This window comes from Notolabrus celidotus, chromosome 19 (genome assembly GCF_009762535.1).
Source record: "Notolabrus celidotus isolate fNotCel1 chromosome 19, fNotCel1.pri, whole genome shotgun sequence".
NCBI lineage: Eukaryota > Metazoa > Chordata > Actinopteri > Labriformes > Labridae > Notolabrus > Notolabrus celidotus.
In genome coordinates, this window is record NC_048290.1 from 8,054,442 (window position 1) to 8,274,515 (window position 220,074).

General features: G+C 40.9%; 1 protein-coding gene and 1 long non-coding RNA gene across 2 annotated transcripts; one reads left to right on the plus strand and one right to left on the minus strand.

The window, feature by feature from the left end:
* Nucleotides 1–5,131: 5,131 nt before the first annotated feature.
* On the minus strand, nt 5,132–214,438 carry LOC117831670. The gene is made up of 7 exons (XR_004635043.1): nt 214,130–214,438; nt 161,098–161,232; nt 91,535–91,638; nt 24,073–24,179; nt 17,606–17,674; nt 11,125–11,328; nt 5,132–5,447 (listed from the first exon to the last, which is right to left on the minus strand). It is a non-coding gene; the product is annotated as an uncharacterized LOC117831670 (long non-coding RNA).
* LOC117831669 (netrin-G2) lies at nt 105,086–194,422 on the plus strand. Its single transcript, XM_034710468.1, is given in 8 exon segments — nt 105,086–105,114; nt 105,116–105,404; nt 122,605–123,248; nt 157,239–157,411; nt 160,777–160,806; nt 185,172–185,339; nt 190,698–190,832; nt 192,890–194,422. Coding segments are annotated over 8 exon segments (1,692 nt in total). The 3' UTR covers nt 193,114–194,422.
* Nucleotides 214,439–220,074: the final 5,636 nt, after the last annotated feature.

The window sequence follows — 220,074 nt, forward strand, 5'->3', positions numbered from 1 at the left end:
CTGTGAGATTAATTTTTCTCTTCCCATCTTTGGGCTGTCAACTCAGGGTATGGAGTCATTTTTTAAAGGCTGCTGTTCCAGAGGAAGGGAGACTGATTGAGTTGTGGCCTTTTTCTGAGTGGGTAAAGAACAGGATTAATGCCTAACTCTCAAACCAACACGTAGGAAACTTAAAAAAAAAAAGGTGAGAAAATGTCTCATGTGTGAGCATCAAATAATGAAAGTTTATGAACATGTGTGCTGTGTACCATGTTATGAATTATCATTTATGATGTGTAATCTGTTCATATAGGAATGCTGGCAGGCCTACATTAAGTGAAATGTTTTTGGAAAGACTAATTATACCAACGCCGTTTTAGTATGACTATATGCCATATAGCACAAACATTACTCAACCACTTTCCTGTGCAATTTATTGTCCACCAAACCTCTTCGTAGAAAAGAAGTTGCCCTATCACAGCTTTTTAATCGCAACGTGACGGCAGGCCTGTCAAGCTGGATTTTTTTATCAAAGTGGTGTTCAGGGGAGTTTAATGAGCAGCAAAACTTCCAATTTGGCACCAAAACTAAAAAACAGAAGAGCAAAAGTTAGAAAATTGTGTTTGTTATGAATGGTGTAAGCTATAATCATTTGTCTGACTAGCTAGCTTACTCTAGAATGCTTACATTATTACCAAGGCCCAGGAGCAATAAACCAATTACTTAATCTGTAGGATTACAAGTAAGGTTATAAAAGAACTGTCTTTACTCCCTTTTTTTAACACTTAGTGCATCTTTGTCCTGCTCACCAAACTAACCCTAGTTACGCTTCCAAGAATCATGTTAGTAACATATGTAGCTCTAGCAAAAGTTCAGACAGGGAGACTATAAAAGCAATCACAGCAGTTGTTAAATTCTCCTCTCCCCGTCGTTCAATAGCTCACCCTTCCAGCTGCATGCTCCTGAGCTGTCATTGGTTAATCAGCGGTGGCGGTCATCCAATAGCTCAGTGGCACGCCCTTATCCTCAGCCTATCAACTTTCTGCTGTCTTTTTAAATGTGTCTCTCTCTACAGCTAGTTCCTTCTTGCATTGATGGTGCGCACCCCTCCGCCTCCCCATCTTCACCTGGTCTCTGCAAGTCTTCAATTCCTAGGATTCATCAACCGCCACCATCAGTGTCTGGACTATAGGGGGATTTCTTCAGCTGCCAAATTCACACATCCTACGCTCACAAAATTATCCCCATAGAGTCCTTATGCCAAATATTTCTGCCAAGTTTCATTATTCATTAAGTTGTAATAAATAACCTTTAATCTTCAAACTGTGTCTCTCCTGATTAAAATATCCTTATAATTAAGCATAATTAAGCTAGGCAGAATTTTCAACTGGCTACATGGTAACATTAGCTTTAACAGTTAGCTAGCTAAAGCAAACAAAATCTACGAGTGAAAGTTATTATTTTGGCCTTGTCAGGTGTTGTTGACAAATCTGTCCTTTTCTACCTCCAGCTGAAATGAAGGGGTTACTGTTTTGAAACCACTGATGGTTGAATTTCCACAAAGGGGGAGCTCTACAGGTTAAACATTAATAGGTTAGCTAGGAGGCATAGGGCTCCAAAGAAAGTGAATTGCAGTCATAAAGATACTGCATTTGAGCCACAGGGGAATGACTATACAGTAATTTAAATGTGATTTGTATTTAGAAACATGCTGTCCCATTCCCTGCATTAAAGCAGAATTACATTTTTGGTTGAAATGTGTAACCTATTAGTATTTGTGAAAGTGTTTCTCCAACAGTGGACATGTAAGAGTGTCACATCACCTCTCAGAAATCCAGACATCACCATTGTCCCAATGTCAGTTAATACGTTTCCAGAGGAGGGAAGCAGAACAGCGGCTAATTCAAAAACCCAACACCGCATTGGCTGCCCCGCTGCCTGTAGGAAATTAAATCTGCATTCACCTAGGGGTTCCTGAGAACCAATGTTCTCAACAAAGGGAGTGAATCAGAGGTTGGGCCTGCACTTTCTCATGAACTCCTCCCTACAGACTCTCACAGCTCCCCTTCTACCCTTCCTGTGGCCACTCAGAGCTGAATAGCTGATTAAGCACACATTGATTAGCACAGACTCATTAGCACCCTGTTTGCGTTGACCCCCCTCCTCCCCTCCAAAACCCACCTTTTCCAAGTAGCACACACACACTCAGGCAGACACACACACACTCTGCCTCTTTCACTGAGCCCCCTCGCTGCCCTGACTCAAACGGATTAACAAGCACAATATTTCTGCCAGGGACAGGAAATCACTGAACACTTGTCAGGAAGCCTGCGATCGATGGATTTCACATCATTGACCCCCTCTCACCGCCTGCGCCCCCTAGCCCACCCCTGCCCCCCTGTCCCCGACCTTTCAACACCACCTACAGCAACTCATTCTCCATTGTAAGCCTGCTTCAGCGTCTTAGCCCTGATTTTATATCTGCATACTTATTCATATCATAGCAGGCATTTATCAAACTCCATGAACAAACACCTGCTCAAATTCATGTTCACACGAACATGTATGCCAAAAAATGATCTCACTCCTTCACCGAAGTTTAACTCAAGTTGTTAACACTTTTTTCTCCCACCTGTCTTCTCATCAAATGATTCCCTGCTGTGTTGCTAGCTCAAGCTAAAGCACCTATGGGCATCTCCAAGGTTTACTTAATACATCACAAGCGATAAAAATGCAGAGTTAATAGGCTGTGTGTCTGTATTTTTTAAGCGTGTGTGTTCGACACACCAGTTTGTGAGCATTTGCATATTTTTCGTTGACACAAATGCAAAGTATTAAAAAAAGAAAAGAACTGTTGGTGAAAAGCGACTTATTCCCAAAAGGCTCACATATTCAGCTCAGTAGATGATGTAAGATGAAAATATCTCAGCTGGAACCGAATCAATATACACTAAAATATGTGTGTTCGGGTAGCTGTCCAATTATGACACAGTTTTGTTAAAATAAAGGACAGAGAAAATAAACGTGTTGCTGATTTCTCCATCTGCCATCTGTTGCTGGAAGATTCACACAGAGAGAGAAAAAGAAAGGGAGGGCTGCTTTGACTGTTGAGACTCATGCAATTTGTACCCGCTTTTTTGGTTGTGCAAATTTCAATTGGTCTGTGAGAGAACAACAACATTTTCTTTTGGTTTGAGTTGCATTTAGCACAAGTCCAGGATCATTTTGCAGAAGAAAGAGGACATGAGAGACTTGTTCCAGACAGTAAATGCTTCAAAAGACATAAGAGAGCAACAACAAAAAAAGCAACATGATTCAAATGTTTTAGTTATAAAACCGAGCGCATTCTTTCTTATCGCCTGAAGAGGCTTTATGCCTCATGGAGGTTTCTTTTCTGGCTGCTGTGAGCTTTCTGGAGTGTGACAAATAACCCAGCAGGCCTGGAGCCCACAGCTCAGTAAGCATTCCAACAATGCCATATTACTACATTAATATTTAAGGTCTAATGTTTCCCTAACTGGCATTCAGACAGCTGGCTAAGGGCTTTGCTCTAAAAGCATGTCAAGGCTGGCGCTCAGCAGAATGTCATATATGTTGGTGGTGTGTTAAATGCTTTGTAAAATAAGCAAGAAATATGCAACCAATGGTAATGTTTAATGGCTTTTAAAGTATTTCCTGTCTAAATGCCTTGGCTAAAATGACTGAAGATAGACTAAAGCCTGATTTCTACTTCTGGGTTGAATCGACGGCATAGCCTACCCCGGGGGTCCGTGTAGCTCCCGTACCTACACAGAGGCCTACGCACGTAGCTGACGTTCACCTCCTCCAAAATGTAACTTGTACATTGTACAGTGTATTTCATCTCCTCCTCTCTATTCTTCCCTGTAATCATGTCTTTATGATTTTTTTATTTTACCTTTATTTTACCAGGAATACTCCCATTGAGATACAGAGTCTCTTTAACAAGGGAGTCCTGGCCAAGACAGCAGCATAACAAGTTTCACAAATAGAACAGGACAAAACATATAGTGACAAGTATTACGTCGATTTATAAATGAGCAGTGTTAGGCTCTAAAACATGTGCACAAGCTGATCAGATCATCCTTTATCTTAGTTTTAAAATCCTCCAATCGAATTAAACAATCCAGTTTCAGGCGACCCTGAAGTTCAGACCAAGAAGAGGGAGCAAAGACATTAAAAGCACTTTCACCAAACAACAACATGTATCAGCTGTAGATTAACATAACGCGTTCTGAATCGCCGTGGAAAATTAAACAGAGATCGTAGCGAGGCCGGAAGGAGGCGACCAGACTATCAGAGAGACCGCACTGCCCTCAAGCGTTTCGGCAAAGAATTGCTGCACGACATGGACACATTGACGTACAAGTATGTGAGGCTCATGTCCGTGTCAGCCCCTGCTGCGTAGGGGCGACGCAGAAGTATAAATCAGCCTTAAGTCCCCACAGTAGTAGGTTACTCTGAACTTGCTAAAAACTGCTCATTCATTTTTTTAATTTTACAACTTATCAAAAAAGAAGCTGTTTTGTAAGACCATGTAACTGTTGATAAAAAATACAGTGTCCTTCATCTTAAGTCATGTTTCAAAGCTTTGCTCAATTCAAGGTTGGTAACTGCAACAGCCTTGCAAGGTCTAGGTTGACTTACAGCTACATTTAATTTGTTCCCAGACTTTATGTCTAAAACTTTTTCTTATGTCACGCTGTCCAATCATGAAAAGAAGAGCCCTAAACCCTTAACATTTTAATAAAAATGTTCAATTATGATGCAAAGTGTAGAGAAAACAGATAAAATATTTGTTTTATGAAAAATATAAGCTAATTTTAAATATGATGTCATCAACATGTTTCAAAAAAGCTGTGTAATGCTGAAAAAACCCACCTGGAGGAATATCTCCAAACTAATCAGGTAAAAGACAAAACTGGATGGCTGTAATCTCCCTCAGGCCGCATTAAAAACAGATATGACTCTGTAGTGTAACTCACTGCATGGACTCAAAATCAACTCCAAACGTCATTGTTTGGGTCGGTTGCTGAGTCCACAAATGCAGATGTAATGTCAGAGACTTCTGTGAAAATGAACACCTACCATCAGTATGCTAAGGACTAACTGTAAGAACAGAAACCAGAAACCATTTAAATGAACCACTATGGTTTATACTGTGACCCATTCCACATCTGTTAACATTAGAGAGACAGGTTCTATACTGCAGCCAGTCAGTGGGAGATCCTTTATATTTTTTGGCTTCACTTTTGAGGAACTGCCATATCATCCATCTTTTTGTACAGTCTGCTAGTCCCCTCACATGGACATACGTTGAAGACATAAAAACCATGTGGACTCCAAAGTTCCCATGTTGTCTGCATGCCGATGACATGAGGTGATTGTGTGTTCTTATTGAACCTGTTATAGTGTGACAGCCTGTTTATGGGTGTCTCCCATGGTGCAATCTGGAATAGGAAGAACCAGAGGAAGACAATTAACAAATGACTCACCACTGACAATATCACTGTATCACAGAACGCAGATACGACGTTAAAGAGCCTGATGGTGTTACATCTGATGATGCATGCGCTCCAGGTTGCCGAAGGAAAAAACATCTTGTACCCAGCCTCCATCTGACCTTGACTCACTGCCTGCCTTTTGACTCTGATGTCACCTTCCTCATCAAGTCATTAGTGCTGCATGTGTGTTAGCACTTTTATAAGCAGACTGATTAAGAAAACATTTATGATTTGAGAAAACATCTCCTGAGACATGCATCAGTCACAGAAACACATCATTCTCTGGCATACATTACAGACCTTGTGACAGCATGCTTTCCTGCTGTTTACAACCTTGCCAATTTTTTTTTTTTTCCCCTTTCCCTTCTGGCTTCTTTTCTCCGGTCTGGATGTACCTGTTCTCTCCTGTGTTTTAACCCCCTACAGGTGACAACACAGCAATTAATTCCCTGGTGCCTGGATTACTTCATAGCTAAGGTGGCGGACAAGCATGCGTGGGAGTGATTTGATATTTTACACAGCAAGAGATACAGTCAGTTTTGACACGAAAGAGGAGCGGAAGCTTGTGGGATCTCAAACCTGGAGGCTAAATTCGTGAGACGGGGAGGATGAACATTTGGGGGAAGAGCTGCTGGTGCACTGAAACTGAACCCAAAGCTGCAGATTAGCAGGGGGGCAGACGCTGACGTATGCGTGTGTGTGTATGTATGCAAACGCACGTGTATGTTCGCCTGTGTATATTTTTGTGTGCACAGGAATGTTTGCCATAGCTGCGATAGAAGGAACAGATGGGCGGGGGAAGTGGACTCCTGTGCCTGAGGACTACTGTGGCGCTTAGGATCAGAGTGCCGCCTACGTTCCACCCTGGGCCCCAGTTACCCACTACAGCACATGGAGCCTGTCCAGCACCAGCCCATCATGGACCAGCCCCCCGCGCCATCTGTCTCCTAGGAGAGACAACCCCCCCTTCCCTCCTGCGTCCTCTTTCCTCCTCCTTCTCAGCGCTGTGTCCTCGCCAGTCCCGCTCCTCCGCGTCGCCACCCCCGTCGCCGAAACCAAGAAAAACAGGCCGCCGAGCAGTTACACGAGTGTTACGTGTTGCTTTTTGGAGCTCTGAGAAGACAGAAGGAATTTGGAGAGATGACTCAAAGAGGAGATGGAGAGCCAAGCTGTATTTAAACTTATACATCAAGAAGACAGAGCGGTGATTTATTTATGACAAACCTGCTTTGGTACAGTTTTCTTTGGATAAATCGGTCTTCAAGCATCTTTGAGAGAGTAGCAGTTGGCACAAACATAATACAAACATAATCTGAAACAAACCAGTCTTCATGCTCAATTACAACACGTTCTTACAAATCAAAAAGGATGTTTCAGGAAAAGTTTTTGTCTAACAAATCTCTGTGACATTACATCATTTCACCTCAGCACCATCTCTAAAATTAAGCTAAACCTGATGACTGAAGTCACTGTCAGGAGTGTTAGCTGATCAAATTAATTCTAAGTATTACTTTTATGCCACATATGCATCGAAATTTGAACAGCTTAGTATGGATAATGTACAGAGAGGGAAGAATGTATTGAGTGCACTGCTGAAGACAAACTTTTGCTGGCTTTAAAGTTTAAAGACTCTCAGAAAAATAGTTCATGCAAAGGTGTCATCCTCTCAAAAATTGGCCACTCGGGTTGAGGTTGAGTTTGAGTTTGCTGGTCAAATCACACATGCCATTCACAGAAGCAGTAGGGCTCAAATCCATTTTGCTGTTCGTCATTCCCCACTCCCTCATCCAAGTTTCCTACTCTAAATGGACTTTGTAAATGGTAAATGGACTTGTACTTATATAGCGCTTTTCTAGTCTTTCTGACCAACTCAAAGCGCTTTTACACACTACTTGTCGCATTCACCCATTCATGCCCATTCATACCCATTCACTTTCTGGTAGTAGAGGCTGCTATTTAGAGTTAGCTAATCTCATTCATACACATTCACACACCGCTGAATAACAGCAGGAGCAGTTTGGGGTTCAGTGTCTTGCTCAAGGACACTTCGGCATGTGACCGCAGGAGCTTTCTGATCGATAGACAAACGACTCTACCCACTGAGCCACAGCCGCACCACTGTCCTATCCTCTCAATAAAAGCAGGAAAAAGCCCCCAAAATGATCTTGCAACCGATTGAAGTTGAAAACATTTGTTTCATTTTTAAAAATCAGTATTTTTCCAATGCTATTCAAAGGCTTTGGGGCTACGAGCTGAGCTGCTGCAAGCTCCTGCCTCCGAGTTGCCCAAAATCCCTCATCTGGTTAAATGGTGTACAGTAGCTATAACAGTGGTGACACACCTTGAAACACTATGAAGGTAGCTGGTTTCATTTCTTCCATGTCTGGCCAGCAGTCAGTAATCCCAAAGTCTATGATAAATATGCATCTTCTAGGTCAGTTGTTCTCAAAGTGGGGTCCTGGGACCCCTGGGGGTCCGCAAACCATAGCGTGGGGGTCCATGAAATAATTTCAATACATTTCTAATAAATTATAAAATTGCGCTGTGTCATTACAAAACAGCATATACACCATTGATATGATACCATTTGGTGGCTCAAAAGGATATGTGAGTCATGCTACTGTTAATTTTCTGAAAGCGTTTAAGATCAATTACTTGAAAAGTATAAATGCTGTCATAATGAGTCCACAAGGAATGAAATGACCCTCTGTTTTAAAAGTATACAAGTGGTATTTACTTGGGGGTTAGGGTTAGGATTAGGGTTAGGATTAGGGTTAGGATTAGGATTAGGATTAGGGTTAGGGTTAGGATTAGGATTAGGGTTAGGGTTAGGGTTAGGGTTAGGATTAGGATTAGGATTAGGATTAGGATTAGGGTTAGGGTTAGGATTAGGGTTAGGGTTAGGATTAGGATTAGGGTTAGGGTTAGGGTTAGGGTTAGGATTAGGATTAGGATTAGGATTAGGATTAGGGTTAGGGTTAGGATTAGGGTTAGGGTTAGGGTTAGGGTTAGGGTTAGGGTTAGGATTAGGATTAGGGTTAGGATTAGGATTAGGATTAGGGTTAGGGTTAGGGTTAGGATTAGGGTTAGGATTAGGGTTAGGGTTAGGGTTAGGGTTAGGATTAGGGTTAGGTTTAGGGTTAGGGTTAGGATTAGGGTTAGGGTTAGGGTTAGGATTAGGGTTAGGATTAGGGTTAGGGTTAGGGTTAGGGTTAGGATTAGGGTTAGGGTTAGGGTTAGGGTTAGGATTAGGGTTAGGGTTAGAGTTAGGGTTAGGGTTAGGGTTAGGATTAGGATTAGGGTTAGAGTTAGGGTTAGGGTTAGGGTTAGGATTAGGGTTAGGATTAGGGTTAGGGTTAGGGTTAGGATTAGAGTTAGAGTTAGGATTAGGGTTAGAGTTAGGATTAGGGTTAGGGTTAGAACCAGAACTAAACTGAAGCAAACAGAACCAGAACCAAACTCGAGCAAACAGAACCGAATCAGAACCGAACCAGAACCGAACCAGAACCGAACCAGAACCGAACCAGAACCGAACCTGAAGCAAACAGAACCAGAACCAAACTCGAGCAAACAGAACCGAATCAGAACCGAACCAGAACCGAACCAGAACCGAACCAGAACCGAACCAGAACCGAACCAGAATCGAACCGGGGCCGAACTCAAGCAAACAGAACCAAAACAGAACCAAAACAGAACCAGAACCGAAACAGAACCAAACTCAAGCAAACAGAACCAGAACCAAACTTGAGCAAACAGAACCGGAACCAACTCAAGAAAACAGAACCAGAACCAAACTCAAGCAAACAGAACCGAACCAGAACCGAACCAGAACCGAACCAGAACCGAACCGGAACCGAACCGGAATCGAACCAGAACCGAACTAGAAACCAAACCACAACTGAACCGGAACCGAACTTAAGCAAACAGAACCAAAACAGAACCAGAACCGAAACAGAACCAAACTCAAGCAAACAGAATCAGAACCAGAACCAAACTCATGCAAACAGAACCAGAACCAAGTCTAGCAAACAGAACCAGAACCAACTCAAGCAAACAGAACCAGAACCAAACTCAAGCAAACAGAACCAGAACCAAACTCAAGCAAACAGAACCAGAACCAAACTCAAGCAAACAGAACCAGAACCAAACTCAAGCAAACAGAACCAGAACCAAACTGGAGCAAACATGATTAATGTCCTCAGTGCAGGTTAGCATTGAGAATAAACAGATGCCTCAGCTTTGATAGGGCTGATCCGATTTCTCCTCTCAGTGAGTATTTGCCCGGTCTTTGAGAAGACTCTCTTAGAAGGAACAGATGAAGCCACAATACACAACCTCCCCTCCATTACCTGTATCCTATATCCTCACATGTGATGTGCCGCATGGCCGCCATGCTGACCAATCAAAACAAAGTTCTGCTGTGAGCAGAGCTGGGGCTGAGCACTGTGAAGGCTAAGCTGGGAAAGGAAAAAACTGGGAGCTGGCTCTCTCTCGATGCAAAGCGGCTCCTTTGATTCACTATAAATATTCTTTTGATCATGACACATCACTAATGTGCTTAATCTGTGTTACAATTATGACGGGGTTCTTGGACAATTTTCTCACCTGTAAGGGGTCCCTGGCTCCTAAAAGTTTGAGAACCCCTGGTCTAAGTAAAACAAGAGTTATGTGTATGCTAATACAACAGGAATAAAATGTGCAATTTTCATATAACACTGATAAAGCTGACCTAACCAACAGAATTTCACTTGTGAAAATAAGCGAGGGACAATGTATAGGGGCGGGTGGTTATGCACATAAGACTCTTGACAGGGTGAGCAGGACCCTGACACACAGCAAAGGGCTCTTTATGTCATTGTTTCTATTATTACTAACACTCTAGGTTTAACTAACTTTGCAGTTATTAGCAACTTAGAGCTGCACTCACCAGCTCTTCAGCTGTTGCCTGGATTGCAGGACAGGATAGATGGGGCTCTGTAACTCCTAGGGCTGCTCTCACGGCTGTCATTATTTCCTGACTCAAGACCAGAATGAGATGGGAATATGCCACAGTGTCAATAGGCAGACGTGAAATGTGCTGTTGAGAGTTATTTATCGTTGTTATGGTTTCAACTAATGAGAGTATTAGTTGAGTATTTAGCACAGCTGGGTCACAGAACAAATAAGAAAAAAATCTGCATTCTATGTTATCCATCTTTTGTGTCCGTATCAAAAAGAACTCACAAACATCGTGGCCTTATTGGCTCTAACTTGGGCAGTAGAAAAAAAGCAAAAACAATATGCATGTTTGGCTTCACTATTTGGTTGTTTGTACTGTATTAAAGAATGGAAAACTGCTCTTGTTGTGCTTTTCTTTCTCCTGCTCATTCATTTTGTGCTTACAAGAATACCACCAGATAAGGGTCACTCAAGATAAATGTGTGAGCTGAGACGCACAAGCTAAACTAAGACCAAATACTCTTTGTTCAGCTGTGTTTATCTACTCCGATGAAACCTTTGGCCTGTCTTGATCACCTGTGAGCTCCATCAGAAGCTCCCAGCCCTCTAACCGAGGGGGAGTGTCTGATGTCTCGTAATGCCTGGCCTCTCTGGTGTCTGCGGAGATAATGAGACAATACTGTACCGAAGCTCTGACACCATGCTGGGCGGGAAGGTTGGTCGGGGTGCAGTAAGGACCGATAATGAGGGACAAACTCTCGCAGGCATGGGGGTAGTGGCGGTGGGCGGATGGTGTTTGGAGGCAAACGCAGCAGGTGGTTCAACATGAGCCGGGAGGGAGGTGGAAGAAGAGGAAAGGGGGGTTGGAACAAAGACTGGCAACAAAATGCTGTGGACAAGTGAAAGAAAAAACAGAGCGTACAACAGATTAATGAAGACACAGAACAGCTGGACATCGGGTACACTGTGCACATTTATTTGTTGCTGTGTTTCAAACTTATACCAAAGGAACGACAAAAGAAAAGAAAGCTCCAAATACTCGCTAACAACTCTATAGATTCAACCCCTAATTTATTTGAAAGGAGGAATCCCACCTCATTAAATGGAAGGAAAAACATTGACAAACACTCTTCAGGCTCTCCTCCTATAATGACAAGACTATTATGATGGTAAGGGGGTGTTAATTTAGCCCAAGACAAACAAAGCTTCTCTCTAACTACCCCCTCTGTGTTATATTAATATAGCTGTGAACACTCTCCCTTAGGAGTCACCGACGGAGCGCTGCGCTTCCCCCCCTGCCTGCACTGAATCTCCCACACACCACATTCATTTGTGCCTCTGCTACTTCCTCCACTGGGCTAATTTCTTGGGCCTGTTTTCCTCCTTTTTAATTCAGTCCCTGTTTCCCAGATATTCATTAGTTTCTTCCCTTTTTTTCTTCTTTATTTCGAGTTTCAAGCAATTCCTAAAAGAAATTGGAGTCATTTTTTGATGATCTATTCCAACTGAAAAGCTGTTGTGGAGTTGTGGCACCTTTCTAAAAAATAGCAGTTACAGCATTGTGCTGTTGTTAATAAATATGCTAATACATACACAGATCAGTAGCACAACATGATCACTGATTGGTGAAGTGATAATACTGGTTATCACTTTTCAATGACACCTGTCAGCAAGTGGGATATGTTCAAGGCTGGACATTTACACCTGCCAAACCGTCAAACACGAGTGGATTTCAGCAGTGGTGTGTAACACAGCCACTCCCACTAACCACTTCATATTCTACATATCATTTTTAATTGTAGTCTACCAAAAGGAATCTCAAATAATAAACTGACTGCAATGTGACAATACAACTATGGAACTTGTGCACTAACAACACGGTTGTTTGCTCAATGGTCCATTCATGAACTGTGTAAAAGTGTAACAAAATCCAAAGAGCAGACAACATACAATTTCTTCAGCATTCAGACAGGATCATGACCGTTTAAAGCAACTGGTGTTTCAGTTTAAATAGTGACCCTGTAATCTGGAGACTTTCAGCCAACTGTGTCAGTGGTTGTCGTGTTTATAACAAATGGTGAAACACAGAAAGAGTCCTTGTGAAAGTATCTTAGTTTATCTTGTTATTATAATGTCAAAATAAAACAGATATTTATTTCATGCAAAACTAAAAGCATTTGTAAGAGACAGCAGTTATTAACAAGGTCACCATTTACACCGTAACACCGACAGCATCTGTGGCTGCTAGCTATTAAATGTGTTGACTGTATCCAACCTCAGTTGAACTGCAAATAAATAATATGAACTGCCAACATCTCATCCCAGTTTGAGTGTACTTTATGAAAGAAAGTTTGTTTAAACCCTGTTATGACTAAATTAGGATGGTAAGACTGTTAAGACTCAATATGTAGAGGGTACCTGTATTAGAGTCTTTACTGCTGTTAATACATACTGTATTTAAACAGTGTTTTTCTTGCTTGATTGTTTATGTTCAGTTTTTATCTTTTCATTTAATCTTCTACAACCCTGCACCACTTTTATTATGCATTAAGAAGCTACTCTTTCCATGTCTTTGTCTTAATAAGTGCATGTTTACATTAACATGGAGCTTTACACACAAACTTATCACAGCTAAATATTGGATACTGAACTGTAGTGTTGTAGATTTTATGTAGCCTGGATTTGGGTGTCATTTATTTTGAAAGGGTTGTAAATCTATTAACAAGTCAATTTTAGCTCACCATAGTCTGCTTTTTAAATTCAAAATGTAATTTTACAACAATAAAATTGTGGCTAGTAAAAACACTGAGTGGTTAGTAACCTTGGAAAAGGAACAGCCACAGGGGTCGGTGCAAGTGGCAACTTCCAGGGTTGGGAAATTAAGCTGATGTGATGAAAGTGCTAAAAACTGTAGTTCCTCTTGGGGTGTCCACTTGGGGCTATCTGCAAAAGCACTGGAAGCTACATTAACACCCATTCAAAAAAGCCAATCTCTACAGCAAATATAAACATGTTTACAACCTGGTTCAAAAACAAGCCGAGACCAACTTTGTTTACTTTATAATATTTTCCTATATCAGAGTGTGATTGATGTGTTCATATGCCTCCAAACGACCAAGGAGAGAAATGTCTCCTGCTTCACAACAACTTCTCAAACCGATGTACGTGTGAAAGCAGCCTGGGTCTCTGCTTGACATGCACAGTGACATGAATAGGTGAACCAAAAAGATTGCTCAAAATTTGTGATGGAAAAATTGCTAGTGTGCAAGTTGTTGGGAACTGGTTGAATTTAAGATATTGTTTAGATTTCAACACTTGTGTGAGCAACTGGTCCAGGAAGGTGAGATCAATTCCCCCTCTTCCCTCTTCTGATCCACTTAAATACAGACAGATTTTCGCATTCTTCATATTTTCTGTTTCAGAATACTCTGTAGGAGCTGTATTTGTACCACAACAACAGCACAAACAGGCTTGCAGGCCAGCAGAGTTACATTAATTCCTTGGCCCTCGGGAGAGTCGTGTATCGATCGGGCCTCGGTGTGGTTTGTCACAGGTGATCACAGTGATTGGGACACTGCTCAAGCGTGTTATCCAGCTCTGCCCTGGAGGAGAGCACCACACGGACTTAAACAGCGCAAACTGACTGGCACTAATGGAGAGCACCTCTCTTATTATATGAGTCACTTGTCTGCACTGTCAAGTCGAGCAAGGAAATGACTGACACGCAGAGAAATGGCATATCAACTGAATGGATTTGGGCTTGTGGACAGTGAGTAGTTCAGACAGCTGGGGACAGATAACAGGTGGAAACTGCGGCTTTCACTGCCCGACCTTTGCTTGATGTCAAAGTGAAAGTCTGTACACAAAGCCCTTTGTCCACCTCATAATGGAGGTTGTACATTCACCTTCCTTTGCCTACTTTAGATATTCTTAGCCTCTCGTCTTAAGACCTGCAAGCATGAATCCTGCTGGACTTACACTCCTGACACTTCCTGTTTCTCAACATTACTTTTTCTCAAACACAGTCACAAAATAAACCCATTACATGTCCATTCCTGCCTCTCCTAACCCTTGTTATTCCTCTTTCACATGTCAAGCCTCAAGACAAGCGTTTCCGTTCCTTAATAAGACCAGGCTTCTGCATATTTCCACTTCATATCCTACTCTGCACAGCACAATTTCCATTCATTTCCTACCTTGCTTTTCTCAATTTCACTTCTCATAAAAAAAAAAAAAAAAAATGAAGCATAGTACACAAACAACATAAAACACTCATCTACAAATAAACCAGGGAGTTATGGCCACAACACAGCAGTGCCTGACAGGTCCATGCCTTGAGAAGTCTTCCTGTCGTGTTCACTGATGCTTTGATATTCATGATTTTTGAATAAGCTGTCAGGCTTTATTTATGAAGCAAACCTTTAAAGGTACAGTGTGTGATGTTAAGCAGTATTTAGCAGAACATACTTTGTAGTAATGGAATATGATATTCATAAATATGTTGAAATGAGTGTATAATAACCTGAGTATAAGAAACAAAGAATGAGCCTTTTACATCTACATAGGAGCAGATCCCCTTCAATAGAGGCTGTAATCTTGCACCGTCATGTTTCTACAGAAGCACAGAATGGACAAACTAGTGAGTTGCTGTGTGAAATGCACTGTTTAGAAGTAAAGAAGAAGAATAGAGTGGTTGTAGAGCGAAAATAGATTTTGTATTGATGGAGGTTTTCAGTGAAAACTTGACGAATGGAGGATCATACTTATCATGCATCACAGAAGCTTTTTGTCCTTAAAGGCCACCGTCACTTCTAGAACCTGCCGTCAGGAGGGGCGAGCAGGGGTGCATTATCATTTAATATCCCCATTTTTACACACTGTACATTTTAAATTCAGTCAGACAACTCACGTTTAAATTGTTTATTGTAGCAGCAATACATATTCAAGTTTGGCGCCCAGGCTCCGGCCTCATCACTCCCTGCAGATAAGTTTACATGCAGACATTGAGGAGTGATGAGCAAAACATACTGAACACCCCCCCGGAGCCTGCAGGTGGATGCCGGGGTGGCGGTGGGGATGAAAGAAAATTCAGCAATAGGCATGCAGCAGAGAGGTTGACAGGCAGAGGGAGAGATGAGAGATCTTCCCAGTTTGAATAGACCGCCAATTTGAGAGGCAGAGGGCAGGATTGGATGATGGTTATGAGAGTGGGACATGTGACGTGTATAGCATTGCAGCTCGAGTTGTCTGCCTGAACTAGCCCGCAGGCGTCGCTCCATTTGTGGCGCCTTGGACTCAGCCCATAGTTAAATGTTAAATCCGGGCTGCTTCCTTTCATGTTTCTGTTCAGCTGGATTTTTATAAATAACTGAAATTATTATTTTTATAATGAGTTTACAAATCTACAGCTTATTTTGAAAATTGCTTAATAATTAAGTCTTTTTTAAGGTCCTGTGAAGATATTTTAGCTGGTTGAGACAGATGCCACTCACCACTGTGGTGTATGGATGATAAAGATGGAGAGACACAGAAAACAAAGTTGCTCAAAAGTATGAGAAGTTAACCAAAAACTAAAATGGAGTTATGATGGTTTTTTTTGGTTTTGTTTGTTCTTTCATTTTAATCTGACAGTTAAATTTGAAAAGAAATTCAGTGTGTTTGCTTCATCATTTATTAAACTGTTGTGTTTATAAAAACAACATTTGGTCCACAAAAAGTCATCTTCTAAAAATTGAGGTAATCCTATATTCAGGCCAAAACGGCAATAGATAATATTACACTAAAAGAAGGCTGAAAATATTTGTCATAGTCAAATGTAAAGGATAAATGTTGAAACTAGCAGACTCTGTCACTCCAACTACAGATGCTTGATATAAATGTGACCAAATCTGACAGCTCGGTTGTATAAAAGATGTGTAAACAATAAAAAAACAAAGAGTGTTATATCAGAGTGAGTTAAAACAAACTGATATGGACACGTGGACTTAGACAGGTGGTGTCGATGACTCAAGGCAGGTCAGTCGGGCCTGCACCCGGCTTAAAAGGTTTAAAGCCACAGGTCTTAAATAAATTTAAAATATCAATATGATCCTTCACCTTCTGCCAATTTGCTTAAGGTTTCTATGAGAACATGATGAGAGCAAGAACGAGAGAGTCTTCAGCTGGTATACCAGAGGTGTTAAATATATTTACATGCATTACTTTAAGAAGCGGGGAAAAAAAGACTCTCCTCAGGATTATCACCCAAAAATAACTCAAGCTGCTCATCAGATGCTCGAAGAGGATGAGACTGCAGATTCTTTGCCCAGCGGTCACAATTAACGCTGAACCTTCAATATTGCCAGGCGGCCTCCGGAGATCTATTAGAATTACCATAAGCAAATTGGTCAACAACTAGACATATCCCACACCAGGGGTTAGCGTAGTGTGACCCTGCTCCGTCTCCCTGCTGACTGACACTGTTCCTGCTCGACCTTTGGCACAGTCAGCTGATCGAACACGCCACCTCGGAGCTGTGGTAAGCATTGTATTGGAGCGGGGCAAAAAAATCCCAGCCGTCTGCATTCCATCAAACATTCATATCCTGACCTGGCACCAGAGCGGAAACTCTTAAAAACCCTTGAAACTGTACTGGAGGGTACACATTAATGTAAGGAGGGGGGAAAGCGTAACAGCTTTAAAATATTAACCTCTTTATAACAGTTTGATGGCTTAATCGCCAATCAATACCATTGTGCAGCGGCAGTGGCTGGGTGGGAACAGGATGGTGGTGATGAAAAATGCATGAGGCTGGAGCTGAGGCGGGGGGCCAGAAAATTAAACCCTGCCCGCCACATTTGCTGAGTTGCAGCGGTGGAGCCGGGATAAGTTCGAGTAGGGAGGTTTGTGTGTGGGTGTATGTGAGAGTGTGTCTCTGTGTGTGTGTGCGTGTGCATGTAGGGGTGTGGTTTCCCTGTGGTGTGTTTTGCACCTGAGTGAAACAAATAAAAACACTCTGGCGACCAGAAACGTGACAAACAAACCCAAACACGCACAAGTGTTCTGCAGCACGTTATTGTTTTTTCCCCCTGCAAAGTTTAAGGAGAGCCATTCTCCACTTAACTCCTGTTTCTGTTCAGTCATCCATCCCATATAAACAGAACAATCCTCACAAGGAAAACACTCACGTATCACAGGGGAAAGACCACCGGGATGATAAAATCAGGACTGGAGATGCTGCTGTGAGTCTTCTGCTCCTGCACATGAGATGAAACTTGGTCAGGGCTCCTGCTGGCAACCAAATGCTAGCAATGACCCTAAAATCCAGTCTATTTTTAGCGTACCCTTAATTCCTGTCATGTTAGGACCAGAAGGCCTCAGCTTCCCCTGGGTTATGAAAGATTAAAGACCCCTTCTGTACAAATTAAACTGACAAAATCATATTTACACCCAAAAACAGCTTGTACCCTGTGTGATGTCTTGTTCTTAACCTCATGCATCAGTTAAAACAAGAAGTCAGATTTGTCCGTCAAAACAAGCAAGCGAACATAACACCCAATTTAATAACACCCACATCTTTTATGGTATGGTTCATAGTTGCGTTACGAGAGGTACCTGTAATGAAGCTCGTTATCTTTTATTAAAACAAAATGAACTCCTTTCTAAAGGTGACTCTGGTGAGTACCTGACCCACAACACACAGCCTGTAAGCCTGAGGACAGCGGCCAGAGCAGAGTATCACAAAACTCGTCAGTTCAGCCTCGTGACCCTTGAGATATTTGAGCATCTTAAAAACAGCAATCCTTTAAAATATCTAACAATTTGAAATACAGGTGAATCAAAAAAAATAAAGTTTTTAAAAATAAATACAACATTTTTGCAGGTAGGCCTATTTAAGAAAGTGAAAATTTAATATATTCTAGACTCATTTCACCTAAACTAAAATAATTAAAGCATTTCTCTGTTCTAATACAGGTAATTTGGGCCTCCAGCTTTAAAAGTCTCAAAATATTTAATTATTCCATTTCAAGTTACTAAACCAATTCCAAGTTATTACAAAAAAACCTTCTCATATTCGATTTTTTTTTTGATGAACCTGTAGGATTTTTGGTGCATACTGACAAGCAAGAAGAAAACAAAGTTGTGTGCTCATTGGTCCATTCGTGAAGCCTGTTACCACAGGCTTTCACACTAGTGACCCCACAACGCTGTAGAACTTGGTGAAGATGTGAACTGGAGGAGCTGTAAACCCGCAGAGCAGATACATTTCAGATCTTAAAGAAAATCTATAAGGCGTACGTGAGAGACGCATTTGGCTAAAAGTCGGCAGCTGACAGGGTCACCATTTACAACGAAACACTGGTAGCGTATGTGGCTGTAAGCTAGAAGACGTGTTGAATACATCGAGGCTCATTCAATCAGGTTTTAACTAAATAATGTGAACCCTGATCCCAGTTTTGATGTGTGTATGCAAAGAAAGAGTTTGTTTAAGCCTTGTTATGACTAAATTAGGATGGCAAGACATTGCTGTCTCAATATGTAGAGGGTACCTGTATTAAAGTGTTTACTGCTGTTAATAAATATTTAAACTGTGTGTTTCTTGCTTGGTTGTTTCTGTTCAGTTTTTATCTTTATTATTAATCCTCTACACCCCTGCACCACTTTTATTATATACACTAAGAAGCTACTCTTTCAATGTCTTTGTCTTAATAACTACATGTTGTCAAAAGATAACCACAGCTAAATATTGGGTAATGACCTTTGGTGTTGTAGATTGTATGTAGTCTTGATTTATGTACAGGGTTGTAAATTTACTTTGAGTACATTTTAGCTCACCAGTAAACTTTAATCATATGAAATGTAATTTCAAAAAAACACAAATTGTGGTTAGGGATTGCCGAGTGGCTAGTAACCTTGGACGAAAGACTAGCCACAGTGGTTGGTGAGCAAAATAGTTCATTTCAAGCCCTGCATCCTTAGCTATGTGAACTAGCAGGAGGATCTTGGCTACAAGTGCATATACTAACTGCTTATTATGTAAGCTGAAGAGCAAAACAGTTTCTAGCTCACCTTAAGAGATCTGTTTTCAAATATTAGAGCTTCTGCCTCCTCCTTTGCTCCTCACTTGAGTGATTCAAGCATACAGTTTGAGATGCTTGTTGTGATACGTGTTGTTGCTGTGTCTCAACAGAAAGCAACCTATTTTTTTGTTTTTAATTAATTAATTCTATGTTAATATACCACTTTAACCGCCTTGTTAACCGGCTGACTGCAGTGCAGAGGTGAGTCCTGCGAGGCCGAGCTGCTACAGCCGCATGCTTCTCTCCTCTCTGTCGGGCGCCGTGCCCCGTCACCAGGCTGTGATCTCACCTGTCAGAGCGAATTTAGCGGCAGGTGAGCTCAGCCGGTGGCTACCTGCAGACTACAGCCTTGTTTCACGCTCTAGTTGGCCGCCTCCTGCTGAACATGATGCTGAAGAAAAATGGACAATGACCCCCACCAACCCCCAGCCCAACCTCTCCAATTCCAAGTCAGTGCGGGAGAAAGCTTCAGCAAGATGAGGGTCAGAGGGAAGGAAGAGGGAGACGAGAGGGCATGTAGCACTTTAGTTAGGGTTTCCTGGAAGCGTTTTTATAAACTGGCAGAACAGTGGGTGGCATGCTGTACTCTGACAGTGATGTAATCGTCCCTGCTGGTAAAGTGTGTGACATAGAGCATGCAAAATCTCTCAGAATTAATTCCCCATCAACACTTTGAGAAGAGGAGACTATTCAAGGAGTTCAGATGAGCTGCAGAAGCTCCTGTAGCCTTGAACGGTCTGTCAGCCAAGCTTTTTGCTTGAAGTAATCTGGGCCTCACTCTCAACACAAAAAAATAGCTTTGTCATTGATCAGAGTGCATCCTGGCGAACAGGCATAACCAAAATAGCGTCGCCATTGATCATGAACGGCAGACTAATCAATCTTTATTAGTTCTGAGCTCAGGAACACTGGCGTTTTACTGACAAAGCTTCCAGAAAGTCTGCTCTCACATTTATACTGTAAAGACACACAGAAGGCCTGAGTAACCTCTTCTCACACACGCTTTGAGCCTGCATTGAGAGCACAGTCAAACAAGCAGACAGAAGTGTGCAGGGAAGTGTTTCAGTCAGCAGGAACCGGCTGTGTTGAACAGCGGCACCTGGCTTAAAGGATAACACTTTCCCTGATCCCTCGTATCTACAAGGCCATGCCAGCTGAATACACCATCTCACAACCACAGAGGGGGTTACCTACGGCAACAGCAACCGGCATCATTTCTCTGAAAAGTGGATGTCACAAAAAAACATCAATACTCTCCATGATATAGGCTGCCCTCGCAGAGAGACCAGGGACCCATCTGCATCTGATTACTAGCTGTAAATCTGACTGACCCTCTTTTTTACAGCCTGCACGTATAGCTGAGCATGTTTATCGATCTTTATGGACACTGTGAGGTCTTGTACACACACACACACACACACACCTATAAAACATACCAGCACTGAAGAAGATTGTAAAATGTTGGGCTGAACTAAAAAAGTTGAAGCTATCAATCAGAAAAATGTTTGACACCAACTTAAAGAAGAAGCAAAATTAGTTTGAGCTCTTTTTTTATTACACTGGGCAAAAATGAATCTTCTTAAGCAGGCTCTAAATTAAGAAAAAAAAAAAAATATTACTGAATTATAAAATGGCACAATGTTCTTATCCCCTTAGAATTGCAGCACAACGTAGAGTTTGAAACCCTTGTCTACTAGGCTAAAGCTGTGTATTCAAGCCACTGGAAGCGCATATCCAAAATAACTTACATTCTTGGTATTATGGGTTTCAATCCAAATTTGAAATAATGTCATCTAACTATCTGTTAATTCTCCTGCTTTGGCCCTTGAATGGACATGGTTACGTGGGGATATTTACTGTAAAATCAAACTTCCAAATCACATGCTGAGTCATTACGTAGCTATTTCACCTTGCGTTATTGTCTACAGGCCGAGTATTGACCCAAAGAAAGCAGCAGCTGTGCAGGGGTGGACTGCAGTTTCTTTTGTTCCATGCTGGCTGTTAATGTGTTTTTGAGTGTTTATCAGCAAAGTGAATTTAGCTCAATCATAACTGGACATTAACTTACAGCAGCGGCGGCGACAAGGTGTACATGGTAAACACCTACACCTGCCTGCAACAACCCCAATGAATTTTTAGAACATTGACATCTTATTTAATTGAATTTCCGTCTCACCACTATACTCTGTCTCTCTCTCTTTATGTCCTGTATCCCTCTTTCCAACCCCAACTCAGTCAAGGCAGATGTGAGTCTGGTTCTGCTCGAGGTTTCTGCCTGTTAAAGGAAGTTTGTCCTTGCCGCTGTAACTTGCTAAATACTGCAAAGTGCTCTGCTCATGTTGGACTAAGATGAGATCGGACTGAGTCCTGTCTATAAGATGGGACTGGATCTTATCCTGTCTTGATGTTGGGTCTTTGTCAATAATTGAACATAGAATACGGTAGATCTGCTCTGTTTGTAAAGCATCTTGAGATAACATTTGTGATTTTTTTAATATGAAAGACAGCGAAGACATATTGTTTTGCTTTTGATTGAAAGGTGTTAAAAACAGTACACCTTGGTCCAAACAAATAAAATAACTAAACGTTTAAGTTGGAAATCAAACAGGGCAGCAGTAATTATCCATTGGGACTTGGCTTGGGAACCGGAGGGTCGCCGGTTTCCAGTCCCAGCATGGACGAAAATTGACAAATGGACTGGTAGTTGGAGAGGAGCTGGTTCACTTGCCTGGGCACTGCTGAGGTGCCCTTGAGCAAGGCACCAAACCTCCAACTGCTCAGGGTGCATTGGTTGTTGGCAGCATCCTCACTCTGACATCTCTCCCTAAGTGCATGTCCACTGCATGTTTCTGCATAAAATTGTATGTATATACCAAACTGTGTGTGTAATGTGACCAAAAAATAGAATTTCCCCCATGGGAATTAATAAAGTATAAAGTAAACATGTAAGTACTCTTCAGCTATTGAGGTGATTAGAACAGCATATTGAGTGAGTGACAGTCTTTTTCTCAGTTCACTTTTGTGCAAATTAGTTTCTTTTAGCACTCTGAAGATCTCAGCTCACTTCTCTGTTTTCACCTCAAACCCAAGGCTATAGGAGGAGAGGATAATTATTGAGCCTGATATATTTGTCAAGTGATTGCTGCAAGATGGAAAGCACAGAGGGATCCCAAATATCATGTTTGCCTCATTATACATACAGGGAAACAATCATCTAAAAAAGCTCCAAAACAGAAAACAAAGCAGTCTGGGAGAATGTATGACACCCTGAGGGCGAGGAAAAGAGCCGGGAAGTGACACAGAGGCGGAGAGAGACATAAAGTGGGAGGAGGAGGGAGCCACATTTAGCATGATTCTTATCTAATGTATGGGAAATTTTAACGGCAGAAATAAGAGTGAGAGGTAGAGAAGGAGGGAAGGAGGGAGCGTGGTGAGGGAGAGTTTAGGGGGTAAACAGAAACGTCTTTGATCGTGGCAGACAGATGTTGAAGAGAAGTTGTCTCGTCTGTGTGAAGGCCCACCTGAGCTGGCAGGTAGCCGTGCCCAGATGGCTCTTTGTTCCAAACCCGGCGTTAATGAGGAGATAGAGTGAAGAAAAAAAGGAAGGGAGGGACTATAGCAGGGGCAACATGGAAGGAAAGGGGTGTGTGTGTGTATTTTTCAGCTGGCACAGATACAGGAGTGTTAGTAATGATTATCTCATTTACAAGCCTCTTGTGTCCCGACTGGACAGCAGGAAGCTTACACCTGTGACTTGGAGATGATCTCATTGATAGCCTATAACTCGGATGTACAGCAGAGCTCTGCAGTTTTGCATATTCATTACAGATTCCCATGCATCGATAGATCAATGGTGATGCATGCTTCCATATGCATACAAACCATGGCGGTGTACAATACATCAATCACCCCGCAGAATAATCAAATACAGGAGTCGTCCCCTGGGTCAGTGGATCCCGAGGATGTGGGGTAAGACGATGACACTGCAGGTGTTAGCTGCGTGCATCCACTTTGATGTTCATCCATGTGTTTTTCTCTCTCTCTCTCTCTCTGTGTGTATGTGTGTGTGTGTGTGTGTGTGTGTGTGTGTGTGTGTGTGTGTGTGTGTGTGTGTCAGTAGGGCCAGTTCAAGAGGATGTGAGGGAAGTTTGAAATTGCATGTGCAGGGTTGATTTATTCTATTTTTTTAGGCTATTTAAAAGATTGTTGCATTCATGTAGATATTCCATTTTTCAATAAGGGATGATGTATAGCGAGCAGGTGGTAATGCGAATCAGACTCCTGACAAGGGGAGTCAAGACCACCCACTCACTATACACTATCCTGGTGTTACCTGGCAGCCAACTTAAAACATTAACAAGAGGACCACAACTAAGAAATAGTCCATCTAAATCCCGTTACGCTTTTATAGCATCAGATTCTTATCAGCCTCTTTGCGGGATGAATCAAAAATAAAGTGAACATTTCATTTGATGGTCAAGCTTAAATATTAGTCTGCTTGTTTGATATAGTTCACATTAAAGTGAACATTTCCATTGAAGGTAATTTTATGCAATTTTGTTGACATATCTCACCAGCTCTTCTGCCTTTGTCTGGATTGCAGGACAGGATCTTGATCCACTTTACCCTATCAGAGATGATTCGGGCTCAGAGGCTCCTGAAGCTGCCCTTAAAGCTGAACCTGAAAAAAAGGAATGAATAGTTGAATTATAAAATTGAACAAGAAAGCCAGATCTTACTGACTGAATTGTAATAGTGTAAATGAAATATTACCTATTATATAAGGGACAATGCTTAGTGAACAGGTGGTTATACAACTTAGAACCTTGACAGGGTGAGCAGGACCCTAGGATGTGAGGCAATAGGGTCTTGTGTCATTGTTGCTATTATCTGTTCCGCTTATGGCTCAAGTTACTTTGTAGCCATCAGTGACTCAGAGATTCTCTCACCAGCTCTGCTACCCTTGACTGATTGCAGGACAGGATCTCACTCCACTTTTCCCTATCAGAGATGCTTGGGGCCCAGTAGTTCCTCAGGCTGCTCTCAGATCCATGTCCATTAACTGTCTCTATTTCCTGACCTTTAGAGACCAGCTATGTATGGAAACTAACTATCCTCTATCCCTCTTTCCTTCTCCTCTATCCCTCTTTCCAGACCCAGATGGCTGTCTGACATGAGTCTGGTTCTGCTCGAGGTTTCTGCCTGTTAAAGGAAATTTTTCCTTGCCGCTGTAAGTAGCTAAATATTGTGAGGTGCAATGCTCATGGTGGATTAAGGTGGGGTAAGACTGAGTCTTATCCTGTCTTGGTGTTGGGTCTCTGTTCATAATTTGACATAGAGCGGTCTATACCTCCTATGTTTGTAAAAGCATATTAAGATAAAGTTTGTTGTGATTGATTGATTGATTGATTGATTGATTGATTGATTGATTGATTGATTGATTGATTGATTGATTGATTGATTGATTGATTGATTGATGTTAACCAATTAAGAATGCTAATGGGAACGTTTTGCCACGGTGTCAACAGGCAGTGGCAAAAAGTGCTGGACTTCTTTCTGCAAATTGATTTAACATGATGAGTGATCATGTTGTCCTGGTGTCATTTTTGCTATACAGAATTAACTACCCTCATTATGGGTTTAATCACTTAGAATCAAGTATTTAACCCAGCCAGGTAATGATGACATTTTATGAACACTTTTTTTGCGATTTGTTGCCCTGTTTCAGAGTTCAACTGACTATCATACCAAAATGCTTGGTCCCTCACTATCAACCCCTGCTGCACAGACTTTGCATAAAATGTTTTTTTTTTAGGGCTTTCAAGAACCCTTACACACATGTCCCACGTTTCTCTTAAGCATCAGCAGGTAGTGCAACTCTTTTCCAGCCAGTCATGACATCCCTGATCCAAGCCTTGAAACATAAATGAATGTCTAATGCTGCATCTGCTTGTGTCTCAGACTAACAGAACAAAAATAGAGAAAAACACATTCACACCTTCCAACCTCACTCCTTGAAATGTCTGAGACTTTGTGTTTTAAATAATTTCCCTTTTAATTGTAGTTCAGTGCAAACAGATGGAGCCGCCCACATTAGAGCCCTTTTATCAAGTGCTGCATGTTCCCCTGATAAAGGCACAAGCAGGGAAACCACAGAGCGCAGGCTGCAGTTTGACATAGCTGGTGTAAGAAAACCTGAGGACAGATGCAACAGAAGCTGCTCAGGGATGGCCTCATTATTTAGGGAGTATCTGCAGGATTGTGTGCATATGTCCTCAAACAATGTGTAAAATATTAAGGCAAAACAAACAAATGTAAAAGGAAAAACCAACAGGAAAATGAAGCTCAAACTGAATGGAAACCTCTGAACGAGCCCTAAAAGATCTGAGTAGAAAACATGTATGAGCTGTTTTTTCAATTTAATCTTGATAATCTTGATCACATGTCAGCTTCTCCTTTAAATTGGGAGGCTTATTTATTGAGATGCAAGTCTAGTCTGGGCAGGCTTCATTCAACAAGTTAGACTTCACATGTAGGCATCCTGCTGTGATATCAGAAGGTATCCTGCTGCTCATGCACCTCTGGGAGTTGTCTGCACTCGCTTCAGGCATGTTAGTGGGAGTGTATCTTTGCTTTTTGGGTCTCATATTCCACATTTTAGTTTCCTATTGATATGAAACATGATGGATACATTACCAAGGATTGAACTCACAGCAGTGCTACTGTGTTTCCTTTAGGTTAAATGTTGGCCGTATGTGGGGTGCCGATTTAGTTCACTTGGCAGAGTGGGTGCCCCATGTCAAGAGGCTACACTCAGGTCCCAGGTTTAAATCTTAGTCCTGATGCCATATGGTGCATGACTCTCCATTTCCTGTCTCTCAGCACCGGTCCTCACCAAAGTGGCTAATGGCACATTTACGTTATTCATACTGTATTTGTTAAAGGCCATAAGAAGTAAAAGTAACCAGTGAGTTCTGAATGCGAAACCAGTTCTGAGGTTCCTTGAACCTGCATTCTAACCAGTGGCCAGCAGGGGGCAACACCACTGGTTGCAAAAAGAATTCGTTTTGTATAGAATTCTATGAGAAAATGAACCGACTTCCTCAGTTGATTTAGTATCAAACTTTGTCCAAATTAGTTTATGCTCGTAATCACTTGTTTAAAGGAGTCTTCAAAACAATGTGGTATTCCTGTAACTCAACATTTGCCAGCTACAAACTTCTGATACCTGTTCAGTCCCTACTGGATCCACTAAACCAAGAGGTGGACTGCTAAAATGCCAAACTCATGGATACAGAATAGTAGTTCATTACACAATGGATGGTGTCATGGTGCTTCCTCCATTTATTATACAGTCTTTTAGCTTAACCAAAGAGTAAAAGGGAAAAAAAAGATCCAAACTGTTTTGCCCCATCGGCCAATTTGGTAAGAACTTTAAAAGATTGATAAATCACCTGAGACCTCCAAACTGTTCATCTACTTTTTGAAAACTTTCTTCAGGTATACCAATATGCAAAGCTGCAGCTGTGAACCCTCCAGATAGAAGTGCTGTTTCTGACTACCCCAGAGAGCTCCCTCCTCCCCTCTTCACCTGCAGTCTGTGGTGGGTATCAGTGTATTTTTCCCTGCTGCTAGCTAACAGCTCTTCATGGTCAGAAGAACCCCCTGAGATCACTGAATATTTCAAAAGTTAAACAGACCCCACATACACACACATTTACTGCATTTCATTAAAATGCGAAGACCATTCAGTCTTATCTAAGCTTGATCTTAGATAAGTTCATTGATATTTATGATTGAAGAGAATCAAACAGTCGCTTTCACCATGTTCACACAGCAGTGATTTTCCACTTCAGTCATCCTCAGGATGGGATGCAAACATAGGGTAATGCTGTTATGCTGCTCCCTATTGTAGGTTGTAAGTTGAATAAATGTGTCTCACAATTGTAATTTCACAAGTTCTGGATAAATGGGCAACTAAAAAGAAACTCTATGTTGATAATCAGGAGGGAAATCTGGCTATACTTCAAAGTAAAACAACATCTGACAACCAATCAGCAAACTTCAGACCGCAGTGCTGTGCAGCACTTTGGTAAACTGTGTTGTTTTCTAAAATGTGCTATATAAATAAAGTAAATTGGATTGGATTGGAACAGGGAGTCCAAGTTAATAGAAAGTTGACCAAAATAGGATTAGCTAGCAAGTACATTTACTAGTTATTTGCTCCAAGCCAACCTTACATTTAGTTGGAATTTTCCCCATTATACTTTGTAATATTTCAAATAAACTTTAATTTGCTCTCAGACACATTAGCTAACATTACATCAGCTACAATTAAATAATCAGATGATTGTTTTAAGCTAACACTGTTACCTTAGCTAAGAATTTACGCTTCTGTTGTTCAAGAGATGAAAAATTACTAAATGGTAACATCGGCTGTCAGCCATATCTTAGCTAATGGCGTTATAATAAAGTGAGTAACTGGATGTTAATGTTAGCTGTTGTCTAACCCTAGCAAATAGGCTATTTGGTATGATGTTTTTATACTGAAATAAAGGTTACTGTTACTTTTAAGCATATTAGCTAACAACTCATTGGCTTTAATAGCATTAGCCTTTCCTGTTGTGTCACGTAAAACTGCCCAATGGTTATATGAGCTTGTAGCTCATTCTTGGCTAATTATAAGATTATCACATTAATGGCTGAAAGCTCACGTTAGCTGGTGTCTGGCCTAGCTAATAGGCTAACTGATGTGTTGCTTTGGTTTGTCTTCAAACAAGACCCATTGACTTCTCAGCTACTGAACAATCTGAAAGCGGTTAATTAATAAACATTTTCAGAAACCTTAATGACTAACAACCTGGAACATAGCAATATATCAGGTTTTGAGCTTCCCATCCAAAGAAAGATATCAGAGGAAAATGGCCTCTCTGTAAATATTGGGACTTGAACCCTAGTGCTTCAGTCAAGCTGGCTTTATTGGTGCTTATGATGTTTTTTGGTGCATTAAGTTGTTGATCATAAATGTGAGTACAGATTGGTTAGACAGAATCAGAGAGAAAGACTTCTGATCAATAACTCCTAAATGGTCATCTTTATAGCTGGACGCTTGCTCTAGCACCCTGATGCTCTGTGCTCTGCTCTCTTGCACTCAGGGTGTGGTGCTAGTCAGCCTGCCTCTCTGAAGGACATCCGAAGAGTTTCAAAGGCGATAACAAATCAAACTGTTCCCTGAATCTAATATCAAACAGGCCTGGTGTCAGCATTTATTAGAGAAATCAGATTCTCCCCCTTTCTCCCTCCCTCATCTCCCCCCTTTACTCTCCCACTTGCAGTATTCCAACACACAGCGGCCCCTTTGAAGTCGGAAGAATGCAGGATCGCAAATTACCCAGGAGACGCAGCTGATAGTCTTTGAAGCCCTCCTTTGATAGTGTTGTTTTTTGTGCTCCCCCTGCTTCACTCTCCCTCTATCTCTCACTTGCTTTTCCCTTCTTTCCACACACAATGTAGCTTGCAAACATGATGGTGAGATCACACACAAATGCTATAACACTTAGATTCTCACAGAGCAACAACAATGATTTGCTGAAAGTGGACAGGGGGAGAAAAGAGGATTCCTGATCCCCTAAACTTCCTTGCATGGATTTATTTTTTTTCATTTCACAATAAAAGACCTCGCCCCACAGGAGGGAAGCTTCTAGTTTTGATCCACCTGCCAGCATGTGTATGCTGTTACTCAAACTCTGAGCCTGTGGCATAGTTAGCTCCCTCTTTCCCCAAAGAAGGACAGATGGAGAGTCCATGAGCATGATGTAATTCTCCCCAAGCCACAGTCTATTCACAACTTCCCAGCGCAGATAGAAGTTGTCATGAAGCATTTCTGTTTACTCTGGTCTCTTCTTACTATGTCTTAAGGGAATCACTGTGGAGGCACTCAAAAGTTATCTCTCTTCATCAAACAGCCTGACAGCTAATGCAAGGACGTATCTACTTAGAAAACCTGACAACAAACTCCTTGCTGTTAAATAGCTTATGTTTGGTTTAGAGCTGACAGAAAGGAACAGGGATTTTTATTTTACATTCTCTGTTTGAGCTAAAAAGCAAAAGGGAACAACTTGTTCAACTTATAACCAGTGAAATCAACTGTCAACAGGCTGGTACAACATCCAAAAACAAGTGGTATGAGGTTCCATTTGTGCTGGAAATGCATAAGCTATTCATCAGTGGTGTCTCCCTTCCTGTTTTTACACATTATCTATCATGTATTTGATTTTGTGACCAGATAGCACATTGTTTGGCCTTCAAAAGCTGCACTCACTGCACAAAAGTCCAGACAACTTGGATGCAAACAGCTGCAATGTTCACCCAACTTTACCCTGCTTGCCCCCTTGTAAGATTCCTGTGTGAAGTTGGTAAAGGCGATGTGAGAACGCAACAGGAAATATTTGGGAAAACTTACTAGACCTTGCAGTGGGTTGCACTGTTGCCTCACAACTAGAAGGTACCTGGTTTGACTCCCCGGCCGGGCAGGTGCCTTTTGAGAATTTGCATGTTCTCCCCTTGCAGGCGTGGGTTCTCTCCGGGTACTCCCACCTGGCTTCCTCCCATAATCCAAAAACATGCTCACCCGGTTGATTGATCACTCTAAATTGCCCGTAGGTGTGACTGTGTGCATGAATGGTTGTCTGTCTCTCTGTGTTTGCCCTGTGAAGGGTTGGCGACCTGTCTAGGGTGTACCCTGCCTTCCGCCCAAAGCCAGCTGGGATTGGCTCCAGCCCCCCCGTGACCCCTAACGGGATAAGCGGTCAAGATAACACCTACAGTGGTGCTTGGGTCATGAAAATGCAGCTAAATTACAAGTTGAAGTCGTGTGAAGCAGTTGATAGCCTAGCTTCTATGCAGGTTAACTCAGAGTTTCTCTACCACATACAACAACACTACAAACATTGAAAACCATCCCTTTATACAGCACTAAATCCACTTCAAGATCCTGCTCATCATTTACAAAGCCCTCAATAACCTTGCCCCCTCATACCTGACCACTCTCCTCAGATCATCAGATGCCAATCTCCTGTCCCCCTATCACCAAGTCCAAGCACCGCACCTTGGGAGACAGAGCTTTTTCCATCGCTGCCCCGGCTCTGTGGAACTCTTTCCCTCCACACACCCGCAACTCTGACTCACTTCAATCATTCAAAAACCACCTCAAGGCCTACCTGTTCAAAAAACCATACAACACATGACCTCTACCCCCGCCCCACCTCTGTCCTTGTTTTGTTTTATTCACCTGTTTTACTTTTACTTTATTTAATTTTATGTAAAGCGACTTTGAGTATCAAGAAAAGAGCTATATAAATCCTATGATTTATTATTATTAATTACTATTTATCAAACAAGCCTGTTTTGCATTTTTACACCTGTTAAGCATAAAAAAAAACGCGTAATAGCTCATTGCAATTAAATGGATAGTTATTAATGCTTGATTCAATGTGTAAATACACAGATTTGACAAACATATAGATGGACTTTTTTGTCAGCGAGTCAATGTATGAGCTGATGACCCAAATGTCTAATTGTGCTGTTCATCAAAACAAAATGAAATAAGGTGAATTATATATTTTTCATGTGCATAAAGATTAAAGTATCCCAGCAGATGCATTATGTTCCGATCAGAAAACCAGCGACAAACCAAACATGCATCAACAGCTGTTTCCTCCACAAATGAAGGCATCAACAAAAAACATCAATGAAATCTTGCATTTATAGTACAGATGAAGCCGCCCACGCATTCCTGGTTTCATGTGAAAAACATGCCATTACTTCTTCTTATGTTATCGGCAGACTCCCTCCCATGAGGAACAGCAGGATTAAACCAGCTGTCTATCAGAGGCATGTTGTAATCCAGTCAATACTTCCAAGGACACACCGACCATCTATGTCCTAATCTCTGGCTTTTTTCTGCGGGCGCTCTGTGGACTAGCCTGTCATGACTCACTAACACACAACATTGACTCATTATGTAAATGAGCTCTGGACTGAGGACACTTTTAAAGTTGACAGGATGTTTTTTTTTTCTTTTCTGAAATGTCAAATTTCTTTGAAGTTTTCTTCCTTTTCATGTGACGAGATCTAAAAGTTTGGTAATAGTTCTGAGCACATATAAAACTGATACGGCACTCCTCCTGTTCTTTACTTTTAATCACCAGGGAATTCATCGTGCATCATCTTCCCAACCAAAGTACAGATCGTTTCCTACAGATGATGCAACCATTCTGAATTCTGGTGTAATGACAGTCCATTGTAGCTGGGTTTTTAAAACCTCTTTCATAAATCTTAAATGGCCTCGGCTTCATTAAAGGCGTTGCTCAAGAGCTCCTTAGTGTGCTTTTACGTCTGACAGGTTTGACAGAGTTTGCTTTACTGGCGAATGATGTTCAAGAATAACACGACACACACTTGAAGGGCAAGATGTCATACAGTGATGATGATGGCAATGCAAAAACACGCAAGTGCACCCACATAAAGTGACTGGCATTGAAGGCACACAAGCGCAGGCCCTCCCTGATGTAGAGCGAGGGCTGCATCGCTCTGGTGGTTTGGGAGCCTCACGTCCACTTAGATAATTAACAGTGATCAAGGGTCGTCCCACCTGTCACAGTTGCCTCATGTTACCGCCTGTTCAAAAGGACTCAAACTCACTGGCCTGAGCTGAAAGGAAAGCTACACACAGGCTCATATTCACATCCAATAAGCCGCACTGTAAATGCGAGTATAGGTTTTTGAGGTGGGGGCTGGAATCTGACTTATCTAATATGAACAAGGGAAGATCAAGCGCCTTCCACCCACACCTACCAAGGGCTTTGAAAAGGGACCCGAATTATAAAACATGCCCCAACCGTGCCATTTTAGGTTTATAGAAAACTCTTTTTGAGTTATTTTCTGTCTGTCCATTCTGGCTTTGTTTGATTTGATAAAAATTGTACAAAATCACCAATAAACATGAAAACACACACAACACATTACAAACATTCATGCACAAAGACCTCACCAGCTACCATAGTGAATGTGAAACCTTTCAACCTCGCAGTGGCTTTTAGCACTTCTCCACTTATTCTCCAGGGAGAAAAAAAAGGAGACAGAAAGTGAGGAAAGACAGGAAGATGTTCAAGAGGGCAAACAGTGGTTCAAAACCTTACGTGTCATACCTTTTAGATGAACTCAAATAATTGTCCATCAGCACAATCTATACATCAAAAGCGATCCTCTTAACAGGTGTAGAAATGTAGAAATAGAAAATAATGTCAGTAAATCTGAACAAATAAATAAAGAGGATCATGTGAATGATTTTAGAGAGGAAGGCTTGGCGACAATTTGGAATGGCTGAATAATACAGACATTCTTATCATTTATGTAAGGGGGGATGTATAGTGAGGAGCTTGTTGTAGCAGAATGGAAGCTTGCCTGGCTGCACATTATCACATTACATTATTTCACGGCTTCTCAAACCAACAATTTGCACCATTCATTGATTTGAGAATGGTTTTATTGATTACACTGCAAACAGTACGTCACACTCACAGATTAAGTTGCATCAATAGTAATGATTAACTCTGCCTTAAAATAAACAAACCCAGATGTACATTTCCACAGAAGTAAAACAAAGTGAACAGGCCAGCATGACACTGTCAGTCTGTGACATTATCTTTTATACTAATCAGTCCTTAAACAGCGCTGTATCCCGAACTGTGTTAACTTCATGCGCCATCTTTAATTTGTGGATTTCTCTGTCATAGCTCTCAGTTTTTTGTGTCTTTGACGCAAGCAGCAGCCTCCAGTGTTGGAAAATTAAGCCAATATGGAGGTGCAAAAGTCTGTGTCACCCTCCATTGGGAGTAATTATAACCTCCAGCTCTCCTACCTCCTGACTGTTTTGTAATAAGATGACTTAAGTTGCAGATATTCTGTGTGGACTGGTTGTCTGGTCCCTAGCTGCATTTGTCATGGTTGAACACTTTGAAACTACTGAGCCACTGGGACAAGCTGTCCCTCAAAAGTTTGAATACATTTTCTATTTTCTTTTTATTATGGACCCTATAGAAGTGAGGTACTTTGTATGGAAAGGTTGAAATTTGGGATGCTGTTGCAAAGTAACGGATTTCTTTCTCGCTAAAAATGAAGTTCCAATACTGACTGGTCAGCGAGGCAAGAAAACCCTCAGAAAACAGCCAAAGTTTAACACAATTTATTTAACACAGCTAAACAAGGAGCGACAGAGTCTGAGAGTAAACAATGTCAAATTGGTTTGCCAGGTATGGCTAACACTAGCAGAGCTATCACTGCCAGTTCTCGGTCCTAACAGCTTACAAACATCTTCATCTACATTTTCTAGATCAAAATACTGCTGAACTACACCGCTCCATAAGAAGCTACTGTATGTGCTATCTGTACTTGTTTACATCAGGGTAGTACTGCAGTATAGTGTCACGGCAGTGGCCATAAGCCAGAGCGACAGCACTTTGGGTGGCTGCACTACAGCTTAGACTGGCCTATATAGTATACATATAAATAATCAAATTTATTCTGATGCCAACAAGCGTACAACGTTTAGAATTTAGTTGATTAAACGTGTACATCCCTTGTTGAACTAGCACATGAATGTTGATTCAAGGTTCAAGGTTCATTTTATTGTCATTCAGTCACATTTAAAAACATGAAGGAACCAAACACATTACTCAGGTCCAGCAGCACACAGAATAGATAACAAGCTAAAAGTAGATTCTACAAATAAAAAATAAATACATTCAGTGGTGTAAGGGGAATTTATTCTGCATACAAAATGATTATTTAATCTAAGCCACATATGAGTCTACTTGCATGTTGTGTACCTCCTGATCTCCATACTGCCTCTGTTGTTATGTCCCATAATTGTGAATTCTCTCACAGAGATTGCCAATTTTTCACTAGTTCACTGCAACTTTATGATGCTGAATTATTTAATCAAGTAGACAAAGGAGGGAAATAAATCAGATCCTTTATTTTCATCAAATTTGTAATTTTTCAAGCCAGGGGAAAAGAGAATTATTTTTCATCATTGAGAGTTTGATGCCTCACTTTATCTTGGTCGCAAAATATCTTTGGATTAAGAGCCCTTTGAGACATTACTTTGAACTTTTAGTCATTTGGATTTTTCCCAGTTTTCTGACATTTAATAAACCAAACAAGTGATTCATCTGTGGTATCAATTAGCAGCAGATTCATGGGTTAGTTACAGCAATACAACTTTTATCATCACTGAATACTCAACGGAGAGGTTTGATCTTAAGAGATGTATAAAGGTCAAGTAAAGCATTTAATGAAAAAATATGTAGATTGGTTAACAGCAATTACATCAAGGCTCACAAAGCTGACACTAAACATATAAATTCATCCTCTGATCCAAGCTGTGAGTCTGTTCTGCAGGAAACAAAAAGTTCCCCCCTGGCTGGACTGGAAAAGCTCTCCCCCTCCACAGGGTGAGTCACAACAATACAACACACACTGGTGTGTGTTTCTGAAGGCCTCAGCAGTACAGTAATGCATATTGTAAGCTCACTGAAAACACTGGGGTGCAGAGTCCTTTTATCTTCACATTATCGGTGTCAGACTGCTAATGAGAGCCGCTGTAACACCATCAGATGCATCCTATTGAGCCAAGCGTGCATGCAACCTGTTCTCTGCTACTGTGGGACTCGTGAACGTGTGTGTGTGTGTGTGTGTGTGTGTGTGTGTGTGTGTGTGTGTGTGTGTGTGTGTGTGTGTGTTTGGGTGTGAATGTGTTATTGGGGTTGAAGAAGAAGGACGGAGGGGTTAAACTGATGGAGAAACACTGCATCTGGGAGAACGGATGAGGGAAGTGAGGCGAAGAAACAAGAGGCTGAATTAATTTCTTTAGGCCTTTCTTTAGTATTTCATCACCCTTCAAGTGTTGTAGTCCAGAGAGGGGAGGGAGGAGGGAGGGAGGGAGGGAGGGAGGGAGCCAGAGAGGGGAGGGAGGGAGGGAGGGAGGGAGGGAGGGAGACCCCTCTGTTGGGACCAAAGAATCTAATCTCAAGATTGTGGGGGTGGAATTAATATACATTAGAAATGGGGGAATAGAAGAGAAAAACAAAGAAAGTTAATTGTCCGATGACCTTGTTTGTCTTTATTTCACTTTCACTCGCGTTGATAAAAGTTCTGGGGGGATTTTTCTTTTTACTTCTTAACTAAAGCCAAACTCTGTTCCTTAAGTCAGTGTAAATAAAATGGTATTCTACACTTCAAATAATAAAAGACTTGGTATCATAAAGAACATGAATACCTGGTGGTGGTGCAGGCATGGATAGGTTGCACAAACATTACACTTTAGCTGAAGGGTAATTTGATTTGATTGCTTAATTAATTCAAATTTGTGTTCCCGGACAATCTCAAAAAATCAAAATCTAGATTTTCTTAGATTAACTTCTTCTGCCACTCCAATTGGACTCCTGCAGTTCACACACTCCCCCCTCATTTAATTGCTACAGGGACACAAACAAAAACAACATGGCGGCCAGCGTCAATGAAAAGTTTGATCCCAAAAAAGGCAAAGTCTCGTCAGTCGTTTGGAACTGATCCAGACGGCCAACAAACAACAGTTTGATGCAATCTTAGTTCAAAGGCTGTAGCAGCTGAAGGCAGCCGCATGACCAATGTATGTCAACATCTTATACAGAGGGGGTATGTATCTCATAATGAGTTACACAAGACCGCTACAGCCCGCAAACATCCTCTAAATAGCAGTTAACATCATTATCACGCATGTCATAACAAGCAATCTGTGTTTTACTTGATAAATTCAACAGGAAAATAATTAACTGGACACCAATGTGGTCCTAAAGCCACAGCTTTAACTTAATTGCACTAACACATACAGCTAGATTACAGCATCAACAACCACTTTATGGCAGCCGGCGATCACTCTCCAGTGACACATGGTTCAAAAGGTGAACAACATACAACAAACAAAGATATGGTGCCTACAGTTGAAAAGCCTGAATTTATCCACATGCTTCAAACGATCGACCCTTGGTACGTGCTACCCAGCCGCAGGTATTTTGCTGAAGTTGCTCTGCCTAATCGGTACAAATGTACATGCGAAAAGATCACTAGAGAGCTGAAGGCTCAATTAAAAAAGACATATGGTCCAGTCGAACAATGCAGCCTTACATGAGTTTAACATGCATTTTACCAAGCTTGTTTGGAGGACGTGTCTGTGCCACCAAACAGCTTACTGCCCTGATGACTACAGAGGTAAGCTAATCACCCAGGGGTTAAAGATCTTGTTTTAAGTCATTTGTTTGTTTGTTTGTTTGTTTATTTAACATATAGGCAGAAATAATGCATTGAACATCTACACCATTTGCTTCATCATTTTATTCAACTTTCATTTTATTTTGAAATGTTGCTCTGTATCTAAAAGTAGATGTTGATAATTCATCGTGGCTTACTCAAGAACTTTATTTTGAAGGTTTAAAAAGTTGTTATTTATAGATTTATTTTTGCTGCCTTGACCTTGGAGCCCAGACTGATACTTCAGTGTTCCTGACATCATCATATTTTGAATCTTTGAGCCCCAGCATAAGATGCCGTGTTTGACAAGTCGAATGAGAACATGTGGGTTTTACTGTTTCACTGAGTATGAATACTAAACACATTTTAAAACCAGGGTTTCTTGTATTACTGTGTAAGTTCCCCCAGCAGCAATACAAACAAGCCTTTCTTTGGTGTATATTTCTGAACTTTCAAATGATTATTCAGTCAGCAGATGATTTACAAAACACATAACTAAGCTGTTAGCAGGGCAGTGAGACATTATGCAAAACTTTTGTTGTTGTTGCTCAAAGTATGCAAAGCACAGCTAATGCTTATCATCTTTAGAAATTATGACAAACCAGATACAGATATAAAGCTGAGGGTTGTGTTTAGACAGCAAAAGAGGGGGTAACATTACAAATGAGAGTTCAGTATTACAAAAAAACAAACAGGCATCAGTTTGAATCTCAAATCCTATCCATATTAGATGAGGCTACATTTTCAAACACATCCAAGAACAAATAAGTTATTAAAGAAGGATTCTTTTTATGGCCACAAACCTGATTATCCTACGCTACAAAGTTTGGCAGATTAAAGGAATGTATTCTGCATCTCTCAAGGCGGATTAACAGTCATTTTTGCAAAGGCTTTCATGTTTTTGTCATTCTTGGATAAAAAAAAGCATAATGTAGGAAAACAAAATGCAAGGTGTGAGAGGCCCAGCTTTTCTCTGCAAGTGCAAAGACTGCAACTGGTCAGAACGGTGAGCTGGTATGTTAGTGGTCAATGCAAATGCTGCAGAAGGAAAGATATAAGGTTGTAGTGCAAATAACCCCTCATCACAAAGTTCATAAAGATAATCTGCAAAGATGAGGGTGGATATTGCTTCACCACTTCAGTGTGACCAAACCTTTCTACCAGTTTACAAAAAAATGCCAACTAATTTCTGTCTAGAAGCTGGTAAAGAGGTGGAGTTGAAGCCATGTATGAAATATGGTTGAAGTCTCAGAGACTTCACTCTTTTGTTTCTGAAAAAGGTTTTGAAGCCAAACGTTGGCAGTCGCTAAACTGAAAATGCTGACTCAACCTAACTTTTGGGGAACCTAAAACAGACAAAGAGGTGAGGCCAAGGCGGGTCTTGAGCTTCCTGGCAAACAGCTATATTGTGTTGCCTGTCAGCAGGGATGTATCCAAAGGGGTGGCATGAGCCCCCCTTTGATTATGATTGACCTAAAATAAGGAATTTGCCTGGTCAGAAGTGGGACTCATGGTAAAGTGAACAGCTTGGACTGAATGCTTTTTTTTTTTTTGACTTTAAAGAACATTTGCAGAGAAAGGGGCATAATGCATAATGGGTCATTTTAAATTTATGCAAACAACACTGGTGCATAGTGACATTATTTGCTCTGCAGCCCAGTTTGTGGAGCATTTAACTCTTTGCATGTGCTATGTAAATTAGATGATGTCTTCTTTAGTCATTAAGGGGGCATAAAGCTGTACAATACTTTTGTGAATCAGGCCCTCGGTTTGTTACTTTTAAGTGAGAGGGAGGTGCCAGCTTGTGGTTTTCTATATTTGATATCTTTCAGTTTTTTAAAATGTACTTTTCATTTACATTTGATTTTTAATTGTATTATGTTCATTAAGTTTGCCATGTAAAACAATGGCCCACATGTATTATTTCCAATATTATTCTGTGAGAAAACAAAACAATTAAAATAAATGTCTCAAACTCTGTAAATTCAGGAAGGGCACATTTTAAATTCCTCTTCAAATTCAAAGCCACACTCAGGGGATTTGCTGAGCTAAGAGTGTGAGTGATATTTGGTTAAAAAGGTAAAAACTTGCAGACCTCCAAACACCCATGACAAAGATTTGCATTAGCAATGGAGGGGTGGTTGTTAATACCTAATAGACAATCCAATTAGCATTTCATCTGCATCAGACTGCATGAATATGAAAAATCAGACCTCTTTTTTGCTTAGATTTTTCTTTGAAAAGTTACAAACTAAGGAGCAAAACAACACAGGGCTTAAGTTTTTCAGGAACTGCATGTTTGCATAGTTTTATTTCAAACATGGAAAAGGGTTCTCAATGATGCTGCACACGGACATTTGTTTGATGTCCCTTCATGGGTCGTTAAAGTTTTGAACTCAAGTTTTAGAAGAATACCCCGAACAAACCAAGCCACCCTTCAAATATAAGGTTCAGATTTATCTCTACCAGTTCACTTATTTAAGTGTAACACTGTCATGGTTCATGAAAACAAGAAGAAGAAAAACTTTTGTCCGCATCATTAGCAGTCAGACACTTGGTAAAATATGTGATAGAGGGCGTGCACATCATCTGGATAACTTGGCTTTACTTTGTGGGCTAACAAAGTGAGACAAAGTGTGTGACATCAATTTAAAGAGATAAGTCACTTAGTATTGGTGACTGGCTGCTCATGCAGCAGCAGTGGGGTATGCATGATAAAACACAAAAAATCCTCTGCCAAAGAAAAAATATTGCTCCAAGTTAAGATATGACACCGCCCATTAAAAGTGTGTGCGGCTCACTTTGACAAGTTGAAGCCGGATATCTATATACAGTGCAACAGCCGCTCTCACAAGACTGCTGGTCTGTGCATCCTGCTCACAGCCGAGCGAGGGGAATTGCAAACCAAAGAAGATATCAAACCCGCTGAAGAAGATGCAGAAACAGTCATTCATATTTCATAAGCAGAGCCCTGTGCACCCCCCTTTACCCCCTTATCCCCTCCCCAACCTTTAACGTTTGCTTATTAAATCTGCAGCTGTCAATGTGTACCTCAAAGTCTCAGTGCGCACACACACATACAAGTATTCTCTAAATCCTGAGTGTGCAGTATCACACACACACACTCACACACAAGCAGTCCTTCTATTTCTATTCCCTCCCTGAGACAGGCACCCTGACTTTAAACTCATTACTCGAGACAAGGTTTTTAATGGAGGCAAGAGCCCGGCACAGTGAGGTGCAGGAAAGAATGAGGTAGGGAGAGAGGGAGAGAGAGAGAGAGAGAGAGAGAGGAGGGGGGTATAGGGATTGTGACCAGAGTAAACTTTATTTTTTAATCTACACCACACCCTCACCTCACTTGACCATAGACCTGATCCTTGTGAGGAAGCCACTGCATGCCGTTGTAAGGCGAGGACACACATAAACCTGTTTGGTTTTTACACCTGACATTGTCAAAGGAAGGCTTTTTTTTTTTTTTAAAGCAGAGGCTTTGCTCTATTTAAAGCCTCTGCAAAGTACACACTTTAAAATGTAATAAAAGCGACTTGCAGCCTGATGAAACACAGCCCAAATAGTTTATAGAGGTCCCGCCCCTAATGAAGCCATCTTAAGTTAGGATTTTGGGGTGGCACCAGGAGTGGCTGATCAAATTTCTTTCTTTCTTTCACAATTATTTTGATTGATTTTGTAATTACACTGCATGTAAGCATTGACAGTGTAAAAAGGGAGATATAAAGAGTGTGTGCACCAAAGGCAGTTCTTCAATACAACACAATACAACAATTTTACTGGCCTTTTCATGACCATGACCCCAAGCCCTTCCCACCCAAACCTCACATTACTTACATATTACCACCTGCTGTGGGCGGACAGGATACAGGAGAGCAAGACTGAACTAACTGGGGAAGAAGGCCTGCTCAGTCCTGGACCCTGTGGAGGTGGTGGCTGACAGGAGAATTATGGCCAAGCTGTCGTCTCTGATAAACATTTCTTTTCTATATATATTCTTGTTGAAATTCTTGTACTGTAGACCTTTTTGTTTGCTGCTGTAACTCCATGAATTTCCCTGTTGTAGGACAAATAAAGGAGTATCTTATCTTATCTTATAAGGCAAAACAAAACAAAAAAAATCAAAACAGACAGACCAAAATAGGTAAAATACATTTTAAAAAAAAGAAAAAAAAAAGTTAAATAAACATTATTGCGGCCTATCAAATTTCAAGCTGGCCCATTCCACTCTTTGCCAAACTTTTGGCCACGCCCCTGTCTGTGAGTGACGCCTATCACATTATAATTGACATCTTGCACAACACAGGCAGGTGTGATAAATGTTAGCAAATGCTTAAATAAAATAGAGCTAAACTCCTCCCACTGACAGTATTCTCCAATTGTTGGCCAAAGAACATTGAAGAACCTGCGCTACACTTTTGCAGCAGAAAACCATGGCTCGCAATAACACAAGCTACCTCAAGCACTTAGCCAAATGGTGATTTTTCTTTTCATTAATTGTCAGAATTTTTTGTATGTTTCTTTTTTTTTTCATTTGTAGAAAAAATGCATTTGAAAGTCAGCAGAGACAAAGTGCTCTTTTGGATTAAAACCATTTTTTTAAACATGTAGACGGTGTAGATTTGAATTTTAAAGCACTAAATGGGTTATTAGCTATAAACGGGATCAGTTATTTCATTATGTCTAACTGAGCAACACTGGTGTGCTGGTTTTACTCAGCATGGGCCTCTCATGGAAGCACAGTCCACGATGCAGTGGCCCCAGGTTTGACTGTGACCCTCAGCCCTTGCTGCACGTCATCCTCATGTCAATTCTTGCCTCATCTTTGGCACCACCTTCCCCACATCAGGACCCACAATAACACTGGGAGATGGTGTTTTATTGGTACATCCATCAGACCACACAACAGGCAACAGATAAAGCATGATGAAAACTGTGTTAAAGACATAAATACAGAGAAGGCCAGTGAAGAAATCGCCTGCTAGGGACAGAGGTCAAGTAAACATGACGTGTGAACTAAACTCTGAAAGCTATTACTGCACATTAACTCAGAAAGATTCAGAGCATCAAAACATCCCCATCTACCTGGTATTCACATTGAAGCAAAGTTAAAGCAAAGTAAAGATGTTACATCTCTTCTTTACCCTGGTCTTTTCTTTATGTTTTTACACAACTACTCGTTTTTCTTCTTGAGTAAAGTGTGTCTACTTTCGCCACGCCTGCAGACCAGCCGGTGCTCGTGTAACGCAGCAGACATTTGCCACCAGGGAGTCATTGAGCAGCACCGACGCCTAGGGTGTCATAACGACAATATTGCACCAGCAGAGTGCTAAATGACAGTGAGCTCACAGACACAGAGGAAAGAAGTGGCGGAGATGAGCTGATCAATAAGGAATCAATACCGCCCTGCCAGGTAATCACAAACCGCGGTGATTAACAGCGTCCAATCAATCGCCATTAACCCCTGCATGTAGCAGTTAAGCAGACAATCAGCGTCAATGTCCGTGATAAACGCCAGAAATGATTGGAGGCTCTTTAACATCCTTCTGTCTCTGTTAATGTCAGCAGGAAGAGCGAGCTGGGATGTGTGATTCACTGTGTTTAACCCTGCTAGCATGTCTGGCCTGAGTCATAGCACATCATGAGTGTCAACACGAAACTTTACTGCACTGAGGAAAACTCTCTACAGAGAATCCGATCATTGTGTTCAATAACCTACTTCAACTGTGTGAAATAAGAAATATGTTTCTATGACTCACCTATGATTACAACTGCATCCACTGTTCACACCTAAGTTATCATCATTACTTGCATTAATTGCTAATATTTATCTTATGTTCAAGGATATTATTGACATTTCCATCATGAAAATATTATCTGTTGTTATTTTTGTTTCTATCTGTCTTCTGTGTCTTTGTCTCTATCCATCTGTCTTTCAGTCTCTTGCTCTATCCTACTTTCTCCACCCTTCTGGTGTCTGCAGATGTCTGCACACAATCTGGTTCTGCTTAAGGTTTCTGCCTGTTCAGAAAAATTCTTGCTGCTTGCTCGTGCATGGACTGATGTTTAGTCTTTATAAATAAAATAACAAAGAATACAGTTTAGATATCCTTTACATATACAGTTTCATGAGATCACTTCCATCCCACCTTTGGGATTTGCCCAAAGCTCTTTGGTTACAGCTCCTCCATTTTTAATGCATCATCATACAGTAGATATGTAAGACACCAATGGTTCGTAATCCTCTCACAGCCCTAGCCCGTAGCACCACTGCCGGGATGTCCATTTTAATATACAGTGTATAGTCTGGAGCTGAGTTTAGCCTTAAGCCTCCTGGAAAACAGCTACAACGTACCCACCTGCTGCAACCATAAATGTATGCAGAACTCTAAGCCCTTATATGATGGAAATTGATGAGGTATAAAAAAGTCACAAAAGAAATAGGACGTAGAAATTCAAAGTGTTTTTGCACCAGGCTGTAAACATTTTTAAGTGAGAATCTTAACATGGGTGTCAATGGGAGAACTTGGGCTTTTGGAGAAGGCCTCAAGTGGACACATAAGGAACTACAGTTTTTGGGACTCCAGGATTGGCTTCATTTTTCAACACCTGAGGTTGCCACTTGGGTAAAGTGTTAATTTTAAAATTTTTCATAGAAAATATCAGCTTCAAACTACCAAAATTATCACACTCTTGAGTCATCTTTTTCTCAAACTCCTTTTTTTTCTTTAATAGACCAGTTGCTTTTGCTTTGGGTGTTTTTTCTGCAAATTTTAAAAAGTAATTTGTTTGTTGTCAGTTTCTATTTGGGGATTTTTAGTTACAAATCAGTTCGTCTGTCTTTAGAAGGGGTTATTAATCATGGATTTTTGCACAAAAGAAATAAACAAAGAGGTAAAAAAAAAGAATCAAGACAGACCTTCAATAAGTCTGTGTTAAGCTTGTTTTCTGGGCACATCTGATGAGATCTGATTTTATTTGTTGGATTAAAAATGAAGCTAGAGACATGATCGGACAGACAGACGCTTATAAAAAAGAAAAAGTGAATTTGCGGTGACATACTTTCCACAGTTTCTTCCTTCACACCCTCACACTCCCATATAGGAAGGCGAGCACACGCCCACACATGGACACACACGCTGGCTGATCATTCTCACACTTGTGGGTGTGATGCAGCTACATGCAACACACTAACCTCCATGCTTTCAAGCTGTTGAAGATGCACAAATCAGTTCCTCTCCCTTTTTTTCCAGCACATATCAGAAACATTAGAAAATATCCAAAAACATTTCCTCCAATCACACTCACCATCAGCTCTGGCCCGTCTCTGTGCTGAACACCAGAATTCGCTCTGACAGCTGTTGTTAACAGGCCAAAGTGATGGATGAGTGTGTTCAGGCGCAAGCAATTTGTTAAAAGCTGACTTTTATTGCAACTAATGAGGAATGAAAACACTTAATAGAGGGAGTTTCTGAATGTGTTTCTTCATTTGCACCAGAAGAGGGAGCTGCTAGTGGGGAAGCAGCTTCCAAACTCTTAGAAAAATAGGTCAGAGGAGAGTTTCTCTCCCTCACACCTGGCTATACACTCACTTTCTAACCACACAATAACACCATTTCTTCGCCTTTTCTCCTTTACACTCTGCTCTCCCTCCTCCTCCCCATTCTCTCTCTCTCACTCACTCTCAATTTCCTCCTCTTCCTCCACCTCCTCTTGTCTCTCCCTCTCTTTATTGCACGTCTCAGCACAACGCCCGAACTTCAGCCATCATCGTACAACTCTGACAAATATTCCACACCACCAAGCACTCTTTGCACTCACTGCTTACTTTGCTGCTGCCGCCGCGCTAACCTTGAGCTTTTGAAGGATGCATACTGCAGGACGGACGGATGCGTGTGTAGTCTTCCTCTCTCTCTGCATGTGTTCCATCAAATGAAGATCAATATCAACGCAAGGTCACTTTAAGATTCAATTAATAAGAAAGTGAATGTCCCGTGGGCCGTCGCCACCCCCTGGGGGACCAAAACTCAACATGACCCAATCCCAGGGTGCAGGAGTGAGACAGGAGCTGAGATATGGGTACATTCAGATCTGTTTTGTTGAGCATAAAGCACGATGGGAGATGGGTTTGTCTCAAATTAAAGTCTCAGTGCATTTTTTATGAACGGTCATGGAACAAGCCAGCAAAGCATATTGTGTCTTGCGCCACCATCTGTGTGTATTTTTCCTTGTGTGTTTTTGTGTGTGTCTCTTCAGGGTTAGATAACTGTGTCCAATCTCTCTGATCAGGATCATAAGAGGTAAGTTGTGAAGTTTTTGCATGTGTCAAAGGACCACACTTGTGCCACTTTTTGCATCCACACAAGGCCGGCGTTAAAATATGTATGTGAAGCCACTGCTCAAGTCTTAATATTTAAACCCCGCCCGGAGGTGAGGCCCGCTCTAACACAGCCTGGCAGACCATGTGTACAAAACACAGGCTGCCTCTCGTACAGAGTCCCTAAAAATGAACACACACACACACATGCAGCGATGAGAAAAAAAATAAACACAAGCTGGTTCAGACAGAGCCATAGATAAATCCATACAACGTGCGCCCCATATGTGGGGAATGCTTTTCTTAGCTGCGTTCATGCCGCAGGGGCTGCTGGGAGCTCTGCAGGGAGGTGACTGGAGCTTGTTTGCAGTGTGGATGTGGAGTGGAGTGAGGGAAGAGAATGTGACCCGCAGAGACCCAGGTGATCCGAGCGTTAATTACCGTCTGCTAATTACGAAGAGAGACGCATCATTAAGCAGAGCGAACCACCGGAGGGCTGGAGGACTCCCTGTCTCTCCTCCACTCCTCTCTCCCTTCGCCTCTTTTCTTCCTGACCCTGATCTTCTGTCCCAATTAGCACTGCCCTCCTGCCTCCCCCTCTTCCCCCCCGTGTGTGTTTCCATCAACACTGCTGCAGCCGCTGTCTAAACACACGCAGCATCGCGGGGACGCACCACCGGCCAGCCATTAGAGGAGACAGCGCTAAAGAGGCCGCGCAGACACCTCTGTCTTCTTGCACAATGACTAATGTGGCGTCACAAGCTGTCATCCATGCCTCGCTGAGTCTTCCTCACCCTTCTCCCTCCCTCATTGTCTTCAATTCTCTCTCTCTGTAATATGATCTGTCTGTTTTTCCTCCCTCGCTCGACTGTTATAGTCCTTTTTTATTTTAGTTACACAGCACTTGAGTGATAGCAGAGTGTGTGTGCCCGTGCTTCAAACAACTCGGAGTGCAGGCGCTTTGAAGGAAACTATTTGAGGATGAGATGCAGTCAATGACAGGTTCTGCTGTTATGTAATTTTCCTCCCAGCCTCCCCCTTCTAGGTCCCTCTCCTGTCCTCTGCCTCCTCCTCGGGGTACCTGCTCCCTCCCGGACCCCCTGGAGGTTTCAGGTAGGACAGGATCAGCTGCCCCTGAGGGTCAGATCTGATCCTTCTGCCAGCCAGACCATCTGGAACCTCGTGAACCACGAGGTCTAGGCCGCAGCTCCACCACCAGGACGGCGGCGACGAGGAAAACGCAGGTGGAGAGCAAAAAGATGCAGATGACAAAGAGGGAAATGGTGTGGAGGGGAGAGGGATAATGAAGACGAGGCAGGGAGGAAAGTGAGAGAGAAAGATGGTAACAAATGAGAAATGATGGAGATGAAGGGAAATGAGGGAGGGACAACTCTCTGTAGCAAGGCTGAGATCGCTTTGTTGTGACATGAAGGAGATGGTCCTTTACTAAGCAGTGAAAATCGCAAATTATTTAGTGTGAATGTTAGTGTAAATCTATGTAGCTCACCATTAAAGTATCCATTATTTAACACTAATCTTCCCAGCTCCAAGATCTATCAAGTGGCCCAGCTGTATCGTACACAACCTGAGGTGTTCGATTGTAGATATCAAACATTCAACGATAATCATTTTCTACACAGAAACACGGAAATCTGGCCTACAAAGATTTCCCTCTAGGGCTGAAGGCAAATTGATCTGACCACCTTGATAACCGATATCTGAGAGTCACTTTTCTGAGCATTAGTCATTGTTTAACCTCTCTACAGATTCGACATGAAAATGTTGAATCTGTAATCGGGGTCTGGATTTTTTTTGCATGAGAGGGGATTATTTTCTGTTTGTAGTACGTTTGAACCGTGTCCTGCCTGCTTTTGCCCTCCACAAAGACTGTTTTAGCTGCATACACCAAAGCCTGCTTGATTATTTTCTGTTTGTAGTATGTTTGTGATCTGATTAGTAATCACCAATCATGTATCAGCAAGCTTTTGTGTATGCAGCGAAAACAGCCTATGTGGGGAGTGAAAGCAGGCAGGACACATTTTGTTTTAAAGTTCGTCCATTAATCCCAGAAACAAACATTTTAAACTTGCCGTCTCTTTTCTTTAAAACAGACCTGACGAAGTTTGTATTATTACACTTTACAAATTTGAATCATGATATTGTAAAAAAGATGACATCGACCTGTCCTTCCACCCACCGTTATGGGGACTGTAAGATCTATCTACGATAAGGTGGACGAGCTAACCCAGCACCAGAGGGAATACTGGCAGAGTAGCATCATGCTAACAGAGCTAACACCGGACACGAACGCCACATTGGAAGGATTACACCTGCTGTGGGCGGACAGGATACAGGAGAGCGGCACTGGACGGGCTGGTGAAGAAGGCCAGCTCAGTCCTCGACCCTGTGGAGGTGGTGGCTGACTTAGGGAGAATTAGGGCCAATCTGTCGTCTCTGATGAACATTTTTTTTCTATATATATTCTTGTTGAAATTCTTATACTGTACACCTTTTTGTTTGCTGCTGTAACTCCATGAATTTCCCCATTGTGGGACGAATAAAGGAGTATCTTATCTTATCTTATCTTATCTTATTTCAGGGATGCACTGATCCTACTTTTTAGGTCCCGATACCTGGGCTTTGGTATCTGCCGATACCGATAGTAGCTGATCCGATCCCAGTATTGATTTAACAATCTATATTCCTTAATGTGAGGATAGAATAATGTAATATCAGTTGGTTATGAAGATTAACTCACCAAACTGCTGGTACATATTTATAATCTCTTGAATAATGATATTGTCAGTTTAAAAATGTTTATTTTATTTTGGTTAATAAAGTCAGAAAAGCCTGAAGTTGCCAAAGACCTGCCGCCGCTGATTACATAGTGTATTGTAAACACAGAAAAGCATAGAACTGAGATGAATAGATCTGCCATATGAATGGGGACTATATATCCGCCCCTTATCACCAATATCCGATCTAGCTTTTTGAGTCCGATCTAGCCGATAACCGATACCAGGATCGGATCCTTTATTCCTATTTCAGTCCTCCTACAACCTCCTGAGATTGGTCACTATACTATACTATACAATATTTAGCATGCATCACATGGGGCTTCTTGTCCTTGAATGCCACTGTCGCTCCTGGAATTTTGGAACTCCTGGCTAGATATTGCTTAATGTTCCCATTTCCACTCAGCGTACCTTTCAAATGTAATGAGACATCTTACTAGAAATCCGATAAACTCAGGAAGTTTTGAGGTGTTTTTGCAATTTTTCTTTTATGTTCAATAAACACCACTTGTGGTTTGTCAACAAATATCCATAATAAGTTTCCCTCTCATTGAGAGTGAGCAGACTTCTGTTAAATGTTCAGCTTTAGATAGAGTGACACTCTTGTTAGTTGTAAAGTTGAAAGAAAGGCTTTGAAGGCTTTCAAAGTTGATTTTCTTGCGTGCACACACAACAAGTTTCAGTGTTGCACTGAGTAAACTGTGCACACAGGAAGTTGAAGGTAAGATATTTATTTTATTGATTCATGTGCATGAAACTTTCAATGACAAGCAACTTTCAGCAGAGGACAAAACAAACTCAGAGTTGTTTGTCCATCAGAGAAGGAGTGACGGGGCAGGAGCGGCTGACCTGTTTGCCTTTTACTGCACGTGATTTTATTTTCAATGCATAAGCATCATATTACCATGCCATTTAAACAAAAATAGATATGATCGTATCACTTTACAGGCAGTGTTATGGAGATGTGTCCTTATATGAGACCCTTACTCCCGACATGTATATGACTGTGTTGACAGATGCTATGCTAATGCTTGTTCTGTGATTTGCATGCTGATGCATAAATTAGACCACAGATCATGTTGATCAGGCAGAATCTAGGCTACACATGAGCAGGCTAAGGAGTTCACACTGTTCACACTGCAGAGGCAGTGCAGGTCAGTCAAGGATGGCTCGATAGTGGGCTTAATATTGCAACAGAGAACATGAATAAAACAAACCTGATACGGACAGTACCACTCCCTCCATCCATTACTTACAGCAGGAGGCGATCAGAGGAGTCCTCTGGCCTGGGATAGCAGACACCCGGCCTGCTGAGGCTCTCATTAGTCCCCAGAAGTTAGGATGCATGCCGTGTAAACACAAAGACTTAATGTAGATCTAACTTAAACAGAGCTGTCAATCAGTGGCAGTCCTTGACCCTGGTTGGCTGATGAGGGTTCTCTGGAGGCTGAGCCGTCCGGGGCTGGTCAGACACTTGGCTGTCAGAGTTGTGCACATCAACAACGCAGCACCATTACAACAAAAGAAGAACAGCTGGAACATCAGGCGGATGACAGTGACAGATTAATGTGTGAGGAGAACATTTTTAAGTAGCCACAATTACGTCCAGATCAACTGTCAAAACAGTCAGAGAGCCAAAAGAAAGGCGAGGAGGTTCATGCCGAGCTTGATCACTGATTTTTTTATTTGATTTTTTTTTGCAGATATCATATACTGTGTGTGTTTGTGTGTGTGTGTGTGTGTGTGTGTGGGCAGACGGGTGGGAGCACACACACACACAGGCCTGATGATATTTAAATGTTGACAGCATGCCTAGCACTCATGTCCTCCGTCACTCTGTCTTCATTTCATCTCCCTCCTCCGAACACGCTGCAAGAAATCAGTGTGCATCAAGCCTACTCATGCCAAATGACACGACTGAGCACCGGCATCTGAATTCGTCTAATTCCTGGAAAAGTCATTTATATAATTTGCATTCATCAGTAGTCTATAATCATATTTTATAAAGATGTATAGAAGTGGGTAAATAAATGATCTGTAATTTTCCATAACGGAGCTGCTTTTTAGTGACTTTAAACCAAACAGGCTAACCAAAATGCTTTTATTAAACCATTGTGTCACACTTTATTAGCCTGCTTGTCCTCGCCTCCTCTCAATATGCAACTCCCCCTGTCGCCCATGCCCTTGTTGGTGTGTGTATGTGTGTGTCCGACTGAGGTGTCAGCATTTTATCAGGAATCGTTGGGCTGATGGCCTGTCACCCCATCTTAAGGACGCAGCCAGGGGAGAGGAGGCGAGGCTCACCTTTGCCACGACTGACATTTTAATTTGTCACCGTTGGCCGTCCTGTTTCCGTCAATAGTACATCAATGCATCAGAACAAACGCCACCAGACGCAGGGGGATCTGTGCGTTCGATAGTATTGATACGCACTTCTGATTAAGGCTTCAGCTGCTGCGGCTGCAGAAGAGGCCGGCCCGGGCCTGTGGGGTGTGTCAGGAGAGAAGAGGAGAATGGAGAGACTGCGATGATGACAGATCAAATCAGAGGAGACAACAGAAAGGTCAAATCTTCACATATGTGAGCCTCTATTAAAGCAGAGGCAAGAAAGAGTGTGACAACAGTTTTAAAAGTCATCTATCAAGTCAGCGCAACATCAGTTTATGAACAAGAATCCTGCATGTATTTCAAGTTCTAGTTTTTTACTCTGAAGACTGAGATGTTGAGTTCACAGAACTATTTCTGCTGTCACAAGAAAACAAAGCACAAACACACAAACGCTTGCCTCCGCCATAAGAGCATGTTTCGATCACTCGGCTCCTCCCTCAAGAATTCAATCTCAAGTATCTATTTTAGATAATGTGAGTGTTCTTCAACAAGATGAAGTGTCCGCAGCTGCACCTGCATCTGTGTGAGGCAGCCAAATGCTAACATAAGCGCTATTGCACACACAATGAGGAAGTTAACATGATGAAGGCACGATTTTTACTGTGGTCGACACTCTAATGGGAAAACTTACCGGATGATCACAGTGGAAAGTTTAAGTGTAGAAAAAGAGGAAAGTCTATTGAAGAGGAAGACAGAATCAGAAAGGTCTCTTATTGTTTCATAACACTACTCGATACGAATTAGGGATGGCCATTACAAGCCAAGACACTATTTGATAATCACTGGCATCTATTCAGCTATTATTCGGAATTATACGGTATTATAACCAGGCATTGATGAAAAATGTTACTTTTAAAATGAGATATTTGTTTTAACTCTTCAATTTTAAGTAAGCGAACGATTCGAAAAAATCATGTGCCATCCCTGTAAAGTTAGGGATGGGACATATCTACAAAGTTCATGGAAAATGAGCTATTACATCCCAACACTGCCAAACATGAACCAGTGTTAATTGTGGCAGCTATTTTAGATTTCATCTTAGTCATTAGATGAAAAAGTGTCTCAGTTTAAGTGACATTTCAGTCTTATTTGACCTCTATAGTTTTAGTGGATACAAAGACCTCACATTTTAGTCATTACTTTTAGTCAAAAGGTCTTTAAACTTGTTAATTTAGCTGATCAGGAGATTGTTTCAAGGCTATACGAAGTGTTTACATCTGATACACCATGGTTTGCTATTAGGTGGTCAAAATACATGTGGACAATCGTATTTGGCCACACCTCCTTGTTTCCAGTAAAGGGCGATCTTAACGCTTCAGGATACCAAGACATTTTGCACAATGCTCTGCTTTCAATTTTGTGGCAGCAGTTTGGGGAAAGTCCTTTTCTATTCCAACATGATTGTGCCCCAGTGTCCAAAACAAGGACTATAAAGACATGGATTGATGAGTTCAGTGTGAAAGAACTTGACTGGCACGCACAGAGCCCTGACCACAACTTCATCAAGCATCTATGGGAGGAAATGGAATCGGAGATTGTGATCCAGGCATTCTTGTCCAACATCAGTGCCTGACTTCATAAACGCTGACTTCAATGGGTACAAGAACAGAAACACTCCAACATCTTATGGAAGGCCATCCACGAAGAGGGGAAGTTGTCCAAAGCGGGGAACCAACTCCATATTAGACATATAAGTATATGTGTAAGTATATATACATATATATATACCTTACAAATATATGTCTTTGACTACAATGTCATTACAGTTCTTGGTGTAATGGTCAGGCAACCAAATACTTTTGTCCTTATAGTGTATTTTACTGTTCTGTTCCAATGCCAGGCACAAATGGCTTTGTCCATTGCAACAGGTGTACTAAGTGATGACACACATGGTGGGTGCCATTACTGCAATTGAACAGGGGGTTCAAATTGAGTGAATCACTGAGACTGCCTTGGCTGAAAAAGGTTAAATAAATTATCCACCAAATATGTAAATTCATTTTGTACACATTTAATTAACAGGGAAAAAAATCAAGTGAGTGGCTGAACAATTAATCGAAAATATTATGAAAATCGAAACAGAGCTGAGAGCAAAATCTGAATCCCAAATGATGCAAAATTTCATTAAGTAAAGACAGCATTGCAGAGAGTCATAGTGCAAGAGATGCTCTCCGTGAGGTGGCCTACAAACCTTGTTTTTATACTGACAGAATAAAAAATATTGTTTGGCTCAGGCTCAAAAGCGACATCATCATAATTCTAACAGAGTATTCTGTAAAAAATGAGAGTGCTGATGCAAAAGTGACCATTCCCACTCACTGTGAATCACATTATCAGTGTATTGTCCGTCTAAATGATTACATTATGATTGCTCTGTATCATGCATCACAATGGATTAACTGACGGAGAGGATAAGAGGTTGTTGCAGCCCTGAGATGATCTGAAATGTATTTTCTGTGTGACATAGAAGATTCTGAAAAAGTATTCAGCCACTTTCCAACTTTTGTAGCATGCAACCTATCTACACACACATACACATGCATTAATACACCTCTCCCCTGGATGGGACTGTCATTAAACCTAATAGTGGCGTCCGTCAGTGCGGCCGAGACACCTCTCCCAGATGTCAATACAGGTTTGGCACACCTTGGCCCACGGTGCCCTCTGAGACCCCACCACTGTCCTGCACATGTCAGCAGAAACAGAAGCCACTGTGTCAGGCTGCTCCTCCCTCCATCTCTCCCTCCCTTCTAAAGCCCTCCATCCATCCCTCGCTCCGTCTGGTCCCAGGGGCAGCAGGTCAATCCTAATTGTATGCTAATCAGGGCATCGCGCACGTCTCTCTAACTGCTGACAATCGATGGGTGACATCAAGGTATTGTAGCCAATGCAAAAGAGAGCCTCCGGAGTAAACAAGGAGGACAGGATGTGGATGCAGAAGAAGTGCCCGTCAGTCTGGCTCAGTGGCCTTGGTTCTATGTGCTGCATTCACATCCTCCTTACAGGTAGAGCTTTTGTTTGACAGACATTTTCATTCAGATATTTTGTTTAACTTAATTCAATATTTTGTTACAGTTAGAACAGGTCAAATGTTAATATCCACTACTACAACATAAAAACCAGACAGCCTCTAAAAAGACTTTCAATCATTGTCAAGACAACGTTTCAACAGGGAGTGAATGATGCTGCAGACTAGAGGTCTATATGGAGTAGGTCACTGATTTTTGGAGCTGAGGAGGTGCTTGAAGTTTAACAAAAAATGAACTTTTTTAATAAAGTGAAAAATATTCATCAATGCCAGCTCTTTCTATAATTTAAGTCCACATTTTCGAGTGTATAATGCAGGCACGACTGATTCTTTGAATTACAGTTTGAGCAAAGGATATGCCAATAAAAGTAGATTCTTATCACAGCAGCAGCAACACAAAACTCATGCTAGCTAGCAGCGGCCTGCCAGCTGTAGCTAACGTTAGCACAAGGTCTTGATAACTTACAACATGTATTCAGCTGCTTCAGACACTCCTCTTTTTTACTGTCCTCCTCATCTTCTTCGTTTTCCTCCATCTATTGAAATCATAGACTGTATAAATAATGGACGTAGTATCTGTGATGTCACCCATCTGTTCCTGAGCGCTGTTTTGAAGCCAATTGACGGCGGTAGCCATATTGGAAATGCAGAACTCAACCAGGCATAGTGTGACGTAAAGAGGCGGAGTTTGAGCCTCCTAGCCAACAGCTATGTGTTCCCGTCCCGGAGTCAAGTCAGTCATGTCCTTATTTGGGCAAAAACGCCTATTCTTAATATCTTCTGAACCGTAGCGTTAGAAAAAAATTCACCCCCGTACAGTGTGTGCCGATAGAGAAATTAGCTACGTAGAGCCAAGCCGTTTTTTGAACCAGGCTGTAAACATGTTTATTAATGCTGTAAAGATCGTCTTTCTTGAATTGATGGGTATGGGGTTTCCGGTGTTTCTGCAGCCAGCCTCAAGCAGATTCTCGATGAATTGCAGTTTATAGCACTTCAGCATGGGCTTCATAGTTTGAGACCGGAGGTTGCTGCTTGGTTGAAACACAGTGTCTCAGTCACAGCTGCTACTGACGAGCCAGACTCCAGCGCCAAAAACTACTACTATCTGTCTCATCACTATCATATCTCTCTCTCTTCATCTCCTCTATCTCTCTTTCCAACCCCAACTCAGTCAAGGCAGATGGCTGTCCAACATGAGTCTGGTTCTGCTCGAGGTTTCTGCCTGTTAAAGGAAGTTTGGCCTTCCCGCTGTAACTAGCTAAATGCTGCAAAGTGCTCTGCTCATGGTGGATTAAGATGAGATAAGGCTAAGTCCTGTCTGTAAGATGGGACTGGATCTTATCCTGTCTTGATGTTGGGTCTTTGTTAGTTATCTAACAGATTACGATCTAGATCTGCTCTGTTTGTAAAGCGTCTGGAGATAAAGTTTGTTTTGATTTTGTGCTATACAAATAATGTTGCCACCAAGATCATTCACTCACCCATTGTTTCTTATTACAACAAAAGTAACACTGTCCATAGTCAGTTGATAGCAGTAAATTGTTATATCAAACAGAAAAACTTGGAAACTGTTTATCCTGTCCCATTTATTTCTCCAAACCTCCTCTACCTTCTTATTTTGATCTTATTTTACTCTTTACTATTTTATCTTTGTTTAATCTCTATCTTTTTAGGGAGCCTTTTTAACATCTTGCAAGGGACTACGGATGTAAACTAGCCTTTTGGCTAATTCTGGCATATTCACAGAAGTGTTAATTAATATGCATGGTTCTTTTAAATAATACATATATAAATAAGTGAATAAGTGAATAAGTAAATAAGTAAATAAGTAAATAAATAGATAAATAAATAAATAAATGAATAAATGATACTAACTGCACAACAAGGAGCGAAGGTCATCATGGCTATCAGTCAATAAATTAAAAGTGTAGTGCAAGTTAAATTATGACATTACAGTAAAAAATGTAGTATATAGTAAAAGTTTATGCTCCAATGATATTTCAAACAGAATAAGAGGGTCCCCTTTTCAGGTTAACGTTAATCAAATCTTCTAGCCACTCACTACTGTCGCCCCTGTCTCAATTCCAGAGTACTGTACTGTACTGTCTCTCTATCCACCACTGTTATCACTGTCCCCCTCTCTCTGAACAGACACATCATAACGACTCCTCCATGGCTCCGATAAATCTGTTCCGACTTCCAGCAAAACCAAAACTGGCAGTTCTAAATGAATGAAACATGGGATAAGCAGAGATGACACAGAGTCTGATGAGTAAATCCCTCAATATGGGATGTGGGTTTTGTAATAAGCCACTCTGTATGGGCGTATGTGTTTGTGTGTGCATGTAAGTGTCCGTGCATGTGCTATTGCTGACGTGAGAACGTCAAAGTGTGGATACTTTTTTTTTTACATTGGGTGGTGACGAAAGCATTCACAAGTTCACCAGCTGCGCTACGACTTCTGTTTGTGCTATTTTTATGCATTTGAGCATAAATCCAACAAGTTGCAAGAAGCTAACGAGTTCAAACCTAGACTCCTGTAAATATGTAATAAATATGCACGAGTCTACACATAGAAGAGCCAACAACTTTGTTTTGTAACCTTTCAAAATAATGAAACTGGCAAAGAAGTGCTAGCTCTTGGCTAAGTTAAAAAACTGTATGATTAAGCTAGCTAGCCAGATATGCAAACGTTTTGAGTTTCCAGAGCAGATAAACACATAGTTTAATTAATCCCTGAACTACTGTTTTTTTTTGCCTTTGGCAAATTTCCCTGAAAGCTCCCACAACTTGAATAATGACTTTAAAGTTTGTCTGGATCTTTTCTGACCAAAATGTTTGGTTAAACCATTCTGAGAACGATTCCAGAGAGATTTCATTCAAAATCTAAATGCATGTTATTCTAGCCACGTTAAACTTTGTGGTTATGACCTTACTCTTAGCTTATCAACAGAAAAGTCAAGACCTTTAACAGGGACAGATACAGGTGGTCAAGGGTGGCCATACCCCCCTTTGAAATCTGAGTCTGTGAGTGACTTTCTTTGTATTCCAATGTAGTATTTTGATGTTACTGCTCTGCTGTGTTAATTTTAAAGGTATTTAAAAGCTTTTAGATACAGTATATTTGAATGACATAATTCAAAGTAGATTCCATAAGTCAAGAAAGAGAGGGAAAATAAATGCTTTTCGTGGTTGTGTCTGTGAATATATATTTCATGCCACCCCTGCAAACGTCAGTGCCTAAATTTGTCCACCCCAGCCTGAAAAATCTGTCTCCGCCCCTGACCTCCAAAATAAGGACAGAGAACCTGAAAGTCCCTGAAACCTTTTGTGCACGACTCTTCTCTCAAAAACACTTTCTGTCCTTTTATTTACCTTCCGTTCTCTTCTCATGCCTTCACACGTCAGAATTTCTTACTTTGTTACCCCACCATCTTTTCTATTCCTCACACATCTCTGATCCCACACAATTATCTCCCAAATCCCTTCCCAACTCCTCCTTCCATCTCTCCCTCTCTCGCGTCAGTTATCCACCCTCATCTACCCCGACAGGTCCCATGGTTCTCTCCCTCCTCCACCTCCCTTGCCGCACCTCTCTCCCCTCATCCCGTCCCAGAGGCTGCCCGATAACGGGGTCAGTGTAATCCCGCCATACGTAATCTCCTGCTTAATCCTTTCAATCTCTCACGATTAAACACAAAAAGATGTCTGAACAAGAGCTGGAAAAATTATGGCTCATTGCATAACAGTGTGTGGGTCTGCTCTGGGCAGAGAGGGAGGAGTGGCGAGTAGAAACATAATAAAGCTGAACGGAACAATACAATACTAGCCTCTCTAACTACATGTTGAAACCTCAGCAGTGCCTATATGGAGACTATGTCATTTCAGTATGTTTGGGTTAATAGTAGGACAGCTGAGGTAATATGAATGAGTGGGAGGCAGCATGTCTGTATTCAAGCAGAGGAGGATAGTGTACCGTGAGGTTAACAGTGCAGAGATCTTCACCGTCACTCACAGCTCTTTCATCTCCCTGTTCCCCTTTAACCTCCTTCTCTGCTGAAGTAGGCAGAGAAAAAGTAAGTTCTCCATGACATTTTTTCTTAAAAAAATCTGTCTTTATCTTCTGTTTGTAAAAAGAGCAACCCTTCGTGTAGGGCTGCCCCCTAAAAGCCTGCAATTTGAATCACCAGTTGAGAAGAACCAGAGATGTACACTTTGAAAACAGTGTTCTAAAATATTGTTGGTGTCAAATATTCTTGGTTGAAGACAGAAAATGGAATAAAAAGAGTTGAGACCTTTACATTAAAACCAGAACTTACAAAGATGGAGCAGTTTCACTTACAAAAGTCAGTGTTTCTCTGACGCATAGGAAGAAGATGAGAAGCTGACGTGAGCTTGTTTGACTGTGCTCAGCTTTTTTTCAAGTTGAGATGTCTTCAGAGTTCATGAGATATCTCTTCAGAGTTCATTAATCACACAGTTTTTACCAAGAGTCAAATTGACTGAAAAGTCTCCTCCTGTTATTTCTAACTGGTAAAAACACAAAAAAATACAGTTTCAAGAGAAAATCCTTTTTTCATTGGGCGGGACATCAAGGCGGGTCTGCTAGCTGAACAGTGGTTAGCTGCTTTAACTCTCTTCCTGTTCATCCTACAGAAGGTTTTTACTCAGAGCAGAACCATCTTAAGAGGTCTACTTCTCTCTGAAACAGACAGAGCAGGTGATTCTAACTCACAGAACACTGAAAAAACTCTTAGAACGGTTAGAAATCAGGGATTCCCAGATGATATTTGAAGAGGCTAGCTAGTAGCTGAGCTGTTACTATTTTAGCACACTAGCTGTCTAATATTCCATCGTCCAAAAATAAAGATATGGTAAGAAAATATATTGATTTAACTAAAAACACTGAGAAAAAGATGGAGGTAGGTGTTTCAATGTGGATATTTCAACGATTTAACAAAAGCCAGTGTGAGTCTAAGAAGAAACCCTTGTAGGCTCAAATAGGAGATTTTGTGTTAAACTGAAAATACAGAGATAAAAAGACAAGGCTTTGCATAGGAAAGGCTGATTGAACTGACATCATTCTGAGTCAAGCTCAGTCCTACTAGGTGCGCAAACAGAATTAAAATGTTGTCTTCAGTGAAAATTTGCCCTTGAAGTAGAAAAGGGGTAAACTTTTTGTTGCAAGTGGTGACAGAGAAGCTCCCCAATGTGAGGGCCTTTTGTCATCTTACAGGTACAAACAAGGTCATAAACTTTATCTGCATGAACACACACACACACTCTGAGTCATATTCATCTACTTTAGTCATGTGTTAGATGGCAGGCATCCAGACCACATGTGTTCCAGGGCCTAGTGGATCTGGATCTGAAGGGGAGCCATCCGGTAGGGGTCCATATGACGTGCTCCTGTTAGGAACGCCTGGATTCCCTGCTGACAAGGGCACGGCAGAACCGACCCGACAATGCCACTGTGGATCGATCCCACAAGGACAAAGCATCTGCTTTGGGGGAGAGATGAAAAGAGGCCCTGTGATTGGCCCATTGGTGAATTCCCACACTGCTTGGCAGGGAGGTGACCTTAATGGCTCTGGATTCCTGCTGCTGCTCTGATCTTTGTCATTTTTCGGAACAGTACAAATATAATGGTGGTGAGTGGTGTTTTGGATTGATTGTTTTTCTTATGAAATTTGCAAGGAATTTGGATCAGATGTTGGAATTGAATAGAAACATTGGGAGATAGGAAGGGGCCCATGACTGCTTACATTTTATGGCAGTCCAAACAATAGACGTTTAGGTACTCTGAACCAAAGAGGGAAATCAACATACTAATTAAAAAGTCAGACCCCTGTTTTCATCACTGCTTTTGTTACAGCCATTATTGGACAAACAATGACATGTTGACTGGTTATCTTTACAGATACAATGGAAGTTAAACCAAGGTCTTCTACTATTGACCACATAAGTTGCTGATAATTAAAGAAAGAAATTAGCTTCATCGTTACACTGCCCACAATTAATCATTTGTGTCCCAGTGTGTGATGTATACACAGCGTTACAGAGTTGCTGCACCAAAAAAAACGTGACTCAATGTCAAACAGAAGAAGATTCACATTCACAAACACTCAGTGTACGTAGACGCTGTTTCACTTCTGTTACTCAGATGCCAGCTGAGTGGCGAGGCAACTTCGCCACGATCACCTTGGTAACATTCACATTGATTACAAAGTGTTACAGTGGTGTGACAGTCCCATCTTGAACATGGAATGTAGAAATGTTACAGAGTCATCCACACAACATGTTTCCAGGCACGGCTGTGTCCCAAGGATGGATTTCTTGTTATATGAATGTGTTATTTTATTACAAACATCCATGTGCTTTCTTATGAGCCTGAGAGTTCCAGTCTTTCTACCCATATATGTCTGAACCCAGTGTTTTAGTTGTTTTTTGGTCTATTCAGTGGATTTATTGTCTGTTAAAAAATATAGATAAAAATAAATTTGTTTCCTTGCTTGAAACTTGTCTCTTCAAAAATGGTGTCCTTGTTATTCTAAATAATCCACACAAATAGGCCTGAACTGATTTTACAGAGTCTATTTCTTTGAAGAAGGTTCATCCTAGAACACTTCTTCACAGTGTGGCCTTGTTACCCTGTATGTTGTCCAGATTGACAGGCACATTGAAGGAGCCACATTGAACCAAGCCACACATGCACATGTAAGATCATACACTGTATGTGATTGCCTAGGTGTTGGTGTAAAAATCTATTTTCTCTCACTCTGATCACCACACTGATACAAATACTCACACCCTTATTCACAAACAAACACACAGTGCACAATGTGACAGCAGTGGATCACTTTGGACGTTTGTCACAGGTTTCTCTAATAGGGAAACTTGAGCCGCAGGGGCAGATGACAAACTGTAAGACTTCCTGCTTCTCCTCTTTCACACACTTATGAGAATCTGATACGACTAAAGCAGCACCGGCCTCCTTCCCTTCCTCTGCTCAGCACTCCATCCATGGGGATAAGTGAGCAGAAATACAGAGAGGAAGTGTGTGTGTATGTGTGTGTAACATCAAGACAACAATAAAGAGACGAAAAAAAGGGTTAGTGGGTGCAGCATAGAGCCGAAAAGGAGGAGGCCCCGGGGGGAAGCACACATGGGTGAGGAGAGGCACTGGCAGATTTTTGGGGAGACTTGATTTTAAGTGAAAAAGATAGAAGTGTTTGAGATGAGAGGATGAGTTTAAAGGAGTAAAAGAGAGAAAGTGGGGGAGAGTCAGAGGAGAAAAAGAAAACAGCTGGCTTAGAGGAATGCGGCGGAGAAGGAGAAAAACCCCCTCATGTGAAGACGAACCTGCATAATTCATGTTCTGCTCCTTTTAGAAACAGCAGCTTCATCAGGACAGGGCCGCTTGACTGTAGCAATGCAGTGTGTGAATATGAGCGTGTGTGTGTGTCTAAAAAAAAAAAAAAGTGTGTGTTGCGTTGAATTCTGCTTGTAGTGGCATGTTTGTTAGTCGTACGGTTTCTCTGTGGTTGTACTTTTCACTGTGCTGGTTCCACAATATGTCTGGGGTACACACAGATGTTCACGTGCATTTATGTGTGTGTGTGTGTTTAACTGGAAGTGAAGCTGTGCGCCTTCACCTTGCTCTGCTCTTCACCCTCACTCTCCCTGACTGCACTCTACAAGGCCATTAGAGCTCCCTGAGGCCCGCAGAGGCTGCTCGTCTCTGTGTCTGCTTTCATGTGTCAGTGAGTGGGCTCAAATGTGCGTGTGTGTGTGTGTGTGAACCCCACAGAGTGCACGCTAAAGTTGAACTGTAGTATGTTTCTTTTTTGAGCCTCTATGAATGGATGCATTGTGTAAGGCAATTCCTTCATGCCTCAGCTCTCATTATCAGAATGTGGACAAAGATGCTTTCTATGTTCCTGTGTGAGAAATGTTAATGCACAGGTGTGTAAAATGTGTGTGACAGCATACAGTATGAGCCTGCGTGTGTGTCTGTGCAGCTGCAAACGAGCCTCGGCAGGGCTGCGAAGGGACTCAGCAGGCAGTGCTGGTCTGATCAAAAGATCCCCGGGTGTGTGAAATACACAACTCGGGCTTTATCACTGTTGACTACTAGATTAGCATGCGGAGAACAAACATCACCATACAAACAGACAAAAAAAGAAAACATTCTTAAGAAGAGCCGGCGCTCCCACCCACTCTCCTCACAACCAATATGTTAAAATGTGACAATGTTGTTACAGCGCTGCACAGAGAGAGACAAAAGGGAGAAAAAGCAAAAGGAGAGAGACAGAGGGAGAGAAGAAGAGACAGCTTTTCTGCTGAAGGAATGAAGTATTAGTCACAGTGGTTATCGCAGGAACATAACTAACTTCATGTGATGGAATAAAGGGAAGTGTTTCCACTTCTGTTAAGTAATAACAAGATCATAATCTTCACTGATGTGCACATAACCACGCCATGAAGTGTGTTTACTGTGTTAATAAAACTCAGAGCAATGCATTAGTTTAATTGTCTGGAACAAACTGTGCAATATCACAGAGTTAAATTCACTGATAGAGATGCTAAAAATAGCATCATGGGGACTGTATGGAACCAAAATGTATAAATGTCTGGCCTCTAGCATGCTGACTGCCTATTGCAGTTTGTGGTGCAAAAACCACAGACAATGGAAAGGGTTTTTGTAGGAGGATATACGAGAATTTTTGTTTGTCTACAGGTCTTGGGTGTGAAGATGAAAATGGTAACTATTATAATGCTGAGCGTGACACCAATGGACTTTTAATAATAATAATTCATAGAATTTATATGGCGCTTTTCTTAATACTCAAAGTCGCTTTACATAAGATAAAATAAAAATAAAACATAAATAAAACAAAACAGGGACAGAGGTGGGGCAGGGGTAGAGGTCATGTGTTGTATGCTTTTTTGAAGAGGTAGGTCTTGAGGTGGTTTTTGAATGATTGAAGTGAGTCAGAGTTGCGGATGTTTTGAGGGAGAGAGTTCCAGAGAGTCGGGGCAGCGATGGCAAAGGCTCTGTCCCCCAAGGTGCGGTGCTTTGACTTGGTGATAGGGGACAGGAGAGTGGCATCTGATGATCTGAGGCGGCAAGATGGGGAGTGGCGTTTGAGGAGGTCGGTCAGGTATGAGGGGGCTTTTAAAGTATTCTCAAAAGTTGTGCCAATCAGTGGTTGTGAGCTGGGACAAAAAATGTTTTAGAAAAAAATAGCTGACCAGTAGTTATTGACTCAAGCTGTCAGTTGACTAGAAATGTCATACTACAGAAATTTTTATTTTATTAAAATTTTTTCACAGAAATGTTTAAAAATGTATTTCAAGACTGGAAAACAATCATCAGTTCTATCATTAATGCTGAATTATATCAATTAGAAGTACCTGTTATAATGCTGTGCAAAACAGAGAGTCTATAGGTGCACACATAGATCAAGCCACCTGTTACCATAGTATTTAAAGCTCCTATATGAGTTTTTCACTAGTTGCAAAACTGACTAAAATTAATACTGTTACATCTTTTAGAGCTGCAAAAGCAAATGGACCATAATCAACAAAATATATTATTCTGTTTTGTAACTGTATACCTAAAACTGCTGCTGTATGGTAGATGTCAGACCGACTGAATGACTACATGCTGCCAAACCATTCTATATTTACATTTTCCACAGCAACAGTCTCATTGAGTGGGATATTTTAGTTACTTTCAAGAGTACAAGACAAAATAAGTAGAGCAACAAGAGGTACCAATTTTATCCATTGGGGATGCCAAAATTAGGCACAAATCAAAAGTTACTCATAGGAGCTTTAAAGTCTTGAAACAACCAGCAAGGACGACTACTGTGAATTCGGAACATAAGTCACACCAGTAAAAGAGCTTTTGGAGGGCTTCCAAGGGGGATACAGTTTTAAACTGTGTTCCTGTCTGAAGACTTCAATTGCATTCAGCAATGTGCAGTTTTCATGTAGATGCGTAGCTCTTTCTAGTGCTATCTGTTGTTGCATCCCCTACCAGCTACCTGAAAGGTAGGCAGTCTATGGAGGACTTGATATTTGTTGGATACTGACCCACTGCCTGCATCCGATACGCAGAGACTTGGCCACCTGCCTTGTGGCTTGTCACTTGTTGAGGAGTCTTTTCAATCAAACTAGTTCCACTTGCTTTATTCACCTAATTGTATACCACAGTTTTCTTGAAATGCATGATAATAAACAAACGTGGGAGAAAAGTGTTAAGAAGTGCTGCTGCTAGACTGGTCCGCCTCGCTATGTATTCAGCATGCTTTGTGCTGTGAAGCAGTCGCTTTCTTCTTCGACCGCCAACTTCTGGGTAAAATATTGTAACACAATAGAATACCTCTCTCTGCATTTTATGCTAGGATATAGGTCACAACATTATATAGAAGGCAGATGACTTTTTAGATGACAAAAAGGTTTTAAAAGTGCTTCTTGTACACTGAATTTTATGGTACTTTTTTATTATTTCAATTGAGAATAACATTGGCTCTTCCCTTCTTCCCTTCCAGCTGTGGTTAGGTTTCTCATAGTGTCTGTTTCTTTAACATGCTAGTATGTAACCACTCACTTGCTGGTACAGAATGGTCCTGAAACCACAGATAAATCAATTCTTTATCTACACGTGAGACTTTGAGGTCACCACAGTGCAAAAAGAACCTCCCAAACTAATTTCAACGACCACTACACTTGTACCTGAACTTAGCTGGTTGGGCTAGTCACACTAGAGTTATGTTAAGAGGTGTTCAGACATTGTGAAGCTCCTAGAAAGAGTTTAATGGTTTTTAATTCTAAAAAAATCAGCCAAATCAGCACTGAGTTGACAAAGAGTCTTATTCCAGACTAATCCTTATTTACAGATTCTTCACAATTGCTGAGTCAAGAGAGACAGTATTGTATTTTGGTATTCAGGATTGTTGCAGTTTTCTCATGTAGCCTGGGAATAAATTATCAGTGTCAGACCGCAATAAGATGTATTGCAGTCCTAAGATCCACCGGCAGACATCATAACAAAGACGTAGCCCTAGTTTTTGTCTTAAAACAAATATTAGCAAGAAAGTGCAACTAGCAATCCCCACTATATATCCTCTTGACTCCAAGTCCATTAACGCTTCTCAAGTCACTTCTCGGACTGAAAACAAAGGCGACACAAGGAAAAATAAATCTTGGCTTAAAGTCACTTTTAACGGAAGCCCTGAAAACTTGTCCCTTACTCCAAGAGTCCCTTACTCGTGGTCAGATAAGACAGGTTCAAATTTCTCAAGTATATTTTTATAACTATGCTGTGTATCCAATAAGAAAATTATGGTTTGGTGTAAATCGTCCTGAGTGCTCTGTGAGGATCCTTCCTGGTGGGATTTTGTTGTAAAAGTTGGGAGAGAAAATTTCAATTTATTTTAAAATTCAACTAAAGCAAACATGAATCAGTCAAATCAAGCTGGTATCTTCTGTATTTAATCATTTAGTGTCCCTGGTCAGTGTTTCCATGGTGAGCTGCTGTGGTGGTGTGGAAGTGGTCATAAGAAATCTTCACAAAGTTTGAAGATCGATGTACGTATGGGCCTGTGAGCACACCGCAGATCAACTTAAAAAAATATGTGAACCTGCCCCTTGAGACAACAGTTTGCAACTACAACTATCCTGCTGCCCACCAAGAAACTCCAATCAGATATTACTGCTTAAAGTTTTTCATAGCAGTGTGCTTAATCTCACCCCTGGGTTTTGAATATGTATATTGAAGGTTGTTTGTGTTTTAATGTTATTCAACAGAGTGACTTGATGAGCCGGGTGTTTGTGGGATCCTTTCTTATTACTCAGGATTACAGCTCGTCCACAAGCGTTCATTAGGCTGGACCTCTGAGTTTTGATCTGAACATGGATTATAGGATATTTACCATGTTGCCCTCTAACCTGTGTAACATCTTCACCTGCTTTCATGCTGGAAAAGGTGCTGCGGAGGTCATGGGAGAACACAGGGAGGCTCCCTGCTCGATGAGTGTGCAACCCTCAAGAAGATGAACTTACGCTCGCCACTCAACAAGCATCTTTTTGATACTCACTAATTATGAAATGGTTAAAAATTCTGTGCATGTTTCACTCTCCTGCGCTGGATTTGAGCCGCCGTGCAGCCGCAGTCTTCCACCGGCTCTCAGATGAGGCTCGTCAATTAGAGCTCAGGCCGAAGCGCGGCATGTTAATTCACGGTAAAATATTCCTCCTCCAGCGCTAATTAGGTGCTAGCTGTGGTCGAGGAGTGCCGTTTCACCGAGCAAGAGCAGTCTGTGCTGCATAGCAGTCCCCTGGTATCGTTTGGCTGACCAAAGCAGCCGCGATAACAGGGAATTATTTTAATTAACCGGTGCCGCCTTCTGCAGCTAATGAGCCTAGTTAAAACGAAGCCGACATCTTGCTGCAGCATGCATGTTTCCAAGTCAAGCACCAAGGATCATATACTGAAAAAACAAAGTGTGCAGATAAATAAATTACAGGGTGAATACTTAGGAAGAGTACATGCATGGATAAACAAGTTCTTTCAATAGGGCGTCACACTGGCACTGATGCATACAAGCCAGGGGAGAGTCAGGGGAATGTCAAACAGTTCAAGTGCATGTGTTTGTGTGCGACTGAATAGTGAAGAAGAATTTAAGGAGGATGACCCTGATATGCAGGGCTTGAATGACAATAGTCTGTCGCTCCTTCAGATTTGAAGTTCTCAAACAGAAGCCAGAATGATGAATTTCCTGCTTAAATGTAGGAGAAGGACACTGTTTTCTTCTTCTCTCTCCTTCCGACTGAGTCAGAGTGAGAAAAGAGGAGGCTTTGAAACTCTGCCCAGGCTCCTGCACAGAGCAGCAGAGGAGGGAGGGAAAAAAAAACGAGTTGGCCCTCATCACGGTTATTACTCTTCAGTTGTGTAACGGCGACATTTGCCCCAGTCTGAGGAACATTCATCTCTACCTCCAAACCACCTGCATTCTCAGAACTGCTGGCTGTGGACATTGCATCTTCACCAACAAAAATATCTCAGTCACACGCAGGTGACACTCGTTTTATAACCGGGAGGTGCTGCATATGGATAGAGGGGGGTGAGAATGGTACAGAAGGCAAAGATGTTAGCAAAGCTGCCGAGCTGGCAGAGACCTGAGTTATTGCACCGTAGCAGCAGGTTTTAGTGTCTATGTGTGCATTCAGAAAGGTGACAGCACGTGCAAATCAAGCAGCAACCTCCAAGGCTGAAAAATAAAGCAGATGTAAAAGAGTAATAAAACATGCACTTCCTCGAGTGGCCACTTGAGGTTGTCTCTGAAAGTAAGTAAATACTCATTTTGTCAAACATTAAGTTATAGCAAAATCAAATTGTACATCTTAGAGCCTTGAATTTTGTCTATTAATGAACTACATGTTTTACATGACTCAGCTGTGTGGTCACTTTGAGTGGCAGATGAGGGCTGCTAGGTTTTCCTTCTGCTAATTCAGATGCTTAACCTAACCTTTTAGCTGTGTTTGTGTTGTTGGGACTTTTCCAGGTTAGTAATAGATCTCACAGTGAAGTTTATTGTACTAACAGGCCATTCTAGAAGTCTAAAGAATAAAAAAAAAAGGGTTTTATTGATATGCTACAATTAATTAGCCTTGTTGGCTTGCCCAATGTTTGTTTTATAGGGTGGTTGATAAACTGAAGTCAGGGTTGGGTTTTTCATGTAGAGTAAACACTAGGTCACAGTGATGAGAAGTTACTCTCAGTTAACAGTTTTGTTTTCTACCTCTGAAAAGCAAGCTAGCTACCAGTGAGTCCGTTATGTTTCCCCAGCTCTGAGATTTTTTAGACTCAGAAATAAAAAGCTTTTGTCAGCCAGTGTCCAAAGGTTTTGAAGCTTATTTACAAGATTTGGAATTTGCCCCAAGCGTAATCCTATAAGTTTTAATAACTTAAAAGAATAATATATGAAGATTTGACGTGTGGGAGTGCACTAGTATAATGAAAGAAAATTGTGAGGGGTAGGATTAGATAAGTTTTAACTTCTTCCTATTCCTTTGTGCACATGTAAAGTAAAATGTTTCAGTGTTTGTTAATGGAACTGATTGATTAACTTTCTTTTGTACAACTATTTCTTCTTTCCTACTTGTATGTTTTTTTCTATTTTACTTTCACATGATCGAAATAAAGACATCAAATCAAATTAAATTAAAGAAGATATCTTAATACTCGTCCTTCCAGCTCCACCCTCTTGTACAAATTGTAAAAATACAGTAACTTGAGAAAAACCAACATGGCTTTAGTCAAAAGCTAAACGAACATGTTTTATAACAATGGCTACGAAAACTATTATATAGCCCAAAATACAAATCAGGGATGTTCTGAGGCGACTAATTAAATTGATTTAATTAATCTAGTTAAAATGGAAACTTACATTCTGATTAACAGCCTAGAAGCTAGGAAAACACCCAGAAAACAGTGAATAATGAGAAAAGTGTATTTAACAAGGTAAACACAATTTAATAAAGTCTGCAGGTAACAAGGTCAAACTGATTGCTGAGCATGGCTGAAGATAGCAGAGCTAGCACCACCAGCTTTTAGTCGCCCTTGCAAATTATCGTCCACATTCCTGTGCTGGTTAGACATTGCGTTCAAGTGGTTTCAAAATACTTCTAAAGCACTACGATGTCACTACAACATGCCCTGTGTCATCTGTGCGTGTGTATTTCTGGATAGTAGAGCATTAAAGCATTATGGCAGGGGCCATTAACCAGAGCTATGATTTTTTTAATCATTTAGTCAGCTAAACGCACACATCCCCTGCACAATAATGTATGTCCCTGCTTTGTAATTTCATTAGTCTTCGGATGCGACCTTTGTCCTGTGTCAGCTCCCAGGCCTTTACTTCAGGAGCTGACACAGGAGACCGGCTGATTAGATAATCAGCATCAGGACCCGAGTGTGGTGAACTACAACGTTAACTAACAGCTCTGAGAAAACCGGCACCACCCTGATGCCCTAACACACACGTGCACACACTCGCACTGCAGATGTCTCAGCTCAAATCAGCGACTCTGGCCTGTAGCTGAACGCTGCTCTAAGTGTGCAGCGGCTCTCATTACCTTTACGTGGGAGCTGAACTTTAAATTAGTCAGCATGGCACATTCATTAGCCCGCTCGAATTTACCTCTTGGAAGGTGCTAATATGCAGCGCTATACTTCATCTGCACATCACACGTCCTGCTATCATACTTAGCCTCTCATCTGAAAGCAAGCGATGCCGGCGGCGGCGGCAGCAGTCAAGGTCATTTGATGAGAGCTGGAGGTGTATGTGATATGAATTCGCTCACCGGATTGATTCCTCCTGTACGTCCTAATGATCAAACCCGGGCGGATTTAGAGGAGAGTCAGGCCCCTTCATGAGAGTGTGGATAGGAGGAGAGTGGTGCACAGGGAGATGAGATACTGTAGGTACACAGTGGTACAGTGGAGAGAGAGAGAGGGCCAAATGAGAGGCTGTTTCATGGTTTGAGCTGCAGATCATGTTCGCAGCAGAGAGGAATAACCCGGCTCATCTTATTAATATCAATCTGACAAGCTCGCTGAGGAATGTCTACAGTATCTTACAGCTTTCTGATTTTAAGACACTGCGCGTTACATAAGCTTTTTCAGTGTTTGAGTATTTTGCAAAAAGGGTTCCTACATATTTAAAATGACATGGGGAAAAAACAAATAGACAAAGACTACTGCTGCTGTACAAACTGCTCCAACATCTTACAGAAGACAAGACAAACTGCTACTCATAGATTAGTATTCAACATGGACTAAGTCTATGTGACGTCATCTAATGGCTTCTGGAGAGGCATTTTGAAGCCCATTGATGGCTGTCACCATATAGGAAATCCTGACTCAGCGTAACATTCTTTCAACGTTCAACTTATGCAAAGGCAAAGAGGTTGAGCTGAGGAGCTTCTAGCCTCATGGCAACCAGCTACAACCACCACGCCCCTAATTATTTAAATAAATAGCCTTTATGTAATCTTAACTGATGCATTATTAAATAATCCCCCCCTGACAGCGCGTATGAATAAAGAAATGAGGCACGTACCCCAAACTGTTGTTTGAACCAGGCTGTAAACATATCTGCAGTAAAAAAAAGGCCTTTTAACATTGCACCTGATGGGGATTCCTTGGTTTTTGCAGCCAGCCTCAAGTAGACACTTTAGTATTTCTTGCAGCTTGCACTGGAATCACTGTACTTTCTACTAAATAAATAGTCCCTCAGAGACACCACTAATGGAGAAGTCAGTGCATTTTTCACCATTTTCAACGACTATACCCCTAAAACGGAGGAATGTGTACTCGTGACCTATCATCACAGGCTATGGGGATAAGCTGCAGCAGTTTAGTTTTAAAATCAGAACATTTAAAAGGCCCCTAGAGTTGAATCCGTGCAGCATTTCAAATAATTCAGAATAAAGAAATGAGAAAAATACTTTCAGTTGTGATTTCTTTTGCTTTTAATCATCTGTGAGCTTTTTCTCTGGACCCGTTTGGAGGTTTTGAGTCCCAGCTTGAGAACCGCTAATAGAGATTATATAAGCTAGTGAGAAAATTGTGTTTTTATTCATTGGTTTTTTTAATTAATTTGTTGGTTATTTTGGATGAACCACTCCTTCGCATTTGGACACCAGGTTTGAATTTTCCATCCAGATATTTATAATGAAAAAAAGAAGAAGGATTTTTTTTTTTTAAATGTGAGAGAAAGTGAGAGGAGAAGCACAAAAAACAAACAACAATCTCTAAACATAAAAAATGAGGGCACTGAAACAGAGCTCTGTGGTATTTCCGAGGTCGCACCCCAACTATAAATCAGACTTTGTAGCCAGAAACTCATTTTGGATTTAAACAGGTCTTTGGCGGCTATGATTGAGCAAGTGAACGCGTATGTGTGACAGTACAACACGGCTCTAATGAGATCCCAAACCGGCACCAAGCCATGCTGGAATTAGTGCCTTTCACACCCCCATACCCCTCCTCCTCCCCTTCCCCTGTCCCCCTTAATTCTCCCAACCCTTCGACCAGCTTTATTAAAACCTGGACATGAGGCAGAATTGAAAAATGAGCTGAACTCAAACTCGACTCTAGACTGACGCAGTCCGGGGCACAGAGAAATGACCTATGAAACACAGGCTTGTCTTGAACCACAAAACAGCTCCTTGTTACACACATGTACAGTTAGAAATGTGGGCTGCATGAGCACACACACATTTCATCCTACGCACACGCATGCACATGCCAAGCAGCAGAGCAATTACGTGAACAGTGTTTCATGTAAGAGATGGAAGCAGAAAGGGTGCTGCTTAATAACCAACACTTCGCTTGAGACAAAATCTGAGCAGTGCAGTCCACCTCCGATTCAACAGATTAAAAGTGAGTAAACAAACAATGAAAGAGGTATGAAATGATACATTTATAAATACGGGAAATCAACACAGTGTCTCAGTTTGTGCAGCCAACTCACACAGTGGGCCTACCAGCTGACGGCGCTTAGAGAAAGTAAAGCAAACACTGTGCTGCCTCTTATCAAAGGGCTCCTGCTGCCTCGGACTGGTTTTAATGAGGAATTAGCTCTAAAAGATAAACAAACATTCAGATTTGACTAGTCACTCTTGTCTCACTTGAAGCGCTCCACCGCTTCCCCCCACCCCATCCTCCTGCCCATCAAAGAGCGAATCAGATATGACTGATGGGAGCTTTTCTTGTCTGTGAAATCTTATTGGCTTCGCTGTCTTTCCATTGATTTCTTCTTTTTTGGCGAGGTTACAACACTTTCTGTGTTTGACTGACCAACTTATTAGTTGTGGCTCGCAGACCAGCAGGGAGTGTGTGTTCCTTGTCATTAAGGTGCTTTGCTGGGTCATTAGCAGAGGAGCAAGACTGCAGCAACAAGGGGGGGAACGATGCATAAAGAGGAACACACACTGAATAAGCGTGGGTGGGTCATCACTGACTTCTGCCCGTGGCCTCGCTCAACTGATGATTAAAGCTAGAAGTGACAGAGAGAAACATGTGTGTGTTTAAAGCAGAAACAAACACACAAAGATGAAGATGACATGGTGGTGTTGCTGCACACAGACCACTAAGCTTTTGATCAGCTTTCAGGAGAAAGCCGCTCCACACACAAAAAGCCTCGCAAACGGCAGCAGAGGAAAAACATGTTGTGCTCCTCGGCGACACAGAAAGATTGTTGGTGCTCTGCCACAACACAAAGTTCAACTTTTGACAACAGATTAACATTTTAAATCAAAATCTGAAGCTAATCTGCCTGCTGCTGTTTTCCTCCGCGCCCTCTCCCTGTCTTTCTCTGGCTCTCATTAGTCGGGCACATTAGCTTTCCCACAACTCTCAGAGCCAAAGAAAGGAGGAGAGAGCCTGCGGCAAAGTGACCTTCTGGGGATGGAGGGAGGCCGGGGGAATTCTCTGACACCACTGATCTCCACCAAGTTCAGATTCGGCTCAGGCAAAACTCTGATCTGATGCAGCCGTCGGTGATTGACAGCGGTGATGGAGTGAATTTTAAGCACCGTTTTTCAGAGCCAGAGAGATCATTTGACTACAGACTGACACGGCTGCTGATGGCTGTTGGCAAATTAACCCTTGAAGAAATGTCACAAAGAGAGATCTGAGGTGAAGAGGGATCTGAGGTTTGATTAAAGAGCCGCGATGCACACGGGAGGAGGTGGATCAAAAACCCAGCTCCAGGTTCCTCGTCGGGCTAACCTGATAAATAAAAAGTCTGACGGTGTAGTGACCTCGAGACTTCACTCTTGGAGAAGTAGCCGGAGCAGCATAATTAAAGGTTGCTGTTTGTGTTTCTTTTTTTCATTCTCACCACTGCAGCTATATCAAATTTTGTGGCCATAGCTCCCAGTGACACTCGAGAGACCTCCAGCGCCCCGGTATCACCGATAGACCCTGTCAGTGTCAGCGCTTCTGCACAGAGCTCTGCTCAGCATGTCACATAACCTGCAGTTCACCAACTCTGTTTGTGCGGTCACATCTGCGAACCAAAAATAAACAGAGACGGATGAATGGGAGAACGGACATCTAAAGCCAAAAGAAGAAACAGAAAAAGATATAGAGATATCTCTCACTTATCAAAATGTGGTATGATAGATAGGCAGTCATGCCCCCTGCACTTACAGTAGTAATGATGTGCACTGGGGCTGTAAAATATTAGTAATAGCACCATTAACCCAATATAATAAAGTTAAACTGCCTCTTGAACCACTGTTGATCTTAGTTTAGGGGATTTGAAAACTTGAATGTGTGAAATTTTGTAGAATATCTTCTTTCTAAGTCCTTTTCACAGAGAATGGGGTTTCATCTCACACTATTGAAAATTGAGGGGCAAAAAGCTGAAGGTCGGGCTCAATAAAAAGTGATTTATTGCATGGTAGCTTATAAACTCTATTTGACATGAAGCTTTCTCAAGTTTTAAATGCACGTTCTTCATGAAAGCCTACTGAATGTGGTCGTCTTCTTCTTTGAATACATTTTAGCAGCCTGTAAGCTGTAGAGTGTGATGTTGCCCCCAGAGACAAGGTGGATGTCGTGCACCACCTCAGCGTTATCAATCAGAAATGTCATTAAAGTCGAGTAATTTAGACTTTGCTCTACCAGTGTGAATGCGCCACATCAAATGTGGAGGGGGAATGCACAAACTACTAGAGGTCCCTTGATAATACAAATCCCATACAAATAGTGCTTAACTCACTAAAATTGAATTTACATTGAAAGAAAAAAAGTGCACTGTGCATTTTTCTTCCCTGAGTTACATAGTGGAGTGAAAAAAATCTGGACTGAATGCATTAACCATGAAGCAGAAGCAGCTAGTACTCTATGATTTAAAATAAACTGGAAACCACCCAAGTAATTGTAAAAACATCCAGCATCTCTCTGATCATCCAATTGTAATAACGTGCCATTAAACACTATCTGGTGAAAAAACACCTGACTTCTCATTGTGACAGTTTTATGCTTCCAGAGTTAAAAATACACAACATGTGTTAAAACGGGAGCTTAGAGCAGCAGGTAGGTGCGTGTTTAGTAGGGAAGGTTACTGATTTTCAAATATTAAACTATTGATTAAACAATTTGAATCCATTCCTTATGTTGTTTTTTTCTGGTGCCTGGTTGTAATGCAGTACAACCACCAGACAGTGGCTGTAACATCTGAAAGCTGCAAGCTAGCTACCATTAAAAAGCTAAAGAAAAGGGAGCATAAGTGCAAGTTGCTGGTAAAATGGATACAGTGCTGTGTGATTGAGAACTAGAGAATAAACAAAAAGACTTCAAAAGTTGTTTTTAACGTCTTTGAATAAAAAAATTTAAGGTGCAAAATTTGCCAGGTGAAACTAGCATATCTTGCTCATATCCATACATTTATCTCACGAGCGGAACTACAACAACCATGCCCACTCATGGGTCTCTCTGTCATTAGGTCTGTGTGTGCATAAGAGGCGTACTTTTAAATCATTGGGGGCGAGTTCCAAGTGACCAGCCAATAGAATATCTGCATGAAATGCACGTTCTTCTTTTTTAGACTTCTGATAGAGCAAGGCTCCCTGTTTACCACATTTTATGCTAAGCTAAGCAAAAATAACACTTCCTTAAAATCTTGATTTTTTAACTTTGTGAAATAATGTTGGCATGTGTGTCAGGACGCTTTGATATGCCCAGCAGCACATAGTCACAGTCCCTACTTTGTTGAAAAGTTAAATGTTGAAACTATTCAAAGTTCAATCAATCACAGTTTTATCCCATATTATTTCAGTACTTTTGATCAGTCCCATCATATGCAAGAAAGTTTCTGTCCATTCTCAGAAAACGCTCGTTGGCATCCCAGACCCATCAAAACACACACAGTTATCATAGTGTGAAATAAAACCTGTATTCATGTTTAGGCTTCAAATAGGTTGTCTCCCTGAAGGACTGCAATTTTAAATTGAACAGGTAAAGCAATAAGCCTTCACAAACCCATCTATTTTCTGCACACCAGACACCAGATGCTACCACAGCCTCGGTGGCCTTGCAGGACAAAAGGCCAACAATGACGGTAAGAAAACCTCTGAGGCCGGCACAGCTGTGATACACCGACTGAATGGTGGAAGGAATCATTCTTAAGTGAATGAAAGTTTTATGGTTCAAAAAAGTAATGGTTTTCCTTTCAACTCCAAAACTTTATAAAAGAATAGATAATTATCTAAGAACCAAAAAGAGACACACCATACTCTCTTTCGTGTACAAATAAGACACACAATGACCCAAAGTTCACTCTGAGTACAAGCTTCTACCATCCAGCAGATGATACAGAGTTCCCTGTTGTTAACTGAACCATTCAAACTCCTGTGAACCTACTAAAGTCAGCTTTAAATAATGTCCCTGAAGGCTTTGGGGTTCTCGAGTAGCTTCACTGTGGTTCTAATTTTCTTCACTTATTATGTATCGTACCAAATATGCAGTGTGGATGATGTGCGTTCGTTGTTGTAATGCACTTCACTGTTTACAAGGAGATTGTTGATTATTATGCAATTTCTTTTAAACTACCCTACAAGAAAACAAAGAGCATTTCATTGTACAGTATTGTATCATGTCCTTTTGTATTCCATCGAGTCATATCATATCTTATCGTATTGTAGTGTGTCCCATTGTGTCATGTCACTCCATGTCATATATCATATCATATTGTATCGTATATTGTGCTATTGTATTGTGTCGTATCTCATTGTGTCTTATTCTGTGCTGCTGTATCGCTTCTTATTGTCTCAAATCACATTGAGTCATATTATGTTGTGCTGTATTGTATCTTATTGTATTTTATGGTATCTTGTTGTGTTGTATTTTATCTTATTGCCTTGTTTCCCATCACGTCAAGCCACATTGTGTTGTGCAGATTTGTATCTCACTGTATTGTATTGAATTGAGTTGAGTCGAATCATGTTGTACTGTATTGTATTATTTCCTATATATCCTATGTTATCATGTAAACATCATTTGCATCATATTGTGTTGTGCAGGGTCATATCTTTGTTATTGTATGGCATTGCACTGCTGTCATATGTTGTGCTACTGTATTTTGTCACATCCTGTCATGTTGTATCTTATCTTATCTCATGTCATCTTATTATATTGTATTGAATCACATCATATCATATCGTTCAGTATGGTTCTTTTTATATAGTATCGCACTGCAACGCATCATAACATATTGAGATGTATTGTATCATATTGTACTGTATCCTGTTGTATCTTATCTTAACTTATCTTGTTGTATTGCATCACATTGAGACGTATTGCGTTGTGCTGTATAATATTGTATAATGTTGCATCATATTTTGCCATATCTCGTCATGTCTTATCTTATCCTGTTACATCGTGCCGTATAGTGTTGTGCCGTGTCATATGGTTTCACATTATATTACATTGTATTTAACATTGCACATATTCAAAGCACATATTTATGCGTGAATATTCTCTTGTACAAAGTTTTATTTGTTTTAACTTATGCATATTTTTTGGTCTTTAAAGACAAATGAGAGACACAGAAGGGAACACAGAATGTTGTCCTTTCAGCTAAAATTGCCATATGTATCAAATAAATAAACAAACAAAATGACAAAAACTGGCCTGGAATAAAAATAATTACCATCGTTTTGTAAGTCAGGCAAAAATAAAGACAAGCTGCCACTCAGCACTACACTGGCACTAAATACATGTTCTTCTCCTTCTTCTTACTCCACCACTTTCTTTTTTCTTGGTATGAGGCTTCCCTACAGGAGGTCTGTGTTTCCCTCCCAGTTTGTTTTGTTTGAGTCAACCCTCGTTCCTTAAAACACACTGCCAGATTCAGCAGGACAAGCCAAAGATTCAGGCACTGTGATCTGAAGTTTGCTGTTTGGATCCAAGGAGCAGTGGCAAATAGAGCCGGAACAGGGACTACCATAGATCTGTGTGATGGTGCATTTATGGTGGTACAACAGATCCGTTCCAGTAGAACTTGGCCAGCTTAAGGTAGGGGGGTCATGTTTGTAAAAGACGGCACAGGAACAGGAACACGGTCCACTTATTTGGCCGAGATTCAGTTTGAATGCACACCACTCAGACATAACGTGTGTGTGTTTTTGTATATGTAAGTGAGTGTGTGAGGGAGAGGGGGAGACGGGGGAGAGAGGTAGATGGGCGGAGGGTGGGGGGGGTTGAGGGGTGGGCTTGATGTCTTTATTTTGTCGTCTCACAGGAGTAGGGGGGGTAGGGGAAAAGCAGGTGCTTACACGGCTCAGCACTTCCCTATGACTGTGCCAGCGCCGGGAGCAACCACACATTCAGTGTTAATCACCATGTTCCCTGCCATTACACACACACACGCACACGCACACACACGCACACACACACACACACACACACAGAGGCAGAGAGATAGGCACACACAATGAAAAATACAGACACACTTGGGGCACCCCAACTGCCTGCAGGGAAATCGGGGGCTAATCCGACAGTGATCTAGTGACTCTGGAGAGAAACCACATCCACAGAAGAGTGTCACTGGCTTAGTAAGCGAAGGGGAGTGTGTGTGTATGTGTGTGTGTGTGCTTGCGCGCGTGTGTGTGTGTGTATGTGTGTATTTTTGTTGAAGGCTGAAATTGGGAGGGAACCGCTGATTCAAAGAGGACTGTTTTACAAATGATGTTCCAATGGCATTGTACCCTAAATTATGGTTAGCATTAGTTTATGACCTAAATGATGAATATACTAGTAAGATTTATACAAAATTATTGAATTAAATTATGCTAACTAACTACACTAAGACAGAAATGCTACACTCACAACCTACCCTGTACAAAAAAGAGAAAACCTGCAATATGTGAAAACCCTGTTCAGTATGGCAATGATGATAATGACTTGGAATACTGAACAAAACTACTGAGGTGTGAATATTAGCAGAGCACTGTTTCCTTGTCCTGCTTTCTGGCATATGTTAGATCATAGTTGTGTTGCTACTGATTCTAACATTATTCTAACAGGCAACATTGCTGATCTTTTTCACAACACAACCCTTGTAAACCACATTCCACATCCATCAGCTAGCTGACTCCACAGTCACTGCCAAACAAAAAAAAAACATTTAAAAAGGTATTCAATCAGTTAACTATGTCAAATTGGTTTGCTGAACATGTCTAAAGGCTGATTTATACTTCTGCATCGAATTAACGGAGTAGCCTACGCAGGAGGTCCGCATAGCTCCTGTACCTACGCAGAGGCCTACACAGGTAGCTGACTTGCACCTCCTCAAATTGTAACTACACATAGAAACGACATGGACTGCAAGCCCTGTGATTGGATCGGTCAGCCGCATTGTATTTCCTGCATTTACAGCACTTCCGGGATCCCCGCTCATCGGTCGTGTATTTGTAATTCATTTATTTTAGGATAACCCCTTGAGATGCAGCATCTCGTTTTCAAGGGGGTCCCATATTTAATCTCCTCCTCTCTATTCTTCCCTGTAATCATATCTGTATGATAAACAGCAACATGTACCAGCTATAGATTAACATAACACGCTCTGAATCCCTGTGGAAAAGTAAACAGAGATCGTAGCGGGGCCGGAAGCAGGCGACCGGCTATCAGAGAGACCAGAACTGCCCTCAAGCTTTTCGGCGGAGAATTGCTGAGCGACACGGACACATCGACGCACAAGTATGTACAAATCAGCCTTAAGGTTCGCAGAGCCCTTTTGCAGGTTAATATCCACATGCCTGTACTGTGCTGGTAGATCAAAAATACTGCTAAATCTCTCTACGCTACAAGATGCCATCTGTCATCTGTATTTGTTTACATCAGGGTAGTAGAGCATTATAGCATTATGGCTGTAGCTCTTAAACAAAGCTATGGCACCAACTGAGCTACATCTTCAACTCAACATATGACTGGTATTTCAAGCAAACAGTTCTGTATACTCAAGCTAATTCAATAGCAAGGCATCCACTGGCTGTTTTGATATGACTGCAGATGGACTGAAGAACCAACCATTGTTAGCATCCTTTGGCCGTTATGTTAGCATGGCTTAATTTATTTCAGATGCAGACTCTTTTTTTCAGCATTGTGCAACTTATCTACGCAGGAAGGCAGGCATGAAAACTACTTACTTTAACACTCCTCCATAAAATAATCCCCCCGTGTCATGTGTGAGTATTTAAATGATCGTTATTTTGCAAGTGTGGGCGTTATTTTGTACAAACTCCACTCACATGATTACAGACAAACTGTAATAAAAGGAGGTGGAAATAAATAAAAAAAGCTAAATCAAACAAAATAGAAATAGACTAAGATTAAAGAGATTAACAAGATAAAGAATAATAAGACGCTTGGCAGGAGAAAAGAAAAGATGGCAAGAAGGATGGAGCACATCGAGAGAGAGAGTCGAAGCAAACAAATGTTTTGGACTCTCCTGGGAAGGATCTGTTCATCCCACACATATCGAGGGATGAAGGAGAACAAATGTTCCCGGGCCCACAAGTCACATAACAAAGATCGGACCGTGCCACAGTTCCGTCAGATTCCTCTGGGCTTCTATTGTTGGAGCACGATTCCCACAAGACGCCATGAGAGTGAGCACAGATAAGCAGCTCCACCTGTAGACAATATGTCTCCTCTTTTAGGACTGACGCTCACAGGTGGTGCTGTGGAACTTTGTTCTCTCTGAGGGGAAGATTTGACTGCCATGGAGAATTCTAGAGATTTTGCTAAACCATTAACCCAATCTGATCAATGTTGGGGCCAAACTACAGTTGTGCTCATAAGTTTACATACCCTGACAGAATTTGTGATTTTTTTGGCCATTTTTCAGAGCATATGAATGATAAGAGAAAACCTTTTTTTTCACTCATGGTTAGTGGTTGGGTGAAGCAAAATTTTTATCAAACAACTGTGTTTACTCCTTTTATATCATAAAGACAACAGAAACAACCCAAGAAACAATAAATTATGCCAGGGTATGTAAAGTTATGAGCACATCTGTAAATGGGATACAGCTCAGAATGAGGTACTAAACCTCTTGCATTCAGACAATCAGTTTGTGTTTTAAAGGAAACTTATCCAAGTTATTAATCCATCACAGAAAACAAGTTTTCTCCTTTCATTTGGGTCACTGACTATAAATAATGTAGAGTGTAGCAGTATCAGCTTATACTGGAAGTTAATTCTGAGTTAGTGTGGCTTCTCAGCACAAACTAAAACAATGAAAGCCCATACAGTAAAACCTCATTTCTACTTAAGTATGTGTGGTTTAGAGTCAACTGGATGTCTTTTCATTCCCAAGGGAACCTTTGTGATATCCGATGTGGCTCGCTAGTTGGCACCAAAACTAGCCAGTTTAACAAATTCTTAATAATTTTACGACTTTAGGTACTAGAGGTGATGTTTTAAAGCTGTAGTACAGCCACCCGCCAGTAGTCTTGGCTGTAGCTGTGGTTGGTGGCTGCTGCCATAGTGCTATAGTGCTCTATACCTGTATATAATCAAGCACAGATGACAGGTGGCATTTCGTATAATAGCACAGTTTGTCAGTATTTTGATCCAGAAAATGAATGGACACAGAGTTGTATGTTGGCTTTGTCTGCTTTAGTTGGTAAGTTGCCACTCAACTGGAGTGTAACCAGCACAGCCATGCAGACGTTAACCTGTGTGAAGGACCGAGGGCTGCAAAATCAGCAAACCAAGTTGACATTGGTTACCCACAGAGTCTGTGATCCTATGTTAAGCCGTGTTAAATGAATATAAATTCTGACTATTTTCTAAGAGGTTTTTTTCAGACTTGTCAGTTTGTCAGAATTTGTATTTTTCTTTTCAAACAACTTAGGAAATTACTTGTTCTGAAACATCCCTACCAAGGACACGTTGGCATGTGCCTGCAGAAGGTGTGATCAAACTGCTGTGAACTGGAAAAGCATAGGTGTTAATTAATTTAACAGTAGTGTCTTTTTGGGATAATTACATGGAGTCATAGATAGTTATCTTGCTTTGAAAACCACAATATTGGTCACAGAAAGACATAATTTTTACATATAAATACTGATTCTTGAATGTCAAAGGGGCTATTTTACATTATTTTAACACATAATAATGTGCATGATTACAAAATGAAGATAAAGTGGACAGTAAATGAAATAATAATAATAATAATAATAATAATAATATAGATGGTATCTGTTTCGATGATTAAGAATGAAAAAATTTGAATAGGTAGGAAAATAGCATTAACACCTTTCTAACACTTCCTGCAGTGCAATCATTGATCTCTTTTTCAGGGTTAATCTGCAGTCTAACAGTCCTTTCTCACATTGACCTGATAATAATACAGGTGTGACTAATAACATTAACAATGGCTCAGTATTATGTATGTGTGAAACCTTACAGTAGGCATGTCTGTTAAATATTGGGAACACTATGAAACAGCAAGTCCAGGAAAAGTCCAATCTATTACTGACATCATGGTTGCATGATGATAAGTTAAAGGTATATTTTATGGCATCTCAAAATGTTATTTTTTAAATGATTCAGTGGCAAATAATCTGAAATAAACACTTTTATAATCATGCTTCCATTATTTCGCTAATTGACCCTTTATTTTTGAAAGCTGAATGTATTTATTTATTTATAATCAACTTTGGCAGCTGTGTATGCAGATGGTAGACAAATTTGATAATTGCATCAGCTTTCAGTTTAAATTATGTCATTTCTACTCCTGTTATTATTTTAAAAACTAGCATTAAAAGTATATAAACAGTCTCTCTCTTTGAAGCAAAGCTAATCCAAAACACTCATGCAGAGATTTCGATGCACAAACATTTTCAGCTGAGTAACCTGATATTCTCCTTTTCACTTATTCATAATCAGTTACCGTATGCAGACACAAATAGGCAGGTAGAATTAAAGGTAATTTGGAAAGTGGCTGTGCAACAGGGAGACAACAGGTGACACACATTAAGGAAACAGATTTCTAGGCAGGGCAACAGGCAACAGGAAAGGAGGCAGGGACACTAATTGGAGCTGAGGAGCAGCTGGGAGAGCAGGCAGCAGATCACAGCTGATTAGAGACAAGAGAGGCACAGGTGTGGGGGAGAGGGGAGCACACTGAGGGCACCTGGTGGACAGGTGGAGAATGGCAACAGGAAAAAAACGTGTAGCGAAAACAGATTGATGAAAGAGAGATTACAGAGCAGACAGTTATAATCACATGTGACTCATCCATTGTAGAAAGCTGATAATAATTTGGCTGAAAAAAGAAATCAAGTACAGAATTATTGACGAGCACAAAGAGAGAAGTTGAAGAAACCAGCTCACAGAATTAATTTCTTTAGATTAAAAAATGCTGAGTGAACTTCTCGGGTAAAGTGATTGTCTATAAAATATGCATTGTGGTGTTGTTTGCCTGACAAAACTCATGCCATTAAAATACTCAAAACTCATCTGTGAGAGGTTAATAGTGCTGCAAGCAGGTGAAGATGTAGAACAGGAGACCATTACAGCTGACTGAATGATTTCAGTAATGGTTTGAGCAATTGCACATTTACAAATTTTGGTAAAACATTGGCAAACATTACAGTGATGTGTTTTTGTAAAGAGCTTTGAAAGGTAAACACAAAAGAAAAGGTAGGACGTTCAACTTCTGACCCTTCTACTTCCTCTGAGCTGCTGTGATCAATGCAGATGGAATTATGAAAGTTAGTCTGCTGCTACTTTGGAAATCTCTGCTGGACCACAGACCTGACACTGAATGCTTCACAGAACTTTGTAACATCTCAAGTATCAACTCAAGTTAAAAAAAATAAGCATCATAATTGTTCAGAAACACAAGCTCACTTTGTGCTAAAGAGCTGAAGTGAAACTGGAACTTTTAGGTCATGTTCCAGAAAGAAGAAAACCTCACTCAAAATCCCACTGAGGTGCTGTTATTAAAAAAATAACCAAAACTCCAGACTTTGAACATCACTTAAGCATCACTACCATTAAATCTGGAATATAAGTCGCACAGGTATAGTCTGTTTTGGGGGCCCCAGAGAGAAACAGATAAACTTCCTTTGCATTCAGCAATGTGTAGTTTCTATGCAGATGTAAATCTCTTTATAGTTCCAACTGTTTTTGCCACCCTGCTAGTTACAAGTATCCAGGCCGCTTGACTGAGGGTTACAGCCTCTGCATATCGGCCATATTACCCAACCACCAGGCCAAACTGGCGCATGCAGAGAAGCGCTATGTTCCTTCGAGTGCCATTTCTGAGTAAAGCCCCCTTACCCAATGAAAGACCTCCTTTTGCTGTTTACACAGGTACATTGAAAAACAAGCCCACTGTAACATACAAAGCTATAAAAAGTGTGTCTTATACACTGAGTTATATGGTACTTCATGGAATCATACATTATTTATGACTGCATTTTGCTGCCTCTCATATGGCCATCATGTCACCCTCTCTTGCTTTTAGATTGGTACATTTTAATCTTGATTTATTTCATAGACCTATCTATACACAGACACACATCAATATTATGTTTCCTTTTTCTCCCTTAATGTATTAACTCTAGCATTTAATCTTAATTAATGAATTAATTAAGTAATTTCGTAATAAATGTTATGTCTTCACAATCCTGGGAAGTTTTTTTGTTGATTTGTTTTGTTTTAATTCCAGTCTAAGTTTTCTTAAACCAGATTGCAGAGCCCTTTAGGGGAACTGGACTTCTGCAGTGCTTCAAAATGCAGCTGCATTAGTTTTGTCTCCAGAGCCAGACTGGCACAAAGGTGTTTTAATAGAATAATGTAGAACAACAATAAAGTACAGTAAAGACATTCACAACAGGAAGGACACGTAGATGTGATTATTTTACACAAAGACAGTGAAAATGAGGCTTGATCTCGACCTCATGGCTCTGTGGTTTCAATCTCTCCTCTTAGTCGTGCAGGTCTCGCAACAAACATATTGATCGTGTTTACATTAACGGCTACGTGCCGAGCTGCAGAGGAGAGGCAGGCCCTGCCTTTACTGCAGTCCTGGGATCACTCAGACAGAGGAGGGCTAATCTCTGGCCAGACCTCCACCCACTGCCTGCAACATTCCCATACTAACACCCACCACCCCGGCCCTTAACCCCAAACCAAGCACGGTGTGGGAAAATACTCCAATACTGCGATTAAAAAAAGGACACACGCATATAGAAAAGAGAAGACTGTACTGACATGGAAACAGCAAAGAAAAGTTACACCTACCTGTGTAAAGGGTGGTGCGCATGAAAGGAAGAAAACATGCACACACATATGCTTGTTCACGCCCATAAAATATTACACACACTCTGACAAGCCGGGACCAAAGCAGACCAACTCTAATGCATGAAAGAAACCATCCAGTAGTGGTGAAGCAGAAAAAATAATTGCATGAGAATCAATGTTCTTTGTCTGGCTCTAATAAGGGAGATATCAGAGAGCGGAAGAAGAAGAAGAAGAAGAAGAAGAAGATGTTTTTAGATATGGCGAACCTTTGGTCTGCACTGAAGTCATACACTGAACCGCAGCAGTGTACAGGCACTGCAGGCTTCAGAGGTTCCTTCTCACCCTGTTACTGGTGGCACTGGGTCCTGATGAGCTGCTGCTGCTGTTTCTTCACAGAAATGTTTTAACGTGTTTGAAGCGAGAGGTACAAGAAAAAAAAACAGCAAAAGACCATAAAACACTCCACGGTCAGGAGAGACGAGAAACAACATTTAACAAAACGGCTAGAGCGCTGAATCAAATGAAAGGTTGAACTCAACGCAGCCTGCCCATGTGTGATGCACAGTATGGATTTTTTATAACATACTAATGATTGACAATGACCTGATCCTGAAGGCTGATATCGATAAGATTATTACTGTTTTTTGTCTTAGTTCATAGTGAGCAAAGTTGGATATCAATCAATCAATCAATCAATCAATCAATCAATCAATCAGACTTTATTTATAAAGCGCTTTTCATACAATGACATTGTAACACAAAGTGCTGTACATAAAAACAACTTACAATAGAATAAATTAAGAAAAAGATCCCAGCCCCAGCCCCGACGCCAAACCCACCCCACAATCCTAAGGTTAAGAACACAATATGCAACAACAGTAATAAAAACAACAAAAATAAAATAAATAAATAAAAAATTAAAATAAGTTGCTGAACGAACTGAGGAAACGCTCTCATGACATCTTAATGAGGAAACACTGGAGATAAAATAAGATGTTATTGAAATTAAAATCACCAAAGTAAAATACATTTCTAAGATAATAAAACACTAAAATATTAAACCATTAAAAGAACTTAAGATGCAAGACTTAAAATAAATAAATAAGTACATAAATAAATAAAGTAGAATAAAAGTGACTAAATTTGAAATAGATAATAAATAAATAAATAGAACTATTAAGAATACAAATAAAACTTAGTTAAAAGCAAGACTAAAAAGGTAGGTCATTAGTGTTCTTAACTTACTAGTTCTAACCAGTGCTGCAAGTGAAAAATAAATGTGTTCCAGTGCTCCCCTTATTGACGTGTTGGCGTGTGTCATGTGACCAATATCAGCTCCTTGCTACGTTCTGAAAAAGCAGCTGGTGGGTGTTGACCGACAAGCGAGCACACAGACGGACTGGACATGGATCTGGTGGAAGTCCAATTCCACTCTATGAAGCAAACAGACAAATTAACGTCATGTAATGCCCATGAAAGGATACAAGTGTCGTGTAGTGCACCATGGGTAATGTATTTTAGGTGCTATTATGAATCGTCTAGAGAAACTGTAAAATTAAGAGGACAGCAAAGGTCACAGCTAGAAGGAGTCTTGATTAACAGGCCAGTATAGAGATGAAGATGAAGATGAAGTGAGACTTTATACTTCTGAAAAAGTCTTTGAAGGTGAATGTAGAACCCAAAGTTGTTGTTCTGACAGCGGAATTATTTCTGCTTTTCTTTTTCTTTTTCCTTGTGTAAATTATTATTATATTTTTCATTATCTTTTTTTTTTCTCCTTTTGAAGTCAGCAGGTTTGGGATGTTATCTGTTCCAAAATTATAAATATTTAATTAAAGGGACAGTTGTACTGTCATTTAAAAGGTACAGTGTGTAGCATTTAGCTGCATACAGCAGAACAGGCTTAATTGAAATTGACTATAATATTAATCAGAATGTTTCATCTAAGTTACCTAAATATTAAAGTCATATTGTTTTTCTACATAAGGAGCAGGTCCACTTCTACAGAAGGTGCTATCTTGCACCTCCATGTTTCTACTATAGAACAGAACAGACGAACTACAAACACGGTTTTGTGTAGAGTGAGTGGCCGTGCATAGAAGAAGAAGAAGAAGAAGAAGAAGAAGAAGAAGAAGAAGAAGAAGAAGAAGAAGAAGAAGAAGAAGAAGAAGAAGAAGAAGAAGAAGAAGAAGAAGAAGAAGAAGAAGAAGAAGAAGAAGAAGAAGAAGAAGAAGAAGAAGAAGAAGAAGAAGAAGAAGAAGAAGAAGAAGAAGAAGAAGAAGAAGAAGAAGAAGAAGAAGAAGAGTGGTTGTGCGCAAAATAAATTGTATTGATAGAAGTTTTTGACGGTAAATGTTTGACAAATGGAGGATCATACCTATCATGCATCACAGGCGCTTCTTGTCCTCTAAGGCCACCATCGCTTCACAGACGAGAGGGGTGAGCAAGGGAGTGTCTCAATCTAGAATTTGACTGGTAGATCAAATATCCCCATTTCTACACACTGTACCTTTAAGGATATGTTATTTCACTATTTGTTTACTTATCGTTTTATAGTGAGAATTATTCTGACATTTAAAATTCTTAATAAATCCTTTTCACAAAACGTGCAAATTCCCTCATTAATCTCTTTCTGATGTGATATTATTTTTTGGTATATTATGATATTTAATTATTTCACTTGACGTGTTTGAACTCAGACTCAGGTGTTTTTTCACACTTTGCATGGTTTTAGTTTTATTGTGAAACGTTTAGCCCACGTGTGATAACGATTGGCACAGATACTGTTACAGGACATAACACAATCACACACACACAGAAACATAATATAAAGTTATATAATATAAATAGATCCCTCTAACCTCATATCTATTTCCCCTCCATCCCCGAGGTTGACCCCTGACCTGTTGGATGTAAAGCCACCGAAGACACAAGCTTCATTACCCGGGTTTCTCTCTGGCAGAGTTGGGTCTTATTTACCCCCGAGGAAGGACAGAAATAAACAAAGACCACCGTTGGTAGTGTGATGGAAACAGAACACCGCTGCAGTGAGAGGTCAGAGTGGCCGTCCTCCTGTTCAGTGCCCACCGGCTTTTCAATCATGAAAAGTCACACTAATGCTCATCTGTGACATCGTACACCTACGGAGGACTTTCACACATCAGTTATATCACACTGACAGAGGAAAAGTCCATCTAAGAAGAGTGTTATACCTCTTAGACTGTAGTTCCAATAAATATTTGAGAAGTCATTCAGTCTCAAATTCAGTGTAAAAATCAGGTCGTCTGAGCGTTTCAGCATAAGTGGTGGAAAAACCCCAGAAACAAAAAAGACTTCTTGTTTAAGAGACAAAGATCTGCTGCATGCATCAGAGATCACGTTCTCAGAGGCTAAAAATAAAGTAGTGTGATGCTACTTTAGAAAGTAATACACTTTTTGTTGAACCTTCTAGTAGAAAATTGCTGTCATGTTCATACAATGTAACAGTAGAAAGTAAACAGAGAGGGGAAAAAAGAAAATGGACACTCTTGTTTTCTGTTGAAGTGTGCAGCAAAAAAACAGAGTGAATACAGGGTTGTATTTTCTGTATCAACATGTGCAGGGAGCAAACATGCCTTGGGTTTACATCTAAAAAAGCATTGATGCTACTATCGTAACACCGTTTTAGCAACAAAATTAGCATTAGCCATTTGAAAGACAGCTGCTAGGATTATGTGTTATTTTTAAGGGGTAAACGTGCCAGTTAGTTCGCTAACTCAACTGTGGTTATGCTGAAAGGACTAAAGATTGTGTACAATATAGCTTAGACGCTGGAGCTTGCTGTTGGGAAGACTTTTCAATGCTTCCAGACAGTTTGGTTGAGCATTTAATGTGCACATTTCAGGCTAGGAGTAAAAAAAGGCTAGCAAAGAGAGACTGTGCTAATGACCCCTACAGGTAATTTGGACCATCATATTTATATACAGTTTTGCACTGCTAGCTTTAACCCTCCTGTTATGTTGAGGGTCAAATTTTTAAGTAAAAAAAAAGAAGTATTTTTTTAGTATGAAACTTCTTCCGCTTGGCATAAAAGGTGAAATCAACATATAAAATGAAAATGGTTTATTTAACATATTTGCAAACCCCCCTGCATGTTTATAGATAAAGATACTGTTTATGGAGGATTAAAGGGATCACAAGTGTCAAATACTAATTGTTTCTTTGCAACTGTGTGACATATTTCACCCCAATCACACACACGCACGCACACACACACACTTTTATTTTAACATGGATTTTCATGAAAAACGTGTGAGATATCCTCATGAAACCATGATCTGTGAGAGTTACAAAACACCATTGCACTAAATATTGATTTAAATGGTTAGTAATGGAGTTAATAATGAGATTAAAAAAAATGTTTATTGGGATTTTTTGGGGTTCCGACACTTTTGGCTAATTAAATATGCCCCGGGTCAAATTGACCCAGCAACATTACTGCTGTTCCTCAGAAACGAACATAACAGGAGGGTTTAAAAAAATTACCCCGTGGGGATAATGAAGTTTACCTTTAAATCTTATGGTGAGGGTTGAACATGATGAAAACCTGATGACAACAAATTTTTGTTAAAAGTTACAAAGATCAATGAGAACGGATATTCCTACAGCCGAGCAATTCCAAGTAACTCTGGTGCCTACTAATGAGGGTGATAATGTCTTATTTGTTCAACTTAACATCCACATCTAAACTGTTTAATTGTGTAAACTTCAAGGACTTCTTAGGTTTTTCAGTTTTGATCTGAAGAGTTTAGTTTTGGCTCAGGGATTTTAGAAAGAGATAAAAGCGGTTCATTTTTCAGATCAACTATCAAACTTTACATAATATGTAGTGTTTTAAAATGTTCCTCTCTCTCTCTCTTTTTTAAATATGACATCATGAATCCACTAACAGCTGCTGTCTCTGTACAATGTCACTGTCTCTGGTGTGTGAAATGGATAGGATCTATATGTAGATAGACGAATGAACACGGTCCACAGGTGATGGAGAAGGGTCAGCGTGGCGGAAGAACCTCAGGGTGGGACGAGGGCGAGGTTGTCTGAAAGAATCAATGAGACGAAAAGCTGCTATTGATCGTGCTGGATTTATCCCCCCCAATGTCAACACGGAGCGTCGGCCTGAAGAAGAGACTGTGCCCTGTTTGCCCCGAGAGCAGCAGGATAAATCTCATTCTCTCCTCTACAGCTCATTTAATGAAGGATATAATGGTGTGAGTAGGCTGAACGACTGTTAGCCGACCATTCCCCTGAATAGACTGTAAATCTTTTATCCTCCTCTTGTTCTGACTTTAATTTGCTGCTAAGCCTCAGTTATAAATCTAAGATGGCACGTAAGTGGCTATGCTAGCACATGGGAAATAATGTGTTCATCTTTGGTTAACTTTGAGAGATTCAATATTTCCAGCGCTGTTACATTCATGCTGAATAGAAAACCACTTAATTACATGCTGATGTTACGACTGTTAGCATAAATCATAAAACATCAGCATAAAAGGAAAAGGTCAATAAAAGTTCAAAGTGTTAAATCAGGATTTCTCAACCTGCTCCCACCTGAAATCCAATTTCCAAACCTTTCTGACTTCCATATTTTATCTCCAGGAGCACATCCTACTCACATAGGCGTTACTATATATCTCAGAATATGGAAACAGTATTCTAAAATAACAGGACAGGCAATCTAAGAGCAAAGACAAGTGTCCTATAACATGCAAGGGATTCAGGTCAGTTATTATTTAGACACCAGTGTAACAGTCTGATCTTGATCCTGTACAAAACTACAGTTATTCCTCGGCCAAAACAACCAAGTTTGATAAAAACTATTAAATGAACATTAATCAATCTATCATTTAAATCTGCATGACCTGATTAGAAATATATTGTGAATTTAAAATATTCCAATAGCCATTTACTCATAAAACAAACTTGAGTTTATGTGACTGTTTTCTCATCCTCAAAATAAACTTTGCTTTCTGAGCACGAGTTGAATGTTCTCTCAATGGAGGAGGAGAAAAGTTTGTGTATCCACTGAAAAACTTTTTTGGGAGTAATTTGGAGTTTGTTGTTTGATGCACCGCAGGAATGGAGGAGCAGCTCGCAACTGGAGGGGGAAATTATTTTCAGGGAACATGTAACACATACATAAATTACTTTATCTACTGTATGTCATTGTCATTGATTGTCTTGCATTGGTTGTACGCTTATTTCCTTAAAAAAAAGAAATATTTCGGGCTTAGACGAAAATAAATTAACTGAGAACGAGGTCCTGGAAAGTCTAAAATACAAATAATGAAATACTAAAACAGTTCACAAGAAAAGATTAACAGAGTGAGACAAAAGCCAAAGAGAAAATAAGTGGATGATCAAATTACATGTGGTTAGTATTGTTTATTACCAAGCTTTCTTACTAATCTCCCAGCTATGTTAAATTCTGGATCCTGATTGGTCAAAACCCAATAACTGGTATTTAATTCTGAATAGCAAGAGTGTTGCAGGGACAACTAGATCACATGCCTCATATCAAATCAATCTGTGCAATAGACTTTTGCATTTCTATAAAGCTTATGATTTCACCTCTCCCTCTTTACAATGTGACAAAAACATTCATTGCCCATAGCCTCGGTAGACAACATGGATGAAATATAAATTTGATCTAAAAAATTTTGAGGAGAACAAACTTTAGATGGATCAGTCATCAGCATAGACAGGAAGATGAGTGGAGGACTACAGCACAGAAACTAGGGAGGGATGTTCAAACACTTCATTGAGCAAATTGAAGAAAACAGGCACAAAGCAGACACAGAAAGCAACACAATATGGGCCTCAGCAGTGTTACAGGACTGGTTGAGTGAGAGGAAAACGCCAACAGAAATGTTTCAAGGAAGAGGACATTGTTCACCTGCATATGTTAAGAATGCCAATGGAAAATGATAATGTTGTGACTTCACCAAGAATGAAAGTAGGCTGATAAGAACTCTGCAGTCATGGAAGCGCTACCAACAATCAAATCTGAGGGACTATTTCTTAGCTGAATAAAAAAAGAATTATAAATCAATAAAATCACCTTTTAATTAATACAAAGTGTCAACACTTCTTGTCTCACCCTGAAGGGATACTATTTTTTCAGAACGACCCACTCACTATACATCACCCCTTACATGTCTAACATGGTTAACGATGACTTTTGAATTATACAGAATGTAGTAAAATACCAAAATCTCCAACCCTTCCAAGGAACTCCATGCTAATGCAAACCACATTACCCACATCCACACACACACCTACAGCAACATCCTGCAGCAGCTTTGCTAACAGGAACCCCATTCATAACAGGATATAAATACACAAACATGACACGACCACAAACAACAATGGTCATACGTAAAGTGGCCCTTATTCCCAGATCCTCTGACTAATGAGAGAGAGTGAAGCAGCTGAATGAGTCAGTGGACAATGAGCTCACCCATTCACTCAACACATGAATGAGGAAGTGAGTGTCTGCATCCGTCACATCAATGAGACTTAGCAGTAGAGCTGACGATGGCGAACGCAACTTTATGGTCAGTGACGTGGCACATGAGGGAGCCAATGAGGGAGTGTGTGGGTGACTAATTGATTGATCCATTGAGTAAGAAGGTGAGTGAGACGCTGGGTTTGTTACCGTAACCTTCAGCCAGGCGACACACACTTTACAGTGAAGAGCTGACAGAAGTGTGTGCATCTGTGTGTGTGTGTGTGTTTGTGTGCGTTGTGAGTGTGTGAAAGGCACCTCCAGAGGTTTTGCATCGATCACTGGATCACGCGGGGACACTCTGGAGGCTCAGTCATGCTGCCGGCAACGCGCAGAAAGAGGCCACCGCATGTGTACTGCACCTGCACAGACAAAGATACACATACACACACACACACACACACACACACACACACACACACACACACACACACACACACACACACACACACACGCGCACACATGCACACACACATAAATGTAGCGCATCTCACTCATGGATTCACCTTCCACACCCCTGCAGCTCTGCACGAACACACAATGTCTCTAAACAAAGCCTCTTTTGTATAGTCCATCTTGCTCAAACACACACACACACACACACACACACACACACACACACACACACACACACACACACACACACACACACACACACACACACACACACACACACACACACACACACACACACACACACACACACACACACACCTCAGTAGATTAGTGTTTATGCTGCTGGCCCAGTGTGAGACAGGACACACACTGAGTCCTCCACAGATGCTGTTAAATCTCAGAGTCGGTTGCTTGTCGTCCCTCCTTACAGAGTGACTGATAGGTGATGAAGAGGCCCACAGGTGTCTTTTTCACTCATGTCTCCCACAGACTGTACAACACATGGACGTAGATTCAGTGAAGTCACCCACTGGTGTCTAAAGAGGTCGTATGAGCCCAACGCTGGCGGTCACCATATTGGTAATGCTTTCTTCACCTAATTTTACATTAATCCAGAAACAGCTTAAGAGGTGGAGCTGAGGTGGGCACTAAGCCTCCTGACAAACAGCTACAATGCAACCGTCTATTAGTTAACTCATCATGCTTCTGATTATGCAAATTCAAGCAGAACTCTTAGCCTTAATACATTCAGAACATTTGAGTCAACCCTGATGGTCATAACAAAATAAAAAGACAGCTTTTCAGACCAAAACCAGTTGTTGTACCAGGCAGTAAACACACTTAACTCTGCTGTTACAGGATGCTGGTTGGCCTTGTGGTTTAAGCACATGCACCATGTACAGATGGTGTCCTCATCAGTCTTCATTGAATCCTGACCACGACCCTTTGCAGCATATCATCCCCCACTCTCTGCTCCTCACATTCCCTGTGTCTCTTTGGTTGTCCTGTCTAATGAAGGCAAAAAGGCCAACATAACTTAAAAATATATAAATGAAAAAATAAATAAATAAATAAAGTAAATTAAGCCTGCATGCTAGCTCAGGCAGGCAACTCGAGCAGCACTGATTTCACACTTGACATGCGTCATTCCCACAATCACATGACAAAAACATACCCTCCCAATAAGGTGGTCTATTTAAGCTGCAAACTGTGCATTCTGCTTCCCCCCTGACCCCACAGCAGCTATGAATAAATGTGCGCTCAAATTGGCAGCCCCACCACCACCCCAGCATCCCCCTGTGCAGGCTTTGACTGAGGGGGGTTAAAGATATGATCTCATCACTCATCAGTTTCTGCAAGTGAAAAATGAAATAGCTGGGAGTGATGAGGTCGGAGACTGGACGCCAAACACAAACAATGTTCTGCTGCTGCAAGAAAAAGTTCAGAGAATTAAGAATAATTAAATTCTGCAGTTAAGAATGTACTTTTTAGACAGACTTTTGGCTTTTGACACCAGCCTCTAGTGGATACTTGAAGAACTGCATTTTTCTTTTTGCACTTCTGCTTCATTTTTCAACACTGGAGGTTGCTTCTTAATTACTCCTGATTATTTCTAAGTTTTAGTACACCTGCACAAATGAGACAAATATCTATCTATTGTTAAACTAATCAATAATGTGATGCCAGTATGAAATAATTCAACAAATGTTTAAGGGTGTGTACATGCCATACCTCACACTATATGTCTACAGTACCTGTGCTTGCAGCATGCCTCCTCCTGAATCCCAACATGTCTCTTTTTTTCACCACTTAATTGGCTTCAATTATTCCGAGGGTAGCTCACAACCAGCTCCAGCTTCACTGGAGTGTATCGAAAAGGTGTGAAAAGATGGCTGTTATTCTCTGGCTTTGATCCAATTGTTTAATTTAGCTATGCTGAATGAGAAAGCTTTGACTGTAACTCAGCCTAAACTCTTATTTTGCCTCAAAGGGGGCGGCCCAGGTTTGATTCCAACCCGGGGCCCATTACCACATTATTCCCCACTCTCTCTCTCCCAGTTTCCTACTCTGTCCACTATCCTATCCTCATATTAAAGGCATATAAGCCTAAAAATAAACTTAAGAAACCCTCTTATTTTGAAGGGTAACAAGGTGTGAAAAATAACACGTAGAGGTGGGGAAATAAAAAGAAAGAAGCTTGTGTTCAGGCTGTTTCAGGACGACCAGGTAAGAGGGTTAGCTGCGGTTCATGTGAATGAGGTGAAATGTGTGTGTGTTTCAGGGTCACTTCAAGGTTATTTCTGTTTTCCCTGGTGGGCAAACACCTGATCTAAGTGAAAAGAGCATCACTCCCAAGGTAGGACCACTAACTAGGAGTTGCTAGGAGACCGTGATTTCTGTGTGTGCGCGTTGTGTAGTCATGTGTGTGCATGCTTGTGTATGTGTGTCCCTCTTCATTTTGTGGAGGACCCATCTGGTAGTTCAGAGAACATCATATGATCATAGTGACAGGTGTCCTGAAATCTGGAAGGGAACATATTGGGATTACTGACCAAAAAAAAAGAAAAGACAAGAGGATAAAGTGAGGGAAGTGAAACCAATCTGCACTTTCAAAAAATAAAAACAATTATTGACACACAGTTTGATTCAGGTGTTTCTGAGGGCTGTGCTAGACTTCAGACTGTGTTAGTGGAATCAAACAGACTCTTCAGCACCAAGCTTCTATGATTCAATCATGTTTTTTTATTTCAACACCACACAAAAGTCTTATATCTGCCTGACATTAGCTTTATATTTTACAATAGACTGTATAAAAGAGAGACGACATGACAGACCCCTAAAAGTGACAGGAGTTTTGTACAACAGGAGGAGTTGGAGATGTGTCGTCAATTTTTTTTATTTTATTTATACACATTAGTTAATGTGTTTCACTTGTAAGTTGTTTACCAGAGCTTTCCATTAGAAGCAGCTGTTGGCCAGTCATATATATATATATATATATATATACAATTGTTTTAATATCAGTTAACTTTATCATTAACCAGATTAACGTTTTTAACAAAAAAGCAAGCTAGCTAGTTAGCTAGCTAGCATGTTAGCTAAAATCATCCAGTTAACTAGCTTATTGCAGCTTGGCTTTCAGCTCCTGTAGCCCTGACGAGGAGCATCGATTAACTTTTGATTTCTACTATAGAACTTATTTATTGTTTTACAGGTTAAAATTACCGGGTCTGTTTGTTGTATCTTTAGTTCATTGATACGATATAATATTATTTATTTTGCGTAGTGACAATGTATATGGTTGGTCGCAGATAATAACTCCAATTAATGTTACCGATGGTAAAAACAGTTCTTTATGCAGTCCACAAGATGGTAGTATTCCCCCTGTTTATGTTGCTGTTCTGGTGCCGTAAATAAGTAACGTAAAACAGTGACGTAAAAAGACGTAGTTACCTTAGAATGAAAGAGAGAGGAGAGCTGGTGGCCTAGCGGTCTAAGCGCCCCACATACAGAGGCTACAGTCCTCGTAGCAGGGGTCGCCAGTTTGATTCCCGGCCGGTCGACCATTTCCTGCATGTTTTCCACCCCACTCTCTACTCCCCACATTTCCTGTCTCTCTTCAGCTGTCCTATCAAATAAAGGCAAAAAGGCCAAAAATGTAAAAAAAAAATGCCATGCCATGCATTGTCGATGTGACGCTGCAAAGTTCCCAGTAAAGATGAAGTTACCATGCAAAGTGATGTCTGGTCGTCTTTCTAGAAGTTACAACTGAGTTCCCACACTGTTCAATGTGGAGATAATAAAATATCCGATGATAATTGGTCCTGGTAAAAATGTTGTGAACAATGGATTCCTTCCCCAAAAACTACCTGAGCACCAACCAACTAGCTAGCACTCCTCATATCTCTTCCACCAAAGCACAGGTGGAGAAACAGGTGAAGTGATTTTTTACAAGAGACTGCTCTTATTCAGTATTTCAATAAGCTAAAAAGGCGTCATATAACTTTTAATATACACTGCTGAGAAACAGGTGGAGATTTTTACAAGAGACTGCTCTTATTCAGTGTTTCAATAAGCTAAAAAGGCGTCATATGACTTTTAATATACACTGCTGAGAACCTGTAAACAAACCTCTATGTATTGAAATGGGTGGCATTACCCTTTAAAAAAATCCATCTATTCAGAGGTACAAGACAATGTGAGCTAATGGCTTCAGACAAGATCTCTTAAGGACATCAGCCTGTGTCTACAACCATAAAATGCTGTACTGTACAGTGTGCGTGTGCGTGCGTGCGTGCGTGTGTGCGTGTGTGTGTGTGTGTGTGTGTGTGTGTGTGTGTGTGTGTGTGTGTGTGTGTGTGTGTGTGTGTGTGTGTGTCTTTCAGTGTGTGAGATAACAGCCTGGCCATCTGTTCAAAGCATTTCTCGATGGATAGATAAATTATTTGTGATCATGCGCAACTTTTTTGGGGCGTTACCAAAGTTCCAAACTGATTTATGCAAGAGCGTGACTCCCACCCAGGTTGACTTTTACGTCACTGTTTCAGTGAGTAACAGAGAAAGAGAGAGAGAGAGTTAGACAGGGTGGGATGAGGTCTGTCCTGAACCTTGTCCAAACTCTGCAGGCTGCCACGATGAAGGGTATATTTTTTATCAAGGTCTGCCAGCTAGGCTACTCTGACAGTTCAATCCTCTGCCAAAATACAAACACAGAGAGAGTGAGAGTGAAAGAGGGGGGAGCATAAAGAAAGAAGGAGAGAGGAAGAAAAGGAAGAAGAAAACAGTGGAGCATCTTGTCATCTGGTTTTTCCCACATACTGACACGAGGCAATGTACACAACTTTTCAGATTCAGTGTGCGCACTCCAGGGAGCCAAATGATTCACAGAGCAGATTTCTATACAAACTGTTAAATAAATCACAAAACTTACATAATATTCAGGAAGAGCCAAGTCAGAATGAAGTCAAGAGGAGTGTTTAAGTTTATAAAGCATGGTTAGGTCACTTGTAATGCTGCAGGAAATGAACGCAGAAATGCCCTGCTGTGCTACAAAGTGTGCACAGGTCCATGAGCCAGGACAGGCTGTCCTATTGTTATTGATGCTCTTATTTAGTGAGACATAATTGAATTCCAAAAAACAACATCACTCATTCATCATGTTGAGGGTTGACATTTCTTTCAGGTTATTGATGCACAGTCAAGTGAATTCAGTAACGTGTAAACTCATGAACAGAGACTGCAGAAAATGTGAAGTTGGCTAAACATGCTCCTTGATTTTTTTGTTTTAGAAACAGAGCAGCACATCATCAAAATGCAATCAGATCAACTGCCTGCCTACACATGTAATCCTGATCCATTTGTGAAAATAATGCTGGAGCTTAATCATACTCAGGCATGTTTGGAGTCCAGCTGACACTCAGTGACCAACACTGAATCATGGATGAACCTCTGCTTTAAAGCCCATTTTGATCTTTAGAAATAGCCCAAATGAATAAAGGAAACAAAAGCTGAGTCTCCTTAAGCACTCACAAAAATCTGAATGAAATATATGTTCAGAATTATAAGAAAACTTAGTCAAAAAAAGTGGTATTATGTCTGTTTGGACCATTCCTGACAGCTGTGTGGGCGTGGCCTTCAGATCTTGATTGGCATTTCATGGCTCCGCCCATAACAATGTGACTCCAAATATTCAATTGAATTAATCACTGAATATTGAGTGAAGATACTTTGCCATTGTTATCAAAGTCAGTCCAGATTCACATAAAGAATAGTTCAGAATGAAACAGCAGTCCTCTTTAGAAATCCTTCAGTAATGGGAACTCGACTCTGATTCTTCTCTGATGATGTGTACTCGAACACTCGGGGACTCAAGACTCAACTGAGACTCAAGATTGTGAGATTGACTACAACAGTGCTTTGGTCTACACCAGTAGAGAACCACTGACTTTGATGAACTTAGTACTTAGATGTCTATTTTGTAAACAAACCCTAAAAAGGAAATGTCAGAAAGCTTGTTACTTGGTTTTCAGTGGTTCCGATTAGAGAAAGAGGAAGAAGAAGTAAAAGGAGTGTTTATTTCAAAAGGTCTCAAATTCTTCAAAATGAAACCTGAAAACCTTTGGAAGTATTTCTGAACCTCTGAACCTCTACAGCACACAGCTTGTGTTTCATGTTTGACTTGGACTCTGCTGGACAAATTCAGCCAGCTCCCTTTTTTCCCTCCCTCCTTCAGCAAGGTGTGGTGTCGATTAAAGATCTGTGTTATTCTATATCAAGAGCCTGTTATAGCCGCCATATTTGTGATGCTCTATTGATCCCCAAGGGGGGAATTTTTCTTTCAGTCTGGTCCTGTTCACAGAGCTGGGGAAAGGGGGTTCTGTCCTTAGCGACATAAAAAGGAGAGCAGAGGGGAAAAAATGAAACAGGGAAGGCCCTGCAAGGACAAAGTATTGATCCTCTCATGTGTACACTGTCAGTGTTTCACACAGACGTTCAAAAGTTCCTCTGAATCATACGGCTCTTTCTCATCCTTGTGTTTTCACCACCTTCTTAAAATGTGACCGGAGGTGTTCCGTAATTATGTAAACCCAAACGCTGTCACTCACCTCTGAGGTGTGAATTACACTGTCCCTGCTCCCTGTGAAATCATTACACACATCTGTTCCTGTGTTGGCAGAACAATAGTGTTAGTTACTACAGAGGTTTCCAAAATTAGGTGCAGAACCTTTGGGGGGTCTGGAGGATCCTGCAGCAGGTTTATCATGTCAGATTAGCCGCTTAAGCGAGAGGGTTCTGATAACTAGTGAAGTATCTATTAATCAGCACGGTGATTCTGAAGTCTGCTCAGGGATCTCTTATAAACAGCTTCATTCTAACTGGTTTTATTAATAACTAATCAGACACCAACTGAAAGAAATTAAGAAATCCAAAAGATAACATGTTAGAGTAATAACACTCATTTAAAATGTGCGTATGTGAAAAATGGGTTTAGAACTTTCTTCAAAACTTCACCCTTTGACAAAAACTCAACTAAGTACTCCCTGACCCCTGGCTAATTATTTAAAGGAGACCTATTACACTGATTTTCACCTTTCATTACGTCATGCTGGGACACCTATAGAGTACAGTTGACGGATTTTCTGGTAAAATTAACATATCTCATCCGCGTCCGTGCAAACTTTAATTTCACCACTCTTCAGATGACACCTGTAATGCTTTGTTTTGTCATCTTTTCCACGGATATAAAGTTAATTACGGCTCGTGGGTGTTGGTTTTCTCACATCTTTGTCACAAAATAACAAAAAGGTTGGGCATTTCCAGAAAACATCTGCGGCTAGCAGTCAGAGCCCACTTAGTTCCCCCCGTTAGCATACGCTACATTACCCTGCTGTAATGATGTTGCTTACAGCTTACGATTTCGAGCTTTATAGATGGTACATCCCCAGATTTCAGTGACAATAGAGACACAAATCCAGCTTTTACTGGCCTTTGTTTACAGAGGAGTCATCAGTGAAGTGGCGAGCACAAGCACCTACGTTGGGGCTGACCCAAAAATATAAAAACATCCCATTGTTTTCTGTCGCCTTCGTCTTTTGAGAACAGTTGAGGCTTTCCCTCACAACGAAAAGAACACTTACAAGAAACTTTTGGGCTCATACAGAATCAACAAGAAAAAAGGGGGAAACTTTAAACAAGCTTCTGGATGGGGTGACCTTGAAAGAGCCGCATTGGATCTGCCGGGTGGGCGTGTCCTTCATGATTGTTGTAATAGGACAGCAGAGCGTGACGTCAGGTTCAGGCCAAGTCTTGAAAAGTTCTCAAAACAAGCCTTCTCTAAAACAAGTATGAGGATTAAAACAAAATCCATGTATCTCATTATTATGAAACTGTGTTGTAACATTATATGTATGTATTAAAGTAAGGATCTGCATAATAGGTCTCCTTTAAACTCACAGTAATGAACCATCAGGGTTTGATTTTCTGAACAACTTGTGACTTAAAAAACACGATAGATGAACTGATTGTGAAAATAAGGGCTGATGCAAATGTTCTAAATGAAAACTTAGCAGATGGTTGATTCAGATACTGATACTTGTAATTCACTGCTTGTTGCTGATCGTTCTCAGAGACAGGGTAATACTCATGTAGACATTTTCTTTATTTTCTCTGATCAGAGTTGTTCCTCTGCCCAATAAAACCCTCTTCTCTGAACCAGCAGTCAGGTGAACTAGCTCGCCAGTATAAAACAAATGCACTAAAGACAAAATGCAATAAGGTAGGGGTCCAAACATTGCACATTACAAGTGGGCTGATGTCTGTCAGCAGGGCAAATACTGGCATATACTGATGCTCAACCAGTGCAATGGTGCATGTCTAAGAAACACATTAAAGTGGGCTGGCTTCATGAAACAACAGGCTTAGTTCACCATGCAAACAATTATAAAAAGGGGCGCCCCATGTATGGAGGCTACAGCCCTTATTGCACGAGTCAGAGGACCGATTTCCAGTCCTGGCATTATTTGGAGCCCTTTCCCTCTCCCCATGATTAATGGCTCTCTCAATCTGTCCTTTCAAATAAAGGCAAAAAAAATCCCACCAAAAATTTTTACAAAAAAAGGAAATAAATAAAAAGCCTGGGTAGGTATAAAACAAGTGTTTATTAGGCTCAGTAATTTTGGTGGTTTGCACCTCTTTGCGCTCTCAGCTGTATTGATTTCAATCACAAATCCATCCACATGTTTTTTATTTTTTTAATCATTGAATTCAACCCAACAGATTGGATTTTATTTTACTGTAGAGACTTAGTAAATATTATAACAAAGACGGTCTACACCTGCTGTTTTTGTGAAGTGTCTTGAGATAACATTTGCTATGAATTAACTGCAGCTATATAAATGAAGGCTGACTGATGATGATGATTAAAGAAACATTGTGTTGGAAGAAACAGTATTTTTGTGGAATAAAAAGGAAAAACTACAGCTTTAAAAACAAGATAAGTAGGAGTGTCAGTGAACATTTGACAATAAATCTGTCATCCTGTGTCATAAAAAGTCTGATCCTGACCTTTACCCAAAGGCTGTTCATCATCTCAGTACCAGAGTTCAAGAAAATATTTATATATTGCTATCTGAGAAGTCAAGTATTGAGAGGGTAAACCTTATCCATGGGTTCTTAAAAAATCTGCCTAAAAGTGATTTATTTATCCCTCCTGTATTACTTCTTAAATATATGAGGTCAAAGCATCCCCTGAATCATGAGTAAAAACAGAGGTACGGCAGCTTTCTCAAACGGCAGTGAAAGCAGCAGCCATCAAAGCAGCCTTGTTTTGAAGTGTTCAAGCTTGTTTCAGCCGACCCAACAATGATGCCACAGTGCACTGAAACACCCGAGAGTTCACTTCTACATCACAACAGTGAGGTGTGAAGATAAACCACAGGAGGTGAGTAAAGACAAGGGTGTTGGGTCAGATTTTTTTTCTATAAAAAGGTCAAAACTGAAGCAGCAGAGGCCAGGAGATGCTGACGTCTAGTCTGCAGTTTGTGTGAAAGCTCCAAACAAGCTGGCGCCTACATTTCCCATAATGCATTTCAGTAGTGTCTGTATTAAGCCTATAGTCTCCTAGATGATCATGTAATTTGGATTACACAACAGCAGTTTGCTATGAAGGGAGTCGGTTCACATCGTCAGGGTGACATTTAAAACTTTGGAAATAGTATTACGCAGTCAATTTGAAGCTGACATTAACGTTGAGCATGTTCAGGACTGAAGTGCCCCATGCACAACATGAAGCTGACTTACAGGGGGAAAGTATTCAGGCATCCTCCAGATATCTGTATTATAACATTACCAATCTAAAAATATTTAATTTATATATATTTTTTGGGAAATAAGAAGTAAATAATATATTACTGTGGTTTACAGGTGTACAGTGACAGTGAACAATATTAACTATACGGTCATGTGGTAAATGTGTATATAAATATGCTGATGAATCTGTATTCCTTGTTAAATAATAATCTATAACATGACAAAGTGTGTTTTAAACTCCGGGCAGCTATGCACAATCGTCTGGATGAGACATGATAGGCTTTCCTCCAGTTCAGGACCACGGACAGCTCTCCATACTGCAGGAGGAAAACCAGTCCAGATCAGCTATGCAATTCATTTCAGCTCTACAAACAACTTTATATATAATGTATGCCTATAACACAAATATCTGTGCCTCTTGGACTTTTCTCTATGTTTCAGTGTTACATGCTGGAACTTATACCCATAGATGGCCTTATAACTGTTCTATTAACGGGCCTGAAAGCTGACATCTGCTGGATACACAAATTAAACTGATGGCAACTGGTTTCAGCAATCTGAGGCAGAAGTTTCACTGCAAAGCATGCCAGACTTTCATAAAAAAAATCATCAAAACCATCACACATTTCCTGCCCACCTTAAAATTATCAACTTTTTATGTTTTTGCAGAACATGAAAGTGTGATTAAATTAATTTTAAAGGTGTTACATGACAAAATATGGGACGTTTAAAGGGCTGATCACTTATCCAAGTCTATGTTATAATTTTTTCCTAAACTACAGGCTGAAGAAACCTTGACAGCAGTAAGCATCTATCTGACCTTCTGTGGAGTGTTAAAAGGACTTTAAAACAATTCAATAAAGAGCTAAAATAACACCATGAACATTCAAAACACCAACAAACTACAGGTCCCATATCAGTGCGTCTACAGTGTGAGCTACAGTACGTTTATTCACATCTGGACAGATTAAGGGCGAGAGTACAGTAACACCAGGGTCATCGCACCCCCTCCTCCTCCTGCTCCTTCCCACTGGGCAGGGTTTAGACCGGAGCCTGTGGGGGACAGTTTGGAGCCGGAGTGAAGAGGGAAAGTTGCACTGCCCCGGTTCAGACAGCAGGGCTGGAGCAGATAAAAGCTCAGATAGTGATTGAAAGTGATGGTAAAAGGATTTAGCCTGGGCATTAACAGAGAGAGAGAAAGAGAGAGAGACAACACACTCAGAGAGAGAGCGAGAGAGAGCGAGAGAGAGAGAGAGAGAGAGAGAGAGAGAGAGAGAGAGACAGACGGGGGGCAGGGAGAGTTAGAGAGATAGAGAGAGGGAGGAGGAGAGGAGGGAGGGTGATATTTTCCATAAAGCCTTTTTTCTCTCTTTCTTTCTGCCCTTGAGCATCCCGGGTAAACCCGAGCTTGTAAAGTGGGAAGAGGAGGAGGAGGAGAGGGGGGAAGAAGGGCGGGCACAAGCCTTTCCTCAAAGTCAATATTTTATACTTTTGATACTCCTTGACGCTGGATTTCACTCCTCTTTTTCCCAGCCGTTTCCAGATCTAGGACACGGATCTCGCGTGCGCAGCGGTCCGCGCTGATAAAAAAAAAAAGTATCCGGCAGAAGAAGGTAACAAAAAAACACAAACAGCGAGGTGCCGGGCCGGCGGATATCACGGAGTACAGTGAGGACCGAGGCGGGGAGCGAGTACAGTGGACGATCGGAGGAGGAGGGGGGGATTTTTGTACCTACAGAGGGGGGGGGGGACGTGCACGGACTCCTCCACACAAAGTGCTGACCTGTCTCTCGGATGCACGTTAGAAGTAAGTGCTTTATCTGATACAATCTCAACACGGTGCATTTTGCTGTTTTGTGCTTTGAAGTCTGCACCGAGGAGCTGATCTGAGTTCTGCACATTTATCCGGACCAGTGCAGGATAAGCAGCGCGGTGAGGGGACTTTCAGCTTTATTTACACCCTTTTAGACAAACAACATGACTGCGTTTATCTCTGATCATTCAAGATACACATATTGGGAGGGTTTATACGCCTTTGGGTGCGTTTTATTGTAATTGACACACCCCTACAACACTGTCAGTGCAGGGAAATCGCTTTGGCGACTTCAGCTTGACAGCTGAACTAAGTCCGCAGGGTTGTTGTGTGGGACAGGCTGAGCAAAGGAGCTGGCTTCTGTCAGTGCGGGATGACTGCCGGATTATGATCAATGAGGGCACACTGCAAAAAGTGTCAACCCTGGCTTTATGCATTTATTTATTCATGAATTCAGTTTAAAATCGAATTACGGCTAAATTAAGGGAATAACTCAAGGAATAAGTGCCACTGCGGGCTGTTGTGTTTAAAGTTTATTATTGAAATATTGACAGCATGCTGAAGTAAAACTGAGCTTTTAAAAAGTCTTTAGTTCACAATCCACCGAGAAAACCAAACTTTAGTGAAGGATAATCTTTGAAGTAAGATAATTTGTTTGGGTAAAATGATCTCCTTTTTAACGCACTTTTACGCATAAAACAGATACATTTCTGATTAAGGCTCTCAAATCCCTCTCTCTGGTTGATATTTCTTGCAGTGCACCTAGCCTACTAACAAAAATTACATCTGTAGCCCACATCCAGCTCCAGCATTTGGGAGCTATAAGAGCGATTACAACTCTTGCACGCACCCGGCAGCAGCATGCACGTGTTTTTACGCACAAGGTTACCCTCACAACACGCCGCCTTTTAAGTGCCTTTTTAATGTGCAGCTTTCTGCCAAATAAAACTGAATGCACTGCAGGTTGGAGGAGACTCTTTAACCAAAACTTACTCGCACTGTGACCAACTTTCTGTGCCAAACATGCTCGTATAACTCCTCATAAAGTCTGAAGACGAATGGGGTGTTTTTGCCACTTTCCAAGCTAAATTACCGCCAATTAGCATAGAATAATTAGAGAGTTAATTTCCTACAAAACAAAAAGGCAACCCACCCATCCACATGTATATTTCAAAGACTTGCATTAAACTTTTATTCATGCAAAAGAGTAACAGCATGCTGGATGGATTTCATCTCTGAAAAATATCACCGTGCTGCACACCCCTGCGTTTACACTGAGATTAAGCATGTGGTGAATTGATGAGGGTACATAAGTCATTGCACTAACTCCCATTTGTCCTCATTTCAACCCCAGGACAATCAGAGGAGCCTAGCCGGCGCAAAACGTCCAATGGATATACCTGAGGACGCAGCAGCTTCCTCTTCTTCACACTCCCCGGCCGGCCTCACTGTTTCCCCGCAGGACACCGCGCTCTGAGACATGGATCCGCGTTAAGGCAACCAACCAAACTCCCAGCAACACTATGGTGAAAGTGTATGTCGAGATTCATCTCTGTAACATTATCCGCCTATCCATCAACCACCGCTCATCCTCCTCAGGAAGTCAGCCGTCAAAACAAGAACGTGTCTCTCTCTCGGCGCTCTGGGAGCCGTCGATATTTGTGAAGAGACACTGAGAGAAAAGTTGCAGATAGTGTCCTCCTTTCATCCATAAACCTGGAGGAGAATTGTGCCCATAACATTCAGCAGTATGGTGGTAAGGATATCCACCGTTTCCTCATGATCACCGCTCCATGCGCCTCACCTCTCCGCTGAGCTCCGTGGCCCCCTCACCCTGCGCCGGACCCCGCTCCAAACACCCCACCACCCCCCCTCCTCCACCAGCCTGCCATGCTCCTCCAGGCCGTGTTACTGCTGCTGCTGCTGCACTGCTTGGCCTCCACGCTGGGCCAGTACGAACTGTGCAAGTCCCTGGTGAGCACGGATGAGGGCTCGGTGTGGGAGCATTACGCGTGCCAGCCCAAACCTGGGTCCATGAAAGACCACATGCGGATCAAGGTGGATCCGCCCGGGATCACTTGTGGGAATCCGCCGGAGAGGTTCTGCACACTGGTGAGTACATGTCAGGACTTGGACTGCACCTTTTAAAGTCAGGTCTTATAATGTAGGCCAAAAAAAAATGCAAAAATGCAAATGGACAATCTCGTCTGGTCACACTCGAATTGTAGCTCCAAGTTTGAGAAATTTAAAACTTTTCTTTTAGAGTGCAACAAGATTAGAGTCACATGTCATCCACTAGAGAAGTTGGGAAAAATAAACAACTGACATTTCTTAAGTGTGGGCTTTAACTTAGCATGGATTCTAGGCGTTTTCGCAGGTGAAGACAGGTGCAATGTCATGTTAAGCCCGTTGTACTCATGAGATAAACTCAAATTAAACAATTAAAATGAGCTAATTAAAGTACAATCAGGAACTTTTTTCGTGTTAACCCCTTTGACACTTGTACAGCGTTTAGCACCCTTTTTTGTCGAGGAAATCTCTGCGTTTTTGGGGGTGCAGACAGAAGCAATCGACCTCACATGAAGCCCATTTCACCCATCACAGATTAGCTCTATTCCCCTTCAAATAAAACGACAAAGGACGAATTATTTAATGCAAATTAACAAATTCATAGCATTGCTCACTTTTTAAAGTAAGTGCTAGGTTTGACATAATATTTCAATGAGGAATCTACAGAGTTTTTGAGGGTGGAGACAAAGTGAATCCATCACAAACTGCCACATCCAGACTGGTTGGCAGATCACTGATCAACATGAGTGCAGTTTGGATAAAACCGCACAATGCATAAATCATTATAAATGATATTCTGGCATGCTTTATCATTTTTAGTGACTTTTTCCTTACATTTTGAAAAGTTTTTTATTCAAAGTCAATAATATCTTTTTAAATTGACTACTAACAAAACAATAAGGCCACATCCACAATACTCTTAGCTTGAAACAAACTATGAGTGTAACATCTTCTGACTTGTCACACATGCAACTGGGACGAAAATGGACTGACAAAATAACGGTCAAATTAAAGTCAGAGCAGGATTCACACTTTCAAAGCTATAGGGATCTAAAAGGGATGACATAAGTGCGATGACTTGGCAAAGCTCGACCTCCCTCGGAGAGCTCTGGAGGTGTTGTTTACATTAGTATGGACTTGGCAGCCTGGGATCTGGTTTGATTTCCTCTGGTAAAATGCATATAGCAGGACCTTTTTACTTCCAAGGACACTGAAGGGTGAGCTGAGGGGGGAAAACTCGTTAAAATGTCTTCCACAGCAATATTTAACAACGCTTTGGCCTGCAGGCTTGTTCCCATCCCCGCTAATGTAAGTGTAATAATTTGAAACAAGGGTTATAAAATCATTGTAATCCTATGAGGACAGCAATTAAGCTTCCTCCTCGCCTCCTCAGTGGAAAGTTTTTATGTTTGACTCATAAGATTTGACTCACTGTGAGACAGCAAGTTCGTCCTCCTGATGATCAAGTGTCCGCTTGCTTAGTTTGGCCGGCACTGAAGGTGTCAGACCTGTCTCAACAGCCATGAGTCAAAATCTCACACAAAGTGTCTGCAGAGCGAGCGTCCAGGCCTGTCTACATCATGTCCTGCTGTTAATGAGTTTGTTTCTGTGTGACTGCAGATTTGTTATCCCTGCTTACTCTCACTTAACAGCACGTGGGGTCATTTGACAGGAGCAGGAAAGGATATGGTGCTCCTCGGGTACCTAATGGTTAATGATTTGTTTAATGTAGAAGTAGCGGAAACCACCGCCGTCTTGAGAAAGCCTCTCTGATGTCTTCTCCTGAGATGGGAGACGGACACAGCTAAGGGGGCGGGGGGCTGAAGTGAAGAGAGATGCTTGCTGCCATAACGTATTGACGTCTGCCCCCTAATGGCCCCAGCCTGGAAACTTCTATAACTATGTTTCTGAGTGAGCAATGATGAAATATTGATGGGCTTCTTAATGGGCTTCCTTACAAGGGTTGGCAAGAGTCGCTCCATCCAAAGGATCCAGAGTGCAGAAAGAGAAAGAAAGAAAAAGAAAGAGAGGTTTAGAGAGGGCGGGACAGGAAGGAGTCCGATCTTAGTCAGCACTTCTCAATCGGACGGGGTCTGTTTAGTGGAAAGTTGCGGTTCTTCTCAGGTCATCTGCCGCTGTGGGGATTGGACCAGGCCCCCCTTGGTGTGCAAGATCTGGGGATTTAGAGAGTGAGGGAGCTGTGAGATGAAAGTTTACTTAAGAAATAAGGGATGACACAGTCAAATTCCTACATAATGACAGAGCAGAGAAGGTTTTCTGCTGTTATTTAATGACTTTTTGACTGTTTTTTGTCAACTTTAGGCCCTATTTGTTGTTTTTCAGCATATTTTAATCCATATGTCTTAAATAAAACTCTGCAATACCATACTCCTCACACAGGTTTCATCGTCTCAACACTTAGCTGAGAATCAAGCCCATAACTTCTACTGTTTCTTCCTTTTCACCCACAGACTGACTATTAGCTGAGGGTTATTGGTATACAGATCATTTATTTTACAGGCAAGAGCCACTTTTTTCCCTCTTCCCCCTGCCCCTCCGGATTTGGCAGCTTTACAGGAAAGCCAGTTTCTTATCTAATTGGTGTACATTTACATTCACTCATTCAGCAATCCCACAAGTCGAGGGAAAGTCAGGGCATAGGGAAAAAATAAAAAAGAAGCCTGCATCACCCGGTGCGCAGAGCTGCTCATCCTTAATAAGACTTGAGATGTACTGCGGAAGATGCAAATAATTTTTCCCCATTTCTCTCACCTTATGCTTGCCACAGTGCCTTCATAAAAACTATGGGAGAATTCACTTTCTGGAGGGTTTTGATGTACTGTAGCTTTTCCCTGCTTGCATTGCTTTACTGTAGTTTTTTGGTGCCTCCATCTCCACTGGGATGCGTTTTTTCCACTCTATTTATCTCTCTTGTTTTCTGGGAATGCAGCATCCTTTCTCCTCAGCCAAACAGGCCAGCATGTTGGCTTCCATCGACATGACGGGCTTCCAGCACTTTGACAAAGATGCTACTGTCACTAGCGCTGTGTTGGGAGCTTCACTAGTTTCTTTGTAGTTTCCTCCCTATGATAGCTACTATAGAGCGTTCGCTCGCAGTTGAGGATGATGGAGTAAGGAGGTTTGCAAGGGAGGGTTAGGCTGCGTGTTGCAGAGGGGGGAGAGCTAATGATGAGGGAGAGGTAAGGAAGATCCAAGCTTAGCTAAGCAGAAAGATGAAATCACTCCACAGTTCCACAGTAGTACACACACTGTCGATATAACAAAAAAAATGCAGCACTCAAAAAAAAGGTCTCACCGCGCCCAGTGTTTGTTATTTCACATTTTGGTTTTTGAACCCAAACCTTCAATCAACAAATCTCCCTCAGGGCCGAGAACAGAGAGCGGGCGTATGCAAATGGGAAGCATGCAGGAATTTACAGTGCACCAGGACTGTGTGAAATATTCACACGAGTCCGGCGAGCACGCATGGTAGTATGCCTTCGAAAGACCAAAAAAAAAAAAAAAACACAACATAACACACCTTCCTGTTTCACAACACATTTGCCCGTTTTAGAAGGTAGAATTCAGCCAGCTCTATAAATAGACATGAGAAAAGAGAGAAGCCACGCAGCAGCGGAAGGGGAGCATGCAGGAATGGGAGGAAGGTGGCAGCTGGTAGTGTGGATCAGTGCTTCCCAGACTGGGCCTATGGCCATACTTCAGCCTCCCTGCTCAGTGTAGAGCTGCCAGGGCCCCGGCCGGCCTGCCCCGCACAGCAGTAGGGCATCGAGGCCGTGCAGAAGGGCCACCTACATCCAGCAGTGGGCCATCCCTGATGCTGTTCCCCGGGGTAAAAAGGCAGCCCAGGTGGCCGGCGTTCTAATAATACACGCTCTGAGGTGAATTTGGGCGCAGCAGGAGCAGGTTTGGACAGCGCGAGGCATAATTAACGAAGAGAGAGAAAGTGACTGTATGACGGGAGGAGGGGGAGGGTGCAGTGATGTAATGGCATGGCATGCTTCCCCATTAGGACACAGTTGAAAGTGATCAGAGTGTGTTTAGATGTGTTAGCGGAACGGGAGGGTAGTTATAAGTGAGAATTATCCCTCGCCGAGGTGATACTAAGAGGGATTGGCTGCAGGGGCTTAGACAGCCTGAGGTGAACTTAACAAACCGCCGCGTCTCACCAACCAGGATGTCAGAGACCATATGCAGAGACAGTACAGAGTGCTTGTGTACATGTGACAGAGATGGACTTGCCACATTGTCGGAGTCAAAGGGCGTTTTTTCACCTATTATCATTTTTCAGGCCCTTATGAATTCTGTTCGACCTAATCTAGTGTAGAGACTGAGGAAAACACAAATATTAAGAGCCTAAGTCTCTTAACTTTTCAACTATCTTCAAAGCTTTCCAAACATTTCAGTGCAACAGAATCCATCTCAATATTCAGGCAGAAACAAGTCCCATGGAAATACAACAGAATAGCACCGGAGATGATTTCTGTTGATTTGAAAGCTGAAGGAGACTCTCAAGACTTTCAGTGAAGGTTGTGAGCAAGACTGTGGACTGTAACATGAAGAATCTTAAACTGAGGCAAGGAGTGTGAGTCTCCAACAACTTTTTCTAAAAAACTTGAACTCAACAGAAATCCACTGCATATTTTACTGAGAGGGTATCTATGGGAATACTTTCTGTGTTTGCTTTCAGTCAGACTCAAAGACAAGTGTTGGATTTGATTTGTATTGATTCAAAACTTTCTAGAAATCTGTGAGACGCTCTCAGTGCCCCGATTGACATTGCACTTCCTGGAGGCCGTATTTTCCGGAGATCTGAACGACAGAGGTGGTGAATTAAAATCTTTAAAACAAGGGTGAATAAACTATAAATAAAACACACAAGCTGACGAAGAACAAAAGTTTAAGATGAAGTAAAAATTTCACACATCGTGTCTGTTTACAGGAATAGGGTTAATGTTCATGCAGGAAAGTTAGGGATGCATGTATATATTGGCAGAGTGTAAGCGTAGGCTGATACCGGCCTATAAGCAAGTAATTTTGCATTCACCGTTTGCAGGAGCTGATGTGTTTCCGTTGCATCACATCAATCTAATGATGACAAGCCAGTTAGCTCCATGTTTTAGCTTACTGTGGGTTTGTGCTATTCATGTTAGTTCTCAATCAAGATATATTTTCCAATTTCTTTTACTAATTTTATAATGATCAGTGCATTAAATTCAATGTTATTACAACTAAACCATATTGAGACTTTCAAATAAAGTTTTTGTCAAGTTGTGTAACTACTAAAATTGCTCTAAATGTTGCTTTTTACTGTGTTCGCCATTGTAATGTGGCTAAAGAAGCTTCTGAAGCTGTTTATTTTTCTAATAAAGAATCTTTGTAAGTGAATAAAGGTAAAAGTAAAGGTTGTTTTTCAAATGTGTACATTTAAATTTGTGATAGCAAAATGATGGTGGAGTAAACAACAAGAAAATTAAAATATGCAACAATACTTAATATAAGAGAATCATCAGTATCTCTTCTACTGATATCTTTTTTCATACAGGTGTTTTCAATATTAACATTGGTATTAGTCCTGTTTTTTTTTTTTCAATCAATGCATCTCTAGTAAAAGAGATATACAACCTTTTTACAGATCCAAAAGGAACAGTCTGATGCCTTTTAAATAAACAGCCTAGAAATGATGTCCCTTGAAAATACATACAATTTCTAGTGTTGTGAAACTATTTTAGCCGCTAGTTGGACAGTTGGATTACCTGTAAACTAGTAGTGGTTTGTTGCAATGTGAGTGTGAAGCAATGGACATTGTATCGAACAAAAAAAAAAAAAGAAACAAGTTAATTTCATTTAATTTCCCGGATCTTTATGTTTGAGGCTAGTTGTGCAAGGCTACATTAGCTGCTAGTTGCATAACAAACCAGAATCCACCTTTAAACAGGGTGTGATTTTGTTGCATTGTGGGTGGTGTAAGGTAGTTGTTTAAATAAGAAGCAGAAAGTTAAAGAAAGATAAGTTGACCAGCTTCTTGTTTTTTAACTGGAGCTAGCAGCACAAAGGCACATAAGACACTACTAGCATAACAGATCAGATCCAAGTGGCAACCTCTGGTCTGAAAATATGAGTCCAATGCGGAAGTGCTAAAAACTGCAGTTCATCGAGGATCTGCTTGAGGCTGGCTCCTGAAGTACCGGAAACCACATACACACCAATTCAAAAAAGACGATCTTTACAGCAGAAACAAACATGTTTACAGCCTGGTACAAAAAACGAGTGTAGTCTGGATAGCTCATTTCTCGATCGGTACACACTGAAGGGGGTTGAATTTTTTCCTAACACGGCAATTTCAAAGATATTGAGATTACGAGTCTTCCAATGAGAGGCACAGCTGACTTGATTGACAGGCGGGAACACTGTAGCTGTTGGCTAGGAGGCTCAAAGCCCGCCTCTTTACATCACAATCGCACGACAGCAGCAATATGGCTCCCACCGACGATTGGACTCAAAACAGCGCTTCAGAAACAGATGAGTGACGTCACAGATACTACGTCCATTATATATACAGTCTATGATCAGATTTTATTTTAAACTAGTGGTAGGATAGCATCATTGTGTGCATCGTACTTTGGAATTTTTAAGAAGAAGTAAGAGAGACATGAGTTAAACAATTTTTTATTTGTAATTGTGGCAAATGGTGTAAGGCTACATTAAAGCATAACAAAAAAGAATGTATACTGGTGGTAGTCTTGTTGCATCATGGGTAGTGTAGTGCAGGATTTTAGAATCAAAATAATATATATAGAATAATAAAAACTGAGGTTTGTGGCATGAAGCTAAATTAGCTACTACTAGCATAACAGGCCAGAATCTCCATTTAATTGGGATGTGATTTTGTTGCATTGTGGGTAATGAAGCGCAGGATTTTGAACAGAAAGGCGAAAGCTAGAATAAAATGACCTCATTTTTATTTCTAACTGAGGCGAGGGGCACGATTCCACATTCGCATACTACCTTAACAGACCAGAATCTACCTTTTAAAGTGGCATTCGCAGCTGTAATGCGAGTAGTTTAGCCCAGGATTTTGAACAGGAAGAAGAGTGCATATGGAAAAAAGATACATTTGCTTCTGCTTTATTTACTTAAACAGGACATAGTGAACCCATTAGTGTCACAGATGTGAAATACTGAATTGTTTTTTTATTGTAGAAACGATCAATGTGGTAGATAGTATAAAGATAGCCTTTACAATGTTGTCTAAAAGCTTAAAACTCATTTTCCCACTTGTCTGCATCTCTTTATCTACATCCCCCTCGTGTGATTGGTTTAGATTTAATAACAGACATCCATAAAAGATAATAGCCTTTACCTGAATTCACCTCATCACTGCACTACCAGAGAAAAAAACAGCAACTGTCCCTGATATTTTGTTCCTTCAGTGCTCGGTATCTGCTGTATTTATTACCTGATTTTTAAGACCCGTACTTATTTAACTCTTGCTGGTTTGACTGTGGAGATCTAAACAGGACGGACTCTGCTGCCACTGCTTTGGAGCTGCGTGTTGTCCCTGCTCTGTCCTTCTCTCCTCCTCCTCCTCCTCCTCCAGCCAGTCACACATGCCTACAGTCAACATTTACTTTTAGCCTGCACGCACACACTCAGACATAAACAACACCCACCCACGCAAACACACAACTAAGACACATTTACACTTCCCGACTGCTTTTTGGTGCTCGGCGAGACATTTCACAGCCAGATAATAATCACTGTTTCAGGTAATTAAAGTAAACAGCAGGTACATGACTTGTAATTTCTTACATGTTCTTCCCTTTTCCACACACGGACACACAATCTTGTCTCAGTGTGAGAAGAATCTCCTGTATGATGGAAAAACCTCAAGATGAAATGAAAGATTAACGTCATAAGTGAAAAAGCAATATCCCTTTCTTGTCCCCTCGGTGGCCTTTTTAATGGGAGGGTCATTTCATTTGATGTTTCACCCAAACAAAATAAATTGTGTTCTCTGACTGTGTGTCCCTACCTTTATTCCCCTTGCTAGCAATATAACTTAGAAACTTCTATAAGCGGAGGAAGAAATAAAGAGGATAGGAGGGGGGGGCTAGGTGGTGAGGTAAGGGTTTTCCGGGGTGTCAGAAATTGTCATAAAAGTGATGGATGGGAGTGAAAGGAGGACATTTTTTGTGCTTTTGTTTGGCAGAAAATGCAAAAACTAAAGAGCTCTAATTTCACGTTTGTGCAAGATAAGTTTCAAAAGGTTAAAGAGCTTACAATCGGTCTGGGAAGGAAAACTTAAACACTTGAGGAGTCTCAAACAAGTGTTGAGGATCACATTGTTATCCCGCGACTGAAAACAAGGAAGTCACTCATTGCGCAAGGGGGAATCATGGCGGCTGTTGTCGTGGAGACGGGATCCCAGCGCGGATAATTGCTGGAGGGGCTTAGCAGTGCGGGCCACCTGCTGCAGCAGTTGGCCGGGATCTGTGTGTGTGTTTGTGCGAGTGTGTTTGCGGGCATGTGTGTGTATGTGTGTGTGTGTGTCCTGGCGTAGATGTATAAATACACTGGGCCGGAGCAGAGTAATGGCAGGAGGCAGGACTGGGATAAGGAGGACAGGGCACACAAAGGGCTTAAACATAACCCCTGAGTCCCTCACAGGGGGGATAATAATCTTCTACATTACAGTGAATATCACCTCTACTGTAGTTAATCCTAATGGGCCTCGTAGAGAGAGAGAGAGGTCAGAACAAACTAGTGAACAACAGATCACTCCAAATCCAACAAAATAAACAAAGTATTAAAATGTTATATTGATCCTGATTCCCCAGGTCTGGTTTTGGGCTTCACCTGCACTCAACACATGCTTTTATTTTCACACAAACACTCCAGGAGCTAACCGAGGTGATGTTCCTATCTGGGACGGTGTGACAGTGCGATCATTTTCAATAGGATTTGTAGGTCAAGGGTCATTCCCGGAACAACAGCCCCACTAATCCTGTCCCGTGTGAGCCAACGTGTGTCCGCGCTAAGGTCAGGGGAGGTACTAATGGAGCGCACAAAAGCAGACTAAAAGTAGCTTCTGACTTTCACTATAACCTCCTTGATCTCATTTTAATTGTCTTTTTCCGGTTGCAGTCGCTTATGAGTGTTGTAGATTATCATCCTAAGTGTGTTTGCGCTGACAGTGATCTCTATCTGAGCCAGTGCAAAGGGAGATAATTGGGTTATCAGATAGAGGACAATGCTACTATGTTGTTCCAGTGAGGAGAGAGATGGATTATCTGCATTTTTCTTTCTCTCCCGTATGGATACAGTCTTCACATGCATTGTGATCCTGTGTAGCTGTGCAGCTTCCCTCAGCAGCGCCTCAGCGTTTGCTTATGTTTGGACTTTTCCCACTCTGCGTTGTCACCATAAATCAGATGATTTATAATGTCGGCCTCACAGGATTGTAACTTTTGCCTTTGTTATTAGACCACTAGAGCAGGTTTGACTGACTGCTCACTTTCCCCGTGGTACAGTCCAATGACTATTCAAAAGGCTGAGCTGTCGGAGGAAGCAGCTTCTTGGCAAAACAAGTGAAAAACAAGTGAAGGTCTGAGAAGAAGCGGTGACACACGATCCGCACTGGCACAGTACATCGATATTATGCTGTATTGCTTTCACGTTAGAGCTTAGATCATACAGAAGAAAGTGCTGTTTGAAGTGATACCCCACCCAAAATCATTTCAGTATTGTACAATCAGCTTTTGTAAACTGGAAAGGTGGCTTTAAAAAGTTTGGCCAGCCACAATTTATGCCTGGAATCAAATGGCAAAATCTTACTGCTTTGTAATCCACTTCGTCTTCAGTGTGTTGTAATTCTAATGTTCACTGAAGATAATGCTGAAATATAACATGCCCAGTCAAACTCCTTAGCAAGCATTTGTTTGCGCTTTTCAAAGTGAACTATCAGCGGCCATCTTCAGACTCTGTTAGGTTTTTGCCTCCAGATTTTTAGGTCACACAAAACACATTTATTAATCAGAACAAGATTGAATTTAACTGGCTAGGTTAGCATGCACATATCTGGAATTTCCCTCCGGTTTTACATGCTCTCGATGTTGAGACACAAGACTGGACAAAAATTAAAACAAGCTTTAAAGGTACAATGTGAAGAAATAGGAATATAACAGCAGATACGTAAAAGCATCAGTTGCAGAAGGTGAATTTACAACAGCACAGCAAACACAGCGACCTGTGCACAAACAAATATCCTGCAGACTAGCAAAATTAAAGCTCATGTAAGGAACTTTGATTTGATTTTGATTCCCCTTGTGGTCAAAGCAGGACCTTTAATCTCTTTTTGCTAAACTTGTCTTGAGAATCTTACTGATACAAAATCTCATCCTGCTGTCAAACATATCATTCCTTATGAGTCTTTGCCAGAGGAAATGTACGGCTACAGTAGTGTTTTTTTTTACCATCCTGTCTGACACCTACCTGGCAGCTGTGGTTAAACACATTAAAATGTACTATAGAAATCATCAGTCATGTTGCTGATGGTCGTTTTTTGCATTTCCTGGTCAAATACACCCACCAATAAGGACTGTAGTTGGTGTCATAACCGGCTAAAAACTCCTTACAGGAGCTTTAAATACTGTAGGCTTAAGCCAACATGAAACTCAGAGACCCGAATTGACCTGTGCGTCTCGGCTGTGAGCAACATTAACCACCTCAAGGGACGGTCAGAGACGCCATCCTCTGGCACCATGATTTTGGGGGTTGAGGGCCGGATAGTTTGCAAGCTCCTGCCTTGTTGTGATTAGTATGTATAAAGAGCATTGATTGATTGATTGATGGTAAATAATTAAAACATTTAGTTTGCATGCACAGTGGGTGTGTTCTTGGCTATTGCCCATGAACTGTCCAGAGTGACCACCAGAAAAAAGAACAGTAAGGGTTTTGAACCATTAAACTATACATAAATGTAGATGTATTTTTATGAATTTGGATAAGGAGTTAAATTTGACAACTTAACTGTATGTTTACTTTAAAAGTGAAGGTGAGCATGAATCTGCATTTTTCACCTTTAGTAAATCCTGGAGTTTGTTTTTGGGTCGGTCAAAGAAATCTCTCGACTCCATCAAGGAGAGGTTGCATTAATCAAGTGTGTTATCAAACTAAAGGATATTAGAGATGAAGATAAAAGTCACTTAATGAACTTGTGGAACAAAAGCTTTGTATTAAAATTCATGTTTTCTTGTTCTATTCAGTGGAACACCAGATATCTCTTAGAGCGGCAAAGATTGATCCATATGGTGGCTTTGAATCAGCTTACACGGAGTTCATACGTTTCCAGAACACAGATTGTTTCATGTCTGGTATTAGCTCTTCTTTTAAAAAACAGTGTGCTTTAAACACAAATCTGAAATCGCTTTTATGAATCTAACCTGTCCACCTGTGTTAATGTGGTTCATCAAATTTAGTTTTCACTTTTGCAAACGTGTCATCGCTAAAGACTGATTTATTATCATTCCATGTTGTAATATTAAAAAATATTACTATGTTTATTCACAACTGGTTGGATTAAAGCTGCAGGGGAGTTTTTTTCTTTTTAGCTGATTTAAAGGCAGAGTGAAAATAATATTAATGCTTCTATATGACCTACAAAAGCACACAAGATCATCAGCATAAAGATGAATTATTTCTATATAGTTATTTTTAGAATCTTAAACAGCTGTTGGCAGGACAACAAAAGACAAGAGGATAAGAGATTTATATTACAAAAATATAATGTTCAGGAATAGGTTGGAGGATTCAAACAGCTGGGTTCAAAAGGGGTTACAAAGATAGACATTTATAATACTGATAAGCATCTGAAGAAATATAGTTCAGCTTTTAAATAGTTACAACTAAGAAAATTCACCAGAATGCAACAAAATCAACCATTATCTAACTCAGTCCTGTCAACAACTGAGGAAATAATAAAGGGGGGGATATATAATTTTTTGGTTATAGAGGAATAATCAGAAGCATGCATGAAAAGACTACAGGTTTGGACAGAAGACATGCAGGAGAACAGTGCCTGTGCAAAAACACAATCACAAACTGATAACTCCAGCTCCAGCAGTGTAACTGGCTAACGTGTACGCACTGTATGTGATTCGTGATAAACTTAACACAATTACCCGTGCTGTACCAGATGTATGTATTAAATGCAAAGAGGAAAAAGGTCCACTTTCTCCCTGCCTTTAGCTTCTCAAATAATTAAGTTGTGGGAGGAAGTGAGAGAGTGCACTCGAGATATATTATGTATACAAATACCTTCAGAAGCAAAGCTCTCTTTATTAGGTTTATACCCAGCTAACAATAACAGAGGAAGGAAACATTGAATGTTTTTAGAAACAAGCTGGTTGTTAGCTGACAGAGTCATTGCTTTAGCACAGAGAAGAGAGGGTAGGACGAGGATAGGTACAGGGTCAACGAAAAGATAACACATGCTATCAGAGGTGAACAAGCAGTCTTTAACAACACCTGGGGCCCCTTCATTCCCTTTCTACTGAAGACAGATTTAACTGTTATAATGGAAGCAACTGGGGATGAGACATGAGTGGCCTTCTGCAGTTCACCTGGACCAGATGTGTAATATTAGATGTAATATTGTTGAAGACCTCAAGATCCTCAACCAAGAATCTAATAATCTATGTGTGTGTGTAAATATTATGATCTGGTGATTATGTTTAATATATGCTTACCTTTTTTTCCCCCATGGGGTGTTACCAAGCGGCAACCTCCAATCTAAAAATATGAGTTCAATGTGGAAGTGCTAAAAACTGCAGTTCATTGAGGATCCACTTGAGGCTGGCTCAGGAAGTACCCGAAACCACATACACACCAATTTAAAAAGCTGATCTTTACATCAGAAATAAACATGTTTACAGCCTGGTATAAAAGACGAGTGTAGTCTGGATAGCTCATTTCTCGCACACACTGTATGGGGGGTGAATTTTTTCATAACGTGGTAATTTCAAAGATATTAAGATTACAAGTCTTCCAATGAGAGGCACAGCTGACTTGATTGACAGGCGGGAACACTGTAGCTGTTGGCTAGGAGGCTCAAAGCCCGCCTCTTTACATCAAAATCGCTCGCCAGCAGCAATATGTATCCCGCCGACGATTGGCCTCAAAACAGCGCTTCAGAAACAGACGGGTGATGTCACGGATACTACATCTGTTATTTATAAGGTCTATGGGTGTTACGTATTGTCTATTGGTTTATTGTTATCCCTGGTTTACTGTCAAGTAGGAATAAGGCAGTTATTTGTTGTTGTTTTGTATGTTTGGTTTAAGATTTTCCGTGGCTGGGTATTTGTAAGAACGTGTAGAATGTTTAACTTGTATAAAGCAATGAAGATATGTTGCAGCATATTCTCGAAGAGTCTGACTTGATGGTCTGAGGCTTGTTTAATGATACAGAACACTGCTTTTAAACACTTCACAGCAATGTCACATAATCTTGACTACGTGATGGTCTCCATGAACACCAGGTCAAGATTAGGCAATGTCCTGGTCCATTGCAGCATTAAATAATGTCCCTCAAGAGCATCATGTGGATCCCTTCCCAGTTCCACACACACGCCAAAGGTTCCTGTGAGATCTGTTATTGTTAGTAGCCGAAAAACCTGTACATATCTAAACCAAAAACATGTCTGGTTCTAGGACTTTGAAATCATGGGAAGTTCAAATTTTTCTTATTCTCATAACCTCACAACAGCCCATGGCCTTATACTGGTCTGGTACCAAACCTCCCAATAATATCAAATCTCCCAATAGATACTGTTGGAAAAGAATATAACGACACATGCACAGGACAAAATCAGCAAAGATAAAAGAGGTACCGCTTTGTCCAGGGGGCGCCAAAATCGACACAAACAGAAAGTTCCTCACTGAAGCTTTAAGAATTCTAACAGAGGACAAGTTAGTATCACCTGAAAGTGGCAGGCTTTTGCTGAGTCAGTAAAGCTTTGTGCAATCCTCGTCTCCGATTGGCTCTTTCTGTGAGCAGTGATTTAGTTGGTTTACTTTAACTCCTTGCTCTGAGAATCAGTGAGTAAAAATGTGTCACACTTTTCACTTTAAGCAACAAGAACTTTTTCTACTCCAAAGTTTGCTGTTTGGAGCATATTTTAGCAAAACTCTTTAAAGTTTGATGAATAAAAAGCTGTGCGCTAAAAAATCAGGGACTCACAAAATCAAGTATAAGGTTAAACAAGATCTGTTTTATGCAGAAACATACAGTAGGAATGCTAAATTAATTCCATCTGAGTCACAAACAAGCTACTGTTACTCTCATGTTTGTCACATGCAGGTCAAATGTTAAAGTTTTAGTGCTTTGCTCAAGCAAATATGTTTGAAGTCAGTGAGACTCGGATGCGAGTCCTCGCTTCACCTACTTTGCCTCTCGCTGCTGCTTGTCATTTGTTCTTTTTTCATATATTATTCAAATATCTACAAATATTCCAAAAATAATCACTGAAATCTCTTTTTGTCTGTCGTCGTTGTTGTTGTCAACAGATTTCTATTACCTCACCAAACAGCATTTCAAGACGAGCCGGTCACATTCTCAAACACTACAATTAGAAGAGGAAGAAATAACGTTCACGGCGAGAAAGAATGAAAGAGAGAGCAAAGAAGAAAGGGGAGGAAGGAGGAGAGGAAGAGGAGGTGGAGGTGGAAGAAAAAAGGGAGGATATTTTAAGACATGCTCTGCAGTCTATCAAGAGCTTGTTAGGCTGAATGCAGTAAAATTCAGACAGACTATTGGATTCCCGATAAATAAAAGAAGGATTTAACATCAGCTATAAAAAGTAATCAGTTACTACGAGTGAAAACACAGTCAAGTGGAAACTTCACAGGCATCAGCAGCTAATTCTTCACCTGAATAAATGTATTTAGAGCAGGACTGACAGGTACTGGGGGGTTTTCGAGTAACGCTACAAATAAAGTATGAAGAAACAAGCCAGTGGCGATGCATTGTAAGTGAACACTGGGACACAAAACACAAATAATGACCCTTTATGATTTAATGAATGACTCCATATCAGAGAAAATAATAATAAGCTCTTATCAGGCTAATTAGTACATCCTGGGGGCGCGATGAGCCGTCTGAATGTGACACAATCTAAACAGAGCTACAGCTGCATTTTGCAAATTAAGCACCAGGAGAGATGACTGAGAGGATCGCTGGGATTTCTGTGCAAATATTGAACTTCTGTGGTGATGTAGATGTCAGACAACTGGATTATAACAGTAAGCTGCGTCAATTCAACTGAAATGTCTGCAAATGTCTCAATGTGGCGAGCCGACGGCTGTGGATTCAGGAATTCTGGGAGTTGGAAATAAAGAAAGTTATAAGTTTGGTGTGAGGCGATGAAACTGTCAATTCAGGTCATGAGAGGAGCAGGGCCTGACATTTTTGGAACATGGATTTGTGGGAAATTTAAATAAGCAGACCTAATTTGTTTTCTCGGTGTGAATAGACGACGAGGTCTCCTAAAATGAGGGTGAAAGTCGTTTTTTATTGCAGGTATAGAGAGGTGTGTAGCTCTCCGTGAAGAGTGTGAGTAATCCCGTTGACTTCTGAGTCCTGTAGAGAGGCCGCAGCTTGAAAATCTTGGCATCGCTAGAAGAGGAGGATCAATTCTCTGGAGTTAAAAGTGCAGCAGCACTCTGCTGTCTATGCAAAGGCAGTGATGATGCACGATCCTCTTGACCTTCACACTTCCTGTTGTGTTGTTTGGCGAGTTTACTTTGAGCTCTTTGTCCCTCAGTGTCTCGGCGAGAAGACGAAGGCAATCATTTAAAATCATAGCGACCTTTTTTTTGGAACACTATGGATTCTTTTTTTGTTTAGTCACATGTTTTGGATCCATACTGATATAGTGTTACATGAAAGGGATCGTCCACTGGGAGGAACACTGTATTTCCTTCACTTACGTTCCTTGCTTTGTTTTTTCCCCAAAGAGAGAATCTGAGAAATAAAAGTTGCTTCCAAACAGTTTTTTTCATTCTGATTAATTAAGACATTTTAAGCTGGAATTACATTTTGACAGTCTGTGTGAGACTGGTTTACTAAATGCCACAGGGTCCCCAAAAGGCCCCATGTTTACTGTGTAGCAATTACTTTGATTAAATGCAATTTATAGGGAGGTATGCATAAAATGATGTTATAGACTGAAAAATAAGAACATTAATTTTGCTCCTGCTTTTGAAACCAGGCCTGAGGCCTGAGTGTGTAGCTTTGATTATATCAGCTCATATTATGTTTATTTAACGTTGCTTTTATTAAAATTAAAACTCGCAAGTAAAACTGGTGATTGCTAATTGGAGTATTTTTTGGTTTCTAGGGTTCTGGGACAAATATAATGAACCTGCCCGATGTAGCGTGCTGCCTGCCCTTTAATGCACAAAGCAAGTCAGATCTCACTTCCAAGACAACAAATACAGCAGCTGTGTCAGTGGACAAAATGTCAGAACATGATGCTCTGGGAACCCAGCTAGCATTACTTCCAGACCCCGTCATCTACCCTGTTTTTATGATGTCATATTAAAGTTGGGTGACATGGTATGAAGAGAGCAGGAGTCTTTTTTTGGGTGGTGGTTGGAGATGGTGGATGTGTCAAACCAACATAGGACCTCCTTTAAGGAGGTGTTCAGTTCCTATGGGTCACATTTTTCTGTCACACTGCTCACATTAAATCTCCAGTGAAGAGTTTTTAGCTGGCTATGAAACAGACTGGTTCCCCAAGTAAACAAGATCATCAGAAGCAGGAGGATTTTTTGTGTTAAAAAAACACAACTTAAGAATGTACGACACAAAATTAGCAAAGTTATAAAAGGTAGCACTTTGTCCACAAGTGGGCGCCAAATTCACCATAAATTGAAAGTGCCATATAGGATCTTTAATAACATTACATACCTACAATGGTTGTCATACATAATGAGTTGATGGCATTGTGTATTTCAATCTTCAAGTTCTGAAGCTCAGGGCCAAGCTAGGAAGAGATCCTAATGCTCTATTTGCCCTCTAGATGCCTTTGTGCGAGAGTCCATCACTGAGCCTTTGACTTGAGTGCATATGTTTATCATGTAATTATGAAAACAACAATCCTTTGATCAATTTTGAATCCCTGACTCATATGTTTCTGCTCTGTCCTCATCTTTCTTTTAGGAGAATCCATACCTCTGCAGTGACGAGTGTGATGCCTCTAATCCAGACTTGGCACACCCTCCTCAGCTGATGCAGGACCGCGAACGTAACGGCCTTCTCACATACTGGCAGACAGTCACATGGAGACGCCACCCGGAGCCCCTGCTGGCCAACATCACAATGGCCTGGAACAAGAGCCTGGAGCTAACAGACGACATCCAGATCACCTTTGAATATGGCCGACCCACCATCATGATAATGGATAAGTCCATGGACCATGGGCGCTCCTGGCAGCCCTACCAGTACTTCGCAGACGACTGTATAGACGCCTTCAACATGCCTCCAAAACGTGTGCGTGACCTCTCACCCGCCAACATTACACGGGTTATCTGCACCGAGCAGTACTCGCGCTGGGTCGGCTCCAAGAATGAAAAGAATGTGAAGTTTGAGGTGCGGGCGCGCTTTGCTGTGTTTGCAGGGCCGCGGCTACAGAACATGGACAGCCTGTACACTCGTATGGAAAGTATGAAGGGATTGAGGGACTTCTTCACCTTCACCAACCTTAGGTTGAGGCTTCTCAGGCCTGCCCTCGGAGGCACCTACGTCCAGAGAGACAACCTGCTCAAGTACTTCTATGCCATCTCCAACATCGAGGTTCCTTCCAGGTGAGAGTCGATGACAGTTTGATTTGAGAAGTTAAATACTTTTTACATAAAACAGTTCAAGGAGTTAAATGCTATTTCCTTTGAGTGGAAAATTCTTTGCATTTTAGCAGCTCTGAAATAAATTGATAAAACTTTTGTCAGTGAATCCAAAACAGAGGTCTTGAGTTACATTTGGAGAAAAACCCAGTGACCCACACTTTGAGGTTGTTCATACAAAAGACAGCATCAGAGATGTAGAAATGTTGAACCAAGTTCTCTTTATGTTCCTGATCACACATTTCTTAATTTGTACACAATGTACAGGGGGTGGATTTTTTTTAAAACTCATCCTTTAAGATAATATAAAGTCGAAGAGTTGAACATAAATCTGCATTATTATGGGCGTAGTCCATTTGACTGACAGGTGGGCATTTTGAAGCGGTTTGCCTGGAGGCTCAAGGCCTGCCTCAGCTACAACTCTTTGCCTGTGTCTAGGTTGATCAGGAGTCAGATTGAGTCAGAATTTTGAAGCATTTTCCATCAATGGACTCCAGTCATTTCCTCAGAAACCAATGGGTGGCATAGGGATATTCCAAAGTGACTAATTTCCTAGTAATCACTGACAAGTTTAAAAGGTGAGAAAATAGTCTGGAAAAACAGTCCAATTTGAGCATAATTGATTTGACACGACTAAAAACAAAATCAGAGTCTGGGGGTAAACAATGCCAAGCAGGCATTGTTTTTGGACACAGTCTACACACAACTTTATCTCAGTTTTCTAGACCAAAAAACTACCAATCAGCGCCAGACTACAATATGCCATCTGCCATCTGTGCTAGTTTACATCTGGATTGAACATTTTTGATATTATAGCATTTGCCAGCAACCAGATCTACAGCCCTGGCTAGTAGCAGGTGGCTGTGCTACAGCTTAGACACTACATATGACTAGCATTTTAGGCCTACAATAATAAAAAGATTTATAACTTGCTGATGCTTAGCAAGAGTAACAACATTCAATCATTTAGACGACCAAAAGCACTAATTCCTAGGGTGACGTCACTGAGACTGAGTCCATTTGGCACAGGTTTTTTGAACATGTAAAACAGACATTTGAAGATTTTTGTTTGACTGGCAAAGAAGAACATTTGTGGAGGTGTCGAATCTTTTAGTGTTTGGCTGCATCTTAAGAGCAGCACAGAAGGATGATGGGAGCTGATGACATGCCTCTGATCTCTACACTCGACCAATCTTGCACAGTCTGACATTCAATAAACCAACAGCTTCCTGGTTGATGCACAATCCAAAGGCGGTGTAAAACCAACAACACTCTTGAGTCTCAGTAATGTAAATTTCCCTCATTTAAGGCTTTTTCTGGTACAAAAGTGAAAGGGCTTTCACAGAGACGACGCTCATCAGGAAGTAGCTATTTAGAGTTTCCAAGTGTCACTTTTCAGAGCTTTAGATCTCTTGAGAGTCAAACAAAGTTGAGTCACCTAGCAGCAAAAAAAAGGATATCTGATAACATCAGCAGATGTAACTGAAGCGCTGCGCATGGCTACATAAATGCCTATTAAGACAAAAATACTACCGGTTTGTTGAAGTCAAAAACAAAGAGATACACTCAGAAGATCATGATTTTAATCATAAAGCACCTCAAATGAAAGGGAAGGAAAAGGAAGAGCATCTGGTGATGAACAAACAGCGTCTGCTCTGACATCCATGCGCACACGCTCTTGATCTGAGGGGCGTTTCAAATGACCCTTTACTAGCTCAACATGAATCCTCGTCTGCCTGTCACGGCCCCGTGAGGACAATGATTAATGACAGAAACATACGGCCTCGGTGGTCTAACGTAAACCACCATCCGCATTCTGCCGGGGGAGCCGGGAACCCTTACATGGCAACTTTGTGACAGTGAAGGATGCTCGGGCCGTCACGCGCCTGCTTAGCATCAACAAGCCATCTCTCCTACCTTTCAGAATTATCATTCCAATCAATACGGCAGGCTGACATTTGAATGGTATTTAACATCCTTGTTGGGACGGCATGGAACGGGAAGAAGGAGGCGTGAATTGTGTGTGTGTGTTTGTAAAAACGTGTGTGTGTGTGTGTGTGTGTGTGTGTGTGTGTGTGTGAGAATGATAGGGTTGGTGTGTCTAAAGGGGAAAGTGAAAATGAGCGACTGTTTGAGCGGGGCGTTGTCTGACGAAGGCGTCTTGTGTGTATGTGTGTGTGTGTGTGTGTGTGGAGTGAAGGTATGGCGGGGGTTGTTTGATGAAGTCCTGAGTGGATGCTGACACAGCACACACACATATGCTCACACACACACACACACACACACACAAAGCCCTCTGGCACTGTGGAAAGGGCCTGCAGGTATTGATCACAGCCACTTTTCAGGCTCAGCACAGAATCAGAGAGAGGGAGCAGCCTAATACCCCGGGGGTGAAACAGTCCATCAGCATGCCAGATTCTCCAACACAAGCAGCAGATTTAATAATCAACCATCCATGTGTTGAAATATTTGCGCTTATTTTGTTATTTAGTATCAACAAGTGCATCACAACGAAGAATTAATCATCCGTCTTGAATTCCCTGCTGAATCAATTCGCCTGTAACACCGCACGCACTGCAAACTCTCAAAAAATGTATGCTTCCACAACACTTTTAAAATTTCTTTCCTTACCCAGAGTGCAGGATGGGTGGCTTTGTGGCTGGTGACAGCCTGCGATAGTGTCAGTATGTGCTGGATCTGATAACAAGAGGACCCAAATTTAGCCCTGTGGAGATGACTGAGGCCAGTCCGTCTTCCGCCCCCGGCCTCCCACACCTCCCGTAACATAATCACTAATCAATAAGTTATTCTGGGCAGCCGAGCAGGAGTATTAGGTGATAGTGGGTGGGGGGTCTTCAGCAGTACAGTACAATCAGGAGTGTGCGATGCTTACGGCTGGGAAATTGATTTTGGGGGAGCGAGACGATTAGTCAATGTTCCCCGGACAAAAGGCTAAGCTATTTCATCTCATCTCATCTGGCCTTACTAACATATTGGGATTCCCAATGCTTAAAATTTGAATAATGAATATTCCACTCCACTGGGGTTCCAGCAGGGGACGGCCGCACTGAAATGGGTTTTATATGATCAAGACCGAGTGGCAGTGTACCACAGGTCGTCAGGGTAATGAGATACTCTGAAGTTATCGATGGAGAGAGAGGTTGTAGCCACTTCCTGGCTGTATTGTGTGTCCCCAGGCCTCTCCAGCTGAACCCAGCTAAACGTGATTATTATTAGTTAACTGTTCTTCATGATCTGATTTGACCCTGGAAAATAAACAGCAAAACAAGCCCTTTTCCCATCAGCCAGTATAAGATGTGTCTTATTTGTCTGACGCTGCATTGTCAGAGTGACTGGCCTTGGCACAGGTGTGCGGGAAGCCAGGTACTCAAGGCTAAAGAGTGCTGCTTTATCAATAAAAACGTAACCTGATAGGCCATTTAGTGCGAACGCAGGAGAGCTAGGTTTAATGGGAGGGGGGGTTTGTAAATTTAGATTTGTGGACGCGATGAAAACTCAGCAGATTGGATGTTGATGAAGTTCTGAAAGGGCGTTTCAGGTGGAGGGCAGCCAGAGTTGGAGCAAGGGTTTCTGAGGTGGCAAAAAGGGGAGAAGGTCAAAGGAAGGGAGGAAAGGGAGGCAAAGTCAAATTGGAAAGAGTTGATAGAATATCATTATCAATTCAGCATCACTCACTTTGTAAGTTTTCCCAAGGTTAACTGTAATGAGCTACAGCTCTGACTACAATATCAACTCGAAGCTAAGGTGTTTGGGGTTTTGACAGCCCTCTGGCTTAGTGCTCATTTGACGGCATATATTCAACCCTCAGATGTGGCCATTTCCATATCACTGAGGGGCCATGTGAAAGCTATCTCCAACCATCAAAGATAGAGTAGCAAAGCCTCAGCTCTATCATCATTTACATCAGTGAAATCACATTCACCGGGAAGCTTTACTCATAAGCAGAGCTCTCAAATTCCCCCTCATTCATTGGACCTCCATCTCTCCATACCCGCTCCCGCATCCCATCTGTCAGCCGCCTTGTTGGGCTTTGGTGTGGGCTGAAGCGAGCCCTGGCTGTCCTGTAGTCTGCATTATGGATTAGACGTTGGGTCATGGATTGGGCCTTTTTAATGAAATAAGCAGCAGGTCGTACGTTGGGTCTTTATAATGGAATAAAGGAAAGGCTGTAAGCTCAGGAAGAGCCAACTAAGTGGATTAGGGCAAAGCCGGGGAGAAGGAGATGGAGCAGGAAGAGGGGGAGAAGAAACCGGCATCGTTTTTCTCTCCTCGCTCGTAATCGCTGTACTCTTCCCCTCGAAATTTGATTTGATTGGCTGATGGGAGAAGGATGACAATCAAGAGAAGAAAAGTATGCTGACTGAGTATCTAATACTGTCCTATGTCAGTCAGCTGAGCCAAGAGTGAACCAAAAAATTCAGCACGTTTCACATACAGAGCTTTTGTCAATGATTCTATCACCGTGGTGGGTTTAGAGTAATACTGTAATAAACTGATTAATACTTGTGTACACATGTGTAAAACATTTTTAATCTTTGTAGATTATTAACATTTAATCCATTAATGGAACTTTAAAATATCAGGGTTTGTTTAATTTCAGGTCAAAGTAATGATTTTTGGGGCTTTCAGTTTTTTTTTAATTTTAAGTAATGCCTTTTGGAATGAAGACTAGTTACCAAGTTTCAGGCAAACGGAAGGGAGTGAGTTGTTCAAACTTTGGACTAATGGACTTTACTTACTTTTATAAACAATCTCTATTATACTAATTGTAAATATATTTGTCATTTAGCTATTGACTCTGCACAAGCAGTTTCAGTGAAGGACCTTGGTTTTGCATTGATTTTGGCGCCCCCCTGTGGACAAGGCTTTGCAGCTTATACCTTTGCAGATCTTGTCCTGGATATGTATTAATATATTTTTCTGATGAAAAATCTCATTCTATGACTAATTCCTGAGTCATTTAAATCAAAAATTGGAATTCCAATGACACGACTTGTCTAAAGGGAAAATAAAAACTTGAGCATTATATATTCAACATGACTAAACACAGGATAACAGATTCTGCTGGGAAACAGTGTCAAATAAGTTTGCTGAGTGTGGCTTATGTTAGCAGAGCTAGCATCACCAGCCTTCTGTTATAATTGCAGGTTCACGTCCACATGCCTGTGCTCCAGTTGAGTGGTAATATGTCAGTTTGACCAGATACAATCTATATAAAACTTCATCTCCATTTTCTTTAAATCTGTATATTAGTACGTATTAGGACTTTAAATTCAAAATGTGTACTTTGATAACATCATACATGCAATTGGAAAATACTACTGTCATTAAAGTGTACTTCAAACTTTGACACCTACTTAATGCCTGCACACATCTGTTACTGCATCCCTGGCTCTCTCTGTGGCTCAGTTGTTGACATGTCTGCAGCTGTGCAAAGTATTGTGGGTTGAAATACCTAAAGTAGGACGCTAGCTGGAATGGAACAGCACACTCAAGGCAAACGTGACAGAAAGTAGATAACTTCCTGTTATTTTTGGCATACTGTATTAGACAAGGTATACTAAAAAAAATCCAGGCATACTGAAAAGTGTGGATGAGTTTGTTTAGGAAGGTTCAACAATGTTAAGCAGCTTAGATTGTGTGTTAGCATGGTAACATGTGCTAATTAGCACTTATCAGAAATCCACAAATGTCATTGTCACGGTTAGCATTCTGCCAATCCAACTGTACAAAACAATTTAGAGATTAAGTTCCTTGTGCTTCAACTCCTAATTATATTAGATAGGTCCAGTCTTGTCTTGAGGCTCCGTCTCTTTCCAAAGATTAATTATTTTCCAGTAGTGAAAATTAGTTAAAAGCAGACCTATGGGAAAAAAAAAAAAAAAAAAAAACAAGCCATATGAATGCTAATGATATTCAGAGTGTTTTTACATGGCCGTGTTGTTTCATGCCTGACTCATTTATCCGCCGTGTGTCTGTGTTTCTCTCAGTGCCATCCTGGCCCCCTGCTGACAGAGCTAATGTGCTGAGAGGTTTAAGCTCTCCATCTCCACGCAGGCTGGAACAGACCGGCACAGAAAACCAAACTAGTGTTTAGTGACATGTTGCAGGGAGTAGAAGGAGGAGAGCCGTTTTAGAACTTCTTGCGTGTTGCGGTAGGAGTTTTTAATTAGTCTGTTTTGTCATGACAGCCGAAGCAGGAAGGGTAGTTTGTTATCCTGACTGCAATAAATTATTTCAGCTTCAAGGCATTTGCAACTGTAGTTCTCAGTATCGACAGTTTTGTTAGGATGACATGTTTAAAGATTTAAGGAAAAGTTGCAGTCTGTGTCTTGAGCTGTTTTTTGACTCACTCAATTTTTATTCTAGGTCACATTTACACCAGGTGTTAACCTGATTATCTCGGACATCAACCTCAAACTTAACATCTCGAGGCTTTTGCATTTACACTCGGTGTTAAAAACAGTCAAGTTTTTCAAATCAGCCCATACTTGACAACAAACACGGTGCGTCTCAGATCAATTCTGGTCGGCAAGATGTAGGTGTAGCACTCAGGGCTAAATAGCAACATGTGACCTGTGTCTGGATATGATGTCTCCATAATGATACACAGGCCGTTGCTCTAACACCTGATATATATCAACAATCTCATTACGTGGATTCTGCCTGTAATTTGATCGGATGTCAATGTGCAAATTTGGATGTGTTGAGGAGGATCCAATCAGATTGTTCTTACACTGTGAATCTATTACTGGAATACGCATGCTTATCTAGACAGAACATGTCCTTGGCACATGTAGAGCCCCATCTGGATACATTTCTAATGATCAATTAAAATCTAAACACCTTACTGCTAGGAAATGTATAAAAAATAAAAACATCAAAATGCAGTTTTGAGTTACAGTTGCCCAAATAAAGGGCTTGATTTTTAGTAAATACAGTGCATAAGGTATTGGTATATAACACAGAAGTTAGAATAACCTGAAGTCTATGGGACCGATGATGGCTCTAGTAATGTTCCATTTTCAGTAACGTACTCATTTGTGTGACAGTCTTCTGGGCTTGTCTTCTCCAGATATAACACTCTGTATTTCCTTTCTGCTTGAAAGCTGTCTAATATCTCTGCTGCATTATAACCATTATCTTAAAGTTGGTATCATAACTCCGCCTCAGTTGTTGAATAACTCAGTCTACATTTGGGTCACTATGTTCCAGTTGATCCCTGTGTCTCGTCATCCTTCATCCCCCTGGCGCTGTGGTTGTGAGTGACGGCTGGCCTCAGTCATGAGGGGTATACTTGCTTTAAAGATGAGTGGCAGCGTCCACTTTTTTTGAACATATACCGGCATTTAATTACTAAACCATGAATGATAGATGATCCTTCTTTTTCCTGATGTATTTCAAGGAAAATAAAATTCAATGTTTGGATCAATACTGTAAATAAACATGAGTAATTTCTGCTGTTTTAATTTCCCCTCACTGACTAAAATACTTGAGGGTCAGGATTATGAAATACATCTGTGGGGTCACATGATGATTGAAGGGAGCTGACTCCTCTGATGTGTGGGTTATGATAACTTTGGGACAGGTGAAACCCTGCGTGTGAACGTTACAGACTGTTGTGTCGTGTTTTGGTGTCTGATAAGCCTTTAAAGGCATTAATCAGCTCCTCCAGCTGGTCCGGCGGGAAATCAGTTTACTGTCTAACCTTAAACAGCATGCCATCGGCGACGCAGGAGGGCTGTTCCTGGTCTGAATCCTCACTTAGAGTCACATTGTGGGTAATGTAGTTTTTGATCTCTGATCCTTTGTTGTGCTGTATCGATGCTGCCCCCTTCTTTTTATTCAGCTGTCAAGAGTGAGTCTAAATAATGAGTAGAGTGCTTCTTTAGCCACAAATAAACTGTAAATATCAACCGTCACACCTGATAATTCCTGCAAAAAAACACACTCAAATTTGAATTTCAACTGAAATGTACTCATTAAAACTTTCAAATCACAAACCTTCCTAACCTTGATGTGTGCTGTGTGCTTTTCAGTGACATAACCTCTTGAAGGATGAGCTAATTAGAGAATTTCCTACAGAGGGAAAATCAGACTGTAACAAAGGTTTACTTTAGCACTCAAGACATGAATATGTATGATAGAACAGATATTGAAGAAGCATTTTGACCTGAAGGCTAGTCCATTTTGTCCACTGCACAAAAAGAAAGAACAGATGTGCCTCCTCTCGTCCTTTTTTTAGAGCCTCGGGTCTTCCCCTGTCTTTTGTCATCCACACAGGGTGACTTTGACGTTTACAAACCATCCCAACTATTTTTGAATCCCACCAAAAGTTTTCTTTTGTGTCCTTTGTGGAGTGAAGGTGAGAGGATGGGAGGTATAAGCCAGGATCAGGGGGAGAGGAGGAGAAAGAAAAGAGGGAGGCAGATGATGGATTAACTCCTAGTTTCATGGGACTAGCTGGGGTGTGTGATTTTGTGATGAATGATGTGAGGTGTGATGCTCTGTAAATATTATTCTCCAGCTCACACAGCGACCGCCGCGCACAGAAACAAGAGCATATTTTCCACACTTTGCAAACTTCCGCCCCTGCCTGTTCTGTTTCATGAAAAAGAAAAAAAAGCTTTGCACTTGAGCGATGCCACCTTTTTCCTCTCATGAATGAAATATACGCTCCATGTTTGATGTGTGATGAGAGCGTGGAAGTGTTGGCTCATGTGTTCTCGCCGAAGACAGGAAGCCTTCATGCATGGACCCTCCCAGCCCCGCTCAGGCTCCTCCCCCCTCCGGGCTCTCTCCATGCGAGGCAGCCGAGGCTCGGAAACAGATCACTTTTTAAATCATTCATGAGCACTCCCCCAGAAAAGAAAGGCATGCAGAAAGCTGAGGGACCGCAATGAGGAATGTGTCATTGTTCCTCTCATATGCGATGATTTATGACACAATGGTTGTAACTGATTTGATAATCACAGTTTATTTCCCCTCTGAAGGGGAAGAAAGTTAAAGTCAGCGATTTTGCCTGTTTTCCTTTCATTCCCCATCTTTTGTTTCTCTTCCTTTCATCCCTCCCTCTTCAACACATTTCTCTTTTCTTCCTCCACCCGTCCTGCCCCTTCTCTTTTACTCATCCCATAAATATCGTTTTAAATTCACAAATACAATAAAAGAATCGTCCCCAGCAGTGCCTGCTCTGTGCCTCACCCAGCATCTGGTGAGAGGGGAATCTCTTGATACCGCAAGCGTGCTTTAAAGCTGAAAAGCATGCTGGGAATTGTAAGTGGGAGAACATGAGGCGGAGGGAGGGTGTCCTTGGAAAGATGGTTTGTTCTCAGTCAGCCACATTAATTAGCATAGCATTATTACAGGCGTGGTGCGTTCAAAAACACTCCAGCGTCTTCACTCGCTGTCATTACTGGCATGTAGATGGGCACAGATAAACAACTCATCAATCAGAGCGTGAATACGGAGAGAGGAAATGAGCCTGTGAGTCTATCATTGAGAAACAAGGTGAATCATACCGGTATCATGACAGAGACTTCTACTTCTCCATAAAGTTGTCCTATCCCAGGTTAGCAGAGTGGACAGTTATGAAGTGTTTGAGAAGAGAGGAAGTGATGGGAGCTATTTTGGTTCAGTATGAGTTCTGAACTAGACACAAAATCTGGTAACCACAGACTTCGCCTATTGGATTATTTGACTACAATTTGAAACATCGAGTCTTAGGCCCTGTTAACATGGAAACATTGATGGTGCAAAGTTGCAAAAGTAAACATGACGGCAAAGGAGAGAGATAAGGATGCCACCCATCAGAATTTGAGTCAAACCAGTAGACTTAAATATGCATTTTTTTTAACAATGAATGCCACATAAAACTGAAACACTCAGAAATAAGACTTACATCAGGGCTCACTTCACTCTTCACAGTCCAGAGATAGCATTAGCCAATGGAGGCAGAGCTATTGCTAAAGCAGCAAACAATGGACACACTGAGCTGCCTCCCAAGTCAGAGCGAGCAACAAAATAATCACATATCTCGTGTGAAAAGACCTGCAGCCATTCAAAGTCTTGGAAAACAAGATCTTTTGCTAAATACTACTAACACTGCAACCCAGGTATGTGACTGGTCATGTTGTTATTTCACTTACACAGTCGTAAAGAAGATCTACAGAGATGAGGATCTAAAATGGAGAGAACGACTCAAGTATGGTGATAATAATGTAGTGTGGCCACTTGTGACTTCCACCCCAATAAAGTTAGCTATGGCTCTATACTGGCTGGTATGAGGCTTTATCATCCATTTAACTCCAAATAGTGCCATCATTTACAAAACGTACATCACGCTGCAGTGAAGAAGACTTGAAACTTGTGATTGGGATCTAGATTTAGCCCCTTTTGTACCACTCAATACCATCCCCTGTGAGCTAAATTAAACATTTGTGGCACCTTTGGTCAAAATGTTTTATGGATCAAGCACCAGAGAAAGATTTGGACTCTATACTCAGCATTTCTCAGGTTTTATTGTGTGTCTCTTTAAATGCAAATGAGCTCCTTGTGATGTCACCAGGAGAGCAGCTCCTGAATAGAGCATCTGATTGTGTGTTTTCAAAGGACTGGGTTGGATTATGTCACATTTAGTGGGTCAGCGGATACTCCGGATCCCCAAGTATATGCATAAAAATACTGAAGAAATGTGTTTTTAACAATATGTGCCCTTTAATGGGAAAAGGATTATTGTGGTAAAAAGAATGTCTTAGAAGTAGGGTCATTTTTATCATCTGGTTTCATAGAATCTGATGTATTGATGTAATCAGGGGAGTTGCCCCCGGCTGGCCATTAGAAACACAACATTTGAGGATGCATTTATATTGGCTTCACTTTGGAAAACTAAAGTACAAGTGAAAACACTAAAATAATAATAAATGCTCAACACTTAGAGAATATCTCTTAAACAATTGGCAAAATAATTGAATTGAGGACTGAGGACTGAGGACTGACTGCTAAAACCATGGACCCCTTATCAACAAAACTCTCTTAACGTAAGATCCAGTAACTTCCCTGTTCACCTATTACAAGGTGTTCATAAGAAGTTGAAGTTAAACTGCAAACTTTGCATTAGTGTGAGGACTTGAACAGGTTATACCGAGTGCTGTAATAAAAGCTGTGCCCCATCTGCTGATGAAGACTGTTTGGTTTGGTTGAAAGCTCATAAACAAGTGAGTAAGAGGAGCATGTGGTGAGAGTGATTTTTAGCAGGGGCATTGAGAAACCGCTAACACTTGAAACTTGGTGGAAAGTTGTACCGTGGGCCAAGAAAGAAGCAGAAATATTTTGGTGTGGATCCAAATTCAGAAAATGATCCAACGATTTTAACAGAACCCATTCATGACTATTACATAACACTTAAAAAATAACTGAATTTTATAATTTGATATTTATATTAATGTATTCTGTTTAGACTGGACTAGGTCCAGAATGAAACTGCACACTGCCAAAAATGTATCATCACTTCCTTATTGAAAACATATTGGAAATGATGATTGTTTATTCCTAAGTAAACTAGAACAAATTCATGACTATTCGATGATGCTATAGTATTTTATCTTTTTTGTCTACTCCCTGATATTTCTTGTTTAACCACCTATCTGATACAGAATCTCTCAATTAAATTCCACTGCACAGTGTGCCAGTTTTACAGCTTCCAAAACGAAAAGACAAAATGGGATAACTGCCACTACTTAATGTTTGATTAAGAGCTGGTACAATTGGCCAAAAAAATGGATAACTGTTTTGATAACTGACCAACTGTTTGGTAATTTTTGAGCAACAACCAAACACTCCCTTGGTTTTGCCTTCTCAGCTGACAGGGTTTGCAGTATTCCTTTGTCTTTTGTGCTAAATCACACTATTGTCAGGTTTACTGGCAGTTTAAAGGTGACATATCATGCAAAATGGACTTTTTAATGGTTCTCTACCTGAAATATGTGTCCCTGGCATGTCTACAAACCCCCCGAGAATGAAAAAAATCCATTCTGCCCCTGTTTTGATTTCTCCACCTTTCTGTAAACGTGTCTAAAACGAGCCGTTTCAGACTTCCGTGTTTTTGTTACGTAACAACAATATCCGGTCTGTCACGGAGTCAGAGCTCAGAGCTTGTTCAGCCCATAGACTGTATAAAATAATACTGAATCCCTCCCCCGTTTTTCATTACCTGCACAAATGTGTGCTAACAAGGAGCTTAGGAGAGAGGCATGCTAGTTGTAGGCTGTCTTAATAAACACAAAGGTCGGTTTTACTCCCCACGTCTGCAGATTTGAAGATCTAGTGGATGATTTTTATTAATCATGGATAAGTGCTAGCGCTAGTTAGCATAGCTACATAGCTACATGTCGTAGCTGTAGCTGTGTACCAAGACACACGTCAACATACTGTAAATTAAACAACAAGAAACACAGAATCTGTGACCAATCCTTCAGAAAGGTCCTGCTACAGGCGCCTCTCCGTCAGGATCAGATTCAGAGGGTTGAAGTAACGTGATCTCTGAGCAGCCGTGTATATTCAGCCAACATGTAAACATTAGATCAACGTGCTGGAGAGCCGAGGCACATCCACTTCCGGAGGGGGCATGGTCAGACGGAAAACAGAGTGTTCTGAGGAGGACTGAAGAAGAGGGCTTTTCAGGCATGCCAAAATCTGATTTCAAAGTGTTTTTTTGAGCATAAACTTTAAAGACATGTTTTGGGGATCTCTTAGACCAATTTATATTGATGAAAAAAGCGTGATATGTCACCTTTAAAGGCCTCAGGTCACAGAAAGTTTAGATTTCTCTCTGATATTAAAGCTCCTGCAAGGAACTTTCAGCTTGTGTGGATTCTGGCGCCTCCCTGTGGACAAAGAGGTACCTCTTATTTCTGCACTGAATTTGTCCTGTAGATGGGTAATTTATGCTTTATTTCAACATTCAAATGTGTCTCATTGAAACTCTATGCTGTGGAAAACATACACAAAGCAAATCAAATTCTTTGTTCGCTTTATTTGGATGTTTCTGAAAGATGGAATCTTGTGGGTTTATCTAGCTCTCGCCCCATTCATGTCTCAAGAGATGCAAAACTAGTTATGCTAATTGGAGCAGTGCTAACTTGCTAGTGTAACAGATAGATGGAATCGCTGTCACCTCCTCGCTCACTTTTTAAAAAACAGGTGGTGTTGCACAGTTCGGGGTAGCAGCACACAGACACGATACTTTTTTTTTTCTTTCAAATGAATTCACCTCCGCAAGTCTTTTCTTCACGTCATATGTTCTCTTAGAATATCCATGCTGATTTGCTATCACAGTGCGAATGATTTGCTGGAAATCGATTTTCTCAACTCTCATAAATGAGGCATGTAGCATTTGCATAGCGTCTTGAACTTGCATAATTTTTACGTAGAACTGCTCCATTCACGCAAATCACATCATTCTTGTCGCCCAACAGGAACTCATGTCTTTACATTGATTTAACATGGAATTCACTTGCGAGAAAAAAAATCATTTGTATCTGGTGTGAACCCAACATTATGGTGATGTCCTCATTTGCTTTTTTATGTCAATAGGAGACGTCAATATTACTTTTGGTCTCTTCTGTAACCAAGTAAAAGTTATTAACAGGAGCTTTAATGGAAAAGTTGCTGCCCTAGTTTTACTTTTCATCAACAAGATAACAAGTCAAATAATTTTCCATCTTCCAAAGTCACTGGTCAAAGTTTCCTGTAACTTTCAATCAGTGTGAATACCGGAGTTTTATTATCCATCAGGTCATTTCAGGCCACAGAGCACATTCAGAGTTTATAAAAAAAGATATTGAGTTCATAACTACATATTAAATCTGCACAAAGCAGAGGTCATTTCATTAATTGCAAAATAACACTGGGCCATTGCTACACAAGAGTATCATTATGTGTTCGACTCAGATACGAATCCAATTTCAGCAGAAGTAATTAATTTATATCGAGATTATTATTATGCTAAAACATAATTACTGAATAAGCAAAGCAAAGCTCAGAGCACTAGTAAACACTGTCCTCTCTGTCTCCCCTTTTTTTCTATAACAAAGACCCTCAAGTTTTAGTCCTTGTACTAATTGTCTTGTTAACTGTGCTGGTGTGTTTTGAGGCTCTCTTTCCCCGTTCTCCCTTCAGTTCCTCTCCTTTCCTCTTCTGGCCTGCGGCTCAGGGCGGCTCTCCTCTTGCTATGACTAATGATGTTCCTTCAGTCTCAAGGTTTAAGCGGGATAATTATATTAACCCCTGTCCTCTGGCTGATCCCAGCTCAGCTTCTCTTCCCCAGGCATCCTCCTTTCTATGGTCTCACTGGAATTAAACACTAACACACACATACACACGGCTGCATGGGAACGCACGTTCAGAGTTAAATGTGATTTTTGTTCTGCTGTGTGTAAGTTTTGATGACTTTTAGGAGACTTTCTGCTTTTGAGTCTATAATTTAAATGAAAGAAAAAGAGAAAATAAGAGAAATTATGTTAAGTAGATGTGTTTTAGAGGAATTTGGTGCATGGGTGAAGACGGATGCAGGCCCGAGGGTGCAGGTTTGCTAATGTGTTGCTGTGCTAGTTTACAGCAAAATGCCTCCACACATTAGAGGTTCAAAAGTGTCTTTAAAGTTCATGTGGCGGACACATTTTCTGAGAAAAAGAAGTGCCTTCTGTTTAAAGTTTTCAATCTGACACACATACATACACACAGAAAAACACACAAAGACCCTATAACAGATCCGGATCGCCCCAGGGATCTGTGGACTCCATGGGGGACTGCACGACAGGAAGACCCTCCCTCCAACCCCCCCGTATCATCCCACAGATTCTGTCTCCTCATCACTTTTACACTCCTTTACTTCTACTTCCTCGCTCATATCTTGAATAAGAGGAGGATGTATAATAACCCCCCTCCCACACACACACATACACACACACACACACACACCCACCTCACACCCAATTTCCCCTCTCCCCAGGTGTTACTCTTTGCTGTAGTGTTCATTAAAACACATTCAGCAGCGGTAAGGACTCTGCAGGGAGGTCACACTCTAATATCCACAGTTACACAGTGATCTCAGGACGGCTGGGGCTGGACAGAAGAGGCCTTAAAGGGATAGTTAGGATTTTGGAGGTGGGGTTGTATGAGGTAATTACTGATAGTAAATGTATTACCTGCAGTAGATGGCGGTCAGTGTGGCCCCTGTTTAGGTGGTGTGGTGGTGTGTGTATCTGCAGAGTGTGCTCTCTGTATTTTCTAATTTTCTCGCTAATGTGGTCATTTGATGGTTGTGAATCATTGTGCAGTGTTGTGAAGCTCTCTGTTACAGTTCACAGACTGGGACTGATAGAAAACATAAACATTTATGTCTACATTAGATGCTAAAAGGATCTAACAAAGGTCAGTGTTTTCCACCTTATGAATGAGAAGAGTTAGCGGTGTAGTTGCTGGGATTGAGAGCGGAGCAGAAACACACACAACAGGCAGAAAGAAGTACGACTTCAGCAAACCAAATCCTGTACCTTCCAGCAGCTTTGTGCTGTGATGTGGATGTTTATACATTCTTTAGTGCATAACTGTTGTAAAACAAAACAAAAATCGCTTCTAGTTTTTCAGTTTCACTGCTTTGTTGACTTTACTGCCCCTCTCTATCTCTTAACTTTTCCTCTATGTCAATGGACCCACTGCTGTTCTCTCCCTCTCTATTTAATTTGCTTGCAGCAGCTTCCAGTTTGAAAATATGAGTGTGGATCTGTTGTTTTTTTCATAATCTCCTGTGCTTTTAGAAACTATAGAATGTAAAATTAACAGACATGCATATTTTTTATGCACATAGGATTGAAAAAGTATTAACGCATGAAAAAGATGTAACCACCTTGATTGTGACCCTTTCATTTTGCCTTTCTAACTGATTCAGACCTATCCATTCATCCATTATCTTGACCACTTATCCCATTAGGGGTCACGGGGAGCTGGAGCCTATCCCAGCTGGCTTCAGGCTGAAGGCAGGGTACACCCTGGACAGGTCCCCAACCTACCACAGGGCTAACACAGAGAGACACACCACCATTCACGCACACACTCACACCTACGGGCAATTTAGAGTGAATCAATCAACCTGGTGATTTAGACCTATTTCACTTTAATTCCTTGATAAAAAAAAATCATACCTTTATTTTGAAAGGACCAATAAGGAACTTCCACTACATCATGAAGTTACTGGGGTGAATGATAATGGCTAAAAGAGTGATTTGAGTAAAAAATATTCAGTGTAGTAGCAACACATGAAGGGCCATAAGCTCTCACTGTCACGACTCTCTTTCAACCTCTGTTTCTTAGAGATCTGGAGGACTTCCATTAAAAGTCTTGATTTGCAGCTATTAATGTCGTTATTTCTGCTCTTTACAGCATGTTTTTATGAATCGCATGCTTCAGACCTTTGGAAGTTTAAATTAAGAGGTGTGTGGCGTAATCAAAATTAAGTCAAACTAATTCTCCTGAGGATTTTGAAGATGGGGCATACTCAAAATAAGTCTCTTAGTTACGTATTAAAAAGCTAACTACAGTACACAACCATCAGGAAAGGTAGCCATAACCAAAAAAAAGGAACAACTGAATGAAACAACAGTCGCCCCAAACAACAACTTAAGTTTTCTCTCCCTACCTATCAGTCTGTTTCCCTCTGCAAGAAATATTTCTCAGTGTACTCTGGTTATAAAAGTTCCTTCTTCTTCATTGCTGTCCTGCAGTTATTCTAACTTTAATGTAGTTTTTGTTTCTTCTGTGCACCTCTGACCTAAAGAGCTGATCTGATGAAGTGCTCTGCAAATGCAGGAATTCAAGGCATGGGTATGTTTGAGGAAATGTGGTGTCAGCAAGGCCCTGGAGCATTGAAAATATGCAAAATGTAATGCACAAACTGACAGTTTTTACATTTGGGTGCTCAAAGTGCTCCAAAACTTACCCACAACACAACATGATACTGCAAGCTTCCCCAAATAGGCCCTATGCTAGCTTATGAAGTATGAAGTGCACTTACTATTGACAGGTACCTTATTCATCCTCAGAATATCCAAACTATCCCTTTAAGCTGGACTGACATGGCTGCTTCAGTCAGAACTGTGTCAGCCGTTCTGCATCATTCATGCTGCATCATGCTGCATGAATATTACAATGCTGCCGTCTTAAAATACCACCCGCCAAGTGCCAAATGCCAGAAAAATATGTCTTGTGTGTATGAATTAATAAGGGTCAGCCTTCACAGTGGTCAGTGACTTCGAAGCTCTGTCTATTCATGGATGATTGCATTCAACATGTGTTATTTATAGGACAATAACAATTCATTGGATTCATGCAGGGACAAGCAGAGGAAAGTAGGTGAGACTGCTTTGTGGGACACAGATTCTCATTCAAGTCTGTATACCAAGCATATACATAATATATTACAGTACTAGAAGCTAGAGTTTTGCATAACTGTAAAACCAACTAGCATGTTACATGCAAAGCGAATACATTCTTCAAAATAGTTTTGCTTTATTTTTGTCAGCTTAACCTTTACGCAGGAATATTTTGACCTCATTCTGACAACAAGTGTCACCAACACATCTAAATTTCTGAGATTCTACTCACTGGGGAATCTGACCCATGAAAAAATAATCCTGATGGACTTATTTTAAGACTTAATTGAAGTACTTACTGAAGATCAAAAGTCCCCCTGCTTTCAATAAGATATAAGATTGAGTGGACGTGTTAAGGAACTGTCTCCATTAACAGCAGTTTTGGGCTGGCAGTGCCTATTTCTATAAAATCTAAAATGGAATTTAAATTCAGAAGAGCCAACTGGTCTGAAGGAGGAAACTGCTAAACACAGGGTCAGAGAGTCTGCAGGTAAATTATGTCATATTGTTTTTTTGCCAAGTGTTAGCAGAGCTAGCATAAGATGCTGCCAAACCGTGCTGCGTTTTGAGAGTCCATCTGTCATCTGTGCTTGTTTACATTACAGCATTACGACAGTAGCAATTAACGGGCACTATAGCGCCTGCCAGTGATGGGCAGCTTCACCACAGCTTAGACACAACACATGATCAGCATTTTGGGTCTATAATAATAAAAATATGAATAATAATTAGTTTGGCCGACTAGTGATTCTGGTGGAGACTAGCAAGGGTGGTGATGTTTAATCATTTAGTCAACTAAAAAGAAACATCCCAATGAGACGATGTAAAAGAGGCATGTATAAAGTAATCGTCAATTCATGCCGAGATATGAAAAGCCTTAGCAATCTTGACAGAATAGTCAACACAAGCTGGAAATAAAATGTCTTACAGTCTGAGGATCCTCAAAGAGCATGATATAAAAGGTCTTAAAATAAGCCACACTCAAAGGAGGTACATAAATCAACAGACCCTACTTAGTCGCAGTCAAGTTAATTTGCAAACTGAGGAAGTCAATAAAAGGACCTCAAATCCTCCTCTTCCTCTAGATAAAGACAAGAAGGCGGATCAGTGAGGAACTTCTTTTTATACCAACTGTTTGAGTGAACGATAAATTTATAGTTAACAGTTTTTTTCCTCATCCAATTGAAGAATGAGTGGAAACAGCCTGTAAAGATGTATATTAATTACCCCTGCAGTTTGAAAGGCCAGCAAAAACAGAGAATTTTACACAGTTGGCATGTAACCCACACCTGAACTGCTTCAATATAGAGCTCTCTCTGCCGCCCTCTCTCTCTCCTATACACACACAGTCACACACTCTGTCTCTGCTCAGTCCTCTGAGGTCTGGACTGCAGAACAGGATGTGCCCAGGCTCCATTATTTAGTTATTTGCTTCTGTGCATACAGTACATATCTGAGAGAGCAGGTAGCTCAAAGTGGGCCTGACTGACTGCTGCTCTTTGACGCGACTCAAACTGACCAATCAGAGTCGAGCTCTCAGGTCTGAGCACTGGCTATGGCGTGCATGCATAGCCATTTACTGTATCCTGTGTAAATAATTCACTCGTGTGCTTAGTTGCTCACAATGTCTCTCTCTCTCTCTTTCTTTTTCTCCCTCTCCATCGCTCCATCTTTCCTGCTATGTTGTGCACAAAAGACAAACTGAAACACTCTTTTTAACTAACAGCAAACTGTGCTAATATAATGAATCATCCCACATACACACCAGGGAGGTCACACATTCTAGCACACTGCTTAGTAGACACACACTCATTGATAAACACACACACAAACACACCCAGGGTGTGGATTGCAAAGACAATCAAGGTCATTCCTGCGCTTTGAATAATTGAAGATGTCTTTTTGCCGGACATTTCACTCACGCAGCGACCTCACTATATTTGTAGCAAGTGCATGTAATAAGCACATGAATACACATTTTAAAGGATGTGAGACCCCAAATGTCCTTTATATCAGTGGCTGTTAAACTTTTTTTAAAAGCATGTGCCCCTTTTGAAATATTTGCTCAGGAAAGTAACCCCTGACTACAGCAGAACATTTTAGTTGGGGGAAAACAATATAGAAAAAGGAACAAAACAGCATCATCATATTCTTATTCTTACAAAGGAAGTACAGTTTCACCAGTTCATCTACACAAGTCATGTGTAGAGGTAGAGCCCAGTGACATCTGTTTGAATGTTTTACAGATTAATCCCATAATGCTATACCACCCGGATATCTTCTTTATTTATTTAACCAGGTCAGAGACTCATTGAGATTTAAAACCTCTTTTTCAAGAGTGACGTGGCCAAGATGGCAGCACAAAATAGGTTACAACACACAAGCACACAAAACAACACAAATAGAATATGGTCACAGTTGCACATGGTTACATGATTACACAGTGCAATCACAAGATCCAATGGAGCATGTTTCTCTGTCTTATATGAACAAGCATTGACCACAGATGGCATCTGATAGTGTGCCAAAATTTGGCAGTAATCTTGAAAATGAAGATAAAGTTGTACGTAGGCCTCGTCTGGTTAAATTGGCAGGCAACCACTTGACTGCAGGAACGTGTAACCACTACAGGCATGCTGGTGTTAACCTACAAGAAGGACCGGAGACTGGTGGTGCTAGCTCTGCTAACCTTAGACCCTGTGAGCCCATGTTTAGTGGTTTTAGATATATCGTGCTCAATTTAACTGTTTTCAGAGTGTATTCATACATGTAGAGTAATCGTTGTCAGTTGGTAACAGATAGATTGCAGGGATTGGTGCTCTTGGTCTTTAGCTCTCTTTTCTGTGTACTGCCAAAGCCTCGAAACTTGAGTGACTGATTTTACTCCAACTACAAACAGAAACCATAAAATTTTCCCTCACAAACAGATTTTACATTTCTTTGCAGATATCTGGATATTAAGATGATGTTTTCTGCATCAATTGACAGTTTGTGACAGCCAATGATTGCTTTAAAAATTAGATGTGAGGGAAAAGCTGTAGTTTATCAAACTCACTTTCCTTTTTAAAGTTTCATACTTTGGGAATTATGCATGACTGATATTTTTTAAACCAACATTTAAAAAAACATCTCAAGTACCCCCTGCAGTTCTCCAAAGTATCCCTGGTGGTACCAGTGCTCCCATTTGAGGAACACTACCTCAGATGTTCCTGTAGGAAGTGTTACATCCCCTCCATGTCTTGTGGGAGATGATTGAAAATTGAGAGTAGAAAGAGATGGAGGAAGAGATGATGATTGAGGCAGGAAGTGCTTTTAAAAACATGTGTGGTCCTTTTCTGTCAAAAGCTTTCATTAGATTATGACAGATAATGAGTTTTGGTGTAGTTTCATTTTTGAATAATGTGTCAGTTCTGTTATTAATGATAAATAAGTGTGAGAGGGGGCAGGTACAAATGTGTGAAATGACTTACAGTGTGGTTCGTCTCCTGCTAACTGCATGATCACAAGAGAGGTCAGTTATAGATTACCTGTTTAGTCTGGAGGGAAAGTGAAGGAGCACACATGTGAGAAAACGGAGGATGGATGAGAGGAGGGGGGTTAAAAAAATGGTGAAGAGGGGTGGAGAGGAGGGCTGATGTTTGAATAGACCCACGCCGCTACGGGAGGCTGCACTCGAGGAAAATCGATCCCCTCCCTTCAGAGAAAGAAATTTATGAAGCTGGAACATAAACGCAGTCATGTCCAATTAGCTGCGCTGAATTTACGAGGCGAGACGGGGGGAGGAAGTGGGAGGGGACACAGCGATAAAGACTTCAGAGGAAGCCAATAAGGCGTGTGGCTGATCAATGATCCCAGCTTCACGTAACTCCCACTCTCCTTGCTTGGTTGCTCGCTGCCGTAGATCGACCTTTCTGCAGGCTGCTTTCCACCAATCAGATCCTAATTTATAGACGTACTTAAAAATCACCTTCAGACATGCTCCAAAGACTAACATTGTAATCATTTTCAATTTATGTCTGATATGGTTCTTAAACACAACAGTTCAATTACCTCGGTACATCTGTTCCCTCTTACTGGTTGAAAAATAATCGTCAAAGTTACACATAGATTTTAAAAGTTTGAATATCAGACACATGATTTTTCTCTCTTCAATGAATAGTACTTTCTTAAGAGTATATGCCCTACAAATTAAAAGCTGACAGTGTGTAGTTAAAGTCCCGCATTCATGTGTGCATATATTTGCTTTCTGATCATACTCAAGGTGAGAAAAGAAGAACTTTCATTGTCTTCTCATGTCAAACTTCAAGAACGATTATTCAGCATAAAAGGTCAAACATCCAAGTAAAGTAAGACAAACTTTAAGACAGTTTTGAGTGATGGAGACTTCAGATTAAAATTGAACAGACTCTAAACTTACAGTTGACTAACTTCTCCCTCACATTTAATAACACCACTCGGACTCCATAACCCCATATTTGAAACCTCTGTATAATTTTTGACACCAACCTCACCTTTGAAAAACATATCACCCACATCACCAAAACCACCTCCCTCCACCTGAAAAACATCGCCCGACTCTGCTCACTACTCTCCTTCCCTGCAGCTGAAACCCTGATCCATGCTTTCATCACCTCCAGAATCGACTACTGTAACAGCATCCTATACGGTTTATCATCCAAAGTCCTCATAAACTCCAGTACATCTAAAACTCAGCTGCCCATCTACTCACTCACTCCTGTTCCCGTGATCACATCACCCCTGTCCTCCAAAACCTCCACTGGCTACCTGTCCCCCAACGCATTCACTTCAAACTCCTCCTCCTGACCTACAAAGCCCTCCATCACCTGGCCCCCTCCTATCTCACTGACCTGCTTCATCCTCACATCTCCCGTCTCTGCTCCTCCAATGAAAACCTCCTCTCCCCAACCTGTAGGACCAAGATCCGAACCTGGGGCGACAGGGCTTACTCCATTGCTACCCCCACCCTCTGGAACTCCCTCCCCAAACAGATATGCAACTCCACTGACTTACAAAGATTCAAATCCCACCTCAAAACTCACCTCTGCAGAACTGCTTTTCACTGTGAATGTTTTTATAGTCACTGTGTTTCTATTTTGTTTCTTTTATTCTGTCTTTTAATTTGTGTTATTGTGAAGTGTCTTTGACTTTTTTGAAAAGAGCTATATAAATAAAATGTATTATCATTATTGTTTAAAGTACTCTTACATCATAACTATGCCAATCCCACACAAGATAAATTAGGCTCATTTTGGGTCTGATTGTTTGGGTCTGATTGTTTGGGTCTGATCGAGCCGTCCCAAAGATAACAAGGTGGAGCTGTTCTGTTCAGTTCATTTTACGGCTTACATGCCTTCATTTTGAGGGATCAGATGGTGGATAGAGTTGGAAAGTGCAGTGGGGGATAATTTGTGGAACTGAATCTTGGCCCTACCGCTCAGAGGTCTATAGCCTCTGTAAATCGGGGGCACCATTTGACCGCTAAGCCAAACCAGCACCTCATGTATCTGTTTTTTAGCTGTTCAGAACCATAGACTGTATCTTAAAGTTAATTCCAACGTTGCTCACGGACTGTGAAGCTAAAATATCTGGAGCTCCTGCAGCACATGCCTTGGCTCCACTAGAGCAATATGTCAGCATCCATAAAGGTGCTATTTCGGCTTCACATCCCCCAATGGAAAGAGATGGAGACGCAGAGTCCATATTACAGAACTAATAATAGGCCTAAAGGATCCTGTAGTGTGTCTTAAATTGATCTTACTATTATTGATTGGATTGAAGTCTCCCTGTTTTAGAACACTGACCAACACTGCCACAAAAAGTCTTTATATCTGAAACTGACTCATAAGGCTGCTTCTTTTTAGTGTCAACAATGTGGATTCAGTTAGGGAAAAAATCTACGTGGTTAAGGTTAGAAAAATATAAAAATTAAGTCTATTTCAGAGTCTATGGTAAATCCAACCCGGGTTTTCTGGGTTAAAGTTTGTTCTTTTGGGTTGTTAATCACCTTCAACCACCACCAAAGCAACTCAGCTGCCTCAGACTGATTTATATAAAGTTAGTTGGAGTCTTATGTGATTCTTTATAAGACTCTGAGGGCCATGACAAAGTATAAAAACTGGATGTCTTGGGAATGAGAGTGAGCTCAAAATCCTGGAGTGTGAAGGGAATACTGAAAGGGAACCCTGAAAGCAAATTTGAGCACAATCCCTGTTAAGAACGGAGTGGTGTTGGAGATTGATTTGAAACCTTCTTTCTGACCATCCCCTGCTTGTGCTTTTAAGTGTGGAGGCCAAGCTGTTTCATGATTTTGGACTAAGATTTGATCAACTTTTCACTGTTTTTTTTAAGGAAATCACAGCATGAAAGTGCATCTCCACTTTTGTGCAATTTGTCTAGCATCATATTTGGTCAAATGATGTTAAGGGTCGTGACTGCGCTGGAATTGCCACATTAGATGCTGAGTGTGTGGTTCTGCAGCCCGAGTGGTGCTCCATCCGTTAACCATTTTTCTCCAATTCTTTACATTTCAGAACCTATAGCATGCTTAAAGCCTAACAGAAATCTAATCCTCCACACTTCACAAAGGTGTGGCTTTTGGCAGCCTTTTTGATTGCATTATACTGTAATTTCCTGCCCATTTTGCTGCTGTTTTATTCATCCCTTGAACCTTCATGTCATCAGTCAGCTCTGCTTTAGGTCTTCAGTCGTTCTCTCTCTGATAAAAGCACTGACACTCATCGCCCATTAGGCTCTCACTCCACTGTTCCTCCAGCAGGTTGTGTGCTTTGCGAGGAAAGCGGTGGTATAAGAGGAGGAAGCTGGTGCGAGTAGCAAGCAAGGCCTTCTCAGTGACGGCTGATTGAACACAGAGCTGAGGAAGAGGAGGTGGAGGTAGAGGTAGAGGTGTGGGGTTGGGGGGGGGGGGGGGGGGGGAGCTCCTGCTGGGTCAGAGCCGCATCGATGCAGTCTGTCATCACAGGTTAGAGTGTGCTGACGGGGACCCTCCTCCTGCTCCTCCTCCGAGTCGGGCAGACTGTCAGATGTTTGACACGACCCTGCCCTACTCCACGCTGCACTGACTGCTCAGCCCCATGTATCAGCTAAACCCCCTATTTTCTCCTCCACCCACTCCTCTCAAACACATGTCCACAACCCAATTTACCACTCACACCCCTCAGTGAACATGGTACAACGGTCAGTAGCAGCAAAGCTAAAAGGATAAGGATGCTTAGACGAACAAAAGGATAAATAAAAGGCAGGGATTGAGGATAAATGAGGAAATCAAAGAAGAAAAGCAAAAGAAAGCCAAGACTGGTGGCCCACAGCAGCTACAGTGTTGGAATTTGAGATCAAAAATAAAAAGATACAGTGGGAGGAGAGCGCAAAACAGAAAATAAAAGCAAGGCAGTGATAGCCCTGTCCCCCGAGAATGATAGAGGAATCTGCGTCGACTACAGTAAAGAGACGGATAAAGCCCCATTAACTGCTGCTTCCAGCTGCTTTCTCAGACTCTGCCACCACATGACTCCCCCTTGATGTTTGTTTATCTTGCGTATTATTTATTCTCCTAATTGCTGCGTCTCTGCCGTCTAAAAACAGGCCATCCTCGTACCATTAAACACGCAGGGCTGACATGACTTCACAGAGACAGACTGCAAGAAGAACGGACACAGAAACACACAGACACAGATGGGCTGACACTTACTGTATCTAACTGAGGATTACTAATGATCACTGGTTTGATGCAAAACACAGGCTGAGCATGCAGATACGCAGATATTTTAAATCTGATGTTACATGTAACTGAAATACATGACAGGCTTTATCTGTCAGGGATCGATTTAACAGCTCAACATGGTGGATGACTTTGACTTGACAGATTGGGATATCAAGTTCTGATTCCTGTTTCTTGGAGTGGTTAGATTTAGACCACCAAATATCTGCACTACTGAGAATTTGTTTTTAAGAGCGCTTGCCCCCCAAAATTTTCCAAAGTTGCTTATTCATCCATGTCCCTCACAGTGTGATGTAGTCTGTTGGACAAGGGCGGAGTGTCTGTGTGTGCAGACGAGGGGGAGGCATGGCATGAGGTTAAAAGTATGCCACAGTAAATCAGAGGTTATGGAGAACTTTATGTTAGAAAGACTGTCTTTGAAGACACCTTTTGGCTTCATGTCAGTGCTCCATGTAAACTGAAGTATTCACAGTTTAAACTAAAGTGTGAAAATGTTCAAACATGTTAGCCCAAGTCCAAAAATTCAGGGAGTTTTCAGGAGTTTACTGCATGTGTAAATAGTACTACTGTTTATTTTTTAATACCCCTTAATCTTATCTTAAAATGATGTTTTTGAGATTCTTATCACACCGTAGTTTACACAAATTAATTCTGTATTTTATGAGCATATATACTGTAGGATAAATCAATGACACAAGTCTACTTTTTTGGAGTTACATTTAGTTTCAAATGTTTTGCAACTTCAGATTCATATTGTTTAATCAGTGATTTTCAACCACTGTGCCGTAGAACACTAGTGTGCTGTGAGAGATTGTCAGGTGTGCTGGGTGGGACATTTTCCAATTTCACTTAATTAGTCCAAAAAAATATTATTCATATGCTGCAAATAATTTGCCATGTAGTGCGTCTGTGCCTGCAGTGTAGTGACTGGAAGAGTAATTCAATACTCGTCATACTGACCTGTGCTACCCACCCACTGGGTAGCAATAAAGCACACTAATGACCTTGTTAATTTAAGACAATAGAATTAATGACGTGTGTAAGAGATGTATGTGACAAGACGTAGGCATACAACAGCGATGGATAAATATTCAAAAATGAAAACTCCAAACTAGACCCTAGACAAAATTCTAACCCAGATGAAGAGCAAAATATGGGTGGTGGAAAAAAAGGCAACTTTTATGAGAAAAACTACAACGATGTCTGCGAGAGCCCTCAAAGCTAACTACTTAGTAGCTGAACTCGTAGCCAAATCAAAAAAACCACACACTGTGGCAAAGACATTAATACTACCTGCAAAAGCTATTGTAAATGAGATGCTTCGCTCCGACACAGTTACAGAAGTAGCCTAAGATCCTCCCTCATGTCATTTTGTAACACTTTAGGTTGGTGGTGGGACTCCGGATTTTTGTAATTTAAGAAATGTGCCTTGGCTCAAAAAAGGTTGAAAAACACTGGTTTAAACCACTGCTTATTCTGACCTGAAACGTCCAGTATAATGAAAAATACCCTTTTTCTTGCCTATACATAAAGATTTAAGTCATCCTCAAACTTAGCAACCCTGACAACGTGGAAGTAAAAAAAAGCCTTTGCTATGTTTGTGTAGCCCACCTACTGGGAGGATCTTCATCAACAGATTGTGACCCAAAAACAGCAGATGTGCCATCGTTAAATGTCGCCACTTTGTGATTATATTAACAGTTTATTACAAGAAACATTTGGCTTGGTACTGGTGCAAGGTTCTTCAGGAACACTCGCCATGTATTAATTTGGTGTTTTCCCGCCTCTGCATCTGTCTGCACTGCTTTGCACCCTCCCCCCTTAGAAAACATTCAGCCAGCAGCCAATCAGCACATCAACTCGTTATCATAGCATCCCCACCCACTTAGATCTCTGCATGAATAATGAGAGACTACAGATCCTGACTTGAATCGACAAAGTAATAATTAACAGTTACTGGAATACAGAGATTATTAGTGAATTAGATGTTTTGGCAGAGAAGCCACATTTTATCAGAATCATTAGTTTTTTTGTTTGATTTTTTCCAAAGTTACATTTTTGGCCTTTTATGCTTTTATTCAGAAAGGACAGCACAGTGGATAGGGCAGGGAACTGGAAGGAAGGGGCGTGATATGTAGGAATTGGGTCGCAAATTGGACTCCAACCTGGGCAGCTGGTTTGAGGGCTATAGCCTCTATACATGGGACATGCAAATTAACAACTAGGCCAAACCAGCACCCCTGGGTCACTGGTTTTTCACAGTGCTTTATCATTATCTATAGTTGCTGACTGTTAAATTTGTGTGCGTTTGAATGTATGTTATTTTCTGACAGGCTCTTTTCTTTTTTTTACATCCGTGAAGTCCCTCTATATATAGTGGATTTCAATGTTTGTGGTGGAGTTTGCCTTTCCCCTGAGGGTTTAAACGTCTAGCTATACACAGAGGATCCACAGGAAACACTTACTGCATGCATTTGAAGGTAGACAGAACAATGAACATGTATTCAAAGTGAAGTGGAAGACATCAGCCAGAGAGAGGCCCTATTATGGAGCACCATATGAAGTATCTTCATCAAAACAATGTGATCTGATGAATTCTACATTTTCTTGTCCCACTGGAAATGGAGTCACTTAAGCCATGTTTGACGCCACCAGTAGGCACATTGGGAAAAATTATAATCAGTATCTCGGTTATAAAACTATTAACATTGTAGTTATGATCACAATATTTCTGCTTTGCCAAACCAACAAAGACGAACAAGTTTAGGATTACAACTTAAAAATGAAAAATCACCTATACAACAAGTTCTCTAAACAAAACATTTTTTTTCTTATTCACTGAATAGACTTTTATGATCTAAGAACTCTATGATTAAAGTCAAGGAAACTTTAAGTAGATGTGATTTTGGTAGTGTTAGGATTAAGAGAAGCCATTGGTTGGAAACAGTTGGAAGCTGGTAACAAACTGCTATCTCAAGTGTTAAAATTAGTTTTGTGTTACTATCTTGGTGTCCATCTAGTGTGAGAGCACTATCATTTTTTCAGTATTTTTGAGTTGATGTTTATTCAGAGTTTGGCAAATACACTGAAATCCAAAGTTCAATACATGCATGATTTGTCTGGAGTCTGATCTCAAAATTGAGCAAAATAATCTTGATATTTCTCTTCATCTTCTCAGCCCTGTAATCAATGCCGGTTTTCTATCCTGCAGACGTTGTGGCTCGATAACAATGTCACCTGATTTCTGTCTTTCCCTCTCAGTGGACAGGAATTATAGCTCTGATGGTGCTCTTTGTCACGTAGATGTTTTTGCACATATGCTGAAACAACAGATACTCTGGTTTTCCTCAGGAGGTCAGTCCCCAGCAGGCTGATAAACAGAAGTATTGACCCAAAATACACCATCTAATTAAAACACCACCTTGTGTGTGTGTTTCTAAATGGAAACTGGAATACATTTGAATCACTTATTTGCTTCAGTTCCCAAACTCCCTTCCTCTCCCTGCTTTCTCTGCCCTTCTTTGCCTTTCCCTCCACTCACCTTCTCTTATTTCAACTCTCTCTCCTTCTTTCTATCCATCTCTCTCTCTCACTGAGTAAATAGACAGGGTTGTGATGGATCCAGCTGTCCCGTCTTAACTTCCTCCGTGCAGCTACCCCCACTTTGATGACTTTGCAGTGAAGGCAGACATCTTGCACATTAACATATGATTGTGGCCCATGTATTATTTGTGTGTGAAGGGACTGTAGAAAGGGATCGGGAGAAATCCCATTGCAGGCTGTCATCCGAAAGAGAGGGAGCTAAAGAGAGACGGCACTTGAAAAGTCCAAGTGTCACATCGTTCATGCGGAAGGAGTGCAAGGCTGGAAGTAGTCATGGTCTTCCTAGGCTGGAGGCAAAAAAGCAGGTCAAGGGGATGGAGGGTTTGCAAAGCTTCCAGACTTTTAGACTAAAAATTTAACTTTAATCAGTCCCTCAAGGATTCTGTAGACTTCTTTTAGATTGTTGTAGCATAACTTGTCTGATTTTGAAGCAGCGTTTTTTTCCCCTTTTTTAAATTGTATGATGCAATTTTTTAAGACCTTTTGTACATAACACATTCACTCTGACAGACTGGAACAAATATTCCAATATATACTGATATATTGGCTGAGCGGGTGATTTGTCCTCTGACATCGTTTCCAGCTGATTTGTCTGTAAGCAATCCAAGTGAAATTGTAAAAATATAATAAAATCAGAGGAAATAGCTAGAGATTGCTCAACTCAAAGCTAACCATATGCACCAAAGATAATCTACACATTACATATCACATGTATTACTTGCCCAAGTGTAAAACCACAGATATATGAAAGAGGTTGACCATCTCACTTTACAATGCTTATTTGACTGTGAGCCTCCATCCAAATTTTGATTAACTGCTCAGATCCAATGTTGTTGATTAGCTGTTGTCGTTACTTTTTGATTGAGGCTTGTCTCTAAGATTAAGACAAGGTGGCCACTCAGGTGACCAATCAGATTTCAAGGGAGGGGTGGGCATGGCCCCACGTGCACAGCAGTGAGATGTTCATGTGGAAAATTTTTCTTGCAAAGTGTAAATTAGAAACACAGCCTGAGACTGGTCAACAAATTCAGTCCATATAGTGTATTAAATATGGAGGACGTGTCAGTGACATTATCTATTGGTGTTTTGAAGCCTAAAAATGGTAGTGGCCATTTTTTAAATGCTAACTCCATTTAAGTTCTTGTTAAAGTAGAAACAGGAACTCCACCTCTTTGCCTCTTGTTAGGTCAACTGAAAGTTAGGTTGACTCAGCATTGGCGACTGCCGACAATAGGCTTCAAAACTCCAGAAACCAATGGGTAGCGCCATGGAGAATGCGTTCATGTTCTGCACAGTTGCCTTAAGTGTGAGGAACTGCAGTTTTTTGCAAAACAGCATTGGCTTCATTTATCAACACTGGAGGTTGCTGCTTGATTCCACTTGTGAGATCAAGAAAGTATCTAGTACTGGACTTTTTCATCATGGGTTCTTTGTATTGAGTCTCCAGAAAGACACATTAGTTGGAGGCTGGATTAGGTTGCTCCTGTCTGGGATTGCACCTGAGCCTTGCTGCAGCTGTGTGCTTCACAACAACAAATATGTAAGTCCCTGGCCTGCAGTGTTCCAAAGATATGAAAGACACAGAAAAATACCTTATGATGTTTTAATAACATTTTTAACCAAAGGGGGAATGTGGGGTTATCTAGGAGGTGATTTGGATGATGCACATTCAAGGAGAAAACGGGGTGTTTGGCTAAATTTGCAAAACTGTTTGGACATGGCATGGCAGCAGAGAATGCATTAGAATTGGTTGACTTTGCGTTAACTGTTGTGATCAAACGATTTAGTTAATATCAAGGAGGCGATGGAGTTCCATCAAGGTATCCTCATGGATCCATTTCTGCTTTAACCTCAGGGTACATCAACTGCGCACATAATTGACAAGAGGGAGGCCATTTCCTCTCCAACGCTCCAGCCATTAGGCCCGTAAGACACACACACAGCACAGCGGCATACCTAGAAAAATCACTCTGTTCCTCAGTATTGATTTTAAACTACAACTTTTAGATCCTGCACTCAGTGGCGCTTCCACTTTTAAGATGAGGCGGATGAGATTTATCACAGACGACGCAGGAGATGAGAAGCGGTGATGTGTTCGGCGCTGTCAGTCACTCGGCGCAGGCATTAGTCACCGGGCCTCTGCTTCTCTGATCTGTTGTCTGTCATCGCAGTTCTCAGACACATGCATCACAATCTCACGGAGCAGAAAACCACACACACACGCACACACACACACACGCACACACATTCTTTATTTTCTCCATGAAAAAGAGATGTTCAATTTCCTTCCTGGCTAAGTGGACAGCTCGTGTCCTTCAGAAAAGCGTGCAGGAGACAAGGCCTTGTCGGTGGATGGATTCTCCCTGGCACGTCCTGTCAGCTGTTCCAGGTGATCAGAGAGGATTGTGGGTAATTTATAGGACTGAAGGCAACAGTGCGATATGGCGAGACACAACTCACCATGATCGACTGTCTCCCCACTTTTCCTGGAGATCTTCATATGTGTGTTTTAAGTTTCTGTCATTGTTAGTCATTATGTAAAGTAGTGCTAAAAAAAAAAGTGATGAGGAAGCGCAGATTAGTGTGAGGAAGGAAGATTGAAGTAGTCATGTCGCCAGAATACAGGGCCCATTCTTTGAATATTTGATGCAGACGGATAGCTGTTCACTCCAGTGGAACAAACTGGATTGGAGTCCAGGCGCTCATCTGGAAAAGGCTGTAATTTGAAGTCGTCGCTGCAGAATGTCCTTAAGATCCTCATTTTCTTCTGAGAAAATCTTCCACCTCTGGATCAGCCCACCTGGACCACAACCCTTTGCTGGGGCACGCACTACATTTAACACTCATACACACAAAGTCAGGCACTAAAACTTTACAAAAATGATTAGCTTGAAGAGGCAGGTACAGCAAAAAGAGTGGGGAAGAAGATTGGTCCTACAATATTCTACATTCAATTTTAAGTCCCCCTTGGCTTGATATATTCATGTTGTTGAATTTTTTTCCATCATGAAAAAAAAGTGACAAGAAGTTCTGAAGCAATTTCATTTCTGTTTAAATTAGATATTCCAGACAACCAGAAACTCCAAAAATATACGAACATTTTTTACTTTTAATTCGAATTAGGGAAGTCAAAAAGCAAATAAATTCCTTGATGTTTGAATGGAAATCTAAATACTGACTAAATAACTTGTCTAAAGATGAGAAAAAAACTCAGAAATCAATCAAAATTGAGCATGAAAAATCAACATGGCTATACAGGATATCACAGATGAATGGTAAATGATATCAGTGTGGAAACAGTTAGCAGAGCTGGCACCACTAGCCTTCAGTCCACATGCCTGTGCTGGTTACTCATTGCCCAAGTAGACTGGTTGTACTACAGATGTACAACTTTATCTCCATTTGCTAGATCAAACCAGGACCAAACCACGCTGCACTGTCATCTGCCATCTGTGCTTGTTTACATCTGGGTAGTAGAGCTTCATCGCGATATGGCAGCAGCCATCAACTGTAGCTACAGCCATGCTAGTAAGCGGTCGGCTGCGCTTTAGCTTAAACACAACATACACTACCAGTCAAAAGTTTGGACACACCTTCTCATTCATTGGTTTTTATTCATTCTAATTATTTTTCCACATTGTAGTTTAATACTGAAGACATCACAACTATGGAATAATGTGGATTACAACAGTAGTCAAATAGGGCTATCCATTGTGTACTAACCTTACCTCTGAACAACACAACTGATGGCCTCAAACACATTAAGAAGGCAAGTCATTCTACAAATGAACTCTTGACAAGGCTCATGTTAATTGGAAACCATTCCAGGAGACCACTTCATGAAGCAGACTAAGAGAATACCAAGAGAGTGCAAAGCTGTCATGAAGGAAAAAGGGGGCTACTTTACAGAATCTAAAATATAAAACATATTCTGGTTTGTTTAACACTTTTTTGTTAATTAAATAATTCCATATATGTTTCTTCATAGTTTTGATGTCTTTGGTATTAATCTACAGTGTTTCAAATAATTAGAATAAATACAAACCCTTGAATGAGAAGGTGTTTCCAAACTTTGGATTGGTAGTGTATGTCCGGCATTTTGGGACTACAACGATAAGAATATGAATTATCTGTTGAACTGACTGGTAATCCTAGCGCTCACTCGTGAGGGTGACAAAGTTTATTGGTTTGGTTGACTAGATGTGGGGTGTAATACAAGTTAATAAAACTCACTACCACAAGGTTGTGAAAAGTTCTCGACATGATTTTCCAGGACTCCTTAATTTAGCTTGTAAATCCAACAAACAGTCATGGTGAAGAAAAGCTGCAAAAGTGAAATTTCAACTGAATTTGTTCTGAGAATTTGGTGTTGGTGTTCTTGCTCAAATATCATAAATAGTTGCAGATTAAATAATCTGTCGAACGATTTCTCGCTCAGATTAAGAATCAAAGCTCAATATTAATACAATCCAGGCTTTTGACTGCAGGTAAATTTTGTGAAAACAGTTTGAAATGTTCTCATCACTTCAGTCAGTGAGTATGCAGACTGTATGACTGCTTGCTAGTGAAATGAAATGACACAGAATCAGATGGACTGGCAACTGTACAAACTGTGCTCGCAAACATCAAATAGAAACGGGCGCTGTAGCGTTGCCAAATTCTGTCTGTGAGAAAACAGAATTTAGGACCTGAGATTTACACATCACATAGAGAAGTTCACACAGTAACTGTGATATTGTCCTTTATAAATACTGTATGTCAGATCAGCCGTTTTGAAGTGGGTTTCAACTGCTATCTTTGCTTTTCCCAACATTTTACTGAGGAGAGCATCGGTGTATATACCCATATTTACACACAATTAATATAAATGCACAGGTACAAATAATGGTTACTTTAAATGTTAGGTTTCTCTTGCTTATATTGTATTTTGTACCTGTATACTTACATGTGTGTAAGACTTTGATCCTACAATCTTAACCTTGCTCCATCCAATACTGAAATTCACACACACAAATACAGTATTTTTTCTTTTGTGTAAAATTTCTCCCTCAGTGCCTCACATGATTAATGCAGCACTTGAAATCAATGTGTGATCTGACACCTGATGTCACCTCAACTAACCTTTGGCCTGTTCTATCTTTAAAGGTGTAAGTGTAACCTCCACGCCTCCCAGTGCCTGCTGCAGGAAGGGAACCTCCAGTGCCAGTGTGAACACAACACCACAGGCCAGGACTGCCAGCGCTGCAAGAAGGGCTTCAAGGCCAAGTCCTGGAAGGCTGGTTCCTACCTGCCCGTACCCAATGGAACCCCCAACACCTGTACGTACTAATTTTTCTGTCATTGCCATGCTTATCTAACCACCAATCTGACAAATACTTCAATACATTAACCCTTTTATGTGACTTATAGATTTACAGACTGGATGTTTGTGAGCTTGCTTTAGGTCTACTAGATGACCAATGTGTTAACATATTTAAATTTGTAACAATGAAATACTACAAACAAGGAATGAGTCCTGTGCAAAGTCCCATGAATTTCATGTTAGTAGAGGAGAATCCAAAATAAGCTAACAGTTAGCTTAGTTTGACAAACATATTTAAAATTAACTGTCTTCATTAAACTGAAAGCATAAAACGGTGAATTGTTGTTTTGCATAATAATTTTACTATGAATAAAACAACATATATGTCAAAATTGAATAAGTGGTGATTAGATTTACTTACAGTTCGATTATTTTAATAGACTTTTTAGGTGGACCTGGCTCCAGCTGTTTGACACTTTGTCAATCTAACTGGCTGCTTTCTATGCCTTAATCCATTTAGCTTTCTTTAAGAATAGAAAGTGTTACCACTACTCTCATGAAAAGTATTTCGTCTTGACGCTTAATCATCCATGTATCATTGGCATGATGTAAAATCTCAATAAATGAAAATTTAAGGTGCCACATATAGCAAGCTCTCTGGTTGCTCAATTCATCTTATTTACGTTAGATATGTGGGTCCTTTGGCCGAACAAAGCAGCAACTTCCAGTCTTTAGAAATGAAGCCAATGTGGAGGAACAAAAAAACTGCAGTTCCTTGAGGGTCCACTTAAGACTAGCTGTAAAAGCCAAAGAGGGTACATCAACACAGACGTTAAAATGTCCAATTCTACAGGACAAATAAACATGTAAAGCCTGAGGCAGAAAACACTTTGCGTCTGTAAAGCCTATTTTCCTTTTTGTACACACTATACAGGGTGCTTTTTTTCATAACTCATCCATACAGGAGATATTCAGGCTAAAAGTGTTGCATAATAAGACACAGTTAGCAGAGCTGCTAACTTGATCGACAGACAATGCATTGTAGCAGTTTGCCAGGCGGCTTCAGTCCCGCTTCTTTGCCTGAGTCGAGGTTGACTGAGAGTTAGGTTTAGACAGTAATTCCAACATGGCGACCACCCTCACTGAGATTCACAACTCCTATTTAAAATCCCACTGAGACTGTCCATGTTTTATACAAAGAGCCAAACTACCTTTGTTACCTTAGTGACTTGTGAGCTGTGGCTGCTAATCGTTTAGCATGGCTAATGCTAAGCTTTCTCTATGTATCGTAAGCTGAGAGTGCTCAAGCACAGTCTGCAGTGTACTGGTGTCCAGTGGCCTGTTAGCTGATGTCTACAGGTAGAGAGCTGAGAGTGGAAATACGTTGTAAATCCTACTTTTACAACCCTGCATGGACAGTAAACTGGCTCAATAACTGTTCTGTGGGAAATATGTTCCCCTGACTAGAAAAAACCTGGAAGATTAAGCCTCAGAAACAAGGTATTCCTCAACACCAATCAGATCTCTTTATACTCGTGTTTATCCCCTCATTTTAATCACATCCTTTCTGCTACAATCATCCAAGATTCTCCAGTGGCATCAATGCAATTCATTTCAATCTTTCTAATCACAGATGATGGATCAGGACATTTCCTCTTTGAAAATGAGTATGCGGACAGTTATTTAAATTACGTTCCCCAGCATACTTGATTGATGAACATTTAGGTTTTCTCTCGACTCTGAGTCCTGAATGAAAAACAGGATCAATGGAGCGAGTTGAAAAGAACGGAGTGGTTGAGAGAAAATGATGGAGAGTCTGAGCTCTCCGAGTTGTTGTCACCTCAGTGCAGAGAACAGATCAGAGCGCTGTAAAGACCGTGGGAGTGCGTGGGGGGAAATCCTCTTGGAGAGTGTAGCCCGCTACGGTAGCCAGCTCTGATAAAATAATAATCTAGGGCAGCCCCTCCCTGGTTTTCCTACTTTCACACAAACATAGACACAGAAAGGCACACACACCTTTACCTGCACACACTCTGCAGGGAATGGCTGAATTGTCAGCTCTTTTTATCAAGTCACATCTAATGGCACTGACACACACCTTCAGAGCCCATTACCACCCTTTTAAAGTCCTGGATCCCATTAGTTAACTTTAAAAATTAAAATGTTTGAAATGTGCTTGCTTGAAATGCTACACAACATGGCCATGGCTGATGAAACGGTTTGGTCCCAACTGGCTGCATTATGCATGCCGTGCTAAGCCTAGTAAAAAAACAATCTCTGAAATCATGGAGGACAGGAAAAAAAACTAAACTGATTTAAGTTTGGCAAAGTAACATAACTTAAATGATATGATGGAGCCTTCTGGCTGACAGGAGGGGTTTTAAGGAGTTACCAGGGGCTTGTACAGGGGTAGCCTTGGTAGTAGCAACCCAAAATCCTCATAATTTGAAACTATGTTTGGTCAGAGGAAGGCTTTAATACCTCATGTGTTATGGGATTGTAGCATCAGTGTTAATTTAGTGAATGAATGTATGATGATAAATGTTTGTCAATTACCTTTTTTCTATGATGAAGACGGGTTGATGACAAGCAGAAAATACATCATTGATAATAAAAACTATGACAAACTTGTGTTTGGCTTTTGTTAATGAGATGAGAGGAGACTAGTATCTCAGTGGTGTGATGTCAAACATGCAATATCCATATTTCACCAGTGTCCTACCTGTCCGTCAAGGGATAAGCAATGCATTCCTGAAACAGGCTGAGTAACTTCAGGGGCACAGTGTTCATTTTTCCACTTATCTGCCATAAGTGCACCACAGATACTATTTCTCACTGCCAAAGTCAAAGTCAAAATAAAGTGCAGCCATAGTGGCCACAGAAAGCACAAGTAGACACAAAGTAGATACTGTTGATATCACTTTTGATAACCCTTTTTGAATCGTTATAAAATGAAGCATGGAGGGTGTATTAATTGAGAAATCTTCTGTTGTACGACACTTTTATGTTAGCAGATAAAGTACATGTGATAAGCAGAGACAGAAATGGTAAATGACTCCTATTTGGACATGTGTGGGCACATACAAACTCCAGTCCACCCCTACATCTCCAGAACATTTCCAGGAGGGCCACCCTAGTCAGAAAAGGTCTGTGCACACCCCTCGGAGTAATAGGTTGAATTAGGGCAGATGTGTGAGGAGGTACAGATTTGGATATTAGCTCAGGACTTGTGAGGTGGTAAGCTGCTATTTTGCAAAACGACTCTTAAAATCTCTCTTGCCATCTGAGTCTGATAAATGAGGTAGAGTCAGGACTTTAGGCAATTTGTATGCATAAATAAACAAGTTCTCATCTCCTCTTCCTCTTCTTACTCTCTTTCAGGTACGATTGCTGGTTCACCCTCCGGTTCTAGTAAGTAATAACGCAAATCAAAGCAGGAGAGCTGCTATTTCTGTATCCCCCCCTCTCTCTTTTTGTTGCATTGTTTTTCAAATTTAAGTTTCAGCCCCATACCTTGCCTTCTGTATGTCTCCTAAACTCTCCCCTCTCTCTCCCCTGTGATGTTCAGCTGGCTCTCTAGTCAGTCATTTCTCTTTTTTTCCTGCATCTCCTCTGTCAGTGCTGCGGCTTGGGCCCTGTGTGCTTCATTATTAATAGGCCTCTCTGTCGCCATGTCCTTTCATCACAGCACATCACACTAACCTGCACAGGAGGAATTCTTCCACAGTTCTGCTGCCTCTCTTATTCACACTAAAGACAGCGCTGATGATGGATTGAAGAATTGGAGGGGGATGGGATGGGATGAGATGGGATGGGGTGGTTGAGCAAGGATGGGTGCTGTAGAAGAGAGAAAGAAAGAGATAGAGGAATGGGAGAGGAGGATGTTGGCATATGTTAGTGTGTTGTAATGCAGTGTGATTCTGGGTGAGGAGCTCGGGGAGGCAGGAATAAAAGGGAATTTGATTAGGGATTCTCTCTGTGGAGAGGCTCTCAGCCTGCGAGCTGTTAGACAGAAACGATCGGCAAAGTGGCAACATCAACCCTGACAGCACTGGGCTTTTCTCCACATGGCCGGACAGTAAAAAGGCTGCTGCATGGGTAGACTGAGCAATTGGACTGCACTGCAGAAGTCTGTCTCCTCTCACTACGAGATACAATTGTGTGCTTATTTGGAAAAATAACGGGAGGAAAAAATGAATCTCACAAATGAGCTGATAATCAGTTTAGAGGCACAGTTTCAGCTTCTCACAGATTCAGTGTCTGTGTGTTAACTCAAAATTTTGCTCATTAGCAGCAATATCATACCAAGCTAATACCTTTACTTTTCCTGAAGCTGAAGATGAAACAGAGGACGCTGACACTGAAGTTGAAAACGAAGGCGAGGCTGAGGATGAAGATGAAGGGGGGGCTGAGGGTGAAACTGAGGGTGAAGATGAAGGTGAGGGTGATCCTGAAGGTGAAGGAGAGGGCGCCACAACCACCACAGAGGCTGAATGGTACCCTGCTTTCACCCAGGAGCCCGTTGGAGCCACTCAGGAAGGTGTGAAAAAGTAGATTAGCCATAGCTAGAAGTAGAGAGTCACATAGTGGATTTAGTCATGTACAATATTGAGATGTGCTGCTTTGAGTCCAATATCTAGTTATTGCTTTAAGTTATCATTTAAAAATACTACATTAATTGTTTTGTTTCCAGTTGAAAGAATGACCCACAGCTGGTGGTGTTGCAGGATATTCTCCAACAAGTCAGGCTTGATAGTCTGAGGCTCGTTTATGGATACAAAACACTGCTTTTATTTCAAGGCCTGATACTGGTCTGATACCAAACCCTTTAATAGTGGTAAATCATGAAGCGAAAGTAAGCAGCATGCTTAATTAAAGCTCATGTAAGGAACTTACTTTTTTGTTGATTTTGACATCCCCTGTGGACTACATGTTACATACTTCCTGATCTTGTCCTTGCATATTTTTTCTGATATAGAAATCTCACGATGGTGACATGTACCACTCACTGTGAAAATCAGATGTGGAAAAAGTCACTTCTGCGTCCTGTACATTGACTCATCTGACACCTCACAGTGGTCAATGGCATTAATATCTACACTACAGTAATAGTCAATTTTGTCATTTTTGGTCTTGCTTGCTCTTGTAAGTCATAAAGAGACATCAATGTTAATTCCAATGTTTCATAACCAGTCGAAACTGTACTTTAAGCTGAGTATAAAGACAGGAAATCATGTGCTAAAGACAAAAAGAGAGGTTAGCTATTTACAATTAGATTTTTTCCTTGCAGATGTTTGCACCTACCCTCCAAATCCAATGACTTTCTATAAAGTGCTTCAAATATGATCAAAAACTGATTAAGATAGCTGCCATTAATAGAAAACATAAAACAGATGCCGATGCTGTGCTAATGCTGACAGATTAATTTCATCTTTAAAAGTTCCTCAGGTTTTGTGATTGAGCTAAAGTCACAAGAGTCTTTCATTTGTATGGAACAAGTTCTCCTGTGTATTTCTACGATGTGGTTTTAATGTTTTAGTTGTGTAGTATGTGATAACCTCTTCAAGCAAAGGGTAAAAGTAAGTAAAGTCAAACACTAGCAGCGTGTGGAGTCTTCTGACAGAGCAGCGTGTGTGGTGTGTGCGTGCTGATGTGCTTACAGACGCTGAAAAGCAATGTGTTTGCATCTGTGTATATTTCATTTATAATTCATCCAGTAACTTGCAGCGGACTTGAGACGTACATCGCCTGTTCCCTGTCCATATGAGTCTCCTACGTCAGTGTCGGATGGGGGTTGTCCCCTGTTGAGTGTTAGGGCGTCAAACTGTACGGACATTCAGACTTTATTTGTTCTGACAGACTGATTTTAAGCAACCCAGGATGAACGCAAACACAGTCTGTCAGCCGCTTGAATGTACAGTCAAGTGGACCTGAAAACCCCTGGCTCGCCCTCATGCTAAATTTAAACCTGCCATCTTGGTAGGCAGTGGACCTCTCATGTTCCAACAGAAAAGCACTTAGGATGTGGGCGGAGCTGGGATTTCAGCTCTGCTGTGATGTCGACAGACTTTTTTTTTTTTCTCTTTTTGTCTGAAGGAAATCCATTAAGAGCGTTTGTTGAACAGCACAGCACTTTTGTTGTTGGGCTGACATCAGTAGGGAACTCAAATAAGTCAATGATTAGCTGTGATTTAGAAGGGGCTGACAGAAGCTTTAACACAGAGCCTGTGTAAGCTTTTTTAATTCTACCGTGAAGGACACAACATCACAGCACATCTCATGTAGACGTGCTTGTTATTACTGAAAAACACAAAGTTATTATTCACATGCAAACAGGGCTGCTGCGAGTGATTTATTCATTAACATACAGATTCTTTCTTACTTTACTTATTATTATGCAGTGGGAAAAAAAATCCACACGAAAAAAAAATGGTGTCATAATTGTTTGGCGACTTCCAAACTTTTAAATTAGCTTACATAGAGGACAAACACATTTTAGGATGTAAAAAATTACATTACTCAGGCTGTATGGAGATATTCCTTTGGCCATCTTTGTGTGAAAACCATAGACTGTTTATAAGAAGCAAACATAACTGTTTCTGTTTTTAGCTAAGCCAATGTGAAAGTGCCTTTAAAAGTGCATGCCTGATAATAACCAGCAGGGGGCGACGATTTATATTACAACTGTTCAGTTATCTGTTGGACAGCATGAAATATACTTTTCAATGTTTCATTCAACTTATAGTAAAATACATAAAGCAGAGTGTGATCAGGATTAATGTGGTTGATAAGTCATTACAACAAAAACCTGTGCTAGGATGGAGATGCATTCTTTAACTCCATATTAATATGGACAGTGAACCTTAGTTTCCCCTGAATGTGAGAAGTGAAGACAGAATACTGCCTTGGTGGGCTCATACACATCCCCCTGATTGGACTAGAGGAAATCTTGCTGGTGGAGTTGCAGGACTGACGTTGCACCCCCTCTACTAACCAAATCACACATTTAACTGACCGATAAAAAGAAAAGCCTGAATAAACCACAGCAGAACAGATTCTTGTGTTGTTTTAAAGTAGACTCCCACAGTTATGGAAAGTTCTCTGACTCTTGTGTTAATGTTTGTTATATTTTCTCTCACTATTCCTACTAAACTGACATTTGCAATGGGCAGGCCGCCAATGTATGTTTTCAGCCTCCAGAGTATAATTGCTGACCTTCTTTACATTTGTCTTTCTTTATATCCATAAAAGATCCCCATCTGCAATCAATTAACCACTGTAGACAATCACTCGCCACTTTCTGCCTTTTGCATCTGAAAACCTGCAGCCTGATCAGAGAGAGAGAGAGCGGTCCAGCAGTGCGACCCTCCTGTTTATGATGAAGTGAAACGTCTCATGTTAAATATGAACCTTCTCATAGCGCTGTTTGAAAGAACAGCCGACTCTTGCCAAGTATTACAAACTTTCAATCACTGTGTGAAACACACGTGAATCCCAACATAATATCAAGTGAAACATTTTGAAGTGTGAGTTGTGCTACGGGGCGTCTTAATAAAATGTTTTGCTGATGAATATTAGTTATACAACAGATGATTAGAGGTGAGAAAAAATGTCAGGAGGTGGGGTGGGACACACTGCTGTGTGCGTAAAGAGAGGAAAGCTGCAGGTGTGAGTGTGTGCATTCAAGTGTTTTATTACCCAGCTCTCTTACTGATCTTCCGGCTGTGTAAGATGCTTGATTCTGATTGGTCAAAACCAAGCTCAAACTATGAAGCCCATGCGGAAGTGTTATAAACTGCAATTCATCGAGAATCTGCTTGAGGCTGGCTGCAGAAACACCGGAAACCCCATACACACCAATTAAAAAAAAGACGATCTTTGCAGCATTAATAAACATGTTTACAGCCATGGTTCAAAAAACTGCTTGACTCTACGTAGCTAATTTCTCTATAGGCACACACTGTACGGGGGGTGTTTTTTTTTCTAACGTGACGGTTCAGAACATATTAAGATTACAAGTTTTTGCCCAAATAAGGACATGACTGACTTGACTCCCGGTTGGGAACACATAGCTGTTGGCTAGGAGGCTCAAACTCCGCCTCCTTATGTCACACTATGCCTGGTTGAGTTCCACATTCCCAATATGGCTGCCGCCATCGATTGGCTTCAAAACAGCGTTCAGGAACAGATGGGAGACATCACGGATACTAAGTTCATTATTTACACAGTCTATGGTCAAAACCCCTTGACAAACCCTTGACAATGGTTATTAACTTTCAATCACGTCATGTCAAATCAATCCACTGAAAAGAGTTCCAGCACATTTGGCACCACCTGCTGTAAGGTTAGGTAAAACCGTTTCCGTTAGCATCAAAACAATGTAGCTAAAACATTAGTTTCAGTCATATTGGATCCTGTCCAGCAACTCCCAACCCTCTGGGTGTAGTCTCACTCTGTCTGGATTCTATTTCCCATAACTACCTGCAAACCATACATTAAACCTTACTTAACACACATTTAAACTGACCTGATAAATAAAATGTAGATGATATAACTAATATAAATATGATTTTGTATTTCAGTTATACAAATCCCAGTCTACACATCTCACAGTGGCCACACTCATTACATAGAAACTGTCTATGCCAAAAAAAAATGTAATAATATGATTATTAAAAGTGTTAACTGTCTGTCTGTAACAAACTGTATCCTTTCTGAACAAATATACAACTTTGATTTAAAATGTAAAATTTACTTTACAATAATAAATGAACAAATGATAAAAAGTTAGTTTGTTGTACTCTGGGGAAACTAGAAACAAAGATCATATCATACCGGCCTTTTTTTTTATCTCAGGTTCAGAGAGGTGTACGTGGCTTGAACCTGACCCTTATGTGAAAAAGCCCTTGTTATCTGTGTGTGTGAGAGAGTGTGTGTGTGTGAGTGTGTGTAGAGTTATGGTGGGCATACGGTGCAGTTCTGTGAAACCCATAAATCATCCTCACCCCCTCCTCTTCCTCCCGGGGATCTGAGGTCTTAGGTTCCATTCTCACACAGCAGTCGCCACAACTGTTTGTACATCCACACACACAACCTCACACACACGAGGGCCTGTGATGTTAATAACTAGATCACATTGCAACATTTGTTAACCATAAATTATATAATCTGCAATCTTAGTTTTTTCTTTAAGCTGCTTCCAAAGGTGCATTCAAAGCGCTTATGTTATCTGATAGTATTACAAATGATAATATGAGTAGTGAAAATGTTGTTGTGGCCTCTGAACTGTGAGGTTAAGTGTTTGAGCTGCCTGGGATTTTATTGGTCAATTTTTCATCTGCAGAAACATCGGTTACATAAATCATATTTGCGGTATTATTAGTTTTCCAGGAATCTAGAAAATGCTAATCCAAGCTTAGGTATGTATTGTGGGATTTCTCCACAAAGATTTATGGTAAGATTTGAAGCGTGTGCAGCTGAAGCTTGTGTATCCCCGCCAACATTACAACCAACTTACAGCCTGGACAGCATGTCATAGTAGTTGCGCCCTTTGTCATGTCCCTGCCCCAGTTAAACAACTGAGCATGCTCAGATGAGGATTAGCAAACCTATTGGCAAGGGAGTCTGATCCGAGGAGGCTGCAGCTCATTGGTCTGCTTGACAGATGGGCGTTTTGCGAAGGGGGGGAAGAGGGAGGGGGAGGTCAGCAAAACCAAATCCTAAAACCTAGTCATACATCTACCAGGCAGCTACCATGACCCTGTGTGACCCTACTTCATCTCTGCATTCAGAAGCAGATCCCAGAGCTGCAAAAGACCCAGAATACAGATACAGTACATGCAGACACGCACACACACACGCGCAGTAGTTGGTTAATTTGCACGCTGCAGATGTATTACATTAGATTAACCACAATCACATCTGTGCACAATCCTCTCTCCTGTCCATTCAAATCCCTGCATTTCCATAAAAACTGAACTTGGACTGGATCATGCCTGGAAAATCATGTGACATATTAATGACATCCATGCTGTTACTTTACTGCCGCCATTAGCAGTTCTGGCAAAATGTTAACTGGTCCTGAATCTCAATGCTGCCATTAGTGTTGAGCTAAATCAATGTCCAGCACTGCGGTAATAAATGAAGGGAATGCTAAGACTGACAGGTGGCATTAGCCATCATTGTTATCATTTCTCTGGCTGTATTAATGCAACTCACAAATGATCTCATTATATGCAAATAGAAGAACACCTACAAATGTGTTGGAGCAGGGAGCACACATGAGTCTAACTCTGGAGGCTGAGAGAAGTGTGTGTGTGCCAGAGAGCGTGTCATGTGACGGTCCTTCTGCACAGGGAGACGGGCACATGTCACACGATTATGTAACTGATCAGATTAGACTGTTGATGCATTGTATGTGAGAGTGATGGCGCTGTAGCATGCCTGAGAATGACTATGATACCTTGCCCCTACCTCTTTGTACCTTTCATTTTCACATACAGAGTCCGTTGCCTCCAGCAGCCCTGTATCAGAGGCTGGAAACTCACTTTTCAGCCCTCTACACCCTCGGTATTTTGATCTCAGTGAAGGTAGGCCCTGGCACAATAGTTGGAATGAGTAATTAAGTCATGACTGCGGTGTGTTTATACTAAAATAGTAGAGTTTGATAGTCAAAAGTTATGTAAACTCCTGCTTTTATTCATAATGTAGAGCTTACAAAAACCCCAGGACCCCAATTCCCCCGCTAGCATGAGATTAAAGCCTGCCAGATCCCTCTTTCCTGAGCTTGGTTGATGCTTTCTCCATGTCTGCTTTCCAACTGTCGACTCTCATAAAAACATTACTCCAGAGGTGGACGACTCTCTCTACTTTAGGGAACAGATGGTTTTGAACTGAATTTGCATGAAGTCGTTTGGATGTGGAGGGAGTTTTATGACACGCAATTCGAGACAAGAAGTGTTACAAGGCAGCTTTGATGTACTTGTTCTTGCTCAAATCAAATGTTTGAAGTTACATTTGTGAATCAAGGACCAAAGATGTCTGCTACCTGTAGTGACTGGGAATCTTACAACCAATTGTTATCCAATCAGCAAACATAGTGAACGTTCTGCTCTATTGGCTTGGCTAAGGTGCAACATGGAAAAAAATGTTAACATGCACCATAATGATTCACAGTGTGTATAAAGCAAACCTCTGTTTTTGGCCTTGCTGCAAGGGAAGCATTTTCTAAATAAGCATGTTGGGTTCATCAGGATGAATCAGTTTAAAGAAGTTCGTCAGACTTGTCTACGGCCCATTCATACTATAGGTATCCATTAGTTCCCAGTCCGACCCATGCAACAACTAAACGCACTTGATGCTAGCCTAAATCCATCTGAGGCATGGTTTTGTAGCAACCACGGCTCAGAGGCTGCTTGTAGGAAATACCAGCTGCAACACTAACAAAAGCATTAGCTGTATTGAACAAGCTGCAGTGATTCAGATTCAAAGAATGTAAAACTTGTATGAGCTTCATGAGGGTGTTACCAATTTGGACGCAACTACCTTTTTATGTAAATTCCACAAATTTGCACCAAAGTTAAATTTAGTGAAGTGATTTGAAACGTTCAATACTTTTCTTTTCACGCCATATAGACCAATAGACTTTCTAAAGCAGGGGCTCGCAAACTTTTCAGCTCACGACTCCCAAAATATTGGTGCCAAAGACTCACGGTCCCCACTGTCCCTCAAAGTGATTTAATGTGGCTTCATTTAGCTGGTCTGCAGAAAATTAGCCTACCTAGATGAGCATGTGGCTGTGTTTCCTGTGCTGTTATGAATTACCCTACTGCTACTGATGCTTTTGATAATTCACTGTTCACTAACTCAAAACTTAGGAGTCATCTGGCCACAAAGAAAGGCAGAAAACTCATTAAATTTTCTATTTTCAAGGTTTTATTTCAAGGTTATCTACTTTTTTTTTCATATTATTTACTGTAATGGGTAAAATGTACTATTTTTAGATAACATAAAAAAAAAAAACACATTCTGGAAGACATCTCACGACCCCCCATTTGTGTCTTGCAACCCCCCAGGGGGTCCCGACCCACAATTTGGGAACCCCTGTTCTAAAGCATACGATCACAACCAACAATGGGCTACCTCTTTCAGCTCTGTGGTCCCCAAACATCGTACATGGAAGCTGCTTGGCCTGTTTAATGCTGGTAACCAGCAGTTCAGGTTAGAGGACAAGGTGTAATTGCTGATAACTGACTGAAAAAGGCATCAAATAAGCTGACCAATCATAGTACCAATAACTACAGTTTTTCGATACCCATCCCTGCTGTTCAGCATTCTTTTTGTAGGTCATAATTGATTCAGTGCTGACATGAGACAGATTCCCATTGATTCATTTCACCTCTCAAATCTCAAGATGACAAATTGAGTGTCTGCAAGCACATATGCACACATCGGCACACAACAATGCAAGTGTAAACCAGAGCAGTACACTCTGACAAACAGTGTGTGACTTTATTTTACAACCATATTAACAATAGTCACACCTTTAACAGTCACTGTAGAAAATGAAAACACAATCCTCCAGCACTGAAAGGGTTTTGGAACACATTTGGAGTTTAGCCGATCTCAGCAGTGTGAAATCACACTTTCATTGTGCATTCTCACTTCTATGTGTATCAGTGTGCACGCTCCAAAGTGTCTATGTGAGCTAGACAGTCTTTGTATAAACAATCTGAGGCAGCATCTCCTATGCTAATGTCTATGCCTGCTAGTTCCTCATTGCATTTACATTCTCCTTCCTCATGCCACTGATGCAACAGACAGCAGAGCTTCACCAGCAGAAACCAGCCGATACACAAAGCCCAACCCCACTGACAGACAATGTGCTGCCAACAGACCCTGTCTTAGCCTTGACACTTTGAAATCTGTTTCTATTCCAGTTTCAATTTGAGTTTTTCACATATAATATTGGTTTTGGATATGTCTCTATGATTATATGTTTAAATGTCAAGATTTGGGCTAGTTTGTCATCAGAAATGCTGTCTTATGATGTGGTGGATGGACACAATTTAATACTTCAGTCCAGAAATCTTTAAATTATCTTGAAAGACAACTTTTCAGTATCTCTATCAGACAGAGAGATATCTATCTGCTACTAAAAAATGTTAAATCTTTTTTCACGTCTGCCTTTGATAAGTCTTTGACTGATGCTTTGCTACTAATTTAACTTCCTTGATTTTCCTATGCACACCTGCTATGAGCTGCATCCACATTTCGGCCAATAAGTATTTAATTATCACATCATGTAAATCTGTGAAAAATCATAGAGCCTTTAGTACTCATGTTACGGCACGTACTCTCCCTCCTTCAGTCTTCTATCCATCAGAGGAGCTTGAGACACCAGAGGAGTTCACACCCTCTGAAACAATCTCAGATCCTCCACATCTCTCTTTTCCGGTCCCAGAGGAGCCCACACATCGCTCAGATCATCATCATCGCCATTCGATTGCAATAGAGTCCATCCTACATCCCTTACATCCGGGTCATCGTCACTCAAGTCTGTCTGAATCTGTGAGAGAAAACTCAGAGCCAAGGGAAAGTGGGAGAGGAGGTAAGGCACGAGCATAGCGCTAGACATCAGTAGACGATGCTAGAAAATAGTTTGCCTCGTTTATAGATAGTAGATCATTCACATTGGTTTCATCCATTGGTTTTTACTGTGGGGAATTGACAATTTTCAGGAGTTGAAAGTCACTAACAATCTTTTTTTGCTCTGCATCGTATCACTTGCTGTAAAAGCTTATTGGATTTAGATAGTGGCAGTGGAATCTAGTTAACATGAGGCAGTTTTAAGTGGGAAGAGAGTGGAAGAGAAGGACCGGCAGGGGAAAGTTTAAAAGACTGGGTTCATTTGACATTGTCTTTGCATCATTCAGAGGCTCTGAGAGGATTGTGGAACATCAGCAGTGGGATCAGAGTGACGTAAAGACTGGATAACAAGAGAGAAGGAATTAGGACTAAAGCTGGGCTCAAACTACAGGAAGTTTGGACTGATTATACCCACTTCCCCTCCAGGGTATTAGTGGGAGAAATTTGGTTGGGGTCTTTATCAGAACCAGCGTTTTGGACCAGATGGGGGTTACAGATCCAGCCTTAAACCACCAAAACAGCTGACAGGCTCACAGAACAACCCGGGTTGCCTACTTCTTCCCAAATATGTTCAGAATTTCAAAGTCTTCTGCTCACTGTGGAGCATTACTACAGCAGGTTGGACTCAGTCCCAGTTTTGTTGGCATCACCTTCTCGTGAAGATCACAAAGATGTAGGTTTGCAACCTCCATCGCATGAGAGAATCTTAATATCCTCTCAGGGAGCATTAGAGAGAAGTATATCTATGAAGATACCTATGACGTTTCTGCTTATGCATGTCATCAATCCCTCAATCTAAAAGTCGTCTTAGTGCAGCCTAGGACCAAAAAAGTGACGTGTCTTCTTCTAGTAAGTGCAGAAAGTGTGGGAACTCTAAATGCTCTGGCCGCCTGCGTCTGATGTCGGGGCAGTTCGGGGCTGATCTGATTGAGAGTAATGCCAAGAACTTCTAAAATCACTCCTGCCCCCAAGGCAGCAAGGGTTACTGAGATTAAATGCGTTTATGCTCGCTGCTGTGCTACATCAGCCTTTGAAACAACTGTGAGTCAGAATGCTGCTTTCCCACAAGAGAGTTTTCTTTCTTTTTTTTTCAATCCAGTCTGTTTGCAGCTGTGACAGATGTGTGAAGGAGTGGATATAGTAGGGCCATGAGTCGGACATGAGTAGCGATAAACAGGGGTAACTTTGATGAGATGTAACGCTGGCTCGACGCCAGTTGTGTGAAATGGTCCAGGGTGCTGTGAGAACAGCTGCTGGCGCCCTGTCTCACTGGAGCCCGAGGGAGTGGGAGGGATGAAGGGGAGTGAGTGGGTGGGAGGGAGGTTGCCTGAAGGGGGACGCTCCACAGGGGAGCAGGATGCTTGCAGGATGCCCCTCTCTGAAGAAGAAACACAACTAGAGACGTACATCGTCGACACGAAAACACCTCGAGGGGAAACACAGATGGAAGTGTGCAGGCGTGTACTCCACTGCGGTCCGGTGATCATTAGTCCCCCAATGACGTGCACAGGGTGGTCACTTCATGTGATTGGTTATCAGGAGGTTTTAGTCTTAATCATCACATTGGTGTTTTGAGTTATTGAGTTGCCTGCGTTGCTGTGAATGGATAGGTAAAAAAGGGGAAGGACAAACAATCTATAAAGTGAACTAGTTTCACATCTCTCTTCATTTGTGCTCACTCTAGCCCTTAAAACATGGAGCAAAGGATGCTGGGAGTGGCACAAAGCCCTCTGGGAAAGCGGAACATACAGAGGAAAAAGAGAAATAAAAGGGGAATTTTGAGCAAGAGGCAATTAAAAATGCAGTAAAAGCTGGGTTGCGTTGGCTAAGTTTTCTCTGGTACCTAATTTGATTCAAACGGTTTTCTGTGTGTGTGTGTGTGTGTGTGTGTGTGTGTGTGTGTGTGTGTGTGTGTGTGTGTGTGTGTGTATGTGTGTGTGTAGCATCAGAGAGGACATTAAATCTAAACATAAGGAAGAGCACACATTACAAGATGTTACTAGTGTATAGCATCTGATGAATATTCATATGTTGGGTAAATCCTAAAACAGAAATAGGAGCATCAGAGTATCATCTTTTGCCAGAACAAAGAAAAAAGCACAACCAGCAAGTTAGAACAAGTGCCAGTCAGAAAATTTCATGACATTCAGATAAAAGGAAGTGCATGTCATTTTTTTCACACCCAGCCTAAAAGTGTAGTGATGAAGGAGTTTCTCAAGCCTCTCTGACTTTCACAGCTTTTTTTTCCCAAGCCCAGGGCTGAGGCCCCTGCAGGGGCAATCCACTATCTGACAGAGAGAGAAAGAAAGAGAAGACGGAAAACAAGGTCTCAGAGGAACACTGGGAGGGAGACTAGGGCAGATATCAGTAATCTTTACCCGCTGCAGGATCAGCCTAATTATAAAGTTCTTACTTGTCAGGTTACTCAGACAAAAAGAAGCATGTAGTGCCTCACATGATGAGGATTGTGGTGTTTCAGGCTTTCATCATTTGGAGGAATACATACAAGAGAAATATGGCCACAAAACATCACAATAGCAACACTGGCAGGAGGAAGGAGAAGAGAAGGAAAGAATAGCAGCATTTTTTTTTTTTCCATATGTAACACTTTCAGTTCAGCTTATTTACTCATCAGTTACCGGCAGCAATCTACCAGTTCCTGGCTAAAGCCCCGTTTCCATCAAGCGGTTCAGTTCGGTTCGTCTCGGTACGGCACGCATTTTGTGGCATTTCCATTGAATAAAACCGGGACAGGTCCCCAAATTACCGAGCCGTACCGTCCCACTTTTTGGTACCCTTCTGTTGGGGTGCCAGACATACTGATCCGACCCCATAAGGTGGAGCTAGAAACACTGCAGTCCATTGATTGGTCGAAAGAATCATCACTTCCCGTGCAACAGCAATAATAAAGAACAACACATAACCCCGGCATGTTTAAATCTCCGGTGGGCTTCGGGAAGATCACTTTTTTTGTTTGGAAAATGGCATCAAGAAACAGCGTTCCATGGTCGACCGTGGAGGTGCAGTCTTTCTTTGTTGCATTTATTAGCGGAGTACACTGTCGTGCCGCCATGACGTCAAGCTATTACATAGCTGACGCGGCTATCCGCTTTTGGCTTACACGCCGCCCACGAAGTAGGGCACGGTTGGCTGTGGAAACGCAAACATTATCAGGCGTTACCGATCCGACCCGTACCAAAATGTACTGATCCATACCAGACCGCTTGGTGGAAACGAGCCATAATATTACTCTTAGCGAGCCGACATTACAGTCAGCTACCATTATTGTTGCCTAGCTTAAGTAACATTAAGATAGCTAATCCTTCTGTGGCCTGTTGCACCAGCACTGTGAATGTTGTCTTGAGTTGCAGAGTCCACATTAAACCATACATAGAAACTGGTTAGTTTGTAACTTAAATTGTGTCATAGTTTGGTTGCACCCAAGCGGCAACCTCCGGTCTAAAAATATGAGTCCAATGCGGAAGTGTTAGAAGCTGCAGTTCATCGAGGATCCGCTTGAGGCTGGCTCCGGAAGTACCGGAAGTCACATACACATGAATGGGGAAAAGACGATCTTTGCAGCATTAATAAACATGTTTACAGCCTGGTACAAAAGATGAGTGTAGTCTGAATAGCTCATTTCTCGACGTCCTCTCACTGTGAGGGGGGTGAATTTTTTTCTAATTCGGCAATTTCGAAGATATTGAGATTACCAGTCTTCCAATGAGAGGCACAGCTGCCTGTGGGAACACTGCAGCTGTTGGCTAGGAGGCTCAAAGCCCGCCTCTTTACGTCACACTGGCTCGACAGAAGCAATATGGCTGCCGCAGCCGATTGATCTCAAAACAGCTCTTCAGAAACAGATGGGTGACGTCACGGATACTACGTCCATATTTTTTACAGTCTATGGTTGCACCCTGTGTACATAAGTTTCATCTTAACAGTTAGAGTGTAACGTCCAAACCAACCAAAACTGACTGGGGATGGGGGTCAATCATGTTTTGGAATGGTACAGGGCAAATGGTCCGAGTGTGAGTGTGCCCCAAAACTCTGTTAGTTCTTGATACATGTGCTGCTTACCACTGGGATTAAGATATACTAAACCCCCCTTAAGTTACCCAATAGTCAAGCAGCAGTGGAAAGATGGTGACTTGTCAATTCCCCAATTTATTGTGAAAACCTGGATACAGCAGTGAACTATAAGAGCTTTGTTTGCTTGTGTGCTGCCATGTGTGAATGTTGGTCTTAGATATACAGTGGTTTAGTTTTATGCATAAAAAAAGTAAATAAACTGTAATAAGATAAATATGATGCATCACAGTGAGACTGGGAGCCTAAACCTTGAAAACAAAGCTGCATCTAAATTTTTATTTTCACTGATATGAATCTGTCCGTTAACATAAGCGTCACAGCTAAATCATAACTTCAGCACTAACAGGATTTTTAGATTTTCAATCTGAGACTGAAGCTGGAGGGCAAGAAATAAAAAAGAAACACATTAGAAGAAGTTCAAATGAATTTCTTCTGCTGACAAAAGAGCATATATAATTTAGAGAGGGAGAAGTTTTTCTGCTTGATATGTCAATGACAATTGTGGTGTTTCAGTTGGCCACAAGTCTGAGGCGAATCCACATCAGAGTCAAAGCCACAAAACCTTAACTGAAAGACTGGAAGAAAGGAAAGAGACAGGTAAATATTTTAAATGTAGTGGTTGTAGTGTGGTGTAGATTTAGTTACTGGAGTTTCCTTGTTGTGCAGATGTGGAGTAGACCAAAAGTTAACTTTGAAATAAAAAAAGCCAATCTACAACAATAAAACACCATACATATATGTAGATTTTCTTTATCTAAATCATAATTGTGGTGTTTCCATCTCTCATCACATAACTCAGACTCATGGCCACAAAGCTACCTCCACTGTGCACAGCCAGGAAATGGAACAAGAGGGTGAAAGTAAAGGTATCTCTTTAGTATGTAGTGGAGGCAATGTCCTCCAGTGTCCTTATTGTAGTTTACTTGTAGCTCAGTAAATATGCATTAGATGAACTTTCCTCATAAGCTTAGAGCAGGGTGTAAAATGAGCCCCTGCAAATATGGAAGCCCTGAGCGGACGGATCTATTGTTTCGCTTTCCAGATCACGAGAAAATGATCCTGATATCACGAGAAAGCCACTTTTGTTTACCATGATAACGAGATATACCACATGGAGGGATACAAATAAATGAACGTCCGCTTAGGGCTTCCATATAAAAACATAAAAACAGCTATTTTTATTCAGATTTCTCTTTTTTAATGCAAATCAACATTTTGCTGTTTCAGTTTCCCAAATGTTTGAAGGACACATGTTTGGATCTCATGGACAAAAAACCTTATCAGAGCTATGGGAGGAAAGCGAGGAGAGGAGGAGGGAGGAGGAGGAGGAGGAGGAGGAGGAGGAAAAAGTAGCGACAGAGGAGGAGGAAGTAGAGGAAGATGGGATGGAGGAAGAGGAAGGGGAAGAGGAGGAGGACGAGGAGGAGGAGGAAGTAGAGGAAGATGATGAGGAGGAGGAAGCCGGGGAAGATGAGAAGGAAGAGGAAGAGGAAGAAGAGGAGGAGGAGGAAGTAGAGGAAGATGAGAAGGAGGAGGAAGAGGAAGGAGAGGAAGATGAGAAGGAGGAGGAGGAAGAAGAGGAAGATGAGAAGGAGGAGGAGGAGGAGGAGGAGGAAGGGGAGGAAAAAAGGGAAAATGGGATAGAGGAGAAGGAGATAGGGGCCGATGAGATGGAGGAGGAAGCCAAAAAAGGGGAAGATGAGGAGGAGGAAAAAGAAGAAGATGGGAAGAAGCAGGAGGTGGAAGAGGAAGAAAAAGGTACCTTGTTTAAATGTAGCAGTAGTAGTTGTGTTTGATGAGCTGACAAACCTTTACTGTGAGTCAAATTTGTCACTTTATCTCAGCGATGGGGGGGTTTGGCTCTTTGCGGGACAGTTCTCATGGTCCCAATCCTTTCCAGGATGGGACTGTGACTAACTTTGGGTTTTGAAGGTTAACATTGTCCCTAAAAGCACATGATGACTGGATATTTTGAAATGTAAACATAATAAAAGGGGAATGGATTTCTTCTCCTGTTTATCAATGGTTAGAAAACAGGTTCAAAGGTGCAATGCCGCCACCCACTGGGCTGGGGTGGAACAAGGGGGGAGGATTTACGGCAAGCATCAAAATTTGGGTACAACAGTAGGCTCTACAGACAGATACAAGGTATAAGAATCTGTAGGTATAATTATCAGCTTCTTTTTCTTGTATGAGTAGTATTGTCCACCACGGTTTCAGCAGGCTTAAGCCGAACTTGGGTAATGGATGTAACAATGCACAATTGTGGTGTTTCAGTTTCCCAAACATCCAAAGTGCCTGTGCAAGTGACTCATGGCCACAAAACAACATCAATCGACTTGTTTGAGGTGCCCATACATGAAACTCATTCCCGCAAAACCTCCACTGAGAGCAGGCAGGAGAGGAAGGAGGAGGAAAGAGAAGCTGAGAAGAAAGGTATCTCTTTGGTAGTTGTAGCAATGTTCTCATGAAATGTACCTCGTACCTTTGTAGGTTGTAAAATTGACATTAATGTTATTTTAGTTTCCCAGCAATCTGAGGGGCATGGACATGCAACTCATGGTACGCAAAGAGAGAATGTGGAGTCAGAGGTGAATGCAAGAAAGCCTGAGACGACAGGTATGTGTTTCTTAAGTAGTGTAGGCAATTATTCTATAGTTTACCCGTAATGCAATGAATGTGCAGTTCATAAACGTACACCTAGTTCAACTTTGCACATACCCTTTTGAAACCTGGAAAATGAGTGTCTTCATTAAGCGTGTTCCTCCATGTTTTTATGCACATTTACGCTTTGGTTTCACTGGATCTCATTTGATTACATCATCTTCCTTCACCCTCTTCTTCTGCAATGATTTAATAGCACCTCTCTGGAGTATCAGTGCCACCAGCTGTTTATCCCGTTTCCCTGGGGTCCTTTTATTCATACAGCAGTTTTGGGTGGAATCTGTTATACTTTATGTTTTGAATTCCTGAACTACTTACTGAAACAGCATCTATTTACTTGGAAGTATGACTCATAACAAAAGCTTGCATCCATGTAATTGTGGTGAAAATAGTTTTTTAATTTATTGACTCAGAGAATAAAACTTAAGGCTGAGGAAAGCCAAAGTACAAACAAAACTCAAACTTCTATTGTGCTGTGGCTTCAGATGGGAATAATTATTGTGTTGCAACAGCCTCCCTCAATACTGGGTCTCATGGCGCACAAACAATTCTTCCATCTGAGAATGGAGAGCAAAGGTCGGAGAGAGAAGACAAGGAGAAAGAGGAGGGGAAGAGGGAGGAAAAAGAGAAGGAGAATGAGGAGGAGAGAGAGAAGAAGGACGAAAAAGAAATTGTGGAGGAAGGTATATTTTCCTTGTGTAGATACAGTGAATCAATCTACATTATAAGTTAGAAAAATATTTTACCCTAAAATGAAAACTGCAGAAATATGATTTTATCTTTCTTATTTTTGAATAACATTTTGGGTTTTACAGTTTCCAAACCAGTACATGAGACTCAAGGCCACAAAGCTGCTACAGAACAAGAAGAAAGAATGACAGGTATTGTTTGTTTGTAGTGGTAGCAAGTAGAGATGGGATTTGACATTCACTCGAGTGAAACTTTGAAAGAGCAAAAATGTAGAACTCAGACAGTCATTGTCCCTGTGAAGGGTTTACAACAGCAATTCCCCAAAAGTTAGGACACCAGGTGAAATTTTGATGAAAACAGATTTTAATGGTTTGAAAATAATTCATTTTTTAAAAGTGCAAAGACAGCATATCAAATAGTTTTATGAAAAACACAAGTTTGTTTTAAATTTAATGCCAGCAAAAAAAAAGAAAACAGAGAAAAAAAATATTTGGAGGAATATCTCCCAACTAATTAGATTAATTTGCTTAGAAATCAAAATCTAACATTCTTTTTGGAAATCATGGACACTGTGTCCCCTGCACAGTTTGTCACAGAGAAGGACCAACTAGCTCAATATCAGTGCACAGTTCAAAAGCCAGAATATGTGATGGTATGGGGACCAGGAATGCTGAACAACATGGAGCAACATACTGTATGCTTCCACCCAATGCCTTTTTCAGGGAATGCCTTGCATCTCTCAGCAAGACAATGCCAAACCACATTCTGCACATATGACAACAGCATGGTTCCATAGTAAAAGAGTGCGGGTGATTAACTAGCCTGCCTGCAGTACCAGCTTGTCACCAATTAAGTAATTTGATGCATCATGAAAGAAAAAATATGACAAAGGAGACCCCAAACTAATGAGCAGCTGAAATCTTATATCAGGCAAGATGATCTGATATCCTTGGTTTCCAAACATTTACAGAGTGTTGTTAAAAGGTGAGGTGATGCAACACAAGGAAAAACATGCTCTCTGTCCCAACTCTTTCTGAAATATGTCACTGGCATCACATTTAAAATGAGCTCATATTTTCATAAAACAGTAACATTTATCAGTTTTAACATTTAAAATATTGTCTTTTGCATCATTTTCAGTTAAATGTAGATTAAAATGATTTGCAACCATCAAATTTTGTTTTCATTAATATTTTACACAGCATGTACACTTTTTTTAGAAATGGGGTTGTAAAAGACAACAGGATCTAAAATGTATCTGTTATTTGTCATGTGTATGATGGTAGTGTCAGTCTCCCACCATGGGCATGGGATTCCAGGCCATCAAACAGCAACCTCAACTGAACGTGAAGAAAAAAGGGAAGAGACCAAGCAAATAGGTATATCCTTATACAAATAGCAATAGCCATCTCTTTATGTAGTATAGAGAAACCTACAGTTTGTTCACAGAGAATGTCCCCTACAAACAGCAACACATGTCTACATTTTTGACTGTTTTGATGAGTGTAGTTTTAGTCTCTCATAAGTCTGAGGGGAGGTCCATGTTGATCATGACAGTAATTTACATTTTGTTTACTCTGTTCTCTAATGAAAAACATTGTGCATCAGTTTCCAACACCTCTTTGGGGCCAGTTCATGGGACTCACAGTCATAAAACAATAACCACACCTGAGCCGAGAGGAGAAGAACGTATAGAACAAAAAACGGAAGACAAAGGTATATTTTTTATGTTAGTGGAATTGTTTTTGTACTGTCTACATGTACATACCACTTTAAACTTGGAATGTTACACCACAAACATGAAGTGCATCTGAATGTTATCTCCTTATGCTGATGATGTTATGGTATTTCAGTCACCCAAAAGCCTGAGGGGCACCTACATGGAACTCATGGCCATAAAACAACAATCACATCTATCCATGGGCTGGACAGGAAAGGTATATTGGATGTAGTTGTAGTCCAGTAAATATTTAGAAGATGAACTTTCCTAAAAAGCTTAAAATTGCTTACTCCAGGTACATAAACCATAGAATTGTTACGTCATGTTTTTGTATCTGCTCAGCGACACGATTGCCTTTGGAATTGGCAATAAAATCGTAACTTTAGAGTAAGAGATAGCTGTATAAAAAAAAAGGTTTGGGGGACCATGGTTTAGATTGAAGGGGAAAGTTGCAAAGTTTTTTCCCCTTTTATGACAATGACGCTTGTGGTTTTTCAGTCTTCGATGCTATTGAGAAAGAAATACTCGAGAGTCATGGCATCAAGATGAATTCTCAAAACCAGCATAAAGGTATCTCTATAACAAGTGGTGGGCAGCTTCTTTAATATCTAAAATTTCTAAATTGGAGATGTCAGCTATGTCAGTGATGATTGTGATCTTTCAGTCTCTCATCATTTTGTGCATGGACCTGGGGGTCATGATCACAGAATCCCATCTGGGCATGGGGATGCCGAAAAGAGAGGTATCTGTTTTGCTTGTAGTGGTGTTACTGTCTTTGTAGGTTTTTAGTACTGTAACTGTACAGTAGAAAACATGTGGTGTAGTAAATGTGTTGGAGATTAACTCTTTTTTGGTAGCTGAACACAAAAATGAATGCCTGTCAGTCAACGTATCTGTTTCTACCAGGTGTTGCACCATTTCTATAATTTTTTTACCAAGCTGATAAGTTTGACTTGTAAAATGCTCTTGGAATGAAAGTGGTGTTTTTTTAAGATCAATACAACATTTTCATATTTTTGGTTTTTTTTTCTAAAACCCTCATATCTCGTCCGAGAAACTGGTTAAAAACACTAAGATTTTCTCGGTTTACATCATTTTGATTATTTTTTAAAAATGACATTAAATAATTTTGAGAAAGGATATTACACAGCAACTACTCTCCTAGGTGTTTAAACTAACATTTTTAGTCTGTCTAAATGAAAAGTCCAAAGGAAGGAAAACATTCAGACGGGAAAATTGAGCCTTAATTATTTAACATGGATCACAAAGTCTGCAGGTAAACAATATCCAGATGGATTGCTAAGTGTGGATTACAATAGCAGAGCTAGCACCACCAGCCTTCAGTCCTCCTTGCAGGTTAACTTCCACACGCCTGTGCTGGGTAAACATTGCTCCAGTTTGGTGGTTACATTTCAGTTTATCCAGAGAAAGCCTACATTCATCTCCATTTTCTAAATCAAAATACTGCCAAGCTGCGTCATGCTATGAGATGCTATCTGTCATCTGTGCATGTTTACATCTGGGTAGTAGAGCGTTACAGCATTATAGCACTAGCCACTAACCAGAGTCATAGCCATGAATATTAGCAGGTGGCTATGCTACAGCTTAGATACAATACATGATCAGCATTCCAGGCCTACAATAATCAAAAAATGTATGAGTTTAAACAACTACTAAGTCTGGTGCAGAATAGTGACGGTGACAACTTTTAATTGTTTGGTTGACAAAAGGCAAATATCCCCAATTTATACTCAATAACTCTAGAATACCTGTGCGTTCTATGTTCCCAAGCTAAATGTAGATGTTGTCTTATTCATAGTCATTATTGGGTATAACAGCCGTAGATAATCTGCACCTCATTGATGCAGATTGATTTGAAGGGTTGTTTCTCTGTAGTGCATCACCACCATCACCACCACCACAGAGTTAATTTATTAGATTTGGAAGGAAGCCATGATCCGCCGCCACCCCGGCCAAATTGGAAAGAGGATGAAGATGAAGAAGAGGAAGAAGAAGATGAAGATAACAAGAGAGGTAGAATATAAACATTTGGGTTTTATAGCTCAGTGACTCATAACTGGTTGCACATCGGGACCCAAAATGTATCAGCATGTGGTTAATAGTTGACACAGCGTTGTATTTATAGCTCTATTTAATGTGGTAATTTGAATCATTTGAGCCAACAGAAGAGTCATCATTTACATGGATGAATCTTCAAACTGACATTCTTTACGCCCCTCAATTCACCTGAGGCTGCAATGTGTAATAGGTCCATATTCTTCTTTTACAAAAGTCATGAATTTTAATCCACCTAGAGTGTTTGAAAAGAAGTTTGGCTGACAAGATGTAATTTGCCATTGGCCGCATATTTCCAGACAGTTTTTTTTTTTTTCTGCTGTTGGTGGAATATTATTTTAAAATCAAGTAAAGCAGCTACCTCAGAGCCTCCACACTGAAAATTGTTGTTTTTGAAAAACATTTGGATTCAGGGAGAATTATGGGTAGGATTTGGTCAAAGCTTGATCTCACTCTCTAACATGAAAATGCTCCACAGAAGCCAGTTCCCTCATGACTCTTTTTGGAAAGGGCACTGTTGTTGCATCTTTTCCTTAGTGTAACCGAAGACTCCAGTCAGGCCTAAAAGTTGAGGTTGAAGGTTGACAAAAGGTACAAAGGAAATCTCACCACAAATTTTCAACAAGCTCTGGATCAACTTTTCATCTTCCCAGATGTAATAATGCAGTTGAACTCGAGTCCAACCACAGTACATAGAAATGATACAGTTTTGAGCTGTCAATCCAGATTTGACTTCAAAACTCGATTTGGGTTCAGCACAAAAATAGCTCTTGTAGAAGATCTTAAGTTAGAATTTTGGATTCAGTCCAACCAGTTAAGAAACACTGCACTAGTTGAAGATTATGCCAGCTTTATAGAACAAAGCAACCCCCTTCTGTCAGGTAGAATCTAGTGGGATTCCCCTCCTTCTAATCCACACGACCCCTCTGTAGTACTGATAGTAACCTGTAGACTACACCTGCTCCAGCTGTGTGAAGGCATAGCTCCATAGAGGACTTTGAAATATGTGCCTGACAAGTCTTAAACAAGGACTCCTTCATCCCTCAAGGGCTTCTGAAGTACTTGACCTCAGGAGAGCCTCAGCCCAGACAGTTGTTTGGGATCATATACGATGATTTCAAAGGTAAGAGACCAACTCAAGCAGCATGCGGTCTGAAGATACCAGCAGGAGACTTGAGCCTAGCTAAATCCTTTTGGATTCTCTGGTTCAGATCACTGGATTTTAAGCTCTCTGTCATTTGGAGGCTGTTTTTAAGAGCGGAAACCTGTGGAAAAATTCCTTTCATTGCATGTTTTTTTATTCATTCCTCATGCATCTGTGACTCTTTGGTGGTTTTGTTGCTTTATGTGCATGATCAAGGTAAGTGTTGGCACTTTAAATTCATATTAAACCATCAAACACTTGCCTACCTTGACATACTTGTTTATTGTTTTTAAAAAAAGAGTATGCTTGTTAGCAGGATATACCGTTTTTCTTTCAACCTGCAGACACTGATGCACAAAGCTCTTGCTCCCTTTCAGTGTTAACAATTCACAATTGATAAACACCAATAAAGCAGCATCTTGACTCGTAACGTTAATTTGTGGAACAATGTCCCATTGCCTCTCTAGTCTGTGGAGTAATTGGCCATTTATATTTAATTAGGCACTTCTTTCCCCTCTGCTAGCACACTTCCCTCAGTGCTGAGAGAGGCACTTTATGGTGCTCCTCGCGCTGGCTTCCTTTAAACCAGCTCATTAATATTTCAGCTGGCATCATCAACCAAACAATAATAAAATAATAATGTGACGGCTGATTAAACAGCTAAACTCCGACTTTTTAATGTGCATTTAAATGTGTATTTGCATAAACATGCCTGGTAAACGCCTCTTTAGAGGACAGTGATGCCTTGCAGCACACTGCTGCAGCCAACTTCTAAAGCTTAATAAAACCTTAATTAGGTACCAGGCTGAGCCGAGATAACCATAGCAAGTATGTGGAGCAACATCCCATCTACGTCCTGCTACACCCTGCTGCAAAATGCAGATCATACGGTAAATTATATCATTTCTCTCACTGTGAGAAAATAATAACAAAAGGTGTTGCACCATTCTCCACAGCATCGTTTTTTAGCTTTGGTTTAAGGGTGTAAAATTAGGAAGAGGGCTTAATTTGCCAAACGTACAAGCGTGCAATCAGATCTTCTGTGATAGTTCATGAATTACAAAGAGAAAATTTAATTAAGAAACTTGTGCTGCAGTTTCATGAACATGAGACTGTGGGAAATGATGAACAAACAGAGTAAAAGAGAGGAGAGGCAATGCAGGGTTAAGCAGGGTCAGGCTGATTCCACAGCAGCAGGTGCAGTGTGAAACATCCACTACACTGTATCACTCACCTCAAAGTCCCTTGGTTATGATTCTGTAGCTTATAATCTACTCATCCGATAATGCAGTTAAATTCCCAGACACAATTAACATGCCTGCACACGTACACACAAACAGGCATTCATGCACACACACACACACACACACACACACACACCCTCTCTCTCTCACACACACACACAGGATGGTGGAATTCCCATCAGTAATCAGTGCGGCCCAGCGAAGCAGACTCAGCAAACCTGTGAGAGTAGGAATGAAGAGGGAGTGGTTTGTCTTTATTGAACCAATATAGAGTCAGAAAGGCGAGTCATAAAACATGCTCAGAGTCATTCATTTGTGTGCTGACGTCTGAAACTAAAACTTTCAGACGTATCTGTTAGTGCAGGTCATTAATCATTTCCTGCTGTCACTAAGGAATCCTGGGAGAATCCTTACACAAATCCTATCCACGTTCTAAGTAATGACTCCCACCATTACAATCCTCCCTAGTAACTTTAATCTCTCTTCTTTTTTTTATTAGACTGTGAGTGCTACGGCCACTCCAACCGCTGCAGCTACATCGACTACCTGAACATCGTCACGTGCGTCAGCTGCAAGCACAACACCAGGGGCCAGAACTGCCAACACTGCAGGCTGGGATACTTCCGCAACGCCTCTGCCGAGCTGGATGATGAGAGCGTCTGCATCGGTCAGTCTGCAGGAGGGGGTGGAAGGGTGGAGGCAGAGAGAGTGAACAGAAAGGGACGGTGTGTGTGAGAGTGTGAAAAGAGAGGGAGTGGTGGTGAAGTCTGAAAAGGGTTTGATTGAGAGAAATGGAGATACTATAAGGTTCACCGGCTACACAGGATTTTTAAGTGCAGGTATCTCTTAACACTTTGTGGTGTTTGCTCCAATAAACAGGAATAGGGAACCTGATCAAGATTACATTGTAGATACAGGCAGGGGTGGAGCCAGGGGGTGGTCAGGGGTGAAAACTGATTAGCAACCCCAGATGCTACCCTGAAGTCCTAAACCACGATTGGCTGTTTGCCTTGTCAGAGGCAGCACTTAAATTGAAATCAGATATTAGGTTGTGTTTTTTCAGGCTGCTAGCAGCTTCTGTGCATTTCAATATGGACATTTTCTTTTGGTGACCTTGGACAAACATCTTCTTTGTGAGTCTTTAAAAAGTTAAAGAGAGTGTCCTTTCAAAGTTAAAAATAAAACAAGTGCAATATAATACAATTTGGGGGAGTCTTCAGTATTGAGGGTTATTGAAAGTAAAGTAGGTGTGATTAGTGGTGATAATCCTCCTAAATTTGGGGTAGGCCCAAAATGTTTACTACACCTGGCCATTCCTACAAAAGTCAAAGCCCCAGTCTGGACACCCCAGTCAAAAAAAGTCTGGCTCCAGCTAAATAGTAGAGAAATGTTGCCCCTTTTACATGTAAAACTTTGGTTATATTAACATACTTTAAAAACGTATATGTGTATATGCTAGTAAGGGTTTTCTCATGTTATAAACCAAAAGAGAAATGTATCCAAACTCCACAGTTCACCATCATTTACCGCTTTCTTTGGGGCATGTGGTTTAGGTTTCACAGCCCCCAATTTTTTCCTCTCTGACAGTTCACTTCCTGTCTAGCAAATAACTTACCGTACAATACCTTTGTTCACCAAACAGCAGACAGACAAAGTGAGCTACTAGCTGATAAATGTATAGAAACATTTGGCATCTAAACTGCCTCACATTCCCAGAGGAGTTAGTGGGAGCAAACTTGAGTTAAAATGAGGGTAAACATTCGGCTTATTTTTCTCTGGTGGCAAGAAACATGACTCGAAAATGAATTCTCATGTTATTCCATATCTGCTGCATGCATAAATAGAACACTGCTCACTTAACTGCTTACAGTAGCGCCACTATAAGGTGTTATCAGACAGCTGTGTGAACAACTTGATTATGATTGTTCATTTCGTAGCAGCTGTCTTTTTATTTCCATAGCAGACTGTTAGGAGGAAAAAGAGACTAAGGGTGCAGATTGAATTATAGACTCTGAAGTATTACATTAAACCACATCAATGAAGAAGTCTGGTTAATCTGACGTCTGTTTGTTTACCACGACAAAAGCAGTGGAGGAAAGGATGCATTGATTCATGATTCTACAGACACACACAACTCTAACTGTAAATGTAGTCAGATGGATTCCAAAGCTGTCTCCTACCTCTGAGTCATGGTTTTAGACCTCACAGGTGTAGTGCAGCAATTATTTGAATAATAAATCTAAAAGTCAAGATAATAAAGCACATATCATTGCATTTATTTGATTCTCAAATCAAGATACTGGTAAGAATTCCTTGACATTGTTAACATAGGCTTGAAAACTTCTGAAATGCAAAACAATGGAATTTAAACATGAGATTTAATGTGTGATTAAGTGCAGTTATTTATTGCAGCTCAGTGATTCATTTCAATTTTTCAAAAACGATGGCCCTGTTATAAGATGAACAGTTTCTGTAGATGCTCTGCAGATCAACCTCTAGCTAAAATTAACATCCCACAGACATCAGCAGGTATATCTCCCCTGCAGATGCTATTCCAGGCCTGCACGGCTGCTTTCTTCCACATTGCGTGTTTCAGGGGCTTTTTGTCTACATGCAGGCCTTGAGCAAGCGCAACAGTACGCTCAGCTGACTGACTCAATCAGTCAAGAACATTAAAGTGCTTCTCCACTGTATTGTCCTTAATCTAGGGGTACTAGTTTATGTATAAAAAGGAATTAAAGTCCAACACAACTTGCCTAATACTGATGCAAACACCCTCAAGCGCCCTCAGAGCTGAAAGTCAACACTTAAAAACCTCGTTTCTCATCGAGTGTTCTGGGGTTCAGAGCCAAAACAAAAACAAACATTCAACTGTTCTGCTATTTTCTGGATGCACTGTGGGTTTATGTTGTTGAATCTTTTGGACAGTCACACACTGTTTTATGCAGAGTCTTTACTTTCTTTAAACTCGGTCTAATTAAGGGCACGTCCTAATAAGAGGTCACTCTGTTTGCTTAACTGTGGAGCTGAAATCTGGTGTTGATTTGGATCCATCTGTAGGTGGACTGCAGGGGGTTGGAGGGTAAAAACATACAGCGGTTGGAGTGCACACAGGGCCAGGCCTTGGAGTCAGCACAAATGAGGCCCCATTAGCTCCACTGCCAGCACCCTCCTACACGAGAGCATGGCAAAAGAAATCAGTTCATACAAGCGTCTCTAGAGAAAAAAAATTTGCTCCCAAATAATGAAGCATCTACATACTTCTTTTATACAGCAAACTTCATACCTCCATCCACACACACCCTCACTAGCTCCCATGCAACACTAAGAATTTGCGTAAATTAACCAAAAAATACAATAACACCGACCCCACTGCTGGGGTGGTTTGCTCAGGGCTTCTTTGCTTGTTATATATAATGGGGTAGGACAAAATATTGAAGAAGCAATAATGTGTGGTCCTAGCTCATAAAATAAAATGCTGGTATTGCAAATACAGATATTTTGAAGTTTCAATTATCACAGAGTTAGTACATCTGGTATCATATTGAGTATCAGGTATGGTATAGAGTATTAGATATCAGGTATTGTTTAGGTCATCAGGGAACAGGTATCAGGTATGGTATATAATATTAGATATTAGCTGTCTATATCAAGAAACAGATATCAGATATACTGTAGTATAGATATCAGCCATCAGGTAATGTATAGGGTATTTGGGAACAGGTATAGGATTAAACAGAGGGTATCAGGGAACGAGTATCAGGTCTCATAGCGGGAAGTGTCGGGGTATGATATAGGACAGCAGAGAATGGACAATGGGTATCAGGGAATGAGTATGAGGGAACTGGCATAGGGCATCAGGGAATGGGCGTTTGGTATCAGAAAACAGAAGGGAACGGATATTGGGTATCAGGGAATGAGTTCTATGTATAAGGGAACAGGCATTGGGTATCAGGGAACGGGTATAAGGGAACGGATATTGGGTGTCAGGGGATTAGTACTATGTATAAGGGAACAGACATTGGGTATCAAGGACTGAGTATGTATAAGGGAATGGGCATTGGGTATCAGGGAAAGAGAACTATGCATAAGGGAACAGGCACTGGGCATCAAGGAATGAGTATGCATAGGGGAACGGGCATTGGGTATCAAGGACTGAGTATGTATAAGGGAACAGGCATTGGGTATCAAGGACTGAGTATGTATAAGGGAACGGGCACTGGGTATCAGGGAATGGGTACAAGGGAACAGATATTGGGTATCAGGGAATGAGTACTATGTATAAGGGAACGGGCATTAGGTATCAAGGACTGAGTATGTATAAGGGAACAGGCATTGGTATCAAGGACTGAGAATGTATAAGGGAACAGGCATTGGGTATCAGGAAATGAGTATGGATAAGGGAACGGGCATTGGGTATCAGGGAATGAATGTTGAGTGTCAGGGAATGAGTACTATGTATAAGGGAACAGGCATCGGGTATCAAGGACTGAGTATGTATCAGGGAACAGGCATTGGGTATCAAGGACTTAGTATGTATAAGGGAACGGGCACTGGGTATCAGGGAATGGGTACAAGGAAATGGATATTGGGTATCAGGGAATAAGTACTATGTATAAGGGAACGTACATTGGGCATCAGGGAAAGAGTATGTATAAGGGAACGGGCATTGGGTATCAGGGAATGAATATTGAGTGTCAGGGAATGAGTACTATGTATAAGGGAACAGGCATCTGGTATCAAGGAATGAGTATGGATAAGGGAACGGGCATTGGGTATCAGGGAATGAATACTATGTATAAGGGAACAGGCATTGGGTATCAGGGAAACAGAATAAGGGAACGGACATTGGGTACTGTATTCTGAAAATGGGATATTGTGAGTTAAACTGCATTTCATAGCATACCAAAATTAAACATTTTCATTGTGCTCATTTGTTTTTAGGGTTCAAGTGAAAGAAATCATCTTATATATGTCACAAAGTAAATCTTTAGTTCATCATCAACTGACAAACAAAATGAAAAAAAAATGAAGTTTCTTTCTCCATCTCTGATCTGCAACCAACAATTCATGTTTCATTCTGTTAAACAGGTGAACCCTGAAAAGGTAAATCTGCCTCAGACTGATTTGACATTAAGCTCAGTAAGTAGTGAGAGTTTCAATACAGCAAAATATGCCCCAGCATCTCTTCAACAAGTTAGTGTGATTAGTAGGAAGGGGGAGTTAGGGATGTTTGTGGTGTTTAAAAGGCCATCCGAATTGTAAGAATTTAACCGACCGCATTTCCATTTGTTTAATTATGCAGCACAACAAAAACACTTCTGCCTCTCCCTCTGCACAATGTTCACTTATTCTACCTGCCTTTGAAAGCAGGCATACTGCTATCAAAAGAACCTACAGCTCTTTAAAGATGGGGTTACTTTCCCTATGCACTTCTTTCATATACATATAATGTATGATATATTTTCTGACACCAGTCTGTTTATTTTACTGTTTAGGTGGAACTAGTAAACAGATCGGAGGGTTAGTATTAGAAGCTTGTAGCTGACCCAAACTGTCTTTTTCTGTGTTTTTCCTGACTTTAAATAAGATACTTGTGGGAGGCATAGAAAGTTAGCACATTCAAAACATGCTTTGAATCCCAGCTGATTTTTACTCAGACAGCATTACATGAACAACATTATTGGTAAGTTTTATATACAAGTAAAAAAAAATGTGGCAAGACCTTTGCATCTGATTTTTAATAAAAAGAAAATAACACTTCTTGCTGAAAAGGCCTTCAATATCTGAACTTGTGCAGCATCTTGAAACATCTCCATGCTTTGAACAAACTCCACCTTACTTGCTCAGTCCTGTAGCCCTCAGGGGGTCTCGGTACCAAAGCAAACCTGTGCTCTGAATACAAATGCACAAATTTTAGGCTGAACTTAATTCACCTCCTGATCAAATCCCAAATAAAATCTACAAGAGGCCGATCTTTATAAATAACTCCTTATCCATTTCATCCACCTCTCATTCCTTTCAGAGTGCAACTGCAACCAGATGGGTTCTGTCCATGACCGGTGTAACGGCACAGGCTTCTGCCAGTGTAAAGACGGAGCCACAGGGGCCAAATGTGACGACTGTCTGCCTGGATACTACTGGAAACAAGGCTGTTATGGTGAGTATAGAGCAGGATGGTTTTTGTTAAAATGGGGGTAACAGAACTCCTTTGGTTATTTTTGCAGAAATAGTTTAAGCAAAATATTACACCATAAGAATTTATCAAAACTTCTGAATCCAAAGCTGTAGTCTTATCAGCACTGAACCATCGGAATATTTCCCAGGATGAGCTGCATGTGTGAACACAAGGAGAAATCTTTTTCACCCAACTTTATCCAGAAGTGTTTCTGCCATCCCTTTAGTCAAATGTTATCAAGATGTTATGGTGAGAACACAGGAGGTAAAAGTAAGGAAAGTTCACAGAGACAAGTTGGTAGGCGTGTTTATGTTTACATCCTGAGCCCGGAAAAAAACTCTTTATTTATGTTCAGTACACACTCATTGTGGAAGGACAGCAATTACAGAATAGTTTCCAGTGAACAGCAATTTAAACCCAGAAAGGCACAGTAACCTGTTGTTAGTGTAGAATATACTGTCCAGCTGCTTTGAGCTGCGTCCGCCAACGCTATGCTTCAGACATCCTACAGCGAGGCAAGGCGCACGCCATCAGATGGAGCAAATTCATGACACAGAAGAAGCAAAGAATACATGCTTGCTGTGTATCCAATACATTAGCAAGAAACAAAGCAGAAACAGAGCTTACAAAATATGTTTAGTCACAAGAAATTGAGTATGAATGTTATTTTAAACCCTGAAAGCGGTGTTTGTTTTTCATTTTTTTAGCTTAGCTTACAGTAGTATAGAGCTTGGGCCCTTACTGAAAGAAGATGTTTTCACTCCTCAGTGTTGTGGTTTCGTAAACCAGACATTGATGGTGCAGTGTTGCACTGAACCTTCCCTACAGGGTCTGTTTTTCTTTCAAAAATAATTTGTGCTTGTCAGAGGGAACTTCACTGAAAAACACTACAAAGGAGGTGCCAAAATCTAAAAAAGACAAAAAAAAAGAGAACAACTTGAGTAAGAGACAGGTTTCTGGTGGGTTCCTGTCTAGAAACTCCCAAAATAACCTCATCCTGAAGCTTTTCAGGACCTTTGCGAGTGGACTGTGCCACTTATCCCGTGCATCACCCTGATGGGTTTTTTTTTACCCCCGTGGGAATAGATCATGTAGCTCATTAGCAGCATCAGCTGCTCTTTTAATTGATGACCCTGTCACTGCTTAACCCCATTACAGGGAATCGTCTTCCTCTACCATCTAGCATCTAGTCAGTTAGATCCTCCCCACCCACACACACCTACACACACACTATACCTCCACAGGCATGCATGCTTCTTAACTGTGAGTTTATTTATTACCTTATGGGTCAGTAGATTGTATCACAGTGTGTTAGAAATGTTACATATTACTCCAAATACAGCAAAGCCAATTATCGTTAGTGTGATAAAAAGTGTTAGCTCATGTAATTATTCCTTGTCATGGAAGGCTGATGCTCCTTTTTTCTCTGAGTAGATTTTTAGGTCAAGTATCTAGTGCAGTGCAACTAGCTCTATAATGACTTTATTAGCAGAGTAATTACACGATCTGCTCCTCTAATTATTACTTAACAAATATAACCCATGCAGTGAATTTTCTGCTGCGTCTGACACAATGATTCTGACTTTATCCTGAGAAAGTGCAGCCTCTATAAAAAGAGAGGGAGAAAAGGGCTGAAAAAACAAAAAAGGCAGGTGTTACCTGTTGTTGTCCCGGAGGCAAAGACTGGAGAATTTATCTTGCCTCTTTCCTTCCTCCTGCTTCTCTTTTCCGCTTTGTTCTTTTTGCCCTGAATTCTTCCCCTCCCTCTGTATCTCTGTTTCCCGTCATGCCTCTTACATTGCCCCTCCTTATCTCCCCCCACCTGTCTTCCTTTTTCCTATACATCTTTCTGTCGTCTTTGTGCACTTTACTCCCCCACTATCCTTTTACCGCCTGTCACTCTGTCACTTTGCTGTGCCCTCTTTATTCCCAACTCCTCACTCGTGTTCTCCTCACCTCTGCAATTCCCTCACACTCCTTTTTTTTTTCTCTACTTTTCCCTCTGCTGTTTCTCTGTCTGCCTTCATCTCGGCTCACAGCTAACGTCTGCGATGAGGAGATGCTCCTGTGCCAGAACGGAGGAACGTGCTACCAGAGCCAGAAGTGCATCTGTCCTCCAGAGTTTAAGGGGGTACTGTGCCAACAGCCCCGCTGCGAGGCGGGCAAGGACTGCAACGCCGCCTCTTCCCTGCACCCCACTACGGCCACCCTGCTGCTCTGCACTCTGCTAGCCCTCCTGCTGGCCACGTTATCGCCCCACTGAGCCACAAAATTTACCCCCCTCCCCTCCCCCAGACCAGGGAGTGCGTGTATATGTGTGTGTAGCGGGATGGGGCCGCCCAAGTCATGGACCCGACGAACACACAACGCAGCACTCGCAAAAAAAAGAAATGCGAACACACTCACGCTAACTAGTCCCCGTCTCCTTTCAAAACACACACACAAACACACAACTCACAGGACTGTTACAAAACCGAGTGTGTGCTCAGGTGCAAGAAGGACAGACTGAAAAAAAAAAGGAGTGACCTCAGAGAAAAGAGATGCAGGTGAAAGGGAAAAAAATCATACCAACCACTGTTCCCTTTATTGCTGAGCTGGAGCAACGTGCATCAAACCAAAAAGCATTAAGAAAACACTTAAATCACCACTGTTTCACTTCAAAGGGAATGGCTGTTCTTTAAATACATGGACCTTTTTTCTTTTTGTTTTTTTCTTGGTTGAGTTATGGATCTCGCCCACATTAAGACTGACAGCCAACGTGTGTAGATGGTTACAGACATGTGGACGGGTCAGGAGACGAGATGCATTTTTGATCCTGCTGCTGAGGCCTACATAGTATAATAACCAGGTTTCATTTCTTCTCTAAAGATGAGACTTGATTTTACATTTATTCTATTTCTGCTGCATTATTTTTTTTAATTATATCTTCAGTCATTGTATCTAATGTGCCCACTAACAGTCGCTGAGATTATACTTATTATATAATATCCAGGGGGGGTTGCAGATTATAAAAAAATTTAGTCACTATTATGGTTGTTATAGGAATGAGTGATTGTTGCCACACTTAGCGAGATTTAATCTTCACACAGTATTCAGGAAACAGAATTTATCAGAATTTACTTATCAGAAGTCTAAAAGAGAGAGAAAAGATATCATCCACGTATCAATATTCTATGACATTATTTGAATATTTTTTGTAGAAATTATTTTTGTTTGGAGTTACAATAAATTATAAAAAAATGACATTTACAACTATTCCAAATGAGCATTTTATTACACTGAGTGTAAACCTTGCAGTAAATATGACTGTTATTTGCCTTCTTGCTTGTACTTTTTTCATTTAATCAAATGTTCACCGTTACATGCTGTTATAATGTCTTCTTTTTTTCAGTGCGGTGAAGAAAAAGAAAGAGCAAGTTGAGACAAGAAAGCCCAAGTCCGTCTTTTGATTTATGTCATTCATCTTGGACATGGTGTTTGAATGCTCTTCTTTGAAAAACAGATTATTCCAGTTTAAATCCAACAGTCTGTCTGACAATCACAAAGCTTTCCTGTCAAGAGAATATAAATTATTTTATTCTGATAAAAGTTGCAATGAGCTTTTATATCTGGGAGTGTCTCTTGCGTTGTGACTGAGCTATTACAAAACATACTTTGTCTCCACTAACAGCAGAGACAAAGTAAGGCCGGGTGATAGAATAACATGATATCTGCTTGTTGTAAAATTAATGTTAAAAACAAGAGGACAGTTTTGGTGCCTCACAGCCTCCCACACAGCACTGAGAAGCAAAGACAGCAAGTCAGTCTACAGTCCTTGGCTTGTATGCCAGACAGTAAAACATTTCCAAGTCACTCAGTCCTCTCTGTTACAAGTCCATTCAGCTGCACTCTTTTAGATCTTGGTCAGTTTTTTTACAATAAAGTCATAAGTCAGTGAAAGATTTACATCATGAGAGTTCTGAAAGATAAAAGGAAATCAACAGGGTTCCCATATGTCCTGGAAAACAGACGACAAAATTTCAAGTCATGTGAAACAAAAGGAAAATCAGATGAAAAGCTCATTTAACCCTTCTGTTATGTTTGTTTCTCAGGAACAGCAATAAGGTTCCCGGGTCAATTTGACCCGGGGCATATTTAATGATCCAAAAGTGTCAGAACCCCAAAAAATCCCAATAAACATTTTTTAAATCTCATTATTAACTCAACAACTAACCTTTTAAATCAGTATTTGGTGCAATGGTGTTCTTTAATTCTCACAGATCATGGTTCAATGAAGATAACTCACTTGTTTTTAATGAAAATTCACATTAAAACGTTTGTAAATTTGGAAACACCTAAATATTAGGTTATAGTTATATAGGTTATATAGTTTTACATGACAGATTTTTTGATTTTTTTTTTTTTTTTTTTTTTTTTTTTTTTTTTTTTAATGAAGTGATGTTGGTAAATTAAGACGAGACATCTTCTGTCACATGCTGCCCAGATTTTTAGGCTGATTTTAGCTGGTTTGGAAGGCATATATTGCCTAAAATGTGAAATAAACCATTTTAATTTTAAATGTTGATTTCACCTATTAAGCCAAGCAAAGACGTTTCATACCGAAAAAATACTTTTAACATTTTCTTTTTTTTTTTTTTACTTTAAAAAGGGTCAATTTGACCCGCAACATAACAGGAGGGCTAAAATCTTGTGCTATTATGGAGACTGACTTAAGCATTCTAACAATTTCATATCAGAGTTATTCAAAGCTGACGACACTGTGATACGAGAGGGCTCAATTATGATAGGGATCATATCAAATAGTGATGTCAGTTTGTGGACACTATTATTAAGATAAGCTACTGACATTAAGATAATGTTACAACTTTTGTGACTGAGACTTCGCACATTGTTAAAAAAAAATGTTTCAAATGCAAAGGTATTCTTTTTTAAAAAAGTTGAATAATGTTAAACTGGTTAGCATGTTTGGTTCAGTTGCTAAAGTTGCTGTGTTGTTAGCTTGTTTCTCATGAAAAGGTTGAAGGTTTGGCTCAGAGCTCTGGTTTCAAATGTGTGTGGCTTTGTTGGGAGAATCTGATAATGAATGAGACACCATGGTTAAAACTATGAATGCATGGCAGCCAAACTGTGAAAAAATCAAACAAAAGCTAAACACTGTCTAACTTTTACAGCTGTGTCTTATAGCACCATTTAAGACTCCACTTATTGCTGTATGAGCATGAAGCATTTACATTATACCAGCTAAATTGACACTGAAAACGTCCCAGAAAAATCGTCTCCAGAAAAGGTTTGGAACCCAGATCAAAGTGGATTGATACAAACAGCAGCTCAGCTCTTAGCCCCTGAGGCCCTGCTGAAAAGCAACAAGGACAGCGCAATAGGCCAGATTTATTCAACAGGGCTGATTGTTTTGAGTAGAAAACCTAGAGTTGCAGATGTTAGCCCACAGTAGCAACCTAATCAACAACAGCTTTATTCTGTATCAGTTTTTGTCACTATCAATTTTTTTTTGAGGAGAAGAAAATACCTTATAGAAAGTTTTGTCTGGTAGAGACCTAAACAATGACACCTGACCCTAAAAAGCAAGACTAATGTGTCAAACCGAACCCTTCTGAACCCCAAAGAGCATTGGAGTAACACTTATTTCTCACATGAATGAGTTTCAGTTATATTTCTTAAACAAAGACACAGGTTTAAAATGTGTTAAACAACTTAAGCGTGTGTAAAGAGATTATATTCTAAAGTTAGACTAATGAACATTTTGGTTACCTCAGGCTCTTATCATTCTCAGGATAATATTCACACATCCACAATCAAATTTTTCATTGTTATACATTTCAATGTGTTTTAATACAAGAAGAAAACACTCTATTTGTTGCCATATCACCCAACACAAGAAGAAAACTGGTTCATGACTCCAGACTGACCCTCAGGCACTATTTGCCATCTTTGACTCTCGCTGTTCCCTTTGACAGGCTCCTCCATTGATTTGTCCTTCAGGTGTCGTTTATTCCTCAGCAAAACTACAACATCTCAAGACTGAGAAATGCTCTATTGCTGAGTCAGCCCAGGTACACAGTGGATAAAGAGACATGAATGCTGCATTACAACAGAATACATCGAAGATAAAAGCAAGACTAAGCCTGTGTGAAATGACAAGACAGGGATTCTGGTATTTCTCGTCTATTTCTGAGCTGTTGGTAGTTGTATTAGCTATTCTGTCTGTAAGACTCATCCCCTCTGAGCCTGAACAGTGTCAAGAACCAAGACTTTAGGAGGAAGAGTTTATCAGTGTAGAACAAAGACAAATGATGGAAAGGAACAGATTTCATTGTGGATCAAAGAGCAGGCAGAGCTTACAGCCAGAGGAAAATACCTTGAAGTATACCATATGCAGTAATAACTAACTGCAGTGTGGAGTTTAAAACAGCACAAACAGAACACCGCGGATGAAGGAGAAATGTGACGATGTTTGGAAATACATTATGCACTGCCAGCACTGTTGTAATGTATGTAATGTAAACTCTACATATTGAGAAATGTATGTTGGATGAGAGACCTCTTTGGGATGGAAATGTGCTGCTTTAATTTCTTAACAAAAGTCAGATGAGAGAGTAGCTGCATTCATGTATGGTGTTGTTAAATATTAAGCTACAGCCAGCTTTATGCTTGGATAGCTCAGCAAAGAGATTATTAATAGAGGAATACAGATCATATTGATCTCTGGAAGGTCAAGAAACATGAAGCAGAACATTATTAAAGAACTGTTCCAAACATCTCGTCATACAAAACCCCCCCACAAAAAAACAGGATATTGATTGAGGACAGGCATTTTTTTAACACAACAGGTCTTGAACTCCCAACGCAAAGTGGCGACTGAGCTGTAAAGTTTGGAATCTGTTGTGACACGTGGTGCGATGGGAGAGGATAGGATAGGATGGGATGGGATGCAATAGGATAGGATAGGATAGGATAGGATGGGATGCGATGGGATAGGATGGATATGATAGGATAGGAGGGGATGGGATGGGATAAGATTGGATGGGATAGGATAGGATGGGATGGGATAGGATAAGATGGGATGAGATATGATGGATACGATAGGATAGGGTGGGATGGGATGGGATAGGATGGGATGGGATGGGATGGGATGGGATAGGATGGGATGGGATAGGATGGATACGATAGGATGGGATAGGATAGGATGGCATGGGATAGGATAAGATGGGATGGGATAGGATAAGATGGGATGGGATAGGATAAGATGGGATGGGATAGGATGGATACGATAGGATAGGATGGGATGCAATAGGATAGGATAGGATAGGATAGGACAGGAGGAGATGGGATGGGATGCAATAGGATAGGATAGGATAGGATAGGAGGGGGTGGCATGGGATGGGATGGGATAGGATGGGATGGGATGGGATAGGATGGCATGGGATAGGATGGATATGATAGGATAGGATGGGATGGGATAGGATAGGATAGGAAAGGATGGGATGGGATGGGATAAGATGGGATGGGATGGGAAAGGATTGGATGGGATGGGATACGATACGTTACGGTACGATACGTACTTAAGACAATACATTAGGATAGGATACAATACGATACGATACGATACGATACGATACAATACGATACGATTCTATACGATACAAGACAATACAATAGGATGGGTCAAATAAAATGTTATCCAATTCTAGACCAAACTACACAATCAGTTATGTGACTTGAGATGCTCTATAAGGGCTTAACATTGTGGCATGGTTTCACACAGCATAGTGTGCTGGATGCCCCGGGTGAAAATCTTGTGTGAACTATCCACAACATGTATCGCCTTAAAATAGATGTGAATAAGGGTTGGAATATGCTTGTAATGATATTCTATACATCTGTATTTTTGAGTGGACAGTGTTGATTATAGTGCATACCACACCCTGGCATTTCCCACTAAAACAAGTCCACTGTGATTCATCCTAAAAAGCAATCCTTGTTATCTCTCATGGCTTTATATACGAAATGATCTTTGTTGACATTCAACAAATTGGGCGTGTTCCATCAAGAACAAAACCAAGCCATCAATTCTTTTTTTCACAGTTTAAATCTGACAAATTAGACTCCAACTGCCAGATGATGCCTCTATCCAAGACAAAACTGTGAATAATTCTATCATTAGAGTGTATTACAATAATGAATGAATATTCAGCTTGCCCTACCTAATCAAATTAAAATGGAGCAACTCTGTGCTATGCTGCTTTGAGATGAACCCGCAGACATATGAAAAATGAATGAGACTAAGCTCTCTGAAAAACAGAAAGCTTCTGTTTTTATTTCACCTCAGAGAAGCTGAAATAATGAGCACAAAAGATGCTAAATCATCTTTCAATTTCTGTTTTATCTTTTTTTATATGTCCTTACAGGGAATGAGTGGGTGTCTTAAGTGAGTTTCACAAACCAGAAGCATGTCATGAGACAACCCGAACATTAACTTTACAAGATGGAGAGGAGGACAAAGTGCTGCTGATACAGAAATAAGTACATACTGTCACAGCAGTACCAGGAACGTAACGCTTAAAATCTGATAGCATAAAGTGATTTATGAAGGTAGACAGTAGCACCTGCCAACGCTGCTGTGTGTCTGTGTAAGAGATCAGAGACGTGGGAGAAGAGCGGCTGAACAAGTTTGTCTTCCCCTGAATGTGACTCACAGTTTGGTGAAAAATGTCTATTTGTCCGTGTCATCTCGGTACTGTTTTCCCAGCTGTACCATTGCCTCCTGTTTGGATTACTCTCAGCTGTGGATTTCACACAGGTCCTTGAGGCTACCACGTCTTAACTGCCATGAAATCTTACTTTGTTTTAAGGATACACATGCCAAGCCCCATGTGTGCCAAGGAGTCCCTGCCAGCTATACTTTGTACAGCCAAACCACTTCTTGTACATGAAGGGTTATGAGTTTCTCTGGGGTTTCACTGGAGCTCATCTCATGTTTCATCATCTTTTGGAAAAAACATGTGGGTAAGAGGTACGGTGAACCTTTGCTAGACAAATCCCTCAGGGAGGAGGTCTGACAGAGCACCTCGTGTTTTGGGGGATCTGGCTGAAAAAGCTTGTTTTTCACATCTGAAGTCCCGCTCTGTTTATACGCTGACATCCACACATCAATCATAACCTACTCTGGAAGAAGAGCCCAGATCAGGCAGACTCAGAGTCATTCTTCCCAGGAGTGTTACTATTTAAGAAGACTAATTGGAAATGCATCAGCCCGATTTGTTTTCTCAATACCTAATCAGATATTTAAAGTGATTTGATTACATGAAGTACCAAACAACCAACGCTGCTTTTGCTTCTGAATATAAATCTGTACAACATAACCTAACTTAATGAACGTCAAAGGGGTCACCTCTATGAAAGCAAACCGACACCATCTTTCTTTTTAGGCCTGTACATGTTTTAATCATATTGTTCCAGACAGTTAATGAGTTTGCACCATTGGAATGCTTTTTGTGCCTCAGGGCAGTCACACTATCAGGTTCTACTGAGGCCATCCTCGTAACAAGAACAACACAAGTATACTAAAAATACCTTATCTTCTGTATAAGTTACAAAGCCCTCTAGCAGCTGGAGTCAGTTTGAAAGAATGGACCCTTTACTTTTTTCATGGCTGACTGCTTATTGTTTTCTCTTCCCATCAGACAAACTCTGGTTTTAAAGTTCTTTTGGAGTTGTCTTTCTTTCCCACATTTGAAGTTTCCTTTAACAACATTAGCAATCAAAGAAGCAAGTGTTACAAACTGAAGAATGTTCAGTCAAATACAACGTGACTACCCACTACCCAAACTCGTAATCTTAATATCTTTGAAATTGCTGCGTAATGAAAAATTGACCCCCATACAGTGTGTGCCGATCGAGAAATGAGCCATCCAGACTACACTCGTTTTTGTACCAGTCTATAAACATGTTTATTCCTGCTGTGAAGATCGGCTTTTATGACTTAGTGTGTATGTGGTCTCCAGTACTTTCTGAGCCAGCCTCAAGCGGATACTTGATGAACTGCAGTTTTTAACACTTTCGCATTGGCTTCAATTCTCTTCTGTATCTTGGGTGGACTTGAAGCAGCAGCTTCCACCCATGTGAGGTAATGCTGGCTGATGGTTGTCGTTATCCCTGCAATCTATCATGGACTTTTTCGTTTGATGTTTTGCTGTATAAAACAAGGAAAACGACAATGCCTTGTTACCGTTCATATTGGTACTCACATTACATAGCTGCTTTCAAACTTCCTGAGGAAGCTAGTTAGTGTTGTTTATACTGACGGTTAAGTTAACATGACACCAGGAAAGTCAACTTGCACCATCTACTGGCGGGAGTATAAGATTAATTTAATGAACGCTGACCAGAAGTGGGGATGAGATGTATCGTAACCGGGAATAAAATTGAATAAGTACATAAAAAGCATAGGAGAGGGAAATCACCCCCTTTTCCCCCAGGCAATTTGCACCCAGTAAATCTCAGAAGCCAACATCAATCACCGGCTATCATCATTTCAAAAAGATATATGCACCTGGAAACAAATGCCATCTTCTTGGTAATTCCAGTTTAGCCAGTGGCTGTTTTTAAATCACAAGTGAAGCAGATTTTGATTGTGTTTTACTTGCAATGAACTAAGTTTGCTGAAGTAATAACAATGTGATGTAAATTTGTGAAATTTCACTTGGATTTGTCAGGTTTATCCCCAAGAGGAAACATTTCTGATGCCTTCCTCTGAAAATCTAAACACTGATTTGCTTTTGTGACACAGCATCTCGCAGATTTGTTGCTCAAGTTAAACATTTTCAATAGAGCAGATGGTTAGCTGCACTTCCATGCAGATATTTGTTAGTCGAGACAAATCAGTCAGATTACTGCTGATATGAGCTGGTGCGTCATTATCGCAGATTGTGTTCTGCCTGCTGCTCTCCATACACACTGTTTATCCTGCATTTTCTAAAGCATGAGGATATCTGATTGGTCAATACTACTTAGACTAGAAAAGTACTACAAACAGAAAACAAAACAATTCAAATACTCAAGACTGCAAAGTAAAGATTCTACTTTCCAGTGTAGAATCAGAGATTATTAGAATCTGTAAATAGAGATTACATCATCATTAGTGACAGATTAGTAGTATTTATGTGTCTGTTTTCGATGAAATGATTGCTTCAATATACAATGTTTTAATATGTATTTATGCACAGCCACTGTTACACTCAAGCCCACATGCAATGAAGACGTCAATATTTGTATAATCAATGGCTTAAAGTTTCAAATCTCCTGAAGCTGTTGCTCATAGATCTTTTTAAACCCACAGTGGCCTGTTGGTTAAACAAAGCAGTGACTGAGGGCATTATCCACTTACACCAAACCTCCTTTCAACTTCACTGCACTTTAAAAACTCAGTAAAAAAAAACAATCAAGAAGACAGAAGGAGCCAAAACCCCTGTGTTGTGTTAGGAGCTAAATATTCAGCTTCAGTGAGACTTTGAGTTAAATAAGTAAACAGACAACAAATACTGAATGCTTTTAAAAAATCAATTATACATTTCTTCAAAAAGACTAATTTTAGAAAAGCTCTACAGATCCTAGAGCGACTAACATGTAATAATAAAGAGTTATTGATGACTTAGTGTATTATTTAAGCATTTAAGAAACATGTAACAGACACTGACGCTTAGCATGTCATAACTTAGTCAGAATCCTGGCACACTAATCTGATTAATACACTAAACTGTATCCTCCAATTCTTCAATGACAGGGAGGGAATATTGTCATTACACGAACAGACTTGTGCTTGGATGTAGCAGCCATAAAGCTTATGTTGTCAGCTGTCACTCTTGAGGAAATCTTCTGCATAGCAGTCGACAGCATTTCTCAAGTTTAATCATCTGTGAACTCTTCTGAGCAAGAAAAAAAAGAAGAGCTAGCAACAATAAAACTCCTGAAACTGGAAGTATTGCTCTGTGCCAGCACCATTCAGGCTGCATCGATCAGTGTTTCCCATAGAATCTAACTGGGGCTAACTGGAGGCGGATATATTTACAGATTTGAAGTATTTGAAGTAAAAAGAAGGAGAAGTTGAAGCTCAGTCAGCTACGAGAAAGACATCATCACAGCAAACAGCTCTGTTTCTCAGCAGCATGTGTGCTTGTCAGTAGAACCTTCTTGTAACAGTCAAACATTTACATGAAATGACCTTTAGTCGTCATTATGCACACAGGTTCAACAAAATTCTGTTGTGCTATTCTGTGGTATTAAAAATTCAACACACGGAAGACAAATAAAGTAACCAGAAGACAAAAACAAAGTTATAAATATATAAATATGTAAACAAAGAATATCTTGGAGCAGCACAGAATAAGAAGTGGAAGCTGCAACACTGTTAAATACATTTCACAAAAGAGTGAAAGCAGCACCAGAATTTAGCAGCAGTATAAAGTGACTTTAGTGCAAAGTTATTAGAACATGTTTGTGTGGATTGTGTTTGTGTTTTAGTCCCTGGTGTGTGTGCTCACATCACCGTCCTGTGGAGGACACAGTGGGGTAAAAGCTGCCTGAACTGTTTGCCGGTTAACAGGGATTCAAACAGGGAGTGACCGGGATGGGTCAAGTTTTTGTGAATTCTATTCTCATTCTTTCTTTATAAGTATTTTGGTAAATGTAGTTTCTAGCTTTGTGGGGTCCATTCATAGACTGTAAAATAAATGGACGTAGTCTCCATGACATCACTCATTTGTTTCTGAAGCAGAGTTTTGAAGCCTATCGTTGGCGTATGGCATATTGGAAATGCTGACTCAACCTGACTTTGGTTAACCTAGTAAGAGGCAAAGAGGTGGAGTTAAGGCAGGTCTTTAGCCTCCTCGCTAATAGCTACAGTGTGCCTGCCTGTCTGTCAGCCATAGCCTTATTCATCCAAAACTCATCCATCCATCCATTATCTTGACCGCTTATCCCGTTAGGGGTCACGGGGGGCCTATCCCAGCTGGCTTCGGGAGGAAGGCAGGGTACACCCTGGACAGTTCGCCAACCCATCACAGGGCTAACACAGAGAGACAGACAACCATTCACGCACACACTCACAATTTACCTACGGGCAATTTAGAGTGATCAAACAAACTGGTGAGCATGTTTTGGACTGTGGGAGGAAGCCGGAGTACCCGGAGAGAACCCACGCATGCACGGGGAGAACATGCAAACTCCACACAGAAAGGCACCTGCCCGGCCGGGGATTCGAGCCAGGAACCCTCTAGCTGTGAGGCACCAGTGCTACCCACTGCACCAGCGTGCAGCCATGCAAAACTCAAATCTTCAAAAATAACAAGTTATAAAAAATTCATCCCCCATACAGTATGAAATGAGCTATTCAGACCAAAACAGTTTTTTTGAACCAGGCTGTAAACATGTGGTTTCCGGTGCTACTGCAGCCAGCCTCAACTTTTGCATTGGCTTCATATTTTCAGACTGGAGGTCGCCGCTTGGGACGATCCTACTAGTCTACCCTGTTACAGTTGAAGTTACAGTTTGAAGAGATCATCCACTCACCCTCTGTATACTGCTCTCTTAGGTGTACAGTATCACCGAAAACTAATCGATCAGGTTTATAAAATTCTTCCTAGTTCTAGCTAACACATTACATTCACAAGAATGGTCACAGTGATCTTGACCTTTGAGAAAATCTGAACAGTTCATCCTTGAGTTCCAGTTGTTCCAAATTTAAAGAAATTTGAGCAGATGTTACTGAAATAAACGGCAATTGTACTTGTACTTATATAGCTTTTTTTTTTGTCTTTCTAACCAGACAGTGGGCTTTTACACTACACTCATTACATTCACCCATTCACGCCACATTTACTCACTGATAGTAGAAGCTTCTATAGTAAGGGCCCATCAGTTAGTCTCATTCATACACCACTGAACAACAGCTGGAGCAATTTGAGGTTCATTGTTTTGCCCAAGGACACTTCAGAATCTGACTGCAGGAGCAGCTGGGATCGAACCGCTAACCTTCCAATTAATAGACAACTGACTCTACCCACTGAGCCACAGCCACCTAAAGCTGGTAGGTGGAAATGGGAAAAGACTGATGGCTAGGAAAATGTTTTAAAGACATTATAATGTCACAGTGGAGTGGACCTTCAAGGTAAAACAAAAAAAAAAAAATGTCATCAAATGTTTCTTATTTGACACATGGTACAATGTTTACTACATATGGATGATAAGTAGGCAGGCTGCACAATTATATTTTCAGGCACCAAAGTATAATGCTGACCATGTTTCCATTAAACTATGAACCTTTTCACTGTTTAACAATTAAAAGTTCACAAGTTTAAAAGTTATTAGCAGCTGGTCACCTCCGATGTTATTCTGCAGAAGTTTCAGAAAGTTATTGATAGTTGTGAAAAGCCACAATTCACCCCTCATAGAGTTGTCATGTATAAAGGATAAGAGTATACAGATCACTACCTTTACTTTTAACAGGCTGTAAACATGTTTTTCTCTACTGTAAAAATGAGCATTATAACATGGGGTTTAAATGGCTTTTGGAGTCCGGAAAGGAAAGTTAATAGCATCTGAAAGTAGACTTTAAACTCCACCTGTTACCATCAAAGTGTTGCTGCAGCAGTACTGTACCTGTGAAAATCACTGCATAAAACAGCATTAATATGCATGAATATTTTATGTATCATCAGGCCAGCACCTAGATCGCAGATGCACCAGTTGGTTTTGAAGGTCTGACATCGACTTGTGCACGGTGCACACATTGCATTTTCCCTCAGCCGGTGCTCTTTACACATGAAGAGGCACTGATCTCATGGAGGCGCTCCTCCCAAGGACTTACACTAACAATAATGTGATTTGCAAATGGAAATTGAACCCATATTGTGATTAAATTAAATATACATTATTCATCTTTGAGTCAGCAGAGTGCAGTCCTGTTCTGCTCCCCGTTAGTTGGTCAACTTCCTGTCACTCATCGTGATGAGGTGTCTACCTGAGGCGTGTAGCCCCAGGCTGAGCTAAAGAAATCTGCAAAGACACCCAGAGGCGTTGCCAGACATAAGAAATAATGCTGGGACACAAGCCCCCAGCGCACACTTCCCTCAAGACTAGGTTTAAATTCATGGAAGAATGTGGGTAAGACTGAATCTTTGTCATGAATACAAATAAGTGAAGGATGGGAAAGCAGGAGGTTTGATCTTCAGTGGTATACTCTGCACCATTGTGGGAAAATTGTACTTAAGACAGAATATATTGCTAAAAATAAGTAGCACTAGAGCACACCTGCCAAAGAAGTACAGTAAAACACACTAAGAGCAAACAGTAAGTCAATTTCTCCCTTAATCTTGGGTCGAAAAGACTGACTCCAAAACAAGGATCAATCAAAACGCTAAATTTAAAAACACAGACATGATGGTTGTAAGGTAGATGAGAAACAACCTGCTTCTTTGAAACAGACACAAATCTGCCCCCTAGCTGTTCTGCCAGTTCACATGATTCCATATAATCCAAATATCCTGTTTTTATAGGCTCTGCTTCACTCACATTATTGCCTGTTTTATTGAGCATGTCAGCTGGGGCCATGAGACTCCAGTCTGCTGTGTAGTTCAATACACTCCACTGATAAACAACTGAATTACTCTGAATCACATTGAATACATTTGAGTTACTGTCCAAGTGCATGCTCCCTCTCTCTTTATTGCCCACCCATGCTTACACTATCTGTCTCTCTCTGTCAAGCTGGCTGGTTTTGTTTGTTCTCTGGCATCACCTAGACTATGGCTCAGCTGATCTATGCCAACCCATGTGGATGGACCCCCAATGAGGGTTGACTCACAATCTGAGCGTGCAACACTATGAAAAGGTTTCCCTTTACCAGCATTGCCTGATGAATACAGGGTAAAGTTACAACTTAATGGCAGTTTTTCTGCTGCGCAGTTTTCTCCTGGTTTTTGTGGGGCTGCAACTTTTTGTGTGTCAGTCCTCTCCCCTGTAAAATAGTATCCAAGAATATCAGTTATTAAGAATGTATCCTCATGTTTGGAGCTTAATCAGATGCTTGAATGCTGCAAAGCTTTTTTTCTAACAGTTGCAGTAATCCATCATTTCTTGCATTAATCATGTGGTAATCAGTAAAATTACACTTTTAATCCATCAGGAAACTGCTTTTTTTTATTTGACCTGCCATCTGACTGCAGGACCTCGGCCAGATGATGTTGTGGTCTGGATGAAAGCTGAGCCACATTGGACTATTTTGCCAGAATACCATGCATTTTTTTTGCCAGACTTTTCTGCATTGGAATTCTCCCCGTGCAGATAAGATGACCTTTGAATGAAAGAGGGGGCTCAAGTGGTCTTAACCAGGGGCTGAAATTGTTTTCCTCACCTGCCAGTCTGGCAGGTCACTGTACACCCCTGCCATTTTGAAATCTATTAGACTCATTGACTGAGTTTTTTCAGTCAAATCTTTCCCACTTTGGTTTAATCTGGTGCTTGGAAGTTGCGTTCCCCCCTTTGCAAGATATTATCATGTAGCAAAGGGTCATGGTCGGAGGTTGAACCAGCAACCACTGCAACAAGGACTGGAGGTGGTACTTTACTGACAAAATGGAATCACAAATATGACATTGTGAAGGAAAAAAATTAACTCCTGACATCCTTGTGTTTTCTATAAATGATCATCTGAAGTAAATAAGCACATTACTTTTGTACTGACTGACTATGTATCCTTATAGTGCATGTCACTGATTGGACTGATGGTCCACAAAGTTTTTTTTTTTTTGGGGGGGGGGGTTTAAGGATATATTTTAGGGCTTTTTTCACCTTTATTGTTCAGGACAGCTGAAGAGAGACAGGAAATGTGGGGAGTAGAGAGTGGGGGAAGACTGGCCGGGAATCAAACCGGTGACCTCTGCGACGAGGACTATAGCCTCTATACATGGGACGCTTAGACCACTAGGCCACCAGCGCGCCTCAACATTTGTTTTGTAAAGAGTCTTGTAATCATAGACTGTTTAAATTAATAGATTTAGTATCTGTGACGTCACCCATCTGTTCCTGAAGCCCTGTTTTGAAGCCTATTGTCGGCGGGTGCCACATTGGTAATGCTGAACTCAACTTAACTGCTGTTAAGCTAGTGTAAGGTGTAAGGTAGCCTTTGTTATTGTTTATTCTAACAATTATTATTATTATTGTTGCAAAGATCGTCTTTTTTTAATGGGTGTGTCATGTGATTTTACATCTTAAGGCCGTAGGTCGCCACTTGTAATCCGCTTCTTGAAAAATAAGCAGCGGCATGTTGAGTTTCTTTCTGAACATTTAGTTCCAACCCGGAACATTTTCACTCCAAATCCATCACATAAAACAGCTTGGTCTGAGACCTGAAGCTTCAAAATAAGACTACCGAGGTGCAACTCTAGCACCAGTTTGGCACCTGGAGAGCTCTTCAGAATAGAACAAACCATCAAAAATACATGAGCATCATTCAGTGACATTTTTAAAACAAGGCCTGCTGTCAAATGTTTCATATTTTATAACCAAGTGTGATAACGATTTACACACGGTTGACAGTTTTGCTTGAAAGAAGTGCTAATCCACAAACACTAGTTACATAACTTAGAATAACTACGTTACTTAAATGATGTAACCAGTATGACTAAAGTAACAAATTTGCAAATTACCTCACTAAGTCAAGCTTCTTTGTGAACAGTTTCTTAAACATAGTCAACACTTGAATGCGCAAGAAGACTGCAATCATGACTGAGGCCAAAGGGGTAACCATGTTGACAAATTTTGAGGACTTGAGCCACAGACCAAGCTGCTGTTTCTCAGAACTCCAGAGTCGTTTGAATCCCTCCAGGCTTTCCCTTTAAAGTGTTAAGAGACTCTAAAGCTGCACTCACACTCACGAATCTTCTAAGAACTTCCCCAAATGTTCTGGTTGAGCTCCATGTGTGAACGTAAAAGGCCCAAATTTTTCACCTCAACTTTACCCTGACTTTTTCCTTCCAGGCCCCTAGTGCAATCTATTCCCATGCAAGAGTGGATGAGCTGATGTGAGAACAAAGCAGAAAATATTCAGGAAAAATCACAGTGAACGAGCGAGTGGGCAGCCGGCGTGAGCCTGGGAGAGGTGTAAAGCACTTTGTGACTTCTGCTTTTGAAAGGTGCTGCCGAGTGTTTGCACATAGCATTGATATTAAGGCTGTCACCATATACCGGCACTGACAATAACCACCTTTTTTTTGACAATGAAATATTGATATTGTGCTTAAGATAAGCATAGTAATGGTGTGGAACTTACTAGTTTACTGGTGGTGGTTGCCAGCCCCATAAAATGGAGGAAAGGCAAAGAAGCAGCAACTTCCACCTTGGCACAGGTGCCTGTTGGAGCTCTGCCCTCTGTTGTAAACATTACACTGTGACTTCCAACAGAGAAGAGTTCAAACTGTGAGGAAAATGTAAGCAAGAGCAACCCTGGGAAATTAGCTTTTAAAAATATGTAGATATCAGGAGTGTGTATGAAAGAGGCTAAAAAGAGATGTTTGCTGCTGTCACTTTGGTTCCCATCTGCACCGTACCAGGGAATCAGCTTTCTCAGACTACAGGTGTTAAATCTGTTGAAGGTACATCAGGCCTTCTGACTTCATTATAATTTTGAAGAAGAAAAGAAAATGTCTTGGTTGTAACTCTCTGCAGCATTTTCTCTGTAAGTCTTTCTTGAAAAGCGCTGTTCTACCTTGTTTCACCCTGCTGGAGCCCTTCAAAGTGACAGTTATGTTTTTGTAAAGTTTTCAGGCAGTTTGTTTATTAAAAAAGCAACTGGAGTGCTCACAATAGGCCTCAGTTTGGCTGTCTCTCCCTCGTTTCTCAAACTGTCTTTTCACCAGCACATGCACTTCTGAGGTATCACTCTGCCATATTTCAAACATGTTGACACATTTCTGAAAAATGGCTGCTGCTGTGCAGCTTGTAACCCACAAAACGCCTGTGCTTCAGGCAAAATATCCAAATCTTTGTCAATTCAGTGAGCTGTCAGGCTCAGCGTGGCGGTGGGGCTGACTTCAGAGCTGTTGGAGCTGTAGATGTGGGATGGGCGGGGATGTGTGCCCTCTCTGCTGCTCCTGCAGACGTATAGCAGTGAGGAGATGTGAGACCAGATGCCTGTGGCTTCAAACTCACGATTCTGGCTGCATACAATGTTTGAACATTTGTTAGTAGGAACATCTGCAGCGATTATCATGTTTTTCTCTCTGTAATACACTTTGATAACATCTCACTCTTCCTTTTTTGTATTTTGGGAGACTACTGTCACAGATGGAGTTTGTGTGCAGTGAAAAACAAATCTGGATGTTTTGGTTAATTTTGCAATGCATTAAGAGATGTCAGCATGCTTTCAGGTGGCAGATAAGCTTGTTTTGGACCTCTGCCATGGAATCTGTCTGTTAAATATCAGCAGACGAGGCTTACTGGATGTGATAAGCAAACATGAAGATAATATGCTTGCTCTACATGAGAAATTATTAGGATTTTAGTGTTTGTAGCAAAGAATAAGCACCATTTAACACTGACTTTGGGGGTGTTGTTATTGAGTAAATTCACAGCAGTCTTTTTCTCAGTCATCTGACAGGAAGTCAGTGATTTGACAGGATTAGGAATCGGCTGGCCTGATCAAACTTTTATAGCATGAGAAGAAGACTTACAGACTTACAGAATGGAGTTGTGGGTATAGGTGTCAGTGTGCTTCAAATCAAGTGCTTGTCGAATTGTCTAAAAGCTTCTGAGATCCCTCTTCAACTCTCCAGTGCTGAACCTTGAACATCCAACTGTACTTAAGTGTCATTGCTTTTCTTAAACTCAGACTTAAGCATCCCTGCCCCATGTCTCCAGTGATTGATCAAGTCTAAACTTTCCTCTAAAGCTCTTTATTTTAATGTGTGTGACAGAGTGCAACACTGTGAGTCCCTCTATGGAAAGACTAAGTGTGCAGCATTATTCCCACCTGGAGGATTCACCATATTTCACTGCTCCCTACAATGAAAGGCTAGATGAGGTTGAACCATGCTGCTAGGGCTGCAATGATAAGTCCACACTGTTGACAAAAGTCCATGACAAATGGATGCCAACAAATCAAGTTATGGATAATTAGTCGGATATGTCATTGCATACTTTTCAAACTACAAGCAAACATAGCATCATTTTACAGAGTCGCTGCAGAGTGAGCCATCTCACATCTTTACTATCTCTGCTGAAAGTTGTGCATTCAAAACAGTGACAGGTTAACAAAACACAGCAAAATGGCAGCAGCTATTGCAACACCATCATGTCCCATCAAGTTCAAAACCATTTCACCCTCAATACTGCAAAGACATGAAAAGAAGGTAGACACAGCTTATCATAGTAGTGGTTTGGTAATGTGCGAGCATTGATTTAGGATTCAGAATCAGTTACATGGAAGAGTTTAAGTAAGGGCCTGTGTCCTTTAACTCTGTTTTGAACATTTACGTCACTCGGGCCTTTACTTTTAGAGTGCTTCTCACTGGAGCTTACTGTTGCTTGGTTAACAAAGCACTTCCTCTTCCCTAGGTGGTGGCTGCTAAGTCCGTTTTAAAATTGTCTGTGTGCTGTGTATTGTCTTTGTATTTAATTACATTTTGCAAAGAAAATGTAAGAAGCAGTTGACAGAAATCTCAAGACCTGGAAATTGTACAAGAATAAGACAAGAGTTTGCTGAGTTGTTGTCAGAAGTCCTGCCCCTCCTTGAGTCTGATTGGTTACTGAAGGTCAAGAAGGGACTCCGATGAGTGAAGGAGTGTTCCAAAAAGTTAACTTTTTTCAACGGAGAGTGTTGTGAGGGCAATGACCAAAAAAAAAGCTAACACTGAGGGCGTTTGTGTGCTGAGGACGCTGAGTGCTTCAAACACTGAACTGTATTAGGTTTGAATGGAAAATAGGCGCTGCTGGTACAAAAAGAAGGCATTACTCAACAAAGTCTCTGATGAAGTGCAAGAGTGATACGTTTTTAACAACCGCGGCCATTATTCACACAAATATTCAGGTAAGTTAGATTCTAAACTCCAGCCCCTGCATACAAGGCTGCCTCACATCTTTTAGCTACTGTAGTTTTATGTAACTTCTTAATTTGTTATTCATCAGTCAACAATGCAGCCCCATTCAGGGGTCAGTCTGGCATCATATCACAGCTTCAGTGTCTGTGCATGTACAGTGATCTTTCCATTATTATGGAGAATGTTAAAAACTGCTCCTTTTATCTCTCTGAGAAAAATCAAAGAAATAGACCAGCTGTGCTAAGATTCCTTCCCAGCATTCATGTCTGTCCAAGGAAAGGACAGACATCCAGTCCCACTGATCCTAAGCTTTGACCTTTCACCACCAACATCTAATGAGTTTGTTCTGGAGTTAGCATGGACGTTGTGCCAAATATTAAAATCCCCCCTCCAAGCCTTCCTGAGATTTGTTGTTCATAAGACTGGGGCTTTAAAACATCAACATAATACCTCTAGCTACTGCTATTCCAGGCACAAAGGTATAAAAATGTGGTGATGAAAGCTTCTGTATCATTTCCTTCTGATGTCTGAAAGCCCTGCAGTAAAACAACATTACCTTGGATGGGGCGTGTCGCATCTGGAGAAGTTAAGTCATGAGATTTCATCCAGAGTTTGAAGTTTGCTCCACAGCTGTTTGTAAAAAAAACTACCACACAGGACTTTTACAACTCTGGCAAGTTATCATATTTGTAATTATCGTTTCTAGCGTTGAAATACGTCTTTCTTACACATAGAGGAATGTCTGTGTGCTCATGTCTGATCTGCCAAATCAAGGACCTTGCCAGATGATGTAGCAGACTGGCAAAAGTTGAGCCAAAGTTAAGCCAGATTCAAACTTTTTGCTGGATGACCCAGTTTTTTATTTTCCTGATCTTTCTGTGATGACATCCCTGCTGTGCTGCTGTTCTGGTCTTCAAATGAATGAGGGGGCTGAAGTCAGTCTAATCGCTGCTTTGTATTAACAGAGCAGCACCAAGGAGCATGGTGGCCTCATCTGGTGCTGGGCTGAGCAAAGGAACACGCACAGTCAGAAATAGAGAGGGCAGAGAGATGATCTGCACACTGAAAGGAGAAGGGAGGACAATCTTTCAGTAGTTCTGATTCTTGCTTTTGGAATCCAGGGATGACACCATGAACAGACTGGGGACTGGTTCTTTGACTGAGGCTGTCAAATGAACTGCAAATAAGCAATTTGCTGTGTCTGATAAAGCAGGATAATCTGTTATTTTCCACAACTATCACTAACACTTTGCAATTGCGGCAAAATCTTTAACATTCAATGAGTAAAAGTTAGTTTGACTAACACACAACAGATTATCTTCACTTGCACATATCAGAGATACATGACTTACACTTGCTTCATGTAACTAAGCACACAAACAGAATGCAGATCTTAAACTCTGATACATTCACGGATCTTTGGAAAACTAGGGGATCTTCAAAACTCACCAAAAAATGCATGGATCAAAAAGCAGGGAGGTGTCACTGCATGTGGCTAAGGTTGAGTATTAGGGCCAGGGATGAGAGGGACAAAATGAGAGGAGGAAGTGAAAATAAAAACAAGTCAAAATATTGAAATATTGAGAAAAAAATCTCAAACCTCCTCCTCTAAATATTATATTTTTTCATCCTCTGCCGTATGTAGCATATCCAAGACTTACATGCTCTTATTTATATCTTCAGCATACTGTAAACAACATTGACAAAGCTAACAGTATCCCGGCTTCTTGTCAAGGCCACAAACAATCATAACACACAGATAATGGACAAGTGATGGACCAACAAATAACCAACAAATAAAAGGAAACCACTTAAGAGTCTCAGAGGGACCAATAGCAAAATGTAACAAAGTCCTTCAACTCAAGTAACCTAATAAAGAACTCATTTGGGATGCAGATGCTTTACTTAGGTATTTACATTAAAGCATCTTTATATTCCAGCTCCACTTCATCTTACAGACAAGCACTGTAAAGCCTACTTTAGACTGCTTCTCAAAATACAGCAATGCTTCTAAAATAAATAAATAATCTTACAATAATTGAATGTAGGTTTAATTCAGTATTTAAAATGATCACAAGCAACAACATAGCACAGCAGGTAACATGTCCTCCATGTCAGCCACACAGTAAAACACACAGCAGTTATTTAGCTAAATCTGGTGTTTTGTCCTACCTTTGGTAGTTTGGAAGGCCTTTTTTTTCATGCATGAAGCACTCCATATCCGTGTTTTCCAAAATAACACCTTTTGCTGTGTTGATGCCTCTTCTCTTATTACTGCGAGCTCACTTTGCACAACAGTCCATAGTTTTTTGCATTTAATTAAATACTCCAGTCAATTTATTTTGTGTTAAAAATACAACTTGAGTTTCAGTCAATAACACCGTTTATCTTCAAGGAGCAGTGTCACACGTGTTTGTTTCAAACTTTACTCTAAATTAGTACAAAATCATCAACAGCCGCACCTGTATGTGTTCAGTTAATTAAAGACGACGGCCTCGACGTTAAGGGTGCAGTACCGTCTTTGACCACTTAGACATGGAGACATTACCTACAACTGAAAACCAAGAGAGGCGCTGTTTCACTTACTTGACGATGAAACACACTAACACTGGTGAAGAAAAGGAACTTAAATTTTTATTTTTTTTATTTTAATAAATAAATTAATATTCATTTAGGCACATCTTGATCTATTAAAAAGAAGATTTTTGAAAGTTTAATGGGCTTGGATGACAATTTTAGGTACTTTTCACTCGTTTCAAAAAAATATTGAAGGAAATGGAAAGAGGATAGAGAGTGAATGAAAATAAAAATAAAGGAGGTGTTGTGAAACTTTGTAAAGCCAACATAATAAATCCAAATGTCACGATTTTTTAGGAGGTGGGAAGTAGCTAAGAACATTTGCGCAAGTACTTCATTATAGTATTTTTTATGTTCGACTGTTTTTACTCTTCCTTAATTTTTATTTTGTCTTATAGGCCAGGGGTTCCCAAAGTGGGGGTCGAGACCATAGACTGTATGGTGTTAACACAGACTAGATTTCTCTCACTGAAAAAAATCAAAGAAATGAAGTCATCAGACCACAATTAAAATAGCAATAGCACTGTTTACATAGTATTTAGTTAAGCTGATGTTATGATTGAAATATTGCAAATATGTGCACATTTTCAAATCTGTAAATATTTATGGAAGAGTGTTACAATATTGGTATTTTCACAATGCCTGTTTTCATGATACCTCAAATGTTTTGAGTTTCTAGTCAAAACCAAATATTTGCTGCTTTTAATAAAAAGCTATAACTTATGTTGAACAGAGCTGAGTTCATTTTTTTCTCCAACCCTGCTAAACAGTCCCTGTCTCTCTTGGGCCCCTTGGGAAAATTAATTGCCGACCCCTGCCCTGGAGGGTCACCAGACACTAATTAGGGTTGCAAGATTTTTTTTTTTAAGTAATCTAAAATGTTGTATATTGCCATTACTGTAAAATATATATTTTTTAAAGTAATTCATTCAGAAATAAAACCTTGTAAATACATTTTTTTTCATTAGTTTCCTGCCTTTCTTTAGATGACTCCTAAGGTTACAGTTAGTTAACAGTTAATTAACAAAAGCATCAGTAGCAGCAGTAATTCATAACAGCACAGGAAACAGCCACATGTGCATGTAGGTGGCTACTTTTCTGCAGACCAGCTAAATTAAGTATGAAGCTGCATTTAATCACTTCAAGGGACAGTGGGGGTCGCAAGTCTTTGGCACCTATATTTATGGGGGTCGTGGGCTGAAAACTTTGGGAACTCCTGTAGGCTATACTTTCTGCAATTAGATTTCTGGGTAAATATTGAACCTTTAATGAAATGCTTACTTTGGAGTTTCTAGCTTTAAGATTTTACAGGTAAGACATTTCAGTTAACATAGGATGGTAAAATAACCCAAACATTCTGTTAAACATTTAAACAAGCTCCACCTTGAATAACAAATTGAAATTCAGCTTAAATATGAGCACATCAATCATAATGATTACATAATATAAATATAATATCTAACACAGGATAAAGTTTTGAAAGTAGGGCCCTGACATTAATGGAGGATTTTTGTAGTTTGATATTAATAATTCTCCTGAGATAAATTATAATGCACCACATAACAGAGGCTTACAGGACTACAGCACCAGGGTCATTAGACCTCACATCTCACATTCATTTATAGTGTCTTTAATGTCTTGCTTTGATTTGTGTCCATTTGTATTTCATCTTTTTTCTCAGTTATTGTTTCAAGGAGTAACCAGTATCACTTCCAGTAGGAGCACTTTCACCTACTGTATGTTTGTGTGTGAGATGATTCTTGTTCTGCACACTCTCAGCTCTATACTGCCCGAGGGTCCTCAGTGACTAAAGGCTCAGACTCCTGTCAACGCTCCTCTTCATTCACCTCCAGGGCTCAAACATCAAATGGTTCACCTCTCAGTAACAAGTTGCTCAGAGCGAGCTGGTGTGAATAATCCTCTTTCATAGACTCATGTCTTCTTTTAAGGCCTTTTAATGTAACACTCTGTACATACTGACAACTTGGACTGAAAACTTCATTGACAAAAGTTTGTTTTCATGGTGTGGAGCCAGTAACATATAAGAAACATGCAGAATTAAGTGTTTTAAAATCCAGGATGGGTCACATTTATTAGTCATAGCGGACATTTTTATGCATCAAGTAAAATAATGAGTCAAATGAAATGTAAGATATCATTAGCTGTTATTGCCACAGCGTGATGGCAACACAAAGGCACCAAATTACACATCAACATATCAGCCCTTTGGAGGAAAGTTAGGCATGAATATTTTTGAATACCATCATAGATACACCTGGTTTGTTTTTGGCAATGATATTCCAAAACCACGGGTGACACCGGCACATCCGCCTGCAGGTTGGACACTCTTATTCATACAAGAAACTTTAGTCATCAAGGACACCAGGGAGCTGACCGTCATTCCTCACAGTCATAGCGAACAGCAGAGTCCACACACCTCCAGATGGCTTTGTCTGAGAACAAATTTGTGTGTAAAGTAGAACCTGTCACAAAGACAGACTGAAAGAAGGGACTTTGCTTTGAAGAAGAGAGGAAGCAGCTGATTTCCTTTCCTTGTTTTAGAACCACCTCACTGTAAAAGCAAATCCTCTGTCCTTTGTAAGCCAAAATAAACGGGAGCAGGCAGGAATTTTGGTAAACACAGTGACAGTTATTCAATTCAAGCAGCAGGAGGGAATTCAGAAACCCACTGCTCTGATTTCAGCCCGTCCAACTGTGCTGATTGAAAATGAGATCAGAGAGAAAAGCACCACTCAGCAGTATGGAGGTCAAGAGAATTTGGAGCAAGAAATAGTCTCTTTTTCGAAAATCAGAGACAAAGGAAAACAAGTGACACAAGGGAAGGAAGCTGGGTTTATCAACAAAGAATCACTGACGTTTTAGAGATGTGTGACTCTGCACTGAAAAACACTGTCTCCAGCACTGACATATCTGGAGTTGAGCTTACCTGAAGACTCAAAGCTTGGCTTTGAAGGAGGCACAGCTCCGGCTCAACATCCTTTTCAAACAAACTGACCGAACAAACAGGGGGTCAACAGATATTCAGCATTTAGTCATTTATCTGTATCGTTTTATTTTCCAATCATCGATAAAAAGAATTGATTAAAAAGTGTTATACTCTTGGGGCGCTGGTGGCCTAGCGGTCTAAGCGCCCCACATACAGAGGCTACAGTCCTCGTCGCAGGGGTCGCCGGTTCGATTCCCGGCTGGTCGACCCCTTCCTGCATGTCCTCCCCCGCTCTCCACTCCCCACATTTCCTGTCTCTCTTCAGCTGTACCGTCCATTAAAGGCAAAAAGGCAAAAAAATATAACTTAAAACAAAAAAAAAGGGTTATACTTTTGCTGCATGTGTGTCTTTACCTGGGTCTGTTTTTACTCACCACTATGTCATACCTAATGTCTCGCCCACAACATTATCTTGTTTCCCATATACCACAGGAGTTATAGCAGCCTGGAGCAGGAGGAGAGTCTCCGGTTGAGATGGCGGTGCTGAGTTCTGGAGGTAAGGCAGTATTTCCGAGGTCACAAACATTACAAGCCCCCACACTGAAGTTGCAAAGACACCACTAACCCATATAAAATTCATGCAAGTCATTTCAATGCACTTTGAAATACAAATTTAAGTTTCACAAGTTTTTTTTTAAGTTTTTTTATTTACTTAATAAAACTTCAGAGACATATTTCTATATATTTTTAATTCCCTTTCCATCTGAATTATTTTATAACTTTCTAAGAGATATTTCCAGGCACTTCCTGTACTTTTTGTTGTATTATGATATTGAAAGAATCTGTTATATGTCAGAAATAATTAGGCTTACATCGTAATCATATTATTTCTGCTCAACATGATTAAGTACGAGGATTTGAAGCAATAAATTGAAAGAAAAGCCTGCAGTGACTTTCATATAATCTCTTTGTTTTTGTTACTCTAATATCTAATTCAGTCTGGAGAGTGAAGTACTTTATTTAGCAGCTCTACATCACAAGCTGCCATTTCCCCCAGAAAAAGATTGCACTTTGCTTCTTTGTGAAATCCTGAAATTCTGGGGATTTTGGAAAGCATCCCGAAGTTGTTCTGCGTTTGTACATTCTGTTTGGAAGTATATTTCCCCCTCTTTTTGCAGTCTATGAGGTTTTGTCAAACACTCCTCTCACAGCTCCCCTTTGCCTGCAGTTTCTTCATGGATGGCAGAACACACTGTCAGCTACTGTCACACATCTAAATGGTTGAAACATCAGTGTTTTATTTACTGTATACTGATGGAGAGAGGATGTTTTGTTGTTACTTCTTCCAGAGAGTTCCACTTTTTGAAACCCTCATGAGTGGTTGGAGACAATTCGACAGTGCCTCTCTGATTACAGATTAAACTGTCACCAGATACTTTCAAAGAGCAGCATTACACTTCACAGATAGGATAAACAAAATTGTATCAACAAGGAACTAAGTCTGAGAGTTTAAAGCCATGCTAGCAAACAAAGCAAACAAACGACAGGTGTGTAAGCACCCACCAAGGGGTCCCATATACATACCAACAGGTTTGTCTATCTTCATGGGGTCCCACTTAGACATATGGTCTATCTATCTTTGGGATGGAACAAGCAAACAAATGAACTACCTCTGCAAGGTTATACACTGATGGGAAAGTCTTTATTTTTGTTGATGATTCTTCTGGAACAAAACCAAATAAATAAATAAATAGATTTTGACCTTGTGATTTTGCTAGACTGGATAAAAGATCACCAAACTTTATACAATATTCCTAGACAGTGGCATGTATGTGGGTATCAAAGTTTGAGGCAGTGAGTGAATAGCTGTTTAGTTGCCTTGAGCAGAATTGGTTGTCCTGTCCATGCCAGCTCAGTTTTTCTTTATTTGTGTGCTCACACATTGATGGAAGTATCTTTATTTGAGCTGGTAGTTTGCATGAAAGAAAAACTACAGACTTGACCTGAAGATTACTCACAGTTTCTGACCTGTCAAAGGGAAACTTCTCCTTGCAGCTGATGCTAAATGTTGCCAAAGGCTTGCTCAAGGTGGACCCCTGTCGGGCCAATAAATAATATAACAAAGAGCTCAGTAGGCCTCCTTTTTTGGGGAGGAGAGAACTTTGGTTATCTTTTGACACTTTACAAATTAAAACTGATTGATTGATGAATTTATGATTGGGTTTAATGAAGGTATGATCAACAGAATTATTACAGTTGATCTTGAAGTTAGACCATCTGACATTATCATCCATATATCCATTCCCATGGTTTGGTTAAATAACTCAAAGAGGCTTTTATAGTGATTACAAAGTTCTAATGATTTAACACAGAGCTCATTTCAGTGACTTTACTACTTTATATTTGGCTTTTAAAAGGTCATTATCATCCTCTCAATCCACTATGACGAAGGACTGTCTGAAGACTGTCAGGAGCGGGAACAGCAGGAGCATTTAAATTTCTGATTGATTCAAGAACTTCTCCATGTTGCTAAAGAGATGCGAGGCCTTGGGGAGATCTGCCATAAGCCTCTTTTAGATGTAACGTCTAGCTT